Source organism: Schistocerca nitens, chromosome 8 (genome assembly GCF_023898315.1).
Source record: "Schistocerca nitens isolate TAMUIC-IGC-003100 chromosome 8, iqSchNite1.1, whole genome shotgun sequence".
NCBI classification, from domain to species: domain Eukaryota; kingdom Metazoa; phylum Arthropoda; class Insecta; order Orthoptera; family Acrididae; genus Schistocerca; species Schistocerca nitens.
In genome coordinates, this window is record NC_064621.1 from 470,219,628 (window position 1) to 470,449,661 (window position 230,034).

Genomic DNA, 230,034 nt, shown 5'->3' on the forward strand with positions numbered 1-230,034 from the left:
TACTAAATATCTTTGGCAGATGTCATACCAACCAAACAAAAAAAAATAAGGCTCGTTAACAACAAATGTTCCCTATCGACACATTAGTATCTTAACGCTCATTTAATACCGGTGCACCTGGTACTGTGAATTATAAAATTACGTTGCAGATGGAAGCGGTGTCCGGAAAATCCATACACGCACGTACCAACGACTAACCGGAAGGCTGGTACTTGGGTCCATAGAGACGATGGGGGAGGGGGGGGGTGTGCCGTAGGTGTTGACGGTGAGTCTGCGGGTGGGAGTAAGTGGCAGGGAGTGTGGGCGTGGCGAGCGACAGAAACGTGCGACGAGGCTTAACAGGCGGGCTGGCGACCGCGGCAGCTGCAGCTGCGGCTACTGCCAGAACCGCGCCGGACGTCCGACACACAGCCAGCGGTAAGTGCTGTCGCTCTCACTCGTCTGCAAGCCAGCGTGCGGCGCGTGCCAGGGGCTGAGTGCTGCACAATTACCATCTGTGTAAAAGAGGAAAGGACAGGAACCGACGATATCAGCTGCATCGGGACTCTATGCAGAATCGGCGGTGACGAGCAAAAATGTTTGCTAGACCGGACTCCCACCTGGTATCTCCCGCTTGCGTTACCCACTGTGCCATCCGGACACAGTGTTTATCACAAATGCGGCACGCTCCCCAGCCGACTCACATTCCCACGTACCGCCACCTATCTGCATTCTACATCTACGTGATTACTCTGCTATTCACAGTAAAGTGCCTGACAGAGGGTTCAATGAACCACCTTCATGCTGTCCCTTACCGTTCCACTCTCGAACGGCACGCGGGAAAAACGAGCACTTACATTTTTCCGCGCGAGCCCTGATTTCTCTTATTTTATCGTGATGATCATTTTTCCCTATGTAGCTGGGTGCCAACAGAATGTTTTCGCAATCGGAGGAGGAAATTGGTGATTGAAATTTCATGAGAAGATACCGTCGCAACGAAAAACGCCTTTGTTTTAACGATTGCCCCTCCAATTCACGTATCATGTCTGTGACACTATCTCCCCTACTTCGCGATAATACTGTGGTGTGCGTACTGTAAGACCTTCGGTACACACACCATCAGATTATTTGACTTGTCGCTCTAACGAAGTAGGCGAGTGTCAGCAGTATGTCTCGTGGTCTTACCATGGCGTGTTTATCTTCTGCCGTTAGGTCAGACGATAGAAATGCCACTTGCACGCTTAGATTAGCAGATTGACGGTGACCAACTTTAAACAGAACTTGATTAATTTTCACACATATTTATTAAAATAATAAAAAGCATAGAAATTACTTAACTTGATTCTGGATGCTGTTTACAATTGACAATCTGAAGTTCCTTTGGTCTTGGTACGTTAATCTTATTCTCACTTATCTCTGATACTTGACAAAGTGTCTATTCATTTATCTTCATGGCTATGTACAGGAATATGGTAATCTTATTAGGCGCAGACTGAAACTTGACTATAGACTGGTACAGACTAATGCAGACAAATGCAGACTCGTACAGACTGGTGCAGACAAATGCAGACTAATACAGACTGACTAATCGGAGGTCTGTACACTCGTTCTAATACCTCGAGCGTTCGGGTATCACTGCACGAGTGTGATCCGCGAGGAGAAAAGGTTCTACGTTAGCAGCAATCTCATTGGCTGCGTTACATATTAATACGCGGATCGGCGGAAGCAGAATTTGGTCCGTCTTTATAGCAGCGCCATCTCGTAGAGCGGAGATGGACGAGCGCTGCGCCTGCGCTGTTGTGCTTAGCGGAGCGCGCCCTAGTGGGAAAGTTGTGTACGCGCTGACTACGCGGAACTATGTACACAACAAATACAAAACGAGCTGCCCTTCTTTGTACTTTTTCGATGTTATCCGTCAGTCCCCCCTGATGCGGATCCCACACCGCACAGCAGTACTCCAGAATAGGGAGGACAAGCGTAGTGTAAGCAGTCTCTTTGGTACACCTGTTGCACCTTCTAAGTGTTCTGCCAATGAATCGCAGTCTTTGGTTCGCTCTACCCACAATAGTATCTACGTGATTGTTCCAATTTAGGTTATTTGTAATTGTAATCCCTAGGTATTTAGTTGAATTCACAGCCTTCAGATTTGTGTGACTTATTGCGTAATCGAAATTTAGCTGATTTCTTTTAGTACTCATGTGAATAAGTTCGCACTTTTCTTTATTCAGGGTTAAAAGCAACTTTTCACACCATACAGATATCTTAACTAAATCATTTTGCAAGTCGTTTTGATCATCTGATGACTTTACAAGACGGTAAATAACAGCATCATCTGCAAACAATCTAATACGGCTACTCAGATTGTCTCCTATGTCGTTAATATAGATCAGGAACAACAGAGGGCCTGTAACACTTCCTTGGGGAACGCCGGATATTACTTTTGTTTTACTCGATGACTTTCCGTCTGTTACTGCGAACTGTGACCTTTCTGACCATATCCTCCATGCTCGCTAATTTTAGATTCCCGTTGGAGAGCTAATGATATTGTGCACCCGCACTGAAGACTGTGGATTTATTGCTCATTGAGGCGAAGCAGTTATAAGAATGCGTGCAACTAATATCATCAGTTCCTTCCCTTTCTTTTCCTCCCCCCCCCCCTTTCTCTACGTTCGATTTACATTATACGTATCACAGCTGCAGATTCCGCGTGGTTTCTGTTCCTTCAGATATCTTCGAAAGAACGGGCACCACGCATTTATGTAACTGAATGGCAATGAATCCACAACCTTCAATAAAGATGCGTAATAGCGTTCGCCCTCTATAGGGAATTCAAAATTAGCGAGCATGGAGGATTTAAACGGGGACTACGGATAGGTGGCACTAAATGGGACTGTGGGTCGGCCGGGGAGCGTGCCGAGGTAGTCCGTACATTAACGATAAACACTGTCCGTACGGCGCAGTGGTAACCGTAACTGCCTAGTAAACAGGAGATCGCGGGTTCGAGTCCCAGTCCGCCACACATTTTCACTTGTCGATTCCGCATGTAGTCCCAAAACAGCTGATGCCATCAGTTCCTTCCCTTTCCTTTCTCCCCCCCCCCCCCCCCCTCCACCTCACATAATATTTATCACAGCTGCGGATTCCGCATGATGTCTGTTCTTTCGGACATGTCCGAAAAAATAGACACCACGCATTCATACAATTATCATTTGCCTCCCGTTCTAGTCCACTGACGGATGGCGCCGGATAATTGTTGTTGCGATCTTCCGTACGAAGTAATGCACCAAGTAATGAGTGTTATCGAAAGTGGATATCAGATTTAGTCCATATTTCAGTAGCCTTTCGACACAGCTCCTCACAAGAGACCTCTGATCGAACTGCCTGGCTACGGAGTTTTCGTCTCAGTTGTGTGATTGGACTCTTTAAATCCCTGTCAGCAAGGTCACAGTTCGTCGTAACTGACGGAAAGTCATCGAGTGAAACCCGAAGTGATATCTGGCGTTCCCCAAGCAAGTGTTATACGCCTTCTGCTGTTACTAATATAATGTACCGAAATGCAGATGAATAGGAGAAAAACCCATAACGTTCGAATACAGCATTAGTAGTCTACTGCTTGATCGTCATCTCGTTTAAATATCTGGGCGTTACTTCGCAGACCGATATGAAATAGAACGATCATTTACGTGGGGTGTTTGAAAAGTCCGTGCAAAAATAAATGCTACTTACGTGTTTGGAGTAAACCTTTTTTGTTTTTCGTCATAGTCTCCTTTTAGACTGATACACTTCGCCCAACGCTGTTCCAATTTGTTGATCCCTTCCGAATAATAGTAATTGTCCATGTCTGCAAAATAGCTGTTAGTTGCGGCAATCACCTGCTCGTCTGAATAAAATCTTTGTCCCACAAGCAATTTCTTCAAATTGAGGAGCAAATAGTAGTCCGAGAGAGCCAAGTCTGGAGAATAGGGGGGATGTGAAACGAGTTGGAATCCTATTTCCATTAAATTTTCGATCACAACTGCTGAGGAGTGTGCTGGTGCATTGTCGTGATGGAAAAGGACTTTTTTGCGGTGCAATCGCTGGCGTCTTTCTTGCAGCCCGGTTTTCAAACGGTCCAGTAACGAAGAATAATATGCACCTGTAATAGTTTTGCCCTTTTCCAGATAGTCGATGAGGATTAACCCTTGCGAATCCCAAAAGACAGTCGCCAAAAGCTTTCCGGCCGAAGGAAAGGTCTTCGTCTTTTTTGGTGCAGATTCTCCCTTGGTAACCCATTGTTTATATTGTTGTTTGGGCTCAGAAGTATAGTAATGTATCCATGTTTCATCCACAGCGATGAAACGACGCTTAAAGTCCTGCGGATTCTTCCTGAACAGCTGCAAACCATCCTTGCAACACTTCACAGGATTCCGTTTTTGGTCAAGCGTTAGCAATCGCGGAACCCATATTGCGGATAGCTTTCTCATGTCCAAATGTTTATGCAAAATATTATGTACCCCTTCATTTGAGATGCCCACAGCACTACCAATCTCACGCACCTTAACTCTTCTGTCATCCATCACCATATCATGGATTTTATCAATGATTTATGGAGTCGTAACCTCCACAGGGCGTTCAGAACGTTCAGCATCACTTGCGCCCATATGGCCACTCCTTAAATTTTGAAACCATTTATAAACTGTTCTAATCGAAGGTGCAGAGTAACCGTAATGTTTATCAAGCTTCTCTTTAGTCTCCTGAGGCGATTTGCCTTTCATAAAGTAGTGTTTAATCACCACACGAAATTCTTTTTCGTCCATTTTTTGACAGTCATTCGACTTCCTTGATTCACACGAATGCCAAACACAAATAAATAGACCAATATGGCTGAAACTTGGTGTGCGTTCTTTCCAAAGATGCTATTAACTACACATGGCCTAGATACGCGCGGGTGGTGCCATCTCACGGATTTTGCACGGACTTTTCAAACGCCCCTAGTAAGGATCGTATCGGGGAAGATGAATGATCGACTTCGGTTTGTTGGGAGAATTTTAGGAAAATGAGGTTCATCTCTAATGCAGACCGCATACAGGACACTTGCGCTATCCATTATTGAGTACTGCTCGAGTGTTCGGGATCCGCACCAAGTCGGATTGACGGAAGACATCGAAGCATTTCGGAGACGGGCTGCTAGATTTCTTACCGGTAGGTAAGATTTCTCTAAATTTTTGTCTGTAGTGTTCCTCAAAAAGAACGTCGCATTCCCTCCAGCGATTTCCATTGAGTTCCCGAAGTAACTCCGTAACACTTGCGATAAAAGAAACTAATGACAAATCTGGACAAGGTGTTAAAGTGAAGGAACTTTAAGGTATGCCACTAACATTATATTGTATTTCTGTGAGAAGTCGCAAAGAACGTCTATAAATAAATAAAGACGTAGATGTAGAAACGATTTAAGAGATAGTGTGTACAATCGAAATGCGTAGTGGTAAAATATACAAGCGACTTACGCAATAAATGCTTTCTTACCGAGGCATATTGAGATGTAGAAACGGTTTAAGAGATAGTGTGAACAATCGACACAGGCAGTGGTAAAATATACAAGAGACTTACACACTAAATGGTTTTATTTATTTATACACGTTCTTTGCGACTTCTCACAGAAATACAATATAATGTTAGTGGCATACCTTAAAGTTCCTTCACTTTAACACCTTGCCAAGATTTGCCACTAGTTTCTTTTATCGCTCGTTCAGTGTCCAGACTGAGTAATTTGCGGGGTACACTACAACCATTTAACAATCCCTTTGCTATTACTCCGATAATTTCACGTCTATCGACTCTGGTTTCTGCGCAAGTTGTAGATAACCGTTATATACCTGTATTTTTTTCCTAGAGAACTTTCAAATTTGGAAATTAGCTAGAACATCCAGTATGGGAAGCTCTCCAACCCTGTAGCGCTAGATCGTAGGGCAGAAGCAACGTGAATAATACCAACAGTTAACCATACCTGTCCATGATGAACTTCAACACCTGTCCGGCAGCTGTTAGTCTCCGAATAATGGTGCGGGATTACACAGAATATTGCAGGGAATCCTTTACTTGTTCTCGTATGGCAGGTGCAGACGCGAAGGGGTTACGATGTGCTTGGTGCTCAATACAGAGATCCTCCTTTGTGGTGGTCAAGTCTGTTCGACCAGAACCTTGACCGCACGTATCCCTGCCCTCACATCCCTATGCAGTCCAACGTCGGGCCAGTGTCACCTCCGAATGCCCCACGAATCTGGATATTGCACAAGTCGACTACCCGGCCAAATGGAGACCCACAATGAGGCCCCTTTAGAACTCTGTCAAGTGTTCCTAACGCTGCCTCACAAGGGGAGGCCGCCAATTGTGAAATTCAGATTCGATTCGTACTGCGCATAATAAAAGCTCATGGCCAGAGGTGTAATGTGGCAAAGCACCAAGATGCACTTCTCAGCCGTTGTCGAGAAAATCGACAATTAATAGAAACCGTTGCGGTGAAATACTCTCTACGATGTATAATTTCCTATACCATATATATATATATATATATATATATATATATATATATATATATATATATATATATATATATATATATATATATCATGGGGTCTCTAATTCGAACGTTTGACTTACACTATACGTATTCGTTTCGGAATATCGTTTCTACGTCTTCCGTTAACTACACGTGTAAACATTATGAAGACAATTAATAACATTTGTGAAATACAACTTTGTTTGCAGAAAACATAATCATGTTCGAAGTCGCCAGTTTTTCCACGACAAACGACTTTCAACAACTTATTATATGCATAATTGTTGAAACTGATTGCCGGGAATTATATATATATATATATATATATATATATATATTACAAATAACAAATACTAAAAAAAAAAGTTGCATGGCGCGAAATTCTATTCGGCGACCTTCGGATTATGAACCCGAGCGCTTACCGCTGCGCCACGACGCTGTAGGAAGTTACAAATCGTATAGAGTATTTCACCTCAAAGGTTTCTTTTAACTGTCGATTTTCTCGACAACGGCTGAGAAGTGCATCTTGGTGCTTTGCCACATTACACCTCTGGCTATGAGCTTTTATTATGCGCAATATGAATCGAATCTGAATTTCACAATTGGCGGCCTCCCCTTGTCAGACGAGTACGTGGCGCGTCCTTGTTCTTTATAATGGTGCTCAGCATCTGAGATTGTTCGCGCCCCTTATACGAGGTATGTTCAAAACATTCCGGAACTTTTCTACGCTTATCTTTTACTTTTTGTGCATGGTCTCCGCCGGCCGAGGTGGCCGAGCGGTTCTAGGCGCTACAGTCTGGAACCGCGCGACCGCTATGGTCGCAGGTTCGAATCCTGCCTCGGGCATGGATGTGTGTGATGTCCTTATGTTAGTTAGATTTAAGTAGTTCTAAGTTCTAGGGAACTGATGACCTCAGAAGTTAAGTCGCATAGTGCTCAGAGCCATTTTTCATGGTCTCCTTCGAAATACCCTGCAGCCCAGTTGGTACATCACTCCCAACGCCGTTTCCACTTCCGAAAGCAGTCTTGGTACGCCTCTCGCTGGATCACATGAAGCGCCGTCTGCGAATTTTCTTTTATCTCGTCTATCGTTGCAAATCTTCGTCCTTTCAACCGGGTTTTCGACTTAGGAAATAAAAAATAAAATCCGCAGGGAACAGGTCTGGAGAGAACGGAGGATGAGGCAGCACAGTAATTTCGTTTTTCGTGTAATAGTCACGCACCAACAGGGATGAATGTGTGTGTGCGTTTTGGTGATGCAAGAGACATGAATTATCACATTTCAGGCCGTTTCCTTCTCACATTTTCTCGCAGGCGATGCAACACGTCCCGATAGTACCATCGAAACTGTTTGTCCCTCTGGCACGAACTCTTGTAAACTAGAATGAGATTTTCACTCTGCAGCGGAGTGTGCGCTGATATGAAACTTCCTGGCAGATTAAAACTGTGCGCCGGACCGAGACTCGAACTCGGGACCTTTGCCTTTCGCGGGCAAGTGCTCTACCAACTTGCCCGCGAAATGCAAAGGTCACGAGTTCGAGTCTCGGTCCGGCACACAGTTTTAATCTGCCAGGAAGTTTCATGTAACTAATCCTTCAAAGTCAAAGAAAATTATCACCATGCTTTTGACAGCTGACCTGACCTGACGAGCTTTTTTGGTCTTGAAGAACGTTTCCTGTACTATAACCATAGACCCACGTCTCATCATCAGTTATGGTTCTCTTAAGGAACACTTCACTCTCATCTGAGCGATCCAAAAGCTCTTCACAGATTGCGAGACGAAGGTCTTTCTGGTCTTGATGTGATCATGAACCTTGAGACGAACTTGGCGGCAACACGATTCATTATTCCAAGATGCTGAGTCAGGATTTCATGACATTATCCAACTGAAATGCTACATTCTTCTGCGGTTACTCGTACAGTCAGTCTTCCATTGGAACGCACAATTTCGTTGGTATTCCTGACATGAGCGTCGCTGGTAGAAGTCGAATGGCGTCCTGAACTAGAGTCATCTTTTTAACTTTGATCCAGCCTTTTTTAAACAGTGTGAAGTGAAGCATTCGTAACACCGAGTACGGCTTAAGCACTCACCACCGTACGCTTCCTGCATCATTTCGTGTGCCTCTGTAAAGGTTTTCTTGAGTTTTACGCAAAATTTAGTGCAGATGCGTTGCTGTTGTAACTCCGCCATCTCGAAATTCGCAGACTGTGCGACACAACGTTCTACTCAATACAGTAGACTTGGCCACTGTTTCTATGTTTCGATACAGTGTATCGATACGTGGAACTGTTTCAGTGTTCCGGAACGGCTGTGGTTCACTGTTTCGAAACAGTGGTGTTTCATTCCGCCCCTGTCTCGGATAACCGGACCAGATTCGATCTCGAGCCAGACACAGAAACTGTATCGTTGTTTCAAAATAAGGCTGTTTCAGTCCACCTGTACTTGGAACGGACTGATTGTATCGAAACAGTGATGTTTCATTCCGCTCTGTGTCGGACGAGATTCGGGCTCGGCACAGGTACTGAAACACAACATACCACTTCGTGAAACACTTTCAAAAGTATCTAAATCTTTTTGACAAGCAATAGCATGAAGCTTAAGATATCCGAAAATAAAGCTTCGTTTCTAGCTGACTGTCCTGTTTCGAAATGGCGTAATATGTCCTTTATAAACATTAACCAAACAATAAAACAACGAATACTATTCACATTCAAAATAATGAATATGTGAAAATCATTAAGTTAAATTGCACTTTTTTTATAACATACGCTTCTCTGTTCATGTGCAGTAATCATATTAAGAAACGCAAGTAAGCCTACAACATTTTGAATAAAAAAAGGCGTAGAGTGACAGTTATTAGACATATACATAAATTTGATGTAGGTGTCATTGCAAGCAATCTGTTTGACATATCACTGATAGTGTAATGGTGAACGGGAAGGACTGGGAAGCATGGTGAATTTATAGTAACGGTTTGAAACACCTTGAAAGGCAAAATTTTTTCTATTATATTTTGTTATTTATTCGAATTATTTAGCGTTATTTGTGAGTCTATAGTCACTGTGCCTATTACCCACAATGATTCCCTTGCGTGCATGGAAATTAGCAGGATGGGTATATTACCCATACTAACGGAATGTGGGAATCCCAGTAGCATATCTGTTGTTTCTGCAGTTTGCTCCCACCTCCAGTTCCGTTTGTGGTGGTTCTTCTGTCTTCAGCTATGCCTGTCCTCAGCCAATTGAAAAGTATGAAAGTCACACGACACGAAAGCAGCGCATTTGCTTCAGGAAATACGAAACTGCCAAGACGCCTAAAGGATAGTTTCATACTTTCTGCGATATGATTATCGCTCTCGCACCTCATTTGTGCTTATATGGACATTCTTACACAGTAGACATTCAAGATGATAAAATGTGTACGTTTATTAGATTACGAAACACAAACTGTTTCACTGTTCCGAAACAGCGTACCGAAACATTACATTGTACTGTTTCATTTGTTTCGAAACAGTTACGTGTTTCAGTTTGCCCATCTCTACAATACAGCACTCAACAATAACTAACACACGTACAACAATGAAACTTCCGGCAGTTACACATTAAACACAGGCGTGTGCAGGGATGCCAACCGCATTTCGCTCGAAACACCATTGGTGCGAAATTCCAGAATTGTTTTGGACAGATCTCGTATATTACACGTTACGAGGGCTGGCGACAAAACTAAACACGAACAACATTAAAGCGCTTTGGTGACCTTTCTATCGATCACAGAGAATTGTAACTCTTAATCATTTGGACTGTTTGCTGTCGACGCAGTTGCGTACACGGAGGCAGTATCATTAAAAGCTTGTTACGAAATTTAGAGAGTCTGGGAGGTGATCTGCGCTTGGTGTAGAGGTTGGCAAGTGACTCTAAAAAGAAATAAATATAACGTGGGGTGCGTAAATGAACGCAGGATCGACCTGTTTGACTAATAAGGGAATGGTCCAATCCAACGCGTCGAATCCTACCCTGAGATTTTTCACACAGGTAGAATAGACCGAAAGAAATGCACTGTCAAAATTTTAGCTGCTAAGGTTTACTGGAAGTATGTTTAAAAAATTTTGAAGTTCCTCGCTGCAGCGTGAAGGACCGCTTGCAAGAGAGATCTGTACGCCCTCTAGCCTAAAGCTCGAATCGGCGAATAAGCGGACGTAGTCGTGATAAAGAGGGCGTAGCGACCCGTAGCCGAAGTCCAAGATACACACACATGAATTTTAAGCACGTAAACCTTACCAAAAATGTTTAACATAATTAATTTTTTGAATAACTTGCAGTTCATATCGACAGCTAAACTGTTGAGGAGGAGTAATCGCTACACAAGTGACTAGTGGAGGAAAGAAAATCAAGACAGTGTATGATGTTACAATACAGACGATTTCGATTAATTGGAAATTTATATTGTTGATATTAAATATTTTATAACAGTCACTGTAGCACGGTCCATACGATAATTTTTGTATAATGTATATTTTGCTAACAATGAAACAGGTACTTGTTTGTTCCCTGAAGTCATCACAAAGATGCGAAGTGTCTAATGGATGACGGAAACATTTTCATTTACACCAGACACATCTGATAAAAAAAAAATTAATGCATTGAAGCAATTCACGGTAATTACTAGTTTTATTTATACAGGATTGAAAAGGAGTAAAAAATGGTTGTGGCCGTTGTTCTGCAATTTGTGCTACACAGCAGGCATACTTCAAAAAATTCGTTAATTGTGGTGAGAGAATTAAACGCAGAATTGACTGAGGTTTAACAGCTTTCCTCCTATGATACACGTGAAATGGACAACGAGCTACCGGAAATTATATTGCCCGACAGTTATCTGAAAAATGCTTTACAGTGTTGAAATGTTTTTCTCGAGAGGGCGAATCACACTATCAGTTCTGGATGGAATTAGAATTCTGTTAAAAGTCTTTTCGTCGTCGTCCTATAAAGAGAGGTGTCGTTACGTCCAGGCTAAAAGTCCAACAAAATTATTCCCTGCAAATTGTAAGAAGACGTTTCGGATGTTTCATTGAAAATTATCTAAAATTTTTTCCGTCGATTGTAAGACTTTTGCAAGTAAACAGTCTCTTTTTTAAAAAAAATTATGCTCGTAATTTGCCTCGGTGTTCCCGAGGAGAGAGCCAAAGTTGCGAAAACAGTAATCCACTGATAGCTATCACTCTCATGATGAACGTGTCATAGCATTCTTAGACTGCACAAACGACTCTGTTTTCGCTGTTGTTGTTGTTGTGGTCTTCAGTCCTGAGACTGGTTTGATGCAGCTCTCCATGCTACTCTATCATGTACAAGCTTCTTCATCTCCCAGTACCTACTGCAACCTACATCCCTCTGAATCTGCTTAGTGTATTCATCTCTTGGTCTCCCTCTACGATTTTTACCCTCCACGCTGCCCTCAAATACTAAATTGGTGATCCCTTGATGCCTCAGAACATGTCCTACCAACCGGTCCCGTCTTCTGGTCAAGTTGTGCCACAAACTTCTCTTCTCCCCAATCCTATTCAGTACGTCCTCATTAGTTATGTGATCTACCCATCTAATCTTCAGCATTCTTCTGTAGCACCACATTTCGAAAGCTTCTATTCTCTTCTTGTCCAAACTATTTATCGTCCATGTTTCACTTCCATACATGGCTACACTCCATACAAATACTTTCAGAAATGACTTCCTGACACTTAAATCTATACTCGATGTTAACAAATTTCCCTTCTTCAGAAACGCTTTCCTTGCCATTGCCAGTCTACATTTTATATCCTCTCTACTTCGACCATCATCAGTTATTTTGCTCCCCAAATAGCAAAACTCCTTTACTACTTTAAGTGTCTCATTTCCTAATCTAATTCCCTCAGCATCACCCGACTTAATTCGACTACATTCCATTATCCTCGTTTTGCTTTTGTTGATGTTCATCTTATATCCTCCTTTCAAGACACTGTCCATTCCATTCAAATGCTCTTCCAAGTCCTTTGCTGTCTCTGACAGAATTACAATGTCATCGGCGAACCTCAAAGTTTTTATTTCTTCTCCGTGGGTTTTAATACCTAATCCGAATTTTTCTTTTGTTTCCTTTACTGCTTGCTCAATATACAGATTGAATAACATCGGGGAGAGGCTACAACCCTGTCTTACTCCCTTCCCAACCACTGCTTCCCTTTCATGTCCCTCGACTCTTTTAACTGCCATCTGGTTTCTGTACAAATTGTAAATAGCCTTTCGCTCCCTGTATTTTACCCCTGCCACCTTTAGAATTTGAAAGAGAGTATTCCAGTCAACATTGTCAAAAGCTTTCTCTAAGTCTACAAATGCTAGAAACGTAGGTTTGTCTTTCCTTAATCTTTCTTATAAGATAAGTCGTAAGGTCAGTATTGCCTCACGTGTTCCAGTGTTTCTACGGAATCCAAACTGATCTTCCCCGAGGTTGGCTTCTATTAGTTTTTCCATTCGTCTGTAAAGAATTCGTGTTAGTGTTTTGCAGATGTGACTTATTAAACTGATAGTTCGGTAATTTTCACATCTGTCAACACCTGCTTTCTTTGGGATTGGAATTATTATATTCTTCTTGAAGTCTGAGGGTATTTCGCCTGTTTCATACATCTTGCTCACCAGATTGTAGAGTTTTGTCAGGACTGGCTCTCCCAAGGCCGTCAGTAGTTCCAATGGAATGTTGTCTACTCCGGGGGCCTTGTTTCGACTCAGGTCTTTCAGTGCTCTGTCAAACTCTTCACGCAGTATCGTATCTCCCATTTCATCTTCATCTACATCCTCTTCCATTTCCATAATATTGTCCTCAAGTACATTGCTCTTGTATAGACCCTCTGTATACTCCTTCCACCTTTCTGCTTTCCCTTCCTTGCTTAGAACTGGGTTTCCATCTGAGCTCTTGATATTCGTACAAGTCGTTCTCTTATCTCCAAAGGTCTCTTTAATTTTCCTGTAGGCAGTATCTATCTTACCCCTAGTGAGATAAGCCTCTACATCCTTACATTTGTCCTCTAGCCATCCCTGCTTAGCCATTTTGCACTTCCTGTCGATCTCATTTTTGAGACGTTTGTATTCCTTTTTGCCTGCTTCATTTACTGCATTTTTATATTTTCTCCTTTCATCAATTAAATTCAATATTTCTTCTGTTACCCAAGGATTTCTACTAGATCTCGTCTTTTTACCTACTTGATCCTCTGCTGCCTTCACTACTTCATCCCTCAAAGCTACCCTTTCTTCTTCTACTGTATTTCTTTCCCCCATTCCTGTCAATTGTTCCCTTATGCTCTCCCTGAAACTCTGTACAACCTCTGGTTCTTTCAGTTTATCCCGGTCCCATCTCATTAAATTCCCACCTTTTTGCAGTTTCTTCAGTTTTAATCTACAGGTCATAACCAATAGATTGTGGTCAGAGTCCACATCTGCCCCTGGAAATGTCTTACAATTTAAAACCTGGTTCCTAAATCTCTGTCTTACCATTATATAATCTATCTGATACCTTTTAGTATCTCCAGGGTTCTTCCATGTATACAACCTTCTTTCATGATTCTTAAACAAAGTGTTAGCTATGATTAAGTTATGCTCTGTGCAAAATTCTACCAGGCGGCTTCCTCTTTCATTTCTTAGCCCCAATTCATATTCACCTACTATGTTTCCTTCTCTCCCTTTTCCTACACTCGAATTCCAGTCACCCATGACTATTAAATGTTCGTCTCCCTTCACTATCTGAATAATTACTTTTATTTCATCATACATTTCTTCAATTTCTTCGTCATCTGCAGAGCTAGTTGGCATATAAACTTGTACTACTGTAGTAGGTGTGGGCTTCGTATCTACCTTGGCCACAATAATGCGTTCACTATGCTGTTTGTAGTAGCTTACCCGCATTCCTATCTTCCTATTCATTATTAAACCTACTCCTGCATTACCCCTATTTGATTTTGTGTTTATAACCCTGTAGTCACCTGACCAAAAGTCTTGTTCCTCCTGCCACCGAACTTCACTAATTCCCACTATATCTAACTTTAACCTATCCATTTCCCTTTTTAAATTTTCTAACCCACCTGCCCGATTAAGGGACCTGACATTCCGCGCTCCGACCCGTAGAACGCCAGTTTTCTTTCTCCTGATAACGACATCCTCTTGAGTAGTCCCCGCCCGGAGATCCGAATGGGGGACTATTTTACCTCCGGAATATTTTACCCAAGAGGACGCCATCATCATTTAATCATACAGTAAAGCTGCATGCCCTCGGGAAAAATTACGGCTGTAGTTTCCCCTTGCTTTCAGCCGTTCGCAGTACCATCACAGCAAGGCCGTTTTGGTTAATGTTACAAGGCCAGATCAGTCAATCATCCAGACTGTTGCCCTTGCAACTACTGTTTTCGCTAGAAGTGATAAAACTGCACGAAGCTCGACTGAATGGCTTTATACGCAGCTTTCAGTGAAGTTCAGCCACGAATTTCTCTGCAGTATTAACTATCAGTGACATTTCCTCTACACGTTTGCTTGAGGTAAACTTCGTAATTTTACTGCTTCCTTTTCCGTTTTATTTCCTGAATCTGTTTAACCAGGTCAAAGCAGCCTGGAAATCAGTAAGGTTCATCTCACTTGCAATTCAGAGAACCCAGTCTCCTAGATTTTCCCGGGCAACTGTGCATTGACTCTCATGAGCAGTTTTAAATCTTTCGAATGGTTTTCCTTTAACACTTTTGATACTTTCATTTTGGCACATATTTTGTACCTCGCGTAGATCTTTCTTCCCTATATACACTTCATGTACAGATTTTACGAAACGAAACTGGCTTTTGCACATCGCTTAAGTTTAAGCGTTTTCTTCATTCTTCGTTGAACCACAAAACAGCCCTTTCTTTGTCACTGAAAGCTATATGTTTTCTTTGGGCTTTTGAAGGTACTCTTTTTTTCTGGACTTTAATTAGCAAAACAGGCATCGTTCGAGCCACGGAATAGTCCGAATTATTTACTGTTTCTTCTAATGATTTCAAAATTTTTTACGAAATGTCTACATCTATATGGCTACGCCGCAATCCTTCGCGTGTCGGAGGGTATCATGTACCATTACTAGTCATTTCCTTTTCTGATGCACTCGCAAATAGAGCGGGGAGAAAACGACTATCTACATCCCTCCGTTCGAGCACAGATCTCCCTGATCTTATTTTCATGGTTCTTACGCGAAATATACGTTGGCGGCAGTAAAATTGTACTGCAGTCAGCCTCAAATACCGGTCTTCTAAATTTTCTCAGTAGTGCTCCCGTAAAAGAACGACGCCTTCCCTCCAGGAATTCCTGTTTTAGTTCCCAAAGCATCTCCGTAATACTTGCGTGTTGTTCGAACACACCGGTAACAAATCTAGCAGCCCGCCTCTGAATTACTTCTATGTCTTCCATCAACACGACATGGTGCGGATCCCAAACACTCGAACAGTATTCAACAGTAGGTCGCTCTAGTGTCCTATATGCGGTCTCCTTTACGTATGAACCACACTATTGACGTCATTGAACTGAATGCCCAAGAAATTAACTGATAAATAATACATACGCAGGTCTTCAAGAAAAGTAGGTGATTTCGACTGCATATCGGCACCACATTCTTCATATTTCATTTTTGCGAGGTTGAAAATATTAATTGGATTCCATGTTACTATGAATCTCTGGAATCTGCACGAAGACAGATGTTGTTAGCAAATATATGCACAAAAATCATAAAGAAATTTAATTCCGTTTTATCTCCATTGTTGACCCTTAGCGATACCGCAAAGGTAATTGGTAATTATTATGGATACTAAATGAGCTGCAAATTTGGATGAATAGTAACTGCGAACTGTTGGGTCAGAGAAACTACCAACGGAAACTGCAATCCCCTTTACAAATTACGATCGCGTTGTGCAGCGTTATCTGTTTACCGATGTACTGTCAATCAAGGATATGTGCCCGCCATGTTGTGCATGCGCTGTCTGCTGCAGTTGCGGCAGGGGTGTACACATCTCCAGCTGCCTGGTGAGCTAGGGCAAACTTCAATATTTTTCTTAAAAATACTGGCAGTGTAGCTTAACAGCAATAAAATTTGACACTGTGTTTCTTTCTGTGTATATTTCTTGGATAAAAAAATTCAGGGCAGTTTTCGACATGTCGAATTATACAGTTCCCTTGTAAGTAATCGGTAATCAGCCAGAATCTTCAAGTTACTGGGAATTTCTTTCTAGAAAGATTTATGAATAGAACGACCACGTGAATTGAGCCATAGAGGAGACAGGAGCCAGAATTAGATTTAGTGGACGAATTTCAAGAAGTGTATTTGATGCACAGAAGTTGTCACTAGCAAATCCCTTGTTGTATTAGTTCTTGAATACTGATTGTCGATTTGGGCCACTTATGGATGTTCATTAACGGAAGAAAGGAAAAGATTCAAAGAAGAGGTGCACGATCCATCATGGGTTTGTTTATTCAGCATAAGACTGTCATAGAAATGTTAGACAAATTTAAGTGGGAGACGTTACAGGAAAGACGGAGTGCAGTGCAATGCGCGTTACTCAAGAAATTTGGAGAGCAGGTTTTTCAAAATGAGTCAAGAGTATTCTAATTCCTCCAACAAACGGCTCACATAATGACCACAACGGTAAAATTAGAGAAATTCTAGTTCATGCTGATGGGCATCAACGTCTTTCTTCTAGAGTATGGACAGGTTTTGAGAGTGGGGGGGGGGGTTGCGGGGGGAGAAAATTAGTGGCATACTACTGTATATTCTTCGCCACCTATACAGGATACCTGAGAAATGTTGTGACTAACTTAGAGGGTCTGTAAAGGGCGTCTTGGGGTACAAATTGAGGCTAAGAACGCATGTCCAGAAACGTCATCCAACGATGCTACAGAATGTAAAAGCTATAGGAGCCAGCGCCTGCCACTAGGCAACCCTATCGGCAGCAAACGTGACTTTGCAAGCTGATAGGCCGTAGGCGCAAGTCTCGCAATGTTGTTTGTTAGTCAGTGATCGTGGCTGGATGCCACAATCACCAGTGGAGAAAATAGAGTTAGCTGTTCCACAGAAAGGCCTTGTCTCCTTTGAATGTGATGCTCTGTTATCTCGGTGGACGATGGAGAACGGTTTACATCCACAATTCATTTTTCTCTTTGAAAACCTTAAAACCTCCAATGGTTTGTGGCATACAGGAGAAAAAAAAACTGCAGATGGAAATTAGTGTCCGAAAACATCATTCACCGAAGCAACAAAGCATCGCTTTCATACGAGGCAAGGCCCTTCTAAGCAGCAGCTAGCTCCATTCTTCTCTGCTGGCGATCATGGGAATCATTTGTGATCACTGAATAACAAACAACATTGCAAGGCGTTCTGTCAGAGTAAAAAGTCACATTTGCTGTCGAAGGGATGGTCTAGTAGCAGGCGTCAGTGCCCATTACTTCAACGATCTGTAGCGTCGTTGGATGACGCTTCCAGATACGAGTTCCTAGCCTCGATTTGTTCCTCTAGACACCCTCTACAATAACTCAAAGTTTGTCGCAACATTTCTGGGACATCCTGTACACTGATTGACCAGAATATTAAGACCACTTGCTTAATAGTGAGTTGGATCTCCTTAATAGTGATTGGTCCACCTTTAAACGCAATTCTGCGTGGAAAGTCCTTGGTAGGTTTCTGTGTGGTTGTAAATGTCTACACACAGGTCATGCAATCCACGAAAATTTCGGAATGGTGATTTTTGGATGCAGAGCTTGAGCCCGAAAGCGTCCACCAAGCCTACCGAAATCGTAATTAACGATATCGTTGGGTTTATAGAGGAACATGTAGGAGCCGTCTGTTGCTGATCCCGTGTTCAGCAGTGTGCACTGTACGATTCGCACCGAAACACTTGTACCTGCGATCTGCCGTCCTATATACTATAGAACACCGTCTATTCTACTCTACAGAGCAAGCTTCCGACCTCCATGTTCTACGATGAGGCGTGGCCGTCCAACACCTTGCCGCCTACTCGTGGTTTCACCGTCCTTCAATCAAAAGCTCACGAAGTAAGACGCGAACAGCCGACAAGCTCCGCTATTTCCGAGATGTTCGTCCTCATATGTCAGTCCGTAACAATCTGCACTTTGTCGAAGTCACGTATGTCCTTGGATTTTCCATCTGTGGTCCTTATAGCTGCTAGAATGAATCCCAATAAGTCTGTGCCCAGCTTATATACGTACTATCCTTACTGTGTCACGTGTTCGCTGCGCCGCCAGGAGGCATTCAGTCCCGCTGTGGGCAGTGATCAGACTATTTTGGCTCTGCAGTCTCGCTGCGGGCAGTGATCAGAGTGTTTCGGCTATTCAATAAAGTATGGCAACTTGCGGAGTGTAGATCTACATCTACATCTACATTTATACTCCGCAAGCCACCCAACGGTGTGTGGCGGAGGGCACTTTACGTGCCACTGTCATTACCTCCCTTTCCTGTTCCAATCGTGTATGGTTCGCGGTAAGAACGACTGCCGGAAAGACTCCGTGCGCGCTCGAATCTCTCTAATTTCACATTCGTGATCTCCTCGGGAGGTATAAGTAGGGGGAAGCAATATATTCGATACCTCTTCCAGAAGCGCACCATCTAGAAACCTGGACAGCAAGCTACACCGCGATGCAGAGCGCCTCTCTTGCAGAGTCTGCCACTTGAGTTTGCTAAACATCTCCGTAGCGCTATCGCGCTTACCAAATAACCCTGTGACGAAACGCGCCGCTCTTCTTTGGATCTTCTCTATCTCCTCCGTCAACCCGATCTGGTACGGATCCCACACTGATGAGCAATACTCAAGTATAGGTCGAACGAGTGTTTTCTAAGCCGCTTCCTTTGTTGATGGACTACATTTTCTAAGGACTCACCCATGAATCTCAACCTGGTACCCGCCATACCAACAATTAATTTTATATGATCATTCCACTTCAAATCGTTCCGCACGCATACTCCCAGATATTTTACAGAAGTAATTGCTACCAGTGTTTGTTCCGCTATCATATAATCATACAATAAAGGATCCTTCTTTCTATGTATTCGCAATACATTACATTTGTCTGTGTTACGGGTCAGTTGCCACTCCCTGCACCAAGTGCCTATCCGCTGCAGATCTTCCTGCATTTCGCTACAATTTTCTAATGCTGCAACTTCTCTGTATACTACAGTATCATCCTCGAAAAGCCGTACGGAACTTCCGACACTATATTAATAGGCGGAGCGCTGCCTTGAAAGATATAATTTTACCCCTGTGGACATTATGCGAGAAGTATCTCGAAGAAGGCGCTATGTTTTGTCACCGGTTTCGGAACAAATGATCGGGGGGCAATATTATTAGAGAATTTTCTTGCTAAAATGAAACTATACGGTTTCAGAGACTTTTTCAAGCTTCAGACATCTACGACGTATGTAGTATCACATATTGACACCACATCATGGCGTATCAAGATGGGTAACGGAATGGCAAGTTTCTGTCTGATGCCAACAGCGGTCCCGCACAAGATCTGCTGAACACAATTATGCACTTCCGCTGAGTCACACCTCCAACAGCTCCGTTCTACGAGCGCCCTCTGCTGCTGCAATACACAATGGTCGGTGGCAGCCGCTCATCTGACATGCACTTGGAGCCACTACGCTACAGCATCTTCGTTCGTGCATAGGACAGCGAGTCTCATCTCACTTGCCATTGTATGAGCTGGACTCTAGTTCCTGCTGCTTATTTGTAAGGAGTCTTCTTTCACTTGGACAAATACATGTTAAGTAAATCTTCTGTTTGTTGGGTTAACTCATTCGCTAATCATTTCTGCTCTTTCCAGCTTTCCTACGACGACAATTGCAACACCGCTCAATAGCTCACCTCTCCTTACCTTGTGTACGACGTCATACACAGCAATGTATACAAGGTGGTCCATTGATAGTGACCGGGCCAAATATCTCACGAAATAAGCGTCAAACGAAAAAACTACAAGGAACGAAACTCGTCTAGCTTGAAGGGGGAAGCCAGATGGGCTATGGAAGGCCCGCTAGATGGCGCTGCCATAGGTCAATCGGATATCAGCTGCGTTTTTTTGAAAATAGGAACCCCCATTTTTATTACATATTCGTGTAGTACGTAAAGAAATATACGTATAGTACGTAACGAAATATGAATGTTTTAGTTGGACCACTTTTTTTGCTTTGTGATAGATGGCGCTGTAATAGTCACAAACGTATAAGTACGTGGTATCACGTAACATTCCGCCAGTCCGAACGGTATTTGCTTCGTGATACATTACCCGTGTTAAAATGGACCGTTTACCAATTGCGGAAAAGGTCGATATCGTGTTGATGTATGGCTATTGTGATCAAAATGCTCGACGGGCGTGTGCTATGTATGCTGCTCAGTATCCTGGACGACATCATCCATCCAAGTGTCAGGACCGTTCGCCGGATAGTTACGTTATTTTAGGAAAAAGGGAAGTGTTCAGCCACATGTGAAACGTCAACCGCGATCTACAACAAATGATGATGCCCAAGTAGGTGTTTCAGCTGCTGTCGCGGCTAATCCGCACATCAGTAGCAGACAAATTGCGTGACCATCGGGACTCTCAAAAACGTCGGTGTTGAGAATGCTACATCAACATAGATTCCACCCATACCATATTTCTATGCACCAGGAATTGCATGGCGACGACTCTGAACGTCGTGTACAGTTCTGCCACTGGGCACAAGAAAAATTACGGGACGATGACAGATTTTTTTGCACGCGTTCTATTTAGCGACGAAGCGTCATTCACCATCAGCGGTAACGTAAACCGGCATAATATGCACTATTGGGCAACGGAAAATCCACGATGCCTGCGACAAGTAGAACATCAGCGACCTTGGCGGGTTAATGTATGTTGCTGCACTATGGGAGGGAGGATAATTGGCCCCCATTTTATCGATGGCAATCTAAATGGTGCAATGTATGCTAATTTCCTACTTAATGTTCTACCGATGTTACTACAAGATGTTTCACTTCATGACAGAATGGCGATATACTTCCAACATGATGGATGTCCGGCACATAGCTCGCGGGCGGTTGAGGCGGTACTGAATAGCATATTTCATGACAGGTGGATTGGTCGTCGAAGCACCATACCATGGCCCGCACGTTCACCGTATCTGACGTCCCCGGATTTCTTTCTGTGGGGAAAATTGAAGGATATTTGCTATCGTGATCCACCGACAACGCCTGAGAACATGCATCAGCGCATTGTCAATGCATGTGCGAACATTACGGAAGGCGAACTACTCGCTGTTGAGAGGAATGTCGCTACGCGTACTGCCAAATGCATTGAGGTTGACGGACATCATTTTGAGCATTTATTGCACTAATGTGGTATTTACAGGTAATCACGCTTTAACAGCATGCGTTCTCAGAAATGATAAGTTCACAAAGGTACATGTATCACATTGGCACAACCGAAATAAAATGTACAAACGTACCTACGTTCTGTATTTTAATTTAAAAAAACCTACCTGTTACCAACTGTTCGTCTAAAATTTTGAGCCATATGTTTGTGACTATTACAGTGCCATCTATCACAAAGCGAAAAAAGTGGTCCAACTAAAAGATTCATATTTCTTTACGTACTACACGAATATGTAATAAAAAATGGGGGTTCCTATTTAAAAAAAAAACGCAGTTGATATCGGTTTGACCAATGGCAGCGACATCTAGCGGACCAACCATAGCGCCATCTGGTTTCCCCCTTCAAGCTAGATAAGTTTCGTGCTTTGTAGTTTTTTCGTTTGACGCTTTTTTCGTGAGATATTTGGCCCGGTCACGATCAATGGACCACCCTGTGTATGCAGACTAAAGATGTTTGAGGCTTGACCATACAGTGAACTTGATTAATATACACACATCAAAGAAAGTTTTACATCACCCCAGTTCCCAGAACTCCTGAAGATAGACGTTGACGGTGGATATTGTATCACAGACACAGACCCTATGACTGTTCAGAGATGTAACTAAACCAGCCAAAAGACGTAAACAGCCATGCATGAGCAGCGTCTATTAGACGGAGGGTGTCCGACAGCTGATCCGTTCCAGTCATTCCACCAGGAAGGAGGTACACGGCTCGTGTTGTCTGTAGTTCAACCATGCCTATATGGCCAATACTGCGATTCGATCTTGTCCGCATTGTTTCTTGGTGCCAGGAAGGGCTCACAACAAGGGGTGTCCAGGCGTCTCGCAGTGAACCAAAGCGATGTTGTTCGGACATTGAGGAGATACAGAGAGACAGGAACTGTCGATGACATGCCTCGCTCAGGTCACCCAAGGGCTACTACTACAGTGGATGACCGCTACCTACGGATTATGGCTCGGAGGAACCCTGACAGCAACGCCACCCTGTTGAATAATACTTTTCATGCAGCCACAGAACGTCGTGTTACGACTCAGACTGTGCGCAATAGGCTGCATGATGTGCAACTTCACTCCCGACGTCCATGGCGAGGTCCATCTTTGCAACCCCGACACCATGCAGCGCGTTACAGATGGGCCCAACAAGATGAAAGTGTTGTTAATAAAAATTCTCTATTTAAACTAGACTGAACTGCATGTGACTGCTTTAGTCTTTAATAAAACTTGCATCTGACTGCGTATTTAACTGAACTGAACTTTATCTGACTGCATGAAAATATTGTTGGAAAATTAATACTCAGAATACACATCTGACTGCATGAAAGTTTAGTGGTAAAAATAAATGAAAGTCACCAACCTGCATCTGACTGCGTCTGTGGACTTAGCTCGTGCACTCCTTCCCGTTTAGCCGATAATAAAACATATATTCAACTCAGCCGTAGTGCAATGGCATAAAATTGTCATTCTAGATAACTCTACTCATTTTGGCCCTGTTTTTTACTTAATAAAAATTCTGTCCTGATCTGAATAATTTGCCAACTGTGCAATGGCATATAGATTATTTTACTCTGATAAATGAAATTATTAGCTTTACTCATGGGAACTTTACTTTAATGTACCTTTTGGTTCAATGCAAGCACAGGATGCGGAGAACGACATAAGGTGTGAGATGAAACTCTAATTTTATATAAAAAATATTTATTGTTCAAACTTTTAAGGCTTATGTGAAAAACTAAAAAAACCTTCTATAGCATGGATTTACGAGAAAGTTTCACAAAACGCTTATTGCACCAACAATGGGATTTCTATCTAGCTTTTAGGCATTATTTAACCAAAGAAAACCTATTTTATTAATTATTCTTTCTAGTTTCCCCAGGTATGTGCCGAGTTTCGCTCAATATATAGCTTATTATGTACGTAGCGCCAATTTTTACTTTGATACTGTCACGACCCGGCTGCCTCCTGCAGGCATCTAGCTCCGACTCGAAACACGTCTGCTGTCTCTGCGCGTCTCCTCACCACTACTCCAAGTCCAACTTTTACCGCGTGCACCTAGCTCTGTTAGCTGTCAAAGATCTTACTACTCGAAGATGTACCACTCGCCCAACCTTGCGGTTGGGAACTATCGACGTTTTTCACTGGCTCTATCCTGATCGAATCTCAGTACATACCTTTCAAACATGCAGAATGGAACGCTCAGGATTGGCATGACGTTTTCTTCACCGATGAGTGTCGCACATGCCTTCAACCAGACAATCGTCGGATCCGTGTTTGGAGGCAACACAGTCAGGCTGAACGCCTTAGACACACTGTACAGCGAATGCAGCTAGGTGGAGGTTTCCTACTGTTTTGGGGTGGCATTATGTGCGGCCGACGAACGCCGCTGGTAGTCATGGAAGGCGCCGTGACAGCTGTACGATAAGTGAATACCATCCTCCGACCGATAGTGCAACCATAGCGGCAGCATATTGGCGAGGGTTTCGTCTTCATAGACGACAATTAGCGCTCCCATCGTGCACATCTTGTGAATGACTTCCTTCATGATAACGACATCGCTCGACTAGAGGGGCCACCATGTTCTCCAACCATGATCCCTATCGAACATGCCTGTTATAGATTAAAAAGGGCTTTTTATGGACGACGTGACCCACCAACCACTCTGAGGCCTCTCCGCCGAATTGCCATTGAGGAATGGGACAATCTGGACCAACAGTGCCTTGATGGACTTGTGGATAGTATGCCACGACGAATGTAGGCGTGCTTCAGTGCAAGAGGACATGCTACTGGGTATTAGAGGTACCGGTGAGTGCAGCAATCTGGACTAATACCTCTGAATGTCTCGCTGTTTGGTGCTACAACATGCAATGTGTGGTTTCCATGAGCAATAAAAATATTGTATACTACCCGTCTTTCCCTATTACTTACGCCTTCTTTTTCACAGAATTTCGAAATCTTGCACCATTTGACATTGTCGAATTCTTTTTCCAGGTCGACAAATCCTATGATCGGGTCTTGATTTTCCTGTAGTCTTGCATCCATTATCAACCACAATGACAGAAAACACTGTCGAAAAATAAACAAAGGGTACTGCAGACAACGAGCTACTTTTGACTCACCCTGAGCCATCAACCTCTACCACTGAATGTCCTCACCCTTTACAACAAGCTTCTATCCAGGTCACCTTCCTACACGCAAATTTGTCGTCTGCGGAAAGCCTCATACATCTGCCAGGTCATTCACACAGCGTGACTTTTCGGTATACATGGGATATCAAACGGCATACAGATAACGCCGAAAAATCGAAAATTTATGTACCATTTTCACGAAAACAAATATATACGACAATTAAAGACATGAAATAAAAAAGGCTCTAAGTTCCATAATGAATAGTTTTGAACTATTTGGTGAAATGGGATCTATATGACAAATCCAGTAACGTATCAAAGGCTGGAAATGTAATACCAGATGCAATCAACAGGTGGCATGCGGTGTAACAGCCACTGCTGTTGGCATCTAAATGGCTCTATGTACCCTGCATTTATTGCCCAGTGTTACATGAAATGGTGGACGCAACGGAAGTTCGTAATAGTTCAGGTGGACAGAAATAACGTATTAAAGGAGAAGGCACTGCCGCAGCAATGAGGATGAAGCTGAAAAATGGAGGGAAATGAGTTCATAAGTTCAAGTAATAAACGTATTCCTGTAAAAGCTCGTCCGGAACAGGAGGCATGTCTCATTACCGATCGTTAACCTACACCATAACTGAACAGGATGTTTATTGGTGAGTTACAAAACGCATTATTCTAGGAGATGTAAAGGACATTATAGAACAAATAAAGACATCCGTCGTCAGTAAGATGAATGCGTCTGACATCTTATATTCCAAGAAAGCAGCAGATTGTATTATAAACACAGCAAATCTAAAGCGCACAGTGGCTGTCATTAGACAATCAGAATCCTGATGAAACTTAGACCAGCATAAGTTTCAATGAAGTTGAAGCCTAGGAAGTTTTCCCTGTTTTGGGGAAAGGTGTACGAGTGCAAAAAAATCTAGAAAATGCGGCTATTGGCCCTGGATGTTGCAAGTTACATCTGTGAAGAAAAGTAGAAACATTTGACTGAAATGAAACTTTTGCTGAATTTGAACTGTGGCACTTAGATCTTTTCATTGCATTTCCATTTTGAGTAAGTTTTTCCTACTATTACAATGCAATTTTGTATTTCTTTTAAAGACTATGAAACACATTTAACAGCGCAATTAAGATCATTACTTACCTAGTATATTTAAAACTCATTTTCCTCAAATTCATCATTTTTGGGAATTAGAGGCTTCTTCATTTCAAGTCTTCAATTCGGAAGAACGTAAAACCAAATAATTCATTCGCAAAATGATCAGATTATGAAGGTTTCAAGAAGTTACTTCGTCTAAACGAATCTCGTTGATCGCAAAATGCACGAAAAGTTTCAGTCTTGAACTGAGTTAATGTGGGAAACAACCCTCTCCCGTCAGACACGACGAGCAGGACTATTTGACGAGTGTAGCCGACCGAATGAGGTCTACTCTTCCGAGACTATGGCGGCCACGTACTGACAACATGAGGGAGAAGTCTACCGAATGGCTGCTCGTTCCGACATCCTTGCATGGCTGTCTCTTCCGGACACAAGAGGTTTCTGAAAGTCACACACAGAGGTGACAAAAGTCGTGGGACAGCGATATTCTCATGCACAGATGGCGGTAGTGTCACGTACACGAGGTGTAAAAGGGCAGTACGTTGACGTAGCAGTCATTCGTACTCCGGTGATTCTTGTGAAACGGCGTCCAACATGATTATGACCGCCAGACGGAAGTTAATACACTTTGAACGCGAAATGGTAGTTGGAGCTAGATGTATCGGACATTCCGTTACGGGAATCGTTAGGGTTCAAAATGGTTCAAATGGCTCTGAGCACTATGGGACTCAACTGCTGAGGTCATAAGTCCCCTAGAACTTAGAACTACTTAAACCTAACTAACCTAAGGACAACACACACATCCATGCCCGAGGCAGGATTCGAACCTGCGACCGTAGCGGTCGCGCGGTTCCAGACTGTAGCGCCAGAACCGCTCGCCCACCAGCGGCCGGCAATCGTTAGGGAATTCAATATTCCGAGATCCAGAGGGTCAAGGGTGTGTGGAGAACGCCACATTTCGGGTATTAACTCTCACAACAGACAACGCAGTGGCCGGCGGCCTTCACTTAACGGTCGAGAGCAGCGGCGTTTGTGTAGAGTTGTCAGTACTAACAGACAAACAACAATGCGTGAAATAACTTCAGAAATAAATGACGGACGTACGGCGAACGTATCCGTCAGGACGATTCGGCGAAATCTGTTGTTAATGGACCATGTCAACAGACGACCGACGCGAGTGCCTTTGACAACAGCACGACATCGCCTGCAGCGCCTCTCCTGCACTCGTGACCATATCGGTTGGACCCTAGGCGACTGGAAAACAGCGGCCTGGTCAGATGAATCCCGATTTCAGTCGGTTAGATAGCCACGGACCCAAGTTCTCGACAAGGCACTATGTAGGCTGGTGGTGACAGCACAATGGTGTGGTCTGTGTTTACAAGTAATGGACTGGGACCTTTGGTCCAACCAACACAGTTATTAACTTCTCATGGTTGGGGTTCACAGTCATATAATATTTCTTAAAAGACACCACAGTCGCCGTTGGCTGTATAAAATATTTATTTTTACTATTGCAATTTCGGCCTTATGGCCATTTTCAAGTAACACTGCAAAGTTACATTCTGTCATAATACAGGGTGATTCAAAAAGAATACCACAACATTAGGAATTTAAAACTCTGCAACGACAAAAGGCAGAGCTAAGCACTATCTGTCGGCGAATTAAGGGAGCTATAAAGTTTCATTTAGTTGTACATTTGTTCGCTTGAGGCGCTGTTGACTAGGCGTCAGCGTCAGTTGATGCTAAGATGGCGACCGCTCAACAGAAAGCTTTTTGTGTTATTGAGTACGGCAGTCACAATGTCTGTATATGGGGCACTGAGAATCCGCGGGAAACAACTCAGTATGAACGTGACTCGCCTAAGGTGAACGTTTTCTGTGCCATTTCAGCCAATAAAGTTTTTGGTCCCTTTTTCTTCGAAGGTGCTACTGTAACTGTGTAGCGTCCCCTTTTGAACAATTTTACAGGACTGTGCTTAACCTGATACACAATATTTTTTTAGCGCAACGCAGTCTGACTTTCAAAATTCCCTACAAAAGAATGGCCCTGACTAACATTAAACTATACCTTTCACAAATCACTTACCTCACAAAAATCATCGCTACTCAAGCTGCTGCAATACAGCGAACGCCACTACTGCCAGCTAAATAAAAGATTCAAACTACTGAAGGCACTAACTACTGATAGGGATAGTTAGCAAATGAAAGATATTAATAGAGAACAAACAATGTATTTACCTTGATATCATCATATATAAATATAGCAGTTCATGACAAATTTCAAAACTCCGCCATCTCTCTCCCCACATCCACCACTGCTGGCGGCTCACCTCCAACTGCCCAACGCTACGCGCTGTTCACAGCCAGCTGCCTAACACTACAATGGCGAGTATTACAACAATGAAAAGCAGCCACAGACTGCACACAGCACAGCCAGTGATTTTTATCCAGAAGTGGCGTTACCAATAAAAAACCTAAACAGCCTACTTACAACTGGACTACAGTATCTGGAGATGTTAGAGAGTTGGCTGTTCCCTCAGCTCGAACAAGAAGCACAACAATTCATATTTCAGCAGGATGGAGCGCCACCACATTGGCACTTATCTGTCCGTAACTACCTGAACGTCAACTACCCGAGGCGATGGATCGGCTGCCAGGCAGCCCGTGACAGAGCACTTCATCACTGGCCTCCAAGAAGCCCTGATCTTACCCCCTGCGATTTTTTCTTATGGGGGTATGTTAAGGATATGGTGTTTCGGCCACCTCTCCCAGCCACCATTGATGATTTGAAACGAGAAATAACAGCAGCTATCCAAGCTGTTACGCCTGATATGCTACAGAGTGTGTGGAACGAGTTGGAGTATCGGGTTGATATTGTTCGTGTGTCTGGAGGGGGCCATATTGAACATCTCTGAACTTGTTTTTGAGTGAAAAAAAAACTTTTTAAATACTCTTTGTAATGATGTATAACAGAAGGTTATATTATGTTTCTTTCATTAAATACACATTTTTAAAGTTGTGGTATTCTTTTTGAATCACCCTGTATAAAACTATCTGACATGAGTACATGTCGTCGTCAAAATGCAGCCTTTTGGCTGTGAGAGGCCCACAAGATCTGATGAGAACGACACTTATTACATCGTAATATAACGTATATTTGTGTAGGTTCAATCGGCGGCATATGTGGATACTGTTTACAAAACGTGTTGCGAATAGAGTTAGTAGGAGAGAAGTAATAAATTTAAAAGTCATGTGCAATGCGGCAGTTTTTCATGCATCTCAGTGTTTATGAGGCCTTATCTCCTGACCTGTGATAGGTAGGTGGTTCTTACCCCGACAGCAAGTGTTGCCTGACAGTAGGGGATATGTGTACAAAGTTTGGCTGAAATAGGCCCATTGGTTTAGGAGGAGATATGGAACATACACACACGCGCGCACACACATGTTTATAATATGTATGGATTCCCATCGAATTAGTGCAAGTATTCAAGCCGGAAGGGATAGAAAGCCGTACCGATAAGTGTGTCACAGTGCCAAGTTCTTTGTAAATTTGACTTGATTTAGTAATCACTGAAACAACGTCACACCCTCTGTCAACTTGTGAAGTTTGGTTTAGTTTCCTCCCCCCTTTCTGACTGTTTCACTTTTTTGTCAGGTAGTATATTTCGGTCAATGTGAACGGTTACTCTATAGGAGGAACATTCGAATAGCGTTAATCTGACGATCATCTTTTACACATTCATTTCTATTAGCCATACAGTTACAAAAAAAAAAAAAAAAAAAAAAATGGCTCTGAGCACTATGGGACTTAACATCTATGGTCATCAGTCCCCTAGAACTTAGAACTACTTAAACCTAACTAACCTAAGGACAGCACACAACACCCAGCCATCACGAGGCAGAGAAAATCCCTGACCCCGCCGGGAATCGAACCCGGGAACCCGGGCGTGGGAAGCGAGAACGCTACCGCACGACCACGAGATGCGGGCCCATACAGTTACAGTCAGTCGATTAACATGAGTTTTAAGACCGACGAGTAGGATAGTACCACACCACACTTTTTTTGTAGCAGCTCTGCGGCTTTCTGCAGGAGACAGAGAAACATAGGACACGAACGAGCCACCCGTTTCAGCTGTGCTATCGTCGCGTGGTGCTGATGCGATCTATCGCGTGGGCGGTTCTGGCCCGGCGCAAATAGGCCGGAAGGGTGGGACGAACGAGTTTCAGCAACAGCCGTGGGCGGGACCATCGCACGTCCAACCCAAACATGTCTTGTTCACGGCGATCGTCCGCAACTTTCCACTGCACGCCGTAGGTCGTAGACGCCACTGGCTTTTAGATCCTGTTAGGAAGGGTTACGGCAGTGTTCGTCTATCCCACCACTGATCAAGGAAGCAGAGTTGAAGATGGTTGCGAAACGTGTACAATGGGGTAGAACAGAAATGAAACGATAAGGAGACTTTGAAATCATTGTGTTACAGGAGACTAATGAGGAGGAGATGAAATGGTCTTGCAACGTATCATCAAGAATAAGTGCAGTATAAAGAACACAATGAATCGAAGAGATAGAATCTACATCTACAGCTACATTTATACTCCAAAAGCCGCCCAATGGTGTGGCGGAGGGCACTTTACGTGTCACTGTCATTATCTCCCTTTTCTGTTCCAGTCGCGTATGGTTCGCGGGAAGAGCGACTGCCGGAAAGCCTCCGTGCGCGCTCGAATCTCTCTAATTTTACGTTCGTGATCTCCTCGGGAGGTATAAGTAGGGGGAAGCAATATATTCGATACCTCATCCAGAAACGTACCCTCTAGAAACCTGGACAGCAAGCTACACCGCGATGCAGAGCGCCTCTCTTGCAGAGTCTGCCACTTGAGTTTGCTAAACATCCCCGTAACGCTACCACGCTTACCAAATAACCCTGTGACGAAACGCGCCGCTCTTCTTTGGATCTTCTCTATCTCCTCCGTCAACCCGATCTGGTACGGATCCCACACTGATGAGCAATACTCAAGTATAGGTCGAACAAGTGTTTTGTAAGCCACCTCCTTTGTTGATGGACTACATTTTCTAAGGACTCTCCCAATGAATCTCAACCTGGTACCCGCCTTTCCAACACTTTATATGATCATTCCACTTCAAATCGTTCCGCACGCATACTCCCAGATATTTTACAGCAGTAACTGCTACCAGTGTTTGTTCCGCTATCATATAATCACACAATAAAGGATCCTTCTTTCTATGTATTCGCAATACATTACATTTGTCTATGTTAAGGGACAGTTGCCATTCCCTGCACCAAGTGCCTATCCGCTGCAGATCTTCCTGCATTTCGCTACAATTTTCTAATGCTGCAACTTCTCTGTATACTACAGCATCATCCGCGAAAAGCCGCATTGAACTTCCGACACTATCTACTGCAATGGTCCCATAACACTCCCCTGTGGCACGTCAGAGGTTACTTTAACGTCTGTAGACATCTCTCCATTGAGAACAACATGCTGTGTTCTGTTTGCTAAAAACTCTTCAATCCAGCCACACAGCTGGTCTGATATTCCGTAGGCCCTTACTTTGTTTATCAGGCGACAGTGCGGAACTGTATCGAACGCCTTCCGGAAGTCAAGGAAAATGGCATCTACCTGGGAGGCTGTATCTAATATTTTCTGCGTCTCATGAACAAATAAAGCGAGTTGAGTCTCACACGATCGCTGTTTTCGGGATCCATGTTGATTCCTACAGAGTAGATTCTGGGTTTCCAGAAACGACATGATACGCGAGCAAAAAACATGTTCTAAAATTCTACAACAGATCGATGTCAGAGTTATAGGTCTATAGTCTTGCACATCTGCTCCACGACCCTTCTTGAAGACTGGGACTACCTGTGCTCTTTTCCAATCATTTGGAACCTTCCGTTCCTCTAGAGACTTGCGGTACACGGCTGTTAGAAGGGGGGCAAATTCTTTCGCGCACTCTGTGTAGAATCTAATTGGTATCCCGTCAGGTCCAGTGGACTTTCCTCTGGCTGGGTACATGCTACGATATGAGTCGTCTTCGAAAACTGTAGTTGAGAAGATTATGGAAGGAATGCTCGCAGGTAGAAATATTACAGAACTATCAGTTTAATATTTCATGGTTCCAAAATACTAACAAGACTTATTTATAGAAGAATGGAAAAACCGGTAGAAGACGACCTTGAAGAAGATTAGTTTGGAATCCGGGGAAATGTAGGAACACGCAAAGCAATATCTACCCTATGACTTATTTTAGAAGATAGGTTAAGGAAAGGCAGAACCACATTCATAACTTTTGTAAATTTGGAGAAAACCCTTGGCGGTGTCAATTGGAACACTATTTTGAAATTCTGAAGGTAGTAGTGGTAAAATACAGGGAGCTAAAGGTTATATGCAACTTAACCAGACTTCAGTTATTTGAGTCGAGGGGCATGAAAGGGAAGCACTGATTGGAAATGAAAGCAGTGGTTGGAAAGGGAGTGAGACAGAGTTGTAGCCTATCCCCAATGTTACTCAGTCCGTACGCTAACCAAGCAATAAAGGAGACCAAAGAAATATTTGGAGAAGGAACTAAAGGTCAGGTAGCAGAAATAATAACTTTGAGGTTTCCCGATTACATTATAACTCTATCTTATACAGCGAAGGACTGGAAGAGCATTTGAACGGAATGGACAGTGTCTTGAAATGAGGATGAACATCTAGGAAAGCAAAACAAGGGTATTGGAATGTAATCGAATTAAATGAGACGATACTGACGGGACTAGATTAGGAAACGAGGCACTAAAAGTAGTAGATGAGTTTCGCTATTTGAGCAGTAAAATAAGTGATGATGGCCGAATTAGAGAGGATGTAAAATGTAGATTGACCACGGCAAGAAAAGTGTTTCTGAAGAAGAGAATTTTATTAACATCGAATACAGATTTGAGTGTCGGACGTCTTTTCTTGTATGGAAGTGAAACGTGTGCGACAAACTGTATAGACAAGAAGAGAAGTTTGTGATATGTGGTGCTACAGAAGAAGGCAGAAGGTTAGATGGATAGATCACGTAACTAATGAGGAGGTACTGAATAGAACTGGGAGGCAAAAAATTCTCGCGTACATTGACTAAAAGAAGGGATCGATTGATAGGATACAATCTGAGACGTCAAGGGTTCACCAAATTAGTACCGAAGGGAAGTGTCAGGGGAAAAAAATTTTGGTGGGAGAACAAGAGATCAATACAGTAAGTAAGCTCAAATGGATGTAGACTGAAGTATTATTAGGAGTTGGAGTAGCTTCCACAGGATAGAGTAGCGTGTAGAGCTGCATCAAACCAGGCTTCGGACTGAAGACCACAACAACAACAATAAGACAGACAATGCTGGACGCTGCAGTTATGCTGATATGAAGAGGACAAGTGGTAAACAGCGGGAACGGAGAGTTTCCTCAAATTAAATACTGGGCAAATGAGTGAAACGACAACAGCCGGAAATTCTTGAAGAAGACGTCGCAATTATAAGCACAACAACAACAAATTAATTACCTGCAGGAGACATCATGTTAACACTTTGTAACATCATCTCCGGTGTCGATATTGCCACCAATTCAGCGAGGAAACAAGTCCACAAGTTTCCGCAAGTATGTCGTATCCAGCTGAAAATACTCATTGATGAATACATCGCACAAACACTATGTGATCAAAAGTATCCGGACACCCCCAAAAACATAGGTTTTTATATTAGGTCCATTGTGCTGCCACCTACTGCCAGGTACTCCATATCTGCGACCTCAGTAGTCATTAGACATCGTGAGAGAGCAAAATGGGGCCCTCCGCGAAACTGACGGACTTCGAACGTGGTCAGGTGATTGGGTGTCACTTGTGTCATACGTCTGTACGCGAGATTTCCACACTCCTAAACATCCCTAGGTCCACTGTTTCCGATGTGATAGTGAAGTGGAAACGTCAAGGAACGCGTGCAGCACAAAAGCGCACAGGCCGACCTCGTCTGTTGACTGACTAAGGCCGCCGACTTTTGAAGAGGGTCGTAATGTGTAATAGGCAGACATCTATGCAGACCATCACACAGGAATTCCAAACTGCATCAGTATCCACTGCAAGTACTATGACAGTTAGGCGGGAGATGAAAAAACTTGGATTTCATGGTCGAGCGGCTGCTCATAAGCCACAAATCACGCCGGTAAATGCCGAACGACGCCTCGCTTGGTGTAAGGAGCGCAAACATTCGACAATTGAACAGTGGAAAAACATTGCGTGGAGTGACGAATAACAGTACACAAGTGGCGATCCGATGGCAGGGTGTGGGTATGGCGAATGCCCGGTAAACGTCATGTACCAGCGTGTGTAGTGCCAACAGTAAAATTCGGAGGCTGTGGTGTTATGGTGTGGTCGTACTTTTCATGGAGGGGACTTGCACCCGTTGTTCTTTCGCGTGGCACTATCACAGCACAGGCCTAGAGTGATGTTTTAAGGAACTTCTTGCTACCCACTGTTGAAGAGCAATTCGGGGATGGCGATTGCATCTTTCAACACGATCGAGCACCTGTTCATAATGCACGGCCTGTGGAGGAGTGATTACACGATAATAACACCCCTGTAGTGGACTGGCCTGCACAGAGTGCTGATCTGCATCCTATAGCACAAGTTTTGGATGTTTTGGAATGCCGAGGCCTCACCAATCGACATCGATACCCCTCGTCAGTGCAGCACTCCGTGAAGAATGGGCTGCCATTCCCCAAGAAATCTTCCAGCACCTGAGTGAACGTATGAGTGCGAGAGTGGAAGCTGTCATCAAGGCTAAGGGCGGGCCAACACCATATTGAATTCCAGCATTACCGATGGAGGGCGCCACGACTTGTAAGTAATTTTCACCCATGTGTCCTGATACTTTTGATCACATAGTGTAGCTACAAAATTTCGTGATGTTGATTCTACATCTATACTGTTGGAAAGAAATTCAGTGCCCTCAAGGAACAGGTATTTTTACTGACAAATGATTTGACAGGTAGTTCATCATTGTAGGAGTATGTGAAGACAAATGCAGACCCAATGAAACCCATCTGTCACAGTAAACGGTGCCCAAACAGTCACATCAATACAAGGCGTACGCTCCCCTGGAGGAAATGCAGGCGTGTATTTTCGCATGCAAACGATCATAAATGTGCCGAATGGCTTGTCCCTAGCATATGGCGCCGTTGTTGCTAGTCGGCAGTGGTTTCTGCAGGTTATGGAGAACGAACAAATTCTCACTTCATCATATCCTTACGAGTTCAATTGGCGAGAGATCTGGTGATCTTACTGGCCAAGGCTTTTTGTTTTACACCACGATGAGCACTTTGCGTCGCAGTAGCTGTATGTGGACGTGCATTGTCCTGTTGAAAAGCACATCACGTTGTTGTCGAAGAAATCACAGCAGTACGAGTGTAACAGCCTGTGCAGTGTAATGGGCATTCGCTACTTTACCCTGCAGCAACACTAAATGTGACAGTACGTTGAAACTGAGGTGCCTCACACCACGAAGACTAGGATGGGAGCAGTGTGTCGCAGGCGAATGCACACCAGAATAAGCATCTCACCTGGTTTGCACTCTACAAGTGTACGTCCATCATTCGCGTAAAGACAGCAACTACTCTCAAAGAAAACAACAGAGTGCCGTTCTACTCTCCAGTCGACGCTATGAGGACACCAGAGTATCCAGTCTTGATGGTGTTGTGGTGTCAGTGGTAGCCTGCCCAGAGACAGATGTCCTCTCACTCCTGGTGCAAACAGATGGCTCCCAATGGTCCCTGATGTCACAGTAGGTACAGCATGTGCCCTGATTTTGTCCCTGGATGGTGTTCGGTCGGCCACAGCTACTCGCACAATTCGTTGATCTTGACGTGCGTCTGTACTGCATGGACGTCCAGAACATGTCTACAGATGTGGCGATGTTCCACAGACCAGTATTGAAAGTAGCGACACACCACCAATACACTGTACCCGACATGTGCAGCAGTCCTTCAATACGTCCCTCCAGCTGCCCACCGGACCACAGTGCGACCCTGTTCAAAAGGCTGCAGCTGTTCAACAGGAGTACATACTCGTCGGTGGGGCATTGTTGTACCCTAGAATTTGTTGTACCTTAGATCAGCACAGTTACTGTCTGTGAAGTCAGAGCAGAAGGCGCACAGGCAGTCCTCCAGAGCGTCATCTGATCGCCGATAATTATGACAAATGAGTCACTCGACCTCTCAGTATACACATACGTAGGCGTGCTGAAAAATAATGCCTCCTAATTTTGTATGTGAAATCTCCAGAAGTTTTTTGAGCAAAACAAACTTTATTAACATTCTACTTCTTTATTCTTTATGTCCGCACATACATTTTTCTACAGTCACCCTGGCGACGAACACATTTCTCCGAGACCAGTTTGTGGATACATTCACTGCAGAATGTTTCACTATGTTGACGGAACCACAACCTCACATCTGACATCTGCTAGTCTCACTTCGTCACTATCAAAGTTAAGTCCTCGAAGATGTTCTTTAATTTTTGGAAAAACGGTATGGGGGGGGGGGGTTACGGAGGATTGTCGATAACAGTGAATCCAAGGCGTCGGATTGTTGCAGACGACGCAGCGATAGTGTGTGGTCTGGCATTATCATGCTGAAGCAGAGAGTGCTCCACGAGTGGACGAACTTTTCGAATTCGAAACTCGATTACAGCACGCTATTTCTCAAGCACCGACATACACTATGTGACCAAAAGTATCCGGACACCTGGATGAAAATGACTTACAAGTTCGGGCCCCCCTCCATCGGTAAAGCTGGAATTCAGTATGGTGTTGGCCCACCCTTAGCCTTGGTGACAGCTTCCACTCCCGCAGGCATGCGTTCAATCAGGTGCTGGAAGATTTCTTGGGGAATGGCAACCCATTCTTCACGGAGTGTTGCACTGAGGAGAGGTATCGATGTCGGTCGGTGAGGCCTGGCACGAAGTCGGCGTTCCAAAACATCCCAAATGTTTTCTATACGATTCAGGTTCAAAAATGGTTCAAATGGCTCTGAGCACTATGGGACTCAACTGCTGTGGTCATCAGTCCCCTAGAACTTAGAACTACTTAAACCTAACTAACCTAAGGACATCACACACAGCCATGCCCGAGGCAGGATTCGAACCTGCGACCGTAGCAGTCGCACGGTTCCGGACTGCGCGCCTAGAACCGCGAGACCACCGCGGCCGGCCATACGATTCAGGTCAGGACTCTGTGCAGGCCAGTCCATTGCAGGGATGTTATTATCGTGTAAACACTCCGCCACAGGCCGTGCATTATGAACAGGTGATCGATCGTGATGAAAGATGCAGTCGCCATCCCCGAATTGCTCTTCAACAATGGGAAGCAAGAACATCAATGTAGGCCTGTGCTGTGATAGTGCCACGGAACAAAACAAGGGGCCCAAGCCCCCTCCATGAAAAACACGACCACACCATAACACTACCGCATCCGAATTTTACTGTCGGCACTACACACGCTGGCAGATGACGATCACCGGGCATTCGCCATACCCACACCCTGCCATCGGATCTCCATATTGTGTACCGTGATTCGTCACTCCACACAACATTTTTCCACTGTTCAATCGTCCAATGTTTACACTTCTTACGCCAAGCGAGGTGTAGTTTGGCATTTACCAGCTTGATGTGTGGCTTACGAGCAGCCGCTCGACCATGAAATCCAAGTTTTCTCACCTCCCTCCTAACTGTCATAGTACCTGCAGTGGATCGTGATGCAGTTTGGAATTCCTGTGTGATGGTCTGCATAGATGTCTGCCTATTACACATCACGACCCTCTTCAACTGTCGGCTGTCTCTGTCAGTCAACAGACGAGATCAGCCTATACGTTTATGTGCTGTACGTGTCCCTTCAAGTTTCCACTTCACTATCACATCGGAAGCAGTGGACCTAGGGATGTTTAGGAGCGTGGAAATGTCGCATACAGGCGTGACACAAGTGACACCCAATCACCTGGCCACGTTCGAAGTCCGTGAGTTCCGCGGAGCGCCCCATTCTGTTCTCTCACCATGTCTAATGATTACTGAGGCCGCTGATATGGAGTACCTGGTAGTAGGTGGCAGCACAATGCACCTAATATTTAAAAAAACGTATGTTTTTGGGGGTGTCCGGATACTTTTGATCACGTAGTGTAGTTACGTTACACACCACCATGTTACACGCTACAGTTCGGAGCTCTCTAGCGCCAGAGAACTGCAAATATGTGGAAATGAAGAGTAAGGATGTAGAATGTTAATAATGATTGTTTTATTAAAAGAGCTTTGAGAGTTTTAGATAAAAAATTCGGAGGCATTACTTTCACCACGTCTTTGTATTATATCCTGGTGCCACTGAGTACAGTCCTTCAGGGTGTTGCATTTTTTCCGCCTACATCTGTACTTTGCAAGCCACCTTATAGTATATGGCGGAGGGTACCTGTGAAACCAATATGATTTCTCCCATCTTATTCCTTTCGCGAATGGCACGTAGGAACAATGCCTGTCGATAAACTTCCGTATGAGATTTAGTTTCTCTTTTTTTTCGTATGTGGGAGGAAGTAATACGTTGCCCAACTCTCGGAATTTCAGCGGGAATATTTTCCGTGATTTACAACGTCCCTCTTGCAGCGCCTGCTTTTGGAGTTTGTTGACCATGTTCGTACCGCTCCCGGGCTTACTGCACCCATCCTGTGACGAAACATGCCGTCTTCGTTGGATCTCCTCGATCTCTTCTGTTAATCCCACTCGGTAAAGCTCCCAGGCCGATGAACAATACTCAGTAATCTGTCGAACTAGTGTTTGGTAAGTCCAGCCGCGGTGGTCTCGCGGTTCTAGGCGCGCAGTCCGGAACCGTGCGACTGCTACGGTCGCAGGTTCGAATCCTGCCTCGGGCATGGATGTGTGTGATGTCCTTAGGTTAGTTAGGTTTAAGTAGTTCTAAGTTCTAGGGGACTTATGACCACAGCAGTTGAGTCCCATAGTGCTCAGAGCCATTTGAACATTTTTTTTGTTTGGTAAGCCACGTCTTTTGTGGATGAGTTACAGTTCGTTAACATCCCTCCGATGAATCTCAGCTCGGCATTTGCTTCCCGTATAATTTGTTTTATATAATGATACCACTTTAGGTCGCTCCGGATGGTTGCTCCTAGGTATTTTACTGTTGCTGTTTCCAGTGAGTTTTCACCGATAGCGTAACAGAAACATTAATGGATCTCTTCGCCTGTTTACGCGCAGTATCTTACGTTTATATACGTTCATGGTCAACTGCCACCCCAGCACCAACCATCGATCGTCTTCAAGTGTCTCTTTGTTTATCTACAGTCTTCTGCAGTTCTAACATTCCTATAGAGAACTTCATTGTCTGCAAAAAGACTCACACAACTTCCGACGTTATTCACATCATTCACAAATGATGTAATGCTCTACAAAGCTCGCCCCGATAGCCGTGTGCTTTCGCTCGCCGTTTCCGGGATTCTGGGAGGCGCACCGGCTGCTAGATCGAATCCGCACGGCGGATTAGTGACGCGGGTCGGCGAACCGGTCAGCCTGGATGCGGTTCTTAGGCGGTTTTCCACATCCGACTAGGTGAATACCGGGCTGGTACCAACGCCCTTCACCTAGGTTACATGATTCGCAAACATTTTCATAAACGTTCTCACATGGAATAACAGTAGACGCAGACAGAAGAGGGAAGCAAATTCCGTCCGTGTGTGTGCGTGTAAAGAGGGGGGGGGGGGAATGAGGGGGAAAGGGTGACAGGAAGGACATCCGGCCACCCTCTACCACTAAAATTACCAAATCCAGATCACCTCACCGACTTCAAGAAGACACGCAATAAGGCCTGGAAAAGGAAGAGGACAGATGGTCCTATAATACTCCCCCGAGGTACTCCGAAAACTGTCTCTACATCTGCCGATATTGTCCGGTTAAGAATAACATATTTACTTCTGTCTCGTCGGATGTCTTGAATCTAGTCACCAATCTGTTCCCATACTCGTTAAGCTCGTATTTTCTTCACTAAACGACGGTTCGCAATTGTGTCAAATACCTTCCGAAAGGAACACGTTACCTAACTGGACTCCATCGTCTACGGCGCTCTTGATTTCATGGACGAACCCCGAACGAGCTGTGATGAAGTCTTCTCGGGTATCAGCCGAATCAAGGTATCGTTCCGCGGCAACATTTTAACAAGTTTCTGACTTCGCCTGAAGATGACAAGTAGGAAACTTCCATAGAACAAAAAAGCAGTTAAGTTGCAAATATTTTATTTTTCATTCGATGAGTTCCGGCAGAGACCCATTTTCAAATCAACATAACAAAGTCGAAAATGGAATTTCCGAAGATGTCAAAAAATGTGTAATGTACATTTACACATTTTCTGATAACTTCGCAAATGGCATTTTCGACTTTGTTATGTTGATTTGAAAAGATGTCTAAAAATGTGTAATGTACATTTACGCATTTTCTGATATCTTCGGAAATGCCATTTTCGACTTTGTTATGTTGATTTGAAAATGGGTCTCGACCCGAAACTAGCCATCGAATGAGAAACAAAATATTTGCAACTTGGGCTGGTTTTTCGTTCTATTGATTAACAGACGTTGCTGACCCAAGCTACTTCAGCATGCTGGAAGTTCGTAAGTAGGAAACTTATTGAAAAGTTGCCGCAGAACGATGCCTTGACTCGGCTGATAACCCGAGAAGACTTCCTCATCGAGATTCGCCGAGAAAGTCTAAATTTGCTTAGAATGAGCTGTGTTTCGCAAGATGTCTGATTACGGAATCCTTGTTGATTTTTGCAGAGCAGATCTTCATTTTTTTGGAGACGGCGTAATGCGTGAGCAGACGTCATCCCTAAATCTATAACAAACTGGCGAAAGCAATGGTCTATGTTTTTTTCCAATCGTTTGTATCCTTCGTTGTTGAAGCGATAAACGATACACTACTGCTAGAAGCGATGCAAAGTTCTTTCGCATAATCTCACAGGTATCTCATCTGGTCCAGATGCCTTTCCACTATTGTGCGATTTTAGTTGCTTTTCTATTCCGCGAACACTTATTTCAGTACCTGCCATTTCGGTGTCCGTTCGATGATTGAAAGGAGAAATGATGTTACGATCTTCCTTGTGAATCAACCCTTATGCCTAGTTGAGTAGAGTCAAAGTCGTTCTATACTCAGGAAATAACCTTTAGGGATGGATGCGGTAATCATGCATTACCTTTTTCATCAAGGTCCTAGCGGAGGTGGTTTGCCGTACCCTCCCCGGACCTTTTATGAATGGTCTGTTGTGTATCTGTGTCGCGTGAATGACAGTGACGAGTGCTCGTATCGTGTTGTATTGCGTTTTTGGTTGTTACGGATGGAGAGAGGGGAGAGGGAAAAGCCCTTGCTGGCACAGACCCTATGACGATTGAACAGCAGCGCCGACGTAACATCAGCGTCCGTCAGACGGATCACCACCAGTGGTCTATCCCGCCCTCATTCCAGGAGACGATGCGGAAAAATTTGGGATGTAATCCAACACTTCGACGCAAAGAGTAGTGATAACAAATCATCTCTCCCTTTCTTGTCAGTTAAATACTGGCAATGAAATTTTTCTCCTGTATTCGGAATGGCTATTACAAAGTGAGAGTCCAGTTCATTCTGTCTTCAGTACCACTTTCATTGGTGCAAGTTCGTTCTTAGGGGAGGGCTTTTATTGTCTCCTTGTGGAGGGAGATACTGGCTGGTCAAGCCAGATCAAGGATCCGAGGAAGTCCAGAGGCAACAAAATAATGGCGTTGATTGATAAAGTCTTGAACGACCACGTCTGACTGAATGAAGTGCAGACATTTTTGACGTGACATCGACCGTGCGTATGAAGGAATGAGATCAAGTGAAGTACGGTGTTGTACAGTTTTCATACCTGTCTCTAAAGTACGTGACTACACATACTTTCGGAGCAGACGAGTCTCGATACCACACACTATCGACAGGAGTGATCGTCTCTGAAAATCCTCGCGACTACTCCCCACACCACAGTTTTACATTTTATTCGCCTTTTTTTTTCTTTTTTGTGTCATGAGTCTTCTGACTGATTTGATGTTGCCCGTCACGAATTCCTCTCCTGTGTCAATCTCTTCATCTCAAAGTAACACTTGCAACCTACGTCCTCAATTACTTGCTGGAGGTATTCCATTCTCTGTCTTCCTCTACCGTTTTTGCACTCTTACAGCTCCCTCTAGTACCTTGGAAGTCATTCCCTGATGTCATAAACAGATGTCCTATCACCCTGTCTCTTTTCCTTGTCAGTGTTTTCCGCGTACTCCTTTCCTCTCCGATTCTGCGAAGAACCTCCTCACTCCTTATCAGTTCACCGAATTTTCAACATTCGTCTAAATGCCTCGATTCTCTTCTGTTCCGGTTTTCGCGTAGTCCATGTTTCACTACCATACAATGCTGTGCTCCAAACGTAAATTCTCAGAAATTTCTTTCTCGAATTAAGGCCTATGTTTGATACTAGTAGACTTCTCTTGATCAGGAATTCCCTTTTTGCCAGTGCTATCTGCTTTCGATGTCCTCCTTGCCCGTCCATCATTGGTTATTTTGTTGACTATGTAGTAGAGTTCCTTGACTTCCTCTACTTCGTGACCTGATGTTAAGTTTCTCGCTGTTCTCATTTCTACTACTTCTCATTACCTTCGACTTCCTTCGATTTAACTCTATCCGTATTCTGTACTCATTATACTGTTCTTCCCATTCTGAAGATCATGTAACTCTTCTTCAGTTTCACTCAGGATAACATTGTCATCAGCGAATCGTATCATTGATATCCTTTTACCTTGTATTTTAATCCCACTCCAGAACCTTTCTTTTATTTCCATCATTGCTTCTTCGATGTAGAGATTAAACAGTAGGAGCGAAAGATTGCATCCCTGTCTCACACCCTATTTAATACGAGCACTTCGTTCTTGGTCGTCTACTCTTATTATTCCCTCTTGGCTCTTGCACATATTGTATATTACCCTTCTCTCTCTTTAGCTTACCCCTATTTTTCTCAGAATTTCGAACGCCTTGCAGCATGTTACATTGTCGAACGGTTTTTCCAGGTTGACAAATCTTATGAACGTGTCTTGATTTTTCTTTAGTCTTGCTTCCATTATCAACCGCAACGCCAGAATTGCCTATCTGGTGCCTTTACCTTTCCTAAATCCAAACTGGTCGTCACCTATCACATCCTTATTTGCCTTACGAACTGGTAATAACGCCAGCTCTATTTAACAGCATGCGAACTGCAAGGAGTGTATACACTATCTGGTCAAAAGTATCTTGGCAGCTATTAGTGGATATTAATGTAGCGTGTGTCCACCGTTCGCCTTCATGACAATTTGACCTCTGCTGGGGGCACTTGAAATGAGATGTCTGAATGTATACAGAGAAATGAGAACCCATTTTTCCTCAAGAGCCGAAACCAGAGACGGTAGCGATTTAGGGGCTGGAGCGAAGTCGATTTCTCAGCTCAACCCCAAACGTGTTCTATTGGGTACAGGTCGGTATTCTGGACAGGCCAGCCCATTTTAAGAATATACCTGTCCACAAACCATTGCCTCACAGATGACAGGGTACACTGTCATGCTGATGCAATCAGTTCCGGTCTCTGAACTGTTCCTCTACTGTAGGCAGTACACATTGCTGTAAAATGTGTTCATAGCCTTCCGCATTTAGTTTTCTCTTCAGCACAATAAGGTGACAACACCCTAATCACGAAAAACACCTCAATACCGTAACATCACCTCCTCTGTACTTCACTGACAGGTGATGTTCTCCAGCATTCGCTTAACCCAAACCCTTTCATCGGAGTGCCATAGGGTATAGCATGATTCATCGCTTGAAGCCACTCCTTCCAGTCATCCATTGTCTCGTGGCGTCGCTACTTACACCACCTCAAGCGTCGCTTAGCAGTGACTAAAGTAATTTCTGGCTTATGAAGAGCTGCTCGACCACTGCACCCCATTATTTTTAACTCCCTACGCACAGTCATAGCGTTAGCTGGACTGCTGGTAGCACTTTGGAATTCACAAACGACTCCTGCTGTTCGTTTGATTTTTTACAACCACCTTCCACTTTTACAACGATCCCTGTCCGTTAATACACGAGATCTACCTGCTCTTGGTTTAGCTGTGGCTGTTCCTTCACGTTTCCGCTTCACGGCCATATCACGTGCAGTCGATTTGGGCGGCTTTACACGTACCCAAATGTCCCTGTCGCATTTGTTGTTCACTTGACATCCAATGAGTAGCTCACCTTCGAGGTCAATGAGCTCTTCTGACTGTCCCATTCTGCTCCTGTTGCTGCATCTCTATTAATAACACAGTACGCCCCACGTCCTTTGATACTGGCAGTTCTACCTCTCGTGACAGCTAGTAGTTACACTGAAGCGCCAGAAAAAGTGGTCTAGGCATTCATACTCAAAGACAAAGATATGTAAACAGGCAGAACAGGTGTCTGGCGCAGTTGTTAGATCGGTTACTGCCCGCATCTCGTGGTCGTGCGGTAGCGTTCTCGCTTCCCACGCCCGGGTTCCCGGGTTCGATTCCCGGCGGGGTCAGGGATTTTCTCTGCCTCGTGATGGCTGGGTGTTGTGTGCTGTCCTTAGGTTAGTTAGGTTTAAGTAGTTCTAAGTTCTATGGGACTTATGACCACAGCAGTTGAGTCCCATAGTGCTCAGAGCCATTTGAACCAGATCGGTTACTGCCTCTACAATGGCTGGTTATCAAGATTTAAGTGAATTTGTACTTGTTGTTATAGTTGGCGCACGAGCGATGGGACACAGCATCTCCGAGGTAGCGATGAAGTGGGGATTGTCCCGTACGACCATTTCACGACTGTACCATGAATGTCAGGAATCCGGTAAAGCATCAAATCTCCGACACAGCTGCATCCGTAAAAAGATCCTGGAAGAACTGGGCCAACGAGGACTGAAGAGAATCGTTCAACGTGACAGAAGTGCAACCCTTCCGCAAATGGCCGCAGATTTCAATGCTGGGCCATCAACAAGTGTCAGCGTACGAGTCATTCAACGAAACATCATCGATATGGGATTTCGGAGCCGAAGACCCATTCCTGTACCCTTGATGACTGCACGACACAGAGCTTTACGCCTCCCCTGGGCCCGTCAACACCAGCATTGGATTGTTGACTAGAAACATGTTGCCTGGTCGGACCAGTTTCGTTTCAAATTGCATCGAGCAGATGGACATATTTGGGTAGTAGACAACCTCATGAATCCATGGACCCTGCATGTCAGCAGGGCACTGTTCATGTTGGTGGAGGCTCTGTAATGGTGTGGGGCGTGTGCAGTTGGAGTGATATGGGACCCCTGAAATATCTAGATACAGCTCTGACAGGTACGTAAGCATCCTGTCTGACCACCTGCATCCATTCATGTCCATTGAGCATTCCGACGGACTAGGACAATTCCAGCAGAACAATGCGACACCCACACGTCCAGAATTGCTGCAGAGTGGCTCTAGCAACACTCTTCTGAGTTTATACACTTCCGCTAGCCACCAAACTCCCTAGACATGAACGTTTTTGAGCGTATCTGGGATGCCTTACAACGTGCTGTTTAGAAGAGATCTCCACCCCTACGTAATCCTACAGATTTATGGGCAGCCACGCAGGATTCATTGGGTCAGTCCTCTCCAGTACTACTTCAGACATTACTCGAGTCCGTACCGCGTCGTGTTGTAGCACTTCTGCGTGCTCGCGGGACCCAACAAGATATTAAGCACTTGTACCAGTTTCTTTGGCTCTTCAGTGTAGTTCCACATTACACAGGGGTGTATGGTTAAAAATCCTCCCTCGACGCCCAATATCAGCATGTCTTTGTAGTAAGATCAGTGGACCCAACTTATGCCACGATGTTGCTTCACCTACAGCACTGATCGTTGCCCAAGATTCCACACTGACATTATCGTACGGCATCTCAGGCCATATATGTACCGACCTTATTCTTAGTTGCTAAGCTACATAAATTGGTACCGTATGTTACGAGCTTCCAACAGGCTATCTATACCAAGGACGTGATTCTTGAGTTTCTCCCGGCGTATTTGATAATCAAAATATCCACGGGTGTGCTGCCGGTCTATAGTGTCCAACGGGCACAATATTTCGGCGTTCATACATGTCGCCATCATCGGGTGAACTGACGGACTGAGCTCCTGTGAACGTGCCGGCACGGAGATCCGTACGCTATGGCTGCTCAGAGGGAACTTGGTTCGGTCGCGGCGGCGGCCGATTTAAATACCCTCCGCCCGCGGCGCGCTCCCTCCGCCGTCCGCGCCCCGCGCCACGGTCGCGCGGTGGAACAGATTGCGACGGCGTCTGAGATGACGTCGGTGTGATGGCTCTGTCCGCCGTGGTCGTCACAACTATTCGTTTGCTCGATTTACTCTTGATTAACCCAGTCGCTGGTTCCCAAGCCTTGCTAAGATTATAGCCACAGTCACGGTTTATGAGGTCGTCATTGGTGCGAATTTCGATGGCCTCTCTAACAACGCTGTCCCAGTATCTCGACGTCTGTACCAGTATCCTCGTGCGGTCATACTCCATAGTGTGATTTTCCGACATACAATGTTCAGCGACCGCCGACTTGCTCGGATACATCAGTCGAGTGTGCCTCTGGTGTTCACGGCATCGATCCTCGACGGTACGCATCGTCTGGCCAATATACGACAAGTCGGCGGTCGCTGAACATTGTTTGTCGGAAAATCACACTATGGAGTATGACCGCACGAGGATTCTGGTACAGACGTCGAGATACTGGGACAGCGTTGTTAGAGAGGCCATCGAAATTCGCACCAATGACGACCTCATAAACCGTGACTGTGGCTATAATCTTAGCAAGGCTTGGGAACCAGCGATTGGGTTAATCAAGAGTAAATCGAGCAAACGAATAGTTTGTGACGACCACGGCGGACAGAGCCATCACACCGACGTCATCTCAGACGCCGTCGCAATCTGTTCCACCGCGCGACCGTGGCGCGGGGCGCGGACGGCGGAGGGAGCGCGCCGCGGGCGGAGGGTATTTAAATCGGCCGCCGCCGCGACCGAACCCAGTTCCCTCTGAGCAGCCATAGCTTACGGATATCCGTGCCGGCACGTTCACAGGAGCTCAGTCCGTCAGTTCACCTGATGATGGCGACATGTATGATCGCAGAAATATTGTGCCCGTTGGACACTATAGGCCGGCAGCACACCCGTGGATATTTTGATTATACCAAGGACGTTAAAAGTTAGCCTTCGACCCCAATTTAGTTCAAAGTCGTCAATATCCGGAATACTTCCTAACTAGGGATGGCCAAAGTCGTTCATCCTTGGGAACTAGTTCACTGGTGATCGCTCTCTTTTGGGAACCGTCCATTTTTACTCGTTCATCGTTCACTGTGCTTGGTACATGGTTCTCATGAACAACTGAAAATTAGTAGCATAGGTGACTGATGATGGAAGGCGCCAAAAGAGGGCACTTGCCTCTCCCCTGGAGTACAGAGTTTTTATTCATTCATTCATTCTCACAAACTTGTAATTTTCGTGATTCTGCAAAATATCTCGTTTGGCCAGCTGTAGCGTTATGTGGCTGATCGCAGTGAAATAATTTAAGGTGGCGCACGAAAACCCGGCCCCGAGTACAGATTGCTCGCCAATTACGCACGATTTGTTGACCGCTACGAGCAGAATAGATAAACATGTAATAATTAGGCAGTGAAGAAATAACAAGTAAGCTAATGCAAACAACTTCGAAGCAATAGATGACGACTGATAAGCGACTATTAGCAGCTAGTACTCGGGGCCGATTTTTCGTGCGCCACGCTGTACCACTGAGACAATATTGTAGGAGTTATCATATTCTCTCTACAAAACGTGACAGCATATACTCAAGTACGAAGCGCAGGTTTTATTCGGTTGTAAGTCGGTCTGCCTTCCATTACAAAGAACATACTCTTTTAGCTTGGATAAGAAAAACTAATGTGTGCCGTGCCGACGTCCTTTGCATGTGTAATAACAAAAAATCTTGCCTTTTTACAAATATTTCTTCTACTATTTATCGAAATAGTGAAGTAAGATGATACGCGGTTTTGTTACCTGAAAAGATGTATGTATTATATACCACGTAATTTTTATGTAATTTACGTAATTATAAAATACATTTTAATTACCGGTCGTGGACGCTGAATAGAATACGAAAAGAACCAGAAGTTCAGAGTTCAAAAAAGGTCTGAAACAGATCTAGAATGGGCGTGCGAAGGGAACGGAACGAACAAGAAAAACTCAGTACTGAACTATGAGCAGTCGACAGTGGAACTGCAACGAGTGGCCACGCCAAGAAGGACGAGTCCGGCCGAGCGAGACCGAGACCGAGACAGACGGGGACGGGACCGATGCTGGAACGAGACCGGCCGACGTGCCGTTCGGGAACGAGACCGACCGTTTCCCTCTCCCGGGAACTGTAAGTAGAAATATGAAGATGGTATCTGTTCTTTCGGACTTGTCCGAAAGAACAGATACCGTCGGTGACCATGCAGCTCTCCGAGAATGAAATGATAATTAAATCAAGACCCTAAGGCCTAAGTTGTCGACAGGCGTTGATATACATCGATGAGGACAGTTGAAAATGTGTGCCTCGACCGGGACTCGAACCCGGGATCTCCTGCTTACATGGCAGATGCTCTATCCATTTGAGCCACCAAGGGCACAGAGGATAGGGATTTACCCCTTCCACGCTCCCGGTGAGACCCACATTCCCAACTTAATGTCCACACACTACATTCTTAGTGCCCCTGCCCATTACACTCATTACTCGCGGCAGACAATCTTACCGAGTCCCGCAAGAGTTCGAGCAATGCGTGTGCATCCAGCACAGAAGAAGAAGGTCAATAGCCGGTTAGCCTTAACTATATGCAGATGGTTACCTGTAAGCATACAGCTGATGACTAAGTCTATCGATATTTGACCTCAGAGTTCGCTGCAGAAGCCTCCCACGGCATTGCTCGACATTCAGGAAGGTCATAACACTCTGCCACAACTGATGGCAAATACATCACAGTTGTAATTACACACCGAAATTGCTGTGAGAAAAACCAGCACTCATAAACAATGGGTCATAATGCACGACATGTATTGGAGGTTGAGAAAATCATTCTCATGCTCTCTACTAGGTGACATTAGGAAGTTCTATTACAAGACATGCTCAAACAATTTGTATTTTGTGTTTTGTAAACACCAGCATTGAGCGGGTAAAACAAGACGTGCTATAGTCCACAAAACAACAACACCTCTTGAACCGTAGCTTGTTGTTGCCGAATATAAATAATTGTGTTATTTCCAACATGTGAGCAGATGGCGCGAAAGGTTCTATTCTGTTATGTTATTTCATGTGTCTGAAATGTTTGTAATACCTATGTGCGTGAAAATTCATTTAGAGACAACGATTTGAACACCAGGGACGCTCCCAAACCATGTACGAGTAATTTTGTCCATCAAATTGAAAGAAACCGCTTAACACAGATTTTGTTTTTTAGGGTTTAAATTCTCGCTTTTTCTTTACTCCAATGAAAGTTTCGAAATAACAAGCACATTCTCCAATGATCGATAGTTTTCAAAGCAAAATAGTGGAAGTTTTTTTGATTTTACGCAGGGTGGACATGTGTGGGAGTTGTGAGATAAGTTAATACATTAATCAGATGAATCGGTATAAAGCAATGACCTCTGTTGTTTGTAACCGCCCTGTTAAATTGTTAGGAACTAAGTCAGCCGGTGTCGTAATTTTGAAATGAGAGTTAGTATGAATGTCGCGTAATAAATATTTCGCGTGAAGCGCCGTTGTGACACAGGCAAAGGTCAACTGTGGAAACCAAGCCACTGAATATTAAAAGTAACGTTATTAAGGAATACACCCGACTGACTACACAAAATAAGAGGGCACGTACATTCGAGAGTGAGTGGTTCAAAATAAGAATTAATACCGTGAGGGAAATGGGTCGTAAGTATAGTTACGTCGGTACACACTCAGTTGTATGCGAATGTACGATCGGGATAGAGGCATGTACTTTCTAAGTACTATCATTCCCCGTGGCCTGGGTAAAAGAATTGTGGTTAAAATGCGTTTATTCATCTGAGAAATAAAAAATCGGACTTCGTAATTAAATGAAAAGAAAGATTGCAGGTTCTGAATGTAGCGGCAAATATGATCTAAATATTCAAATTGACATTGGCGGCCACGAAGGGAAAGACATGAACACATTCACGTACCTCTATTGTTGAGCAGCACCGTCATGAAGATCGTCGCCTCCATCTAAATTCTCCATATAAAACTGAAATAATAATAATCTTCCATAGGTACAGGAGCTGGGACCCGCGGTATCGTAAATGAGAAAATCGTATTGTTTCAAAAGTTGCTTTCATTATTTAGCACAATTTCACTTCACAATATCGAGCACTTCGTTTATACCGGGTGATCAAAAAGTCAGTATAAATTTGAAAACTTAATAAACCACGGAATAATGTAGATAGAGAGGTAAAAATTGACACACGTGCTTGGAATAACATGGGGTTTTCTTAGAACAAAAAAAAAAAAAACAAAGTTCACAAAATGTCCGACAGATGGCGTTGGACAACAAAAAGTCAGTGACTGCGCATGACAATCGTGTATAAAAGGAGCTGTAATGAGAGAGAGAATCAGATGCGCCAGCAGTCGCAGCATGTTGACGTTACATGAAAAGGCGCATTTAGTGGAGCTGTATTATCAGAATGGGGAATGTGCTAGTTCAGCGTCACGATCCTATCGCCATAGGAAGGGGATTCGAACGGGTAAAGGTCCGTTGACAAATGCAGCTGTGGCGAGAATGATTTCGAAGTTCGAAGCCACGGGTTGTTTAGACGATAGACCCCGTAGTGGCCGACCGAGCACAAGGCGTAATGCTGCTGGGACAGTTCAGGAAGGAATGGAGACTGTAGCGGGTTCGTCTATGCACGGGGAAGTCAGCGCTCGTGCAGTCGCACGTCGCACCGGCATTCCATACACTACTGTTTGGTTGCCACTCAGGGGTACCCTCCGATGCTATTCATACAAAATCCATCGGCATCATGAACTGTTACCTGGCGATTTAGTGAAGCGGAGGGCATTTGCGGTGTGGGCGTTTCAAAATGGTTCAAATGGCTCTGAGCACTATGGGACTTAACTGCTGTGGTCATCAGTCCCCTAGAACTTAAACTACTTAAACCTAACTCACCTAAGGACATCACACACATCCATGCCCGAGGCAGGATTCGAACCTGCGACCGTAGCGGTCGCGCGGTTCCAGACTGTAGCGCCTAGAACCGCTCGGCCACTTCGGCCGGCGCGTTTCAAAAGATGGCGGAATATGACGATTTGTCGAGTAACGTGTTGTGGACCGAGGAAGCTCATTTCACGCTCCGAGGGTCTGTCAACGCCCACAACTGCAGAATTTGGGCTACCGAAAATCCTAGAACTGTCGTGGAAACTCCATTGCACGACGAGAAAGTCACGATATGGGCTAAATTTACCACATCTACCGTTATCGGGCCTTTTTTCTTCGAGGAAATGCGTGATTCCGGTTTTGTAACTGCTACCGTGACGGGTGAGAGGTACGCCGATATTTTACAGAATCGCATCATCCCCAGCCCGGCTGATAAACACCTGCTGGAACGTACGATGTTTATGCAGGATGGCGCTCCACCTCATATTGATAGACGCGTGGAAGATCTCTTGCGCGTGTCGTTTGGTGATGATCGTGTGCTCAGCCGCCACTTTCGTCATGCTTGGCCTCCCACGTCCCCAGACCTCAGTCCGTGCGATTATTGGCTTTGGGGTTACCTGAAGTCGCAAGTGTATCGTGATCGATCGATATCTCTAGGATGCTGAAAGACAACATCCGACGCCAATGCCTCACCATAACTCCGGACATGCTTTACTGTGCTGTTCGCAACATTATTCTTCGACTACGGTTATTGTTGAGGAATGATGGTGGACACATTGAGCAATTCCTGTAAAGAACATCATCTTTGCTTTGTCTTACATTGTTATGCTAATTATTGCTATTCTGATCAGATGAAGTGCCATCTGTCGGACATTTTTTGAACTTTTGTATTTTTTTGGTACTAATAAAACCCCATGTCATTCCAAGCATGTGTGTCAATTTGTACCTCTCTATCTACTTTATTCCGTGATTTATTCAGTTTTCAAATGTATACTGACTTTTTGATCACCCAGTACATCCAATCACCACGCCATGAAAACAACGAAAGGTAACTATTAGTAAAAACTAACAAACGAAGAGAGTAAATCTTCTTTTCTCCATCAGTGTTAAATACTTTTCAAATGAATCTTTGATATGAGAGCCGAATAATTATCTATACATTTATCAGTAAGGAAAAATTATTAAGTTTCCTTACATTGCCCCCTTGGTTGAATTGTCCGAAAAAATGTCAAACTCCGGGCAATGAGCCCAACCACTCTACACTGGTAGTTGTTTCACTCCTTTACACACGTACTTGAATTGCACTGTTCGTGACTTTTAAGGAATTTCCCAACACCACTTTGCTTATAATAGTTCTGGTGCCGGCCCTGACACTTAGGTAACCACTTGTAACATTCGTTTCTCTCGTATACAGTACATTTACAGTTTTTTTAGCTATGAGAACATATGCAGTAGGGTACACAAAATATGCACTAACTTACTAACTACACACAAAAATTACTGCATCGTCCTTTACATCAAATACATTAATGTTACATTACATTTTATACAAGTCCATAGCGCAGTTCTTTATGATTGCGTTATAGCATCATTGTTACTGCGTGCAAATAACGTTTTCAGCAGCACGTTGACAACAAAATTACATTTCGCAAGTCTTTTCTATGAGTCTACCATTACATTTACCTGAAAATAAAAAAAAGTTTCACAAGAACGTCGTATATTTTGGTGTGCCGATCCAGGCTGTAGGGTTGGCAAGGGTATCTGGTGTGGTAAGTGTGTTAAATTCTTCCTTACAGTTGCTTATGCTCCCCACTGCTTCCTCTTTTATACCAGGATCTATCTGATAACGTCCCGGTATATCTCCTTTCTAGGTTTCATAGTTGTTTCATCATGGGCAAGGTAAACGTATAACAAATAAAATTCATAGAGATTAGTACTTACTCTAACTTAGCACTAACATATACATAAACATAGGTGCAGTTCAATAAACATGGGTGTAGTTTTTATTTCGTACCGTGTGACGTAGATCATGAGCTGTAGTGGTAAGACTTTATTTAGTGGGTCACGAGATCGTGTCTCTACATCTTTTTGCACTAGGGCGAGTGTCCATTTTGCTTTCCATTCAAATTGTCCTCCTGCATCACGCCGTCAGTCGATAATGCGCCAGTTGCAAGTAACCACTCGCGCAACAAGTAGTCTGGCAGCACGCTACGCGCCGTTTCGAGTCCTGTATCAGCTCACCCACCGCCGGGTGGTGATGTCTTGCGTGCCTTTCGATACATCTGTATGAAGTGTTTTGTGCAGCGTTCGCAGCATTTACGAAACTGCTGCACCTGCATCAACTCGTCGTACACCTTGGCTGCGAGGAGGTATCACAGGTCACCTCCTACGTTCACTGCACGAAGGTAAGTACTGCGCATTACTATTTAGCTTGCCAAGGGCGCGCTGTTCCAGTGCACAAACACCCGAAGGAAGGCTCGTGGTTAAAACTTGTTCTCACTTGCCTCTATGCGTATAACTCAAATGTCACTGAATAAATCAGTCACTGAATAATTCATTGTCACTGGGTAACTATACACTGTTCTGATCATTTTTACCGTTCAAAAAACTGTAGATCATGAGACCACTGGCTAGGTTTTAGTAGTTTGTTACCACGTTCACTATTTTCTCCTGTATCCCCATCAAAACTTTATGTGTGTACATACTGCTCAAAATATCTCATTACACAAGTTGTTAGCTGAATGTGCTCTCAGAAAATACGTGCCTCTAGTACTACAGTTCGCGATCGCGATAGTATCTTACATCTCACAGGACATAAGAGAACACGTTTTCGAAAACAACAGCACTTCCCTAACTCAGGGTCGTGATACAAATTCACCTATACATCGAAACGACTATAGAAAAAATGAATGCACCATAGAAATTGTCTTCAAATGAGGCAAAATGGGTGCACTAACTACCCGCGAGTTACAGTCGGGGGGGAGGGGGGGGGAGGATCTTTATGTTACCCAACATTGTAACAACGCGTGTTACACTCATCAAAAGTAAGTAGAATGAAATAAAAACGCATAGATAAACAAATCAATAAAAAATAATAAAAAATAAATAAACAGATCATTCACACATAAATAGAAAATTAAAATGCTAGGTAATACGAACAACAGATTGATAATGAAGCTTGGCTGCTGTATGCTATACTGCTTCCTAAATCTGTGTCTGTGTTTGTACATGTTCGTGTGTTCATCATTGTATCACTGCTATGCGCAAAATTTTTTTTAACGTGACCTTAGTCACTCCTTACTTTACTTCTTCTACAAAATATCTTAAACTCAGAATGGATAAAATATAATAAACGTAAGAGAAAATCAGTGTATGCATTCTCCTAAAGTCAACAAAGATTCTTAGTACTTTCATGCCGAAGAAAGGACAAATTATTAAAAATCTCTGGTGTTACTGAGCCGCCGGCCGGGGTGGCCAAGCGGTTCTAGGCGCTACAGTCTGAATCCGCGCGACCGCTACGGTCGCAGGTTCGAATCCTGCCTCGGGCATGTATGTGTGTGATGTCCTTACGTTAGTTATGTTTAAGTAGTTCTAAGTTCTAGTGGACTGATGACCTTAGAAGTTAAGTCCCATAGTGCTCAGAGCCATTTGAACCATTTTGTTACTGAGCCTCGAGTAGTGTACTTCACAGTGATCTTGGTAATATTTTACAACGTCGATCGTAAATCATAGTGACATTAGTGTAACGTAGTTGCTTCTCATGGCCGGTCGATCAGTTTCCTATAACTTACCTTGTACATATTTCTTTATTATTATTATTATTATAAGAGACGGTGTTTTAGTTTTCCTCAGATAACGTTTTCAAATCGTACCTCAACAGTGTATTTGCACTCTAGCGTGTGTATAAAGTAGAAAAATTATTTGTATTTGAGTAAGATCACTCTTGTTTTTTTTTCATAGGTTATATCTTTAGATGCACTTTACTTAGATTAGGTTGTCATGCGTGTGGTATATACCACGCTAAACTTTCATTAGCAGCCATAAATCATTTCATCGTCGCAGCATATAGAGAAAGTTAATACCATTTTGCTCGATGTATTCATAGATAATGCCTAGTGGGGTGGATACGTCGGAAAAAAAATTTCTCTCTGCGACACTACATGTACTTGCATGACCATATACTTATGCAGTACCTTATGGAGTCCAATAATTTTTGGAACTTACACTGTACCTTACAATCTTGATGCACAAGTGGCATAAAAAAACTGACAGCTTCTTTGTTCCGAGATCTGTGCTAAATGTACGCTCCAGAATCCTTCGTGCATAAACTTAAATATAAAATACCGCTGTGATCATTAACTATTCAGTCAAACCTTCTAAGTACACCCTGTGCTAACATTGCTAGTCTTCAACTGATGTGTATGTCCTAGCTTGCTTGTGTATTGTGTCCACAGTCACTGACAAATGTAAACGAAGGTAGTCAAATGCTCTGATTCACGTAGCTGCATAAATTACTTTACCCTAATCGTATTCCTTTTATTACCATAGGTTACGTATTTCACTTGAGTGCATAGATAGTTGTGAAGTGTGATACTTAAACATGGTAGAATTTCCTCAAGTCTCTGTGTGCATAGAATCCTTTGATTTTATTATTGTCAGGATACGCAAGTAAATAACATCCGTCATGCGCAATATGTACAATAATGTACGGACCAATATAGCTTATTTGCCACTTAGCGTTTTTATTGGCTAACAGAGAAGATTTCACATGGGTCTTAAGTAATACTTTGTTTCTAGCCACAAATCTGGTAACACCATGTAGCTGTTTGCCAAAGTGTTTCTCACGGCGTTGAGCTTGTTCTGTAATAGAGATCAATACCTGTCTTACCTTTTTCATTTAAACCTACAGGTTGTCTTGCAACAGGTGGGATGGGGTTCATCCATTCATTGTTTTCTTTCCTGTTGTATATTAAATCCGACGGTGTAACTGTTGTATCGTAAATCGGAAGATTTTTTACCACCTGTTCAAATACGTTAAGTATTCAATCCATTTAGACTGTTTGTTAGCTACATACGTCCTCATAAAACTTTTCAATTCACGAAAAATCCTTTCTGTCCGGTTGGATTGTGGGCTATATTTGAATATTAAAATTTGTTTGACCTGCTGCTCTGCCGGCCGATGTGGCCGAGCGGCTCTAGGTGCTTCAGTCCGGAACCACGCGGCTGCTACGACCACAGGTTCTAATCCTGCCTCGGGCATGGATGTGTGTGATGTCCTTAGGTTAGTTAGGTTTAAGTAGTTCTAAGTCTAGGGGACTGATGACCTCAGATGTTAAGTCTCATAGTGCTTAGAGCCATTTGAACTTGCTGCTCTTTTCGAAATTGTTTCCAAGCACGGCATGTGCAGTTGGTTGCATTATCTGATAAGATCACCTGAGATTTCCCAACAGACGGAAAGTAGTCATTTAGCATACGTCTAATAATAATAGGCTTAGCTGCGGTTGTTTTTGTAGCATACAGTTTCACATATTTTGAAAATACATCATATAAACCAATTATATGTTTCAAACTTCCTCGTGCAGAGGATGAAGGTTCCATAGCATCTATACATGCCAGCTTTAGGTTTTTTTTTTTAGGTAAAATAGGATGTAACTCTGTCTCGCACTTCCGATTGACAGACAATACAAGTTTTCAAAATTTGTTGCGTGCGTCGATGCATATTGGTAAAATAGCAGCAGTGTACACATTCAACTTCTCACAGCACTTGCGGGCACCGTAGTGTCCCCAAGTGAAACGACTATGTCATATTAAACTTTTCTCACTTGCTTCGGGTATACAAACGCACCATATATCGCTGCTTGGATTTCTCCTACAGAGCAATACATCTTTAAACAACTGGTAATGCTGTCGTACAGGTGCAAGTTGGTTATTGTTTAATTGTAACCTGACTTACCTCCACCGCTCATATTCTTCCTGTAATTTGGCCATGATGTTACTCATATCCAAAAAATATTTTCTAACTTAAGTGTTCTTAATGAGCATAATCTTAAATTCTGGTGTTTTGTTCTGTCAACTCTTCAAACACAGGCAAACCTTGGGGTAACCGTGACAGTGCATCGGCGATTACGTTGTCTTTGCCATTCACATATACACTCCTGGAAATGGAAAAAAGAACACATTGACACCGGTGTGTCAGACCCACCATACTTGCTCCGGACACTGCGAGAGGGCTGTACAAGCAATGATCACACGCACGGCACAGCGGACACACCAGGAACCGCGGTGTTGGCCGTCGAATGGCGCTAGCTGCGCAGCATTTGTGCACCGCCGCCGTCAGTGTCAGCCAGTTTGCCGTGGCATACGGAGCTCCATCGCAGTCTTTAACACTGGTAGCATGCCGCGACAGCGTGGACGTGAACCGTATGTGCAGTTGACGGACTTTGAGCGAGGGCGTATAGTGGGCATGCGGGAGGCCGGGTGGACGTACCGCCGAATTGCTCAACACGTGGGGCGTGAGGTCTCCACAGTACATCGATGTTGTCGCCAGTGGTCGGCGGAAGGTGCACGTGCCCGTCGACCTGGGACCAGACCGCAGCGGCGCACGGATGCACGCCAAGACCGTAGGATCCTACGCAGTGCCGTAGGGGACCGCACCGCCACTTCCCAGCAAATTAGGGACACTGTTGCTCCTGGGGTATCGGCGAGGACCATTCGCAACCGTCTCCATGAAGCTGGGCTACGGTCCCGCACACCGTTAGGCCGTCTTCCGCTCACGCCCCAACATCGTGCAGCCCGCCTCCAGTGGTGTCGCGACAGGCGTGAATGGAGGGACGAATGGAGACGTGTCGTCTTCAGCGATGAGAGTCGCTTCTGCCTTGGTGCCAATGATGGTCGTATGCGTGTTTGGCGCCGTGCAGGTGAGCGCCACAATCAGGACTGCATACGACCGAGGCACACAGGGCCAACACCCGGCATCATGGTGTGGGGAGCGATCTCCTACACTGGCCGTACACCACTGGTGATCGTCGAGGGGACACTGAATAGTGCACGGTACATCCAAACCGTCATCGAACCCATGGTTCTACCATTCCTAGACCGGCAAGGGAACTTGCTGTTCCAACAGGACAATGCACGTCCGCATGTACCCCGTGCCACCCAACGTGCTCTAGAAGGTGTAAGTCAACTACCCTGGCCAGCAAGATCTCCGGATCTGTCCCCCATTGAGCATGTTTGGGACTGGATGAAGCGTCGTCTCACGCGGTCTGCACGTCCAGCACGAACGCTGGTCCAACTGAGGCGCCAGGTGGAAATGGCATGGCAAGCCGTTCCACAGGGCTACATCCAGCATCTCTACGATCGTCTCCATGGGAGAATAGCAGCCTGCATTGCTGCGAAAGGTGGATATACACTGTACTAGTGCCGAAATTGTGCATGCTCTGTTGCCTGTGTCTATGTGCCTGTGGTTCTGTCAGTGTGATCATGTGATGTATCTGACCCCAGGAATGTGTCAATAAAGTTTCCCCTTCCTGGGACAATGAATTCACGGTGTTCTTATTTCAATTTCCAGGAGTGTATAATTTCAGAATCACAGGACTGCAAAAACAAAGTCCACGGCCCAAGGCAATTATGTAACAGCCTACAAGTGAGTAGAACGCTTACTGCCTGGTGCTGTAGACTCGTACATGCTTGCCAAATATATAATAATTAAATTTCTTAAATGACCAAACAATAGAAAGGGCTTCTAACTCTGTTGTGGAATACCTGCGTTCACATTCTGATAGTATGCTGATAGCAAAACTAATTACTTTAACATTGTCGGTGCCACCACATTCGTCCAGCTGAAACAAACAGACTCCTAATCCCGAAAATGAAGCATCTGCCGCTTTACAAAAATCTTTCCTCGTGTTAGGACGTCCTAAAATATTGGAATTTACCAAAACATGTTTTATATCATCAAAATCAGCTTGGCACTGTTGCGTCCAGATCCACTGTCTGTCCTTCCTTAATATACCTAATAATGCAGGGCTGTTGAGTAACTGGTTCGGTATGAACCAACGGAAAAATCAACACAAACCTACGAATCCCTTTAGCTGTCATTTTGTGCAAGGTGCTGGAAAATTATTTATCGCCAACAGTTTCTCAGGGTCAGGTTTTAACCCTGCGGGCGAAATTACGTGACCGAGTAATTTGATGTTTTTTCTTAAAAATTTAGTTTTCTTGAGGTTTGCTGTGACACCAGCTGCTGAAAACCTCTGTAGCATTCTATTTAAAAGCTCTAGATGTTCGTTCCAAGTAGTTGTTGCTGTTACGCAATCTGCCAGTATGAAATACGGAGGTCGACACTAGTTAAACATTGTACTCTATGAAACCGCTGTAATTGTTCTTCTGGGTTTTCAGGTCGGATGGTTACTGGGACAATAATTTTATTGATCTCCCTGGCATCGAGAACAAGTCTCACCAAATCATCTGCTTTCTTTACTGCAAGTAGCGGACTGCAATATGGCGATAATGAGGTCTTTATAATATTCCACACCAACATCCTTTTTATCTCCTGGGCCACCGCCTTTCTTTCCGTCCATGGTATGGAATAAGTGTGTTTACAGAACGTGTCGTGGGGCCGGACATCTATGCGATATAGATACATTCTAATAACTCCACGTTTCTTGTCGAATACGCGAACACAATGTAACAATAACTTCTAAGTTCGTTCTTTTGTTGCTGAGAGATTTCTGTGCATTCCAATATTTTATTTTCGTACTCGTCCTGCTCTACTTGTTGACACCACAGTTCGTTCGAATCATGGCATCGAAATGTTTTGACTTTTAAGATTGGGACGTGCATAGCTTGACAAGGCTTGCCGTTCCTACTTTTGACTTTTATCAAATCTACAGTACAGTTCTTCCCATTAATAAACAGATGACACTTCCCAGTTTCTAGGTCAATTTTTGCACATTTTCCCCTTAAGAAATCCATGCCGAAGATACACCGTTCCGTCAGCCCTACTACCACTAGAAAAACTGACTGAAAAACAATATCTTCAATTTGTATTTAGAACATGGTTTGTACCTTATCTAGTTTCGATTTTCCACCTATGGCTCCTAATATCTTGCAATTCTGCACTGGATAGGTCGGCAAAGCTGTGTGGCTGTCAATCTCTTTAAACAATGCTTTCGACATCACACTAATTTTTACACCAATATCCACAAGGATATGAGTGGGTATTTTTCCTACTATAGGTTGTAAACTGGCTTGCACTATACCATCCTCTTCATAAAAATGTGGTTCTTATTTTCTAATGTTGTTGATCAACAAATCACGCATGTCCGCTTCATTGTGACACCTGAGCAAATTACTACCATGGTAGCGTGGATCGCTCCCACAATTATCCGTGGCCAACAATGGGGAATGAGGCCACGTTTAATTTAACGCCCTATTATTTCTGTTTGTGGGTGTTTTGTTTGTCACTTCTATAACATCCACTCCCGACGTGTTGTTCCTCTGTTGTGCATTCCGATCATGATTGTGCCCTGAGTTTATTGGCGTATTGTTACTTTGCGCCCGCTTCAGTCTGGAACCGCGTGACCGCTACGGTCGCAGGTTCGAATCCTGCCTCGGGCATGGATGTGTGTGATGTCCTTAGGTTAGTTAGGTTTAAGTAGTTATAAGTTCTAGGGGACTGATGACCTAAGATGTTAAGTCCCATAGTGCTCAGAGCCATGTGAACCATTTTTTACTTTGCGCCTGGGACTAATCGGGTACTGCCACTGCACATTTCGTGGGTCAGCCGTGTTGGTATTGTTACTAATTTGAGACTGAAAATTACTGTAAGCGTTAGCCCACTGATTGCCGTTATCGATTCTATTCCAATTTCGTTTCCGGTTACCAGAGTAGCTAGAGTAGTTTCTGTCACCATTTTTTCTTTTCCTGTTATACCCTGGGTTAAAATTTTGGTTGTAGTTATTACTAAAACTGCCTTGCGAACTCGGGCCAGGCGTAAGAGCTGCTGCAGCGGGACCGATAAATGCCAGTCGTGACATAGCCCCGCACGCTATATTGTTGACGCCGTACTGCGACTTCCGCTGCTGAGGCTGGTTGCCACCACTTCTACGGAAATTATTTTGGTTGGTGTAGCTCTGTCTTGCATCTTCAATAATTAAGTCAATAGAGTTCAAGACAGATAGAAAATTCTCCAAATTGCTTTCGGGTACTTGTACTAGCTTTCCCCGAATATTAAGCGGTAGTTTAGCTTTCAGAATGCGTAGGACGTCAGTGTGTGTCACTGCTCATCCCAGAACCTCGTTTGACTTAAATATTTATCAAAATACTTTCAAAATGATCCAATTTTTGGATTATATTGTTCAGGGACGTATAGAGCTATTCTTAGTCTCTCTTGAACTCCGCGTGAGCGGTACTTTGAAAGAAACGCGTTTTCAAACTGTTCTAATGTCTGACAAGTTTATGAAATTTCCATCGCCCATAAAGCTCCATCGCCTTGGATGTAACCGGTAACATATTGTATCTTTTGATGCTCCGACTACGTTTTAGGCAATACATTTCTGAATGACTTTATAAAAATTACCGGATGCACAGATTTCTTTTCAAGGATAAACACTTTAAATTGCCCGTGTCTTACAATACTCTCTTCTAACGAAACTGATGACAATGTGGGTTCAGCTATCTGCTGTATCTTTCCTTCATCACGGTGTCGTTGGTTACCGTACATCTCATAATTTGGTGAACACATTCGTACATTAGGGATAGGTTAGTCACTAATTGCACTATCGCTCTTACCTGTGGATATGTTGTCTAGCTTTTCTTCTGCGTCTTGGTGTCGTTCTTTCATTGTGCTAAGTTTCCTGTTAAGTTGCTCGACTATTTGATTTTGCCATCTTGGTAAGTCCTGTGTCAAAGGTTTCTGTATCTGGCCTATGTCAGTTTGTATCTTAAATACAGATGTGTTTTGTGTAGTGTATTCTTATTCCATTGTGTTACTTATTGCTTTTTGTAATTCTGTTTCTAGAGTACGGTTTATGTGTGTGTCTTTTTCTTCTAGAAAGTCCTCAAACTGCTATTTTTGCAATTTTGTCATGTCCTCAACTTGATTTACAGCTTCCTGCATTTTTGTATTGAGCTCGGTTTGCTGTACACTCATAGCATTGAAATTTTCAGTTAACTTACGTATCTGATATGGCACTATCTTAACTGTGGTTTTCAATTTATCAACATCCTGATTCATGGCATTTAAATCTTCACGTACCACTTCTATTACCTGATCCGCTAACTCTCTTTTTAGTTGTGTCAGTTGTGTTGTCAGGTTATTGTGCATATCAGTAAGGTTTTTTACATCACTCTCTAGCTTGTTCACTTGAGTGGTTACACCCCCTATCTGTCTTGCGACCTTGTCTACCTGTGTATTAATTTGGGCTGTTATCTGAGTTACAAATTGTGACATCAAATCTACCTGCATTACTCTAAACATCTGTATAATGTCTGGCTCTACTGGACCTTGTACATTTGCGGAATCTGGAACAGTTTCCAATGTTGACATATTATCGTCTGTCGCTTGCGACTGGGTACCACTAGTCGCTGCGATTGCGTTATCAGTATGTGCAATGTCTTCTACTTCTGTGTTAGGCATAGGTTGAGCAACTGATTCCTCATAGTTTTCTTTTGTGACCTTAATTTCACCATAGCTATATATAGCCGCAAATCAGCGTGTTTCCGAACTTCACTACTATTGTGGCTCGTACTACTCGTAAACAAATCACAGATGAAGTCCCACTCGTTCGTGAAATTCAGTGTAGCAAAATATGTCTCAGGTGGAACAGAAGACTGATAAGTGACTTCTACGCGCGCAGTCAATGAAAATGATCGGCCATTTCGTGATACACTCACTTATAATAATAATAATAATAATAATAATCATCTCAGCCTTTTCCCACGTCATGTGGGGTCGGCGTTGCTTTGCTGGATCCTTCTCTTCCATAAATGTCTATCCAGTGCTTCTTCTCTGAGCCGCCATTTTTCCCGTATGTCCCTTGCTGCCTTGTTCTTCCATCTCAGTTTCGGTCTTCCTCTTCTCTTTCGTCCTTAGATTTCTGGGTGTTCAATTGTTCTCCCCACGTAGTGCTCCCATCTTCTCTGTACATGTCCATACCATCTTAACCTGCTTTCTTGGATTTTGTTCCCTATGGGCCCCACTTTCACTGTTCCCCTGATGTACTCATTCCTTAGTCTATCATTTCGTGACACCCCACTTATCCATCATAACAATCTCATTTCTGCCACTTCCATCTTTTTCTCTTGGTCTTTTGTAACCGCCGAGTTTCTGCACTATACAGCATAGCAGGCCTTACCACAAACTTGTAAAACTTTCCTTTCATTCTGCAGCTAACCTTATCACACAGTACTCCACTCAGTTTCCTCCAGTTCATCCATACACTACGTATCCTGTGCTGTATTTCGGCCTCCAGTCCTCCATCACTTTGCATGTAAGATCCTACGTATTTAAATTTCTTGACCAGCGTCAGTTGTTTTCCCTGCAGTTTAATATATAGATCTTTGGCATCCTTTCTACACATATACTCTGTTTTCACTACGGTAATTCTGATTCCCCTTTCCTCTAGAGCTTTTCTCCACTGTGCTTGTCTTGAAGTGCCTCCTGGTGGGTTCACGGATTACATCATCATCGGCAAACATCATGCGCCAAGGTGCCTCTTTTTTCGCCTCTTTGACTAGTACATCGATGACAAGGCAAAGAGATATGGGTGAGAGCAGATCCCTGATGCAGTCCTACTCTCACTGGATATGCCTTTGTTGCACCTGCACTGCCCCTGACTTCTGTCATTGCACCTTCATACATGTCTTCTACTACGCTGATATATTTTTCTGGCAGGCATTTACGTCTGACATCTCCATATCTCTTGCCTCGGCACTCTGTCATATGCCTTCTCAAGATCTATAAAGTCCATATGCAGTTCGGCTTGTACTTCTCTGTGCCTCTCCATCAGTTGCCTTAGTGCAAATATTGTGTCAGTTGTTCCTCTTCTCCTCATAAATCCAAACTGTTCTTCACATACTTCAGTTTCTAGACGCGACCTCTTCTCAGTTATCCTTTCCCAGATCTTCTTTGTGTGGGACAGCAGTTTTATCCCTCTATAATTGCCACAGTTTTGGATACCCCCTTTACCCTTATGTATGGGAACCAGTGTACTGCTTCTCCACGCATGCGGCATTCTTTCTCCTTTCCAGGTCTTTTGCATTATCTCCCAGAGAATATCAGTTCCCTGTTCTCCCAGACGCATAATATATTTACTAAAATCTACAAAACTAACTGAGAAAGAAATTTTGAAAAAAATGCGTGCTACGCAGTGGGTGTCGCAAAAATGCAATTTACAATTAACCAAAAGCGTAGTAGTGCTGTAGCTCTTACCTTACGTATTTTCTTTTGCCGGTCGGTTTTCTTAGTAGTAGGTTTAATGTTTAATATTCCAAACCTTCCTTCTTTTCCAAATTTTTAGGAAATATGTTTGTAAATTTTATGGACAGATTTCTGTAATAATTTTCTTATCTGGTACGCAGTTGGCGTGACATGTAACAGAATCATTTGGTTATAGCGACAATAATGGATGGAAAAAAATTATTTAAATAATTCAGTATAAAATTTGTACTCCATGAACCATGGACCTTGCCGTTGGTGGGGAGGCTTGCGTGCCTCGACGATACGGATAGCCGTACCGTAGGTGCAACCACAACGGAGGGGTATCTGTTGAGAGGCCAGACAAACGTGTGGTTCCTGAAGAGGGGCAGCAGCCTTTTCAGTAGTTGCAGGGGCAACAGTCTGGATGATTGACTGATCTGGCCTTGTAACACTAACCAAAATGGCCTTGCTGTTCTGGTACTGCGAACGGCTGAAAGCAAGGGGAAACTACAGCCGTAATTTTTCCCGAGGGCATGCAGCTTTAGTGTATGATTAAATGATGATGGCGTCCTCTTGGGTAAAATATTTCGGAGGTAAAATAGTCCCCCATTCGGATCTCCGGGCGGGGACTACTTAAGAGGACGTCACTATCAGGAGAAAGAAAACTGGTGTTCTACGGATCGGAGCGTGGAATGCCAGAACCCTTAATCGGGCACGTAGGTTAGAAAATTTAAAAAGGGAAATGGATAGGTTAAAGTTAGATATAGTGGGAATTAGTGAAGTTCGGTGGCAGGAGGAACAAGACTTCTGGTCAGGTGACTACAGGGTTATAAACACAAAATCAAATATTGGTAATGCAGGAGTAGGTTTACTAATGAATAGGAAAATAGGAATGCGGGTAAGCTACTACAAACAGCATAGTGAACGCATTATTGTGGCCAAGATAGATACGAAGCCCACGCCTACTACAGTAGTACAAGTTTATATGCCAACTAGCTCTGCAGATGATGAAGAAATTGATGAAATGTATGATGAGATAAAAGAAATTATTCAGGTAGTGAGGGAGACGAAAATTTAATAGTCATGGGTGACTGGAATTCGAGAGTAGGCAAAGGGAGAGAAGGAAACATAGAAGGTGAATATGGATTGGGGGACAGAAATGAAAGAGGAAGCCGCCTTGTAGAATTTTGTGCAGAGCATAACTTAATAACAGCTAACACTTGGTTCAAGAATCATGAAAGAAGGTTGTATACATGGAAGAACCCTGGAGGCACTAAAAGGTATCAGATTGATTATATAATGGTAAGACAGAGATTTAGGAACCAGGTTTTAAATTGTAAGACATTTCCAGGGGCAGATGTGGACTCTGACCACAATCTATTTGTTATGAACTGTAGATTAAAACTGAAGAAACTGCAAAAAGGTTGGAATTTAAGGAGATGGGACCTGGATAAACTGAAAGAACCAGAGGTTGTACAGAGTTTCAGGGAGAGCATAAGGGAACAATTGACAGGAATGGGGGAAAGAAATACAGTAGAAGAGGAATGGGTAGCATTGAGGGATGAAATAGTGAAGGCAGCAGAGGATCAAGTAGGTAAAAAGACGAGGGCTGGTATAAACCCTTGGGTTACAGAAGAAATATTGAATTTAATTGATGAAAGGAGAAAATATAAAAATGCAGTAAAAGAAGCAGGCAAAAAGGAATACAAACGTCTCAAAAATGATATCGACAGGAAGTGCAAAATGGCTAAGAAGGGATAGCTAGAGGACAAATGTAAGGATGTAGAGGCTTATCTCATTAGGGGTAAGATAGATACTGCCTACAGGAAAATTAAAGAGACCTTTGGAGATAGGAGAACCACTTGTATGAACATCAAGAGCTCATATGGAAATCCAGTTCTAAGCAAAGAAAGGAAAGCAGAAAGATGGAAGGAATATATAGAGGGTCTATACACGGGCGATGTAGTTGAGGACAATATTACGGAAATGGAAGAGGATGTAGATGAAGATGAAATGAGAGATACGATACTGCGTGAAGAGTTTGACAGAGCACTGAAAGACCTGAGTCGAAACAAGGCCCCCGAAGTAGACAACATTCCATTAGAACTACTGATAGCCTTGGGAGAGCCAGTCCTGACAAAACTCTACCATCTGGTGAACAAGATGTACGAGACAGGCGAAATACCCTCAGACTTCAAGAAGAATATAATAATTCCAATCCCAAAGAAAGCAGGTGTTGACAGATGTGAAAATTACCGAACTATAAGTTTAATAAGTCACAGCTGCAAAATACTAACGCGAATTCTTTACAGACGAATGGAAAAACTTATAGAAGCCAACCTCGGGGCAGATCAATTTGGATTCCGTAGAAATGTTGGAACACGTGAGGGAATACTGACCTTACGACTTATCTTGGAAGAAAGATTAAGGAAAGACAAACCTACGTTTCTAGCATTAGTTGACTTAGAGAAAGCTTTTGACAACGTTGATTGGAATATTCTCTTTCAAATTCTGAAGGTGGCAGGGGTAAAATACAGGGAGCGAAAGGCTATTTACAATTTGGCAGAAACCAGATGGCAGTTATAAGAGTCGAGGGGCATGAAAGGGAAGCAGTGGTTGGGAAAGGAATGAGACAGGGTTGTAGCCTCTCCCCGATGTTATTCAATCTGTATATTGAGCAAGCAATAAAGGATACAAAAGAAAAGTTCGGAGTAGGTATTAAAATCCATGGAGAAGAAATAAAAACTTTGAGGTTCGCCGATGACATTGTAATTCTGTCAGAGACAGCAAAGGACTTGGAAGAGCAGTTGAATGTAATGGACAGCGTCTTGAGAGGAGTATATAAGATGAACATCAAAAAAAGCAAAATGAGGATAATGGAATGTAGTCGAATTAAGTCAGGTGATGCTGAGGGAATTAGATTAGGAAATGAGACACTTAAAGTAGTAAAGGAGTTTTGCTATTTGGGGAGCAAAATAACTGATGATGGTCGAAGTATAGAGGATATAAAATGTAGACTGGCAATGGCAAGGAAAGCGTTTCTGAAGAGGAAAATTTGTTAACATCGAGTATAGATTTAAATGTCAGGAAGTCGCTTCTGAAAGTATTTGTATGGAGTGTAGCCATGTATGGAAGTGAAACGTGGACGATAAATAGTTTAGACAAGAAGAGAATGGAAGCTTTCGAAATGTGGTGCTACAGAAGAATGCTGAAGATTAGATGGGTAGATCACATAACTAATGAGGAGGTATTGAATAGAATTGGGGAGAAGAGGAGCTTGTGGCACAACTTGACTAGAAGAAGGGATCGGTTGGTAGGACATGTTCTGAGACATCGAGGGATCACCAATTTAGTATTGGAGGGCAGCGTGGAGGGTAAAAATCGTAGAGGGAGATGGTTGGTTGGTTGGTTTGGGGAAGGAGACCAGACAGCGTGGTCATCGGTCTCATCGAATTAGGGAAGGATTGGGAATGAAGTCGGCCGTGCCCTTTCAGAGGAACCATCCCGGCATTTGCCTGGAGTGATTTAGGGAAATCACGGAAAACCTAAATCAGGATGGCCGGACGCGGGATTGAACCGTCGTCCTCCCGAATGCGAGTCCAGTGTCTAACCACTGCGCCACCCCGCTCGGCTTGTAGAGGGAGACCAAGAGATGAATACACTAAGCAGATTCAGAAGGATGTAGGCTGCAGTAGGTACTGGGAGATGAAGAAGCTTGCACAGGATAGAGTAGCATGGAGAGCTGCATCAAACCAGTCTCAGGACTGAAGACCACAACAACAACACATCTTTTTCTGAAAGAAAGGTCATGGGCCGCGGTCGTCATTGTAACCGCCCTGTTAAATTGTTAGGAACTTAGTCAGCCTGAAACGTCCCCTTTCAATAATAGTACACTACTGTGCTTAAACTGACGCACAATATTTTTAGCGCAACGCAATCTGACTTTAAATAATCTCTACAAGAGAATGGCCCTGACTAACATTAACCTGTACTTTTCACAAATCACTTACCTCACAAAAATCTTGGTTACTCCCATTACTGCAATAAAGCCAGCGCCACTACTGCCAGCTAAATAAAAGATTCAAACTATGGAAGGCACTAACTACTGATAGGGATAGTTAGCAAATGAAAGATATTAATAGAGAACAACCAATGTATTTACCTCAATAGTCATAATATATATAGCAGTTCATGACAAATTTCCATGACAAATTTCAAAACTCCGCCTTCTCTCTCCCCACATCCACCACTGCTGGCGGCTCACCTCCAACTGCGCAACGCTACGCGCTGTTCACAGCCAGCTGCCTAACACTACAATGGCGAGTATTACAACAATGCAAAGCAGCCACCGACTGCACACAGCAAAGCCAGTGATTTTCATACAGATGTGGCGTTACCAATAAAAAAACCTAAGCAGCCTACTTACATAGCCCCCATGCTCCCCACAAAAAATTTTACAAATGGTTTTGGGCAGTGGCCACTACAGATTTGTTAAAATTTTTCATAATCGTAATTACAATAACAAAGAAATCAAATGCACACACTTATTGATACAATGTTGGTCAAAAGCTAAAATTTTCTCACAGTCCATAAAGACAGTCCTGGTCATTCATCACATTGCAGTGTTTTTCTCAAAGTCTGAGCAGTAAAAGAAAATGCACATGGAAGTAGTGGATTTCCATGCAGTCTTGAAGAAGTAGCGTTGTCCTTCCAATGGAAAGACAGTGCTGACTCGTGACATGCTGACAGGTAATGGGCCACAACAGAGCAAACCCACAGCGGAGTCAGTCGAAGTTTTGAAGAAGATTGGTAGCTAGGTCATCACAGAGCAGACCCACTGTAGTCCTGGTAGATATTACGGTACTGGTGGGCCACCAGAGGTGCAGACCCACTGCAGTCCTTGTAGAGACGGCCAGCAGCCATCTGTTGCAAATGTGCAGGTGCACAATCACCATCGAAGAGTCTTGCGGATAATGTAGTAAGTCCATAACCACCACTTGTGCACTCACAAAGTTTTTAGAATTGTCCTCAGAACCAGCAATGCTGTTATCCAGTCCCTTGCTGAATTATTAACACACGTGCAAACACTAACAGTCCCTACTTCTCACATATTGTCCATATACTATGACCAACAGAAACGTGTGCAGTGAAATGTAACTTACAAGTTACTTAATTTGATGAACTGGTGTCAATTACAATTTTATAACATAAGAATACATTTACAAAGGTACAAAATACATCATTAAAGAACATAACAATACAGATAACATTTGTAGTAATATGGGCTTTACAAAAGAATAAAAATAGACATATACGTCAGTGTTACAGGAATTATGACAAGAGTACATACATAAAAGATCAGAATAACTTTCGAAACATCAACTTCACACATGAGCATTAACACAAAACAGAATAAATATTTCGTGTGAAGCGCCGTTGCGACGCAGGTAAGGGGCAATTGTGAAACCTAACCAACTGAATATTAAAAGTAACGTTATTAAAGAATACTCCCGACTGACTACACAAATTAAGAGGGCACGTACATTCGCGAGTGAGTGGTTCAGAATAAGAATTAATACTGTAAGGGAAATGGGTCATAAGTATAGTTATGTCGGTACACACTCAGTTGTACGCGAACGTACGATCGGGATAGAGGCAAGTACTTTCTAAGTACTATCATTCTCCGTGGCTTGGGTAAAAGAATTGTGGTTAAAATGCATTTATTCATCTGAGAAAGAAAATAATGCAACTTCGTAGTTAAAAGAAAAGAAAGATTTCAGGTTCTGAATGTCGCGGCAAATATGACCTAAATATTGAAATTGACAATGGCGGCCACGAAGGGAAAGGGGGGATGAACACATTCACGTACCTCTATGGTTGAGCAGCGCCGCCGTCAAGAGCGTCGCCTCCATCTAAATTCTCCATGTTGTTGTTGTTGTTGTGGTCTTCAGTCCTGAGACTGGTTTGATGCAGCTCTCCATGCTACTCTATCCTGTGCAAGCATCTTCATCTCCCAGTACCTACTGCAACCTACATCCTTCTGAATCTGCTTAGTGTATTCATCTCTTGGTCTCCCTCTACGATTTTTACCCTCCACGCTGCCCTCCAATACTAAATTGGTGATCCCTTGATGCCTCAGAACATGTCCTACCAACCGATCCCTTCTTCTGGTCAAGTTGTACCACAAACTTCTCTTCTCCCCAATCCTATTCAATACTTCCTCATTAGTCATGTGATCTACCCAGCTAATCTGCAGCATTCTTCTGTAGCACCACATTTCGAAAGCTTCTATTCTCTTCTTGTCTAAACTATTTATCGTCCATGTTTCACTTCCATACATGGCTACACTCCATACAAATACTTTCAGAAAAGACTTCCTCACACTTAATTCTATACTCGATGTTAACAAATTTTTCTTCTTCAGAAACGCTTTCCTTGCCATTGCCAGTCTACATTTTATATCCTCTCTGCTTCGACCATCATCAGTTATTTTGCTCCCCAAATAGCAAACCTCCTTTACTACTTTAAGTGTCTCATTTCCTAATCTAATTCCCTCAGCATCAACCGACTTAATTCGACTACATTCCATTATCCTCGTTTTGCTTTTGTTGATGTTCATCTTATATACTCCTCTCAAGACGCTGTCCATTACATTCAACTGCTCTTCCAAGTCCTTTGCTGTCTCTGACAGAATTACAATGTCATCGGCGAACCTCAAAGTTTTTATTTCTTCTCCATGGATTTTAATACCTACTCCGAATTTTTCTTTTGTTTCCTTTACTGCTTGCTCAATATACAGATTGAATAACAACGGGGAGAGGCTACAAGCCTGTCTTACTCCCTTCCCAACGACTGCTTCCCTTTCATGTCCCTCGACTCTTATAACTGCCATCTGGTTTCTGTACAAATTGTAAATAGCCTTTCGCTCCCTGTATTTTACCCCTGCCACGTTTACAATTTGAAAGAGAGTATTCCAGTCAACATTGTCAAAAGGTTTCTCTAAGTCTACAAATGCTAGAAACGTAGGTTTGCCTATCCTTAATCTTTCTTCTAAGATAAGTCGTACGGTCAGTATTCCCTCACGTGTTCCAGTATTTCTACGGAATCCAAACTGATCTTCCCCGATGTCGGCTTCTACTAGTTTTTCCATTCGTCTATAAAGAATAAAATACCATAAAATAGTATTTTGCAGCTGTGGCTTATTAAACTGATAGTTCGGTAATTTTCACATCTGTCAACACCTGCTTTCTTTGGGATTGGAATTATTATATTCTTCTTGAAGTCTGAGGGTATTTCGCCAGTTTCATACATCTTGCCCACCAGATGGTAGAGTTTTGTCAGGACTGGCTCTCCCAAGGCTATCAGTAGTTCCAATGGAATGTTGTCTACTCCGGGGGCCTTGTTTCGACTCAGGCCTTTCAGTGCTCTGTCAAACTCTTCACGCAGTATCGTATCTCCCATTTCATCTTCATCTACATCCTCTTCCATTTCCATAATATTGTCCTCAAGTACATCGCCCTTGTATAGACCCTCTATATATTCCTTCCATCTTTCTGCTTTCCTTTCTTTGCTTAGAACTGGATTTCCATATGAGCTCTTGATGTTCATACAAGTGGTTCTCCTATCTCCAAAGGTCTCTTTAATTTTCCTGTAGGCAGTATCTATCTTACCCCTAATGAGATAAGCCTCTACATCCTTACATTTGTCCTCTAGCTATCCCTTCTTAGCCATTTTGCACTTCCTGTCGATATCATTTTTGAGACGTTTGTATTCCTTTTTGCCTGCTTCTTTTACTGCATTTTTATATTTTCTCCTTTCATCAATTAAATTCAATATTTCTTCTGTTACCCAAGGATTTCTACTAGCCCTCGTCTTTTTACTTACTTGATCCTCTGCTGCCTTCACTACTTCATCCATCAAAGCTACCCATTCTTCTTCTACTGTATTTCTTTCCCCTATTCCTGTCAATTGTTCCCTTATGCTCTCCCTGAAACTCTCTACAACCTCTGGTTCTTTCAGTTTATCCAGGTCCCATCTCCTTAAATTCCAACCTTTTTGCAGTTTCTTCAGTTTTAATCTACAGGTCATAACCAATAGATTGTGGTCAGAGTCCACATCTGCCCCTGGAAATGTCTTACAATTTAAAACCTGGTTCCTAAATCTCTGTCTTACCATTATATAATCTATCTGATAACTTTTAGTATCTCCAGGGTTCTTCCATGTATACAACCTTCTTTCATGATTCTTAAACCAAGTGTTAGCTATGATTAAGTTATGCTCTGTGCAAAATTCTACCAGGCGGCTTCCTCTTTCATTTATTAGCCCCAATCCATATCCACCTACTACGTTTCCTTCTCTCCCTTTGCCTACACTCGAATTCCATTCACCCATTACTATTAAATTTTCATCTCCCTTCACTATCTGAATAATTTCTTTTATTTCATCATACATTTCATCAATTTCTTCGTCATTTGCAAAGCTAGTTGGCAGATAAACTTGTACTGCTGTAGTGGGTGTGGGCTTCGTATCTATCTTGGCCACAATAATGCGTTCACAGTGAGGAGATGAAGTGGTGAGGGGTGGTAGTGGGGGGAGGTAAGACTGGCTCTTAGTTGGTTACTTTGTGACCGCTCTTTGAGGAAACACAAGTTCAGCTGCAGCCCTTCTCTCCTATTGAAGTCTTTAGAGGTCGGTTTTTGTGGTATTTGTGTTATTACGATGAGTCTCTCAATCTCCAGTACATGTGTTGCATTATGACCCACTGTTTACGTGTGCTGGTTTTTTCACGACAATTGCGATGTGTAATTAGAACAGCGAAGCATTCGTCATCAGTTGTGGTAGTGTGTATTGGGCTTCCTGAATTTCGAGCACCAGGCGTGCAGGGTGACTGTGGAGCAATGCAGCGGGCAGCATCTCTAGCGAACACCGACATCAAACAGCGATAGACACATTCCTCGCATGTATGCTTACAGGTAATACACTTATTAAACTCTTCTCTGTCCAACACCTACATCTCGCCAGCTGGACACAGTTCCTGCCAAATATAAAAATAGCATCTTCACTGCAGCCTTTTCCTCGTTAGTTTGTAGGTGAAGGAATCATCCTACGTAGAGTTTGAGTACGTCTGCCACTAGTTTCGTATTGTGAATTTTTGTCCCAGCAGGATAACACCAGTTGTATGGCATCGTCAATTTTTTTATCTATACTGCGATTTTAGATGCTCCTTGTGTAGCGCTATGGATATAGATGTGTAATTAGGCCAAATCTTTATGATTAATTACGTAATTAGAACCGATCTTTACTTCAGTTTCCTACCCAAAGTAAATAAAAGTACACTAGCCTAACCCTCCTCTCCTGCATCTGGATAGTTTTCCTGTGTTGAGAGTGCACTTGGAACATCCACCCAGAAGGACCAAGGTTCGAGTTCCAGAAAGGACACTGCCATTTTGAGTTTCCCGCAAGTTCCCGGTGGTTAGGAGGGGGGGGAGGAGGGACATCAGCAGACCCCTGGAACAAAGAAATTCCCGCAACTTTTGAAATTCCCACTATTTTTGGAATTTCCCTCCAAAGGTCGAAATTCCCGTGAGTAGGACAGGTAGGGATGTGGAGGGGGAGGGGAGGGGGCGAAGGCCCCATGACCTCAGCTGGGGATGGGGGTAATTAATTGATCAGTTTAATTAATTTGCATATCAATTTGATATAAAAAATGCACCAGTGTCGCCATCATCCCACTATTGTTGGCTTCTGGGGCCTGCGCTGAAATGGAGTTTGCACCCTGTCAACACATGATTGAGACACAAAGAACAGCTGCTTTGAGGGGGGCTTTGATACAGCATGTTTCTTTAGGTTTTGTACCACCTCATAATGCTGGCCCCTCATGCTTGCGTCGATAATACCACAGTACCATTGTCACAGATTTGGATTCCGCATGCCAGATAACACAATGGGTCTTTTTCTGATCTATCGCAATTCTGATACACTTCAAGGCACTGCTGCAACGAAGCACAAAGCGAAAAATCTGTGAGGCCTATCTTTAATATTTTCCATGTTATACTTCTTTGAAATGATAGAGGAACTTTAAGGATGCTATATATTTGTTATTCGTGTTTCTCTAAACGGGCTGGTTTCTACGAATCGGGCATGACCGATTGCTTCTCCATTCTGGTCATGTGATCCGTCTCTGATGACCTCGTCATTGATGTAGCATTAAACCATAATATTCCTACTTTTCGAAGCTCTTGGCTGTCTTCAGTGAAACTCATACTGCCCACAGTTACCTATATGGCTTGTCGCTGTGTTCTCCACGTCAGGTTCGAATCCTGCCTCGGGCCTGGATGTGTGCGCTGTCATTAGGTTAGTTAGGTTTAAGTAGTTCTAAGTTCTAGGGGACTGATGACCTCAGAAGTTAAGTCCTATAGTGCCCAGAGCCATTTGAACCATTTTTCTCTCCACGTCATGTACAGGGACCGTCTACTGTAGCTGCATATATTCAATAGCTCTTTTCCTTTCCTTCACTGTACTGTGATATCCGTGCATAAAGTGTTTATCTCTGTCTGTTCTGTCTGTGTATCTCTCACGTTTTAATGGTGTGTTTGATAAGTGTTGTGCTTTCCGGCGTACAGCTGAGTTGTTGATTGCACGCTATTCTGACGATCGACAGAGTCGTCTTCTTCGGGTACTGCAAGCTGTGTTCTTACCACCCTTGCTCACTGGGCTTCAATCAGGCCAACAAGCATAATGACACAGCATGAAGCACATGCAGACGACACTACTGTTATAATTAGAATTGTAAAATTACCGTAGGCTATCATAATTAAGCGTAGACTATTGTAGTTCTCCTAGTGGCCTTGGTCTGTTAAGATCGTAATCGCGTTACCTGTGCATTAGGTGGGTTGCATATCTAGCGGACGTTACCTGCTGGTTGGTTGGTTTGGAGGGGGGATAAAGGCACCAAACTACAGGGTCATCAGTCCCTATGTTACCTGTTTTCGATAGTTTTATTCACTTATCGGATCAGTGTCTTACTAGATTCCCCCAGAAACCGTTGACAGTGAACCATCTGGAAACTGCTTGTGGATATATAAAAAGGCGTGTAAACTAGGGAACACTTTCGTTCTATGTAGTTGTCTGTTACTTAAAAATAAGCAGTATTTAGAGCAAAACTGAAAGTGTCGATTCTTAATACAGGTTTTATTCGAAAATTGTTGATTTGTTACGTGAGACTCAGGGATGATTTATTAAAAATAATAAACAAAACAAATTTGTCATATAGCGCTAGAAAAAGCAATTTTTTTCAAACATTTCATAAAAAGCATTCGATACTTCGTCGAGGTTATGTAAAATATGTTTCTGTTATTCATAAACAGATATCGCGCTTATTAGTAATAACAGGAAACTCTTGCCTTTGTTCGTGATGAAGAACGTTCTATTGAGTGCATCATAACAATAACTATGTAGGTTTTATACGTTTGTCCATGTAAACTGCGCTTGCATCAAAAATAATTTCTTTGGATACGGAAGAGCGCAAAAGTTAAGCGATCAACTAGTTTTTATTACTTGGAAAATACAGTTTATATTTTGTACGTATATAAAATACACAGTGGACTAACGCTGAACGATATGCGGTTCTAATTATGTGTTAACAAACAAACAACGCCCGCATCTCGTGGTCGTGCGGTAGCGTTCTCGCTTCCCACGCCCGGGTTCCCGGGTTCGATTCCCGGCGGGGTCAGGGATTTTCTCTGCCTCGTGATGGCTGGGTGTTGTGTGCTGTCCTTAGGTTAGTTAGGTTTAAGTAGTTCTAAGTTCTAGGGGATGATGACCATAGCTGTTAAGTCCCATAGTGCTCAGAGCCATTTGAACCATTTGAACCAAACAAACAAAAAATAAACAGAAGCCGTCGGCTCCCATTTTCTCTCTCACATTGATTTATGTTTCCTTCTCTACCAGCACTAGCAATACTACCCGTGATCCTACCATTTACTACGTCATTTATGTACTGTACCAAAACTACCGTACCATAGTTTTGTATAGCGCAATTCTAGTTGACTATGTTTTTCAAACAATTATTAAGTTGTTCTCTGGAAATGTACTCACCTTTAATATTGAGAAAACGCTACATTCAGTTCTGTACAACAAACAGAGTCGTACCAACAATAGATGTAGCACACGATTCGCAGTCAGTAAATAGGATAGGATGCTCCAAATACCTGAGTGCACGTTTTGACGAAAACTTGAACTGTAAAAAGCGTATTACTGAACTAATCAAACAATTAAGTTAAGCTACTTCAGCTCTGCGTATAATTTCCAATCTTGTAAACAAACTAGTCAACCTCCTGACATATTTCTATTCAGTCTTACGGAATAATATTCTGTAGTAGCTCATATCTTACAAACAAACTATTGATTACCCATGAGCGAGCAATGAGAACAGTATGTGGCGTTCTCCCGCTTGACTGAAATGCAAAACACAGACAGTTATTTTCTAAAAAAAAAAAAAAAAAAAAAAAAAAAAAATCATCGCGGGTGACGAGACTTGGTGTTAAAGATGCGAATCTACCATAAAACGATAAGTGCAGATATTCATATGAAAGGGAAACTCTTTGACGACATAACCGACATTCAGGCCAATTTGATAAACGAGTTAAGCAGTATCCCAACGAAAGACTTTTTTGACAAATTTCAGGGTTTGTGTGAACGTTCCGTGGGGTATACTCAAGTTGGGGAAGAACGCTACCTGAATCGTTAAAACCACCATCTTAACCTTTCTCTATTTTTTATTAATCCAGACACGAAACTTTTAGGATTGATAGGGTACTATGAGAGCGAGTACAGCTTTGTGCTGTCTGGAGGAAAATTGAACTTATCTTGCACGATCGGTGCAGTTTTGTTTATCAGGCTTAGGTTGTGTTGGCAGACAGTTTAAATGTATTCGTGCAAATTTTGCTTATCTTCGGCAGGTGGCCCGAAGTATTGCGAGGTGCCGGGGCTAGCAGTGTATTTGACACTAAATCTTTCTTGAGTCTACATATGTAAATGATGCTCTAAGCCCCCCCTGTTCTAACTCCGACTTTTGCTGTTGCACAAGGATAAAAAAAAAAAACACGCGAACTGACTCTAATCAACCCTGCCAGTGGAGTAGAAGAGAGTTTGGCACCTGCAATAATTTAATTTGATAAATAAGTTAAATAAACGAAGGTTTCATTACCATAGTGGGAAATGATGGGTTGCTCTACCGATTAACAGAATGAAAGTTCTGTCCAAAATAACAATATGATTTATTAAGACTAAACACAAAATAATAAAAAAAACACATGCAATATTTATAATACAACAAATTGGCTCAAATTGGGGACTCATACAAACATTGTAAAGGTGAAGTTGTCCCTAAACTAGATCGTGAGGTTTAAGACGAAGTGGTATGTGGAGCCAATTCCTTGCCACTCAAATCTCAAGAGAGACACACAGCTAACCCAACAGTAATTGCTGCTACTCAAGACAGAACGAAGTTAGAAAAAGACGAACAGGCGCGTTCTGCTGAGCTCTGATTGACTAGGAAAATCCCTATCTGCCGGTGCTGCGGACATACATTACCAAACTGTCTTCTTGACTGCCAGAACACGATCTCGCGTATCGGCGGCGATGGCTGGTTGCTTCGACGTCCTCGACCGAAAGGCGAGAGCCGACTACCTAGAGCACCTGTACAGGCCGAACACACAACATTCCCGCCCCCACGACAGTGGCCGTGGTTAAACGTTCCAATCAGCAACTCGAAAACCGGCGGAAAATTCCACTCCATTGCCGGAGCACTACCATTCCACCAATGGAGATTCTTGGCGCCAATTTCTGTGCTGATTTTGCTACGTCACGGAGCTATGCCCTGAGCAAGCCAATCACAGTTACTATTTTGCAGAAAGCGCGGGAATTTTCCCGCCACAACTGCCTGGGTACACAAGTCATTCCCACACCTCGCTGGTAGCCCGCCAGAAAGTGTTTTCGCTAAGATTCTGCGAAGTAACGGAACCTCTAGCCCAGCCGCTACTTCAAACCCCTCCGGGCGTGTCTTTTGACAATGTCGGCGTCTGCAAAGCATTCACTCTACTTCCTCGCACCCGTCGGCTTAACCCTCTCCAGTTCAACAGAGCCCGCCTGTCACCGGACCACCCGGGAGACGAGAGACGCTGCGTGGGAAGTCCGCGTGTGAAGGAATAGCAACTTTCCACTGCATGCAATTAGAGAGGAGAATCGTAAGATAGAAATATGAGAGGGGGCTCATGCCACCTCTCAGTATGTTGCTGACACACATCTCTGGATCGTATTATTTATTTTCGTAGTAGAGTTTCTGTACATAACAATTTCCTTTTGAACACCATGTGCAGGGTGTTAAAAAAGCATTCCTTATTTCGATAGATGGTAGTATGAAAATGTCAATTTACATGGACTCTAAAATGCCCACGTTAAGAGCTATATATGAGCACTTGTTCATCATCGGTACTGTGAAATAAACTACTTCTTCTGCTAGTTCTTTGCAATTACGGATTATCTAAAAATGCAGTAGATAAATGATGATACATTCCTCTGTTATTGTCCGTTAGTGTTGCTACTGAAAATAGTATTCACAGTTCTGGGTAAGTGCAGTGCATATATTTATTCTCATGCAACAAGGTTGTGTTATGATAACTTTGTGAAATGCTTATATATTGTAGTTTTATCCATGGGTATTTTTTGAGCATATAGGGCACGGTCTCGAAGGTTGCTTCCATTTGCCGGACATCACAGAAGATCATGTCTGCTATGTGTCGTGTGGAGTAATAAGTTAAAACTACTGTGTAAAAGGAGCCCACGTTTGCTGGACATTTTTTCTTGTTTTGGTCCATCCTACCACCTCACTAAATATGGAGTACTTTTTTTTTAACACCCTGTGTTAAATACTTGGGAACACCTGGCGAAGAGAAGCATTTCTACGGTCAATAAAAGTTTTCTGGGTTTCTGACCGCATCGTCAATATCTGAAACTACCGACGTTTCGGTCACTGTTGCATGTGATCTTCTTCAGTGACCAAAACGTCGGTAGTTTTACATATTGACAATGCGGTCACAAACCCAGAAAAATTTTGTTGACCCTGTGTACTGTTTTTTTTTTAATCTATTTTATGTTCGTTTTCCGAAAGTCACGTATGAGACGAAGCCGTGACATGTCGAATATTTTCTTTAGACGTGCCCTAATGTTCACTGACATAACTGTCATCAACTGCAAGACGGGTGGCCGAGAGGTTCTAGGCGCTACAGTCTGGAAGCGCGCGATCGCTACGGTCGCAGATTCGAATCCTGCCTCGGGCATGGGTGTGTATGATGCCCTTAGGTTAGTTAGGTTTAAGTAATTCTAAGTTCTATGGGACTGATGACCTCAGAAGTTAGGTCCCATAGTGCTCAGAGCCATTTGATTTGTCATCAACTCGCCGACGTTTGAGATGCATCCTCTTGCTATGGGTAGTTCATCTATTTTCAATAATAGAATTTCCAGGCCAATTCTAGGGAGATTCAGGTAAAGATATCCTGGAAATCTTATTTGTCCTAGTGTAGAGAACAAGGTGGGCCACAACAGGTTCTTAAGCGGATCTCCAGGCTCGAAGGCAGGGGCTAGGAAGCGGACCGTCGCGAGATGGGCTCCGTCATGTTTCAATTGCAAAGACGCCTTGGAGGACGAGCGCGGGTGTGAGGGCACAAAGAGCGGAGGATGACCTCGTCCGGCGCGGTCACGCGGGGTCACACGCCACAAGTGGCCGTAGCGAGAGGCCACCTCCCACGCACGGCAGCGAAGAGGTGGCGGCGGATAGACTCGTGTGTACGGACATGCATGACACAGCGATGACGGCAATAAAACTGTCGATTGTATGACGGAGACACGTGTATCAGCGCGTGTCGAGAATCCGACAAAGGCAGGATCTAATCTTACCGAGACTTTAATTACACTACTGCCCATTAAAATTGCTACACCACGAAGATGACGTGCTACAGACGCGAAATTTAACCGACAGGAAGAAGATGCTGTGATATGCAAATGATTAGCTTTTCAGAGCATTCACACAGGGTTGGCGCCGGTGGTGACACCTAAAACGTCCTGACACGAGGAAAGTTTCCAACCGATTTCTCTTGGTGAAACGTTGTTGCGATTCCTCGTGCAAGGAGGAGAAATGTCTACCATTACGTTTCCGACTCTGATAAAGGTCGGATTGTAGCCTATCGCGATTACGGGTTATCGTATCGCGACATTGCTGCTCGCGTTAGTCGAGATCCAATGACTGTTAGCAGAATATGGAACCGGTGCGTTCAGAAGGGTAATACGGAACGCCGTGCTGGATCCCAACAGCCTCGTATCACTAGCAGTCGAGATGACAGGCATCTTATCCGCATGTCTGTAACGGATCGTGCAGCCACGTCTCGATCCCCGAGTCAACAGATGGGGACGTTTGCAAGACAACAACCATCTGCACGAACAGTTCGACGACGTTTGCAGCAGCGTGGACTATCAGCTCGGAGACCATGAACCTGGGTGCACGAATGACAAAACGTAATTTTTTCGGATGAATCCAGGTTCTGTTCACAGCATCGTGATGGTCGCATCCGTGTTTGGCGACATCGCGGTGAACGCACATTGGAAGTGTGTATTCGTCATCGCCATACTGGCGTATCACCCGTCGTGATGGTATGGGGTGCCATTGGTTACACGTCTCGGTCACCTCTTGTTTGCATTGATGGCACTTTGAACAGTGGACGTTACACTTCAGATGTGTTACGACCCGTGGCTCCACCCTTCATTCCATCCTTGCGAAACCCTACATTTCAGCAGGATAATGCACGACCGCATGTTGCAGGTCCTGTACGGGCCTTTCTGGATACAGAAAATGTTCGACTGCTGCCCTGGCCACCACATTCTCTAGATCTCTCACCAATTGAAAACGTCTGGTCAATGGTGGCCGAGCAGCTGGATCGTCACAATACGCGTGTCACTAGTCTCGATGAACTGTGGTATCGTGTTGAAGCTGCATGGGCAGTTGTACCTGTAGACGCCATCCAAGCTCTGTTTGACTCAATGCCCAGGCGTATCAAGGCCCTTATTACGGCCAGAGGTGGTTGTTCTGGGTACTGGTTTCTCATGATCTATGCACCCGAATTGCGTGAAAATGTAATCACATGTCAGTTCTAGTATGATATATTTGTCCAATGAATACCCGTTTATCATCTGCATTTTTCTTGGTGTAGCAATTTTAATGGCCAGTAGTGTAGTTGTTCCATTTTACACGGAGGTGACAAAGGCCATGGGACACCTACTAATACCGTATCGTACGTCCTTTTACCAGGTGTAGTGCAGCAACTCGGCGTGGTATGGACTCCTAAAGTCGCTGGAAATCCCCTGAAGAAATAATGCTCCATGCTGCCTCTACAGTACAGCCATCCATAATTGCGGAAGAGTTTTGTGCACTGACTGACCTCTGGATAACGTCCTATAAATGTTCGATAGGATTCATGTCGGGCGATTTGGGTGGTCAAATTTTCCACTCAAATTATCCAGAATGTTCCTCACGATGTCGTTCAGCTAGCAAAGGCACTCGCTCCATTTGTCTGCTGCCACAGCCCATTAACGCCAAATTTTGCCGCACTGTCCAAACGGATACGTTCCTCGCACGTCACACATTGATTTCTGTGCTTGTCTATTAACACTTACAATACTACGGTAAGGCCGCTGCTCTCGGTCGTTAAGTGAAGGCCGTCGGCCACTGCATTCTCCGTGGTGAGAGGTGATGTCTAAAATGTGGCATTCTCGGCACGCTCTTGACACTGTGGATCTCGCAATACTGAATTCCCCATTGGTTTCCGAAATGGAATGTCACATGCGTTTAGCTCCAACTACCATTCCGCCTTCAAAGACTGTTAATTTCCGTTGTGCGAGCACAATCACGTGGGAAATTCTTCCACATGAATCACCTGAGTACAAATGACAGCTACACCTTTTTACACCTGGTATATGCGATATTACCACAATTTTCATATGAGAATATCGCTGTCCCAGGACTTTTGTCACCCCAGTGAAGTGTTGCTGACATTGGCTGGGCCTGCGACTGACATCGGAATATGTAATCGATAGGTTCATGTTGGAACACGTGAGGCAATACTAACCTTACGATTTATCTTAGATGAAAGATTAAGAAAAGGCAAACCTACGTTTCTAGCATTTGTAGACTTAGAGAAAGCTTTTGACAATGTTGACTGGAATACGCTCTTTCACATTCTAAAGGTGGCAGGGGTAAAATACAGGGAGCGAAAGGCTATTTACAATTTATACAGAAACCAGATGGCAGTTATAAGAGTCGAGGGGCATGAAAGTGAAGCAGTGGTTGGGAAGAGAGTGAGACAGGGTTTTAGCCTCTCCCCGATGTTATTCAATCTGTATATTGAGCAAGCAGTAAAAGAAACAAAAGAAAAATTCGGAGTAGGTATTAAAATTCATGGAGAAGTAAAAACTTTGAGGTTCGCCGATGACATTGTAATTTTGTCAGAGACAGCAAAGTACTTGGAAGAGCAGTTGAACGGAATGGACAGTGTCTTGAAAGGAGGATATAAGATGAACATCAACAAAAGCAAAACGAGGATAATGGAATGTAGTCAAATTAAATCGGGTGATGCTGAAGGAATTAGATTAGGAAATGAGACACTTAAAGTAGTAAAGGAGTTTTGCTATTTAGGGAGTAAAATAAATGATGATGGTCGAAGTAGAGAGGATATAAAATGTAGACTGGCAATGGCAAGGAAATCGTTTCTGAAGAAGAGAAATTTGTTAACATCGAGTATAGATTTAAGTGTCAGGAAGTCGTTTCTGAAAGTATTTGTATGGAGTGTAGCCATGTATGGAAGTGAAACATGGACGATAACTAGTATGGACAAGAAGAGAATAGAAGCTTTTGAAATGTGCTGCTACAGAAGAATGCTGAAGATAAGGTGGGTAGATCACGTAACTAATGAGGAAGTATTGAATAGAATTGGGGAGAAGAGAAGTTTGTGGCACAACTTGACTAGAAGAAGGGATCGGTTGGTAGGACATGTTTTGAGGCATCAAGGGATCACCAATTTAGCATTGGAGGGCAGCGTGGAGGGTAAAAATCGTAGAGGGAGACCAAGAGATGAATACACTAAGCAGATTCAGAAGGATGTAGGTTGCAGTAGGTACTGGGAGATGAAGAAGCTTGCACAGGACAGAGTAGCATGGAGAGCTGCATCAAACCAGTCTCAGGACTGAAGACCACAACAACAACAACAACAGGTCCACGAGGGCCATACTCTACAACATGCAGGCTCTGTCCGCTTCCACTTGGCTAACGCCAGAGAATACTTGCATGCTGTCCACTCTGCCGTGCAGCATCGCACATTCACGTCACGTACCTAGTGTCAGCTAACTGACTTGTTTCCAGCAAGACAAGTATCAAATGGTTCAAATGGCTCTAAGCACTATGGGACATAACATCTGAGGTCATCAGTCCCCTAGACGTAGAACTACTTAAACATAACTAACCTATGGACATCACACACATCCATGCCCGAGGCAGGATTCGAACCTGCGACCGTAGCGGTTGCGCGGTTCCAGACTGAAGCGCCTAGAACAGCTCGTCCACACCGGCCGGCAAGCCAAGTATCAACATGGACAGTGCGAACATTCTACAACGATATGGACTATCAGCTTGGCGATCATACATGACGTCTGTTACAACGAGATAGCTACAGTGTCAAAAAAAATTAGTACAACCTGTTAGAAGTTTCCAATTCACTCAAGATTTATTATTGCAACAGTGCATATGGAATACATGAAATGATTACGTTTACAGACCAATAGCACAAGCGGTTCTGAGATAGCATTTATTAACCCATGTTGAAATACCCATGTTAGTACGTGGTGTAGCTACCAACGGCAGCAATGCAGGGGCTGTCTCTGCTATCCATTCAGTCGTACCATGGCGAATTTGTCCTGGCATACGTCATACCACGCCTGCTCGACCTGTTCACGTAATTCTGTAAAAGTTGTTGGCTGTACGAGACACTTCTTGTCCCATCATGTGCAAAAAGTGCTCGAGTGCAAACAAGTCCGGACATCGTGCTTCCGAGGGAAGTTGAAGCACGTCTCGCACAGCAAGTTGCGATTCATGGGCAGTGTGTGGGCGAGCATTATCCTGTTGGAACAACGCATCACCTTCGTGTTGCAATAACGGCAAGAGAACGGGTCTAACAACATTCCACAGGTACTGAGCGCTAGTTAGCGTCCCCTCCAGAAACACCAAAGGTGAACGAGTGCTATACCTTATCGCACCCCAGACATTAAGGACGGATGCGCTCTATGTCAGCGCTCATCTGGTCTCCGACGCACGCACAAACAATCATCACTTGCATGCCGGCAGAATCTGCATTCATCGCTGAGGACCAAGATGCGTCATTACGTCTTTCAGGTGACCCTGTGACGGCAACAGTCGAGCCGTGCACTTCGATGTTGTGGTGTAAGTGGAAGATAGGCTAAAGGTGTGCGTGCCACTAGTCCCACTACTAATAACTACATTGCAACTGTTTGTGTTGACAAGTTTGTCCCCACAAGCCCTCTTATCTGTACTGTGGTAGCTGTGTCATATGCTTCTCCTGCCCTCACCATACGACGATTCTGGTGAGGGTTGCACAACTGATGCAGCGCGTCCAACTTTGTGTGGCAGTTCTCCGGAAGGATCATCCTGCCACTTGTAAGGCCACAATTTGACCCCTTTCAAACTCACCTATTTGGCTGCAGGAAGCAAGAGTGAGTCTCCGTGGCATGGTTGCCTGCTTGCTTCACACGGTTGCACCACACTAAGTCTTCTGGCTTTGAGCATTCTCCAATAAAGAGCAGACACAGATGGCGCTCTGGTAGCTATGCCACCAGGCTCTCTGTTGGCGGATGATGTTGAAAAATGGCTCGGAGCACTATGGGACTTAACATCTGAGGTCATCAGTCCCCTAGAAATAGAACTACTTAAACCTAACTAACCTAAGGACATCATACACATCCATGCCAGTGGCAGCATGCGAACCTGCCACTGTAGCAGCAGCGCGGTTCCGGACTGAAGCGCCTAGAACCGCACGGCCGCAACGGCAAGCTGATGACGTAGATACCATGATCAGTACGTGTACTAACACACAGGTGGTATATGCCGCCATCGGATCAAACTCGAAGTCATCTTTCCAGGGGTGAGCCGTGGTAAAAACTGCTGTTTTGAAGAGCGCGCCGCAGCGCATTGTGTGAAGCAGTCGCCCTCCGTTTCTGGCGGTGGCGCCGCTGTGGTAATCGCAGCTTTGGTGTCTCCCTCTGGTGGGAAAGGGGAAAGGTTGCCTGTTCACGTGCATTTAGGGGGTGCTATGAGCTCGCCAGTCGGTCAGTCTGGGGTCAGTCTCTCCTCCCCAGCTTGCTAGTCTGTCCCTCGTCCGCATTTGTTAGACAGTTAGTGTCTGTCTGTCGTTCGGAGTGCTAGTATGTCTGTCGTTCGGATCAACCTTTAAAGCCGGCAACATGAGAGTCTTTCCACTCCGCCAGTAAGAGAACTCAGCGAGTGGTTGCCCGGTCGGGGCTTAGTTCCTGCATCTGAGTCTGCGCCTTAGGCCGCCAGTCTCCTCGAGTTTGTTCAGGCAATGGTCACTGGCGGTTGGATCGATCGGTTGGTCGGTCGCGCACTGAGACACAAGATGACTGGTCCGTCTTGAGCGTCGGCGCATGTGAGGTCGCCACGTCAGTCCAGTGGGCCTCGCCGTATACCAAGGGGAGTGGCTTCGCGGTCGACACGAGAGCAACAGGAGTCAACCCACGACACCGGTCTGGCCGGTGTGAGCTGCGACGCCGTGAGACGGGAGATCGGCGCGCCTCCCTGCGTCCGTTGAAGCGGCTGGCAGCGGACGGTTCGGGAGAGCGTTTTGGGGCTCCTGCGCTATGTCTTCGTCAGACATCGCAGTTATTAGAAGTTAAGTGATTCGAGATATGTTGTTTCATTTCACTTGTTTAATTTTACTTGTTTCTTGGTCAGTCTCTCGTCCCCAGCTCGCTCGTCTGTCTCTCGTCCGCATTTGTTAGGCAGTTAGTGTCTGTCGGTCGGTCTGCCATACGTTAATAGCTGCCTCTGTCATGTTTGTCGGATTCGGTGTTAACGAATTTATAGAATTAAAGGCCGAATTCCTGAAATATGTTTATCTTGTCTATCATCTTGCGAGGCGCTGTATGTGTAATGTAGAGCATGTTGTAAATTTTATGTAAGTCTGAATTTCATGGGTTTTATTTAAATAGTCGTCTTTATAAAATTGCCACCCTCCCACCGTAAGAGTCCATTATAAAAACAAATTGCACTTTCGGTGGCAAATATTTTTTTTAATTTGAGTGTTAGTACTATTTCCATCTCTCTTACGGGATGCATAGTTAATGTGTTTTTGTGAGTTGTTAAAATTTTTAGATTAAAGTAATCTGGTGTGTTGCAGATTTGCACCAGTGTAGTTTTTCAGAGGTCGTTGTGAGCGGTCGTGACTACGGCCGTGTTGAAAGGGAGCGGAAGCTTCTCAAACCCGAAGGCTACTACTGTAACAAAAGTTTCTTTTATTCTGCCTCTGAATAATTGTAACTTGCTATTTCTAGGGTGCTTTTCTGCTTATAAATTTTAAATCTGTTTTTTGAAAAGGCTTTTATGAATAAAATTTCCATTGGTTAAAATTTAATTTGTTTTCATCAGTTATTCCTTGGCAACTACTTCCACGCTCACATAGTGTGTTAATGTTCTTGACGAATCGCTAGTAAATAAAGTAAATTCTTTAAGAAAAGATTTTGAAAGTAAATACCACGGTTCAAGGGGTACTATCAATGATACTGTGTATCAATGATGAACATCCAACTACATCCAAGCACGGTCCGACAAACACCAATACATGTGCTGCCGAACGGTACAATCTACCAGTATTACAGAGATGTTCTGGTGTGGCTCGATTAATAAACGACCTCTGTAGGCTACTAACGGCCAGTTCCTACCCTAATATACGTATCTGATCCGAAAACACAGTGGTCAGTGTGTAATTTTGTGGCAACGTCAGGTCCCTCAAATTGCGTAGCGACGTTAAAAGCTGCGGCCAAGTCACCAGGATTATCCATCTTCGCTAGCACTACGTGACGTCTCGGCAGGGACACCACATAGAAAAACATCTAAAGCTCTGCTTTCGGCTTCCCGCAGTAAGACTACATCGGCCTCTGCGTTTTGCTTCAGTTCGTAAAACTGCATGTTAATCTTTCGGATTTTATCTGAAATTGCCTCTACCGATCCATTATGCTTTTGTGTTTTACTGAAGAATCTACTGCTGTTCTTTTCACAGTAACGCAGACATAAATCATCAACCACTTGTTGAAACTTCTATGCCTTGCTAAGATCTTTCTAACCAACCACTCACTGCAACGGTACCCATAACATCGTTAATGAACGTAATTATATTTTCGGTCCTTTTGGCAGAGGAAGGCGTTATTAAACTGCTCAAATGGCTCTGAGCACTATGGGACTTAACATCTGTGGTCATCAGTCCCCTAGAACTTAGAACTACTTAAACCTAACTAATTTAAGGACATCACACACATCCATGCCCGAGGCAGGATTCGAACCTGCGACCGTAGCGGTCGCGCGGTTCCAGACTGAAGCGCCTAGAACCGCTCGGCCACGCCGGCCGGCCTATTAAACTGCAACACGGGCTCGATCCAACAAGCATTTCTTCATTGTAGGGCCAGGGAGTTACCACAGTCACTATACCTTAACAACAGCTTATTTCAATAATCAAAGAACTGATCAGAAATGACAACCCACTGGGGCCACTAGCGTACAAACGATAATTGAAGATATTCAGGGTGAAGCATATACCAGTTTCACAGGGTTTATTATCATCCACGCCTTCCGACGCAACCGGATTTCAGTTCACTAATATGAGAATTTCGTAATAGCTGAAGTATAAAGCCTCCGTGGAGTCCAACGTCCACTACTGTCGCCTTAACAGAAATGGCAGGTATCGGCAATAGCTGCCATGAATTCACAACTCCCATCAGGACCACCAATATCTACGTGCAACTTCTCTAATTAGCACAAAGATGCTAGCCTGAGCTGCGCTGCGACTAAATCCACATCGAAAGGTGGCTACGCCGGCCGAAGTGGCCGTGCGGTTAAAGGCGCTGCAGTCTGGAACCGCAAGACCGCTACGGTCGCAGGTTCGAATCCTGCCTCGGGCATGGATGTTTGTGATGTCCTTAGGTTAGTTAGGTTTAACTAGTTCTAAGTTCTAGGGGACTAATGGCCTCAGCAGTTGAGTCCCATAGTGCTCAGAGCCATTTGAACCATTTGAACCAAAGGTGGCTACACTGAGCCACAGCGCCAGAGTTCGCGCTAGAGAGTATTGTTCCGCCGCCTCCACTGGCAGTGATTATTGAGATGTCGTAGTGGGCAGTGCTTGTCGAGGACTCGTAGTAGTCAGTTCGTGTTGAGATGTGCTAGTGGGCAAGGCTTGTCGAGATGTTGTAGTAAAGAGTGCTTGTTCCATGTTTTATGCAGTTGTTTGATGGGCTAGACAGCATATGTTATTCGAATGGAAATACTGTAATGATCAGAGTGCTTTTCGTCAATATATATGAAGGTAAAATATTCCGTGTTTTTTTTCATTATTTCAGTGTCTTAAATAATGCGTCATTACAGGTTCAGTCAACAAAGCATCTGGCTTGTGTTCTTGGATTAGAGTGTAATTCTGGTTCTCTTGAGTAATTATGGTATTTTTATTTTCTTTAATTAATTCAGTATAAATGACATTTAAAATTTCTTGTGTTATTGAAGAAGAACCGTGCCAGATGCGTACGTTGAATCACACTTCCACACACAGAACAGTTATACTTGTGCTTTGGTTTCGTAGGTTTTATAGTTGCTGGGGACTTAATTAATTGTGTTAACGAAAAATTCCATTTCATTCTTTGTTATTGTTCTATGCAGTCAGATAGCGTAATAATACTAGTCAGGGCCAACCGTTTACGAGACTTCGTAATCGGACATACAGCGACTAAAAATTAAAAGTATTTGCATTTCATCTTTATTTTAATTAAGCCCCCATGCAACATCTGTATACACCGAAGCGCTGAAGAAACTAGTGTACGCATGCGTAATCAAATACAGTGGTATGTGTAACAGGTAGAATACGGCGCTGCGGTCGGCAACGCCTGTATAAGAAAAGTGCCTGGCGCAGTTGTTTGATCGGTTACTGCTACTACAATGGCAGAGTGTCAATATTATAGTGAGTTTGAAAGTAGTGTTTTAGTCAGCGCACGAGCGATGGGACACAGCATCTCCGAGGTAGCGATGAAGTGGGGATTTTCCCAACGATCATTTCACGAGTGTACTGTGAATATGAGGAATCCAGTAAAACACCAAGTCTCTGACATCAATGCTGCCGAAAAAAAGAACGGGGCCAACGACAACTGAAGAGAATCGTTCAACGTCAGAGAAGTGCAACCCTTCCACAAATCGTTGCAGATTTCAATACTGGGTCATCAACACGTGTCAGCGTGCGAACCATTCAACGAAACATCATCGTTATGAGTTTTGGAGCCGGAGGCCCATTCGTGTTCCCTTGAGGACTGCACGACACACACTCTTGTACCCTTGATGACTGCACGACACAGAGCTTTACACCTCGCCGGGGCCTGTCGACACCGACATTGGACTGTTGATAACTGGAAACATGTTGCCTGGTCAGACGGGTCTCGTTTCAAATTGTATAGAGCAGATGGACGTGTACGGATGTCGAGATAACCTCACGAATCCGTGGATCTTGCATGCGAGTAGGGGCTGTTCAAGCTGGTGGAGGCTCTGTAATGGTGTGGAACGTGTGTAGTTGGAGTGATATGGGACCCCTGAGATACGAATCTGACAGGTGACGCATGCGTAAGCGTCGTGTCTGACCACATGCATCCATTCATGTTCATTGTGCATTCCGACGGACTTGGGCAATTCCAGCAGGACAATGTGACACCCCGCACGTCCAGAATTGCTACAGTGTGGCTCCAGGAACACTCTTCTCAGTTTAAACACTTCCGCTGGCCGCCAAACGCCCCAGACATGAACATTATTGAGCATAGCTGAAATGCCTTCCAATGTGGTGTTCATAAGAGATCTTCACTCCCTCGTACTCTTACGGATTTATGGACAGCCTGGCAGGATTCAAGGTGTCAGTCCCCCCTCCCAGAATTACTTCAGATATTAGTCGAGTCCATGCCACGTCGTGTTGGAGCACTTCTGCGTGCTCGAGGGGGTCTTACACGATATTACGCAGGTGTATCAGTTTCTTTAGCTCTTCAGTGCACAACAAGCAAAATCTGCAGGAACATCCCAACAGCTGGCTGGCTGATCTGCGAAGCACTTAAAACCCACGAAAGTTCAATCAACAACTACAACAATTCAAATTAATTCAACAGCTGCCAGTTGTTCTGACCAACACCTTAAACCACCAGCAAATCCCATCTGCGGCGGTAGGTGGCAGGTGGTTGTTCAGGGTGCTGGGAAAATTAAACAGTTACGGTTTGTTACAACTTTGATGACATGAAAGTTTTGGTGCACTTCGTTTTAGATTAGATGTCCTGCCGGTAGCCTGTTAACAAAGGTAAATGGGAAGTGGGAACGGAGCAAATTTTCCTCTTCTTGGACATCTATGTTGTGCACTGGTGTTTGTAAGATTTCTATTATGTTGACTAGAAAATGACCAGTGACATGTTGCTGCACACGAGCAGTCAAATGCGACGTGGATGTGGATGGACTGACGATATCTGAGCTGAAGAGGAAAATTCATTCCATTAGAAACGCATACACCAATTAATTATAAAGACTACAGGCAGGTAAAACATCGGGCTTCGGAATTTACAACGTCTACTGTAGAGATGAATGTGTATCCCCACTTCCCAAATAATGCAAAATGTAGTTTCAGTTCTCTCGACAGTGCTTCAAGCATTACAGCATCTTTCGCCCTTGTCGCAACATTATCTCTATTAAGAAGAGATGTGAACTGTTTTGGTGACATTCTCAGATGGTTGAAGTAACTTCTCGGGTTTGAAGCCATTTTGACTACACTCATGCTCCTAAATTAAGGCTGATGCTGATACATGGTGAAACAACGCTCTGGTGGGCGGTTTGCTGGTTTAAATCACCTCGGGGTATGACCATGCGGTGCATTTGCCCTGTCGTCGTCGCACGGTGGCGCTGTCAGCAGTCCACATACGCAGAGATGTGTTGGTCCATGTCAGAGCACGGTACAGCGAGTAAGTGTGCAGACGTTTTCAGACATGGTAATGGAGACTGTGTATTGAAAATGGCTCAATGAACACATATTGACGACGTTATGAGGGATAGAATACTAGGGCAACAGGAGGCTGGTCAAACACAGCAGGTCGAAACACGGGCCCTCCGTGTGCCACAAAGTGTGATCTCACGATTATGGCAACGATTCCAGCAGACAGGAAACGTGTCTAGGCGCTACAGTACGGGACGTCCACAGTCTACAATACCACAAGAAGACCGATATCTCACCATCAGTGCCCGCAGACGGCCACGAAGTACTGCAAGTAGCCTTGCTCGGGACCTTACCGCAGCCACTGGAACAGTTGTCTCCAGACACACAGTCTACATACGGCTGAACAGACATGGTTTATTCGCCCGGAGACCTGCAAGGTGCATTCTACTGACCGCTGGTCACAGGTGAGCCCGTAAAGCCTGGTGTCAAGAACACAGTACATGGTCATTGGAACAGTGGTCCCAGGTTATGTTAACGGATGAGTCCAGGTATACTGTGAACAGTGATTTTCGTCGGGTTTTCATCAGGTGTGAACCAGGAACCAGATACCAAGCCCTTAATGTCCTTGAAAGGGACCTGTATGGTGGTTTGATGGTGTGGGATGGGATTATGATTGGTGCACGTACACCCCCTATATGTCTTTGATAGAGGAACTGTAGCAGGTCAGTTGTATTGGGACGTCATTTTGCACCAGTATGTCCGCCTGTTCAGGGGTGCAGTGGGTCCCACCTTCCTCCTGATGGATGATAACGCACTGCCCCACCGAGCTGCCATCGTGGAGGAGTACCTTGAAACAGAAGACACCAGGCGAATGGAGTAGCCTGCCTGTTCTCCAGACCTAAACCCCATCGAGCACGTCTGGGATGCTCTCGGTCGACGTCTTCACACTCCTACGACACTTCAGGAGCTCCGAAAGGCACTGGTGCAAGAATGGGGGCTATACCCCAGCAGCTGCTCGACCACCTGACCCAGAGTATGCCAATCCGTTGTGCGGCCTGTGTACGTGTGCATGGTGATCATATCCCATACTGATGTCGGGGTACATGTGCAGGAAAGAGTGGCGTTTTGTAGCACATGTGTTTCGTGACGGTTTTCTGAACTTATCACCAATACCGTGGACTTACAGATCTGTGTCGTATGTGTTCCCTATGTGCCTATGCTATTAGCGCCAGTTTTGTGTAGTGCCACATTGTGTGGCACCACATTCTGCAATGATCCTTAATTTATGAGCATGAGTGTATTTTTCGACCGTGACTGTTTCAAGAAATATGTAAAGGTTTTTTATTTTAAATTACCGCTACCAGTCACAAACTTTGTCAACTATTGTATTACTTATCTATTTAGCGACATGTTTCGTGGGACTGCCTCATCTTCAGGCTAAGTGGCATTACAAAAACAACTTTGCAATAAGGTCATACTGATGTCACATAGTCTTTTTATAAATGCTGTGGTCTCTTTGTTCTTCTGGCGTGGCAGTCTCGTTGTGATGCGGTGAGGTGTTTCCATTTCCGTGGCTCTCTTGGTCACTGTTCACAAATTTTCATTAACACAACAGTAACTTGGAAACACGATCACTGCACTACAGTTTTGTGATCGTGTTTCCAAGTTACTGTTATGTTAGTGAAAATTTGTGAACAGTGACCAAGAGAGCCACGGAAATGGAAACACCTCACCGCATCACAACGAGACTGCCACGCCAGAAGAACTGAGATGACCACAGCATTTATAAAAAGATTATGTGATATCAATATGACCTTATTGTAAAGTTGTTTTTGTGATGCCATTTTGCTTGAAGATGAGGTATTCCCAAGTAATACAGTAATTGACAAAGTATGTGACTGGTAGCGGTAATTTGAAAAAACCTTTACAAACTCTCGGGTCTTCCAGCGAGTTCGCTGAACAACCGACCTGGCCTCTTTGTTTAATTCAGTTACGAATCAAAATACGTCCCTTATTTCTTATTTTAGGCAGACAAGCATTAACTTCCTCACAGCTCGTGCAGCTGCCAAAGTTTTCATTTCAGACACGACTACGCCACACACAAAAGGACAAAAATGAAGTGCTGACTGGTGTCGCTGTGTCTGCGGTCATCAGTTTCGTGAAACTGGTTTCACGAAACAAGTTTGGCAATCTAACTCTCATTCTAGCGGCAAGTATAATACGTTTCCACAGACAAATTTTCTTGCGGTGCACAACTTCAAGACGCTGCACAGCAGCCGCCTCTGAGCCAAAATACCATAGGAATAGGCCAATGAGTTTCAGTTCATTTCTCTCTACGGAACTGATCTGAAGCTTAGTCACGAATGATATTCAGTTTCACTGACGGCAACCTGAACGCCTAAAGACCAGGAGGAATTATTTAGGAGGTCTCGCTCTTCAGTAGAGGTGATTATTTTTATTTTTGTGTCTTACGCGCCCTGCAATACGATAAGCTTATTTTTTATAAGTTTTTTATTGTCTCCAGTGGTTCTGCTGTACATATTAATCTAATGACCATTAGGAATACTTTCATTAAGAATACTTATGAATACTTTCTTTAGAAATGCTTTCATTGACGCGAATAACATAATCAAATCAAGAAGGTGAACTTGACGTGAACACCATACACAATGATCTATTAAATGAGATCAGAACCTGTGAAGAAATGAAACAAATCGGACTCTGCAGTGGAAATTCTGTTCCTGTCTCTGCTAACATAAAGGGAGGAATAGTTGTCATCATAACATGTTGCAAGGAATAGACAGTGCACTCTAGAATATGCGACGACGGTTCAATCCCGTCTCCAGCCATCCTGATTTAGGTTTTCCGTGATTTCCCTAAATCGTTTCAGGCAAATGCCGGGATGGTTCCTTTGAAAGGGCACGGCCGATTTCCTTCCCAATCCTTCCCTAACCCGAGCTTGCGCTCCGTCTCTAATGACCTCGTTATCGACGGGACGTTAAACACTAACCTCCTCCTCCTCCTCCTCCTCCTCTAGAATATGTTTTACGTAAGTGAAACTGCCATTCAGTCTATAATAATCAAGAGAACGAGAAGTGTCATCATCTCGTAAAGATAACAATATCACCGCTGCCGTTACTTCGTCTGATGAATGGACATGTCCACCAAAAGCACGCTTCAGACAGATATATATGAAAATAACAATGAGAGATCCACCAAGATGAGGAGGGGTTGCAGTTTGTATGCATAATATCACAGTTGGTGATGTTAATTCTTAATTTAATCCCTGTTGAGTTCATACAACTAATTGCAAAGTTTGGAAGGTAGGAGATGAGGTACTGAAGGAACTAAAGGGGTGAGGAAGAGTCGTGAATCGTGCGTGGGTAGCTCAGGCGGTAGAGCACTTGTGCGCGAAAGACAAAGGTCCCAAGTTCGAGTCTCGGTCCTGCACACAGTTTTAATCTGTCAGGAAATTTCATATCAGCGTACACCCCAATGCAGAGTGAAAATTTCATTCTTGAAACATCCCCCAGCCTGTAGCTAAGCCATGTCTCCGCAATATAATTTCATCCATGAGTGGTAGTCTTGCAAGTTCGCAGGAGAGCTTTGTGAAGCTGGGGACGTAGGGATGAGGTACTGGCGGAAGTAAAGCTGTGAGGCGAGCTCATGAGTCGTGCTTGGGTAGCACAGTCGGTAGTGCACTTGCCCGCAGAAAGCAAAGGTATCGAGTTCTAGTCTCGGTCCGGCAAGCAGTTTTAATCTGCCAAGCCTCATATCTCATACTATGGAAGCTTAACAGGCATAGCGTCGCCGAATGAGTCATATTACACAACAAATAGAGTACTATTTAATATATCAAACTGTACTCAAAACTGTACATTGAAAATACTCATGTGAATATTCTGATAGCTTTTGTCCTCTATTTGCAAATGACCAAGTAATCTGATTAATACTGTTTATGGAAGAATCCACTTTCACTCATGACTGTATGAATAACACCCGTAAGTCATATAGGTAGTCAGACGAAAACCCATATGTCGTGGTGGAAACTTATTTTCAAGAACACTTGAATATAGATCAGTTCGTTGGGCTTATCATCATCATCTCACAAGACCTCAAAAACGAGCATCCATCGTTACTGGAAAATGCTTATTTGACTACAAGGATGGGTACTTTTTTTTTCAGCATGACGAGGTCCCGTCAGGTTAAACATAATCTAAACCTAACATTCGCCGAAAGATGATCACGTTTTTTGACCACTAAGATCGCTTGACTATACCCCTTTAGATTTTTGCCTACGGGAATCGTTGGAAGGCGAAGTCGAGAAAGAAAAAGTCGGATTACGAGTAGGGCTGCTCTTGTAAAAGAACGGAAAGACAACCTCAGAAGAGCTACACGCTGTGCTGTCGAGATAATTTGAAACGATATTGGAATCAGAGATGAAATTTATGAAAATCAACTGTGAACTTAATCTTTTTAGTGTTTCGTGCATCACTCTGTAAAAACGGAACCCTTATAGGGTCGATTCGTTGTCCGTCTGAATATCTGTCTGTCCGTCCGACTTTTAAAAACCTTTTTTCTGAGGAACCGGTAGACTATCAAGCTCAAATTTTTGTCACATATTAAGGTCTATGATCCCTTGGCGGTTCAAAAATTTAAAAGCCAATTCAGTCAAAACAGAAGATCATTTATATCACATATTTTCATACTTTAAAACTCACTCATCAAAACATATAGGATGCTTCCCGTTGACCTAGAACCGTGAAATTTGGTAAGAGGCAAGGTTTCACGGTACAAGTAAAGGAAAAAAATCCGAAATTGTCAATTTGTAATTATACAACGCCAAAAAAGATTTTTTCCATTTTTTATCCATATGTCTGTCTATTCGTCTGTTAAGATCCTTTTTCTCTACAACAGGCTGGTGTATCAACTTCAAATTATGTCACATACTAAGCTCTTTGGTCCCTCACCGGTATAAAAATGTTAAGTTTCTAAGCCAGTGCAGTCAAAAGATACGGCGATTTATGTCACATATTTTGAAACTCGCAAACTTACCAATTAAAACCTATATGATACTTCCCGTTGACATAGAATCATGAAATTTTGCACGGAGCAACATTTCACACAATAAGTAATTATATTATACGAAAAAATATTTTTGGTAGCCTATTTTTCTATTCTTGTACCTATCCGTCTGTGAGACCCCTTTTTCTCTGAAACCAGCTGGCCTGCCAATTTAAAATTTGGGTCACATATTAAGGCAATGGTCCCTATGCGGTGCAAAAAAATTTCCACTACTAAGTCAATGCGATGAAAAGACTTGGCAATTTATGTCACATATTTTAAGCTCGCAAACTCACTCATCAAAATATATAGGATACTTCCAGTTGACCTAGGATTATGAAATTCGGCAAGAAGCAAGGTCCCACAGTACACGTAAAGTACAAAACCTGAAACTAATTAAATTGTAATTATATCAGATAAAAAATATATTTTTGCCATTTTGACATACATTACATTCATCATCTGTCAAAACCATAATAAACGAATATTAATTGTCCGTTAAATCTTCTCTTTCTGTATATGTAAACTGAAGTCCACTGCTCACATCTTTTTTTGTATGCCTAGGCTAGTCTGAAAAATTACTGTAGTTATTTTGATATCGTCTTTGAATTTCCAGGAGCAATATCTTGCCAGTATCGATATCGATAACAGGCAAAATTATTGAGATTCTCGATTTTTTTTCTTAACGCTCTCTGTGAGTATTTGTTTGGGCTAAATTCTAGCAAACAAATCTCTGCAACAAATAAAGGTAGGAGTTATATGGAGTGTTTAATTTAAATAAGTCTATACTATTAGCTCCTAAATTATTTATATTTTTTCCTGAAACACCCAGTGTAATTAATAGCATTAATGGGTACAACAACAAGCCGGCCGCTGTGACCGAGCGATTCTAGGCGCTTCAGTCTGGAACCACGCTGTTGCTAAGGTCGCAGATTCGAATCCTGCTTCGGGCATGGACGTGTGTGATGTCCTTAAGTTAGTTAGGTTTAAGTAGTTCTAAGTTTAGGGGACTGATGACCTCAGATGGTAAGTCCCATAGTGCTTAGAGCCATTGGAACCTTTTTTTTTTTTTTTTTTTTTGGTACAATAACAACACTGAGTATTTCCCATCCCCCAATAAGCCTTCATCTCCTAAGCCCCATCTTTGCCCTTTCACATCACTCATTGCTCACTAACTACAAAGTGATGCAATGCAGGGATTAAGACACTGGATCTGCATTTGAAAGGAGTGAGTCTTAAATCTCCTTCTAGATATCCAGATTCAGAATTTTCTGGTTTATTCGTATCACTGTAAACAAGTACTGGGATGATATCCTAGATTACTTGAGGTGAATGACAGAATCATTCCTTTGAATATGACCGGGTCAATGTCCTTCCTTATCATCTTCAGTGAAGGCACATTAATAACTATTCTTCCTTCCTTGGGACTGAACCCAGGACTCTGGCGCAAAGTCTGTGGGTGAAATTGGCTCTTCTCTTATGCCCGCCCAATACAGGTAAGGAAAATTCTTCCCAGTGACAGAATTTGCCCCTACCTCCATACCTCCAGGTCGAATTATGTCATACGAACATGCGTTCTCAGGGTCGAAGTACGCTGATTTTGCTAAGCAGGCTACCTGCGCAGGGATAGGGGGAGGGGGGCATCGCGAATCAGCGTGACCCAGTGCAGAGAATATCGTCTTGTTATCTAATGAGGCAGAACACAACGGCAGCCGGCCGGAGTGGCCGAGCGGTTCTAGGCGCTTCAGTCTGGAACCGCGCGACCGCTACAGTCGCAGGTTCGAATAGGGCCTCGGGCATGGATGTGTGTGATGTCTTTAGGTTAGTTAGGTTTAAGTAGTTCTAAGTTCTAGGGGACTGATGACCACAGCAGTTAGGTCGCATAGTGCTCAGAGCCATCTGGACCATTTTTGGACATAGCGGCAGTCGGGTGGCAGCGCCGACCAACGCGGACCCGCGAGCCAGAATGAGCGAGATATTTTATGCCCATTTTCAGTGCGCCGGTTGGCGACACGCTGTGCTGACAGAGTGCCTTGCAATCTTTCTCAAACCATTTTACAGAAACTAATCGGTAAAAAAAGATTCCCATGTTACTTATAACTTTCTACATCAGCCTCACGGTGTAATGCCCATTATCTTGCACATGGTCATACTTACCGTGAGATTCCCATTTCAGTAAGACACTGTGCGTAATTTGAAGTAGTTTGCAATGAAAAATGTGGGTCACTTTGATTTTGCATTTGGTGCATATTACACCATATGTTGCTGCGAGTCAAATTTACCTAAGGTATTGAATTTTTCTTTAGACTTAGAAGGAGATCTCTATCGCTCTCCAGTCTCGAGAAAATGGAGTCCATGTAGCACTTTCCTTTCCGACCTCACGCACAAGACAATGAAATTTTCATAATGTCCCTCATATATCCTAAGCAGTTCGAAATTTTGCCAAGTGATAGCAAGCAAAGAGGAGAGTATTTTGCTATATGGTTAACATGTGGAAGTTTCTTGTCTAGGGTGCTATAGAAGAAGCTATGGTTTTTATTTTATTCTTTCAAGCCAGTACTGTATTTTTTAAGAACCTTCAACAGCTATTGGAAAGAGAATTTGCTAGTATGAAAATAAACACGAATTTCTTCTCTCATGTCACTGAAAACCGAAACGATGAGGTTTTCTGTAAGGTATTGTCCTCTCCGGTCGCCAATAACAAGTCATACGCTAAACACTACATGTCCGACAATCACAGTTTTGTGAAAATAGTTTTTTTTCGTTATTTCGTTATTAAATAAGCATAGGCTTTTTTTTGATTTGCTAGAAATGGCTCCCAGAAAGGGTGTGTGAGGGTATAAGTTCTTTATCTTCTTCTAACAGAGTGTACATATGTTATTTTGTAACTCTCTAAATTTATTACGAAAGATAATGACTAGAGTCCGGATTATATGCATCATAAAAACCTTAAAATATGCATGCAATATGCATGAAAAATGCTTAAAAATACATGAAAAGTGTCGAAATATGCAAGATCAAATAATAAAAAACATGGCAGTTACTGCGTGCACTATATCTCAAAGTCGAACATGTGCTTATCAGTTACGAGGAACACCGCCGACCACGCGAAAAACTGCTACATTTAGAACGCTGATATATTCTGAATACTCTCTGGTAGAGGTTAGGAAGGGGGCCTTTCAGGGATTATTTTCTAAAAAATTGCAAAATAGGGACGCATACCGTCTTTCAGAATTGTTCCTTCTTTGCTATTGTTGCCGGCCGGAGTGGCCAAGCGGTTCTAGGCGCTTCAGTCTGGGACCGCGCGATCGCTACGGTCGCAGGGTCGAATCCTGCCTCGGGCATGGATGTGTTTGATGTCCTTAGGTTAGTTAGGTTTAAGTAGTTCTAAATTCTACTGGACTGATGACCTCAGAAGTTAAGTCCCATTGTGCTCAGAGCCTTTATTTTTTTTTTTTTTTTGCTATTGTTGTCGGTAACAACGGGATGCAATGTGACTCTTCAAGTCAAACAAAAGTTTTCATAGTCCAAAAGCGTATAATACGTATTATTTGTGGAGTAAACTCACGGACGTCTTGTAGAAATCTCTTCAAAGAACTGGGTATACTAACTACTGCCTCTCAGTATATTTACTCCTTAATGAAATTTGTCCTAAATAATATATCTCTTTTTCCAACAAACAGCTCAGTTCATACATACAATACCAGGAACAAAAATCATCTGCACAAGGACTTAAAAACACTTACTTTACTTCAAAAAGGGGTCCACTACTCAGGAACACTCATCTTCAATAATTTGCCAGCAAACATAAAAAATTTAGTTACAAATAAAGATCAGTTTAAAAGGAGCCTGAAAGACTTACTAGTGGCCAACTCCTTCTACTCCACTGACGAATTTTTTAATAGAAACAAAGATGTATTGTATATATTCATACTATTAGTATTGTTATTTCAGCTTTAAAAAAAAAGTGACATGTTCCACATCCACGAGGATCTTCTCAACACGGATCTATGGAACGAAAAACTAATCTAATCTAATCTAATCAAAAGTGAGTTGCAGCGAAACAATCGATGTGTACAGGACCACCTTCGAGATATATCGCACGCAGAGGGGCACGCTCAAAAACTCCTTAATACTTTATTTAAAAAACAAAAAACAATCATGACATTTTTTGAACAGCATTAACTTTTAATTAATACTTTTGACCAAAGCATTATTTACATTTTTTATATTCTTCTACTATTGTAAATATAAATGACCAAGTACTGTTCCAAATGTTCGGTATTAAGATTGTGTCTTCAATCACTCAAAATATTTTTGTAAGCAGAAAAGGACCGTTCTACATCAACTGAGGTAACTGGGCAGTATTTGAAATTGGGTTCTATTTTGGCACTTATTGTTTTTGGTAAAAATTCACCTGTTCCATTAATAAAACTATCAATTTGGCACAAGGGTTCACAGCTTTGGTTATTTTTTAAAATATTTTAAAACTTTTCTTTAAGTTGTCTTCGGAATATCTCCGACAATGAGGAGTTCAATAGAATAATTTTATTCATTAACTGAATAGATTCATTCAGCGCCAAACCCTGAGTTTCAAGCTTTTTAATACTTGCAGGTATATGGGAAAATGAGTGCTAATCACAGCAATGTGTTTTCTAATACCGGAATCATTAAAAGCATCCTTTCACTGGCAAACTGCCAAAGCCTCTGTACTACCTAAACCGTTCACTACCTCTCTAATGGCCTCAAAATGTTCATTGTAAAACAATACATCTTCGACCTACGTACCACAACGAGTTACCATTGGTTCGGGAGGTAAAGGCACATTTAGTAGTTTTTCTTTGTAGGTCTTGATGCAAGCAGGAGCCTTTAGAAACACTTTCTTTGTAGATGAAATCAGTTTATTTACATTCACACTTCTTCAGCAAGGTGATGTATTCCATGAGCAAAGCACGTCACATACAGCAAATTGGGATAAAATACTCGGAGGGGTTTTCCTGCTTTGATCATATAGAGAGCAGCATATGAATAAACAAAAACACCCTTTCATCTGCAGAATACTCTGGAAATATTTTTCTAATACCCTCGTTCACAAATCTGGCGATCGTAAACTGATTTACTTTTTCAAGTTCTTTGCAGGTCGCTACATAGGAGGAAGGCTCTTCTTCTAAAGCACCAACAATTAAATTTGCAATGTAACGAGTACAAGGGTCTGTAGCTTCGCCAACTAAAATCCAGATAATGCTGTCCTTGAGTTCATTGCGTATTTCTTCCAGAACATTTACGTCAATTGTCGGTATGTAATTTTTACGCAATATTGAATCATATGGTATATTTTGATTCAAGCAATATTTGCACAGGAAGCCTTTGAGGACAGGGTTTGTAAGTTTGTGAGGAGGAATATTGCTTGCAATAAATGCTTCATACAGATCCATGTCAAACCGACTTTTTGATTACCTTTGGACCAATCACTGCTTCTGCAACTTGCTGTTTTCAGAAGTTGTTGTCGTGGTCCTTTCTTCTGCATTCCTGCGATATGAAGACTTGGCTTGACATGCTGGTTTCTCTGGAACTTCTCGCAAACTCGACAACATAAAACAATTCAGTAATATGGATATGTTCCAGGATGGTCAGCTATCCACGAAACGACGTTTCTTTTTTCGGGCGGCATGGCGTACAACACGTCACAACACCACACGTGGTAAACACGTCCACCTGTGTACAAGTAAATAGGAAGCTAAACTGAAACAATGGACGGGTGACTAAAAGCTTGTGTAGTTTAATTCAATTGTAGCCGACGCGACAGAGGAGGGGAGTAACAGGGGGCGCTGCCTGTTCCTGTTCCTCTTCTGTAATGATTTCGCTAGGCAGTGACCTCTAGGTTAGCGATTCCACGCAGTTCTATTAAAAAAAAAAAAAAAAAAAAAAAAAAAAAAAAAAAAAAAAAAAAACAGGTCGCGGTCAATCTGTGAGGCATAATAACTAGATCGAGCTGGCGACCTCCCGTTTAAATTTTTAAAATATTGTAAATATAGAGCGAAAATATTCATCGTCACTAGATTTTAGTTAAAATCTGCAATAAACGGTGAAAAGGAACCAAATATGCAAATTCATATGCAACATGCAAATGCCTATAATCCGGTTTCTAGTAATGGGCATTTGAAGCAAAAGATCGAAGTTCTGAGAAAAATACATTAGATGTATTGTGATTTACAAACTTCTAATCTCTGTCATTGTCCCAAATTTCACATGCCACTTTCTGTATTATCACTATTAAGGTTTTGTGTTTCCTTATTAGTCCTTGATATGATGATTTAAATTCACTAGGGATACTGTCTACATACTTCATTATGTCTCTTGATTTTGGCACTTTCAATGATATTTCTTTGTTATAGGCATTATTACAGCCGCGCTTGGGAAGTTCAGTATCCCTGAACTTGAAAACTTGAGTGAGTATACTGCTGGCCAATGTTGACGTAGTCACAATAGTACCTGCATATTCTATTATTTTGTAAAAAGTTACAGCCCACTTTTTTCTGTCCTTTCAACTTCTATCAACAGGTTTGGGATCTATTTTGCAAAAGTATGTTTTGTAATCCTTGATCATATCTTGATTAATTTCAACATACGAAACATTTGCTGAGTTTAAAATATCAACCCAGTGTTCTGCAATGTACATAGTACCTTGGTGTTTTTTCAACAATGCCAAGCGACCAAAATTCCTGTTGCGGAGGGAGACATGAATGCCCACGTGTCAGATATACGTGGCGCTCAGCTTCAAAAGCGCCTCTTTTCACCAGAGAATGAAAAAAAAAAATTCACAACGGTATAGTTTTTACTATGTGACGTGCAGGCATTCGTGAAGACATATAGTTTCTTTACGGTGAGGCTAATGCTATTGATTATGAAATCGGCAAGAAATCAAACCACATTATTTGGACTTCTCTTGCCTAAGAGTTCCATGTGAGGATGAAAAAGGCATGAACATCTGAAACTCTATGTATTTAAAAAACATACAACAGTTGACGGCAGTGAAATATCTCACTGACTGGAATAAGCGGAAATTATATGTCTTTCATATAATCAAAACAGCTACAGTCTCTGGTTCCATGGTCAGGACCACTTAAGGTAGTATTATAGGCTCTCTCAGATCGTGGTAAAAGTTTGCAGCTTTCCTTTCATGAATCTTTGCCTCTACTTTCTCTCCCTGTATTTGGACTTCCAGCTTTTCACAGGTAGACGGCCATAGGTGTAATTAAACACTTCTTTATCGTAATGAACACAATATTTGTACTTCACTTCTGCTTCAGAACTGCCCTTCTTCTTCACCACTTTCACATAAGCAATTGGTTAATATTTTTGTAAATATGGCAAACACAGTTTACATACATTTAAGGAACAGGAAAGATACCTTATCTTCTTTCTCGCATTTTTATGCGGCTGTTTTGACGTAAATCACCCTTAAAGTCACTTGAAGACACCACACTTTGCTGTATAAGGCTGCAGATTCGCCGAAGTCGAGATCTACATCTATATCCATACTCCGAAAGCCACCTGACGGTGTGTGGTGGAGGGTACTTTGAGTACCTCTATCGGTTGTCCCTTCTATTCCAGTCTCGTATTGTTCGTGGAAAGAAAAATTGTCGGTATGCCTCTGTGTGGGCTCTAATCTCTCTGATTTTATGGTCTCTTCGCGAGGTATACGTAGGAGGGAGCAATATACTGCTTGACTCCTCGGTGAAGGTATGTTCTCGAAACTTCAACAAAAGCCCGTACCGAGCTACTGATCGTCTCTCCTGCAGAGTCTTCCACTGGAGTTTATCTATCTTCTCCGTAACCCTTTCGCGATTACTAAATGATCCTGTAACGAAGCGCGCTGCTCTCCGTTGGCTCTTCTCTCTCTCTTCTATCAACCCTATCTGGTACGGATCCCACACTGGTGAGCAATATTCAAGCAGTGGGCGAACAAATGTACTGTAACCTACTTCCTTTGTTTTCGGATTGTATTTCCTTAGGATTCTGTCAATGAATCTCAGTCTGACACCTGCTTTACCGACGGTCAACTTTATATGGTCATTCCATTTTAAATCACTCCTGATGCCTACTCCCAGATAATTTATGGAATCAACTGCTTCCAGTTGCTGACCTGCTATATTGAAGCTAAATGATAAAGGATCTTTCTTTCTATGTATTCGCAGCACATTATACTTGTTATTCTGTGCAATGAAAGAAGACAACATTATACACAACCTTGTCACGTCATCATATTTCACCTGAAAAACCAGATCAACATAAATCGTATAGCTGTAATGAAGTAACCGTACTGAAAGGAACTCTACAATAATAAAGCGATACGCTCTTTGAACAATGTTATTGAAAGCTGGTGCAGAATACAGCTGTAAAGTATTGTATAGCTAACACTGTATCATATTTAATTTTCACTGATTTGCACAGCATTTCATGACATTTAAAGAGAAGTTTTGTTACTATTGTTTGTTTATTAAAATGTTACCATTGTTATTATTCATTATTATTTGTATTTATTATTTTCAGTATCATTATCTGTATTATGTATTATTATTATGAAGAAGTTTACTTTACAGTGAAACAGAGCATTGTGTTCCTTGACGCAATCATCTTGCCAAGATCGATGCCTTTGACGTGGGGTTGCTGAAAGTAAACCAGCTCCCACGTGCTTTACGAGCTTCGTCTGCAAATTTTTTGCGTAGAATTAACTTCTTCTTCCAAGTTTCAGTAGCTCGACGCCTTTTTGTAGCGCCTCTTGATTCATCTTCAGTACTAACTACTACTATCCATTATAGGCCTCCAAAAACATTATAAAATTGCTGAAAAAGTTCCGTGTTTATCCGGTTTCTTGCAAACACGATCAGCTGATAAAACCGGAAGTTTATGCACGTGATCCAAGCGGGCTATTCCGTTATGATGTGAGCTCTTCTGCTACTGACGTCGCTTAGACAGTGCGTACCTTGTCAGTATCAAAACATCACAGGTCCAGACCAGGTGTTGTCTTGCAACTGCGTTTTTTCTTCGTACAATTCTACAAACGTACTAATGGAAAATTATGTTGTTTTGCACTGAAAATAGTGCGTAACTGTATAAAGAACTATATCCAAGTCTCAATTCCATTTTCAGTCAAAAATGGACTTGTGTGGTTTTACATGCGCCTTCTTCAACAGATATTGCAAGGTGATTTTGTGTAATTTACACTGTGTTTTGGCAACAAAAGCAGAATTAAAACTGTCATCAAGAGAAATGTAGCCATTTCTCGTAACTGATGATGCTTCTTCAAATGAGAAGTGGTTAACAATTCAGACAAAAGTAAATCGCTAATTCTGTTGAAATTTCAGGGGAATCCTGTAGCCCCACATATCTTTAATAATGAACAGCTGGGACTGAAACTCACCAAAGGATTTTCTTTATAACCTCAGTTATATTTGACATACGAAAAAGTACAGCAAATAGCATACCATATTTTCGTTCCTAACCTGTACAGAGTGAATCTTCTAACCACAGGTATCTTTTAATACATGAGTAATACTGACTTTGGTGAACAGTTAGCAAGGTTCTGCAAGTCGTCAGTGTGTTCACAGCATCAGTGTCATGAAAGAGTTTTACTGGGTCAATTCTACTCTGCAGCAAAAATGCAGCATTCTCCAATTTGAAATAACGAATTTCGTGCCTGCATTCTTGTGGATAACGAGATTACAAAAACATGATAGGCATTACTTTATGAACCACTTGATTCTACTCATTATGGTTAAAATAAATTCTAAATATATATAATCCATCTCTGACGCAACAAATGACAATTAAGGTAAAAAAGATCACCACTGTAGTCTGAATGGGAGTAGGAACAAAAAGGTAGTGCACTATTTGCTGCGAATTATTTTCATGTTAATGAGATCAAGAACAGGGAGAAAATCCTCCGGTAAGTTTCCATTCCAGTTGTTCGCTGTTAAAAATACGATGGGTTATGGGAGTCTGCCAAAATTGCAACAGAACTGGCGAGTTATTTTTGTCTGGATTGTTAACCTTTTATCATTTGAAGAAGCAGCATCAGTTATGAGCAACAGCTACATTTCTCTTGCTAGCAGTTTTAATTTTGCTTCTTTTGCTAAAACACAGTATAATTTGGACAAACTCGCCTTGCAGTAACTATTGTGATGTAATTCTGAAACAGCGTCATATGAAAGAAGAAATTATTTGCTGCACTTTTTCATACAGCACACATAACTGAGGTGTAGAAAGAAAATCCTTTGCTAAGTTTGAGCCCTAACTCTTCATTATTAAAGATAGGTACATGGGGTTACAGGATTCCCCTCAAATTGTAACAGAACTGGCATTTTACTTTTGTCTGAATTGTTAGCCATTTCTTATTTGAAGAAGCAGTTGTCAGGAGCGGCTACGTTTCTCTTGTTGACAGTTTTAATTTTGCTTTTTCTTGTCAAATCAATTTAAATTACACAAACTTACCCTGCAGTAGCTAATGCGACAGAATCATGAAACAGAGGGTGTTAGTAAACAAGCAATTGGCGACCAGGGAGGTCAACACTTTATGGAAAACCTCTTTGTGTCGGTTTGCTGTAACTTGAGAGAAGAAGTCTTACGTTTATTTTCATACTAGCATATTCTCTTTTCACCAGCTACCAATGACTTTTTAAAAATTGCAATAATAGATTGAGATAAATATCCATATTTCAAATGGTTTAGCAGATATGAGATATGTTATTAATATTTCAATCTTTCGCAGGTGCAGTCGGAAGTGAAAGTGCTTTATAAATTTCGTTCTCTCAAGTCTGAAGAAAAATTCAATAGCTCACCTAAATTCTTTCACAGCAACATACAGTGTAACATGCACCAAATGCAAAATCATAGCAACCAATAATTTTCGTTCCAAACTTTTTCGAATTTCGCGCAGCGTCTTACTTAAATGGTTATATCACAATAAGTATGACCATTAGTGAGACGATGGGCACTTCACCATGAAGCTAACATATAAAACCTGTACATAATGAAAAAATCAATTTTTTTATAAACCGTTTCTGTAAAATCGTGTGAGAAAGACTGCAGAGGTCACGGACCAGGCATGACGTTCTATCCATAATGTAGCTGGTGCACCTTGACTAGCAGCCTAACCAGCATTCTCCTTGTGCACCCATAGGCTTGTGTGGCTGCGCTGGACAGCGTGGGGAGTCAGCATGCAGACAACCGGTTTTCTTTCTGGTCTTAGACATTCACTTGTAAGCGTACTGCAGTATCACTGTCCACCTCAGAATCGATAGATGCCTCTTTTGGAAGTGCGGAGGTTGATTGTTAGGGGTGCCAGTGCACTGTGCTTTCATTGTGGTCGCCACAAGTATTGGTCGACAGGTCGCTTACAGACCGGCAACAGGTGGGTATCTGGAAACGGATCGAAATTTTACTGTAGAACTTATACGTTTTAACACCAGTGTTCATCAGTAAAAGTACCTATTAATTGTCGATAAGAAGTGAAGAAGTGTACCTTCCACCTTCGTGTGTCATATCATCACGGTAACAATGAGCTGCATCATGACAGTTATGGAATCAAGAAACGTGGACTTGAATGTAATTCGGTGAATATTCTATTTGAGAGTGACTATAATTTGTGTGCAATTAGAATTCACGAGTGGAGACACTTTCGTCTGTGTATCGTGTCGCAAGATCAATAACCAACTGTGTAGCGAAGCAGTTGTGCATGCACTCATGAATGTCATCGGCATTATCGTTAGTGTGAGGCAACATTAATTACAAGGAACTTGTCAATTGGAGGGTTATCATACTAAGGGGCTTAATGACAAAATGTTTTTGTAGGCCATGAAGAATAAACTTTATTCAATAATAAAAACATAAATATGCACTGATTCCACGTTAACACTTGCTCATTGACTTTAGGAAAGCAAGTTATCACTTGGTATGATCCACCAACAACAAATAAACACCAGCTATTCTAAATAAATTGGCACTGAAGTGCTGTGGAGACTAGTCTAGCATACAAGTTTTATAACATTTCTACCTTTAATAATCATTCTTCTATTCAGTCTTAGCACAAATCATCACAAAACTGTTTGTGCACATCAGGTGGGTGTTTCATCATACTTTTGAAGTCTCTTCTCTTCTGTGAGTACAATCCTTTTGCACCAGTGACCGCATTGGATGTGGTCAATTTGAAATCTTCATTTTGCCACCCTTTTTTCATCGCTTTTATCATTTCCATCACTCTGTCTCACCAAATATCTTTTTTATCCGAATTACCCCAGACATGGCAGTTGTAATCCATGACCCATAAGTTCTATTAACCTTATTTGTGTTAAGTATGAAACGTCCCCTTAGAAAAATGATGAATGATAGTGCTGGAAAAATTCTTACGTTATTTGATTTACAAACAGCTGAGCAAAACTCAAGGTGCTCAAACAGTTCTCTCTTTACTTATTCTGATCATCACTAAACTGACACACAATATTTTTTTTAGCGCACCGCAGTCTGACTTTCAATAATCCCTACAAAAGAATGGCCCTGACTAACAATAACTTATACCTTTCATGAATCACTTACCTCACAAAAATCTTCGTTACTCGAACTACTGAAATACAGCGAGTGCCAATACTGCCAGCTAAATAAAAGATTCTAACTACTGAAGTCACTAACTACTGATAGGCATAGTTAGCAAATGAAAGATTTTGATAGAGAACAAACGATGTATTTACCTTAATAGCGTTCAAAAGTTAAATTTCCTTTTTCTGACGGGCACACGTCCAGATCGTTCGCTCAAAACTCGGGCATCTCTCTCTCCACATCCACTACTGCTGGCGGCTCACCTCCAACCAGTATTGGCAACTCTAAAAAACCCTAGTCGCTAGATTCAGTATCAAAAGTCTCTAGAAAGTCGCTAGAACTGATTTTACTAGGGGTGTACTGAAAATTTCGTGCTGTGAATAGTGCAATAAGCCATTGGGGGAGAGGGGGGAGGGTAATAAAATTTTAATAAAAATTGTCTCATACGCAATTGCTATATTGTCTTAATTAAATGACGCATCGCTTGCAACAACATACATATAAAATGCGCTAACGTTTAATTAAACCTGTTATCATAATTGACGCAACACATAAATTGTTGTTTCAATCACAGTAGTCAAATATACTAGAAATATACAACTATATTTGTAACAAAAGAAAGTAAGAACTCAAATTAGGTTACAAAATATATACATACCGGTATGTGAGCTTTTCATCGTCGTCACTCAGAAGATCGAATAACTCTTCTGTTTCATGCTCTGACAGAACTGTAGTTGATGTAGAGGGTTGAACGTCGCTCAAAAGATGATGTTGCAGTTGGAATGGTTTTGCCGCAAAAGAGTAACTTTTGTTCGTTCCAAAAAGCTCCAATACGTCTGACGGTATGTCAAAAGAAGCACAATCTTTATTTTGTTTCTTCAGCTGGTCTCTCAATATGATCAAACCATTAATTGTCTTTATCGATAATCTGTTACGTTGTTTAGTTTTTATAATGTTCATAGAACTGAATATTCTTTCCACTCCTGCATTTGAATGCGGTAGGCATAGAACAGTCATTGCTAGCTGTGAAATCAAAGAAAAAGGATTCTCCCCTGCGGCATTTTTATACTGCAAAACCTCACTCCAAAATCGAACGGTGTTAGTAGTGTTATTCCACCTAATGAAGTTGATATTATGCCATTCTTGCAGCACACCGTCTATGAAATCGCCACTAAAACCCAATTCTTTGGCTACATCCGCTACAGCACTATTTTTATTCACTTTTAGTGTTTCTTCAACATTCAGCATTGACATTTTTTTCCAGGATCGTTAAGTTACTTGGCAGTCTTTGTTGAATTTCTTTCATGAGTTTCAGTCTAAACTGAATGCATCTCTTCTTAAAAAAACTTTATTTTCTTCAGACAAATTTGACTCAGACAGTTTCTGTTCAAACATAAAGCCAAGGTTCGGATTTGCGTACATACATTCGCTTGGAACTGGTGTTGTCAACAAATCAACAGTTGGAAAAACTATGTTTTGTCCGAGTGACTGCATGAGAAATACAAGTATATCTATTAATTTAGTGGGGTCATTGTCTTCTCCTTCAAAAGCTTTTATTGCTATTTGTACGTCTTTTAAAGCATGTTTAAGGTAAAACATGTAAAGATGATTTGAGTCGTCACAATACATCTTGTACGAAAGATCGGCAGTGTAACAATTATCTTGAACCACGGCAAGTGAAAAATGTAGCTTTAGTTCTTCCCACTGCTCCAGAATTCTTCGTATTGCTGGTTCAACTGAAAGCCAACGTTTTGCACAGACCTTCAAAATTTTTAGTGGCTGTTTTCCACAATTTATTGTCTCATCAACCTTTTTATATTCCTCTTGTCCTCTGGGTGAAATGCAACTCAATGTTTCTAGGTATGGTATTCACTGAGGCGTGCGAAACTGCAAGCTGAAGAGAGTGACAAATGCAACGGATCAATACCAAATGCTTCGAACCATATTCTCTCTTGAGTTGTTCGAAAAGCCCATTGTTTATTCCAACTATTGCCGAAGCATTATCTGTGCCAATTCCTACCATATTAGCGATTGGAAGTTTGAGATCTTTCAAAGAATTCACAAGAACAGCAGCCAGATTTCTTGCATCTGCAGTTTCTACTACAGCGAGTTTGAGAATTGCTGATGTAATGGTTTGGTTATTTACACTATAGTACCGTATAACGATACCTAGCATTTTAGATATTGATACATCTGTGGATTCATCTATTAGTACACTGTATTTTTGGTTATCTTTATCTTCAACCAATGATTCTGTAAAATATGGAGCCAAAACTTCAGTTATAATGTTAGTGCACTTTGCACGATGTAATTGGATGTTTTTAGCGCACCGGAAAACATCTTTTTGAACAGTATCCTAAATGGTCTACAGCTGAAATAGAACAATGTTCAGCAATAAATAAAGAAAGGGCGCCTTCCGCTCTGCTTGCTATTCTAACTGTAGTTTTCGGAACAATTCTCACAGGTAAGGTGGTTTGTGTTTTTTAAATCAATTTTTTGTTTATGCTTAATAGTTTTCGAATGATTTCTAATATCACACAATTTAGCATAAAACTCTGTTGCACATACTTGACATCTTGCCTTGAATAAGTCTCCAACGACTGGTTTCAGCCACCCATTGAATTCAAATTCTGCTTCCCACGCATCCCGATATTTTTGAGCGTACTGCTTCGTCTTCTGCGGTAAATCCAATGCTGAACAATGCTACATGATCTGCTAAAGAACTTAATTTAACTTAGTAAATCTAGAACAAAGTCAGTGTAGTACCCATTCTATAGTTAAAATCTTAGTTTTGTTAATGAAAATACTGGCCCAAAATAGTTTTGATTTGTACTTCAAAAGTCGTCAGTACTCCAAAACTCGCCAGATAAGTCGCTAAATAATTTTTGTCGCTAAAAAGTTTTTTTTGTCACTAAGACGAAGGCAAAAGTCGCCATTTCTAGCGACAAAGTCGCTAAATTGGCAACACTGCCTCCAACTGCACAACGCTACGCGCTGTTCACATCCAACTGCCCAACACCACACTATCGAATATTACAACAATGCCAACCCGCCGCAGACTGCACACAGCACAGTCAGTGATTTTCATACAGAGCGCTACGTGGCGTTACCAACATAAAAACATAAACAGCCTACTTAAAAGTATCACATCAGCTGCTTTCTGGAAGTCCATCAAACAACTGGCTTTCATTGAACAACTTTAAATGGTTGTTTACTGCGAGCTTTTGCTATATCATAGCACTTCACTACATCAGGAACAAAATGCTTACTCACCTTTTGTCACACTTTCCTTTAGAGTTACTGTTTTCTTGCTACCTGCCTTTGATAAATTATTCATATTTTTGTCACTATCCATTATATCGTCAATGAAGGCACACAAGAGACAGGCTACAAAACAGCAGAAGTAAGCAGAAGTTTGTCATCTCTATGTCAGTACAGCCAACACGTGTAACACTTTCTGCATTTACCTCATTTAGCATGAACAAGTCAAGGAAGTTACTTCTCAAGCCATGTACTGGCCTTACATGGCACGTATATCTACCATAATTGGAGATAGCGCTTTTAGTACGTAAAAGCGCTGTTCTCATAGCATGTAATGAAATAGAAAACACAGTTTACACAAAACTGGGGCTTAAGCCCTTAGCATGATAACCCTCCAGTTACCAAAAGGAGAACAGATATCTAGACAGAGACTTTCAAATGATAAACGTACTGTACTAGGAAATGAAGAGTGTGAATGACAACATGTTAACAGGTCGCAAGCTATCGCAAATATACCACTCTGGCTGAAGTGCTACTGACTGCATATGATTATTGCATCAGTAAAGTAGTTGTGAACAATTTATCCCACATCTGTGTGCTTCCCGTTAGAATATACAAGGATCTTTACCATATGCTTGTGGTCCTGATTACGTGTTGTTGTTGTTGTTGTGGTCTTCAGTCCTGAGACTGGTTTGATGCAGCTCTCCATGCTACTCTATCCTGTGCAAGCTTCTTCATCTCCCAGGACCTACTGCAACCTACATCCTTCTGAATCTGCTTAGTGTATTGATCTCTTGGTCTCCCTCTACGATTTTTACCCTCCACGCTGCCCTCCAATGCTAAATTTGTGATCCCTTGATGCCTCAAAACATGTCCTACCAACCGATCCCTTCTTCTAGTCAAGTTGTGCCACAAACTTCTCTTCTCCCCAATCCTATTCAATACCTCCTCATTAGTTACGTGATCTACCCACCTTATCTTCAGCATTCTTCTGTAGCACCACATTTCGAAAGCTTCTATTCTCTTCTTGTCCAAACTGGTTATCGTCCATGTTTCACTTCCATACATGGCTACACTCCATACAAATACTTTCAGAAACGACTTCCTGACACTTAAATCAATACTTGATGTTAACAAATTTCTCTTCTTCAGAAACGATTTCCTTGCTATTGCCAGTCTACATTTTATATCCTCTCTACTTCGACCATCATCAGTTATTTTACTCCCTAAATAGCAAAACTCCTTTACTAATTTAAGTGTCTCATTTCCTAATCTAATCCCCTCAGCATCACCCGATTTAATTTGACTACATTCCATTATCCTCGTTTTGCTTTTGTTGATGCTCATCTTATATCCTCCTTTCAAGACACTGTCCATTCCGTTCAACTGCTCTTTCAAGTCCTTCGCTGTCTCTGACAGAATTACAATGTCATCGGCGAACCTCAAAGTTTTTACTACTTCTCCATGAATTTTAATACCTACTCCGAATTTTTCTTTTGTTTCCTTTACTGCTTGCTCAATACACAGATTGAATAACATCGGGGAGAGGCTACAACCCTGTCTCACTCCTTTCCCAATCACTGCTTCCCTTTCATGCCCCTCGACTCTTATAACTGCCATCTGGTTTCTGTACAAATTGTAAATAGCCTTTCGCTTCTTGTATTTTACCCCTGCCACCTTCAGAATTTGAAAGAGAGTATTCCAGTTAACGTTGTCAAAAGCTTTCTCTAAGTCTACAAATGCTAGATTACGTGTATACCTCCCAAATCCGCAGATAATTAAACAACTACAGGACCTGTCTTACAGTTGATGGTTCAGTGAAGAGAAAAAAACCTAGAGGGCAGAATGATTTAGGCACATGGTACTTGTATATGTGGCTGCGTGTGTTAGTTTGCTTTTTGAGAGGCTTAGAACTATCTCTTTTACCCCAGTGGCCAATTACATGCTGTTTTACGTAAGGAACGTGGTCTTCCGAGTTTTAACTTCGCGCAAAACTCTTGAAAAGTGGTTCTAAATAAAAGACGCGCCACCTTTCGTATAGATAATGAAAGGAAGCACTGAGGCAGCGATAGTAGCAAATAAGCAAGAACACTGTGCTGCTCAAGTTTTCCGCTGGCCTTATCAGAGGAGCTTCACGTGTGACAAAGTGGCTGCCCTCTAAAAGTACCGGCAAGCAAGCCAGCGAATTACACCGTGTTCGCACGCCACAACAGCCGAAGGCATCACCAACAGAAGTCTCGCCATAGCTCCATGCGATCCATCTCGCTTATGTTGAAAACGTGACGTCAGCGCTTTACTTGACGAGATGTACACTACACAAAAGAAGCGGCTACCTGGGTAGCAAAGTACGTCTGGCGTGCACACAGGTTTCTCCGTAAGTTAGCACAGTGGTTCCCACCCTTCCTGAGTCCGTTACCCCTGTGTGTAATAAGATATTAGGTAGTACTCCCACCCACCCCCACCCAAAATCATGAACCTTAGCACCTAACTTAAGTTTAGAATGAAAAAAATTCCTTTGCTCACTTCCAGTTTTAAAATGACGGAAGATAAACAAAAAACGGTTCAGATGGCGCTAAGCACGACAGAACTTAACATCTGAGGTTATCAGTCCCCTAGACTTAGAACTACTTAAACCTAACTAACCTAAGGACATCACGAGGCAGGATTCGAACCTGGGACTGCAGCAGCAGCGCGGTTCCTGACTGAAGCGCCTAGAACCGATCGGCCACAGCGGCCGGCGGGAACGTAAACGATATTTTGTTTCTGTAGGCGAACTCGAACGAATAAGTCAATGAGACACCTGGCACTGCTTATTTCTAACAACCTTTATTTTTATATAATGACGAAGTACATCAGTACATCACGAGCATTACCTGCAACACCTCCTCTGAAAAGAAAGCAAACTGTTCACATTGAGGATAGGCACTTGTTAGGATAGGCGTCTCTCTTGTCCCTAGCAATAGGTTGCTTCACCCGCATCCTGCACGCACATTTGAAATCAATTAACGTAAAATGTGCACTATAGTTCGGCCCATTACGTGTAAATCATTTGCTTGCTGGACTCTTTACTTCTGAAATGGTAGAAACTGGAAGACTTCAGGCTACCAATGCTTTATGCTGCAATAGCAATAATAATAATAATAATAATAATAATAATAATAATAATTCGGAGGAGGCATTTTGTTAAGACATTTAAGCACATGTGATATCTCAATTTTACTGTCGTAGATGAAACGTAAAAAGTATGTATGTAGCGAGTCGGCTACGTGACGGTATTGTTCATACATTCGTTACAAAGTAATAACCTTACGTAATCAGAATTACAGTTCCGAAACAATGATAATAGCAATGATCTTTTAGAAATAATGTAGTTTTGTGGCCGAATTTCACGGAAACAAAATTACATTTTACCCTTCAGGCGGTAATTACAGCCATGTCGGGAAGCAATAGGTGAGAGACCGCCTCTTAGGGAAAGTAATGACTCGCGTGGCGAAAACGATGAGAGATCACCCACATTACTCTTAAAAATTTCATCTTTGTCCATTGGAAAGTGGTAATTTTAATATGATGTTAGTAAACTGCAGAAGTATCCAAGATGTGGCCCTAGAGTTAGTATCGGTTATTAAAGCTAGATTAAACCAGAAATGAATAACAAAGAAGTTCTAAATTCATATTGAAATATACAGTATGTTAAGGGCATAGGCACAGATATTGTGATCATTGGTACTTTAATATGTACCCATTCCAACGCGTTAGTTTTTTCTCTGCATCTAACAGTCTTCCCACAAACACATCACGTAATTTACTATCCGATGTTTTGCGCACCGTCGTAATTGCGCCGTGGACTATGCCTGTCAGTATAGACTGTCCGTTTTGCGTCCACACTTCTATACCTGACCTGCTGCCCAGGTGAAAATAAACATTAAAGCCTTACTTGTGCCATGTGTGCTTGAAGTACTAACCAAACTAAGAACATACTACTCTCAACAGCTACAATTATTAGTCTGAAAATGAAGTGGATACTGACGCCATGTTTACCGTAGACTGCCCTGAGTCACCCATAGAAATATCTGCACTCATATTCCTAAACCTGTATATCACAAAGTTAGGCTAGACGCAAGTTGGGGTGGTGGTGTATTTATTCCCGTGAAATAACCTGGGTAAAGGTAAGCATCAAAGGTGGTTCAAACATAGCAATAGAATGCTTTTAGGTACAATCTGTCCTAGGAACTGTAGACATAGACTCCATTAAGGGGGAAGCTTCAATTTACCAGCTGCAGAAGGGAGAAGGAAGGAAGTTTACGGTTGCAGAATCAGTCGTGCCATTAAAACATGTCATAGACAGGGACTCACATAGGATTGTTTGCATGTCTCGTCTGAAAATTATTTTCAATAGATGGTAGGCTGACAGTAATCTCTTAGGCCTCCTACTACACTTACACGGTCGAGTCATCTCCAATGTTCTACATCAGTCTGTAGGTGGCAGCACTAGTAGTGGAGGGTATATAAAGTGTAGTAGAGAGGAAGTGGAAAACAGTGCAACGTTCTCGTAAGGTGGGAATGGAGAAATTTATCTTAAGTCCAAAAGGCATATGAAACAAGGGCGGATGCATTTCCGAAACGGCGAAGTTAGCAAACTGTTTACGTCTACAGACGTGTTAAAGTACACTGACAAAAAAAAAAAATCAGAACACCAAAAAATAATTAATGTAGAGAAATTAAATTTAGGGAATACATTTTTCTAGGTAAGATATGTAAGTGATTAACCTTTTAAGATCACAGGTTACTGTAAGTGCGAGATAAACTATTGCAAACGTGAAATGCTGGTGCATTATTAACTGGTGTAGCCTCCAGAATGTTCAGTGCATGCAAGCAGACGTGCATTCATTGCGTTGTATAGGTGCCGGATGTCGGTTTGTGGGATGGATTTCCATGCCAGTTACACTTGGTCGGTCAACACAGGGACAGTTGAAGCTGGTTGTGGATGAAGCTGGAATTTACAGCTAATGTCCCATACGCACTCGATTGGGGACCGATCTGATGATCGAGCAGGCCAAGGCCCATTTTTATACTCTGTATAGCATGTTGCGTTACAATAGCGTTATGGGGGCGAGCGTTATCCTGTTGGAAAACATGCCCTAGAAAGCTTTTCATGAATAGCAGCACAACAGGTCGTATCACCTGACTGACGTTCAACTTTGCAGTCAGGATGTGAGGGATTGGCACGAGAGTGCTCCTGCTGTCATACGAAATGGCACCCCAGGTCACGACTAGATCGCAGACAAGTTGGTTTCAGGCTCTCAGCTGGCCTCCTCCTAACCAACACATGATCATCCATGGTATCAAGGCAGAACCAGCTTTCATCATAAAACACAACAGACCTCCACCCTGCCCTCCAATGAGCTCTCGCTTGATACCACTGAAGTCATAAATAGAGGTGGTTTAGGGTCAGTGGAATGCATCCGCTTTAGGGCACGTGGCTTGGAGCTCTCCTTGAAGTAACCGATTTGTAACAGTTTGTTGTGTCACTGTGGTGCCAATTTCTGCTGAAATTGTTTCTCAAGATGCAGTATTATGTGTGAGAGCCATACACCAAACACTAGGGCAGTAGTAGGGTAATTTGTGTTGTGGTGCGTTTTGTTAGTGTCGGTTGCTTACATTCAAGGGCAAGCACACATTCAGGAGCAAATCGATTGCTTTCTTTTGGTTGATAGATCCTTAAACTACTGTTCTGCTAAGTGGATTAAGACCCCCTGGGAATAATCCGTCCTTCCAAAGAACCAACCACTTCTCCCTCCCTCCCTCATACCCCCTCCCCCTCCTCTTCCCCCTCCTCCTCCCCCGTCTATCTGGAACTCCTCTCACCAATACAAGAACACTTCCAGGCTTGAGTTATTCGAGTAGCTCCCTCCCACTCTATCAACTTGACTGACTAATTAATTAATTCCATATGTCTATACCAGAGGAGGCTGGTCTGCTTGGACTTTTCTCTGAACACTCGAACAAAGAAGACATCATGTCACTCTCAGACATGGCAGAACATCTGGTAGATACCGTGCTCTACCCCTTTCTTGTTCGAACCAGGCTGTAGAGAATCCTGTACCCACCACAAAGGATGTTGTGACTCTCTGACATCATGGCACTTCCTGTGAATGGAGCATCATAATTGGTTCTTACTGAATTTACTCGTCGAAGTACTGCTGCCGGTGTGGGAGTACTGTCTGCCACTTTCTGCATATGGACAAATTACGAGAATTTCAGTGGCAAAATATTTTGTACAGATCGAAAAAGATTCAGCAGTCATATTGTACTGACAGTTAAACCCTGCGAAAGTGGTCTACAGGTCATGAAATACGGAAACTATCGCCAAAGAGACTTACTCAATTAAACTTCTCTGCTTCAGTCAAGGGCAGCTTGAATTTTTTAGCGTGCAAAAGATCTCCAGTCAGGTTATACCAACACAAATGGTTGTACCAATCGATGTAGTAAACACAATTCGTATCCTGCACCATACAAAATCATACAGCTGCCAACATGAGTAACGTAGACAGCTTAAATCACTTAATAAAAGCGAGTCTTCTGGTCCAGACTGTATACCAATCAGGTTCCTCTCGGAGTATGCTGTTGCATTAGCTCCATGCTTAACAATCATATGCAACCGTTCGCTCGACGAAAGATCCGTACCCAAAGACTGGAAAGTTGCACAGGTCACACCAATATTAAAGAAATGTAGCAGGAGTAATCCACTAAATTACAGGCCCATATCGTTAACGTCGATATGCAGCAGGATTTTGGAGCATATATTGTGTTCAAACATAATGAATTACCTCGAAGAAAACTGTCTGTTAACAAACAGTCAACATGGGTTTAGAAAACATCGTTCCTGTGAAACACAACTAGCTCTTTATTGATATGAAATATTGAGTGCTAAAGACAAGGGATTTTAGATCGATTCCGTATTTATGGATTTCTGGGGGGCTTTTGACACTGTACCACACAAGCGGCTTTTAGTGAAATTGCGTGCTTATGGAATATCGTCCCAGTTATGTGACTGGATTTGTGATTTCCTGTCAGAGACGTCCCAGTTCGTAGTAAGTGACGAAAAGCCATCGAGTGAAACAAAAGTGATTTCTGGCGTTCCCCAAACTAGTGTTACAGGCCCTTTGCTGTTCCTTATCTATATAAACGATTTGGGAGAAATCTGAGCAGCCGTCTTCGGTTGTTTGCAGATGACGCTGTCGTATATCGACTAATAAAGTCATCAGAAGATACAAACAAATTGAAAAACGATTTAGAAAATATATTTGAATGGTGTGAAAATTGGCAGTTGACCCTAAATAACGAAAAGTGTGAGGTCATCCACATGAGCGCTAAAAGGAATTCGTTAAACTTCGGTTACACGATAAATCAGTCTAATCCAAAAGTCGCAAATTCAACTGAATACCTAAGTATTACAATTACGAAAACAACTTAAATTGGAAGGAACACATAGAAAATGTTGTGGGGAAGGCTAACCAAAGACTGCGTTTTATTGGCAGGAGACTTAGAAAATGTAACAGACCTACTAAGGAGACTGCCTACACTACGCTTGTCCGTCCTCTTTTAGAGTACTGCTGCGCGGTGTGGGATCCTTACCAGATAGGACTGACGGAGTACATCGAAAAAGTTCACAGAAGGGCAGCACGTTTTATATTATCGCGAAATATGGGAGAGAGTGTCACGGAAATGATACAGGATTTGGGCTGGACATCACTAAAAGCAAAGCGTTTTTCGTTGCGACGAAATCTTCTCACAAAATTCCAATCACCAACATTCTCCTCCGAATGTGAAAATATTTTGTTGGCACCGACCTATATAGGGAGAAACGATCACCACGATAAAATAAGAGAAATCGGAGCTCGTGCGGAAAGATATACGTGTTCATTCTTTCCGCGCGCTATACGAGATTGGAATAATAGAGAATTGTGAAGGTGGTTCGATGACCCTCTGCCAGGCACTTGAATGTGATTTGCAGAGTATCAGTGTAGATGTAGATCACTTCGGCTTCTTTCACACAGATACGACCACCAGACAGACACTCATACATATACCGCGAGATGAGACAGATCCAAAAAAAAAAAAAAAAAAAAAAACATAAGCACATGTATCGTATATAGTCGCAGCACTAGCTATTTCCCGCAAGGTCGGTCGGTCGTCCACCACAGCAAATGGTCATGAGGCAACTGCCCCCACACACTCTGGCCTGATGCTGCACGGATAGCAGTCACTCTTTTAACTGGTGTACATAGGCTTCCCCTGGCACAAAGGCATCTATTAACGGTACTGTTGCCGGTCTGACCTGCTTACTGCCGTGTTTTCTGTAACGAGTTGCGATCAGCCACAGACCCTGGGCGTACAGAAATATTTACTTACTGAGCATTTTCGATGAGGAATTTTTCGTTGACAGTAAGTTAATTTACCGATCACGAAACCGATATCAGCTGAAATATCCGAATTTACACGCCAAAAAACGGCGTATTTATGACACTTTTATGCCGAAATCCTTGAAGGTATATGAACATTTCCGGAATTTCATGTAAACATTAGCGAGGTCATTGTGTGTAACGTGCTGCAAACCATTGAGTTACTAGAAACTTAACTCGTCTGCAAAGATCTTTATGTGAAAACTCGAAAATAGAGGAAACCGGTAGTTCCACTCCTATTTTTAACGAATACCGATGTCAGTGATACAACAGATTCCAGAACATCCTTGTACGTTACAAAGGAAACTAAGCTTTTGAGACATATTATCATATGCGTTTCTCATGTCTAGAGAACCAACAAATGTCTCCTCCACATGTTTTTCACCATCCAGATGCAAACAACATACACTACTGGCCATTAAAATTGCTACACCAAGAAGATGACGTGCTATAGACACGAAATTTAACCCACAGGAAGACGATGCTGTGATATGCAAATGATTAGCTTTTCAGAGCATTCACACAAGGTTGGCGCCGGTGGCGACACCTACAGCGTGCTGACGTGAGGAAAGTTTCCAACCAATTCTTATACACAAACAGCAGTTGACCGGCGTTGCCTGGTGAAACGTTGTTGTGATGCCTCGTGTGAGGAGGAGAAATGCGTACCATCACTTTTCCGACTTTGATAAAGGTCGGATTGTAGCCTCCGCGATTTATCGTATCGCGACATTGCTGCTCGCGTTGGTCGAGATTCAATGACTGGTAGCAGAATATGGAATCGGTGGGTTCAGGGGGGTAATACGAAACGCCGTGCTGGATCCCAACGGCTTCGTATCACTAGCAGTCGAGATGACAGGCATCTTATCCTCATGACTGTAACGGATCGCGCAGCCACGTCTCGATGCCCGAGTCAACAGATGGGGACGTTTGCAAGACAACAACCATCCGCACGAACAGTTCGACGACGTTTACAGCAGCATGGACTATCAGCTCGGAGACCATGGCTGCGGTTACCCTTGACGCTGCATCACAGACAGGAGCGCCAGCGGTGGTGTACTCAACAACGTACCTGGGTGCACGAATGGCAAAACGTCATTTTTTCGAATGAATCCATGTTCTGTTTACAGCATCATGATGGTCGCATCCGTGTTTGGCGACATCGCGGTGAACGCACTTTGGAAGCGTGTATTCGTCATCGCCATACTAGCGTATCACCCGGCGTGAGGGTATGCGATTATGGGATGCCACTAGTTACGCGTCTGGGTCACCTCTTGTTCGCATTGACGGCACCTTGAACAGTGGACGCTACATTTCAGATGTCTTATGACCCGCGGCTCTACCCTTCATTCGATCCCAGCGAAACCCTACATTTCAGCAGGAGAATGCACGACGCATGTTGCAGGTCCTGTACGGGCCTTTCTGGATACAGAAAATGTTCGACTGCTGCCCTGGCCAACACATTCTCTAGATCTCTCACCAATTGAAAACGTCTGGTCAATGGTGGCCGAGCAACTGGCTCGTCACAATACGCCAGTCACTACTCTTGATGAACTGTGGTATCGTGTTGAAGCTGCATGGGCAGCTATACCTGTACACGCCATCCAAGCTCTGTTTGACTCAATGCCCAGGCGTATCAAGGCCGTTATTACGGCCAAAGGTGGTTGTTCTGGGTACTGATTTCTCAGGATGTATGCACCCGAATTGCGTGAAAATGTAATCACATGTCAGTTATAGTATGATATATTTGTCCAATGAATACCCGTTTATCATCTGCATTTTTCTTGGTGTAGGGATTTTAATGGCCAGTAGTGTACATCACAATCGATGTACTCTCAACCAAATAAAGAAGTGAAATGTGTAGAATGGCAATATAAACAGCCAACTGGTCAATTTACATGGAAGGATATAGTTGTCCAGCACAAACACTCGTCATATTGGATCTTCTCAAATTTTCACATAAAAATCCGGGGACACTAGCAACACACACAATCATGAAGGCTGTCCCATACATACTCAGCATTAGTTCGCTATTCACCCGCCTAGAGGGTGACACAGTTAGGTCAGCGGGCCATGTTTGTACCCAATATCTTCGTTTTGGGTGGCTAAGCCACAGCTCATACCTTAATCCGGAAACGTCAACTTGTTCTAGCCACCAGCTATCTTCGCCATGCGCCCTGCCTGCCAAACAGTGTCACCCTTAGAAACAAGACATATATTTATCACTGTAATTACAATTAAATATTACGAATTCTGCCCAAGTCTTCTGACATTCGACAATGAATGACGTAACAGAAATACCCCCTCCTGAATGGCTGTGGCTCTGCAAATATCAGTTACCTATATTCTACTTATGAATGGACATAATTTTTCATGTAAAGTCGTTCATTCCTCTTACGGCTATCGATGCACTGAAATCGCAGTTCTTCACGTCAAATCCATACCTCACTTACGATCGGACATAGTCATTTTCTCTGCACGTGTCGGACACTCACCACAGTAACTTTAAGCCCCAACACATATTTTATAAGCCTGTTGATCACAGCGAATCTATCAGACATCCCCTGGTATAATACTTCGTCAATAACTGAATTCTGTTGACACCAAACAATATTGAGCTAAAATCCGCAATGGATGGACGTGTCCCATTTGCTTTTCTTTGCGAGTGGTACCAGTGTGTCTTAGGAAGAGAGACATAATCGTTTTATAAGCGACCTGCTATTTAAAACACGATAGCAACGGCTATGTTACTGTCACTCTGCACAAAAAGCAGTCTTGGTTCTGCAGGCGCACATATGTATCGCTAACGACATCCATGTTTGAAAATTCACAAAATCGAGGTATGGTATTGCTTCCGAATAAAGTGGTCTTCCACACAAATACCGCGACATTGAACATAGTGGGAGGTGTGTATTAACAGTCCGAATGCACGGATGCACGTCTATGGCGGTGTAAGCTCGTAATAAAATCACACTTCTCACCAAATTTAGAAAGTGGTTCGGCGAAGAAACGTAGTATTATGCCGATATCAGCAACTTCCTCATTTCACCATTAAATACTATTCACGCTAACAAACAGTAATTGTAAAGCATTCTATCTCGATGCCATGTAGGCAGTGTAACAGAGGTTCTGCGACACATCCACAGGGTTATAAGCGAGGGAAGATGATGGTTGGCTGAGAATGATCATATACAGTAGATGATGCGCTATGTGAAGAATCATCTTAAAAATGGAATGCCAGGCTGAAGTCGTAAGAAATCTACAAAATCCTACGACCAACACACTGGCTTTTCAGATCTTTAGTGTTATGCTTTCTGATAGAAATGCTGTCTGCGATTCAGGATCAAGTCTCTCCATTCAACCACACTTTTACGTTGGATTCTATGGAGATGTCTTTTAATGATTGTAGGCACTGGTGAGTCATATTAGTGGCACTCTCATGTCTCGAAACGAGTCACCTTGTTCGAAACTATCTGCAAGTGCTCGATACAGCAAAACTCCAGAGTGGTTTTAGACAACTCTCTGCATCTTGTAACTGTTTCTCAGTCTCTGCCCCACCTTCCATGCAGCTTTGTCCATGTGATCGTTCCAATTTGAGTCAGAACTGAGTGGAACTGAGAGAGCGCTACATCTAACACCTGCATGCCATAGAAAAACAGGATGAGCTAAGTTAATGCGACAGGACCTTGTTTCGACCACTTGGTTGGAATGGGAACATGTTGCCATAGATCTACCAGTTGTGTGCAATGAGGAAGGCCTGCGTCAAATGAAGTTTTCTCCTGCAACACGATGTGATTCTGCCACACGTCTCTGCATTGAGTCAAAGAGACGTTGGATGTGTTCCTGGGGTACAGCAGCCCAAGCAGCTTCCACACTTTGCCAAAGATCATCTGGTGTGGCTGCTGGGGATGTAATCTGGGTCACTCGTTGAGCAACCATGGACCACGTGTTTTCTATCGGCGAAAGATCCGGAGAGCGAGCCGGCGAGGGAAGCAATTCAATCTGGTTATTGACGAAGAACCTTTGGACAATGCGTGCCACATGTGGTCGCGCATTATCCTGTTGAAATATGGCTGTGGCCGAGCCCTGAAGGTTAGGAAGGACAACTGGCTCCAGCACCTCGGATATGTAGCGCCGGCTATTTAAAGTACCGGCAATGCGTACTAGAGGCGTGCGAGAGTAATATCCAATACCGCCCCATACCATAATACCCGGTGCAAGACCAGTGTGGCGGTGCATAATGCAGCTGTCCAGCATCCTCTCTCCACGGTGTCTCCACACTCGAATCCGACCATCATGGTGCTGCAGACAGAAGCGTGCTTCGTCAATAAAGACAACGTCATTCCATTCTGCGGTCCACATCCGTCTGTCATCACACCATTGGCGACGGAGACGTCTGTGGTTCTGCGTCAATGGTAGACGAAGCAATGGACGTCTTGTGGACAGACCACTCTGCTGTAAACGGCGTCGAATGGTACGCGCAGACACTGGATGATGCGTTACAGACCCAATGTGCTGTGCTATGGTTCGGGATGTCACTGAGCGATCCGTCACTGCCATGCGCACAATTTGCCTATCAGCACGTGCAGTGGTGCACCGAGGTGAATGCGATCGACCACGTCGGTCCGTCGTACCCTCCTGCATCCAACGGTCACATATCCGCATTACAGTTGTTTGGTTTCGTCCAACACGACTAGCGATTTCTCTGTGTGATAATCCACAATCTCGGTAAGCCACTATTCTTCCTCTGTCGAACTCGGATACTTGATCAAAAGATGTTCGCTGTTGTCTACGAGGCATAACTGATCGTCTTGTGAAACAACCACAAGGTAAACACACGTGCGGAACGTACACTCGTCGAAATCGCCAAGCCTTAAATGGCGCTATGAGGTGGCGCCACAGGCGCGCGTGATGTGCGTCTGCGCTGAAATTCTAATCAGTTGCATATCTCATCGCTGCAAACCCATGGCGTAAATTTCACTTGATTTGGATGCTTCCTTCAGGGTGTTGCATTTACGGTGGCCAGCAGTGTACAAGTGTTGGTCCATTGGAGCAGATGGCCAGTGATCAAAGTCACTTGCTCAAACCAGTGTAAGGTTTCGCCACCTGTACTGTAAGAGGACCATATCCCACAGACTATCAATCACTAGAGAGAGTCCCTGTGTTGTTCTTTCTTAAGCATCGTTTTTTCTGCTGTAATACCTTGAAGAAGTGTATGTCTGTGGCCTTGTACGCTGCCATACATTTTGTTTTTCCACCATAACTTGAAGGTCTGTGTCAAGTGCTTAACTGACATTAACACGTTTCGATCCATTGGCTCTCACAGAAGACTGTACATCGCATCGTGTAAACTATGCTGCTCCCACAACACACAGAATGGTTGAAATAAAAGACAGCGTTTCTTGTAGACAAAAATGTGGAAGACATCGTAACATATGGAAACTCATGGTGTACCAGACAGCATCCGATATTGATGCAGTTAGGTTATGTACATATGTCTAGCGCTTTAATCATTGTGCGTAATTTACGATTACGATTGTTGATCTTTCCCTATGTGGATGGTAGTCACAGAGCATTCTTGCATTCTTAGGATAAAGTTGGACACTGAAAGATGTCCCCACATTGCCTTTGACCAACCCTCCCTACAGCATTGTCACCAATATACACTCCTGGAAATTGAAATAAGAACACCGTGAATTCATTGTCCCAGGAAGGGGAAACATTATTGACACATTCCTGGGGTCAGATACATCACATGATCACACTGACAGAACCACAGGCACATAGACAGGCAACAGAGCATGCACAATGTCGGCACTAGTACAGTGTATATCCACCTTTCGCAGCAATGCAGGCTGCTATTCTCCCATGGAGACGATCGTAGAGATGCTGGATGTAGTGCTGTGGAACGGCTTGCCATGCCATTTCCACCTGGCGCCTCAGTTGGACCAGCGTTCGTGCTGGACGTGCAGACCGCGTGAGACGACGCTTCATCCAGTCCTAAACATGCTCAATGGGGGACAGATCCGGAGATGTTGCTGGCCAGGGTAGTTGACTTACACCTTCTAGAGCACGTTGGGTGGCACGGGATACATGCGGACGTGCATTGTCCTGTTGGAACAGCAAGTTCCCTTGCCGGTCTAGGAATGGTAGAACGATGGGTTCGATGACGGTTTGGATGTACCGTGCACTATTCAGTGTCCCCTCGACGATCACCAGTGGTGTACGGCCAGTGTAGGAGATCGCTCCCCACACCATGATGCCGGGTGTTGACCCTGTGTGCCTCGGTCGTATGCAGTCCTGATTGTGGCGCTCACCTGCACGGCGCCAAACACGCATACGACCATCATTGGCACCAAGGCAGAAGCGACTCTCATCGCTGAAGACGACACGTCTCCATTCGTCCCTCCATTCACGCCTGTCACGACACCACTGGAGGCAGGCTGCACGATGTTGGGGCGTGAGCGGAAGACGGCCTAACGGTGTGCGGGACCGTAGCCCAGCTTCATGGAGACGGTTGCGAATGGTCCTCGCCGATACCCCAGGAGCAACAGTGTCCCTAATTTGCTGGGAAGTGGCGGTGCGGTCCCCTACGGCACTGCGTAGGATCCTACGGTCTTGGCGTGCATCCGTGCGTCGCTGCGGTCCGGTCCCAGGTCGACGGGCACGTGCACCTTCCGCCGACCACTGGCGACAACATCGATGTACTGTGGAGACCTCACGCCCCACGTGTTGAGCAATTCGGCGGTACGTCCACCCGGCCTCCCGCATGCCCACTATACGCCCTCGCTCAAAGTCCGTCAACTGCACATACGGTTCACGTCCACGCTGTCGCGGCATGCTACCAGTGTTAAAGACTGCGATGGAGCTCCGTATGCCACGGCAAACTGGCTGACACTGACGGCGGCGGTGCACAAATGCTGCGCAGCTAGCGCCATTCGACGGCCAACACCGCGGTTCCTGGTGTGTCCGCTGTGCCGTGCGTGTGATCATTGTTTGTACAGCCCTCTCGCAGTGTCCGGAGCAAGTATGGTGGGTCTGACACACCGGTGTCAATGTGTTCTTTTTTCCATTTCCAGGAGTGTAATTTCCTGCTGACCAGAAGTAAGAGGGTACTACACACGCTGCATTCCACCTCTCATAAGGGATCAGAGTGAGCCAAGTCCATAACTGCTATTCAGCAAAGACTGTTCCGCATCGATCTTACCCATGTAACCTATCCTAGTGCACAAGATCTCTGCAGATGCACGCATGTCGGTGTACAATAGATATGAGAGTGTCGTGATGATATAACAGATGGTTAAGAAGGAATATGTGGTATATACATGATCATTTTACGTAAATCAACTGTGCTATCAATTCTGAAGTATTGTTCGAATGTCTGGGGTCAGTACCAAGAAGGTGTTAGCAGAGAAATGATTGTAGAACATAAACACATGTACTCCTAAGGCTACACAGTTCTGCACTTAAACAACGTTAAAGCCATGTGGTTTCTGAAATATGAGTCATGCAGAGTGCAATGCTCTTAGTACTCTAATGCAGAAGTATGTCCAACATCTGACATACATCTGCCCTTCAAGTTTTCTATCCCACTCACTATGGTGACAAATTTTAAGATGATGAAACTACTTCCTTCTACATCAAAGAGAAACATAGATCCTTTGTGACACAGACACAAAATAGCTTTCCAGAGATGTATAGCGCCTACTTTTCACATCAATCACGTTTCAGAAATTATGCTATGCTTGCATCAGTCCTATAAAATGATTGTCAGCAACAAAGAATGCCTCTTACAAGGAAACAGACAAACGCATAGCAGCGGTGTTTCACATGTGAAATTACACACCATGCTGCTCTAACTCTGGGAACAGAACACAGTCTCTTCCAGACACAGTATCTGTCAAGCAATTGCATGCACCAGGATTGCAGTACCTCACGAACACCTACCACTAAACTAAGAATCACTGTAGTTGTGAAACTGAAGACTCGGTTTACGTCCAAGATGCAGCAGGGGAATGGAGTACATCACATAAATCTTTGCTCGTCTAGAGGAGGATACCCAAACAGATTTTCCATCAATGGACATATTTCATGACACATGCGTTGGATGTCCTCTGCTGATTGTGGTATGGAGAGGTTTTCTGTTAACGATTGCAGCTAGATAGTGCTCTAAGTAACACACAGATCATGCAACTGTATACAAGTCAAATACAAATTATACCATACAACTACGTTAGTCTGCGGTGGTCCCCAGAGGAAACTAGCTATTTTTTCTCTTTTTTTGGAATTAGCAGTTCCACAATTAGACTAAAATTGCATAGAATGTTGATGCAATTTTGCTCTGAGGACAGAGATGATGGCAGGTTCCAAGACTGACAGCTTGGATGATTACAAGAACGAGGTCTTGACACTGTGGCTGTGTTCTTGAAACTATAGGCACAGAATCAAATATAAGTAATGTAAGAGTAGTTGTTACAAGGGAGTGACCCTGATCTCGAGAATATCCTACATTTATCATAATTTCTCTCTCGTCTCCAATCACTACATGCCGCAGGCACCAGTCCTGTATTTAACGATAGATGAGGATGTTCACTACGCGTTTCGAGGGAGTTACGCAGAAAGTTTCAACCGTGACACAAAAGAATCACATTTATTCTGGATATCTTCATAAACAGATAATTACTCGTGTGAATAAGAACGCCCGGTGCTGCCAGCGTCGAGTCGCTTGAACTAGACTGAAAGCATTAGGTAGTTGGGATGCTGCTGTCGTGACAACTACGCAGGTCCTTTGTCAGGCTCAATGTGTCAGTTGTCCATCAGTAAAGAAACTTTACACATGCAGCCGATCGCATGCCTCTACATGCTTTTGGTGTGTGTGTATAGGGCCGGCCGCTGTGGCCGAGCGGTTCTAGGCGCTTCAGTCTGGAACCGCGCGACTGCTACGGTCGCAGGTTCGAATCCTGCCTCGGTCATGGATGTGTGTAATGTTCTTAGGATAGTTAGGTTTAAGTACTTCTAAGTTCTAGGGGACTGATGACCTCAGATGTCCCATAGTGCCATTTGAACCATTTTTTGTGTGTATTGGGGGAGGGGGGGGGGGCTGTCGCCGCGTTTCAGCTCAGATGAGAGACTTCTCCAGTCCAAGACTGGTCGTACAGTATCCTAAAAACTCATTTTCAGTGTCCATATAAAATCATTTCCCACTTCATTTCTCACGTAGGACCAGTGCTTTGATTATCATCGTCATGATGGGCTGTCCTGATCTCTGACCACCGATTATGTACACATTCCACTAAGAGCGTCTTTACCAATTTTCCTCGCGGTTTTTCCTTGCCAACGCTCAGTGGGAGTGTCTCTCGTAACATTTACTTCAAAAGCCAGTTTCATGGCCGTACAGCAAGATAAACAAAACAAAACCAATAAAATGCAGCTGTAAAACTGCTATTTACAGAAAACTGCTTAGTCAGCCTGGGATTAAAATTCTCCTTCTAAAGTAATGGAGAAAATCATGGAAAAGTAGGCACTACAGCATATGTACGTGGTGTGATCAAAAGGATCTGCTGACCCCCTCTAGATGTCACGAGTGGCGGACCCTCCAGTATAAAAGGAGGTGGGAAGTGTTGTGTTATTAGTAGAGAGGCAGTAACAGCAAAATGCGTCGGACAGGCGAGCTCAGTGACTTTTTTTTGTGCATTTTGTTCGTTGTTTTTGGTCGCTACGGACGTCACATGACATCCGTTAAAGTTCGTTTGTTGATCCTTACACTCAGTTTTTTTTTATTACAGAGGCCAACCAGTAACCTGTTCTCTGACCGAACACGCTGAGCTACCGCGCCGGCGTGACTTCGGATGTGGAATACTCATTGGATGTCACCTGAATAACAAACTCGTCAGGAACATTTCAAATCTTCTAAAGCAGCCGAAATTGGTTGGTTGGCTGTTTTCGGGGGACGGGACCAAACAGAGAGGTCATCGTTTGATGAGATTAGGGAAGGATGGGGAAGGAAGTCTGCCGTGCTCTTTTCAAAGGAACCATCCCGGCAATTACCTGAAGCGATTTGGGGAAATCACGCAAAACCTAAATCAGGAAGGCCGGACGCGGGTTTGAACCGTCGTCCTCGCGAATGCGAGTCCAGTGGGATAACCACAGCGCCAAGTCGCTCGGTAGCTGCCGAAGTCTACAGTTGGTGTCGTGACTGACACGGAAATGCGAAGCAACAACCGTAGCTGAACCAAGACCAGACAGACCTCTTGTACGGACTGACTGCGACCGTCGAGCATTTCGGAGGGTGGTCATAAAAATCGCGTGAAATCAGCGGAAGGAATCACTCGTGAGTTCCAAAGTGCTATCAAGAGTCCAGCTAGCACAATGACTGCGCCCAGGGAATTAAAAGAATGTGGTACAGTGGCCGAGTAGCTCCTCAGAAGCCACACATACCGGGTGATCAAAAAGTTAGTATAAATTTGAAAACTTAATAAACCACGGAATAACGTGGATAGAGAGGTAAAAATTGACACATGCTTGGAATGACGTGGGGTTTTATTAGAATAAAAAAAAATTGCTAGATGCGTGAAAGATCTCTTGCGCGCGTCGTTTGGTGATGATCGTGTGCTTAGCCGCCACTTTCGTCATGCTTGGCCTCCCAGGTCCCCAGACCTCAGTCCGTGCAATTATTGGCTTTGGTGTTACCTGAAGTCTCAAGTGTATCGTGATCGACCGACATCTCTAGGGATGCTGAAAGACAACATCCGACGCCAATGCCTCACCATAACTCCAGACATGCTTTACAGTGCTGTTCACAACAATATTCCTCGACTACTGCTATTGTTGAGGAATGATGGTGGACACATTGAGCAATTCCTGTAAAGAACATCATCTTTGCCTTGTCTTACTTTGTTATGCTAATTATTGCTATTCTGATCAGATGAAGCGCCATCTTTCGGAAATTTTTTGAACTTTTGTATTTTTTTGGTTCTAATAAAACCCCATGTCATTCCAAGCATGTGTGTCAATTTGTACCTCTCTATCTACATTATTCCGTGATTTATTCAGTTTTCAAATTTATACTGACTTTTTGATCACCCGGTATATACGGTCACTGCTAAGCGACACTTGTGGTTAGAACAGCAACGCCACTGGACCGTGGATGCCTATAAAAGAGTTGTTTGGAACGATGAGTCACGATATCGCCTGTGGCAATCCGATGGAAGTGTTTGGGTTTGGCGTATACTTGGGGAACGTTACCTGCCGTCACATGTAGCGCCAGCAGTGAAACACGGAGGAGTTGGTGTTACGATTTAGGGTATTTTTCGTGGTTAGGATGTGGTCCTCTTACTGCGCTTAAGAAAATGCTAAATGCCGAACGATGTGAAAACATTTAACAGCATTGGGTACTGTGTACAGTAGAACAGTTCAGAGACGGTGACTGCTTGCATCAACAAGAGAATTCACAGTCATAAAGCAGCATCAGTGAACCTGCCCAGAGCTCCGACCTAAATCCAATGAAACATCTTTGGGGTTAATTAGAACGTAGGTTTCGCTGCACACTCCTGTGTCCACCGCCACTACTCTTTCTGTTCTCGGCTCTTGAGGAAGAGTGGACGGACATTCCTCCACAGACGTTCAGACACGTCAATAAAAGTCTCTCTTGATCCATTGTGGACACGGGACAGTGGCTGGTCAAGTGTTTAACAAGAAATTCCCCGAACAGCCGTGCAATTGAGATGTTATTTTATTTCATTTTCGCTACCAGTTTCGGCAATTCAGTATGCAATCTTCAGGCGCCGTATGCACCTATCAAAAATATTCGATATTGGCATACTGGATGTGCTTCCTCCGAAGACTCAACAGTCTGGTAAGCTCCTATGGGACCAAACTGCTGAGGTCATCGGTCCCTAAGCTTACGCACTACTTAATCTAACTTAAACTAACTTACGCTTTGGACAACACACACCCATGCCCGAGGGACGACTCGAACCTCCGACGGGGGGAGCCGGCCGGACTGTGACAAGACGCCTGAGACCTCGCGGCTACCACGCGCGACCCGAAAGAAACATGAGATCCAGAAATATATGGCCCCAGTATGCCAATATACAGGGTGGTCCATTGATAGTGACCGGGCCAAATATCTCACGAAATAAGCGTCAAACGAAAAAACTACAAAGAACGATACTCGTCTAGCTTGAAGGGGGAAACCAGATGGCGCTATGGTTGGCCCGCTAGATGGCGCTGCCATAGGTCAAACGGATATCAACTGCGATTTTTTAAAATAGGACTCCCCATTTCTTATTACATATTCGTGTGATCTACGGTCCAGTGGCGTTGCTGTTCGCACCACAAGTGTCGCTTAGCAGTGACCGTATATACCGGGTGATCAAAAAGTCAGTATAAATTTGAAAACTGAATGTTTTAGTTGGACCACTTTTTTTTGCTTTTTGATAGATGGCGCTGTAGTAGTCACAAACGTATAAGTACGTGGTATCACGTAACATTTCGCCAGTGCGGACGGTATTTGCTTCGTGATACGTTACCCGTGTTAAAATGAACCGTTTACCAAGTGCGGAAAAGGTCGATATCGTGTTAATGTATGGCTATTGTGATCAATATGCCCAAGTGGCGTGTGCTACGTATGCTACTCGGTATCCTGGACGACATCACCCAAGTGTCCTCACCGTTCGTCGGATAGTTACGTTATTTAAGGAAACAGGAAGTGTTCAGCCACATGTGAAACGTCAACCAAGATCTGCAACAAATGATGGTGCCCAAGTAGGTGTTTCAGCTGCTGTCGCGGCTAATCCGCACATCAGTAGCAGACAAATTGCGTGAGAATCGGGTATCTCAGAAACTCGGTGTTGAGAAATCTACAACAACATCGATTGCACCAGTACCATATTTCTATGCACCAGGAATTGTATGGCGACGACTTTGAACGTCGTGTACAGTTCTGCCACTGGGCACAAGAGAAATTACGGGACGATGACAGATTTTTTGCACGTGTTCTATTTAGCGACAAAGCGTCATTCACCAACAGCGGTAACGTAAACCGGCATAATATGCACTACTTGGCAACGGAAAATCCACGTTGACTGTGACAAGTGGAACATCAGCGACCTTGGCGGGTTAATGTATGGTGCGGCATTATGGGAGGAAGGATAATTGGCCCCCATTATATCGATGGCAATCTAAATGGTGCAATGTATGCTGATTTCCTACATAATGCTCTACCGATCTTACTAAAAGATGTTTCACTGCGTGATAGAAAGGCGATGTACTTCCAACATGATGGATGTCCGGCACATATCTCGCGTGCGGTTGAAGCGGTATTGAATAGCATATTTCATGACAGGTGGATTGGTTGTCGAAGCACCATACCATGGCCCGCACGTTCACCGGATCTGACGTCCCCGGATTTCTTTCTGTGGGGAAAGTTGAAGGATATTTGCTATCGTGATCCACCGACAACGCCTGACAACATGCGTCAGCGCTTTGTCAATGCATGTGCGAACATTACGGAAGGCGAACTACTCGCTGTTGAGAGGAATGTCGTTACACGTATTGCCAAATGGTTCAAATGGTTCAAATGGCTCTGAGCACTACGGGACTCAACTGCTGAGGTCATTAGTCCCCTAGAACTTAGAACTAGTTAAACCTAACTAACCTAAGGACATCACAAACATCCATGCCCGAGGCAGGATTCGAACCTGCGACCGTAGCGGTCTTGCGGTTCCAGACTGCAGCGCCTTTAACCGCACGGCCACTTCGTATTGCCAAATGCATTGAGGTTGACGGACATCATTTTGAGCATTTATTGCATTAATGTGGTATTTACAGGTAATCAGGCTGCAACAGCATGCGTTCTCAGAAATAATAAGTTCACAAAGGTACATATATCACATTGTAACAACCGAAATAAAATGTTCAAACGTACCTACGTTCTGTATTTTAATTTATAAAACCTACCTGTTACCAACTGTTGGTCTAAAATTGTGAGCCATATGTTTGTGAGTATTACAGGGCCATCTATCAAAAAGCGAAAAAAGTGGTCCAACTAAAACATTCATATTTCTTTACGTACTACACGAATATCTCATAAAAATGGGGGTTCCTATTTAAAAAAAAGAAACGCAGTTGATATCTGTTTGACCTATGGCAGCGCCATCGAGGGGGCCAATCATAGCGCCATCTGGTTTCCCCCTTCAAGCTAGACGAGTTTCGTTCTTTGTAGTTGTTTCGTTTGACGTTTATTTTGTGAGATATTTGGCCCGGTCACGATCAATGGACCACCCTGTTTATTACTTTTGACAGGTACATATGGGGCCTGAAGATGGCATAATGAACTGCTGATACTTGTAGCGAAAATAAAATAAAATAACATCTCAATTGCAAGGCTGTACCTATCATTGTTAAACATCAATTAAAGTGTCCACTAAAAGGTGTCCGAGCACTTTTGATCAGATAGTGTATTAAGATTTGTTTTGCATTTGATTTTGTGAAATACTAGTACACTTAAGTGAACACGTTTCGGTCCTATTGACAGGGACCGTTGTGCGATACTTCTGCGGACCTGCCCCCAACTGGAGGTCTCCGCTAGCTCTGGAGTCCTCTGTGCACTGAACCATCGGACACGATGCAGTACCCACTTAACAGCTGCTGTGGACTGTCGCTGAGGACGGGCGCCGTCATCATAGGCTACCTGTCTATTGTGAGTACAATCGAGCATAGTTTGAACAAAATTACTTGTTACTGACACTGCATGCCTTGAATATAAGTTTGTGGACATGCCACGCTCACGGTAGCATTCGTTTATTGTTTTATTTCTTTTATTTAATTATTTCTGTCAGTGCTTGATATGTTGGATTTTCACACCGCCACATCTCGTCACATAAAACACTGATTTGAGTAATGACAGAGGCCAAGAGAAATTTATTTGCCAATGCATAATATTTAACTACGCATTGTAATGATGTATTTGACGATTTACAAGGAGAAATGAATCCAGCGCCATGGACGCGCCTAAGAAACTATAGACTAATTCAGCGTGCATGTAAAAACATCGATATTAAAGACAGGCTCTGAACACATTTGAATATTACAAAAAACTAGCGCTCGACCTATCGTCCACTGCCGGACGATACCACTCTCTTTTTATCTCTGTATAATACGGACGCACATACGTCTCATTATTAGACTTGTAATTTGTTAAACCCTACGGACGTATACGGTCATTTTGTTGCATGTGAGACTAGTATGTGTGAAAAACGCAGAGTGGTTAATGAATGGACATTTCTATGTGACTTCTAAACTTTTCAAACCACTCAAGCTCTGTCATTGTTATTGACGTAAGTGTTAACATGTAATATGTACGTTAAGTCCGAGTTGTTAAATATAGTGTCATTTAAATTTGTGTTTACTTAAACATATACTTTCAATGGACAAGTTTATTTAACAGAACCAACCGTGTCCGACGTGTCATTAGAAGAACAGTCGAGGCCGACGTTAACAAAAAAAGAAAGAAAAAAAATGGCTCTGAGCACTATGGGACCAGGCATAAAACACAGGGACCAAAAGTTTATTCACAACTTGTACAGTAACCAGATTGCAGTTATAAGAGACGAAGTACATGAAAGAGAAACAACAGCTGAGAACGTTGTAGCCTGTCCTCGATGTTACTGTCTGTACACTGAGCAAGCGGTAAATGAAAGCAAGAAGATACTTGTAAATGGAATGAAAGCGCATAGGACAGACCAGCGTGGAAAACGGCATGCAAACTACTCTTCTAGCTGAAGACCAGTAGAACAACATTTAATTGTTGCTTCGCCTGTTGTTGCTGCGCAGGCAGAACATTGCAGAACAGCAGAATGCCAGCACAACGACTAACCGCTGCTAACAACACGAGCTACTGTTCTTTTTACTGACAATGCTGCATGTGTACTAGAGTAGAGCTAGAAAGCGGTGGTAGGTTCCTTGCTTGTGTATGGTTAGGATAACTCTCATTAAATTACGACTTCGTTAGGAAAGGAAACCAACCAGTTACAGTATGGTATATAGTATTTTCATTTGCGTTTTGCTGAATTTTATTGAAGTTCTTCGTTTACTTAATCGACATGGTTATGCTAAGTATGTGTGTGGCCTTTAAGAAGAAATCTTCAGTGATCTGTGTTCAGATTCTCGAGCTCCATTCATTTTGATTAACACGGGTACATTTTTTGTGATGTCAGTGGCGGTAGCTGTGGTTATTGCGAAACCAGAAGTAACTTAGGAGCGCGGTAGTTTGCGAGTCCCAGAAATTAGAGCTCCCAGTGTCACTGGCGAACTGTCCTCCGTGGCCTGTGTGCCATAACGAAGCGTCAGTCCACTTGCTTCAGCAGAGGGGCAGCTTGACAGCAGTTGCGGCAATGCTATAAAAGCTCGTGACAGACGTCAGCTAACTACACTAGATAAGCCAAAAACCAAGAAAGATATTCCTCAGTAGCCACTGCTATAGCAAGACAGAGTATTTGGCCTAAAGGAGAAAATTCCACTTAGCTCATTCGCCTGTATTAAACTGATCATGTTTTGCCATTGCTTCTACAGCTAATAGTGTTCTGTGTAAAGCTGCGTAAATCTATTTGTTCGAAGTACCAGCTAAAAATGGCATCTGTGCAATTTAAAACAAGGAGCGGTGGCTTTTTTTAAACATGTTGTTGTTGTTGTTGTGGTCTTCAGTCCTGAGACTGGTTTGATGCAGCTCTCCATGCTACTCTATCCTGTGCAAGCTTCTTCATCTCCCAGTACCTACTGCAACCTACATCCTTCTGAATCTTCTTAGTGTATTGATCTCTTGGTCTCCCTCTACGATTTTTACCCTCCACGCTGCCCTCCAATGCAAAATTGGTGATCCCTTGATGCCTCAAAACATGTCCTACCAACCGATCCCTTCTTCTCGTCAAGTTGTGCCACAAACTTCTCTTCTCCCCAATTCTATTCAATACCTCCTCATTAGTTACGTGATCTACCCACCTTATTTTCAGCATTCTTCTGTAGCACCACATTTCGAAAGCTTCTATTCTCTTCTTGTCCAAACTGGTTATCGTCCATGTTTCACTTCCATACAAGGCTACACTCCATACAAATACTTTCAGAAACGACTTCCTGAGACTTAAATCTATACTCGATGTTAACAAATTTCTCTTCTTCAGAAACGATTTCCTTGCCATTGCCAGTCTACATTTTATATCCTCTCTACTTCGACCATCATCAGTTATTTTACTCCCTAAATAGCAAAACTCCTTTACTACTTTAAGTGTCTCATTTCCTAATCTAATCCCCTCAGCATCACCCGATTTAATTTGACTACATTCCATTATCCTCGTTTTGCTTTTGTTGATGTTCATCTTATATCCTCCTCTCAAGACACTGTCCATTCCGTTCAACTGCTCTTCCAAGTCCTTTGCTGTCTCTGACAGAATTACAATGTCATCGGCGAACCTCAAAGTTTTTATTTCTTCTCCATGGATTTTAATACCTACTCCGAATTTTTCTTTTGTTTCCTTTACTGCTTGCTCAATATACAGATTGAATAACAACGGGGAGAGGCTACAACCCTTTCTTACTCCCTTCCCAACGACTGCTTCCCTTTCATGTCCCTCGACTCTTATAACTGCCATCTGGTTCCTGTACAAATTGTAAATAGCCTTTCGCTCCCTGTATTTTACCCCTGCCACGTTTAGAATTTGAAAGAGAGTATTCCAGTCAACATTGTCAAAAGCTTTCTCTAAGTCTACAAATGCTAGAAACGTAGGTTTGCCTATCCTTAATCTTTCTTCTAAGATAAGTCGTACGATCAGTATTCCCTCACGTGTTCCAGTATTTCTACAGATTCCAAACTGATCTACCCCGATGTCGGCTTCTACTAGTTTTTCCATTCGTCTATAAAGAATTCGCGTTAGTATTTTGCAGCTGTGGCTTATTAAACTGATAGTTCGGTAATTTTCACATCTGTCAACACCTGCTTTCTTTGGGATTGGAATTATTATATTCTTCTTGAAGTCTGAGGGTATTTCGCCTGTTTCATACATCTTGCCCACCAGATGGTAGAGTTTTGTCATGACTGGCTCTCCCAAGGCCGTCAGTAGTTACAATGGAATGTTGTTTACTCCGGGGACCTTGTTTCGACTCAGGTCTTTCAGTGGTCTGTCAAACTCTTCACGCAGTATCGTATCTCCCATTTCATCTTCAACTACAAAAATGGTTCAAATGGCTCTGAGCACTATGCGACTTAACTTCTGCGGTCATGAGTCGCCTAGAACTTAGAACTAATTAAACCTAACTAACCTAAGGACATCACACACATCCATGCCCGAGGCAGGATTCGAACCTGCGACCGTAGCGGCCGCGCGGTTCCAGACTGTAGCGCCTTTAACCGCTTGGCCACCACGGCCGGCTCTTCAACTACATCCTCTTCCATTTCCATAATACAGTCCTCAACTACATCGCCCTTGTATAGACCCTCTATATACTCCTTCCATCTTTCTGCTTTCCTTTCTTTGCTTAGAACTGGATTTCCATATGAGCTCTTAATGTTCATACAAGTGGTTCTCCTATCTCCAAAGGTCTCTTTAATTTTCCTGTAGGCAGTATCTATCTGAACCCTAGTGAGATAAGCCTCTACATCCTTAGACTTGTCCTCTAGCCATCCCTGCTTAGCCATTTTGCACTTCCTGTCGATATCATTTTTGAGACGTTTGTATTCCTTTTTGCCTGCTTCTTTTACTGCATTTTTGTATTTTCTCCTTTCATCAATTAAATTCAATATTTCTTCTGTTACCCAAGGATTTCTACTAGCCCTCGTCTTTGTACCTACTTGATCCTCTGCTGCCTTCACTACTTCATCCCTCAATGCTACCCATTCTTCTTCTACTGTATTTCTTTCCCCCATTCCTGTCAATTGCTCCCTTATGCTCTCCCTGAAACTCTGTACAACCCCTGGTTCTTTCAGTTTATCCAGGTCCCATCTCCTTAAATTCCAACCTTTTTGCAGTTTCTTCAGTTTTAATCTACAGGTCATAACCAATAGATTGTGGTCAGAGTCCACATCTGCCCCTGGAAATGTCTTACAATTTAAAACCTGGTTCCTAAATCTCTGTCTTACCATTATATAATCTATCTGATACCTTTTAGTATCTCCAGGGTTCTTCCATGTATACAACCTTCATTCATGATTCTTAAACAAAGTGTTAGGTATGATTAAGTTGTGCTCTGTGCAAAATTCTACAAGGCGGCTTCCTCTTTTATTTCTTCCCCCCAATCCATATTCACCTACTATGTTTCCTTCTCTCCCTTTTCCTACTGACGAATTCCAGTCACCCATGACTATTAAATTTTCGTCTCCCTTCACTACCTGAATAATTTCTTTTATCTCGTCATACATTTCATCAATTTCTTCATCATCTGCAGAGCTAGTTGGCATATAAACTTGTACTACTGTAGTAGGCATGGGCTTTGTGTCTATCTTGGCCACAATAATGCGTTCACTATGCTGTTTGTAGTAGCTAACCCGCACTCCTATTTTTTTATTCATTATTAAACCTACTCCTGCATTACCCCTATTTGATTTTGTATTTATAACCCTGTAATCACCTGACCAAAAGTCTTGTTCCTCCTGCCACCGAACTTCACTAATTCCCACTATATCTAACTTTAACCTATCCATTTCCCTTTTTAAATTTTCTAACCTACCTGCCCGATTAAGGGATCTGACATTCCCCGCTCCGATCCGTAGAATGCCAGTTTTCTTTCTCCTGATAACGACGTCCTCTTGAGTAGTCCCCGCCCGGAGATCCGAATGGGGGACTATTTTACCTCCGGAATATTTTACCCAAGAGGACGCCATCATCATTTAATCATACAGTAAAGCTGCATGTCCTCGGGAAAAATTACGGCTGTAGTTTCCCCTTGCTTCAGCTTTTTAAACATATGTAAAGCAATCTAGACGTTATTTCCAAAATGAATCATACACAAAAACATGAAACCACACTATACAAACACTCGTTAGAATCACCTACAATTAACAGATACGGAACGACGAATGACAAAACTTGTCTTTCCAAAGCGTCCTTAGAGACCTCTCGGAAGAGTCTCGTGAAGTGAGAGTATGTTACCCTGTTGATGGGGATCTGACAGTCGGATTGGTACTTAAATGTAGTGGTCCCTTTATTGATTTTGGAAAGTGTTAGGCGTGTGCCGGCAACGGGTTTCATTCTCTCCCTTCCCGCATCATTCCACGACACTAACGTGACACCACAGTACATTCTCTTTCTCTCTGACACACGTACGCAGACACATTACCGGCACTTACGCGTAATAGATTCATCTCACAACTCTTATACACTGCGTGTAGCCATTGCGTGCAGAGTGAGAACACTCCTCGCGATTTGGTGGCTGAACAACCACTTCTGGTCTCCCAGCCAACAATGCCATATCACCCCTTCTTTCATATACTTATGAACGTGAGTACATTGGTACTGGTCATATTCAGTTGTCCTGTTTATCACACAAGTAGCTTGCAGGGGCTACTTCTTTCTGTTAATACGTTATTTTGGCTCGTTCCACGTGTGGATGAATAAATTGGCCTTTCGGTAATCCAGGCTGTGCGCTATCCCTACCCTGCAACAGTTCTTCAAAGTATCCCTCATTTTTGTCCAGAAGAGCTACGACGTCAGCGAGTACGTGAAGTACAGAGAACAACAACGAAAGCAGTCCACATTGAGCTTCACGAATTTCTGACCTCATGGCACGGAAAAAGCACGTTGAGGAGTATTTCCGGACGCGCAGAGCAATATCTAGGATGCCAAATATTCTGAACGCGCGTTTGAAAGTAAACCGATGAGATGGAAGAACGCCACCTGCATCACATGATGCTATCTCTCTCCAGTACGGAGCCGAGAGACGAAATACACTATGTGATCAAAAGTATCCGGGCACTTGGCTGAAAATAACTTACGAGTTCGTGGCGCCCTCCATCGGTAATGCTGGAATTCAATATGGTCGGTGTTGGCCCACCTTTAGCCTCGATGACAGCTTCCACTGTCGCAGGTATACGTTCAATCAGATGCTGGAAGGTTTTTTGGGGAGTGGCAGCCCATTCTCCACGGAGTGCTGCACTGAGGAGAGGTATCGATGTCGTTTGTTGAGGCTTGGTACTTGATGACTGGGTGTTGTGTGATGTCCTTAGGTTAGTTAGGTTTAAGTAGTTCTAAGTTCTAGGGGACTGATGACCATAGCTGTTAAGTCCCATAGTGCTCAGAGCCATTTGAACCATTTTTTTGAGGCTTCGCACGAAGTCGGCTTTCCAAAACATCCCAAAGGTGTTCTATAGGATTCAGGTCAGGACTCCGTGCAGGCCAGTCCATTACAGGGATGTTATTGTCGTGTAACCACTCCGCCACAGGCCGTACGTTATGATCAGGTTCTCGATCGTGTTGAAAGATGCAATCGCCAACCCCTAATTGCTCTTCAACAGTTGGAAGCAAGAAGGTGCTTAAAAAATCAACGTAGGCCTCTGATGTGATTGTGCCGCGCAAAACAACAAGGGGTGCAAGCCGCCTCCATAAAAAACACGACCACACCATAACACCACCGCCTCCGAATATTACTGTTGGCACTACACACGCTGGCAGATGACGTTCGCCGGATATTCGCCATACCCACATCCTGTCATCGGATCGCCACATTGTGTACCGTGATTCGTCACTCCACACGACGTTTTTCAACTGTTCAACCGTCCAAAGTTTATGCTCCTTACACCAAGCGAGGCGTTGTTTGGTATTTACCGGCGTGATGTGTGGCTTATGAGCAGCCGCTCGACCATGAAATCCAAGTTTTCTCACCTTCCGCCTAACTGTCATAGTACTTGCTGTGGATTCTGATGCAGTTTGGAATTCCTGTGTGATGGTCTGGATACATGTAAGCCTATTACACATTACGACCATCTTCAACTGTCGGCGGTCTCTGCCAGTCAACAGACGAGGTTGGCTTGTACGCTTTTGTGCTGTATGTGTCCCTTCGACTTTCCACTTCACTGTCACATCGAAACAGTGGACCTATGGATGTTTAGGAGAGTGTAAATCTCGCGTACAGACGTATGACACAAATGACACCCAATCACCTGACCACGTTCGAAGTCCTTGAGTGTCGCAGAGCGCCCCGTTTTGCTCTCTCACGATGTCTAATGACTAATGAGGTCGCTGATACGGAGTACCTGGCAGTAGGTGGCAGCACAATGCTCCTAATATGATAAATGTATGTTTTTGGGAGTGTCCAGATACTCCTGATCACATAGTGTATATGCTTTCATTTGAAGCTGAATTTGATGGATTATGAATACGAGGGTGATTCAAATGAAAACCTTAAAAGTGGTATAATATTTTTAATTGGAACAAAAAACAAAAAAAAATCACATGTCATTTGTCGTTGTAGTCTTCCTGTCGTTGAATGCACGTATTCCACCGCTTCAGAAGTGCATAGCTACCAAGACGAAAGAATTCTTTTGGTCATGTGTGTAGCCAGTCATGGACTGCACCTCTTCATCACTTCAGAAATGCCTGCCTCTCATTGCTTCTTTGAGTGTACCGAACAGATGAGACACTAGAAGCGAAGTTTGCTGGATAAGGAGGATGTACCAGACATTCAGATTAAATTTCCTGAATAGTCTCAACTGTCTTAGGGTTTTTTTTTGCAGACGGGCGTTGTCATGCTGTAGCATTTGCATTCCCGAAGAGAATGAGCATGACTTTTCCAGCAGATGGCTTAAAACAAAACTAGTTTGGTTTCAGTGATGAGCTGTGGTGCCATTACTTGGCTGACATTCTCGTTTCTGATTAGTGGTAGTAGGCCCAAGTCTCATCGCCTGTAATAATTTTTTCCAGAAATGCGTCCCTTTCGACATGGAAACGATGCAAAAGTCCTACACAGGAATCGACGAAATGGTCTTTCATCTCGTCAATCTATTGATGTGGTAGACAACTTACTGAAATGCAGTACATTGTGAAAAATATTCTGCGCTGAACCAATATTAATATTCATACTGTGGCTACTGCGTTCAGAGTTACTCATCTGGTCCCCTTGTAAGACGTCATGGTCTCCTGACCTTCATTGCTTACATATTCCGCCCTCACAATCATATTCCGCACATCAAGACGCTTCATTCAAACCCAAACTCGATAAGATAAAGTCAGTGCTGTATGAATTCATGTAAACGATATGCAATTAACAAGTAAGTGCACCGTGGTTGAAATACTCGAGGCTGGCGTACACACATACATTCCAGACACGACAGTCACAGAAGCTTTAAGTTCGGGAGAGAAACCGCGCAACGGGACGCCGGTCCCTTCATAGGACGACCCAGCCTATGTCGCCGGTGACCGCCCGTGTAGCGGACAGCGTGGGCCCGAGTGAAAGGGGGAACAACCCTGTGTTTGGCTTAAAAGCAAATTCCGCTATATTGTGTGGGAGCGGCCAGCCTACGCATTCTTTACACATAGCACGCAGTTTCAGAAAGTTTCACAGGGAGACAGCAAATGCCAAACGCCAATGCCACAGGTTTCCGGATTGGTCGCCTTAAACGAAACGTCATTCTCCTGTTTTAGAAGAGCAATGCTGATTGGCAGACGATACTTCTGACGCCTTGAGCTGAAGGAATAATGGAAGAGACCGAAAGATATACCCCTTCACCTCTGGCGTGGAGAGGCGCCGTTCCGATGTCGCTCTTGGAGCGAGGAACAAGTCTCTCCTCAGTACTTCACTAGGAGAGCACCTTTGTCGAGAGCGAATCGAAGTGCAACTCTATATTGAGTCCTTGCGATTAAGCGTTGTTCACTGTGTTGGCCGACATACTTATTGGTGTGGGGTGAATGGACAGAGTTATAGTTAAACGCCTGCGAGCAAATTTTGAGTGGCATCGCGGTGGACTGGTTATCTGACCGGTGTACCACGCCAATAGTTAGACTAGGGGCGAATAGGAATCCTTGGCTTCATCAAGGCATAGGGAGACTTTGATTGGTGAAGGTCAATCCAGATAGAACGAGAGTTATTTGTCAGCAGTGAGCGGCGCAGACAGCAGTCATCGCAGCTTACGGTATTGTGCGCTATAGCTATTGCGAGCCCCATATTTCCTCCACAACAGTACACTTCACTGCATTTCACACGCGACAGCCTCGACCGTACCTAGCAACATTCTAAAGGATAATTATTCAAGTTGAGTAGGCGCACCTCTCAGTCATTCTGCCAAGTCAACAACTATCCTAAACTTTGTATAGAAATTCATTAGCAAATCCTATCCTTGAGATATAACTTGGGATATAACTTGTTCACTTCATAACTAAAAGTGCCATTGTGATTCTCAGAATTTTTGCAAAATAAATAATAACTTTCGTTAGTTTCATGTTTTTCTTACACTAAGTAGCACTACTCCAGTACCCAAGTATCCCACTAGTTACGTAAGAAATTTTGTGAATTTTTGTGTCATTTCCTTACAGCGGACGACTCCAGAAGATATTTATTGCTGAAAGTTTTTCAGGCATTTTTCTTTAGAACGTTAAGAGCGTCTGTCTGACTTCTGTAGTAGTGTGTGGGTGGAAATTGCATCTTGCAGGAGCCACAGGGTAAAGGGTACATCTCAGATTAATCCGTTGCGGAGAATAACAGAATAACGGATCAACCCCACACCTCAGACCCTTTACAAGCTCCTCCAGTCTTTTCGTCTGTCACTATATGGTTAACCTGCCCTGGTCTTGGGGCATCCTCCACAGAAGTTAAGCCTTTTTTAACCTTCCCACACAACTCGTACACTTGCTGCAGCGACAAACATTAGCCACCGTACTACGTTGTCATTCTATGATGAAATTCGATCGGTCTGACACCTTCACCACACAAAACACATAACAGATCACTGCTCAGTCGTGGTGCATGTTGACAGCGGGGCGGTCATCTTGTTGTGGACGGTGCTGTCTTCTGCTGCATCGTAGCATCACTCTGCCAGCTGTCAGTCACTTTTTGAACCACAAGGAGCAGTACTGCCACCTAAAAATAAAAAAAAAAACTTTTTGAAATTCTAAAGGACTTTGAAGTTTTTATTTGAATCATCCTCGTAGCACCAGAAAATTAAGTTCGCTCGAAAAATCCGGCGTTATTTATACGAGATGTTGTAATAAAATGACGGGAAACAACATAATGTTGCTTAAAGAATTTTCGAATTGTTAATTTGCGTGTTATGAGTATATGCTGTCTCAAGGCTACAGCATGAGGAGCCGTCAAAAAAGCATTGATCTTGGTACAGTTTGTTATAATCAAATGTCAGTTAATAATGTATTTACGATTAAATCTTTCAGGAGAATGTAAGATGTAAAGTATGACTATATGTCACTCATGGTCGGTCTATTGTAATGATTAGAGATGCATAGTTGTATGGTAACAAGTGGTGTTTCGCTTGTTTGGGTCTCACTGTATCCAAATGTTATTTTATTCACCTTCGCATTTTGTGATAGGTTTTAATACTTTATTATTAATTTAATAGAAGTATATTCTATAATATTTGATATTATGTAGACGTAAGGAGTGAGTTTGCTCGATTGGTTTTGTGTATAAGACAGCTTGCACTACTTGCATTAAAATATCTTGCACATTAATGTTTCAAGTCTTGTATTTCATATGTTGTAAAGTTTCTGCTACTGAGTACAAACAGTGATCAAGTAAGAATGACCTTAGGGTTTTACTAAAAAGTGAGAATGATGAAACAGTTTTTATCTAATGCAGGTAACTATTGTACATTTGAATAACACTATTTGTAAGGAACTTTTGTAAATCCAGTATCCTTATTGACTGGACATGTTACTTTCGTTTTTGCCTTATAACATGATCATGGAAATTGATCTTTTTATTTAAGTGCATTACAAAGATAACAGCATGATTAGCATATGGACAAGTGAAGAAATGTGGCATGTGGTAGAGCTAATGCAGGAATATTATGCCCGCCTATGTCATAAAGAGTGTGATTTGCCAGCCAGATACAACCGACAATTGTAGCACCCCGCGATCGCTTGTACCACGTTGAGGCGCAAGTACCGTATGCACAAGCCGCGTCGTTCGTGAGCATTGAGCAGCACAGTCAACTCGGCACGCTCAGCGTTGACGTTCGAATGCACTGTCAAGTCAAGAAGGCTAAGAGAGTGTCCTTTCGTAGAGAAAGCAGATAAGCAGTTGTTAGCATCTCACTTACACAGTGAACTGACATCACTTAGTTTCAGTAAAATGGATGTAGAGGAATTATGGTTACAGTTTAAGCAGACTGTAAGTTGTGGTCTGGAGAGTAGTATGCCTAGTAGGTGGATAAAGAATGGAAAAGACCCACCATGATTTAATACTGAGGAAGCAAAGGCTGTTGCACTCTCGGTTCAAAGGAACGCACAAATGACGACCAGGGAAGGTTAGCAGAGATTCGTGGATCTGTAAAAAGAGCTATGCGCGAGGCATACAACAACTTCCACCGTCACATCGCAGCAAAAGATCTGGCAAAGAACCCGAGAAGATTCTGGTCTTACGTAAAATCACTAAGGGTTTCCATTCAGTCCCTTGTTGACCAGTCTGGTGTGGCAGTTGAAGATAGGAGAACGAAAGTCGAAGTTTTAAAATTTGCATTCAAGAAATCATTCACACAGGATAACCGTACAAAGGTACTGTCATTTGACCATTGGACAGACTCCCTATAGACGACATAGTAATATGTATCCCAGGCGTAGAGAAACAACTGAAAGATTTGTAATCAAATTAATCAGAAGGTCAGGATGGAATCCCATTTCGGATTTACAATGAGTATTCTACGGTATTGGCCCATTACCTAGCTTGCATTTATTGGAAATCTCTGGTCCAGGACAAACTCTCAAGCGACTGGAAAAAAGCTCAGGTGACTCCAGTACATAAGAAGGGTGAAACAACGGACACGCAGAATTACAGACCAATGCTCCTAACTTCTGTTTTCTGCAGAATATTTGAAAGTATTCTCAGTTCGAATACAATAACCTTTCTTGAGACTGAGAAGCTTACGTCCACGAATCAGCATGGTTTTAGAAAGCATCGCTCGTGCGAAACTCGGCTTGCCCTTTCCTCATGTGATATACTGGGAACTACAGATGAAGAGCAACAGGCAGATTCCATATTTCTAGATTTCCGGAAAGGATTTGACATGGTATTCTGCTACATGCTGTTAACGAATGTACGAGCACATGGAATAAGTTCACAGATACGTGAGAGTGGCTCGAAGACTTCTTAATTGAAAGAACCAAATATGTTGTCCTCGACGGCGAGTGTTCGTCACGGACAAGGGTATCGTTAGGAGAGCCCAAGGGAAGTGTGACAGGACTGCTGCTATATACGTAAATGATTTGGCTGACGTGGTGGGCATTAATCTGCGGTTGTTCGCTGATGATGCCATGATGTACGGTAAGGTGTCAAAATTGAATGACTGTAGGAAGATACAAGACGACTTAGGCAACATTTCCAGTTGGTGTGGTAATAGCAGCTAGCCCTAAACGCGGAAAAATGTAAGTTAATGAGGATGAGTAGGAAGAAAAAACCTTTAATGTTCCGTTACCGTATTACTAGTGTCCTGCTTGACACAGTCAAGTCGTTTAAATATCTGGGCGTAACGTTGCAAAGCGATATGAGATCGAACGAGCATGGGACAACTGTGGTAGGGAAGGCGAATGATCGACTTCGATTTATTGGGAGAATGGGAGAATTTTAGGAAAGAGTGGTTCACCTGTAAAGGAGACCGCATATAGGTGCTGATGAGACCTATTCTTGAGAACTGCTCGAGTGTTTGGGATCCACACCAGGTCGGACTGAAGAAAGACATCGAAGCAATTCAGAGAAGGGCTGATAGATTTGATATCGGCAGGTTAGAACAACACGTAACTGCTATGGAGATGCTTCGGGACTGAAATGGGAATCCATGGAGGGAAGGCGACGTTCTTTTCGGGAAACACTATTGAGAAAATTTAGAGAACTGGCATTTGAAGCTGATTGTCGAACGATTCTACTGCCGCCAACATACACTGCACGTAAGGACCACGAAGATAAGATACGAGGCACGGAGGCACATATCAGTCGTTTTTCTCTCGCTCTATTTGCGAGTAGAACAGGAAAGGAAATGGCTAATAGTGGTACAGGGTACCCTCCGCCACGCACCGTACGATGGCTTGCGGAGTATCTATGTAGATGTAGAATCGAAATCAGCCGGGCATAGAGATCCAAGTCCAAAATGGTTGGTGGAGCCACTTGTCCAGTCTATGTGCATTTCCGGAACATCGGATGTGACTGCGTTTTCTGAAATACTGCTCATTCGACTCCCCCGTTCCGAGAGCGCTCACAGACTGCAGTTATGGCACAACTGAGCAATTTGGACTTTGATCCCTATGTCTGGCCGATTTTGATTCATTGGTTTGATCTGACAGCGACTGTTGGGTTCAATGTTCAAGGCTACGTAGCTCTTATGACTTAGTTACATGTCACCTCAGGATGTGATTTTCAGTGCCACGAAATCGGTTGTGATCTGATAATAAAAAGATTAAATACATCTGAAGCGGCTTAATGCCCAAGAAAGAATAGGGTTTCAAAAGAGGATTTCGAAGTACTTATTTTATAATAAGTGTGCAGATTAGTCTAGTGTGAGGCACAATTTAAGTTTTCTTAAGGGAATGTGTTAATTATGACAGCCTATCCCAAGGAATAACTAGTATCCCAGCAGCGACTAAGAAGCGCTGCAGCATGACAGTATATTGGTTGAGTCAGGTAGGGCAAGGAAGGAGTGGGGAGTCTGTTATTGTAATAGACGGCATTGAAGACTAATCGATTGCAAGACAAACACAAAATGTTACACTATGCCTCTCAAGACATTTTCGCAGAACAGTCTGCTGTTAAAGTTTCCATTTCCCTAACACGACGATATCCGCTGTAACTTGCTGTGCTCTGCGATTAAAAAATTACCAGCTCCAGCGTCCTCTAGCAGTTGTCAGATCGACAAACACCATAGCCACATTTTCACTGCCGGACCGACCTGTCCTTTCTCGCCTCATGTGCTGCGTTGTGTGTGGTGTGCTACAGCCATGCAGCAGCGCTACTCAGTCGCTGCTGGTTGTTTTTCGTGTTTTACTCTTCAGACTATATTGCTTAACATTAAACAGAATAATGCAGTAGACTAATTTGAGGCCATTCTGCGAATGGGCACATAAGATTTCACGTTATGGTTCTACGGCCGAGTGCAAGTCTTTTAATTCGACGCATTGCGAGTCCCTAACCTACCCTAGTTATCAATCCGGGGTAAGGGAACCTACAGTTTAATGTGGAATCCCAACTACATGTCATCCCTGGCGTCTCCCCATATCATTGATAGGCGAAGGTCACACATATTAAAGGCGCACTGAAAATTTTCTTGGTCCGACCAGGATTCGATCCAGAAGATACAGTGAGCTCAGGTTGGGTGAGGACAAGGTGCGCAGGGGTCGAATCCAGAAGCCTCCGCCTGTTACTGTGCTTGTCCCTCCATGATACTGACCTGCTCTTATTTATTGTTGTTAGACGTTACAACTAGCTACTCAATACAGAATGAGACAAAATCGGAGTTAATCGTGCATGGTTCAAAAATGGTTCAAACGGCTCTGAGCACTATGGGACTTAACAGCGGAGGTCATCAGTCCCCTAGAATTTAGACCTAATTAAACCCAAAGACATCACCCGCATCCATGCCCGAGGCAGGATTCGAACCTGCGACGGTAGCGGTCGCGCGGTTTTAGACTGAAGAGCCTAGAACCGCTCGGCCTCGTGCATGGTTTCTGCCACTTGTAAAAACTCCTTTTCAGTCCTTGCCTGCAACAATTTTTTTTTATTATTAATTAATTAAGAAAACGAGACGGACAGGGGTACGAAAATGAAATAAAACGTTTGCTAATTCACCTGGAAAGGGACCAAGACGAGACTACCACGACGACTGATACCTTGACGACGAATTACAAAGTTGAACATAATGACGAATAAGTCGCGATATCGTGGCAGGCGCAAACGCTTTCTATATGCACTGGCTGTGTAATGGTGGAAGACGAGTGGATCGCTATCGCTCCCTCCATCTTCAACAGGGGTTCCCAACAAAATTTTCTCGAGGACCCCTCATCGAGCATGATTGGTACCTTGTCATATCACAGTATCAAGTACCTAAAAAAGCCAAATTAAGAGTCTTTTTATACGTTTCCCATTTTTGGTACTTCGAAAAAACATTGATATATGCATTATTGAAAAAAATATTGAGATTAAAACTGCTCGTGCAGGAAGCCGCCAAAAGAAAAAAATCTGTTATCATACTAAAGATATTTAATATATTTTTTATTCTAATAGCATTTTGCGGACCCCTCTGGCATAGCTCGCGGACCCCTGGGGGTGCGCAGACCACCTGTTGGGAACCACTGATCGACAATGTAATGGATATAGAGGCCCAACAATAGTGCAATGGTATTTGACTTTGCCTTCGGAAAGTAGCAGTGATCTGGAGGCAATAGAATATTAGCCGAAAAGGCAGTCTCAACGCATCGCATTAGAAATGCCGATTGTATTTTTAAGGCAGTGCCACTTCGCTTAGTGACCATGACAGCACAATCGATGTTCTATGGACAGCGACTGCACTGACCCGTGACACTAATACGAAACAGGCGCTCATTGGTGGATAACAGATTGTATACCACTAGATACGATGAGGACGCCACCTCCATTGGTAGAACAGGAAAGTTAAGATGAAATCACAACGACTTGCACGAAGTTTGCGGTGATGATCGCTCAACAGGCGCCATGCAGTCAGTCGCTCTCCTGCGCAGTAACAAAAATGTGGTAGCCTGACGCTGCCTTCACTAGACCAACAGGCTCGACAATTTCGTGTTAATAAACGTTTTCTTTGCAATGAAAACCGATCGACATTTAATTATCCATTTTAATGGTGATTGGGTTCGTAACTGTGAACTGAATTACACACAAAGTTACCAACAGAGCACTTTCGCTATTTCCGGAACGAATCTCTGTTCAGATGTTTTGATTATCCAAATAAAATATGTGAACAGGCCACTGTTTCCACGCTGTTTGTCATCAAGATTGTCTCGTTTATTATAAAAACTCTGATAACTGTGTCTTACATGTATTAGTGCACAAATCTTAGCACTTCATGCGCTTCACCGATTATAATCAGGCGTTGTTTTTCCACAGATGAAGGGCATATTTCTGATTGGTTATGGAATATGGCTGATAAGAAGTTTCGATAAGCTTCGATGGCAGATGAACCAAGGTATGCCAATGAAACCATTCAAACTAAGTAATACTGAAAGCAATGCACTAAACGACAGCTTTTGCTCTTAATTATATTTTGAACCTTATATTTGACGAAATTCAGGCAGTTCATTTCTTGCAGATCCCCGAGATGTAGAGCTGCATGGCCGGCCTTGCTGTGATGAGTGGATTTTAGGTACGTACCTTTCTCTCTCTCCTTGGTTTGGTACATTACGAAGCATCTGAAGGTAGCCCACGCGAACTTGAAATTGTAGAATTGATTAACTATTTTACAAAAGCTTTTTGAGGACCGCTAATCGGTCGATTATAAAGGAGTAATAAGAAAGAAATTGACAGATTGTTCCAAATGTATAAACTCTCACACCATCTCATCATTTTATTAAGAACAAGTTGCGGTGCCCGGAGTTGGCCGGGATGTTTAATATCTGCCGCACAAAGTGAGAGGCGATGTGTCATGTTGATACTCATAGCGAATGCAAGCCGCATAGAAAACTGCAGTAGCTTTACATCGAAGGGCACATTTGAATCATTGGGTGTCAACGGGATGCGGCGAATCAATACGTCTTCACCTGCGGTATTCATAAAAATCAGGTTCTAGGCGCCCGGTTCTGACTTTGCAAGCAATCAAATAAGAAATGGTGATGCAAAAGCCTTTAAAACTTTCGCTTCTGGAGAACATTGAGTTGTGCTTCGTTATCAGTATTCGATAAACAGAACTTCGATATTTCTGTTAAGCTTCTATAGGAACTAAATTATTTTCTATTAGCACTTTTAATTTATTTCTTCAAGCAAATTTTCGCAAACTTTATATTTCCCTTATATGAAAAGATGATTAGTTGCGCCATCTGTTTTTACATTTTGCTATAATTATCTCGTGATTTTTGGAGAATTCGTCTTCTATTGTTTCGGCTCAGTTTTCACGCTTTCAAGTGAGGCTGTGTTTGAGAACGACTCGAAGTGTTCCAACAGTTTACGTCACTGTTCAGAATATCTCGAGTTCTGTTCGATCTTTTGATCGGCCCGCCATGTAGTGACTTTTACTGGCGCTCTATCCACGACCTATCTTAGCGTTTCTATGGCATTGTGAACTTTAATAATGAAAATAATTATGGCACATGAACTAAAATATCTTCTAGGATGTACGTCGTATGTAACAACGCAGTTAACGAAGAAATAAATAAGAGTTTGACCCACGTTTCTGTCAAATTGTCGAGCATTCGCTCGTCTTGTGATCAAGAGACGTCTGATGGTACTATCTCTAAGACGGATATTGCCACTGTAATTTATTCTCCCAATAGGAATTCGTTTGCTCGGCATTTAATTTTTCATTAATTTTCTTCATTGTTTCATCTGAATGTAGAAACTTGAAGTGAATGGACTAACAACTTTTAGAGATATCTGGTAACAACCTTTCAAATGGTTCTGAGCACTATGGGACTCAACTGCTGTGGTCATAAGTCCCCTAGAACTTAGAACTACTTAAACCAAACTAACCTAAGGACATCACACACATCCATGCCCGAGGCAGGATTCGAACCTGCGACCGTAGAGGTCGTGCGGTTCCAGACTGTAGCGCCTTTAACCGCTCAGCCACTCTGGCCGGCCAACCTTTCAACTTTATGTATTACATACATATGTTTCAAGTCAGATTACGAACTCTTATGCAGGCAGTCCCATTCCTCTTGTCTTGAAAGTATAGTGTGCAATAGTTCATCAAGATCAGAATAAAAATGCAAACTTGTATGAATTACAAACTGAATGTATATATTCTTTGTAACAAGAAATCTTATTTAAATTTGTACTTACGTGAGTGTAGTACACTTGTAGTTATTTGCCATGGTTTGTGTAATTAATGCAACACCGTCACCAAACAGCTGAAATCAATGTTTTGTATATGTTATGTTATGGCCTTCAGAATGAAGACTTACTTGATGCAGCCCTCTACGCTAGTCTATCCTGTGAAAGGCCCTTCGTATCTGCCCATCTAATGCACTTACATCCATTTGAACCTGTCTGCTATAGGCCAGACTTCGTCTCCCTCTACATTTTTAGCCGTCCATTAACAAAATGACGGTTGATTAACGTCTCAGGTTGCGTTCTATCAATCGTTCCGTTCTTTTTAGTTAGGTTGTGCTATAAATTTCTTCTTTCCCCAATTCGGTTTGGTACCTCTTAATTTATTATCCGATTTACCCAACTAATCTTCAGCATTCATCTGCAGCACATTTCAAAAACTCCAATTCTCTTCCTGTCTGAGCTGTTTATCGTTATGTACAAGGCTGCACTACACACATGTAGCTTCATAAAATACTTCTTAACACATTAAATTAGAGCTGATGTAATTATATTTTCTTGGAGGCAAATTCAGTCTCAACTTCATCTTCGATAAGGATAGAAGCTGAAATACTGATTAAAATTTGTACCAAGGGTGGAACTTGAATGCAGGTCTCCAGCTTGCTAGGCAGATGTTGTATGCATTACACCACCATGGCACTATGCCTGACAACTGCACAGACTAACCTGGACCATTGCCCTCCCGATTTTGCTGCGAAGAGTGGATTTTATGTATAAACCTCTCTTTCTCTGTGATTTGCTAAATTACGAAGCATTTGAAGGAAGCCCACATTAACTTTAAAGTAGGGACGGAACTGGACAAGGGTAGTCATTCATAATGCCAGGGTAGTGAAGTGGATAACACATCTGCCTAATAAGCAGGAGACCCGGTTTCAAGTACTGCCTTTGGCACAAATTTTAATTAATTACTTCAGTTTCTATTCTCATCAAGATAAAGTTGAGAATCAGTATGTCTCCAGGTAAATATAATTACGTCAGATGAATAGGTCATCTACACCTGAGATACAGGCACTACGTACAAATCTGGGGTGCTATTTCAGTACTGGAGAACCTTGGCAATACTGACGATTTAAGGAGAAAATCAAGATGGGCTGAGATGTGAATCGAAGTTTTTGTTAGGAAGGGCACTGTATTAGGTAGTCCATACAGCGGTGTCAGCCACAATAACAGGGTAATGTAGTGGCGCAACACATCTGCCTAGTAAGCAGGAGACTTGGGTTCAAGTCCCAGCCTTTGCAGAATTTTGATTCATTTCTTCAGCTTCTGTCATTATCAAACATTAAATTAGATATTAACAACTTTATCTTTTCGAGGGACGCTGTTCTTGCTATTTCCAGATAGCATTTTGCACCCTCTCTACTCCAGCGATGATCAGTTGTTTTGATGCCCAAACGGCAAAACTCATTTACTACTTCTAATGTCTTGTTTACGACGCTAGAGAGCCAAAGAAACTGATACAGCTGCCTAATCTCGTGTATGGCCTCCAAGAGCACACAAAAGTGCTGCAACACTATGTGCCATGGACTCAACTAACGTCTGAAGTAGTTTTGGAGGGAATCGACACATCCTAAATTTCTGGCACAGTATTCCAAACGCGTTTTCTGAACCTCTTTGGGCTCTGATATGTTTGTAACCGTGTACTTTTTGATTGGGCATCTAAATCTGTACCAGTATAAGGCATCATCAGATAGGTTAGAAATGGAAAAAAATTCCTCTCCAGCAATCACGTGAAGCAGCCGATCTCTCGTTCCTGGTAATTCTTTTCGGCCCGGTATATTCAAGGACTTTTTTTCCCAGGTTTGTTGCTAAATCTGACCGTGAAAAGATCCCCGCATCAGTGTTCTTTCCAAGGTCACCAACGTTGACATATACATCTACAGTCTTCTTCTTCTTCACATAACAAAGGAATTATTATCACATTCATGTCACTTTAGTCAATTTGTCTAGGAGGTTGCGGAGCTACTTGTATTTTCTACGTGTTTTCACGCCCCTGCAGTTCAAATGCGGTATACTACAATGAAGAGCCGAAGAAATTGGTACACCTGCCTAATATCGTGTAGGGCCCCTGCGAGCACACGGAAGAGACGCAACACGACGTGGAATGAACTCGACTATTGTCTGAAGTAGTGCTGGAGGGAATTGACGCCATGAATCTTGCATTACTGTCCACAAATAAGTACGAGGGCTGGAGATCTTTTCTGAACAGCACGTTGCAAGGCATCCCAGATGTGCTCAATTATGTTCATGTCTGGGGAGTTTATGGCCAGCGGAAGAGTTTAAACTCAGAAGATCGATCATGGAGCCACTCTGTAGCAAATTCTGGACGTGTGGGGTGTCGCATTGTCCTGCTGGAATTGCCGAAGTCCGTCGGAATGCACAATGGACGTGAATGGATGCAGGTAACCAGACAGGCTACTTGCGTATGTATAACCTCTCAGAGTCATATCTAGATGTATTAGGGGCTTATATCACTCTAACTGCACACGCCCCACACAGTTACAGAGCTTCCACCAGCTTGAACAATCCTCTGCTGACATGCAGGGTCCATGGATTCATGAAGTTGTCTCCATACGCGTACACGTCCATCCACTCGATACAATTTGAAACGAGACTCGTCCGAGCAGGCAACATGTTTCCAGTCATCAACAGTCCGATGTCGGTGCTGATAGGCCCTGGTGAGGCGTCAGGCTTTGTGTCATGCAGTCATCAAGGATACACGTGTGGGCCTTCGGCTCCGAAAGCCCATATCGATGATGCTTCGTTGAATGGTTCACGTGCTGACACTTGTTGATGGCCCAGCATTGATATCTTCAGCAATTTGCGGAAGGGTTGCACTTCTGTCACATTGAATGATTCTCCTGGGTCTTAGTTGGTCCTGTTCTTGCAGGATCTTCTTCTGGCCGCAACGATGTCAGAGATTTGATGTTTTACCGGAACCTGATATTCAGAACACACTCATGAAATGGTTGTAGGGGAAAATACCCACTTCATCGATATCTCGGAGATGCTGTGTCCCATTGCTCGTGCGCCGACAATAAAACCACGTTCAAACTCACTTAAGTCTTCATAATCTGCCATAATAACAGCAGTAACCAATCTAACAACTGCGGCAGACACTTGTCTTATACAGGGTGTTACAAAAAGGTACGGCCAAACTTTCAGGAAACATTCCTCACACACAAATAAAGAAAAGATGTTATGTGGACATGTGTCCGGAAACGCTTAATTTCCATGTTAGAGCTCATTTTAGTTTCGTCAGTATGTACTGTACTTCCTCGATTCACCGCCAGTAGGCCCAAATTTTCACAATCAACATGTGTGGGCTGACGAGAATTCGCACGCAATTGTGCAATCACGTCATCAACACAGATTTTCTGTGAACGTTTGGGCAGGCATTGTTGGTGATGTCTTGATTGGGCCCCATGTTCTTCCACCTACGCTCAATGGAGCACGTTATCATGATTTCATACGGGATACTCTACCTGTGCTGCTAGAACATGTGCCTTTACAAGTACGACACAACATGTGGTTCATGCACGATGGAGCTCCTGCACATTTCAGTCGAAGTGTTCGTACGTTTCTCAACAACAGATTCGGTGACCGATGGATTGGTAGAGGCAGACCAATTCCATGGCCTCCACGCTCTCCTGACCTCAACCCTCTTGATTTTCATTTATGAGGTCATTTGAAAGCTCTTGTCTACGCAACCCCGGTACCAAATGTAGAGACTCTTCGTGCTCGCATTGTGGACGGCTGTGATACAATACGCCATTCTCCAGGGCTGCATCAGCGCATCAGGGATTACATGCGGCGGAGGGTGGATGCATGTATCCTCGCTAACGGAGGACATTTTGAACATTTCCTATAACAAAGTGTTTGAAGTCACGCTGGTACGTTCTGTTGCTGTGTGTTTCCATTCCATGAGTAATGTGATTTGAAGAGAAGTAATAAAATGAGCTCTAACATGGAAAGTAAGCGTTTCCAGACACATGTCCACACAACATATTTTCTTTCTTTGTGTGTGAGGAATGTTTCCTGAAAGTTTGGTCGTACCTTTTTGTAACACCCTGTATAGACGTTGCCGATCGCAGTGCTGTATTCTGCTGTTAATATATATGTGTATTTGAATACGCATTCCTATACCTGTGTCTCTGGCGCTTTAGTGTATAATAACTGCTTCAGTACCCCCATTACCCTTGCTCATCCTATAACCTCCTATTACCTCTTTTTAAAATACTGTCTATTTCGTTCAACTAATCTTTCAAGTCCTTTGTCGTTTCCAATACAAATATAACGTCTTTAGCCAATCTCAAAGTTTTTAGTTGTTCTCCTTAAACTTTCATTCACACTCCAAATTTCTCCATGGTTTCCCTTCCTCCTTGTTCATTGTGCAGATTGAATAACATCGTGGATAGATTACAACCCTGCCTCACTCACTTCTCAACTACTGCTTCTCTTTCAAGACATTCTACTCTTATAACTGCAGTATAGTTTCTGTAGAAGTTGTAAATAGCTTTGCTCGTGTTTTATTACTGATACCTTCAGAATTCCAAAGAATGTATTCCGGTCAACAAAGTTTATACCTTTCTCTCATCTACAAGTGCTACAACTGAAGATTTGCCTTTCCTGAGTCTTAGCTTCTAAGTTAAACCGTACAATTAGTATTACCTCATATGTTTCTCCATCAAATGTTTGCCTGTCACTAACTGATCTTAAAGGAGATCGGGTTCTACCAGTTTTTCCATTCGTCCGCAAATAATTGTTGCTGGTATTTTGCAGCCATTACTTATTGGCACCTGAGTTCTTTGGAACAGAGATTTATCACTGAAAGGAACCCACTTTGCTTGGACTTTCTTCCTTTTGTTTTCTGAACTGAAAGAAAGTGCAATTAACCATCCAAATAAAATTAGCGTATTCGAAGTCATTCTTATAAACTACTTTGTGTTAAGTTTTCGGGAGCAAGTACGAATAAGCTCTGTGGTTGTTCAACATGTGCGAGAAATACGATTTTATACAATTCACTGCGCAACATCGGGATTTTGAGCCTTTTAAAGCTGAATGCTGATTTAGTTGCTGAAATGAGTAGAATTCGACCTATGAATGTCGTTATTTAAAAGACCTTTGCGAAGGCTTGTCGGGAAAATTAAGTGGATCTAGGAATTCTGTTGGGAAGTTTACACTTTCGTATTGGCTCATCATTTAACAGTAGTTCCAAATGGTTTTTCCTTCCATTGTATCAAATTTTGTATCCACTAACTTGTTTGTAGAACTACATACATTTTTTGGTGCTAAAATTGTTCGCTCACACTATCATTCTTTGTTTACATATGTCTCTCTACAAGTAGTTACCGTTATTCTTCGAGTTTCTTGTCTGTCTTTACTACGTTGTAATATTGATCGGTTAAAACGATTTTACCGGAATGTGAATAAAGGCGATATGTGTCGTTACCAAGTTGTATTCTATAACATTCCATAATAACCTAGAACACTCGAAAACATTCTTTATATTCGAGAATATTCACCTAAGCTCGAGAACATCCTAGAACAATCTTTAATTTTCTTCTCTTGAAACATACATTAATGCTGCAGAGACAGAAGATGTCCAGAAGATGACCACGATATGGTGACGACCACTTCAAACATATCCCCACAACAGCTGCCACCGTACAACCACTTTAATGCACAAATGGAGAACCAAGGGTCGCACAAAATCAGTGATTGCCGGCGTGTGGCATTGGAGTTATCGTGACATTCACTCAAAAATATGTATGCTACCTGACCACGATATTATTGCACTTGGTCTCACGAAGCCATTAACGGAAACACCCAGTGATGTTACAGTAAATAAGTACAGTGGTGATTGAGGAAAATGCATCACACTGTTGATGATTTCAATAAGGTAATGTGAATATTACCGAGTGCTTCAGCAAGTTCTCGTGAAATATTAAAGCCGACAAACTGCAGGGACGCATTTCAGACAGCAAATGGAGGAAAAACGGTTTTATGAACATGTATCCAAAAATTCATTGTTGTCACATTAGATGGTGCTGACGAGTGAAAGTTCCTCTGGCCACATGTCATGTGCTCCTCGTGTGTTGCAGGCTGTGTGATTGACACTGCAGACTGTACGCAGCAGAATGGTCCGGTATTCATGTCAGAGACAAGCCGAGATGGTGTTCGTGTGTAGCCAAGCAAATGAAAACGACTGAGAGGAAGCATGGCTATACCAGAACAAGTACTCTCACAGACACCAACCACATCACATAACATTTCAGGCTCGTTTTGGGCGTTTGTGATCATGGATCTTTCAGACAGCGAACGTGCAGGTAAGCAGAGGACTGTGCATATGTCAAACTTGGAGGAATGAGTTCTACACGATATTGTAGAACCTGGTTCTCCAAACCTTGTGTATGCACAGTCCAGTGCCTCACTGCATTTTCTTCTGCCTGGAAGGACCCATGATCACACAAATGTCGAAGACGGGCTTTAAATGTTGTGTGACGCGATTTGTGTCTGTGAGGGTAGATGTTTTGGTACAGCCGTGCTGTCTCTTGTGTTTATGCAACCTGCAACGCCTTCAGAAAAAAATGTGCGAGATTTGCATATTATTTCGCTCGCTGCAGACCAACTATTAGGCCTACAGAAAAAAAATAGACATGACATTGGCATAAAATTTAATGTAGTTCCATTTTGCACTGGGCCATGTTTCCACTGGAAGCCATGGTTTTAGAGTTTCTAAAGTCACACAGTTATCTTTAATTTTACTTCCAAATCTAGCAAAAGTACTGAGTTCTACCGCTTTGCTATTCCAATAAGATAATGCACCACCTTAATAAGTACAGCAAATTCACACTCTGTCAGGCCATTAATAATGTCAACATTCTATTTGTAACACTGAAATGTTAACAATTTTTTTTTTCAAATCTAATCTGCAAATCATCAACACTATCACCATTCTCAAATTGCCACTTGGTAGTCTCATATCCTAACCCACAAACTATTCTGGCAGTCTCCCTTCGAACCAAAAGCTTATCCTGGCAGTCTCCCTTCTAACCAAAAACACATCCTGGCAGGGTCGCCAATATCTAGCATACTTGTCTGGTTTGTTATGACCCATACTTACCACTTACCATGAACAGATAGCTCTGACAGGTTTTAAAGTGCCTGTGAACCCAGACCCTCCCAGGTAAGGAGATCCCAGACACAGTGACGTTTAGGCATCAGAATAACAGCTGGTATAACATGACCTGAAATATGTCAATGAGGAAGGGGTAACTTTCACTTTAGATCAAACAAAGGAACTATTATCTGTACTAAATATTTTTTTTGGTATGAATCACCATACACAGTAGGTTCAGGTTTCATATTTGGTTATGAATCCCGTAACATTAACACAAGAAAATCTTAATGAACCTAACTTCAACCAAGATAAACACATGAAAGTTTAGGAAAACAATTCTTACACTAGCGTAATGTCAAGAGAAAAACAAATACTAATATGACTTCAAGTACACTGAACACACGAAAATTTGTGCCAAAAATATTACACTGACAGTGTTATAAAATCACACAGTTGATTGTACACTGACTACTGTATTGTAGCTGGACAATATCATCTATCTGCAAATTGCCTTCCTCGATTTTAAGCCCAAAGAACACATGTACAATATGTGTTTGGCATGAAAATGAGGGAATAGGAAAAACTACGCAAATCAGCTCCAGTCTGAAGCAGATCTGAAGTGAACACGTTCTAGTGACTCCTACACTTAGCGCCTGAGCAATACAGTATTTATTTGCGCAGACTGCGGCGATATGGGCGGCGGTGGTCGGCTGTGGCGTCGGTTAGCAGCGGATGCGTCGATGGCTTGCATACCTGTAGGCCTAACAATTTTACTCTGGCCTTGACTGGATGTACAGTCATAAACTGCCCTAAGTTTTCATGAGGCGAAAAAAAACTACGTTTTTCCCTGGCTAAATCAATTAGCTGTGTCCACTCGCTAAAGAAGAGCGACATGTTTACTGTTGCCCCTAAATGTTCCGCAGAACTTAACTAGCACAGCTCGTAGCTCGCAAACTCCAATTCGGAGATATTACGAGATATGATGATCACAGCAAAATGCCTCTTCCAGAGGCACAACGGAGGAGGGCTGCTCCATCCAGCACAAGACCTATTGAGGAAGAGAGTCCCTCTAATTACTCACTCGTACTGGTCTCTACTGTTGCAGCCTTCCTCCTCCGTAGCATGGGCTCGCCTTCTGCCACAACTAGTGTCGGCCAATGAGTGCTTTTGCTGCAACTTTCATCGTTTCTTTTCCCAAATCGGCTTAGAAATGAACTGCGGCATGCGCCAGTTTCACCCAGTCCAATGAGCGTTCGCCCTTCTTTCACTCGTCGAGTTGTGACGTCGTGCTGCGGTATTCGATGTCTACTCGTCTTACAAAAATGTTCTAACCTACGATAAACTAATTCCAGTTTTTTTCATGTCTGCCCTAAAACTTTACAATGGGCCTTAGCCTTGTTTAAGACTTATTTTAATCAAATTCTAATTCCTTTTACTTTACATATACTATTCGTGCTTAGTCATAAACAAGTTTCCTCATCTTCTTAGGAAAATGGTCAAAGTATAGAATAAATAGTTAGTTATCACATGCGGTTAGTACTTATTTCTTGGATTTCAAACATCGTTAGCTTTTTCTTTCATGGAGATGAAGATAAAAATTGTATAAATAAGTGTTTTATTTTTGTCATCATTCTTGTTTGCACTATGCACTCTCTTCTCTGCTGTTGGCTGCTGCAACAAACTGTCGAACGAAAAATGTTCCCCTTCTGATTAACTCATATATGTTCATCAAATTATCTCAACAGCATACTACCAAATTATACGAATACCTGTAGTCTTACTGTACCTCTAAGGCATCTTTCTGGTCTCATTTATCTTTGCTTTCTCATCACCTTTTCAGGTGAGAAATTGTGCCAATATGTAGTCAGTAAGTTCCAATTCTCTTCCATTAGTTCAAAAGATTCTTTTTTCTATGTGTACATTTGTAATTTGGATTATAGGTGACCTGCAGATAAGAACTCTAATAGTACCATGTAAACTGTAATATCACTAATATACCTCGGCTCAGTCAATCTTTTGAACTCTATATCTTACAATATATCCCTCATATGCTTTTAAATCCTTATGTGATGCATCCCCAGTGACTTTCCTGTTTATTCCTTCCATTTATGCTTGATCCCATTTCTGTTTTATTGTTTCGATGAAATCGACTGTTGTACCCATCACTGTTTCGACCTGAATTCTAATTTCCTTGATTTCGTCCATTATTTCAGCCTGACTTCTTTCTGGACCCATTACTATTGCCATTGTTCCTATTTCCGGTTCTCAGCCATCATCGTTATTGTCTTGTTAGTTTCTTCGCTTTTGTGTATCATCCTCGCTAAATATAAAGTGTTACTCACGAAGGTTTCTCTTGAAAGTCTACACGTTATCTCCTGCTCTACCTGCTGAAGACTGTTGATATCTTAATGATAGTTTCATCGCACATAATCGGTTTAGTTCTCCATCATTGTATGGATTGTCTTTAGAACTCTCTCACAGTGTCTTCTGAAGCATTTGATGTTTGATTCTATTTTGTACTTCAAGCGACTAGTATCCTGACAAAAATGACAATTGAAACTCCTCGCACGATCTAGAAGTTTGAGTTATCCTTTGCATCGTTTCTACAACTGCACTGTCCATGTGTGCACAAATGAAATCTAACTTGTGTGCTAATGGCCAATGTTCTGGTAAACTAGTCTGAAACTGATTGATAAAGGTGCTTGGGTGCAAGGAATTTCCGTCTTCTATGTAATGCTGAAAATTCATTACAGTGAGGACGTGGTCATTGACAAATTTGGTGTTGGCACCATATGGTGTTTGTTCCAAACCACCACTCCTTCTTCCTATCACATCTCTAGCATTCACTTCCGTGCGTCGTACTGTCATTGGGTATTGCACGCTTCCGCTAGCCTCTACATGTGTATGAAACCGTTGTAGCGGTACCCAGTTATTCGTCTCAAGTTGAGTCACACGTCCTATATTCTCTGCCATTGTTACAGTCCATGACAGGATCGGTATCCAATCTTGCCAGTGGCATCAGTCCCTGGTATGGCCAGTACTTTTCCGTACAGCAACTTGCTGTTACCTGATCTACTTCTTGTGGCACTGCAGATCGCTCTCGTGACCGTTGGTAGTATACGTTACATTTTACACTTGACATATCGGATTTTGTTGTGCTCCCCGCAATTCTGTCTCCACATGAGGCATCCTCTGTCTCTGATCAATTGTTACGTTCGTTTACAGTTTGACAGTTTGCCTCGACAAACCCTCTTGCGTACTTTGCATTTGACGTCCTTGTATCAACAAACCCTCTTGCACACTTTGCGCCAAGTATTGCAACATTTCAAACATTTTATCTGGTACGTTGGTATCTTTGCCGGTAGTCATTTGATGTGATCTTACTCTTTTCTGCTTTTCATGCACCGTTTCCTTAAGTTCTGAATAGAGTGCAGGTGCACTGGCATACGTTCGTTCGGCCCTATCATGTGAAAATTGGCTCATTACGTCTACACTCGGTTCGAGATACTCCAACCCAGCACCATCTGAATTTACGTCTGTGTCACGATCTACCTCTCCTCCGTTCTCACTATCAACCGCTGATGTGAATGTCTTGAAGCTGTCTTAGTTTAATGATGTGACATTGTCGTTACTAACCCATGCTGATCACGCAACTTTCCCTGTAATAAGTGTTCGACCCCTTCCAGCTCGTCTACCACCCGTTTTTGATCTGGCCTATGCCCAGCCATCATTTACGATCTTTCTAACAATCTGTGAGCTTTTCGCCGTTTACGTGCTTGACTTCCCGTAAACATGCGATCATATGACTTAACACGTCTCCAAAACAACATGTATTGTCCTGTATAAACTCTAGAATGCAACAAAAGATTTCTCTAAGTCAAATGCTGAAATGCTGTCAACGACGGCTAGAGCAGAATCCAACATATACGATATGACATCACCCGTGTACCAACAAAACACAAATAAATGTTATTAAGTATACTACCTACTGAATTTAAAAAAGAAATTATGTTAAAAACTTTTCATTACAAAACCTTCACCTAATTCAAAAGGCAGTCACATATTTATTTATAATTTCAATTCCGGAGCTAGCAAAAGTTTGAAGTTACACTTCTTTGCTAACTTCCAATAGGATAATGCACCACCTTAATAAGTACTGCAAATTCACACTCTGTCGGTCAATTAATAAAGTCAACATTCTATTTGTAACACTGAAATGTTAACAAAATTATTCAAATGACACTTCCACAGGATGACACATCCGATCTACAAATCATCAACAGTATCACTTTCTATCTCAAATTACCACTTGATAGTCTCATATTCTAACCTGCAAACGATTCTGGCAGTCTACCTTCGAACCAAATCCGGATCCTTGTAGGCTTCCTTCTAACCAAAAGCGCATCCTGGTAGGGTCGAAATTATCTAACGTACTTGCAGGGTTTGGTATGACCCATCCTTACCACTTATCATGCACGGATAGCTCTGACAATTTTTAAAGTGCCTGTGAAGCCAGGCCCTCCCAGGTAAGGAGATACAGATATGTTTACGCATCAGAATAATAGCTGTTATAACATGACCTAAAATATGGCAATGAGGAAGGGCTGACCTCTACTTCAGATCATACAAAGGAACTATTACCCATACTAAATATTTTTATTGTAATAACCACCATACACAGTGGGTACAGGTTGCATATTTGGCTATGAATCCCATAACAATAACACAAGAAAATCATAATGAACCTAACTTCAACCAAGATAAACACATGAAAGTTTACGAAAACAATTCTTACACTAGCGAAATGTCAAGAGAAAAACAAATACTAATGTGACTTCAAGTACACTGAACACACGGAAACATATGCCATAAATATTACACTGAGAATGTTATAAATCACACAACTGATTGTACACTGACTACTCTATTGTCGCTGGACAATATCGGCCATCTGCCGAACGCCTTCCTCGAATTTAAACCCCAAGAACACACGTGCAATGTGTAGCTGACATGGACACGATGGAATGTGAAAAACTACGCAGATCAACTCCAGTCTAAATCTGCTACAGAAATGCTACTTGTCTATCAACATGCAGAGTACGTGGATTTTGTTAGTATCGAGTTCAAGAGAGCCAGGCATAAATTTATTATTGTCCACACTATCCAAATAACGTGATTGTGAACAAAGTGTGGTTTGTGGGATATCAAATTTATCGATTTGGCAAAAATTGTTACCTGTTAAAATTGATCCTGTCATCTTAACAAGTTATTCAAGAGAATCGAAGTGGCCTTGAAATACGTTTTTCTTGAATAACTCGAAAACCACGGCCTCTATCGAAAACGTACGCCAGTCGGTCTTAATACTATAAAAATGTGTGATTCTGTTTGAAATGGTAAATAATACAAGGGGTGGACGAAATATGAAAACAGAATGGAATGACACATTAACTTCCGTAATATGGTGTTGGAAAATAGTAAGCATTCCAAACAAGCTTCCAGTAACTGCCCACTGCACATTCTCGTCCAACACCAATCTTCAACCCTCCAATGCCTTTTTTAAGGGACCGAAAGCGTGAGATTCGGATAGGGACAGATCTGGACTACAGGGCGGATGCTCGAATGTCTCCCACTTTGGTTGGCGCAATTTCTACATGACGACATTTGCAGTATGGCGCCGTTCGTTGTCAGGAAGCAGCAGCACTCGCCTAATTGCTTATTGATTTCAAGGGGCCTGGTAACTCCATCATGGGGAATGGTACTGCGCAACGCTGGAGAAATTACTGGAAAATTGCCACAAGAGGTGCTGCCGCTTCATGATAACGCACAGCCACATGTCGCAAAAGTCGTATGACAGAAGTTACGCCAACACAAGTGGGAGACACTTGAGCACTCGTTCTATAGTCCTGATTTTTACCCCATGCGATTACCACGCCTTCGCTCCCTTAAAAAAGGTCTTGTAAGGGTGGATGAGGATGTGCAGCAGGCAGTTACGTACTTCTTCACGCAGCACAACATGGTGTTCTACAGACTGGTGGCTTCAACCTGGTGCGTTGGTGGGATGATTGCCTCAATGCTCACAGTGAGTTTGCCTGAATGGCATACCGACTCTGGACTGTTGGGCCTTTGAGCAGAAACTTTTCGATCGTCTCTTGTACATGTGGGAAACAGTTAATTCCTTCACAAATTCTTTTTCTATCGTCCACATGGCAATTCTTTAGGAACGCTGCCTCTACTGCTCTCGGTGTTTACTCACCTTAAAAACTCATTCCGTGTGTGGTATTTCGAATGGTAGGTTTTCCCAGTTCTAAACACTGTGTTGTGTTTAATAGAAGCAATGCCCAGAAATAGCTGTGTTCACCAGGGAACCTGTACTCAACTCCATTTTCAGCTAATAACCTGAGCGCGAGACATTTTCTGTGTTTCAGATGTGGCAGGATGTGTCGCCATCTGCCTGGGAGCCCTGGTCATCATCACCAGCAGCGTGCTGCTCGTCGGCATCAAGAAGGTATCGCTCTCATTCACTCATCTACTGCAAGCTTTGAGCACGTCTTCATCTTCGATACTGTTAAATAAATCTTTTCTACAACAAACTCTTTGTGTTCCATATTTTGAAAGTTGTAGTATTGACCAAAACAAGAAAAAATACCGAGTAAATCTTGTCTCTAAAGAGCATATGAAACTCTGAGCTGCTTTGGCGCCAACACAATCGCCTGTTGAATGGGAGGATTGGTCATCAAGGTGTGAAGGGAAATTTTCTCACACTTCGTTCACAGCACTTTTATAATAAACAAACACTGTCCGAACAGGCCTTGGAGGCCCAACGGTATTGACCGGCCACCGTGTCATCCTCAGCCCTCAGGCGTCGCTTGATAAGGATACCGAGGAACATGTAGTCAGCACACCGTCCTCCTGGACGTTATCAGTTTTCCTGACAGGTGCCGCTACTTCTCAGTCAAGTAGCTCATAAACTGCCCTCACAAGGGCTGAGTGGACCCCACTTGCGAACAGCACTCAGCAGAACTGTACAGTGACCCATCCAAGTGGTAGCCAAGCCCGACACGCTTAACTTGGATGATCTGACGGGAACCGATGTTACCCCTACATCAAGGCTATTGGCACTTTTTATGACACCAATACAAAATATACAGTGAATGATGAAATGCAACAATTACGCAAGCCAGTCATGGTAACGATTAAATGGCATTCATTAACTTACAATAAGTGAGAACTTTTTTTTTCTTTGAAGTTAAAAATATACCAAGGTAGCAACGAAAGCCAACCAAGGAAATTTTAAAATCAATCAATTACTCAGAGCAAGTCCTATTAAGATGAAGAAAAACTGCCACACTGGGTAGCTATAAAATATTCTTTGGTTTACAAATAAGGCAGAATCAGGGCCAATTATACGAGGGCGGTTCAGAAAGTAACCTCCGATTGGTCACAGTGCGGGTTGTGGGGGGAGTAGCGACGCCATCTGTGCGTTCACGCACTCAACAGGTCAGTCGGCATCAAGCTGTGGTCGAGTGAACATCGTACCTGCGCTAGTTTAGTTTTTGTGGCAGTTTGAAATGTGTGCTGCAATAGAAAACCCCGCCAAATGTGAAGTGCGTGCTGTCATAAGGTTTTTTACAGCCAAAGGATATTCTGCAGCAGCTATTCATCGTGAGCTTTGTGCCGTGTACGGACCAAGAGTTATGAGTGAAGGAGTTGTCCGTGAATGGGTACGTTTATTTAAAAGTGGACGAGAAAACGTTCATGATGAAGAGAGGAGTGGTAGACCATCATTGGTGACTGACGAACTCGTTCAGACAGTTGATGCAAAAGTTCGTGAAAATCGACGTTTCTCAATGTCGGAGTTGTCTACTGGTTTTCCACAGATTTCTAAGACTCTCTTGTACGAGATAGTGACAGCAAGATTGGGTTACCGTAAGTTCTGTGCACGATGGGTGCCCAAAATTGTTACCGACCACCACAAAACTCAAGGAATGGCCTCTGCATTAGACTTTCTGTCACGTTATGAGGACGAAGGAGAACCATTGTTAAACAGAATCGTGACCGGTGACGAAACCTGGATTAAGTACGTGAACCCTGAGACAAAAGAACAATCAAAGATGTGGGCACATTCAAATTCGCCTACCAAACCAAGAAAAGCCTCGCAAGATTTTTCTGCCAGAAAACTGATGGCAACGGTGTTTTGGGATGCCAAAGGGGTGTTGTTGGTTGAATTCATGGAACGTGGTACGACCATTAATCAAGACGTGTACTGTGAAACAATAAAAAAGTTATGACGGGTTATACAGAACAAACGCCATGGTATGCTGACTTCCGGTATCGTTTTTTTGCACGATAACGCCCGTCCTCACTCTGCTCGCAGAACAACGGCCCTTCTTGAGTCCTTCAAGTGGGACGTTATCAACCATCCACCTTACAGCCCAGACCTGGCGCCAAGTGATTATCACCTCTTCATGCATTTGAAGAAATGGCTCGGGTCACAGCGGTTTGATGACGACGAAGAGCTCAAAGATGCGGTCACAGGCTGGCTCCAGGCACAAGCGGGTGATTTTTATGCAGAAGGAATTTCAAAGCTTGTGAAGAGATACGATAAGTGCCTCAATCGCTATGGAGACCATGTAGAAAAATAGTGCAAAGATGTAGTTGTAAGATGTATATATTAAAATATTTTTATTTAACTTGGTGTATTTTTTTAAATCAACCGGAGGTTACTTTCTGAACGGCCCTCGTATAAAAATATTAAGTTAGTAAACTACATAGTCAAACACATCTTTCTAATGTCTCATGCAGCTATACAAATTAAATACATCAGGACGAACTTGTAGGCCCATTTTAGCAATTCAATAATTAATTAATAACCAAAACAATTAATTAGGAAAAAATGCAGAATAACAATAATTTAGACGAGCTCAATGGCTCGGATTAATCAGGTAATCCATTGATGATAAACGAAAGGAGAGATTACAGACATACTGTACTCTCAGACGATTACTTAACTGATTAAAACTTCCTTCAAAATTTTAGTTAATATAATTATTGCAACTATTCTGGCGCAATAAGTTAAGGACTAAAAATCCATTATGGAAGAAATATGCACTTACAGTGACATCAAAAATTGTGGTAGTTTCAATGGATTATATACAATTTCATTATTCCACGGGTTACAACTTACTCCATTCAGACTCAGATGCCTCAGAGCCATCGGTCCAAACACAGACCACCAGTTCATGCAGGATACCCAGAAGTCCGTTCTAGAAGAAACTAAGATCTCGAACGAGAACCCGTTAGGCACCGGCGTAACACAAGGACATAGAGAAGTGGAATAAAATTTTACAATCTGAATACCACAATTATATAAATTACAAAGTATCGCATAGCAAAGAATGAGAAATACACAACGGCTTGATTGAGCTCTGAAATTAAGGTGGAAGCTCGAGGCCGAGCTACTTAGAGGGGTTGCTTAGAATAGTAAATTCTATTGCAAGTACATGGTTAGAATACCTACCAAATGCCATTCCAGACGAGTGGGTTATACAATTATGAACTGAAAGATAAGTATCTACAGGAAATGACTGAGCTCAAACTGTTGACCGTTAGGAGACAGCTGCTAGGGAAGCAGCACAAAGTTCAAGTGCGCTTAATGCATTCCAACCCGTCTTGGAACAGTATTAAAATACATCCCACTCTACACAGGCCACAACATACGGCTCGCAACAAAGAAAATATTATCTTTATGCGAAATCATTTCAGAATTTAAATTCAATTTTAAAACAGCAGTATTTACGACCGCCAAATTTTAACCTGAATATGGCAGTCACTTTAAATAACAGACAGTACTTTACCTACAGCAGTGGATACTTTAAGAAATAGTCCAACAATGATCGCAGAACAACCGCGCGGTCATCGGAAGTGTCCGACTCCACCCGTCTGCTGTACCTGTGGGGCAATAGTGTGGTGCGTGACGAGACCATGGCGAGGTGTTTTTGAATTTTTTCGTGTTTCTAGATGTCGTGTTGTCGTATTTGATGGCGCCCTCTGGTGGTGGACGTTGGCGTGTTGAGTTTAACGTGTGGTATTGGTTCATTTGCGTTTTGGTTGTCACTGTGGTAACGTGGGTTTATTTGAATCTGGATAGTCAATGCTATAATGTGAATTTGTGTTTACTTGGTTTTCAGTTAGTTATTACGTTTTTTTTCTTTTGTCTATGTGTTTGGCGTTTTTGTTAGGGCAGATTAGTTTGGTGTTTGTCTCTTATTTTTGTTTTGTTTTGTGTGTGCATGTGTGTGTGTGTGTGTGTGTGTGTGTCTGGCCCACATAGGTGATTTTATCGAGCTTTTTTGTTGGTAAATAATTTTTGTTTTGGTTTTATTCCATATTAATTGTGATGTTTTGCCTGTTTTATGTTTATTGCATTTCGATTGTGTTTTAATTGTTCTAGGGAATTGTGAAGGCTTTTCAGTTTTCGGGTTGTGGGGGTTTTGGTTTCTGTGGTGTCTTGTGAGTTACGTACGTGAAATTTGTGGTTGTGGTTTTTTTTATTTGTGGTTTACTAGTAGGTATCGAGAATTGTGCTTGAGCTATACAGGTCAAGAGAAATGTCCGATTGTACTTTTCGGAGGTGCAGGTGCTGGTTTCTTTTTTTTTTTGGCTTTGTTTGATCTATATAGGTCAAATGAAATGTTCACTTCCGCTTTTCGGACTTGGAGATGTTGGTTTTTTAGTATCGTGGGCATCGTTTCTATGTATAATACACTCCTGGAAATTGAAATAAGAACACCGTGAATTCATTGTCCCAGGAAGGGGAAACTTTATTGACACATTCCTGGGGTCAGATACAACACATGATCACACTGACAGAACCACAGGCACATAGACACAGGCAACAGAGCATGCACAATGTCGGCACTAGTACAGTGTATATCCACCTTTCGCAGCAATGCAGGCTGCTATTCTCCCATGGAGACGATCGTAGAGATGCTGGATGTAGTCCTGTGGAACGGCTTGCCATGCAATTTCCACCTGGCGCCTCAGTTGGACCAGCGTTCGTGCTGGACGTGCAGACCGCGTGAGACGACGCTTCATCCAGTCCCAAACATGCTCAATGGGGGAGAGATCCGGAGGTCTTGCTGGCCAGGGTAGTTGACTTACACCTTCTAGAGCACGTTGGGTGGCACGGGATACATGCGGACGTGCATTGTCCTGTTGGAACAGCAAGTTCCCTTGCCGGTCTAGGAATGGTAGAACGATGGGTTCGATGACGGTTTGGATGTACCGTGCACTATTCAGTGTCCCCTCGACGATCACCAGTGGTGTACGGCCAGTGTAGGAGATCGCTCCCCACACCATGATGCCGGGTGTTGGCCCTGTGTGCCTCGGTCGTATGCAGTCCTGATTGTGGCGCTCACCTGCACGGCGCCAAACACGCATACGACCATCATAGGCACCAAGGCAGAAGCGACTCTCATCGCTGAAGACGACACGTCTCCATTCGTCCCTCCATTCACGCCTGTCGCGACACCACTGGAGGCGGGCTGCACGATGTTGGGGCGTGAGCGGAAGACGGCCTAACGGTGTGCGGGACCGTAGCCCAGCTTCATGGAGACGGTTGCGAATGGTCCTCGCCGATACCCCAGGAGCAACAGTGTCCCTAATTTGCTGGGAAGTGGCGGTGCGGTCCCCTACGGCACTGCGTAGGATCCTACGGTCTTGGCGTGCATCCGTGCGTCGCTGCGGTCCGGTCCCAGGTCGACGGGCACGTGCACCTTCCGCCGACCACTGGCGACAACATCGATGTACTGTGGAGACCTCACGCCCCACGTGTTGAGCAATTCGGCGGTACGTCCACCCGGCCTCCCGCATGCCCACTATACGCCCTCGCTCAAAGTCCGTCAACTGCACATACGGTTCACGTCCACGCTGTCGCGGCATGCTACCAGTGTTAAAGACTGCGATGGAGCTCCGTATGCCACGGCAAACTGGCTGACACTGACGGCGGCGGTGCACAAATGCTGCGCAGCTAGCGCCATTCGACGGCCAACACCGCGGTTCCTGGTGTGTCCGCTGTGCCGTGCGTGTGATCATTGCTTGTACAGCCCTCTCGCAGTGTCCGGAGCAAGTATGGTGGGTCTGACACACCGGTGTCAATGTGTTCTTTTTTCCATTTCCAGGAGTGTATTTGTTTTGGGATGGTGCAGTGTTTTATATTACTATATATTCAGCTTGCCCCCGCCCTTAACCCCTATTTTCCGCGGTTGTCCCGTTAGTTTCATTTTATTGTTGGAGTGAGTAGTTCTTGTGACGGTTTTATTTTAGTTCGCGTTTATTGGCATTTGTACGTAGTTACGACATCGTCGCTGTTTTGTATACTCTGGAAATAGGTGTTTCCGCCGTATTGATGACGTCATGGGTCAAAGTAGACAGGTGGAATCGGATGATATCCTATGCCCAACTGTATATAAGGCACAAATTCCTAACAATATTAACGCTTACCCAAGCGCACTAACGCCCAGATATTAATAGCAATACACCCAATCTGACAAATTCTAAGCGAATCATCAAGAGTACTTAAGGTTTCTTCGATAAACATGAATACAGGGACCACCTTCGGAAGGCTTATAATTTCAGTTAATCTCTTAATAGGTGCCAGGTACCGATTGATTTCATTGAACAGAACAGCCATTAATGTCCATGATACACGGATGGAAATGTTTAAACCAAGCCACTCATCACCAAAATTTTCTTCTTGTAACTTGCAAAACATATCACAATTTACACATTCACGATCTCAAAATATAATCGCAAGATCCGTTTAAGCAAGGCGGTAGTTAGAAAAGGTTAAATTCAACTGACTTCCAGGAATGTAACGTCAGATTCACTTTAGATAAACAGATGCCATCTGGCACCTTACACTCATCGAGCAAAAGGTGAGTAGTACAAAATACTAAGAGTTACACTTTCAGATTTGTTCACCAAACGAATTTACTCACAGCTTTCTTTTTCATCGTCCAGCAATTTAGACCCGTTAGGGTGCACTTAATTCCCGAAGCCGTTCCATCCTCCAGCAGTAGTAACTGCACAATCAGCCTCTGGCCCCGTGCAAGACATATCGACGGCTCATTTCTATCCTCTCGCTGGTAGCTCGAACACGTCGCACAAATTCCTCTCTCCGGAACCACTGCATCAGAACTGCTCTACTGTCCAGCTGCCTACCGCGCTTACGCATCCGGCGTTTTAAACCCAAAAATGCGCTCCAAACCCGCCGTCAAAGACCTTAGCAGCGGATCGCGATGATCGATAGCTGCCAGATATCGATGGGCTGAGGCCCGGCCTTTGCGCCAGCAACTCACGCGAGTCGCCACGGCTCAGCTTCATCAAGAGCTATGAGCATCTGTTAATTTTAGATATTGCGAAACGTATCTCTTCCACTGATCAAGCGCTCATAGATCTTAAGGTATGCAAAATTGGAGATATTTGGAAAGCAAAGAGCTTACAGTAGAAGAAATTTGTTTCACAGTATTGAAGATGAAGTAGCGCTCATAGCTCTTAAAGTTTGCATTTTAGAGCACAGCTTCAAATAATCGTTCGTGTCATATCCCTGAATATTGAGGCAGACCTCTTGGGCTGATGGACAGGGATAGCCGAGTATTGTGGAGGGTGTTTGTAAAAAATGCAGTGAAAACAATGGAAGGATTCACTCGTCAGTTCCAAAGTAATATTAACAGTCAGTGACTGTGCGTAAGAAGTTAAAAAGAATTGGATATAATGGTAGAGCAGCTTCTCGTACGCCACACATTTCTGTACTCAGGTGGTGTAAAAGAAGATGCCGGTGAACAGTGGATGACTGGAAACGAGTGATCTGGAGTGATGAATCAAGCTATACCGTGTGGAAATCCGGTGGAAGGATCTGGGTTTGTCGAATGGCTGGAGAACGTTACCTGCCATCGTACATAGTGCGAACAGTGAAGTACAGAGGAAGTTGTATTACGATATGGGGGTGTTTTTCATGGTTAGGTTTTGGTCCCCTTATTGCACTTAAGAAAACGCTAAATTCCGAAGAATATGAAAACATTTTACAGCGTGCTGCGTAGAGTTGAGGAATAGTTCAGAGATCAGCATGGCAAAAGACACTGTCATAAAGCAGCAACTGTGAAATAAAGTTTTATGGACAATATCAATCCTGAAATGGATTGGCCTGCCCAGAGTCCCGGCTGGATTCCAGTGGAACACCTTTGGGTTGAATGAGAACGTCGATTTCGCTCTGGACCCCTGCGTCCAACTCCACTACCTCACCTAGTTCCGGCCTTTGAGGAACTTTAGACATCTCATTGAAAGTGTACTCGGTGGAGTTCAAGCCGTCGTAAAGGCGATGAGTGGACACACCCTATATTAATTTTCAGTAAAAGGTGTCTGGATACGTTTGATCAGACAGTGTATAGCGTATATAGAGTCCAATCTACTTTTTGTGGGCGCTAGGCACCCTTTTGACATGATATGTTGTACTGGATGATAAACTGGAAACCTCTTGTGATAAAGCACAAATACACACACAAAGGTTCCATTTTTGACCGAGAAACAAATTAATTTTTTTCTAATTCTCTGGTTGTAGTCAAAGTTTTCGGTGTGTTTCCATTAATTGCAAGGCAAATGCTTGAACTGGTTACACTCTCCCATTTATTCTCAGTTGGGATCACCCTCTGATTCATTAACATATCACCTGGTAAATTGCTGAAAATATACCGCTATGCATGGGTTTTACAGATTTTGAAAAAGTTTTTCATTCTGTCAGCCATACTGCAGTTACAAGGGCACTGACCGAACGAAATGGGGAAGCAAAATACATTAACATATTGTGTTACATCTGTAATACCTTGATGGCTTCTGTCAGCTTTGGAAAACACCTGAGGAACTTTTCCATAGAAAGAGAAGTTAAGCAAGGGGACCCTACATCCCCGAAACTATTTATAGCAGTCCTTGAGATGGTTAGTACAGAATTATTCTGAAAGTAAGGATGTTTAGACTAAAAGGGAAAAGATTCAATAACTTAAAATTTGTAGAATATAGTAGTCCTAGCCAACAATATAATATTTGCAATCCACCATATTAGATGTATCAGATAGTTGCGAAAAATGTTAACAAATCCGTTTATATGGGGCAGTTAATTGCTATCTGAGGAAACTTACCAATAAAACATTAAATTTTCCGCCGAATTAGACTAGGTTCGAGGTTTTATGGAAGAAACACGACCGTCTTTATATCTGCTACAGCAACAAACTTAAAAAAAAAATTTGCTTTCGAACAGTGTGTTCTTCCCACACTATCACATGTCTGTGAAACTTGGGGTTTAAAAGAGTTTTACGAAAGAAAACTACGGACGGCTCAATGAGCAATGGAACGTCACTCCTACATCTCACAAAGAAACATCGGAAAAGGAGTGAAGACATAAGAGCAGTAACAGGAGTTCATGATTTTGCGGAAAGGGTGAAGGCTCTAAAATCTACATCTACATGGCTGCTCTGCAAATCACACTTACGTGCCTGTTCATCGAACCACCTTCACACTAATTCTGTATTATTGCACTCTCAAACAGCACGTGGAAAAAACGAACACCTACATCTTTCCGTGTGAGCCCTAATTACCCTTATTTTATTATGATAATCGATTCTCCCTATGTAGATATGGTCAACGAAACATTTTCGCATTCGGAGGACAAAGTTGATGATTGAAATTTAGTGAGAAGATTCTGCCGCAACGAAAACCACCTTTGTTTTGATGATGTGGCCCAAATCCTGTATCATCTCAGTGACACTCTCTCCCCCATTTTTCGATAGCAAAAAGCGTGCTACCTTTCTTTGAACTTTCTAGATGTACTCCATTAATCCTATCTCGTAAGGTTTCCACACCACGCAGCAGTATTCTAAAAGAGAACGTACAAGTGTAGTGTTTGCAATCTCTTTAGTAGATCAGCTACATTTTCTATGTGTTCTGCCAATAAAACGCAGCCTTTGGTTCGCCTTGCCCAAGAAATTTTCTAAGTGTTCTTTCCAATTTAATTTGCTCGTAATTGTAATTCCCAGGTATTTAGTTGAATTTATGCATTTAGATCTAACTGATTTATCGTGTAACCGCTGTTTCCATGTCCCTCTGTCTCCTGCTGCCCTCTGCCAATTTTCGCACCAAAGAGTTATCTTATCTACATTGCTTTACAGTTGGTTTTGATCTTCTGATGACTTTACTAGATGGTAAACGACAGCGTAACCTGCAAAACAACCTAAGATGGCTGCTCAGATTGTCTCCTAAATCGTTGATATAGATAAGGAACAAGAGAGGGCCTATAACACTACCTTGGGGAACGCCAGAAATCACTTCTGTTTTACTTGATAACTTCCCGTCAACTATTATAAATTGTGACCTCTCTGAAAGAAATCACGAATCCAGTCTCATAAGTGAAACTATATTCCATAAGCACGCAATTTGATTACAAGCCGCGTGAGAGGTACAGTGTCAGAAACCTTCTGAACCTAGGAAAACGGAATCAATTTGAAATTCCTTGTGGATAGCATTCAACACTTTGTGCGAGTAAAGACCTACTTGCTTTTCACAAGAACGATGTTTTCTAAATTCATGTTAATTATGTATCAATAGGCAGTTCTCTTGAAGGTAATTCGTATTGTTCTAACACAACATGTATTCCAAAATCCTGCTGCATATCGACGTTAATGATATGGGCCGTTCATTTAGTGGATTACTCCTGTTCACCTTCTTTAATACAGGTGTGACCTATGCAACTTCCCAGTCTTTATGTACAGATCTTTCGTTTTAGCGTTTGTATGAGATTGTTAAGTGTGGAGCTATTGTATCAGAATACTCTGAAAGGAACCTAATTGGTATAAAATCTGGACCGGAAGACTTGCTTTTATTAAGTGATTTAAGTTGCTTCACTACTCCAAGGATATATGCTTACTCACTTACTTATGTTGGCAGCTGTTCTTGATCCGACTTCTAGAATATTTACTTCGTCTTCTTCGGTGAAGGATGTGGCCAGGACATATCGCACGAAGAAATGGTGGAAGATGGCCAAAGGCAGTGTCAGAGTGGAGACCCAGAGAACGACGAAGATCATAAGGCAAACAAGCCAGAGGCAGAGGGCAGCAGGAGACAGAGGGACATGGAAACAGCGATTGAAATTGTGTTTGTTAGCTTAAGCTTAAAGGGGCTATGCCTTGTAAAGGCTGAATTAGCTGAACAGTAACTGAATAAATAAATAAAACTGTGACTCAATAATAGGTCAAGTCTCCAACATCCCACTGTATCCTTTGACTAGCGAATGAAAAACAAACTAAAACTGCCAAGACATGTTACCACAACACGGTGTTACAGAGACTACTTTCCTTCATACAGTAATCGGGAATTCACGCCTTGAAATGGCTTAGACTTCTGTAAAGCAAATTTACGTGCCATATCAGGAAGTTGAGTGCAAAAAAGCAATAAATGTCACCTTGTAGTGAAGTTCATAAAATACATTAACATTAAATTTCCTACGAAAAAGATCCTATTAATTTTTTCTATACGGCTAATAGTTTTCGCAAAGAGAGCGAGAGACTACCGAAAATCTCGCGCGACGCTCTTGCGCTGTAGCTTAGGTGGGTTTTGTAGGCCAGTTTGAGGCTGTTTCCTGACTTGATAGGCTACAAGTGTCGTATATCATATAATTCGTCTCGACTCTCCTACATTATAACATGTGTGAGGCTGGTTCTGATCTATCTTCCTACAACAGTTGCGCATGGACAATCTGTGAGTGTTTTAGAAATTTGTGTTGAACATATGTCCCGCAAGATAGGGAGACACCAGCCACCATGCAGAGTTCAGAAGAGTGCAGCAGTACAAACAGTGATGTAATCAGACGATGATCTCATTGTCGGTTCCACTACAGTCCTTGTCAAAGGAAACGTTATCGCTAACAGAAATCAATGTACGGTTCAGGCGTAGCTATATGTCAGCAAAAAAATGAAAATCTTAGATTTTCGTTATTAACGTTTATACTTTACTGTAAGTATGACTTTATGGCATATCAATCATAATTGTAATGCATTGTTGTTGTTGTTGTTGTGGTCTTCAGTCCTGAGACTGGTTTGATGCAGCTCTCCATGCTACTCTATCCTGTGCAAGCTTCTTCATCTCCCAGTACCTACTGCAACCTACATCCTTCTGAATCTGCTTAGTGTATTCATCTCTTGGTCTTCCTCTACGATTTTTACCCTCCACGCTGCCCTCCAATGCTAAATTTGTGATCCATTGATGCCTAAAAACATGTCCTACCATCCGATCCCTTCTTCTAGTCAAGTTGTGCCACAAACTTCTCTTCTCCCCAATCCTAATCAATACCTCCTCATTAGTTATGTGATCTACCCATCTTATCTTCAGCATTCTTCTGTAGCACCACATTTCGAAAGCTTCTATTCTCTTCTTGTCCAAACTAGTTATCGTCCATGTTTCACTTCCATACATGGCTACACTCCATACAAATACTTTCAGAAACGACTTCCTGACACTTAAGTCTATACTCGACGTTAACAAATTTCTCTTCTTCAGAAACGATTTCCTTGCCATTGCCAGTCTACATTTTATATCCTCTCTACTTCGACCATCATCAGTTATTTTACTCCCTAAATAGCAAAACTCCTTTACTACTTTAAGTGTCTCATTTCCTAATCTAATTCCCTCAGCATCACCCGATTTAATTTGACTACATTCCATTATCCTCGTTTTGCTTTTGTTGATGTTCATCTTATATCCTCCTTTCAAGACACTGTCCATTCCGTTCAACTGCTCTTCCAAGTCCTTTGCTGTCTCTGACAGAATTACAATGTCATCGGCGAACCTCAAAGTTGTTACTTGTTCTCCATGAATTTTAATACCTACTCCGAATTTTTCTTTTGCTTCCTTTACTGCTTGCTCAATATACAGATTGAATAACATCGGGGAGAGGCTACAACCCTGTCTCATTCCTTTCCCAACCACTGCTTCCCTTTCATGCCCCTCGACTCTTATAACTGCCATCTGGTTTCTGTACAAATTGTAAATAGCCTTTCGCTCCCTGTATTTTACCCCTACCACCTTCAGAATTTGAAAGAGAGTATTCCAGTTAACATTGTCAAAAGCTTTCTCTAAGTCTACAAATGCTAGAAACGTAGGTTTGCCTTTTCTTAATCTTTCTTCTAAGATAAGTCGTAAGGTTAGTGTTGCCTCACGTGTTCCAACATTTCTACGGAATCCAAACTGAATTGTAATGCATACAAGATGGTAAAATATTGATACTGGGTGTTCACAGCTCTGAAGCGAAATTCCTAACGATTGATTCTACGGTACTTTAATAGTAAGATGGTTGATTATCATAATGGGGGTTAATAAAATACAAACAAATTAAATACAATTGTGGCCAGAGGTATCAATTAAGATAAAACTGGACAATGAAAATACTCAGAAGTGAATGGGGTCTGTATAGGGCACGTAAGTATCACTGCAAATATAATAGCACAGTTAGAACAGTTCAGTAACTTCAGAGGAGAAAGCACTCTGCAGTGGGCAGTCAGTCATTTTCATTAGATCGGATATTTCGCGTTTCTACTTCAATATATAAAAGTCGCTTGGGGTACGCCAGAAGTTACTTTTTTCTCTCCGTTGAGAACGATATGATGCGTTCTGTTTGCTAGGAACTCTTCAGTTCAAGCACACAGCTAGGCTGAAAGTTTACACACTGGTATTTTATTCATTAGGCAGCAATGCGGAACTTTATCGAATGCCTTCCGGAAGTAAAGGAAAACGGCATCAACCTGGATGCCGGTATCTACTGCATTATGGTTCAAATGGTTCACATGGCTCTGAGCACTATGGGACTTAACATCTACGGTCATCAGTTCCCTAGAACTTAGAACTACTTAAACCTAACTAACCTAAGGACATCACACAACACCCAGTCATCACGAGGCAGAGAAAATCCCTGACCCCGCCGGAAATCGAACCCGGGAACCCGGGCGCGGGAAGCGAGAACGCTACCGCACGACCACGAGCTGCGGATTCTGCATTATGGGTCTGGTGGTCGAACAGAGCGAGCTGGGTTTCACATGATCTTTGTTTTTGAAACCAGTGTTGCTTCCTCCAGAAAAGATGTTTCGTTCTCAAGGAACGTGACCATATACACATGTTCCAAAATTATAAACAGACCTACGTCAGAGACAGAGATAGAGGCCTATATAGGGCTGTTCGACGCTTCTTGAAAACGGGAATGCCTTGCGCTTTTTTCCAATCATTAGGAACGCTTCGCTGCTCCACAACGTATGGTAACCTATTGTTAAGAGAGGAGGAAGTTCTTTCGCATGCTCTTCGTAGAATCGTATTGGTAAGGCATCAGGACCGTTGGCCTTTGCTCTTTTGAGCCATTTCAATTGATTTTCTCTCCTGCGGCCACTTTTTTCCAGATATGACATTCTGACGTTCGTGCGCCGTTTAAAGGAGGAACTATAATGCGATCTTTGTCAGTGAAACGGTTTTGGAAAAAGTTTTGTATTTCGGTCATCTTGGTGTCATCCTCCATTTCGATGACATTCTTCCCAGTCCCTACTACCTACCTTAATCATTTGAGTCTCCCAGTCTGCAGCTGAAAAGATGAAATTTCCACCTAATACTTTAACATGAACTGGAAATTTACGCGATGTATTCTCCGAATTTCCTCTCAAATGTTCCGACACTACTGCTCCTGAGACAGGGAGTCTACAAGCCTGGATAGCTGAGTCGGTAAGAACATTGCCTACGAAAGCCAAGGGTCCAGGTTCGTGTATCAGTCCAGCTGGTTTTAATTTGCCAGAAAGTTCCACAAAAGAATTTATTTATTTGTAATCTTTGTAACCAGTATAACTTATTTCTGTATAGGCAGTACAGAAGAATGTTCACTAGTGTACCATATGAAAGTTTCGAAACATACGACCTTTGTTAGCATTTCCAGATAACGGCTTGTGATAGTCTTAACTAGATCGAATACTGTTTTTGACCGATGATAAAGTACTTGTGTGTGTCTGGAAAAACGCCAGATGTACAGGTATTATTTTCACCATAGCTGAAAATCTGAAAATCATTGTATGTGTGATTGAACACAATTATACTCTACAGTTGCAAGGCGAATGGCTTACTATTTGAAAATTACTGGTTTTTCATCGTCAACTCAATAAATTTAAAAACACATTGTCAATGTATTGCGGGTTTATTTTTTAAATAAACAAACAACCATCTCATTTGATTAAAAGCCAGCATGAAAAAAATGTTGACAACCTAAACTTTTTAACATAATTATGCAGTAGATATAAATACCACATACTCTTGTGGGTGTTGCAAGACATCAGCAAAAAGGACCACTTGCGTCTGAAGTGGTTGTGATTGAAAATAGCACCTTCTAAGACATTACTTATAAGTTACAAAACTTTTTAAATAACATTATTGTTGGCTGAAGAGCAGTTTCAGACACAACTAGGTAGACACTTTTATCAAGAAATGTCGTGATCGCATTTGGTAGATGTATTACAGTCAACCGATTTACACTCTAATGAGTCACCATCGAAAATAAAACATCCATTATCTTGTTACGAAAGTAACACGTCAAGTTGTCATCAAATATTAATTTTAAGTGTCCTCTGAGTATCTGATGAAAATTGTAACTTCCTCAAAAAAAACGTGGATTTTTAGTCCTTACGGTAACTCATTAGAGTCGAAATAGATTAACTGTAGCACATGTATTAAATACCATCAAGATGTTTATGAATAGAAGAGTATTTCAACTACATCGTGTGGTCTAGTTTGACAATGTCCGATTTGATTACAAACTAATAGATTACAGTTCTAAAGAATGACCTGTGCAAAATAATTATTAATAACTAATTGAGTGAAGTAAGTCCACTAAAACAAGGTATTATAGGCAAATATAACCACTTCTCCTCTAAATCTGAATACTGTCAAAATTATTTGCTGATGCATATCATTCATATTATTTTATGGACAACTAGTCTTTCTCCTGTGGCCTTCGCCCACGTATGTATTCAACACATATATTGAACACACCTCCTCCTCCCCATCTCTGAGTTCACTTCTTCCTCTCTCTGTCTGTCCACCTCACCCTCCCACCTCTGTCTGTCTCCTCCTTCCCAGTCTCTCTTTCTCTTCATCTCCTCCTCCCCCTCTCTTTGTCTCTTTCTTCTACCCTCTCTCTCTCTGACTATATATTCCTCCTCTCACCCTCTGAACATATCCTTCTCCCACTGTCTCCTTCCATATCCACCTCCCCTTTCCACCTGTCCATTATTTCTCTCACCTTCCACCTACCTCTTGCATCTCCTACTCATCCACTCTCTTTGTCCATTTCCTCCTCCCTCTCACTCTGCCCACCACCTACCTGCCTCATGTCCCAACCATGTCCTCGCCACATGTATACCCTGCAATACAGTTCAATGAAGCGGGCTGATACTACTCCCCCAATACACCTGTCATGAAGGTGAGGCTACATATCAGGGGCTTGAAAATCATTTATTCGCGCCTTGATGTACAGGTCACCGTGCAAAGCAGGTCGATACAGCAGGCTGATACTTCTTGTAACACAATACACCTATCAGAGAGTGCAGCCTACATGTTGGGGCCCAGAAAATTGATTCTTGCCCCTGACATATAAGCTTCCCTGCAAACCGAGTTGATTTGACAGGTTGATACTGTTCCTACAGAGCATGCCTGTTGCCCACACAGTCTATAAGGGGGGGGCTGGAAAAAGACGTTCTGGAACTATTTCTGTCACTCTTGGAGCTAGGATGTGCTGATACTTGCGGGGCCTGCTGTTTCTGAGCCAAAATTACTTTAAATCGATCCAGAGATTTGGAAGAGGATCCTGGATATATATATAGGAGCTAATGGCAACAAATAGACCTGACCTCTTTGAGGATGTCTACATCGAAATTGATATCAGTGTCAGTGATGCAGTTGTGGAAAAAATTATATATACATTCAGTAAACTAGATATAGAATCAATAGTGTCATATATCAATGGGGAACTCGAAATTTTCATCATAGGGCAGTAGTATGTAGAGGAACTCTGGCTCAAGTTTAAAAGAATAGTGTACCATGCACTGGATAGATATCTACACAGCAGAACAGTTCATAATGGGAGGGAACCTCCTTGGTATACACTCACTATAAAGAAACTTCTAAAGAAACAGAGATTACTTCATAATAGGTGTAAAACAAAGCTTAAGGCTGTAGATAGAGAGATGCTGAATGAAAGGCATTTGGCTGTCAAGAGAGCAGTGCAGGATGTCTTCAGTAACTACCATAGCAGAACACTGTTAAGTGATCTTTCACAGAATCCAAAGAAATTCTGGTTGTGTGTAAAGGCAGTTAGTGGCACCAAACTTAGTGTCTAGTCCGTAGTGAATGAGACAGGAACTGAGATTAAGGGTAGCAAATCAAAAGCTAAAATGCTTAACTCCGTTTTTAAATGTTCCTTTACAAAGGAAAACCTTGGAGAATCGCCTCAGTTTAATCCTCGTACCACTGAAAAGATGAATGAATTAAGTATTAATGTCAGTGGTGTTAAGAAACAGCTGAAATCGTTAAAACTGAACAAACCTCCAGGGCCTGATGGGATCCCTGTCAGACTCTATACTGAATTTGGCGCCGACTTAGCCCCTCTTCTAACTATAATCCATTGCAGATCCCTTGAACAAAAAACTGTGCCCAGTTCTTGTATAAAGGCACAGGTCACACCCATCTACAAGGAGGGTAGTAGAAGTGATCCACAAAACTACTGTCCAATATCCTTGAAATCGATTTGTTGTAGAATCTTAGAACATATTCTGAGATCGAACACAATGAGGTATCTTGAACAGAATGGCCTCCTCCATAACAACCAGCATGGATTCCGAAAACATCGATTATATGAAACCCAACTAGCATTTTTCTCCCATCACATACCAAAAGCTTTGGATCAAGACAGTTTATTAGTAGTAAAATCAGGCTTTTTGCAGATGATGCAGTTATCTATAATGAGGCACTATCTGAGAAAAGCTGCATAAATATTCAGTCAGATCTTGATAAGATTTCAACATGGTCCAGAATTTGGCAACTTGCTCTGAATATTCAGAACTGTAAAATTGTGTACTTCACAAAACGAAAAAAAAAACGTGGTATCTATGACTATAATATCAATGAGCCACTGTTGTAATCGGCCAACTCATACAAAAAACAGGGTGTAACACTTTGTGCGGGTATGAAATGGAATGCTCACACAGGTTCAGTAGTAGGTAAAGCAGATGGCAGACTTCAGTTTAGTAGTAGAATACTGGGGAAGTGCAATCAGTCTACTAAAGAGATTGCTTACAAATCACTCGTGCAACCCATCCTAGAATATTGCTCAAGTGTGTGGGACCTGTACCAGATAGGCCGAACAAAGGGATATTGAACGTATATAGAGAAGCGCAGCACGAATGGCCACAGGTTTGATCCACGGGAAAGTGTCACTGAGATATGGAAGGAACTAAACTGGCAGAATCTTGAAGACAGACGTAATCTACCCCGAGAAAGTCTATTAACAAAGTTTCAAGAACCGGCCTTAAGTGATCACTCTATGTATCACTCACATATGGATCGTGAAGATCTAACATTCTGTGTGGTGTCTGTTGTTCTATATCGTGGTCTGTTGTTCTATATCGTGTCTCCCTACCACTTTCGCCCAACGACGCTCTGAGCGTGTTTTTTAGGGAATTGACTAGTTTGAACCTGGGACCTGTTGCTGGTAAGGAGACGTCAGACCACATATGACATGTAGAGTTCAGAAGAGTTCAGTGAGACTAGCGATGATATAACCAAATACTTAATGATTTCAGCGTCAGCTCCACTGCACTCCCTGTAAAAGAATCTTAATACTAACTAAATTTAGTGGAAGGGGTTCAAGGCTTTCCTATTTTTAGTTAGCTGGTAAAATAACGTCGAAAAAGCAATTAAGTTTACCATTGGAAATTTTATTCTACTCACAAAACATTGTTTATAAATTGCACTATTGATAAAAGGAAATGTTTTAATACAGGATGGTAAAAACCAACTGCGTTCGACAAAAATGTGAACGAATATTCCCTGAATGGGTTTCCAAGTTCTACAATGGATCGAAGGATGACCTATGCCGTATCACATCTATAATCTAGGTTTAAATTAAGTTTCACAAAACTATCAAAATGGTCTACAGTGACCCTCAATTATCTTTAATTACTTATCTAACTTGTCGTAAATTACAGTGGCTGATGTGGCTTCTCAATAACTATATAACAGAAAAATCATCGCGTTTCAGATTTTTACTTCAAGTGGCAAATGTGAACACCATGAGCTTTAATTGACGATCGTCACTAGTATTACGCAAAACGGCGTGTAACAGATGAGACTTCTGCAGTTCTGAGTGAAGCTTTATGCGCTGTTATGCGGCATTGCGTGCGTTCATTACCTTGTCGGTGTTCGTCAGGGGGCAGGGGACAGCACAGCTCCGCTCACCTCGCCGTCTTGGAAGCAATTCTCCCCTAACTGCTCCTTACTACAATTTACCGAAATTGGTTTAAAAAAACTATCTGGCTGTGTTTTCAACTGACCAATCAGGGTCTCAATGTTAACCTTAAGCTCCGCCTACAAAAATTCTGTCTATCCAATGAGAAACGTTATACTTCTCGTGGGGGCGCAATGTTTTTAAAGTTTGCAATGTAACAGAGACGCGAAAAAGTCTCACGCTAAAACTTGCAGCTGGTGTGGTCCTTTTAGTGTTATCGTAAGATCTATATTGTTCTTCTGGAGGGCTCTATCTTTTAACATGGGCTGGGGGGTGGTCCTGACATAACAGAGACGCGAAAAAGTCTCACGCTAAAGCTTGCGGCTGGGGTGGCCCTTTTAGTGTTATCGTAAGATCTATAGTTCTATACTGTTCTTTTAGAGGGCTCTAGCTTTTAACATGGGCTGGGGGGTGGTCCTAGCGGTTAGCTGGAGACGTAGGTGTCCGTCCCTTATCGTAGGGCCTTCTAGCTTAACACGGTTCTGCTCTCGGCTACTGTTCTCGTTTCTCCCCTCGGAACTGCGTCTGTCTCACGGTGGGAAGGTATGACATGCATTTAGGCATTCTTGTGTTAGTCTGTGGTATTCCATTTGCTCACTCGTTACTCGTATTACTTTGGTTAATTTAATGTTACGATTTATTCGGAGCTATGTGACATACTACTGGATTTGCTTATCATGTCAGGGTTTTCATGGAAGGTGTTGGATTTGCCTGACACCTTACAAAGATAAGATTAGAATAATTACTGCGCACATGGAGGCATACAAACAATCATTCTTCCCACACTCCAAACGTGAATGGAACAGGAAGAAACCCTAATAACTGGTACAATGGCACGTACCCTCTGCCACGCACCTCACGGTGGTTTACAGAGTATAGATGTAGATGTAGGTACATTGTGCTTTGCCTATGTAACAGATGGTACTTTCGGGTATTGAAGTCATCTTGAGTCAAGTCGTCATGAGTGAATTAATGTTTCAAAGTAACTATATTAACAAATTTAGTATTTATTAAAATATTGCCTTCTGCTTTCATAGTATTTACTGCACCGAGGTAGTTTAGCAACCGGACGTATGTCGTCCACAAAACTTCAGTAATGTAAGCAAAATGATGGAATATGACCTATGGGAATCATCTCAAATCAGTTGTGATGGATTACTCCAATGAAGCCGTGCGCTACAAAGCCTACTACACTGATGAGCCGAAACACTACCACCGCCTGGTTATTACTGCGTTGGTCCACATTTGGAACGAAATACAGCGGCAGTTCCGCGTGGCGTCAATTCGACAAGTCCTTAGTAGCCTCTCCCGGAAATATGACACCACATGTCTATGCATACATTATGCAGCTCCTATGAACTACGAACCATTGGTTTGGGGCGCGGAGCTGGCATAGGGTAGTGTCCGAGATGTGTTTCTTCGGGTTCAGAAGAGCCGAATTTGGCGGCCAAGGTATCAACGTGACTTCACTATTACTGCAATGCGAACACTTACCCCAAAAATGTAATACCATATGACATAAGGGAATGAAAATAAGCGAAGTACACTAATTTTCGTTTCTAACGATCACTTGCTTCAAATACTGTTCGAACAGTAAAAATGGCAGAATTAAGTCTTTAAACAAGATGCTGAACGTGGGCTTTCCATGACAGTTTACTATCTATCTGAACACCCAGAAATTTGAACTGTTCAGTTTTAATAATCATATGCTCATTCTATGAAAGTTAAAACGTCGGATTTTGTTGAATTGTGTACTAGAAACTGTAAAAAATGAGTCTTATTGTGATTTAGCGCTAGTTTCGTTTCTACAAGCCATTAACTTATGTCATGAACTGCGTTATTTGAAACAGAACCAATGTTACACACAACATCCTGTACTACCAAGCCTTTGTCATCAGCAAACAGAGATATTTTAGAATTACCTGTAATACTGGAGGGCATATCATTAATACAAATAAGGAATAGGAGTGGCCCCAACACTGATCCCTGGGGCAGTCTCCATTTGACGGTTCCCCACTCAAACCCCACAACAGAGCCACTCTCAACACTGTGAATAATGACCTTTTGTTTTTTGTTGTTGAACTAAGAGATGAACCACCTGAGAGATACTCCTCGTATTCCATAACGATCCAACTTCTGGAGCAATATTTTGTGATCAACACAACAATTCGCCTAAGTTAAATAAAAAAATATGTGGTGTCACCGCTAGACACCACACTTGCTAGGTGGTAACTTAAATCGGCCGCGGTCCTGTAGTACATGTCGGACCCGCGTGTCGCCACTGTGTATTCGCAAACGTAGCGCCACCACAGGGCAGGTCACAAGACACGGACATGACCTCGCCCCAGTTGTACGGACGACATAGCTTGCGACTAGACCTACCTAGTATCACGTCTTCCTCTCATTTGCCGAGAGACAGATTAAATAGCCTTCAGCTAGTCCATCGCTACTACCTAGCAAGGCGCCATGTGTATCATTGCTAATTGCGTACTACTATGCAAGAGATGTATTTCAACAAGAAGAACATCATTAAAAGTTAAGTAATCTACCCAATACGTTCTTTTCTTTATAGTTTTTCATCCAGTCTCCTGTTTCAGAATTTACGCCCGTCTGCGTTAGTTTCGCGTGCACCATCCACTCATTGTGTCGAGACCTTAGGGAATCGACACAACAATATTTTGGCGACGAGGTGTGGTGCCGCGCCCACGTTGCAGTCTTTGTGTTATACTTGCTCTAATTTGCTTGTGTCATGGCTTCGCCGCATTCTCCAGATGTACTGTCCGAATTTTTTCGCTTGCAGAATCAGCAGACGCAGGCGTTATTGGAAGCCCTTGGACAGCTCGTCCAGGGTCAACGTGCGCTGCAAACCGATGCGGCGGCAGCCGCTTCTTCGCTACCGCAGCCACACAACGCTGTCGCACCGCCATTTAGGCCCTTTGAGGCCACAACCGAAAGCTGGACTGAGTGGGCCGATCAGTTCAACTTCCACCTCACTGCTTATGGAATTCAAGGTAAAGAGCGGCAGCCGTTTTTGCTTTCTTGTGTCGGTGTGTCTACCTACCGGGTGATAGTGAAATTGTTTCCCCGACGCGACGTAGCAACTCTGTCCTACGAAGAAATTTTGTCGGCTTTAGATGCCTATTTCAAAGAAACCGTAAATGTAGTTGCAAAACGGTATACGTTTTTTCGTACAAAACGTACGGCCGGTCAGACTAACAGGGAGTGGGTAGCAACTTTGCAAGGACTTACTAGAGACTGCGCGTTTGCCTGTGAATGTGGCCTCCCATATTCAGATACTATGGTGCGTGATGCAATTGCACAGAACGTTTCTGATGTTCGCATACGGGAACAGATTTTGAAACTCGTTAATCCCTCCCTGCAACAAGTGATAGACATATTGGACAGGCAAGACACACTTGACTTTGCTCAGGAATCATTTGAAACTTCGCCAGCAGTGTGTCACATTAATCGGCCCGCCCGGCACGCTGCACGGGACGCTAAGCGGCCCTCGCGCCCGACTTCGCTGCGGCCGCCTAGCTTGCAACCACGTGCGCCGCGTAAGCAAGCAAATGCAGTGAAATCTTGCCCGCGGTGTGCTACTAGACATTCGCGTGCAAATTGCCCGTCACGCCAAGCTATTTGCTTTTACTGCCAAAAGAAAGGACATGTACAAAGTGTTTGCCAGAAAAAGTTCAGATCAGACAATCGCACAAATTCCAGGCCCTTTGCTTCGCGCCGGAATCGCACCCAGGACAATCAGGCTCGTGGACCTTCGCCCATGGACATTCATGTAGTTCATGCCCACCCGTCCAGTGACACTTTAGCTAACAGTGACTGTGTTCGTCCCACCCAACGTGTGCGTCGACGTCGCCGGAAATCCCGTAAAGTTGCAAGTGCTTCTGGACCTGTATCAGTTCAAATTGCACGAGACAGTCGCTCTTGTCGTCAACAAGACAATACACTTTTTGTGGACTTAGACTTTGCAGGAAAAGTGATCCCATTCCAGCTCGATACCGGAGCTGCAGTTTCATTGCTCAATCACGACACGTACAAACAACTGGGCGCCCCGCCATTGCGTGCCGCAAATGTTACGTTAACTAGTTACTCAGGACAGCATATACCTGTGTTAGGACAGTGCAGCCTTATTGCAACATACAAGGGACAGACAAAACTTGTGTCATTTTATGTTCTTCGTTCCTCTAGTGCAGTGAACTTGTTTGGTTTAGAATTGTTTCAATTGTTTAATTTGTCTATTGTAAATCAGGTCCTATCTGTGAATCAGACTGTGCCTTCCGCCAGTGTTTCTAGTCTTTGTGAAGAATTTGCAGACATTTTTGCACCGGGCCTTGGTTGCGCTAAGAACTATGAAGCGCATTTGGAACTGAAAGCTACCGCGCAACCAAAAAATTTTAAGAGCGCGCAATGTTCCCCACGCATTGCGTGATGAGGTCGCAAAAACATTAGCCGAATTAGAATCTCAACGTGTAATTGAACGTGTGCAGGCTTCTCTCTGGGCCTCACCCTTAGTCATTTTGCCAAAACCTTCCGGAAAACTGAGACTTTGCGTGGACTTCAAGGCAACTGTGAATCCACAACTAGTGACTGCTACTTTTCCTTTGCCCCGCCCGGAAGATCTTTTTGACAAGCTGTGCCCGGGAAACTATTTTTCAAAATTGGACCTAGCAGATGCGTACTTGCAAATACCTGTGGACGACGAATCCCAGCGCGTCTTGGTGGTAAACACGCATCTTGGATTGTACCGATTCAAAAGACTGCCATTCGGGTGTGCATCCGCCCCTGCATTGTTTCAGCAATATTTACAAACTGTTTGTGCGTCGGTCCCTACTGCTGTGAACTATCTGGACGATATTGTGATCTCCGGAAAGACAGAAGCCGAACATTTAGAAAATCTACGAACATTATTTCAGGTATTGCGTCAGAATGGTCTTCGCTTGAGAAAGGACAAGTGTGTGTTTTTTGCTCGTGACTTACCGTACCTGGGCCATGTCCTTAACGCCCAAGGTATACATCCGAGTCCAGAGCACCTTCGTGCCATTCAGGACTTGCCGTCACCGCAGAACTTAAAACAGCTACAGAGTGTGCTGGGTAAGGTAAATTATTATCAAAAGTTTGTGCGCAATGCTTCTTCCATTTCAGCTCCGCTTCATCGCTTACGCCGTAAAGGTGTTCCGTTCGTCTGGACGACGGAATGCGAACGCGCCTTTCGCCAGTTGAAATCGGCGTTACTTTCAAATACTTGCCTTACGCCATTCGATCCCCGAAAACCCCTTTTGTTGATGGTAGATGCCTCGGATTTCGGGATCGGTGCTGTGCTTGCGCACAAGGATGGCTCGCATGATCGCCCTATTGCCTTTGCGTCCAAATTGCTCTCATCTGCGCAAAGAAATTATTCACAAATAGAGAAAGAAGCTTTAGCTCTCGTGTTTGGTGTTACCAAGTTCCATGACTTCTTGTATGGTCGTCACTTTACCATCATCACGGACCACAAACCGTTGACATCACTTTTTCATCCGAACAAGCCTGTACCTCCACGTACAGCGCAGAAATTCATTCGCTGGTCACTTTTTCTCTCGCAGTACCGCTACGATATCTTGTATCGGTCAACTGCTAAGCACGGAAACGCTGATGCGTTGTCCCGTTTGCCTGTTGCTGAGGATAAAGCATTCGATTCTTCCGAACTTGCTTGCATGTTCATTGATTCGGAAGCCGATGACGTGGTCGCATCGTTTCCGATTGATTTTCGTCGTGTAGCTACAGCCACAGCTGCTGACCCTGTCCTTGCTCCCGTTTTGCGTTTTGTTGCTACGCAATGGCCCTTGTCAAAGTCACGGATCGAGGATCCTTTGGTTCGCCGTTTTTTTGCTCACAGGGAGAGACTTTTTGTCCGACGTGGTGTTTTGTTGTTGCGTTCCGATAATGATCAATCCCGCGTCGTGGTCCCACGTTCGTTACAGTCCTCTGTCTTAAGGCTTCTTCACCAAGGACATTGGGGTATAGTGCGTACGAAACAACTTGCTCGTCAGCACTGTACTTGGTTCGGAATCGATGCTGCGATTACAAATATGTGCTCCTCTTGCGTGGCGTGTGCCGAACAACAATCCGCACCGCCGCGGAAATTCTTTGCATGGCCGAAAGCCACTTCCCCTTGGCAACGCTTGCACATCGATTTTGCTGGTCCATTCTGGAATGCTCGATGCTTGGTTGTGGTCGATGCTTTCAGTAATTTTCCTTTTGTTGTCCGGATGTCTTCCACGACGTCTTCTGCCACCATCCAAGCCTTGTCTGCTATCTTTTGCATTGAGGGTCTTCCGCAGACTATTGTTTCCGACAATGGCCCACAATTCATGTCCGCCGAATTTCAGTCGTTCTGCAAGGCCAATGGTATTCAACATCTGACATCCGCGCCGTTTTCGCCTCAGTCAAACGGTGCCGCTGAACGATTGGTCCGGACTTTCAAGTCACAGATGTTGAAGTTGAAAGAGTCGCATTCTCGGGAGGACGCTTTGTTGCTCTTTTTGTCTTCATATCGTTCTCAGCCTCGCGGTGGTCGCTCGCCGGCTGAGTTGCTCCACGGTCGTCCTCATCGAACTCTGATGTCTTTGCTGCATCCGCCACATCAGGTTCCTGTGCAGCGGCAGACTCCTGCTTTTGCTTCTGGCGACGTTGTCTATTATCGCAACTATCGCGGTTCACAGCGTTGGCTCGCAGGGCGCATTCTTCGCTGCCTCGGCCGCGCGATGTATTTGGTTTTGGGGGCCTCTGGTGAGGTGCGTCGGCATCTCAATCAGCTGCGCCTCTGTCGTCGCCTGGGTTCTGCCGCTCCCCGTCTGCTTTCAGCGACGGAGCCGTCAGGTCAGCGCCCTGGGGACCCATCTACTGGCTCGCCTCATCCCCAGGTGTTACCGACGATGCCTTCCATTTTGCCTCATGGCGTCGCGCCGCCGCAGCCGCCGCCGGCGCCGCCAGCAGCGGACGCTTCGCTGCAGCCGCCTCGCGCCTCCCTGGGTCACGCGCCGCCGCTTGCTTCCCGTGACCAGCCGTCCTCCGCCATGGACCTCTTGCCCGCTCCGGACCCGATGTCGTCTTCGCCCGTCGGGTGCTCCGACCACATGGAGGTCGACCCTTCTGTCTCATTACGTGCGCAAACACCTCATGTTGACGTGCACCCTGGACTAGGTTTGCAGGCGTTTCCTAGCTCCCCTCGGACCGAATGGCCGGGTGCGGGTGGCACAGCCTCGCCTGTTGTTAGGCTCCCCACCTCATCGCATACGTCAACATGGGGTCCTCCCCACGGCGGGCGGAAGCCTTATCTCACGACCGTTCGCCGATTTGCGGGGGAGGAATGTGGTGTCACCGCTAGACACCACACTTGCTAGGTGGTAACTTAAATCGGCCGCGGTCCTGTAGTACATGTCGGACCCGCGTGTCGCCACTGTGTATTCGCAAACGTAGCGCCACCACAGGGCAGGTCACAAGACACGGACATGACCTCGCCCCAGTTGTACGGACGACATAGCTTGCGACTAGACCTACCTAGTATCACGTCTTCCTCTCATTTGCCGAGAGACAGATTAAATAGCCTTCAGCTAGTCCATCGCTACTACCTAGCAAGGCGCCATGTGTATCATTGCTAATTGCGTACTACTATGCAAGAGATGTATTTCAACAAGAAGAACATCATTAAAAGTTAAGTAATCTACCCAATACGTTCTTTTCTTTATAGTTTTTCATCCAGTCTCCTGTTTCAGAATTTACGCCCGTCTGCGTTAGTTTCGCGTGCACCATCCACTCATTGTGTCGAGACCTTAGGGAATCGACACAACAAAATATGCCTAGCGTTCGAAACCATTTGCTTAACCCGTCCAGTACCTCACAGAAAAAAGAGAATATAGTATTTCCAGTAGATAAACCGCTTCTAAAGCCGAACTGTACATTTGATAGTAAATTGCGTGATATAGATTATTCTTACATCCACAGCCTTGTCAATAACTTTAGCAAAGACTGATGGCATAGAAATAGGTCTAAAATTGTGTACATTATCCCTTTCCTCTCTTTTTATAAAGCAGCTTTACTACTGAGCACTTTAATCGTTCAGAAAACTGACCATTCTGGAAGAAAACACTACAAATGTGGCTAAGTACAGAGCTAATTTGTGCAGCACAGTATTTTAATATTCTGCTAGGCACTCCATCATATCCAAGAGAGTCCTTAGTCTTCAGTGATTTAATTATTGACACAGTCTCCCCATTGTCAGTATCACAGACGAGTATTTCAGACATCAATCTCGAAAAGGAATTTTCCAAGAGAATTATATGATTCCCTGTAGAAACTAAGTTTTTATATAATTCACCAGCAATGCTCAGAAAATTTTTGTTAAAACTGCACGTATATTCGACTTATCAGTAACAGAAAAATTTTTGCTAGGCACTAACTTTATATTGTCAGCCTTATGCTGCTGACCTGTCACTTGCTTCACAACTGACCATATGGTTTTAATTTAATCCTGTGAATTAGCTATTTTATTCACTTTGTAATGACGTATCTGGAACAGAATGAACTGCTCCATGCCAACATCGATCATGTGAAACCGACACACACACGTGTCTCACATGACATCTTGAAACCAGTCAACCAGATGCCGACTTTCTCGATTTCCGAAAAGCGTTCGATTCTATGCACCCCCTACCCTTATTATCGAAAAATATTATCGTATAAAGTATCAAGTGAATTTTGTGACTGGATTGAGAGTTTCTTGGTAGAGAGAACGCAACATATCTTGGATGGAGAGTCATGGACAGATGTAGAAGAACTTTCAGGTATGCTCTAGAGAAGTGTATTGGGATCCTTGGTGTTCAAATGGTTCAAATGGCTCTAAGCACAATGGGACCTAACATCTGAGGTCATCAGTCCCCTAGATGTAGAAGTAATTAAACCTAACTAACCTAAGGACATCACATACATCCACGCCCAAGGCAGGATTCGAACCTGCGAACATAGCAGCAGCGCGGTTCCGGCGTGAAGTGCCTAGAACCGCTCGGCCACAGTGGCTGGCCCCTTGGTGTTCATCTTGTATATTGATGACTTGGCAGACAACATTAATACACAGTCCAGTCACATTAATATGACAACCGCCTATGCTCGATATCAAAGGTTAGTAACCCCTCACAGATGGCCGGTGGCACCACTGGTTGCAGAGGGTGTGTCACGGGAATGGGGGAATTGGTAAAACAGTGCAGCTGTTGTCATAACGCGGAAATGGGGCGATTTGTCTGATGTCCAAACGGCATGATGATTGGCTTTCGCGCCAAGGGTGTAAGCATTTCCGAAACGGCTAAATCTGTAAACCGTTGGCTTGTCGCCATGGTTAAAGTACACCGTGCATGTCAAAATGGCACTATCTGGAACAGGCACATGGGCAACTATGGTGCACTACCAGCCATAGGTGACTGCGGAGATGTGTATGGGCGGAAGGACGTGCAACTGATGAACAGCTGACCGCCCAGATGAACCATAGGACTACCAAAAGTGTGTCCTCAACGACTGCCCAGCGAATGTTGCTGCGGATGGCCCTCTGCAGCAGGAGCCTGTATCATGCACCCACGCTCACTGCTGCTATTCGGCGACCGCAACAGGACGTCCGCTGGGTGGCAACAGGTGGCCTTTTCCGAAGAATCACGGAAAATAATTGGAAATTTGTGGTAAGGTCTTATGGGACCAAACTGCTGAGGTCATCGATCTCTAATCTTACGCACTACTTAATCTAACTTAAACTAACTTACGCTAAGGACAACACACACACCCATGCCCGAGGGAGGACTCGAACCTCCGATGGGCCAGCCGCTGTGGCCGAGCAGTTCAAATGGCTCTGAGCACTATGCGACTTAACTTCTGAGGTCATCAGTCGCCTAGAACTTAGAACTAATTAAACCTAACTAACCTAAGGACATCACACACATCCATGCCCAAGGTAGGATTCGAACCTTCGACCGTACCGGTCGCTCGGTTCCAGACTGTAGCGCCTAGAACCGCACGGCCACTCCGGCCGGCGCCGAGCAGTTCTAGGCGCTTCAGTCTGGAACCGCGCAGCCGCTATGGTCGCAGGTTCGAATGCTGCCTCGTGCATGGATGTGTCTGTTGTCCCTAGTTTAGTTAGATTTGAGTAGTTCTAAGTTCTAGTGGACTGATGACCTCAGATGTTAAGTCCCATAGTGCTCAGAGCCATTTGAACCATTTGAACCTCCGATGGGGTGGGTCTTGCGGGCCGTGCCAAGGTGGCCTAGACCGCACCGCTATCCTGTGTGGCGATGAATCACGTTTTTTGCTCCATTGGACAGGTGGGCATTTGCATGTATGGCACGAAACGTCCTAGGGTCTAGGCCAGAGGAGGAAGCATGATGGTTTTGGGAATGTTTTCATGGTATTCCATGGGTGATATCGTCATTCTAGCCAGACACAATCTATCAACACAAGTACGCATCTATTCTTGGGCACAATGTCCACTTCTATGTGCAGTTTGCTCTTCCTCAGTACAATGGCATCTACCAGCAGGACAAGGCACGGTGTCACACAGCACACAGCATTTTGCATGTTTTGAATAACACCTGGATGAGTTTACGATATCCCCTGGCCACCAAACTCCCCGAATTTAAACACAATCGACAATCTGTTCGACCACCTCGACTGGGCTGTTTGCATCGTGGATGCTCAAGTGAGAAATCTAGCGCAGCTAGCTACGGCACTGGAGCACCATGGCTCCATATCCCTATCGATACCTTGCAGAACCCCACTGCCTCTCTTCCAGCACATCTCACGGCAGTTCGCGCTGCAATAGATGGTTGTTCAGTCTTTTGACAGGTGGCCATATGAATGTAACTGAACAGTATAAGAACTCGATTTTTTTGTACATATTACATGGCAATAGATGAACAAGTTGAAAATAAGATAAAAACTTAGCAAAGAATGGTAGTTATCTTGGGAGCGGAAAGAACACAACAGATGGGAAGAATCCACCTGCTATGTCAGATTTTATGCAAGTGAATTTTCAGATAATTCCAATTAGATTGATAAACAGAACTTAATTGAGTTTGCTGTCGCTATGCACTGACTGTTGGTTGACGACACACAGAGGGGTTTTGGATCGTGGCTGAGAAGACAGCATTTGTGTGCGGAAGTGACACAGTGTGGTGTGTTGTGCCTGCAGCGGCAGCCGGCGCTGGTGGCCCAGTGGCCGGCCGCCATCGCCATGCTGTTGCTGTGCGGTCTGGGGCTCACCGTGGCTGCCATCGCCGCCTCTGCCTCTGGACAAAAGCACCTGTTGCTCCTGCTACCTGGTCTGACCACCATCATCGCTGCAGGTAAGGAAAAAAAAATTAGTAACTTTGGAGACATCGTGAAGGGAATTCCACAGGGATGAAATTTGGGTCCACTCCTACTCCTTGTACAGGGTGAACATTAGTTAAAAGCGACAAACTGCAGGAATGGATTCCTAACTGGAAATGGAGCAAGAAAGGTCCTATGAACAAGGGTCCAAAATGCATCATTGCCATGATAGATGGCACTGACAAATGAAAGTTCCTCTGATCTGTCTGTAGCCCACAGATTATGCTTATTGATGATGCCACTTCTGGTAAACGTTGCTTCTTCAGTAAAGAGGACTGATCACAGAAATCCCATAATTGTGATGGCCTGGTCCAAAAACCATTGACAAAATCCTTTCCATAGATGCAAATCTGCTGCTCATAATCCTTGCAATCGTTGCATGTGATAGAGCCAGTAGTGTTTGTCATGCAGGTTACGCTTTGAGAGAGAACAAGTTTCTCTCTCGCCTATTTTTCACATACAGAAAATTAGTCAAGATTTTATTACAACCTGACACACCTTGAGTGAGACTCTACAAAGTTAACAGTCTGAGCAGACGTTAATGGAGTCTGGTAAGGCGCTAAAATCACAAGGTATTTTTATAATTCTCAGCTCATAGTAATGGCATGTTGGGAGTTGAAAGCAATTGGCAGTGAGCCCATTCCTTAGTGGATCTTGCAGGACAGGCCCACAGCCATACAGGGCAGACAGGGCAGCCCCTCGTCAAGATAAGGCTCCAGCAGAACAATGCCACGATTCCTGCCGCAGCGCCAGCAGAAGCCTGGGCTGGAGGTCTAAAGAAATGCATCTACACAGTGGAGTTTAAACCGGGCACTGTGTGCAGAGCCACACGTAATAAAAATTCGTGTGTTTTGTTGTTTGCCAATAGTTCAAATAGGCCAGTGAACCACTTCCCTTGGCCACCTCAGTTGTATAAGAAAACTCCTTCATCTGAGAAATGTTTAGAGATAGAATCTTTATCATACCTCATAGCTAGGACTAACAAGCTCCAAGGCACAGGCGATTTAGATAAAGGTCTTTGAGATTGTATCTGTTCGCTTGTTGTCATGGGAAGCAACACGACTTCATAAAAAATCATCTCTTCCCCTCTGCGAAAACTTAAAAAACCCAGTAATTGGTGGTTTCTTTTTTTCCCAGACACAGGTTTCTTAAATCTTGCCCTCGTTCGACATGAGATTGTGCTGTCATGTGGGAGGGGAGATTTAGCGCCTCTAGAGCCTTGTGATTGGCTCAAGACGGGGTGAAGGCGGTGTCGTTCGTGCTCTTTGCAGGATCACTGTAAAGAGAGGATTGTTATTATATTAACGAAACCTAAATGTAAATGTCATAATTGTATTGATCGGATGTCAGTGGTCCGTTACTTGAGTGTGTAGGAGCCTCTCTATTCATTAACCAGGGCAGGTAACACAACAAAGGCCGTCTCACGTCTGTAAAATGCCGCAAGCACCACAAACGCCGATATTTTACCGTCCCGTCGAATTGGCACTCAAGGCTAGGCTAACCCTGTTTCCATTAACCAGGGTGGGAAGCATTCCAGCGGACATGTGATGTCTGTAAGATTCCGTGAGAGCCATAAACCCCTATATTATACCGTCTTGTCAAACTGGCACTTGAGGTTAACCCTGCTTTTCTTCTCTCGGTACATACTAAGTATTCAAACGCTAACATAGTAAATTGAGGTGGCTTGGGAAGTATGGTTGGTTGGCCTTGGCCACAAATAAACAATTCAGAATTGCAAAAAACCATCAAATTAAATTGAAAAGCGAATTGTCTCCTTATAATCAGCAGTTTATACTGGCAGTGGATTGATAGTTACGGTTGTGTTTGTCACCTATTGTTTAAGATAAGAGGACACGAAAGACAACGGTATCAGGCTAACGTCTTCCCTTATGTGCTTTCAATGATCATCATCATCATCATCATTTAAGACTGATTATGCATTTCAGCGTTCAGTCTGCAACATAGTCCCCCTTATAAAATTCCTCCATGATCCCCTACAGGGTGTGGTAGATAAGTAATGAGACTGGCCGCCGCGTGGCGCCCCAGTCGCTCGCAGGGCGGTCTCCACCTGTACGTCACGTGGTGGGGGATCTGAGCTAACAATAGAACCGGTTCGCAGTCGCGTCGGAGCTCTGGTGCAGTGAGGGTCGAGCTTCGCGTATTACGTTGTTTGTGTGCCCGTGACACTTGTGAAAACGCTGAAGATGGATCGCTCAATAGAACAGCGGTATGCAATCAAATTTTGCTTTCGCTTGGGCAAAACTGCTTCGGAAACTTTTGCTATGATTACGGAGGCTTACAAAGAAGACTCCCTATCAAGAGCTCAAGTGTTCCGGTGGTTTAATGAATTTAAAAACGGGAGGGAATCCGTTGAAGACATGGAACGATCTGGACGCCCTTCAACGAGTCGTGTTGATGAAACGGTGGCCAAAGTGAAAGAACTCCTGGACTCCGACCGTCGTTTAAGTCTCAAAATGATCGCCGATGAGGTCTCCGTGAATAAATTTACGGTTCACCAAATTGTTACGCAAGATTTGATGATGAGGAAAGTTTGCGCAAAATTGGTTCCCCGAGTGCTCACCGCCGAACAAAAGCAACAACGAGAGGACGTTTGCCGTGAGATGTTGAATGATTTGGAAAATAATCCACACTTTTTAGACAACGTAGTAACAGGCGACGAATCGTGGACATTCCAGTACGACCCGGAGACGAAAGCCCAGAGCTCGGAGTGGCACACACCGGCATCCCCGCGGCCGAAGAAAGCAAGAATGTCAAAGTCCCGCATCAAGACAATGCTGATTGTGTTTTTCGACAAGCGGGGGTTAATTGACAAAGAGTTTGTCCCTCAGGGGAAGACTGTCAATGCCGAATTCTACAAAGAAGTCCTTCAGCGATTGCACAGAACCGTCAAACGGAAGCGACAGGACCTTGGTCAACGCTGGCGTCTCCACTACGACAACGCTCCGGCGCACACAGCGTTCCTCGTGACCCCCTACTTGACCCGAATTGGAGTTGAAGTTTTGCCACAGCCACCATACAGCCCTGACTTGAGTCCTCCTGATTTCTTCCATTTCCGAAGGTCAAAAGATGCCTGAAGGGTCATCGTTTCGACGATATTCCGAACATCCAACGTGCTGTCACGAAGGCACTAACTGGGATAACTCAAATGTACTACAGTGGGGCCTATGAAGCTTGGAAAACGCGCTGGCAACGTTGTGTCGACGCCCAAGGCGAGTACTTTGAAGAATATTAACGTTTTGTACAAATTGGATCAATAAATTTGTTTTTCTAGACTGAGTCTCATTACTCATCTGCCACACCCTGTATTCAGTGCTAACATTGGTGCCTCTTCTGATGTTAAGCCTATTACTTCAAAATCATTCTTAACCGAATCCAAATACCTTCTCCTTGGTCTACCCTGACTACTCCTGCCTTCTCCTGCTGAACCATGATTCTCTTGGGTAACCTTGCCTCTCCCATGCGTGTAGCATGACCCCACCATCTAAGCCTGTTCGCCCTGACTGCTACATCTATAGAGTTCATTCCCAGTTTTTCTCTGATTTCCTCATTGTGGACACCCTTCTGCCATTGTTCCCATATACTAGTACCTGCAATCATCCTAGCTACTTTCATATCCGTAACCTCAACCTTATTGATAAGGTAACCTGAATCCACCCAGCTTTCACTCCCATACAACAAAGTTGGTCGAAAGATTGAACGGTGCACAGATAACTTAGTCTTGGTACTGACTTCCTACTTGCAGAAGAGAGTAGATCGTAGCTGAGCGCTCACTGCATTACCTTTGCTACACCTCGCTTCCAGTTCTTTCACTATGTTGCCATCCTGTGAGAATATGCATCCTAGGTACTTGAAACACTCCACCTGTTCTAACTTTGTTCCTCCTATTTGGCACTCAATTCGTTTATATCTCTTTCCCACTGACATTACTTTCGTTTTGGAGATGCTAATCTTCATACCATAGTCCTTACATTTCTGATCAAGCTCTGAAATATTACTTTGCAAACTTTCAATCGAATCTGCCATCACAACTAAGTCATCCGCATGTGCGAGACTGCTTATTTTGTGTTCACATATCTTAATCTCACCCAGCCAGTCTATTGTTTTCAACATATGATCCATAAATAATATGAACAACAGTGGAGACATGTTGCAACCTTGTCTTACCCCTGGAACTACTCTGAACCATGAACTCACTTTACCGTCAACTCTGACTGCTGCCTGACTATCTATGTAGAGATCTTTAAGCGGAGCCGGAGGTGCCTATGCTGCCCATGTTAAAATCACTAAGTTTGAGGAACATTTATGAATAAACTACCAAATAGAAAAATTTGAATTTTTTTTTACATACAGATTGGTTTAGTATAGCAGTTATGACAGAGGGATTTTGGAGTATCTTTTCTAGTTTCCTTCCAATTATTTTTTATATTAATGACTCATTTTTTTACAAATAATTGCTTTATAATCAAACTGAAATTAAACTACTGAACATATTGCCAAATGGCTGTGTTACAATGTAAGTTTGACCACTAGGAGTGATGTATAAAAATTTCATCTCTCTAGCTTGAGTGGATTTTGAGAAAATGTTCCTTATATTCGAAAAATTCTAATTTATGGGAAATGGCTATCAAAGTTTCTCAATACATTCCTGCACTATAGGATGGATTATCAGGGTCTTCTTCTTCATCCTCCAAAAGCTTCCTCTTCTGTCTTCTTTTTTGGCCTGTTGTTCCATCATATTTCATAAGCCTTTCTCTTCTTTCTGCTCCTCTTATCCCTTCTCTGTCAATATTTCTTAGTGCTCGTACAGTGTTCACCCCAGCTGTAAATCCTAATGCCTTCAGAACTTCACACTTCACACTGTTCCGTTGGTTGTAGGTTGCTATTGCATCATAAATGCCAAAGTGCAGTGTTTTTATGCTTACAAACACCCTTTTAGGAATCACTTTCCAAATCAAATTGTTTACGCTCTCATTAGGATTCTGCGTCTTTCCGTGTAGACATTTGTGCAACAATTCTGGCTGTGCTAAGTCATGAAAAATTGGTTTTATTGTTCCCTCCTGATTCTTGTACATACTGCATATTACCCGCTTTACACAAGAAGTATAATACTACCAACAACAGGCGCAACACTGAACTAATTCGAAACGGTAAACAGCAAAGAGACGATGTTCCGCGCTGTTATTCACTGTAGTATAACTGGACTAACAATGCCAGCAATTAAATTTGCACTGTCACGCGGGTCTTTTCACGATGTTTCTACAATAAACCCCAGCTCGTCTGCACATATGAACACTAAACAACTTACCGAGATTCAACACTGAAAACACGCGACCAGTCGGCCATCTGTGCGATTAAATTTTGAAAACACAACATCAGGAATTCTCCCAAGTGCAAAACCGTGCACCGAAATCGCTTTCCCATCAGATCGAGATAGCATAATGTCTCGACAATTCGGCCTTCTGTCGTTTTAATGATCGTCACAGTTGTAAATGAAACTTGCCCACAGGTTCGAAGTCACTTCCTACTCGTATATAATACTTGCCTGTAATAGTTGCAAGATATGGCTCTAAGCACTATGGGAGTTAACATATGACGTCGTCAGTCCCCTAGACTTAGAACTACTTAAACCTAACTAACCTAAGGACATCACACATATCCATGCCCGAGGCAGGATTCGAACCTGTGACCGTAGCAGCAGCGCGGTTCCGGACTGAAGTGCCTAGAACCGTTCGGCCACAGTTGCGAGATAACCTGTCGCTACTCGGATGCTATTTCAGTCACTCAGAGCAGTGTCCGAAAAGCGTTAGTATTCCGAAAGTACTGGCACCCCCTCCACCGAACATATACGTCACCACTCGTGAGACACATTAGACGTATTCGCTTTGAAAATAAGTGAAAACCAACGAACTGTAACAGAGGAACCTAACTCATTACATACTTTCCTCTATTACTTTTTTTAGATCACTGCTAAAATAAATAAATAAATAGATGTTAACCTAGGATTATTTTATGTCTTTTACCTAGCAGACCAGTATGAGGATTCCCGACTAAAATGGCCGTTCCGTGCACATTTAACCCTTCTAATACCGAGTATTGTTTGTTACGCTGAGTAGGCCTACCGTTGGGGTCTTTAGTGACCCTAACGGAATTTATTTTTTATTAAGGATAGTTTTAATAATGGTAGAATAAAATCACATTCCTTATTTTTTCCACAATCTAAAACATGATGTCAGTGACATTACATTAAATTAAAATGCATATTTTTTAAAATTATTTATTTCCGTAAAATTTACAAATGTTTCTCATGAAACTACAAACATTTTTGATTAAATTCCGATTTGACATTTATGACGCATTACACTTACAGCAATAGATTGCAGAGTGGTTTTTACACACGTAACATCCACATTTTGAACATTTATCGGTGAATTTTCTATCCTCAGACCTTTTACCAAACGGACACCTTCCTCTTTTTTTTTTGTCTGTACTGTTGATGGAAGTACTGGGGAAATAATTTTGTCTGGCTTTCTTCTGACGAGCTGCTTTCCTAATTCTATGAGAAATGCGCGTCTCTTGTAGTTGGTCCTTTCTGCCCAGTCTGGTGCCAGATGTAGCTATATGATAAATGCATTCAGTGCACTGATATCAATCATGTTGTAAAATAGTACCTTTGGCCGCCTTCTGCTCATCCTCTTTGTAGTGTACGTTCTAACCAGCTTGTCCATGGTATCTACTCCTGATTTATTATAATCCGGAATCATTACTGGCTTGCATTCTTCACGATCTTCCATTTACTTCCTTGAATGCATTGTACTTGTTGTGTCTAGCTCATAAAGCATAGACACAATGAGGTAGCTAGGTGCACGCTAAACTAACGCAGACGGGCTTGAAGTTCTGGAACATGAGACTTATTAATGAATAAGAAGAAAAGTACGTAGATGTTACTTAACTTTTATTCTCTTGTTGGAATACATCTCTTGAATAGTAGTAAGCTATAAGCACTGATACAAATGGCGCCTTGCTAGGTAGTAGCTATGGACTAAGCTGAAGGCTATTCAATCTGTCTCTCGGCAAATGAGAGGAAAGCTTCGTACGTCTGGTCGCAAGCTATGTCGTCCGTACAACTGGGGCGAGGTCATGTCCGTGTCTTGTGACCTGCCATGTGGTGGCGCTAGGATTGCGATTACACAGTGGCGACACGCGGGTCCGACATGTACTACAGGACCGCGGCCGATTTAAGTTACCACCTAGCAAGTGTGGTGTCTAGCGGTGACACCACAGTACTGAGCAAAGTTACAACTTTTCCCTTTTTCGGACAATATGAAACAATTGAAGCATGCTCTTGGAATCCAAAAATAGATGAATATTTGACTCGACCTTTGGTCTGAGTGAAAGCCTGTGGTAGTTCTCCTTTATTTTTTTCTAATTGTTCCTAAGCGTGTGAGATTGATTTTCAGAAGTTCTCTCGCCAAACTAAGGCTAGTGAAAAAATTGTCAGTTGTTACATTTCTGCCACTGTTTTCTAAGCCTTTCACCATATCTAAAACAACTCTCTTGCCTTGACCAACTTCACGAGATTCATTTTCTTGTCGACCAGTGTAAAATTGGAGACTGAGAACGTAAGACGTTGCACTATCACATACAGCCCATAATTTCAACCCATATTTTCCTGGTTTTGAAGGAATACACTCCTGGAAATTGAAATAAGAACACCGTGAATTCATTGTCCCAGGAAGGGGAAACTTTATTGACACATTCCTGGGGTCAGATACATCACATGATCACACTGACAGAACCACAGGCACATAGACACAGGCAACAGAGCATGCACAATGTCGGCACTAGTACAGTGTATATCCACCTTTCGCAGCAATGCAGGCTGCTATTCTCCCATGGAGACGATCGTAGAGATGCTGGATGTAGTCCTGTGGAACGGCTTGCCATGCCATTTCCACCTGGCGCCTCAGTTGGACCAGCGTTCGTGCTGGACGTGCAGACCGCGTGAGACGACGCTTCATCCAGTCCCAAACATGCTCAATGGGGAACAGATCCGGAGATCTTGCTGGCCAGGGTAGTTGACTTACACCTTCTAGAGCACGTTGGGTGGCACGGGATACATGCGGACGTGCATTGTCCTGTTGGAACAGCAAGTTCCCTTGCCGGTCTAGGAATGGTAGAACGATGGGTTCGATGACGGTTTGGATGTACCGTGCACTATTCAGTGTCCCCTCGACGATCACCAGTGGTGTACGGCCAGTGTAGGAGATCGCTCCCCACACCATGATGCCGGGTGTTGGCCCTGTGTGCCTCGGTCGTATGCAGTCCTGATTGTGGCGCTCAACTGCACTGCGCCAAACACGCATACGACCATCATTGGCACCAAGGCAGAAGCGACTCTCACCGCTGAAGACGACACGTCTCCATTCGTCCCTCCATTCACGCCTGTCGCGACACCACTGGAGGCGGGCTGCACGATGTTGGGGCGTGAGCGGAAGACGGCCTAACGGTGTGCGGGACCGTAGCCCAGCTTCATGGAGACGGTTGCGAATGGTCCTCGCCGATACCCCAGGAGCAACAGTGTCCCTAATTTGCTGGGAAGTGGCGGTGCGGTCCCCTACGGCACTGCGTAGGATCCTACGGTCTTGGCGTGCATCCGTGCGTCGCTGCGGTCCGGCCCCAGGTCGACGGGCACGTGCACCTTCCGCCGACCACTGGTGACAACATCGATGTACTGTGGAGACCTCACGCCCCTCGTGTTGAGCAATTCGGCGGTACGTCCACCCGGCCTCCCGCATGCCCACTACACGCCCTCGCTCAAAGTCCGTCAACTGCACATACGGTTCTCGTCCACGCTGTCGCGGCATGCTACCAGTGTTAAAGACTGCGATGGAGCTCCGTATGCCACGGCAAACTGGCTGACACTGACGGCGGCGGTGCACAAATGCTGCGCAGCTAGCGCCATTCGACGGCCAACACCGCGGTTCCTGGTGTGTCCGCTGTGCCGTGCGTGTGATCATTGCTTGTACAGCCCTCTCGCAGTGTCCGGAGCAAGTATGGTGGGTCTGACACACCGGTGTCAATGTGTTCTTTTTTCCATTTCCAGGAGTGTATATTGCCTAAATGGACATCTACCACGAAATTCCAAAACTTGTTCATGAGTTGTTACGTTGCTGTGGGAACATATGCTTCTTGGAATGTGTGTGCCCACATTTCAAATATTTCTCTAATGGGAGCCAGCTTGTCAGGAGCACGGTTGTGACGTCTCACATCTGCGTCATCAAATCGGATGAACCTTGAAATTTGCGTAAAGCGATTTCTAGCCATTGCTTCACTAAAAGTGGGTCTACCATCCTCTTTGTTCCACAGATGTGTAACTGCTTCGTTATGGGCCTTGTAAGCACCTGCTAGGATCAAGACGCCGATAAAGGACTTCAGTTCAATGGCGTCTACCGGTTTCCATTTACTACTGTAAACAAGATTTCTCTCTTTGTTAGTCCACTTTATAATTACATCAACAATGTTTTTCCTAAGAAACAACTGAAAAGCTGATTCTATGGAGTGTACATTAAAAAAAAATGGTTCAAATGGCTCTGAGCACTATGGGACTTAACATCTATGGTCATCAGTCCCCTAGAACTTAGAACTACTTAAACCTAACTAACCTAAAGACATCACACAACGCCCAGTCATAATGAGGCAGGGAAAATCCCAGACCCCGCTGGGAATCGAAGCCGGGAACCCGGGCGCGGGAAGCGAGAACGCTACCGCACGACCACGAGCTGCGGACTACATTTTTCACTGCGAATTTTGTTGGACCTGGCTTTACTCGCATTATGTTCCATCTCTATTCTCTTCCACAAGCTCTTCTCAGCTCGTCTTTGTGCCACAGTTCTTCTTTGTTTTTAGACCTACACGAAATAAAAAAAAATTAAAAATACAAAGGGTATATCTTGGAGCTAGACCCTAACGCACATTTACAAAAATACAATGTGTGCTTACATATAACAATCAGAAATATGTGTTACTTCCTGTTCAGGCTGGACACCTACGCTGTCCAAATCTTCTTCTCAACTTCCGTCTGTTTGAGGAATATTCTCTTCTAAGACGTCAATTTCTCCATCAGAAACTATATCGCTGATATCACTATTTGATTCTCCAGATAGAGGGTTATCCTGCAGTAATATTTCAAGCACTTCGTCTTCGGAAAGGCGACGAGACATTTTCCACTAAATGCAACACACACAATAGTAGTCTCCACTTGTATGGAACAAATAACTGTCGGCTTATAAAGTATTGTCAACAATCACACGTTACAACAATATTTACAAGAATAAAACAAAGGAAATACAGCAACAGTTACGGATTGAATGCAGCATTATTGGGTAATAATACGGGAAGAGAGAGATAGGGTCGCATTTAACCCCAATGGTATTCAGCAGTTCTCTCTTGATTTTCTGCAAAACTAAATATTTTCAAAAAGTTATATTAATATATTACAAACCCATTACTTAATTCAGGAAAAGTGCGAATTTTTCATAATTTTTAGGAATAGGAAATAAGGTATATTTTACAGAAAATTGCGGCCTGGGGTCATTATAGACCCCACGGTTTTAGGAGGGTTAAGCTGACGGATGGTCTAGGTCCACGCATATTGTTCTACAAACTTCGACATATTCTCTGCTTTCTCTCGCAAATGCCACAACAACGTATGTAACTTACAGCTACGTACTACCCGACAGCTTCCCGTTCTTGAGAGTTCACTGCCTTCTATATGTAACGTCCATATCTCCGCCGGCCTAGTGTCATTTCAAGTGCTCACACTTACGTTAATTGAAGTACATCTACATCCACACTCTGCAAGCCACCTGACGGTGTGTGGCGGAGGGTACAAAGTAAATTGTTTATTCACCTCACCTTATAGGAAATGCGAAATTCTTCTTCGTATTTTTGTGGAGTGTTTAAGTTATTATCATTACAAAAAGTACTTGTGGCTTTCACTGCAAGTAAAAATAAAAGTAGAGGAAGAAACATTTATACGTTGGCACGTAACATAGTAATTACTTTGAAAGGTAGACCTGGTGGGACTATTTAAATGATTGAGAATGTTGGCATAATTGTAGTGTTCTAACAACATTTATTATTTCCGAAAACAGACATATATTATGCTAAACAAGTTATTGACTGAATACTGTAACCAAGTAACAGGTGATTTAAGCCTACACTGGACAAGATCCTGGGTGGCAGAGATAGTTTAACTAGTGGAGTGAGTCAAGTGCTCTGGCCCTAAAAATGTGGATAACACAATCTGAATTGATCTGACGCTGAGGGCAGACTTCGATTGATCAAATCTACTGAAGAGTCTCTACATAGGTGCAGCTGAGAGCAAGTGGCGATTGAGATCTGTACGTTACCCTGTTTGCTTTGTGCGGTTATGTAACTTGCAGCTGGCGAGATGTGTGCGGTGGAGGTGAAACTTGGAGGCGGCATCTGTGAATTGATCGTGGACACGAAAGAAATGCAAAAATCTCACGGTCTAGCGACCAGGCAGACGGATCGCAATTTACTCTCTACCAGAGCCCTGAAATCATGGTAGATTTCGGTGTGACACACCTGTTCGCTGCTCGTATCAAGGACCAATTTGGCTCAGTTATACGACAGAGCACACAATGACACCAACTGTCGAGACTGGTAAACCAAAACCGAATAAGTATGCCCTCGGTAAACGAGTAGTCCGAGATGTTTGAAGTCACACTATCGGTACAGTAAGAACTTCACGACAGGCTCCCCAGTCTAAAGTACTCGTAAGTGAAGTCAGTCTCAGGACAGGTCCCAAGTACCAACCACACATGCCAGAGCTTCGACTAGAAGTGCTTGCCAGACCTAAGTCCTGCACCCCAGTGCTTCGCACCTCTCTAGATAAAAAATCCGTTTTCCCGCAAAGTGCACGAACGACACCACGTGCACCCCATCTTGAGCCAATCACAGAGCTCTAGAGGCGCTAAATCTCTCCTCCCAAGCGACAGCATAAACTCATGTCGAACCAGGGCAAGAGTTAACAAACCTGCGTCTCTGGAAAAAAAGAAACCGCCAATTACTGGATCTTTTAAGTTTACACAGAGGGGGAAGACGATTTTTTTCAAAGTCGTGTCTCTTCCCATGGCAACAGGCGAACAGATAGAATCTCAAAGATCGTTATTTAAATCGCCTATGCCTTGGAGATTGTTAGTCCTAGCTATGAGGTGTAATAAAGATTCTATCTCCAAACGTTTCTCAGACGCCGGAGGTTTCTTATACAACTGAAGCGGCCGGAGGAAGTGGTTCACTGGCGTATTTGCACTATGAACTAAGAAACATAAAAATGCCTCATACTTTTGGCGCCCTACCAGTCTCCATTGACGTCTGCTCAGGCCGTTAACTTCCTAGAGTCTCGCTCAAGCGGCATCAGCTTGTAAGGAAGTCTTTAATAATTTTCTATACGCGAAAAATAGGTGAGAGAGTAGCTTGTCCTCTCTCAACTGAGAGCAACGGATTTTTGTGAGGTATTGCATTCAGTTCCCGTCGCTGTGTTCTCTCGGAAACTGGTTAAGATAGGCCTGTTTCTAATGACGGCAGCAAACAGTATCGTGTAGGAAACCAACAGTCATCTGCCAGATGTGACATTTGTCTCCAGTCCCTGTTGCTTGCGACGTTCTAACGATAACTGTTCCTACACTGTGTTGTAGTGTTCTAACAACATTTATTATTTCCGAAAACAGACATAATCTCACCAACAAAAGATACAACATCGTTCATGGCGAGGTCATGGGCATATCCAAACACGTTTACTCTTTTCTTTCATTATGTCACCTCTGTGCGTGGACACTGCGTTGACTCCCTACATCACACTGTCGAAAACACACCACTCCACAGGTGTGACTTACTTAAGGGGTGGAGGGTCACATGACCTCCTAGTAACAGTTACACAGCTACTATGGGGTTCCAAAGCGACCTGTTTTCTCTTTCAAGATAAAAGGTTCTGCGTTGTGGCCCTAAACGGGCCAATCTGGCTCGACCGACCGCCATGTCATCCTCTGTCAATGGCATTATCATACGTGGTATGGAGGGACATGTGTTCAGCACACTGCTCTCCTCGTCATTGTTGGATTTCTTGGCACTGGAACCACTACTTCCGACGAATAGCTCCTCAGTTGGCCTCATGAGGCTGGGTGCATCCCGTATCAGTCCTCCCACCACAGAAAAATACTTCGTAATATCAGGAATCGAAACCAAGTGACCCTCATGGCATCATCCGCGCTGACGACTCAGATATGGATGTGGACGCTCTTTTAAGGGGATGACTAATATTTTGCCCAGTGAGGTTAGTATTACTTTTATTAGGCACAACGGCTTGATTTTCACTAGCGATGATCTGCGTGGCAGAAGCTGGTGATCAATAAGTTTTTATTCGTGCAACACCGTTTCATTGTGGTTATGAATTTCTCTAAATAGCTTGACCCACTTTTTAGCCTATAACAACCCTATCGCCCTTTCCCTGTACTCATATACAGGGTATTCAGCTGCCCCTACGTAGGGGCTTTATGCAACTCGAATATCTTCAAATACAGTGCATAAGATTTTCATATTCTCTCGCGCGGTACTTATAAACTACTGGTTCTATAAAAAAATAGAGCAGCACATGTTGGAAGGAAATTTAATGTAGCTACATTTCGTACAAGGATGTGTTTTCGCTAGAAACCGTAGTTCTCGAGTTATTCAAGAAAAAGTGACCTTAAAACGCACCCCACTCCGACGCTCACCTGCCACCAGTCAGGATTTCTAGTACGTCCTTCGTGGCACTGTGTAAAAGTTTGTGACTGCACGAATTATTTCACACGTTCGATCTTTTTTGGTCTTCGTTGACTGGCCTTTTTTCGCCACCGGCGTAAAACTGACATTTGTATAGATTTTATCTAATAATTTTATGAATTTTAGCAGAATAAAGTAAACAATGACATCGTTGTATTCGTCATGCCTTCTGATTGCGAAACCAATGTGCATGTAAGAGTTAAGTTTGGATCGAATAATCAACGTAATTACAAACAACCCTTCTGGAGGAACATTCTAAACTGATCATTATAGCAGAGATTGAAAATACCGCTTTAGCTGTGAGGCAGGGGCAGCCGAATCACCCATTATAGTGCACTCTTTGCGTTAGTTTTTTCGAGAGTCTACTATTTGCTGCAACTTTGTCTTATAAAACGTCTAAAAGCATAATCGCAAACCAAAAACAACAATGTTTGCACTTGTAACACTAAATGAAACTACAAAACAATCTTTGGCTAATGTTGACAACATGTTTATTTCATTAAAATTTACTTTGGCTATCGAACTTGTTATGAATTCCTTAGCAGACGTTGTATTTACACTGAGGTGACAAAAATTATGGGATACATACAAATATCGTGTCGAACTTCCTTTTGCCCAGCGTTACACAGCACCCCGACGTAGCATGGACTCAAAAATTCGTCGGAAGTCCCCCTCAGAAATAATAGCCATGCTGGCTCTATAGCTGTCCATAATTCCCGGCTGCTGTGGCCGAGTGATTCTAGGCGCTTCAGTGTGGAACCTCGCTGCTGCTACGGTCGCAGGTTCGAAACCTGCCTCGGACGTGGATGTGTGTGATTTCCTTAGCTTAGTTAGGTTTAAGTAGTTCTAAGTAGGGGACAGATGACCTCAGATGTTAAGTCCAATAGTGCTTAGACCCATTTGAACCATTTGTCCATAATTTCGGAAGAGTTGCCGATGCAGGATTTTGCGCATCAACTGACGTCTCGATTGTGTCCCCTAAATGTTTGTCGAGGTTCATGTTAGGCAAACTGGGTGGCCAAATCATTTGCACAAATTGTCCAGAATGTTCTTCAAACCAATCTCGAGCAACTGTGGCCCAGTGGGCATGGCGCGCTGTCAACCATACAAATTCCATAGTTGTTTGGAAATTTGAAGTCCATGAATGACTGCTAATGGTCAACAAATAGCTCAACATAAACATTTCCAGTCACTGATCCGTTCAGTTGGACCAGGTTTCTCAGTCCATTCCATGCAAACGTGCTCCAAGTAGCCGAACACGACTATTTCTTGTCAGTTATCAGTTCAGTTGGCTCAGAGAACCCAGTCCATTCCATATAAACACAGCCCACACCATTCCGGAGCCACCACCAGCTTGCACAGTGCCTTGTCGACAACTTTAGTCCATGGGTTCGTGAGATCTGTGCCACACAGTAATCTTACCATCAGCCCTTACCAACTGAAATCGAGACTAATATGGCCAGGCCACAATTTTCCAGTCGTCTGGGGTCCAACTGATATGGTCACGAGCCCAGGAGAGACGCTGTTAGCAAATAGGCGCTGTTAGCAAAGGTTCTCGCTTCGGTCGTCTGCTGCCATAGCCCATTAACGCCAGATTTTGCCACACTGTCCTAACGGATGAGTTCGTCACACGTCCCACAACGATTTATGCTGTGTAACAACTATCACGGCTTCTGACATCAAATGTAACAGTTGTGATACTAAGTGTGACACTTCTGTCACTAATTGTAACTGGGCTTTCTCTTTTGATGCTGTCAATTGTCAGGATGAGCATTCTAAAGCATTCTGTCAGGGTGAAAATATTAAATAAATTAACTTTTGTCTCTTAACAACATGTGGGCAGGGTGGGTTCTTCTTTGGCTCGGGTATGAGGTCGAATGAAACATCATTTTTACATAAGAATAACTTTTATTGAAGATTTGTACAACTGTATCTTACGGGATGTTCTGGTTCGGAGAGCGGCAGCTGTGTCGTTTGTGAAGTCTTCTGCTGCGGCAGCGGCGGCGGCGGCGGCGGCGGCGGCGTCTGATTACGCGTAGCGGTGTGTATCTCGTGTCGCAGTCTCGCCCAGCTGACGGGAGACGCGCAGCGCGAGGTGGCCGGTTTAATTATTGCGAGCGAAGTTGTGCGTCGGATGATACCTTGGGAGTGGCGTCCCAGTGTTTCTCTTCTCTATGCGGCCGCGTGTGTTGTGCGTCGACCAGCGGAGCGGCGCGGCGGGGCAAGGCCAGTGTCCCGGACTCGAACCACGGACTCCCGCTTGCCAGTCTTCGGCTGTCAGGTCTTCATCCCAGCTCACAGGTGACTGCTGAGGTGAGGCCGTCTCCTTCCCATCCTCACGAGTCACCCGGGTATGTAAAAATCCGACTTCAAATACCTTTTAACTTCTGTCTTCTGGCGCCGCGGCTGCTGCTTGCTATTCCACTACAGCGGCGGACTTGGTGCGTCTGTGCATGATGCAGACTCTTCTTGCATGACGGTCTTCAGCACCGAAACTGACTGAAAACTACTGCTACTCTTCTTTTCTTCCTTCGTCTCTCGTCTTCGTCTCCGTCCCCGTCTCCGTCTCCGTCTCCGTCCCCGTCTCCGTCTTCATCTCCCCCTTTGGCTCACTGCGTCTCGCGTATTTATTCACTTCAGTTTACTGGAGGTGAACGACATCACGGTCATTGCCTCGTCTGTCACGTTGAAAAGCTTCTCGAAGAATCTTCTTAACGTCGGTCGTTGGCTCTTGGAATGTAGGTGAGGGCCTTTGATCACATGTGACGACTGAGAAACACGTGAGCCGGTCATTGCCTCTTCTGTCACGTTGAAAAGCTTCTCGAAGAGTCTTCTTAACGTCGGTCATTGGCTCTTGGGATGTAGGCGAGGGCCTTTGCTCACATACGACAACTGAGAAACACGTGAGCCGGTCGGGCGATGCCCTGACGGCTGAATCGACAGCGCCCGCTTATGTGGAAGTTGCTGACTTCACGGTCATTGTTTCTTCTGTTCTGCTGTTCGGCCCGCTGCTTGCGAGTATGTAACTCTCTAAACTAAACCAAGTTTTTCATTTATATTATAATTTCTAGTTCACTTTGATTTCACTGATTTATTTACTTAAGTACCACTCATTCGCAGTTTGCTTGTCTGTTAGCACTGACAACACACAAACGCCACTGCTCTTGGTCGTTAAGTGAGGGCCGTCGGCCACAGTGTTGCGTGTGGTGAAAGGTAATGTTTGAAATTTTGTATTCTCGGCACACTCTTTGACACTGGATATCGGAGTACTGAATGCCCTAACGATTTCCGAAATGGAATGTCACATGCACCTATCTCCAACTACCATCCCGCGTTCAAAGTCTGTTACTTCCCGTCGTGCAGACAGAATCACGTCGGAAACTTTTTCACGTGAATCATTCGAGTGCAAATGATAGCTCCACGAATGCACTGCCCTTTTATTCCTTGTGCACGCTATGCCACCGTCGTCTGTGTATGTGCGTATCGCTGTCCTATGACCTGTCAAAATGGTTCAAATGGCTGTAAGTACTATGGGACTTAACATCTGAGGTCATCAGTCCCCTAGACTTAGAATTACTTAAACCTAACTAACCTAAGAACATCATACACATCCATGCCCGAGGCAGGATTCGAACCTGCGACCGTAGCAGTGGCCGGCTTATGACTTGTTACCTCAGTGCAGTAACAAAGCGCTCGAAGCACTTCACTTCTCACCTTGATTTCGGTTCTTCACTAAAGACAGTAACGGCATCACCACTGGAACAGGAACTGTGATTTAATTTATCTACTTAAATTACTCCTGAAATTAAAGTTTCTATTTGCTTTTTTATGGACGCCACGTTCTGAGTAACCGAATTTTGAAAGTTAAATCAGTTCATTTAACTCGGAATAGTTATTCAAGTTAGTTTTTACTAAAGTTAACATTTGCTTTCAAGAACTAGAATGAAAGTGTCAAGATATTTATTGACTTTCTTTCAGTACTTTGACTGTTTTAGACATTCTGTTAAAGTTAATACTTATCATGTGAATAAAAATAATATACTCTAGAATCTTTCAGAAAATGACATTACACAAATGAATTTTACGTAGCAAAGCCACCCATCAAAAATGCGCAATATTCTGTTTAAATTTATGAAAACACTACAACTATTGTTGCGGCTGTTACAGTCATCATCGTTACATATGAACGTAAGATTTAAGAAAAGAAAACTGATACGCGTTTTGAAATCAAACAGTAAAAGTCTGTATTTACAAGTGACAATATATTGAACAAAGCACACTTGATCACAGATCGAGTTGAATTACATCTGGCTCTCCTTTACAATAATGGCAATTAAATACTCTGTACCTTGCCTCGGTATGAGCAGTACAGTTGATGTGGTGTCAAAAACACTTCTGCAAATGCTTCACGCCTCTGATTGAAACGACATGAGAGTGGCGTCGCTAAGACTGACCTTATTCAGTGTGCTTGAAGCAAAGTTGTGCAACTGCTGCATACCCATAACTGAACATGGTAAGTCTCGCAAAATAGTTACTAATTACTAGAGACGACTTTTTAATACAGAATTATTAATAAACGTCTGTCCGCCCCCGGTAGCTGAATGGTCAGCGCGACAAAATGTCAATCCAAAGGGCCCGGGTTCGATTCCCGGCTGGGTCGGAGGTTTTCTCCGCTCCGGGACTGGGTGTTGTGTTGTCCTAATCATCATCATTTCATCCCCATCGACGCGCAAGTCGCCGAAGTGGCGTCAAATCGAAAGACTTGCACCAGGCGAACGGTCTACCCGACGGGACGCCCTCGTTACACGACATTATTATTACTATAATAAACGTCTTCTCACAATACTTGTGCAGATGTTACCACAAAAAATATAGTCATGTGGAGAGCATCACAAAAGAAGACCTTTCACTGTAACTACAGTCGGGCTACCTCTGCTCTGCTCTGTCTGCCTGTGGTAAACTGTTTTCCACATAAAACGGAAAAAGACAAGGCCAGTCTCAACAATGTCCGCCACTCAGCCTACTTCGCCTTTACCCTGTATGAAAGGTGTTCGCTATGAGTTGTAAAACTTCCATAGGCTGCTGTAGACTGTCATAAGTAAGCACAGTTTTCTTGGCCAGTTAAGATCGTAATCACGTTACCTGTTTGCATATCTATCAGGCATCACCTCATTTCAATCGTTTTGTTCACATATGTGATCAGTGTCTTACTAGATTCCCCTAGAAATTGTCTAGAAACTGATTGAGGATATATACAGGGCCGCGTAACATACGGAACATTTTTGTTCTACATAGTTATCCTATTGTGTGTTACTTAAAAATAAACACTACTTATAGCAAAATTGAAATTGTCAACGTTTGATTCAGGTTTTATTCGAAAGTTCTTGATTTGTAACGTGAAGCAGAGGCTATTGTAGTGAAAATAAAAATTAAAAAACAGATTTATCACACTGCGTTAGAAAATGCAATTTCCTCAAAAAAGGTAAAATTAAAAAATGCAAAAACAAAACCAAATCAGACATCGCATCAATACTTCGTCGAGCTCGTGTAAAACATGCTTCTGTTATTCATAAACAGCTTTCGCACTTATCAATAATAACAAGAAACTCTTGCCCTGGATCTTGATGAACATTGTGTTGAGTACAAAGTAACAATAATTACGGAGATTTTCATATACTTGTGGATGTAAACTATACTGGCATCAAAAGTAACTACTTTGATGGTATTAGATCGCAGAAGCTACGCGGTCAAATAATTATCACTTATAAAATGCAAGTGATATTTTGTAAGGATATAAAATACACAGCGGAGTAATGCTGCACGATGTGCAGTTCTAATTACGAGCAAAACAAACAAAGAATCAAACAAAACAAATAGAAGTCGTCGGCTCCCATTCTCTTACACATTCATTTTCCTTTCTCTATCAACGCTTCCAATACTATCGGTAATCGTACCATTCACTACGTCATGTACTCACTATATAGAAGTATCCAACCATAGTTTTGGTAGAAGACAACTCTAGTGTCCACCAAACGGAAACGACAAGGGCAAAAGCTGGGCCTCCTCCAAACCTAATGGCTTTCTTCTTTCTTAAACATGTTTTTATATTTTTTGAAATAACGATCAATACCAAGTTAGGGGAACGTTCATGAAATTGACCAAAATGTTAATTTTCAATTTATTTTTGTTCATTAGTAGGAATCATGGACAATACGTTCCCAGAGTTTCAATAATGAAATCACATCTGAAATATCTAAAAAATAATTAGATGTGTGACGCGACCTTCCTGCAACCCCAACTTTCTGAAGCAACACTTCAGTACTAGCTCGATGAACAGCGATTCCGTAGATTACTTTCCATAAAACTTACATGGGATGCATCTAGAACGCTGTGATATGTATGCTCTTTGGTTTTATAGATCATCTGTGACTGCTCCGTATCTTAGAAAGAATAACAAATCAGCTGCTTTGGTTATGAAGAAGCAATTCTTGTTTGGCACATTATCATCTCCTGCTGTTGTCAGAATTGTTCTTGTATTTAATGACGGGAATGTACGGAGGATGTGTTAGAAAGAGTGGGCTTGAAGACAGGAAATTTCACTCAATACATCTTGAGAAAAATAGATTTACAGTGCCTGTCTGAAGCTGAAAAGTCAGTTGGAGACTGGGTAAATGAAAGAAGGCCGGAAACAAGAAACCAGTAAAGAAACTTTGAAGGATAAGAGAACCCTGAGTACAAATCTAGGGCCTTCTGAATATATGACATAATAAAAAACGTTAACGTGAACTTGAAATTGCCTTTCCTGAAAATTATGTTTTATAAAATTTGTGTACCTTTTTGTCAGAATCTATGAAGGATAGAATTATGGAATTTTGTTCACCTATTTCCTTAAACCCAGTAAATAATGTCTCAAGAGTAAATTTTGAAATTATGAGTGTAAACTGAGATATGGGGCACAGTGCCTGCGCCGGTAGGAGTGGCCGAGCGGTTCTAGGCGCTACAGTCTGGAACCACGCCACCACTACGCTCGCAGGTTCGAATCCTGCCTCGGGCATGGATGTGTGTGATGTCCTTAGGTTAGTTACGTTTAAGTTGTTCTAAGTTCAATGGGACTGATGACCTCAGAAGTTAAGTCCCATAGTGCTCAGAGCCATTTCAACCATTTGAACAGTGCCTGTAAGTTTGCATGGATTTTATATTATAGTTAAAGAAGTATAATTAAACATTATTAAAATTCTTCTCTTAGATATATTCAAAAAATCTCATGAGAGAAGCTTGCTATATGCAAAGAGATCGAAAAGAGAAAATTTTGTAGAAATCTCTTTAACAGTTTCTGAGAATATATTATTTTTTTAAATAAAAATTTCAAATTTCATTAACAGAATGTAAATATATGTAATCCAAGGAACTTAACAGTAAATGTGTTAATTTCATGTAAAGCATGGTCCAAAATCTCATTGCTGTATCTTCAAAATCGTGGATTTGATGCATCTTTTAAATAGTGTCTCTTTTTCGTAATAAGGTGGAGCTCAGACCATAGGCAAATGATTTGTTTTATATTCTTAATTCTAGAACAATAACTTCATTGCGCATTTTTATTGTGATTAAACCTTTATAAAAATTAATAACTGAGGACGTCATATTTCAACAGCACACTTTGTAAATAGACAATAACACCGTTCTGTTGCAGGCCCACTCGTCAGAGTGAATGAAGACGAAAGGGTCAGTGCGTAATGGTCGCTATGTGTTTTCAGGACTGGACGTGTACGGGATGCTGGTTGTCCACAGCTTCTACAGGCAGCTGTTGGACGAGAGCAAACCGTCGCCTCCCGTGCCCTTCGTGGGTTAGGCGTGCCTGCCTGCCTTCTCGTGGCGCTGCGCCAGCGCGTGGAACACGCTGCTGGCGTTACTGGCAACCAGTGGACGAAAAATGGGGGATAAGAATCCTATCCAGTTACAACACGCTGACCAGAGCAAGGACTGAGAAGCTCGACGCGGAAATGCAACGGTTAAGCATCATCCGAGAGAAGGCGCCTGTATTAGCTGATGCCTAAATTCTTTGCTTTTTATGTGCTTGTGTTGTCAACTATATACCTCGATGCTAACAGAAGTAGCTTGTTACTAATTTTCATTGTTTATTTATATACAGATGTATTCGCTCCTGTAGTATGAGAAAGTGAGTTGTTATTAAATGTAATTATAGCTGACCCTTGTGCATTTTACTTTGCACCTTACAGTATGAAACTACAGCGTATTGCCAGATTGGTTACCTGTGATCACTGAGGCGAGTTGATGGCAGCTGAAGGACACTGGGTTTCCAATCACGGTGGAAGTGCTGCCGGAATTTAAATTCGTATTTCCTTAGCCTATATGATGTTCTGTGTCGTTCCCTGGTGGAGATTTCATCTAATGGCACGAATGTAGCCGCTGTGAATCTACGTTTCATTATTTGTCTAACTTTCCTACAAGGGTAATTAACAGTTGGTAGAATTGGTAAAATTCCTTAGCAAAGACACACAATCATTATATACAGTTAGGACTGTCGAAGTATTCCTATTATAGACCTAAAGGCGAATAAGCGGTAGTTCTTTTTCGTGTGACTAGATCCGTCAATTTTATTGTTACCTAAAATTTATCCTTCTCTTATTAGTACTGCTATAAATGTTGATTATTTGGAGTCAAAGCAACAACAGAGATAGTGAAGTCGACGAAGAAATCGTGTGGTAGCAATTTTTGTATTGTGGTAGGAGGAAGTGTCATGAAAAACATACTAAAAATCCGTACGGGTGGGGTGTGAGGATTGGGATGGGGTGGGGGTTAAAAGCTGACTTTTATATGTTTTCCTCGAACAACTCGAAATCCGCGGATTCTAGCGAAAATATTTCCCACTAAAATTAAATTACGTTAAATTTTGAACGCAAAAAATGTCCTATTCATTTTTTACTCTAGGATTAATCATTTCCGCATTGCAGGGTATAGGAAAGCCACAAATTATTGAAATTATTGTCCTAACAGTATAAAACCTGATGTGTTGGCAGAAGAGCCAACACCGTGTTGCTAGAGGAGGCCGAAATGCACGCGTTTAAGCTCACGCGGACTGGCGTGAGGTCTGGAACAGTTAAAGTAGTTGAGTCTAATAAATAAAGTACGAAGCTCTTGGAATACTTAACTTTAATCCACAATTGGAGAACATCGCTCTTGTTGATACATGAATTATAATCTCAATATAAACTGGTAATGGCGCCTTGCTAGGTCGTAGCAAATGACGTAGCTGAAGGCTATGCTAACTATCGTCTCGGCAAATGAGAGCGTATTTGTTATTGATCCATCTCTGGCAAAGTCTGCTGTACAACTGGGGCGAGTGCTAGGACGTCTCTCTAGACCTGCCGTGTGGCGGCGCTCGGTCTGCAATCACTGACAGTGGCGACACGCGGGTCCGACGTATACTAACGGACCGCAGCCGATTTAAAGGCTACCACCTAGCAAGTGTGGTGTCTGGCGGTGACACCACAAAACCAATATTTGTCTTTAAATGAAATGGATTAAAAACAAATATTAAATGTATGCACCACCTACAAATGTGGTAGAGCCGTATTAAGTGATAAATTGTGTTTTGGGTGTGAAACAGTGACCAGGGCAGTAACTGAGGGTGGATATGCGAGGAAAGGTAAAGTACTGGATTGTGCTCGTGCGTTTCCGTCCTTCATTGGCCTGCAAGCTGAAGAGGGAACATGTGATTCCACACTCTGCACCCCACAACGTGCTCAGTTGGTATAGTGTGTCCGCAAAATGAAAAGCGAGCAGCGCTCGTCATTGGGGGAAGAGTGCTATCATACCGGTTGACTAAGTATCAGTTTCCCCTCTGGCAGTGTAGCACAATGTGGAGGGATTTACGTAGATTCTGCCCATATGCGTTTCTTACTTTAGTATTCTAAGTAACTCGTATCTATATTCCATATAGTGTTAACGCAAAGCATTTTGTGCAAAATAAACACTCCTCGGGCATATCCGCGGAGCGTGTGGCCACCGTCTCATAACTCATAAGGCGCACTGTGGATGGCCTGTATAACTCTATGAAACACCCTGTAATTGATCCTTGTGATGTAGTGGGGTTGACAGAGTGAGGAAGCACTTGCTCGACCTTCGCTTTGTACATATGAGAAAGAGAGATGTGCACGACCACAATCTGTCAAACTACCTTCCCTCGCACCTTTCCTTCAACCTCCCCCCCTTTCCCTCGTCCCAACCACCCTATTACACCACTAAATATTATACTGTCTACTAAATGTGTTATGAATAGATTTATAAGAAAAGAAACAATTTAACTGCACGAACAGCGAAAATGTAGTAAGAGACATACTTTTTCTCTGTTCATCATTTTGTGGGAGCTGTCAGCGAGAAAAAGTTTCGAACTTATGAAATTATGTGTAAAGTTTGTTTCAAGATACTAAGTTTCATCATTCGCAAACACTGGATAGTGCCCATAATTGTTAGACATAATCCAACAAACAGTGCAGAAGTATGGAACAAACGCATTGAAGATTATGTAAGTATCATCAAGAAAAGCATTTTCACAAATATAATAATATTCAAAAGTCAAAGAGTAAATAGCTTTTCAAAATAAATATTTTTCTGCAATTGCATAATATTCTTCAAATCAAAAGATATCTTGCACTACATACTTTCTAAAGTAGCCTGTGTTCGTCTTCAGGATTCAAGCTGTCTCCTTACCAAATTTCATCGAAATCGGTGCAGCTGGTTATCAATAATTAATTTAAATAATTTAAAAATGGTTCAAACGGCTCCGAGCACTATGGGACTTAACTGCTGAGGTCATCAGTCCCCTAGAACTCAAAATTACTTAAACCTAACTAACCTAAGGACATCACACACATCCATGCCCGAGGCAGGATTCGAACCTGCGACTGTAGCGGTCGCACGGTTCCAGACTGTAGCGCCTAGAACCGCTAGGCCACCCCGGCCGGCTAAACAATTTAAACATCATGCTCACGTGCTCAGTGCTTATAATGTCATATATCCTAAACTATACTTTTATTTATTTATTTACATGTCAAGTTTCGTAGGACCAAATTGAGGAGCAAATCTCCAAGGTCATGGAACGTATCAGTACATGAAATTACAACATAAAAGTAATAACAGATAAAATAAAATGGTTATGCACCTGAAAAAAGTCAGGCCAAAAGTTTAAGTAAACGCAGTCAACAATACAAGAATCAGCTTAATTTCTCAAGGAACCCCTCGACAAGATAGAAGGAGTAACCCATAAGTAAAGTCTTCAGTTTCCATTTGAAAGCACGTGGATTACTGCTAAGATTTTTGAATTCTAGTGGTAGCTTATTGAAAATGGATGCAGCAGTATACTTCACACCTCTCTGCACAAGAGTTAAGGAAGTCCGATCCAAATGCAGGTTTGATTTCTGCCTAGTATTAACTGACTGAAAGCTGCCTATTCTTAGGAATAAGCTAATATTGTTAACAAGAAATGACAGTAAAGAATATATATATTGAGAGGCCACTGTCAGAATCGTGAACAGGTAGAGGGGTCGAAAAGAGGTTCGTGAACTTATAACACTTATTGCCTGTACCAAAAATATCCTTTTAGAATGGGAAGAGTTACCCCAAAATGTAATACCATATGACATAAGTGAATGAAAATAAGTAAAGTACACTAATTTTCGTGTCAAACGATCACTTGCTTCAGATACCGTTCGAACACTAAAAATGGCAGAATTAAGTCTTTAAATAAGATCCTGAACATGGGCTTTCCACGACAGTTCATTATCTATCTGAACACCTAGAAATTTCAACTGTACAATTCCAATAATCATATGCTCATTCTGTGAAAATTAAAACGTCAGGTTTTGTTGAATTGTATGTTAGAAACTGTAAAAAATGAGGCTTATTGTGATTTAGCGCTAGTTTCTTTTCTACAAGCCAAGAACTTATGTCATGAACTTCACTATTTGAAACTGAGCCAGTGTTGCACACAACATATTTTATTACCAAACTAGTGTCATCAGCAAACAGGGTTATCCATAATGATAGAGGGCATATCATTTATATACATAAGGAACAGGAGTGGTCCCAACACTGATCCCTGGGGCACCCCCCACTTGACTGTACCCCACTCAGACCGCACATCACAGCCATTCTCAACACTGTGAATAATGACCTTTTGTTGTCTGTTGCTAAAGTGATCAACACAATCAAACGCCTTAGTTATATCAAACAATACGCCTAGCGTTCGAAACCTTTTGTTTGGCCCATCCAGTACCTCACAGACATAATTTTGCAGGTACAGTCAATGGTACATATAAACATTGTCTGCAAAATGTGTCGCGAATACAATTTGTAGTAAAGTAATAATAAATTGAAACATCATCCATGATGCGAAAATGAACTGCAAACTTTTTTCCCATCATCATTATGTGAGGGGTGTCAGCGAGAAAAAGGGTAGTAAATGTTTCCCATCATATGTACAGTATTTTGCAAGTCGAAAGTGCTCTCGTTTTCAAGTACTGGATGAATAAAATCTGGTTATTCGCGTGTCGGGGCGTAGGGGGTTCTTACCCCCACAGCGATTCTTTCCTAATAGTAAATGGTATGTGTACCAAGTTTTGTTGAAATTGCTCCAGTGGTTTCGGAGGAGATATAGAATATACGTACAGACACGTAAACATACTTTTTGTAATGTGTATGGATATCTTTGTTCGTGATCCGATTTTGGAGAAATTCTTTGTTCGTGATCCGATTTTTGAGAAATATGGCCTATACGATGTCCTTAGCTACGCTGATGTTACCAGCAAAAACACCTTAAAAATGCATGAGGTAGCTGAATGTTATTTGCTCTGACTCGTTCGTTCGTTCGTTCATGAGCATCAAAATGTTTGCCTGCTTTTTACTCAAAACTGAATGTACTGTCCTCTTATAAAAAAAAAGTTGAACAACTATTATTGCGAACGGTGTATCTCAGTGCATACATTTACATAAAGACAAAGTTAACTGGCGTTCACTGTGCAAGAAATTACTCAAAAACCACAACCAAAATCAAACTGTGCACTGCCCAAAAACATTGAAACACTGAAATTACATCGCAACAGTATGAAACACACACTGTTCACCGGCCCATTAAAATTTGAAACACAAAGAAAATTATTAGAATATGCGATATGGAAAAGTGAGATGAGAAACGAAAGAACCACCAAATATCAAATGACTCTCACCTGAAAAATTACAGCATGTAGAAATCGCGACAGATAAAATGTGCTAATGTAAAACTAAACTACTGGGAGACAGATTAAGGTGATTCTCATGCTAAGAAAAACTTGTTACTTGCAAAGAAAATACTAATCCGTTCATTATAATGACAATGCTATATTTTAAACTCTTATTTCCCAAGAAAATAAAACTCACAGAAAACCAGAAACATTACTTTATTTAGAAAGTCTTACAAGGCAATGCTTTTACGACTATGCAAACTGAAATGTGTTAAACTGAAATCGCCTAAATTGAAATGGGGAGGTGGACTTTTCTGTTGCAAGACTGGCTAACATTACCAGTACGTGCCAGCGAAAATTATTATCTTAAAAACATATGCATAGTGCAAATCCATTCTCTCTGTTCCATAAATACTGCGTCTGTAAGTCATTCCATCAGATTAATAATTCCTAATAATTGTCTTCAGCAAAATCCTCTACAATGTGCACTACGCTTACTCCATGTCCAATCCTCCGCTCTACAACTGAGTCAAAGATACGTAAGTTCAGAGATACTAATGTCACTGCTATAAATCTACTATTCCAGAGATGTCATACGCGATTTCTTGGCTCTTCTAACATGAAATTTACACTCATTCTGAAGCTACCCACAAATAAATGTCCTGTCCACCTATACGTATATGTCAACCTTTCATAGCTTTGGAAATTATCATGTTCAAACAGACGAGAAAGTTTTAGTAAAACTTTAAACAGAGACACTTTTATTTTTTGATCCGATTTTCATTAATTAGAGCGTATACGGTACCCCAAACTATTATCAATTTATCTGTGAAAGCCCTATGAAAATGAGTCAAGTAGGTCAGGAGATCAACGTGTTCAAAGACAGACGGTTTTACAGATTTATTATTAGTATAAATGTAGATAACTATTAACTTACAACTACAGTGTTTTCCTCGTGAAATATACAGGGTGTTCGGAAATCCCGTTACAAACTTCTACATCCAACGACACTACAGAGCGTCAAAGTTACAGGCGCCGGCGCCTGACAGTGTATGTATGTATATACAAGGTGATTCCATGATGATATTATAAAACTGTCAAGGATGATGGAGAAGGATAAATGTATCAATCTGAGATAATGGTATCTGTACCGGAAACGAATGAGACGAAAGTTATAAGCGAAAACCATTCTGATACCTCTGACAGGGGAATATACAGGGTGTCACAAAAAGGTACGGCCAAATTTTCAGGAAACATTCCTCACACACAAAGAAAGAAAATATGTTATGTGGACATGTGTCCGGAAACGCTTACTTTCCATGTTAGAGCTGGGTGGTTGACACAGCGATCACTTCAACCATCATCTGCTGACTGGGCAGTTGAGAGCGATCACATCAACCTTCATCTGCTGACTGGACAGCTGACGATTGAAGTGATCGCTGTATCAAGCAGAAATCTACAGATACAAGTTTCTGAATGCTGGTGAATGCTGGCCACTATTTTAACTGGAACTGGGGTTGGAATCTTCCTACATGTCGCTCAGGGAGCCTGAAGATAGCGTAGTAAATCGCCGAAACTGGTAGCTCAATAAAATAACAGTTTAGAAATTAGACAGCTGAAAGGTGTTTGATTTGACATTCTGTCTAAGTGATTGGGTTGACAGTTGTGTTGCGATCGTCGAGTTTCCAGAATGTATAGGACTTGTGAAGATATTTGAGAAATTTGAGGAAAGGGAGAGACGGGGTAGGAATTTTATCAAGAGGTTGTGAATACACGCAGAAGATGGTAGGAGAAAATGGAAGGAGAGCCGGGCTGCAAGGTGTTCCAGGAGTTGTAAGGAATGGTAAAATGTTGAGTTGAGGACGTGGAGAGACAGGCCACAATGGCAAAGATGTAGGTGCAGAGGATCGTGGGATGAAGCATCACCATGGACAGCCTCTAGTTTTACTCTGTTGTAGGCTTTTCGTTCGGTTGAAGATTAATGGGTGTGGAACAGTACACTTTGTCTCTCCAGAAATCAGAAACGTCCCATTTAATAGAGTTACATGCGCGCAAAAACCATAAATTATTTTATTTTGTGTTACGGTGATCCTTTCATGGCCTCCATGTTGTGCTTAGGCAAGAAACGAAATACTGCGATGTCTGGCCAGCACCCTCAGACATCTGCAGTTCGATATCCAGTTTAGACAGAGACTGAAACTGATATGTAAATCGCACCTCGCTGGGCGTCAATATGTTGCAAATTGAAACCAAAATACAAATGACAAGTGAGGTACAATTAAAACAGATTGATTGAAGGATTAATACATGATAATATTTATATTTATTATCATCGAAATCGCAAGATTGGATCTGGTAGTAGTAAGCTGCTGAGTACACAAAAATACAATCTTTTAATCTCATCATGTTGCCTCAGTGGCAAACACTAATAAACAATTAAGTTGCACAAAATTACAATAATTAATTCAACTCAGAGCTATACAATCACAACTCAGTTCTTGGCATATTATAAATCTCAACATTTTGCAGTTTTGCCCCAGAGGTACTCAGAAACTACTCACAAATATTTTGCCTACTTGCAAAACAGGCGTTAGAATAACCACCACTTTAACCATTTAGGAAAAATTTAAAGAGTCCAAAAACATTTAATACAGACAGTCGTTTAAATTCAGTACGAAAATGAATGATAGCAAAGTACATAAGTTTTAAAAGAGCAAATCACCAAAGAGCGAACAACAAACGTATTTGATTAATAGACTTAGAGCTGATTTAAGAGAGAGCTGAAAATGAATGTTAGAGCCAACAAATGGCTATCGACTTGAGATTAGTTCATTCATCGCACAGTTGCCTGGTTTAGCAGCTCAAAATCTAGAACATATACAGGGTAAATGTTTAAATTATGTAACAAATATAAATTACAAATCGCTCATGGGTCTTTGGCCTTGGCATAATAAACATAAAGCAAGAGAAACTGTGCCTGCTTAACCAAAAAAGTGCTTCAAAGTAAACAGATGTCTCTAGATACATGAATAAAATACAAAAATGCTTTAAAGTTAACGGCCAACTGGAAATACAAATGTTTTTATAACAGTTGGAGCATCCGAGCATTCCAAGTATAAAGGACAATCAAATGAAAACGAGACAAATGGAAAACAAGTAATCGCCATTATTATTAACACTTTCTCCCATTTGAAAATTCTTTATTTAAATGAGTGTGTCTGTACTTAAATTGCAGAATGACTGAGAAGATGAAACTTCTACGTTAATTGATTCTGAAACAGCTGAGTAAAACTGAACGTACTGAGCCTGCTTTCTCTTTACCATTTCTTACCGTGTCAACACTGACCCACAGTATTCTAGCGCAACGTAGTCTGGCTGCTCAAAAAGAAATTTCAACCTGACTTCAAATAATTAATTCAAAAGAATGGCCCTGACTAAAAAGAAATCTTAACAATAACCTATGCATTTCATTAGACACTTACCTCACAAAAATCTGCGTTACTCGAACTACTGCAATACTGGCAACTAAACAAAAGATTCTAACTACTAAAGCCACTAACTACTAATAGGCATGTGGTTAGCAAAGGAAAGATTTTGTTGCAAACCAAATAATCTATGTCATTCCCCCTACTCCCACACATAGCCACACTTTTATCTGTATTGTCCTATTTCCAACAACCCACAATCCCATTACCCTTCCTGCCACAACAGCATCATCTGTGAGCCGATATTGGGGGACTGTCTCAAGGCGTTACTGTTAGTCACCACCCTACCCAAAGCACCGCCATCTGTGCCTTATAGAAAAACATCAAAGTAAATCATTTTAATTGTATTTTAAACTTGTTATTTTAATCTTTTAACTGTAGAAAAGACTGTCTATATTTTAACATCTTGTAATTGGAGCACCAACATGGATGTTGCCAGTCTGCCATTTTCTCATCCCCCCCCCCCCCTCATCTCG

At 42.9% G+C, this 230,034-nt stretch overlaps 1 protein-coding gene across 3 annotated transcripts; it reads left to right on the forward strand.

Annotated features, from left to right (window-relative positions):
- Window positions 1-341: 341 nt before the first annotated feature.
- LOC126198875 (uncharacterized) lies at window positions 342-221,042 on the forward strand. 3 transcript variants are annotated; one of them, XM_049935478.1, is made up of 7 exons: window positions 342-417; window positions 136,152-136,316; window positions 152,888-152,966; window positions 153,090-153,143; window positions 168,368-168,447; window positions 198,791-198,944; window positions 220,590-221,042. In XM_049935478.1, the coding sequence occupies exons 2-7, from the start codon at window positions 136,242-136,244 to the stop codon at window positions 220,682-220,684; spliced, it is 537 nt and encodes a 178-aa protein (XP_049791435.1). In that variant the 5' UTR covers window positions 342-417; window positions 136,152-136,241; the 3' UTR covers window positions 220,685-221,042. The 3 variants fall into 3 exon arrangements, with proteins under 3 accessions (XP_049791435.1, XP_049791434.1, XP_049791436.1); XM_049935477.1 differs by lacking the exon at window positions 342-417 and adding an exon at window positions 53,688-53,884; XM_049935479.1 differs by lacking the exon at window positions 342-417 and adding an exon at window positions 103,696-103,750.
- Window positions 221,043-230,034: the final 8,992 nt, after the last annotated feature.

Coding starts and splice junctions, on each gene's coding strand:
- LOC126198875 (XM_049935478.1), top strand. CDS start 136,242: ATGCAGTACCCACTTAACAGCTGCTGTGGACTGTCGCTGAGGACGGGC. Junction 168,448..198,790: donor TGCTCGTCGGCATCAAGAAG/GTATCGCTCTCA, acceptor TTGTGCCTGCAG/CGGCAGCCGGCGCTGGTGGC. Junction 198,945..220,589: donor GACCACCATCATCGCTGCAG/GTAAGGAAAAAA, acceptor ATGTGTTTTCAG/GACTGGACGTGTACGGGATG.